Here is a 288358-nt window from a genome sequence, read left to right as displayed (position 1 = left end):
CGTTCTGCTCCAGAGCGCGAGGTCGCAGGTTCGGTTTGCTTTCAATGGACACCGCGCCTTGTCCTGTCATCTTTCTTGTCTGTCTTTTTGCGCTTAACAAAGTATTCATGGACACCGCGGAACACAAAATTTAGGGAACGGGCCGAGTGCTGCCTCAGTATTAATCGACTTCGAGTGACGCGTAAGAGCTGCGGATCGGCAGGCAGATATGTATGGGAAGAACATACCAGGCGGAACTTGCCACCACGCTATTTCAAAGATGCTCGTACCATCCATCCACCAAAATAAGATTTGTTCCTATTACCTATTGCGTTTCCTTTTTCTTGGTTAATTGTTTTCCGCTCTCACCGGCAGTGAATACCACACCACCTGATCGCTCTTTTGTAGTGCATCGCTCATTTGGGCCATCTCTTGCTCTGGTTCACAGTAATGTTTCCCTTTGAAGTCTCCTGCGAACCTTTATTCTTTCATTTTTAGCTAATAGCGCTCTTTGGTTCTTTTAGCCATTTTCGTGGTTGGTCGGTGGTGTCGTTCGTTCGCTCGTTCGCTCGTTCGCTCGCTCGTTCGCTCGCTCGCTCGCTCGCTCGTTCGTTCGTTCGTTCGTTCGTTCGTTCGTTCGTTCGTTCGTTCGTTCGTTCGTTCGTTCGTTCGTTCGTTCGTTTCGTTTCGTTTCGTTTCGTTTCGTTCGTTTCGTTTCGTTTCGTTTCGTTTCGTTTCGTTTCGTTTCGTTTCGTTTCGTTTCGTTTCGTTTCGTTTCGTTTCGTTTCGTTTCGTTTCGTTTCGTTTCGTTTCGTTTCGTTTCGTTTCGTTTCGTTTCGTTTCGTTTCGTTTCGTTTCGTTTCGTTTCGTTTCGTTTCGTTTCGTTTCGTTTCGTTTCGTTTCGTTTCGTTTCGTTTCGTTTCGTTTCGTTCCGTTCCGTTCCGTTCCGTTCCGTTCCGTTCCGTTCCGTTCCGTTCCGTTCCGTTCCGTTCCGTTCCGTTCCGTTCCGTTCCGTTCCGTTCCGTTCCGTTCCGTTCCGTTCCGTTCCGTTCCGTTCCGTTCCGTTCCGTTCCGTTCCGTTCCGTTTCGTTTCGTTTCGTTTCGTTTCGTTTCGTTTCGTTTCGTTTCGTTTCGTTTCGTTTCGTTTCGTTTCGTTTCGTTTCGTTTCGTTTCGTTTCGTTTCGTTTCGTTTCGTTTCGTTTCGTTTCGTTTCGTTTCGTTTCGTTTCGTTTCGTTTCGTTTCGTTTCGTTTCGTTTCGTTTCGTTTCGTTTCGTTTCGTTTCGTTTCGTTTCGTTTCGTTTCGTTTCGTTTCGTTTCGTTTCGTTTCGTTTCGTTTCGTTTCGTTTCGTTTCGTTTCGTTTCGTTTCGTTTCGTTTCGTTTCGTTTCGTTTCGTTTCGTTTCGTTTCGTTTCGTTTCGTTTCGTTTCGTTTCGTTTCGTTTCGTTTCGTTTCGTTTCGTTCGCTCGCTCGCTCGCTCGCTTACATTGACAACCATTGTCGATGGCATCTGCACATATTTTTCAAGTGTTCTTACTTTCCTGCTGGCTCTCGTGAGCAACCCATTGTGACCACATTCCAGCCCCTCAACGGTCACTTTCGTTGAATTCACTCGACGCCGATGTTGTTGCCCTTACGCGCACCGCGGCTGCCGAGAGACGAGACATTGTATCGGCCAGCGCTATAGGTCGCCGGTTCGCTACCGTGCCGCTGCAGTCGCACTCCGGTGATCGCGCTGCGCGCACGAACGTACGCACACACAAACAAACGCATCATGCACACCCGGGACAGACACAAACACACGTAGTAATCAACACCGCACACGCACACTCACTCGCCTACGCACGCACACGCACACACACATAGACACACACGCGCGCAAGTTTAATATGTGCGCATGCATTCTAACCTGGCCTTTGCGCGAGAAGAACAAAAAACGTCTTTTTGCTGGCGCGTTCGAGCGTTAGAGCGCATCCTTCATATCGGAAGCCGCCGGGCGCGCTTCCCTTAAGCGACGCTAATCCGCGTGGTTGCCGGAAGGTGATCGGTTTTTTTTCCTCTTATTATTCTCTTTTCCCCTACGGGCAACGTCCTCTCCCGCACCTTCTTTTTTTTTTTCCTCCACCACGATGGCTACGGAAACTGCGAGGCAAGGCCTCCGTGGTTGCGCCGTGCGGCCGCCATAAATATTCGTTTAATCCCCGCCGGAATTCCCTCAGTTAAGGATTTGCGGAGGGGGTTATTTGTTACCGCCCGGGCTACTTCGCCGCTGCGGTATATCGGCGCGCTAGCTCGGCAGTACCGTGCAGCGTTGTGGAACCTGGGACTCGCGGCTACGCGTATATGAAATTGTTGATTGTAATCTACGCACATTGTGCGGACTTTGTGAATGCTTTCAAGCAGAGTGTTCGTTGAGAGGTTGTCCAACGTGTTGACATATAGCGCTGAACCGTCCCTACACGTCATTCTTAAAATTCTGAAGCAGTGCAGACGCTAAGACGATTGCACCAAAATATAACTGTTAAATCATAAGATCATAGCTTACATATGATATGTACAACGTAGCTATCGACTATTTCCTTTGGATTCAGTTTCACTTTAGAGGTTTTCGAACGTAGCGTTGCACACAGTTTTCTTATGGTTCTTAAGATTTTGAAGCCATATCACAATCACGTTGATCAATGACTTATGTGTCATCACGTCATATCTTATAAGTCGATCTCGCAGATATGGCCTATTTACTTTTGATTGAGTTTCTGTCGAGAGTGTGTTGAGTGTCGACGCTCTGTTATACGCGTTTTTTTTTTACTGTGTTGCGCATCACACGTTCCTGCGGCACTGTAGAACATAGTGATGCGGTTAGGGACATCTAAGCTAGATTCGGTCAACCTATCGGCGGTTCATCGACATTCAATTTTTTTAGTCCTATATTTAGCTTTTCTTCATTGCCTGTACGTAATGATTGTCAAATAACACACCGTCATAACTTCGTGACTTCACAAACTACTCACAAACGATCCACAGAGAGATGTCATTATTAATATCTATTTGTACATCGATCCTGTGCGATTGGTCAGTGGGCTGTAGACACTCTGCAGAAGTTGTAAGACCAAGATACTTTAATTCATAACCCCCCTAAACAGACTTAGCGACGAATGCTGTGTACTGCGGCAGCTTTATTTCGTGTCGCGGCGATTCGGCAACGGCGTTATGCGTGCGTCAAGCTAAAGGCTCCTAATCACGATCTACGATTGGGCGCCACAGTGCGTTTCCCGTCGATATCGGCCTGGTGGATGCCGTCCAAACCATAACCGTTTCTACACACGAGGACATCTTTCTCACTTAGGCGGCTCAGTAGCTCGCGCCGGCTGGAGCTTCTGTAAACAGTGCACTTTATTGTTGCGGCTATCGAACGGCGAAGCCTGATGCTGCGACGTGTGCGGCGCATGGCTTCGAAGCGTTGTCATTCATTTTATTTGGCAGGGTTTCTTTTAAAGCGAAGCTGTATATGGCTGCCTGATTTGTCCGTCCGTCCGTCCGTCCGTCCGTCCGTCCGTCCGTCTGTCAGTCGGTTGCCTGTACACTGAAAACTCCTCCAGCGCAACCCCATGCGCGTGCGCAAAAAAAAAAGCATAGAGAAAGAGAGACGCGCGATTTGCCAACACTACCTAGATAGCACAAGACCTCTTTACTCCGATCCATCATGCCATTCCTACTGGCCCGAAATTTCCATTGACAAGGCTGGCGTGATGAAAGCGGTGACGTCGAAATCACTGTTGCCTACTCGGGAGCATCCCATTAGATTCTGTGGCAGTCAGGCCAGGCAACATGACGTCTTGGATCGGAGTGAAAAGGCCTTGTGCTATCTAGGTGGTGTTGAATTAGCTGTGCCAGTAGAGACGTCGTTGCTCTCCGTCGCAGCCGAGCGGGCGCGCAGCAGTTTCTCCCCGGCTCCGAAATGGGTAGGCCGCGCGTCATAGGTACTCCTGAGGAGCAGGCAGCTTTCGATCAGCAACGCCGCGAGCAGAACCGGAAACGAGTTCGTCTACGCCGTGCCGATGCTGCAACCCGTGCACAAGAACAGGCTCATGCCGCCGAGCGCAAGAAGCAGCTGTGTACGAGGATCTGGTAGCCTACCAAGCCGTCGTTTAATGAACCGTCGGGATTAACCCAGCGATATACACCGGCGCCGCACGTTTCAGCTTCGCTGGTAGCCATGTCTACGGAGTGCTTGGGAGGTGATTTTAATTTTTCCTGTCGACATTTCCTGCGTGCAGCATCGAGTTTTTGCACTAGCACGAGGGACGTGAATCCTTACATTATGAAAAGGGATAAAGAGACGAAGAAATTTCGTGGATTGTTATTACTGAGACCCCGCTAAATATTATTACAGTAGTCGGCGAACTTTCTACATAAATCTAATAGAATGTTTTGAATTCCCCTAGGTTTGCCCTTTTAGGCGCACGTGTACATTATACTATATAGGATATCTACTCACGTCGTTCGTAAACGAGATCATTTATTTTATTCTGTTTATGGTCTGCATATATTCATGTGGCCGCTTTTAGTTTTTATATACTTGAAATCTGCCTAAAACTTTATCGTCGCGATTAGGAAAGCTCCCACATATATCCCACAGACTCTCTAACATAATATTTGTGTCAGGGCTGGATCCGATGAAACATTGTGAACTTGTTTGCTATAATGCGATACCTCCGCTAAAAGACAGCAACTTGCTTCGTCGCCATCATCTACCAGTGGATACCGGGACACTGTGGAATTTCAGGAAATGACAGTGCGGATGACGCTGCCCGGTCGGCTCATGATGGTGCCCAGATTATACCCATACCGCTGTCAAGAACAGATGCAGCCACAAGTCTTCGCTCCCTCGCCCGCGAGCTTACGCAGAATCTGTGGAACACCAGTGATTTCACGAACGCACGTCTCCACAAATTGGATCCACGTCTGCAACTCCGCCTACCACCAGGGTTGCCACGAGCGGAAGCAACACTTCTGTGCCGCCTGTGGCTCGGCGTGGCATTCACGAACTCATATTCATTCCGCATTGGCATGGCCGACAGCCCTACTTGTGACACCTGCGGCTGCGAGGAGACGATTCAACACCTCCTATGTGACTGTCCCCGTTACGCAGTGCGAAGAAAAGTGCTCGTGACCGCTCTCGCAAAACTGGACAATCGCCCCTTTACAGAGGAAAAAGCTCTAGGACATTGGTCCAGACGGGCTTCGGCACTCAAGGCCTTAAGGGCTTTGTTGAAGTTTTTAAGGAACTGCGAATTGTGCGACCGCCTTTGAACGTTGTAGCGCGTAGTTTCGCGTTACTGTGTGAATTCTCTCTTCTTTTTCCATTTTTTTCCCTCTTCTTCTTTCTCCTTTTATTCCCTTTACCCCTTTCCCCAGCACAGGGTAGCCAGCCGGTACTTACACTGGCTAACCTCCCTGTCTTTCCTCTCCTTTGTCTCCTCCTCCTCCTTCGTCGCCTTCGTCACGTGCTCCTGTATGGGCAACCAGCGCTGAAGCTTTACGTGCCAGCAGCAGCGTTTTAACGCACAGCCTATAGCGATCGAGCGGTGGAAACGATCCTCAGCAGCACATGCTGAGATTTGGCGCCACTAATTTCAACCGCTCATCTTGAGGTACTACACTTGTCCAGATTCTGGCCCGACTAGACACCAGTGGGCAAGAACGCATGACGGCATGCATTCCTACAACGCGCATAGGTGTGGCCATAGCTTGGCTGGACGCATAGAGTTAAGGGGAACGTTGACACACGTGTGCGCTTCACTTATCACCCAAAGCGTCTTACCGTTTTCGTGGCGCCCCCTATCGCGTGGCGCCGGCCGGCGTACTTCAGCTGCACACTATAGAACTGCCGCAGTGCTTTCTGGCCCAGCGCTGGTTCCTCATATCGCTGGCATCGCGTCACGACCGAATCGGCTGCGGGCCTTGTTCTATAACGGCATTCGCTTCCTGCTCAAGCAGTTTCAATGCCTCAAGCCATGTTCCAGCTAAAGACTGCGCAAGAACAATCTGGAAGCGATCGTTTACGACCTGCCATTGCATTCCTTCTAATGCAACGGGAGCTTCTTTTCAACGCATGTGCGCCATGCTGAGAAAACGTAGACATGCTGAAGTTAATCTAAAAAGGAGTACGGTTCGCTACCCTGCGCGGTCGAAGGGCGCGCGAAATGAGGTAAAAGTGGTCTTGGCACAAAAGGTAGGCACCAGGACAAAAACAGAACAACGTAAATTCAGAGGCAATACGCCGCAGGGTCGCAAACCTATCTCACGTGCCCCGTGTACTGCAGGAAAGGAACGAACGCTCTCGCTACCTTAAGCGCAGATGTCAGTTGCGGACACATCTCCTAAGACCTCACGTCAGATGCAGATCACTGCGCAACGGTTCAGACGCTTGCCACTTCACCCCGAACTTCGACATCATGTTCCCGCTTCTCGCCCGTTCACGCTTCTTATTCTTCCAATATACTTTCTCAAGAATGCTGGGCTCTGTAGTTACATCCCTTTTCGAAAGCAGCCAACGCCGCTTTATATTTTTTTTTACGTTATCTTGGGCTCCTGGCGTCGAGGCCTCGCTGCGGAAGTTCAAGCATGCGTTGTGCGTTTCACGAAGAATTCGTCGTATACGCACACAATGCACGCGAACGGCAGGACAGAATGCTCCGAGAAAGTTTTTTTGTTTTTTAAGGGGCGCAATGGTCGGCGCCTGCTCACCGGGCGTACGGTCTACGTACCCACAACGGGTCCAGCCCTTTAGCCAGCCCTTTTAGCCAGACTGGCAGCCAGCTCGGAGCCACGCCGTGTACTACGAGACTGCGGCCCGCGGGACCGCATAATGCACGTGGCCGGAGCGAACACGGTGCGCCCGCGCGTGCGAGGAGGCCACGAGAATTTATGCATGCACGCGACTAGTTTCGGCGGTATGGCCGGCCTGGAGGACGGCTTTCCTGCCGCGCGGGGGCGCCACGGTCGGCAGAGCAGCTCGTTGCTGCACGCACGACGTCCGGGCACCGAAGCCTCGGCCGGGCTTTTGTTTTCAAAATTTACGAACCTTGCGGAGGGACCGGAGGAATTATTCAGCACAAGGAAAGGCCGGGGCCTACGTTTCTCAAAGAGTTTCGTCGTTCTATCGTTTGTTTTTTTTTTTTCTTCCTTTGCGCAGTTTCTATGCGAAGGGAGTTCGGGAAAAAGTCTCGTACGAAGGAGGCGGTGGTGGGAGAACAGAAGTTCCTTCTTTAGAAAGCGGTGGGAGACGGCGTTCTTCCTGGAAAGAAGCTCGCGAACACATGCGCGAAAGGCTTTTTTCTTTTTGTTTGCGAGCCGTAAAAATTGCTTTCTTTGTTCTTTTCTTTTTAAAGGACGTTGAAGTAATTTGAGGGGGCGCAGCTGATGTGAAGGAGTGGTCTATTGTGGGGGCTGCGCGCACATTTGGGCTTACGTTCGCGGCAGAACGAAAGAATGACAGTGAAAGACTCCTACGGGGGACGAGTAGATTCAACAGGTAAACTTGGATAGGCGCACAAGCGTGGTCCCTAAAGCCTTCAAAGCAGCAGCACACTAGAACACCTTCCACCGATTCTCACGTTCCGATTTCACCCCAACACCTTCGCGCGGCTCTTCTCACATGGAATCGTGTAGGGAACGGGCTGTAGCTATTGCAACTCTCCAATGTTGCTCGGGTAACGACTCAAATGCAGGACATGGGACAATGAGTTTCCTTTGTGGTTTTCCTTTGTAGCAATATTGTGCTACGAACGGGTGGATGGCTGATTTTCCATTTATTCATTACTTCTCTCCACCTTGCGGGTTTCCGCAGAACTACTACGTCAAATTCTTGCCTTTGCTTCGTGTTGTCGACAAATTCGACTTCGCCCTGCCATCTGCTAGCCGCCTGGTTAGCTCAGATGGTAGAGCGCCTGCCCCGGAAAGGCGGTGGTTCCGGGTTCGAGTCCCGGACCAGGACGAATTTTTCTTCAACCATGAGGCTTTCCTTTCGAGGAATCCGTGTGGGTTTCCTTTGTAGCAATTGCTACGAACGGGTGGATGTCTGATTTTCCCTTTATTCATGACATGGGACAATGTAACACCTTCCCTCACACCGGTGACCAGAGGAGACGTTCGTTTTTCGGGAAGCCGTAAGCGACTTGCGCCACGAGCGCCAGTGACCTCCGCAAACAGTTGTCGCAGATTTTTTTTTTTTTAACTCGGGGCCCAATTTTCATTATTCCTTTGCGTATGAGAACTGGGGCGCTTCAGTCTGAACGTTGCCCACGGGAGCGCTCCTGCGGGCAGCGGATCAGGCGTAGAGAGAGAGAGAATGAAGAGGAAAGGCAGGGAGGTTAACCAGATATGAGTCTCCGGTTTGCTACCCTACACTGGGAATGGGGGTTAGGGGTTAGAAAGATGACAGAGAGGAAAACGAAAAAAAATTTAAAGAAAATAAAAAAAAAGGAACGCGCACACATGGAGACACACACACAAAAGGCGTTCCAGTTAAGTCGTTCACACAGGCCGGTAGATCGCAAGAAGCGCAAAAGTGCTTGCACGGCCTTCTTCTGTGACGGTAGGTCCTTTCGATGTTGTAGAATTCTTTTTTCGGATAGCGGTTGGTCGTCCAGTTGGTCAAGTTCGTGGCTAAGGCATGCCCTCTGTGGACTGTACTGCGGGCAGGCGCACAAAATATGGCCACTTGATTCTTCATGGCTGCAGTGGTCACAGGCGGGTAAACACGTACCACCTCACTGTCACTTGGCGAGGTATTTTGCAGGGTTTTGTTGACGACTCGCGAGCACTTTAAAAAACAACGACGTCTGCGCATGCATTTTGCGAAGCCACAACTGCAAATATTCGTAGCGTTGTGGACGACGATGACGTTGTGCGTCGTCGCAAGTTAACGGATTTTGAGAAGGCGACTGTGATTATATATATATATATATATATATATATATATATATATATATATATATATATATATATATATATATATATATATATATATATATATATATATATCCCTTTATTCATATATATAAACCCTTATATATAGCTTTCATTGATTACGAGAAAGCGTTTGATTCAGTCGAAACCTCAGCAGTCATGGAGGCATTACTGAATCAGGGCGTAGATGAGCCATATGTAAAAATACTGGAAGATATCTATAGCGGCTCCACAGCCACCGTAGTCCTCCATAAAGCAAGCAACAAAATCCCAATAAAGAAAGGCGTCAGGCAGGGAGATACGATATCTCCAATGCTATTCACAGCGTGTTTACAGGAGGTATTCAGAGACCTGGATTGGGAAGAATTGGGGATATAAGTTAATGGAGAATACCTTAGTAACTTGCGATTCTCTGATGATATTGCCTTGCTTAGTAACTCAGGGGACCAATTGCAATGCATGCTCACTGACCTGGAGAGCCAAAGCAGAAGAGTGGGTCTAAAAATTAATATGCAGAAAACTAAAGTAATGCTTAACAGTCTCGGGAGAGTACAGCAATTTACAATAGGCAGCGAGGCACTGGAAGTCGTAAGGGAATACATCTACTTAGGGCAGGTAGTGACGGCGGATCCGGATCATGAGACGGAAATAATCAGAAGAATAAGAATGGGCTGGAGTGCGTTTGGCAGGCATTCCCAAATCATGAACAGCAGGTTGCCGTTATCCCTGAAGAGAAAAGTATATAATAGCTGTGTCTTACCAGTACTCACCTACGGGGCAGAAACCTGGAGGCTTACGAAAAGGGTTCTACTCAAATTGAGGACGACACAACGAGCTATGGAAAGAAGAATGATAGGTGTAACGTTAAGGGATAAGAAAAGAGCAGATTGGGTGAGGGAACAAACGCGAGTTAATGACATCTTAGTTGAAATCAAGAAAAAGAAATGGGCATGGGCAGGACATGCAATGAGGAGGGAAGATAACCGATGGTCATTAAGGGTTACGGACTGGATCCCAAGGGAAGGGAAGCGTAGCAGGGGGCGGCAGAAAGTTAGGTTGGCGGATGAGATTAAGAAGTTTGCAGGGACGGCATGGCCACAATTAGTACATGACCGGGGTTGTTGGAGAAGTATGGGAGAGGCCTTTGCCCTGCAGTGGGCGTAACCAGGCTGATGATGATGATGATTCATATATATATATATATATATATATATATATATATATATATATATATATATATATATATATACATATATATATATATATATATATATATATATATATATATATATAGTCATATCATAAGAAGCCATCAAACACTGACACCAAGGACAACATAGGGAAAATTACTTGTGCTTAATAAATGAAATAAAGACACAATAAATAATGGAAATTAAAGTGTATGAAAAAACAACTTGCCGCAGGTGGTAACCGAACCCACAACCTTCGCATTTCGCGTGCGATGCTCGTCGGTAGAGCATCATATATATATATATATATACATATATATATATATATATATATATATATATATATATATATATATATATATATATATATATATATATATATATATATATATATATATAATGTATTCTGACGAAGGCCGTGCCACGGTCGAAAGGTTCAACCATTAAATATAAAATTTCCGTAAGTGCGCCCCTTCGTTCCTTCAACTACATTCAACTACATGTGCACCGTACCTACAGAACGTTTCCTCGATATTTATGTATATCGCGAGCATGCGTCGAAAGAAAAGGAAGCAAACTAAATTGCTTTATCGCATCATCAAACAATAGGATGGAGAAATTTCTTGCCACATGTTAACAATTCACAAGGATCGAGTAAAACCTTTATTTGTGCACGTAATCGCACTCGCTGCGAGCGCAACTGACGGTAAACTAACGCTTAAACTGAGAAGTTATCTAATGAGCTCTGCTCCTGGTAATTTCGCGTGTCAGCTTCGCGGCATTTGCCCAAGACATCACAACAATAAACGTCGTTGTAGGTCAGTGCAGCGTGCCCGCCTTTCTTTCTGTGCGCCCTTCTCCGGCGCCGTGCTCGTTTAGCAAATGAGTTCGCAGCCAGCGGAATCATCGACGTCCAGCAGCCAACCAGTCTGGCAACCAAACCTGGGCAACAGACAAGTGGTCCAACCAGCGAGTTGCCGTATATACGCGAGTTGGAATCCCAGTGGTGATTATGGGAAAGATGTATTTCTTCGCCCTGTGGTGAAGGCTTAGCTGACGATGACGGCACGATGACGGCACGACGACGATGTGGCCTGCGCAAGGAGGCGGACGAAGCAAAGGCAGTTTTGAGAGTCCTTATTGCGGCTGCAGTCAAAACGCTTTCGTTACGCCGACGCGCACGGTTAGATCAGTGGTGTTTGTCGTACGGCTTCTGGGCAACTTTCGAAATGGTGCGCGCCCTCTTCTTTCCCGAGGCCGAGCTACAAGACCCACTTGGAAAACGAGGCACATGTGCCGGCTATCGGCGATGTTTTACCTCCTCTCGGTCAGCTCAGGTGGGCTGAGTGACCTGCGTTTTCACTGTATAGCGATAACGCGGCACAGAACTCGCCTTATTCGCTACTGGTCAGTCGCTGATCCCGTCTCGAGGTAGAAAATAAGCGCGTTAGAGCCAATCTTCTACGACTCCTTACGTTCTTTAGGAAAGGGCGGAATGTCCAATATTGCACATTTTTTTGCAAAGTACACTCTTCTCGTGCTTGGTTTATTGCATTTGTTACGGCACATAGGAACACGAATACTTGGCTTCGTATGTACGTATGCGGGGTGTTTTGGTTGGTCGGAATCGTTTTATTTCTTTATTTTTCAACTACCCGCAGTTGCATCGGCTGTGCGTCCAAGTTAGTCGCACTGGCCTAAGGAAGGGCCAAGTTGGCCGGGCAATAAGGCGACAGGAGACCTGGCTCTACGGGTGCTTGCGGATCGAAGCCATTACAGCAGACTTCGCGAGATGCCGCTAATGGCTCTCAATCCTTGTCCATCCTATATTTCGAATCATCTCTCCAGTTCCATATCATGTCTCGTGCCATATGGTGAAGCGGTGCTTTGCCATGTAATTAAAAAAAATCGTTCACGCAGATCAAATGCACACGCTCAAACCTATGTAAACGGTGAAGCTTCAGTCAAGCTGTTCACAAGTGTGTTTGTTACACTACACCATTCACTTAAGCTATGCCAAAATACAAACACCGTATTAGGTAGTTGCAGAGTGTGGGACGTCTACGCAGCGATGTCTCGTCAGGATGAATTAATGCGTTGCGTGATCCTTGCCTAGGAAGAAACAGTGATGTGCGCACAGGAGAGTGTGACACATACCTTCCTACATTTAAGAATGATGCTGTAACCCTTGTGGTAAAGTGATGCGTACCCATTCCGAGGAATTAACTGAGTATGGCCACGCTCCCACTGACGCCTACCGAATGGCTAAATCGAAAGTAATCAAGCAAATCAAAGAATTCGTTGGATATATGTGCTATACGAATCAGAAGTAGATGTGCTTTCGAGGTACCTGTACGAGCCGACACTGTATTATGCTCACGTCTTATGTGGGATCTACTTTCCATACGCAGAAAAATAGTTGCGTTTATTCACACTTCTGCGGGAGCAAGCGTTGGCACTTGCACACTTACCCAACACTTCATGTCGGTATACATGCATGAGCTATATAAATCTGTTTTTCCTGGAGTAGCATTCGGCGCACACTTAAATGTATCCACAATCATATCAGCCGAGATGGTAACCTATACCCAGCAGAGAGCAGCAGAAGCAGCCACAACCCACACCCGAGATTCTAGTCAAAGAAAGCTGCCGTCCTTCGTGAATAACGCCCAGTCGATAATTGTATTTATTCACGGTGCAAAGACACCTAGAGGAGCGCGTTGTCTGCATCACGGCAGATATGACTGTTCCTTCAACGACACTTTTTTTCATTTTAGACGCACGCACACACACATACACACTTGAAAAGAAAACAAAACAAGTATAGGTTCGTAAATGTACATTTTGCCAACAAACTCATTGTCAATGATTACACGAATGATAATGAATACTTGTGATTACATAATGAGTGATGAGTGTAAATGGATGCAGCGTTCGTCTTCTTCTTTTTTTTTTTTTTTTGATGCGATAATTCACATCTCGCGTGACTCACACGCCAGTGGCGTCTTGTCAAAGCGCGTAAAGATCGCATATATAAGCACGTCAACTATAGTTTCAGGTCAGTGACGCCACGCGCAGTCTCGCAAACGGGTGCAGGTTAGGCACGTCCACTCGGCCAGGAATCCACGTCGATCCCGCAACTCACGGCGGGCGCCACTCACTCTCGCGAATTCCCGCACGCCGGTAAAGCGTTGACCTGCAGTGCGCTTTTGATCATCCTCACGGCCGCAACCTCGGTCACGCCCGCTTTCTGCGCAACCATCTCGACGAGCCTCGGATGCTGCGGAACGAGCCCGATGGCGCATGCGCAGTACGGGTCGCGGTCGCCCATCACGAACCGGCTCGCTCGCTCGACGAGACTGCGGTTGCGGCGGGTGATCTCCTGCGCCGCCGCCATGTCGGCATCGTGCGCTTCGCACGGCGGTAGATCGAGACGGAGCAGGCTGTAGTTGCCCTCCAAGCCTGACAAAAGACGAGGTAGGAAGACGGCGCCGAACGCGCTCCGACGCGCTCTGACGGACAGATCGTAAATTCGTCTGTTCTTGTGAACGGCGTCGGCAAGCGCCACGTAGTCCTCGCAGTACAGAGGCCGCGTCTGCAGCTTGATCTTCGTGAGTTTGCGGTTGGACAACAGTGCTTCGACGATGCCGCGCTCCGACTTGACGCGTCGGACGTCGCCTCCGGGCTGCGAGCACTCGGCCAACAGTCTTAGGTCGACGTCTCTCAGTGCTGAAGCACCCCTGATATACGTGGCCACCGCAGCGTGAAGCGTCTCGTCGAAAACGTTCAAAATCAAGCACATCGACGTGAGGTGCTGGCAAGTGGCCAGCTTCTTCAAGGCGCTACGGAGGAGATCCGGGTCCTCTAGACGCCCCGACGAAAGCGTTACTGCGGTCAGTTCGGGATAGCACTGAAGTGTCTGCAAGTCTATCTGTCCGACGCGGTGGTTCTCGATTAGCATCTGCACTGTGAGGCGGCACTGTCGCTTCCAGCAGCAAAATTCCTCGAGAAGACCGTCGTCAGGAAGGTTTCGCACGGTCACGGCGACGAGGGACTGGTTGGCCGAGAGCGCTCGGAGTAAGGCGCAGCAGTCGCCACTGTCGAACCAGGACAGGTCGAGCGATAGATTCCGCAACGATTGGTTGTTCTTCAGCGGCTGGATCCAGGGGCGCAGGCTCTCGGTAGCGAACGAGCTGAGCCCCCAAGGTCGCTGGACCGATTCTTCGCAACACGGTCCGATGTACAGGCTGAAACTTCGCAGCGTTTCGCTTCTGGCGGCTGCGCCCAGCAACATCGCGCACTCCGGCGCCCTGGCGTGCCAGTGGACGACCAGGTCTTCCAAGGTCGACGCTGCGGAGACGGCTCGGACTAGGGTTTCCAGTCCTGGCGTCGAGTCGGAGTGACGCCCTCTCAAAGTGAGCTTTCTAAGCGTCGGGTTCTGCTTGGTCAGATACTTCGCGAACCATTCAGACGAACGGCCTATGGGACCAGAAGTGTACACACTGGGTCCGACGGAAAGCGCTCTGACGGTGTCGTTCCTCACGAGGGCGTCAATGAGTTCTCGGTTCCAGGCATTGTTGGCGCCGTCAAGGTCTTCCAGTTCGAGCGCCTGGAGTCCGGCAACCGCTCGCTCCACCCTAGTCACAGGGAACGCCGCCACGGTGTTCGAATCGACACGGTCATCCGAGAATTCGAGTTCTTCGACGCCATCCAACGACGCCACCAGCTTCAGGAAGCCCTCGAAGACTTGAGGCTCGTCGCTAGTCGACGGAGCCGGAATGGCGAGCCGCCTTAGACGACGCGGCCTCGATGCGATGGCGTCGACCAGAGAAGGCGTCTTCAACACGGCGTGAGTCACTTGCACGGCGACGATGCATCGGTGTTGGTCCAGCAGCTCGCGCAAGAGGTTCTTTGCCCCGAGCACGGCCTCCGAATCTACCGTGCCGCGCAGCGCCCCGCGACTGATGCCCGGCAGGACCGCGACCCTTAGCTCGCCGAGATTTTCTCGCGCGTCTTCTCGTAGCTGCAGACCCAAACGCCACAATACTTGGTTGTAGGACGTTAGCTCCGACAGCAAATCACAAATTCGCTTCAGACTTTGCGTACAGCGCAGTTGAAGGTCACGAGCCGCGACAGGGGCTTCTGAAGGAAACCCAGGGTCTCCAAAGCTGCAGGACTGCTGGCCATGACACCGATGCAGACACGGCGGTGGTCGCATCCTGCTACCGTCGTTTCAGGCTTCGAACGTCTTCTGCAGAATTCTTTTTTGTCCTTTCACACCAACGCAAACTACAGACAACTACTGCATGCGTGTAATATCACACGTGTAACATCACGTGATCTGCCGCAAAGCGTGATAGCATATCATCCTTTCTGCTTGAGGTTCGTTATCCGAGAGTTCCGCGGCTGGCAATGTGTTATCACTAGCGTGGTGACACAGTATTTTCTGTTTTTTTTTTCTTTTTGTAATAACTGGCATGTTGGGCGTGAAGCAACAAGCTAGATGAAATGGTCGTCAGTAATGTGGGTACTTTCAAGACACCACGCCAGTAAGCACTTCCCCAAACTGATTTTCCAACACGTGCGAAACATTCCCGTACGTCAAGGCACAATGTGCGCGTATACATCCTTGCATCCCTCCCTCTTGGGAATGCGGCAGTCACAGTCGGAAATAGGGCTTGCGACCTTGATCTCAGTAGCGGAGCACCGCATCCACTGAGCCATTGCGGCGGAATGCACAATTCGTTTTTTTTTTTAATTGCGATAGCCATTAGGACACTCCAGGCGAACTTCCATCGTCGTCGTTGCCGTGATGTTCCGTACAAAGTCCAAGTACGATAACATCGCAGCCGCGCTCCGTATGCTGTAGGTACGAGCGAAAGCTTGCGAGGGTGAGCTGAGAAGAATGGTGGCTTGAGACGGTGATGTCTTGCCGCACTTCAAGGGAGGAAGGCGAGGAACGTGCCAGCCGTATTCTCACGCGCGTAAAGGGGGGGGGGGGGGGGTCAGGGATATGTGCGCGCGAGGAAGGGCGGGAGGGGGCGGGAAAAGGGAGCAGGTCAGTGCGCATCTCCTCTTCTACTCCAGCTTCGGCGGTGGCGCACTTCCTAACTTGGAGTTAATCGGCGCTGCGTTCGAAGGCTAGTCAATATGAATAGGCTGATGGCTTCGCACGATTTAAGTCACAGAATTGTATTATCATTTTTCGTTGCTGAGTTACAGAGTTGTAAACTTGATATTTTTGTTTTTAGAAAATTTTCGATTTTTGCCAATTTTTAATAAAAAATTTACGACCGAAATCAAAAATCCGAAACCAACAGTCACTAGATTTTAAGTTTTGCTTTTAAATGCAACAAACCTCATCAAATTTGGTGCAGTGGTTGCTGAGAAAAATTAATTCTCCTTTTACATGCATTTAGATAGGAGCACCCGAGCTAAAGCTTCCTTTTAAGGCCCTCGCCTTAATAACGCCTCATGCTCACCAGGTGCACTACGTCGATTCTCACCCACCTTTTTCATGGCCGCTCAAGCGCAGTTATGCAACAGCGATGCCCCGAAGGAATGAAAAGTGTCGTTTGGAAAGACGAGCATTTTGATTGTACTCACGAAAGCGCTTTAAGTTAAAGCATAGTCGCCGCCGGTGAAACACTGTCGAATGCAATGAAAAAAAATGCGGTACTCGCAAACTTTCCGGAAGCGTTTCTTTGAAAATTGCGAGGTTAGCAGAGTGACCGGGAGAGTTGTGTGAGCTAAGGTCCAGGCAAAGCTGTCCGTGCACGTTTGGCTGAAAGAGCAATCATGCTTTTTCATTGTCAAATTTTTAATGGATAATCTAACAACTTCTAACAACGGCAGACTTGAACTGAGCACGAACAACGAGAGTTCAGTGCAATTTTTGACGCGGTAGCAATGGCAGTGTCAAAGTAGAATAGAGCATGTGTGTGACGTGTGGAAAGCCAGTAAAGTTACAGAGGTAGAGAGGCCATAGTTGCGAATAACGCATATATATATATATATATATATATATATATATATATATATATATATATATATATATATATATATATATATATATATATATATGGGAACTGACGGTGGTCTCCTCCGCACCACCGTCATTTGCTCTTCGCTCCTCGAAGAGGCCGGACGTGTGACGAGTACCTGAATTCTTGAACAACAATTCGCAATTTGGTGCATGCGGCTTAAATCATGGGTCTGGGAAGACCAAAAATGTGTGACGTAACGCTAACGCATTTCTCTCCCATTTACCGCTAAATTTCCACTGAATTTATCTTTTTTAAGGGGGGGGGGGGGCGCTCAAGGAAATCGTAAACCACGCTGTACACTTACGACTTCAGGTACCGGATGTCATCCGAAGCCCGTCAATAGCTGGTTTGAAGGTTGGAGCAAAGCATCTGTTTTACTAGTGGTGGTATTCGAGATTAGTTGTGCGTCGTGGGGATTTTTAGGCCAACAACCGCGCCAGAAATTTTCGATAGTATTGCACTGTAATACCGTTTCGTAGATGAAAAATCGCAAGACTAACAATAAGTGCTGAATCTGCGCCGGCACAAACTTCACTTAATATGTCGGCTTCGCCGTGAAAAGGACATTCACAAATTTCTAATGATTGTTCAAAGAAGGTTCTACTATTTACTCGTGATCTTTGGCAACGGTGGTAGTAATAATGTACTAGGAACTAATTTTCGATGGCATTGCAAATGAGAAATTGTCTTGCCCAAAATTGACAAAAGAAAATGTTTAAATTTAGTGTCTGTAGTCAGGACATATTAAGTGCGGGAGCGTTTGTTTGGCTGCCCTACCCCGCTTTGGCCTGTCTTCAGCCATTACCACGATAATCGCTCAAAAACACAAGACAATTTAACGTTGAAGATTAAATCTAACCAGGGCATGCAGAGTGGTCAGCGAGTACCTGTCCCCGGCAAGGGTTCAGTTTATTTCGATATGTTTGCTAAGACATTGGTGCAAAAACACGTGATCTCTTAGCAACACTTCTACCACTGGACCCCCATGTAATTTATACAATACGTCATTGCATCATCATCATCATCATCATCCGCCTGGTTACGCCCACTGCAGGGCAAAGGCTTCTCCCATACTTCTCCAACAACCCCGGTCGTGTACTAATTGTGGCCATGCCGTCCCTGCAAACTTCTTAATCTCATCCGCCCACCTAACTTTCTGCCGCCCCCTGCTACGCTTCCCTTCCCTTGGAATCCAGTCCGTAACCCTCAATGACCATCGGTTATCTTCCCTCCTCATTACATGTCCTGCCTATGCCCATTTCTTTTTCTCGGTTTCAACTAAGATGTCTTTAACTCGCGTTTGTTCCCTCACCCAATCTGCTCTTTTCTTATCCCTTAACGTTACACCTATCATTCTTCTTTCCATAGCTCGTTGCGCCGTCCTCAATTTAAGTAGAAGCCTTTCTGTAAGCCTCCAGGTTTCTGCCCTGTAGGTGAGTACTGGTAAGACACAGCTATTATACACTTTTCTCTTAAGGGATAACGGCAACCTACTGTTCATGATCTGAGAATGCCTCCAAACGCACCCCAGCCCATCCTTATTCTTCTGATTATTTCCGTCTCATGATCCGGATCCGCCGTCACTACCTGCCCTAAGTAGATGTATTCCCTTACCACTTCCAGTGCCTCGCTACCTATTGTAAATTGCTGTTCTCTTCCGAGACTGTTAAACATTACTCTAGTTTTCTGCAGATTAATTTTTAGACCAACTCTTCTGCTTTGCCTCTCCAGGTCAGTGAGCATGCATTGCAATTGGTCCCCTGAGTTACTAAGCAAGGCAATATCATCAGCGAATCTCAAGTTACTAAGGTATTCTCCATTAACTTTTATCCCCAATTCTTCCCAATCCAGGTCTCTGAATACCTCCTGTAAACACGCTGTGAATAGCATAGGAGAGATCGTCTCTCTCTGCCTAACGCCTTTCTTTATTCGGATTTTCTTGCTTTCTTTATGGAGGACTACGGTGGCTGTGGAGCCGCTATAGATATCTTTGAGTTTTTTTACATATGGCTCGTCTACACCCTGGTTCCGTAATGCCTCCATGACTGCTGAGGTTTCGACAGAATCAAACGCTTTCTCGTAATCAATGAAAGCTATATATAAGGGTTGGTTATATTCCGCACATTTCTCTATCACCTGAGTGATAGTGTGAATATGGTCTATTGTTAAGTAGCCTTTAAGGAATCCTGCCTGGTCCTTTGCTTGACGGAAGTCTAAGGTGTTCCGGATTCTATTTGCGATTACCTTAGTAAATAGTTTGTAGGCAACTGACAGTAAGCTGATCGGTCTATAATTTTTCAAGTCTTTGGCGTCCCCTTTCTGATGGATTAGGATTAGGTGAGCGTTATTCCAAGATTCCGGTACGCTCGAGGTCATGAGGCATTGCGTATACAGGCTGGCCAGTTTCTCTAGAACAATCTGTCCACTATCCTTCAACAAATCTGCTGTTACCTGATCCTCCCCAGCTGCATTCCCCCTTTGCATATCTCCCAAGGCTTTCTTTACTTCTTCCGGCGTTACCTGTGGGATTTCGAATTCCTCTCGACTATTCTCTCTTCCATTATCGTCGTGGGTGCCACTGGTACTGTATAAATCTCTATAGAACTCCTCAGCCACTTGAACTATCTTATCCATATTAGTAATGATATTGCCGGCTTTGTCTCTTAACGCATACATCTGATTTTTGCCAATTCCTAGTTTCTTCTTCACTGCTTTTAGGCTTCCTCCATTCCTGAGAGCATGTTCAATTCGGTCCATATTATACTTCCTTATGTCAGCTGTCTTACGCTTGTTGATTAACTTCGAAAGTTCTGCCAGTTCTATTCTAGCTGTAGGGTTAGAGGCTTTCATACATTGGCGTTTCTTGATCAGATCTTTCGTCTCCTGCGATAGTTTACTGGTATCCTGCCTGACGGAGTTACCACCGACTTCCATTGCACACTCCTTAATGATGCCCACAAGATTGTCGTTCATCGCTGCAACACTAAGGTCCTCTTCCTGAGTTACAGCCGATTACCTGTTCTGTAGCTTGATCTGGAATTCCTCTATTTTCCCTCTTACCGCTAACTCATTGATTGGCTTCTTATGTACCAGTTTCTTCCGTTCCCTCCTCAGGTCTAGGCTAATTCGAGTTCTTACCATCCTGTGGTCACTGCAGCGCACCTTGCCGAGCACGTCCACATCTTGTATGATGCCAGGGTTAGCGCAGAGTATGAAGTCTATTTCATTTCTAGTCTCGCCGTTCGGGCTCCTCCACGTCTACTTTCGGCTATCCCGCTTGCGGAAGAAGGTATTCATTATCCGCATATTATTCTGTTACGCAAACTCTACTCATAGCTCTCCCCTGCTATTCCTAGTGCATATGCCATATTCCCCCACTGCCTTGTCTCCAGCCTGCTTCTTGCCTACCTTGGCATAGAAGTCGCCCATCAGTATAGTGTATTTTGTCTTGACTTTACCCATCGCCGATTCCACGTCTTCATAAAAGCTTTCGACTTCCTGGTCATCATGACTGGATGTAGGGGCGTAGACCTGTACCACCTTCAATTTGTACCTCTTATTAAGCTTCACAACAAGACCTGCCACCCTCTCGTTAATGCTATAGAATTCCTGTATGTTACCAGCTATATTCTTATTAATCAGGAATCCGACTCCTAGTTCTCGTCTCTCCGTTAAGCCCCGGTAGCACTGGACGTGCCCGCTTTTTAGCACTGTATAGCCTCCTAGCTTCACTGAGCCCTATTATATCCCATTTACTGCCCTCTAGTTCATCCAATAGCCACTGCTAGACTGACCTCACTAGATAACGTTCTAGCGTTAAATGTTGCCAGGTTCATATTCCAATGGCGGCCTGTCCGGAGCCAGGGATTCTTAGCACCCCCTGCTTCGACGCAGGTCTGACCGCCGCCGTGGTCAGTTGCTTCGCAGCTGCTGGGGACTGAGGGCCAGGGTTTGATTGTTGTGTTCATATAGGAGCTTGTGGCCAAGTACTGCACCAGGGTGGCCGATGCTGCTCTGATGAGGGAGTGCGTTACCGGTTCTGGTCACCGGGATCAGGCCGCACTCCAGGCCTGTTTATGCAGTTTTATGAACACGCGATTTTTTTTAATCCGGTGGAAATTCGCCGGCACCGGGATTCGAACCACGGACCTCTTGCACGCGAGGCGGGTGTTCTACCTCTACGCGACCGCTGCACCCTTTGCGCCACGTCATTGCGTCTCAGGCTGAAAGGCAACGTGAATCGAAAGCGCAAAATCGTGCAACGTAAACAAAAATATCGTTGCGCAAAATAAAAAGCCAACAAATAGCAAGAGCACAAATATTATTACACCATTCGAACGTATTCATAATGGGTAACAGCTTGCTTTCGGACGTGCGAAAAATTCTGCACGTTCCCAAAGGCTTCGCTGTACACGCAGGGTTCGACGGGGCTTGAGTGGCGCGGGCTCCCTCCCCAAAAACAGGTCATTCCTAACTAAATTCGAGTGCCGGGCCCGGGGGGACTCCTGTGCTTATTTGCATAACCCCGGGACTGCCGGTGGCAGCGTGGTTTCTAACCCACGTCCTCCCGCAGCTTGTAGGTGGACACGCACCCTCGAAACCACGGCCACAGCAGCATTACAACGCCAAGTGCAACTAAGTCCTTGCATAGTGCCAGGAACTAAGATCACTCTTCAACGCCGTCGCGCCGGCGCTATAGTCGGCGAAGTCTCACGAGCGCGAAAGTCGCCTCCGACAGTAATCGCCCGTGAATGCCGCTCTTGTGTGAACCGCCGCGCCCGCTGTGCCCTGGAGCCGAGAGTTCCGTCTGTTATATACGTTGCAGGGAACTAATGTTCAGGCCTATACCTGTGTGCCATTTCTTAAACAAATGTACTCCCTTTCTCTCTCTCTCTCTCTCTCTCCCTCTCTCTCTCTCTCTCTCTCTCTCTCTCAAAGAAACGCACTGCTGGCGCCGGGTTTTTTTTTTCTGAGCGGCAAAGTTCGCGGCGCGCGTTTGAAGGCGTAACAGAACGAAAAGATATGCGGACAAACAAAAGACAAAAGCGATGTTTACAATACAGAGCGGGACGCACCGCGTGCTTCTTATGCGCCCGTGTAGGACGCTGGGATTCGCCGCCATATCTTTCCAATGACGGACGTACGCGCGCAACCTCCCTCCCCCCCTCTCACCTATCTTCCCTCTCCGCTATTCCTTAGTTCGGCTCGTTTCAGGACAGTGGACATTGAGCGCAGCTGGCACCGAGAGAGAAAGAGAGAGATGGCACACGTGTGCCGGACTGATTTGTGGCATGGCGTCACGCCGCGCAGTGCGAGGGATGTCGAAGCGAAAGCGTTATACTTCCGTCCTCTCGTATATTGCAGCCGCTCCTCCGTAAGCACCTTCCCCTCCCCGCTTTTTCCTTCTTTTCTCTTCTCTTTCTTTCTTTTTCATTTTTCGTCTCCTCCCGTTTCGACAATTTGTTGTCCGGAAGATCAACAACAATGCAGTGGGAACAGTGGATGCGACGCGGAAGCGACTGCAGCGCCGCCTTCTCCTAATTTTTGACAACTCCAAAAGCTGTCGCTGGAACACTGAGCAGCTTGGAGGGATCTAAGAGGACCTAAGACCGCACCACTTGACACTGTGGAAAACCAACTAGCCAAAACCACGTTCTCTTCTAAGTTTAGTATAGCGTATCCATCCGTATACGCTATACTAAATCACAAAGAAAACGGTGCGTATTAATGAGACAAAAACAACAACAAAAACATTAAGTCAGAACCATGGTGGTTGCTTGAGGGCACGAGATTGCGGGAGTGTAATGCCGGCCGCGGCGGCCGCATTTCGATGGGTGGCGAAATGCAGGAACGCTCGTTTAGTTAGGTTTAAGCGCACGTCTTCGAACCCGTGGCAATCAAAATTATCTTTTTTTCTTGTGTGTGCGTGCGTGTGCGTGTGCTACATCACTGCGCTGTTGCTATATACATTTTTTCATGCAACCATCACTGTGTCAATGTCTGTTACGGCAAGTATTCATCAATGTGTCCCGTTGTTATAATAACGCCTGCTGTAGTTGGCGCCCGCTCACTAAATTGTTCCCTATTTTCTCTTGCCTTGCCCCGAAAGCGTGGAAGATGTTCAACCAGTGTTATATTTAATTTAGCAAAGCGACGGTACCATTATACTCAGAGATATTCGGTAATATCTGCAGTCTGCAACGCACTAGTATCTGTCTGCAAACAATGGGTAAAAAATAAAAATAACACTGCTGTGAGTCTCAAGCCCTGTTAACTGAGAAATTTCAATCGTTTGCGGAAGTTATACTTTCTGTTTCTCTCGAACGATTTGGGGAAAACGTAGTTCTTGGAATGCGAAACAATTTAAAGTCAAGCAAGGAAAAAGAAAGATGGTTACCAAACGTACTGACGCCATTCTTAAACGCCTTGAGGCGTTGGCCCATTTATGACAAACGTAAATTTTGGGCTTAAACTACCTCGAACTGCAATTCAGAGTATGTCTGATTGTCTGATGCTTTCCCTGATTGATATGCCTCCTTTAAAAAAAAGGACGCCGTTATTTCTATACTTCTAAGAGAAGGCTGAAGATATTGGCCCAAGATGTAGTGCTCCATCACAGTTGCTTAGGTACGCAGTTAGAGAGCATTGGTTATTGCCATGGATTGCAATGCCTCCATGGTCATGCGCCTTGCCCGTGTGTTGCAGCTGTAAGCATCGTTCGAGAAACTTGTTCCCTCTGATGACGTCGTGCGCTGTTGTTTCGCTCACGGCGTTGTTTATTCGGTAACGATAATATTTTTTCCTGCTGCTGCTGTTATGGTTCCTGTTCCATTTTGAGCGTTTGCGTTTACGAGATTCTCGCAGGTTGCGAGAGAGCGAAATAAATTTTGACGCAGATGTTTCTAACCACGCTCGTTCAGAGTCTCGAGAATACCGTTCCCGCTGCTGCTACGCTAAATTGGCAGCTAGTCCGTATGTTTTCTTCTTATTTTCGTGTAGTTGTTGTTGTTGTTGTTTTATTATTTTTTCATGACGTTGCGTACAGTGGTGCATTGTTTCGCCGGCCTTGGCAACCGATACAAACGCCCGCCAATGGCGTGGCGTAGGAGTCCCGCCCACTCGGCATTTCGGCGATCGGGATTGGCTGTAAGGCCGAGCACTCTTCGCTCCCATTGAACGGCGAGGTCGTCACGTGTTCGCTGCGCTCAAAGCGACGCTTTGCGCTCCAAAGTTCGCTAGGCCTAGCATTCTTCCTCGCGCCAGAAGCGAACGTTAAAAACCGTCTGCTTGTGCAGTCAGTGCGAGAGCCACCGTCTGGATTCTGAAGCAGCGTGAAAGGGAACACTTTTGTGTTTGGAGCAGAAATCCCTGCAACCATTCGAGAAGGTCGCTCACTGATGTATTGGGGGGGGGGGGGGAGGAACTCAGTGTGATGAGTCTCGCCCATTGAAAAGTTTATCATTTTTAGCGAGTATACCACTGATACTTAGACGCTTTCAAGGCAGCGGCAACAGGATAATTGCGTTATTATTTGTATACGCTGTCACGTTGTGACGACGAGGAAGAGGCGGACCATGGTGTAACGGCTCAGTCGCAAAACTAGCTCTCACTTATTGGGCGAACCCGTGGCCACAAAAAGGCGCGTTACACCCCACGGCAGAAGGACAGTGAATTGCACATAGCGTTGATCGTCGAAGTCTGACCTGCGTGTCTGCAGGCGCGTCGGCTATTTGACTCGTCGAAAGTTCCAGCGTAATCGCACGGTGTTCCCACAAGTTCTAGCATTGTACAACGCTATTCGTCTCTCACACATGCAATTTGATTTTAAAAAAAAAAAGGTTCGGGAAAACTGTTGTCTGATCAGCTGTGTAAGAACTCGGAGTTATTACCTTATAGACCACTGCATAAACCTAGCAATCCCTTTCAAGTCTAAGAGACAAACCGAAAGAATTCCTAACATTAGTGCACCACCGCCTGCCCGGCTTGGTACTGCATTTCCGTGACGCTTTTTATACAGGATATGGCGTGCCTCTAGTCCGCAGTTTTCTTTCGGCCATCCAGAACATGATTATATATATATATATATATATATATATATAGCCAGCCCCATTCTTTCCACAAAGGCGCATCTCACTGTAGAATCACAGTCTCATACAATACAATTTGTTGTACCCAAAAGCGACAACGACCGCATGAAGAAGGTTATAGCAACGGCGTAGGCAACTAAGTTTTAAAACCTTCAACGTTATCAGTTTCTCACACTCTGCATTTGCTCCACTGCCGTAACTGCCGCCATACAATTCTCGCCGGCGGCGGAGTCTGCCTTTCCAAGAAAGGTAACAAGAAGCATAAGAAAATAACAGAAGAAAAGATCCAGAGCGGCGTACAGAGAAATACTTGATGGCGCATTTCTTGGACTTGCGATTCGAGGCGGATAAAGATGTATGGGCCCTTGGCGGCGGGAACTCCTTAAATTTCGCGTTGGGACACGTTTTTTTTTTTTTCAGAGAGAGAACGAACGACGTTTTGAAGCGATCTTCGGTGATAAAGAAATCGCAAAGACATTAGAAAAAGAATAACTGCTTGCTGAAGCGAGCGACACGAACCACACACACAGGCGCGCACGCACACACGCACGCACATTTACATACATCACGTCGCGATCGTGACAACTATGTCGAAAGAGAAGTGAAAAATGCAAGCAAATGACAGCAACAAAAAAGGAAACGAGCCGAAACGGAAGTCTGGCGGTTGGACTTCCTCATCGAAATTTAATTTGTCATCCTTCCCGAGGTCTGCCGGAAACGTGCTTCAAATTGTCTCTCTTTCTTTTTTTCTCCTTGCAAACCTCGCGGTCTTTCTTCTCTCTCGAGAATTCGTTATTATTTTAACCACCTCCCTTGTTTTGTACGCCGCTTATCTTTCGGTTTATCTTTTGTTCCCCCGCCTTGCTTCGAGCCAGACTTCCGCAGCGCTGCTCGGGAATCTGCGAACTAACATAATCCAATCTCCTTCGCGGGCCGCTCTTTACAAGTAGGCGTGCCTGCACCGAATGCGGGGTTCCCCTGCAGATGATTACCTTATATTACTCTCCACTAAAGGGGCTTTGAACGGAAGAGGCCTCGCTGCGCCTACATTTATTCTTACGTCGGTCCTTCTGTTTGCCGGAGAGAGCAGCCGCTGCTCGTTCTTCGAGACGGAGTGGGTCTGTGACATCGGTGGCCGACTTAAGAACGAAGGAAATGAAAATATGATTAGAATCCGAGAAACAGCCGTCCGTTTCTTGTCGTCACGTTAATGCGACACTTTGATCGTCCTAAGTCGATTGCGCGTAGCGTTTAAAGAACGCACATCTGTCGGTGTGGTACAGTGTGCAGTGTGCCACTGTACATTCAAAGAAACGTTCGAAACCTTCGGGGCCGATATTTTCGCCGAACGATAACCACCAGATATCGCGCTGCGCGCCTAGTACTTCTTGGTTACGAACGGCATGCGCGTTATCGTATTTTTGACAGGAAAGTAACGAAAAGTAGCTGAAAGTTTTCGAGAAAAGAAACGAAAGGCCACGGGTTATTGTTTGGGGACAAGACACGCACCGAAGGGGTGTAGACGTTTCTGTAGTATACAAAAACAGCACAGAGTGCAAGAAGCGCCTTCGTAGGAGTAAATGCTCGGTCTTATTTCACTCCATTTACGAGTCTTTTTGTACTCCTTTACTCAGCCCGTTGTATACTACGCTTGGGCATAGGCGGAGTTATCTGTGCAAGCTCTTGAAACGAGAATAGCAAGATTGATTGCTCGATCGATCGATCGATCGATCGATTGATTGATTGATTGATTGATTGATTGATTGATTGATTGATTGATTGATTGATTGATTGATTGATTGATTTGTTAGCTCCCCAGAGGAAGGACAAGCACATAACAGCACCTGCAAGCTCCACGCACTTTCGCCTAGCACGCGCTAAGTTTGGCAGGCGGCCGTGACGGCAGCGCTAATGGCAACAATGAGCACCACACCGAACTTGTAAAGACAAGTAGGGCTGCTCTCCATATCGCGGCGCGCCCACATTTTCCGGGTAGTCACGTGTCACCCTCCCCCCCCCCCCACTCCGCAACAATCGCAATTAGCCCTCTCGACGCCAAACTTTCGCAATTTTCCGAGTCATGGTGAGTTGAGCGCGATACAGTTCTTTGCTAAGCGAGTGGGAAACATAGCAGAAGTCAGAGCAGAAGAGCATACCTTGAGCATCGAAGGCGAACCCCCCCCCCCCTCCCCTACCCCACCGAAATACTTATTTTACATTGTCCCTCGATCCACTGCCGTGTGCGGCTTAGAACAAACCGCTTCCGTGTTGTCAAATACGCAGTTTCGCCCGACGCTTTGAAAATGAAAGAAATTTTCAGAAAGATAACAAGAGGCGCGCAAAGGGGGGCGGTGTAGCTGTGTTTTGAAAAACGGTACCGGGAACATTTCTTTTGTACAGAATGCAAAATCGGCCTGCCCTCTTGCGATGCAACCAAGAACCACCTAAAGTAGACAACATCGTGGAAAGAAAGAAAAAAGAAAGAAAGAACAAGATTTCAGCAGGGACTCGTCGGCGCGGACGGGAATGATTGATGACGTAACGAGCTCGCCCCAACGGGACGGTGCGCTCTATATCAAGACGCAGCGACATCTCGCGGGATCACGCGGGACCAAGTTTAGGCCCCCCCTCCCCCTGATGCGCATCCTCCTGTTGGTATTTTGTCCCTGTCACAGCACCAGCGTTCCCGCTTCGCTACTAGATTCAAGGACGGTTCAAAGCAGGGTAAAATAGAAAGAAAAGGAAATAACGAATAGCAACTAAACATATAGGCTTGGAGGCAAACCTCACGACTCAGGGAAATATTTTTAATCTTCCGATCTCTCTGCGTTCGGCGCGCGCTCCAAACGCGATAATTTGTTCGCCTACTTTCAACTCCGTTTCGTACCAGGCTTTTTATTATCTTTCTCTTGCTCTTGCTTTCTCTATAACTGTCATCCGCTGCTATGCGCGTTGGTGTGTGCGTTCTTTTTTAAGCATATTTCGGTCTCCCCTTACCCCTTCCCCCCTGCAGGGTAGCAAACTGGATATCTATCTTTCCGTTAACCTCCCTGCCATTCTCATCTTCTCTCTCTCTCTCTTTATGCGCGCTGGCGAGGTGTTCCCTAGAGAGAGGACTTGGCCTCCCTGCCTTTCTCATCTCTCTGTCTCTCTCTCTCTCTCTATGCGCACTGGCGAGGTGTTCCCTAGAGAGAGGACTAGGCCAAAAAAATTTGGAAAGTAGGCGCGATGGTGCTTATGCTTTGTATTACGGCGAAGTGGCGAAGAAGCCGGAAGAGTCAACGCGTGGTGTTTTCGGTTGTGCGATCGCGGCTTCGTCCGTGAGAATGCGAAGGACAAAATTTAAAAAGAAAACGGCACCAAGGGAAACGCGCACTGACGGGCGCTTCGCTGTCAAAAACGAAATTGGTTCGTGCCAATTTCGACGATGTGCTGCGAGCACTCGATCCCTGAGAGAACGTGCTTAAAGGAATCTTAAATGGCGTGGCAAGTTCGGAGCTACGGTTGCATTGAATTCATCTTGTTGCACAACGCAAAAACAAAAGCAATACGCGATAGGATGATTTTTGTTCGTTGGCTTGTTTGTTTGTTATTTCTGTTTTTGTTATTGTTGGCTTTCTTTTTTCAGTTGTGCTTTTATATGACGTAAAACAAACTTGGTTTGGTACTGCCTTTCTTTCATTTCTTTTTTTTTTTTTTTTTTTTGACGAGAGTCAGTGGGGAACAATCTTTAGAAACGACACACAATGGCGTACAGGAGTGAAATCGTGTGGAGCCAGCCTCTAAAACTTTGAAAAGGGGGTAGCGCAAAAAAAAAAAAAAAGATACCGACAGGGACTAGACGTCAAGGACGAGCGCTGACTCAAAAACTTCCTATGGGTTTGTACGCGCGTATTGGTGAAATTTGCGTATGTCGTTTACAATCGAAGGAATTCGACTCATTCTTCTCGATCGCTCTCTTCGTATGCTCTCTCAACGACGTAGAAGAAGTGGGGAAAGGCGTCGCTCTGAATATCGGCACATTTACGCGAGAACGTCTTTTGAAGTGAAACGCGAGGTTGCGTGTTCCTTCTCGTTTCTGTTTTTCTTCTTTGGTTTCTTTACTGCTAAACATATGTACTGTACCTACAGAATTGCTCCGTCCTGTTTGTGAAACTCGTCTAACGAGTGCACGGGTTCATAGATTCAACAAAAAAAAAAAGTGATAATGGATTTATGTTTTGTACTGATAAGAAGTGATGAGACGGCCATGTGTTCCTAAGGGGAGCTTTCGCTCGACAACATAGCTCACCTGCACAGCGGTAAAGGGAACACCCGAGGGAAATTCGCGTCCGTAGAAAAAACTCCGGGTGTCATTTCATCAATTGCGGGAGAAGCCGGTAGATCGCTGACTAGACGCGACAAAGGCGTGTTATGCAAATCGTCAGCAGTTTTATTACGATATTTTCCGCGTGGGAAACTCATTCGAGTGAGGGATTCGGTGCAAGATGCGGCAGCGACTCCCACGGAACGAATTTCTTTTTTTTTTTCGCGTGGTGTGGCATTGGGGTGTGAACGCACAATAACCCATCATGGGAACGTGCGTCTTATGTGTAGCACTTTTTCCATGCCCAGTAATGTCCGTAAGTAAAAAAAATCACGAAAGGCGTTACGAGAATTATTTCGCAAATTTACCACGCGAGGAGGACACAGGGTTGAAATTTTATTGAAATGAGGGATTGTAGAAGTAGATGATAAAAAAGTAAGCGTAAGCTATACGCAATTACGATTAATTGGAAAGCGAATCCTTCGCTACCGAAGCTGGTATCTTGCCCACTCCGTTGTCATACCAGCGTGCCTCAGTCTGATCTTATCAGGTCGTTTAGCCTCATGTACCGAAAGTTGACTGGACTGAAACCTAAATTCTAAAGGTGCCTAGTCACAACAAAGTCCACGTTTCCTAAAAAAAAGGAAGGTTCCAGTCTCGTCAACGAACACTGCAATGTTTTCTTAAACGAAAGGAGCAAAGACAGCTGCGTCTGCGATATATGTTGTCTGACCAATATTTAAAAGTATCTCTTTTCTTTTCGCACCTTTCACCTACGTTCCTGCTTTAATATTGGCCATGTAAATATATATAAACACCACACAGACAAAAGAAAAAGTCAAGAAGGCTCGAAATTGTGCCCTAAACTGGAACCCACGCCTACCATCTCGAAGATGAGATAAAGGCGTGGAAAAAAGCAGGAAGGCACACCAGGACACATCACATCGCACTCTGCGTGCGATGTGATTTGTAGACGACGAAGGCATAATGGAAATGACCTGACCACGATTTTGAAAAGCTACATCGAAAAGTTACTTTTCAAACATTACTGTTCATAGTGTTCACGTGAACAGTGAACTAGAGAACTGTTTAGCTAATCGTTTGCTATTCAGGTCTGCATTATTTATACCGGTTCGTCCCCAAATATGCAGCTTGTCTATAGCCACTGTCTTGTCTCGGCAGCGTCAAACTCTATTAGCGTTCATTACTCATCATCGTCATCTACCAAAGACATACCATTAACTTCTGGCCAATTCACGGTATCCCAAACGACTCCCTTAATACCAGTATTGTTGCCATCGTGTTTGTGCTCTCCATCTCTGAAAACTCTAAACGCATACCCTCAGGCGGCGGAGGAGGAAGAGCGGCCAACGTCTCGAATCGGAGCGGCTGCCGCAAGGCGCGCGACCCTAAACAGACATAACGAAATAAAAATGAGACGTCGAGTCTTTTCAAGAGGCCTTCTCGTTTCCTTCGGCACGCTCTTGCGACGCCCCGTTGATATCTCGAAAGCCACGCACCGCAAGGATCCCCTATGCTTTCTGCCGCCTTCCCCGCCTCCCCATTCCACGCCGAACGCCTCCTCTTGCTACCCTACGAAGAAAACGTGACCCCGGTTTCGGTCGGGCGGTGAGCTCTTTTCGAAGCGGGCCAATTTTTCCTCCGCGCCTCTCCGTACACAGCAAGGCGAATGTGCGCCGGCGAACCTCGACGAAGAAATTACGGCTATAGGGTCGTCCCGAAATTCCCGGAATTCAGGCCACGACCTGCCTTCCCCCCCTCCCGACTATCCCTCCGTACTCCGTCCCTTCCACCTTGCTTCCCCATTTCATTCGTTATTTATTTTTAGTTTTAAAGTTTTTTTTTTTTTTGCGCTGCGATCCTGTCGCCCGCGACCCGTCGTATGCGGGAGAGCTCGCGAAGCTTCAATGCGTACGCGAGAGACAGAGGGAGGCAAAAAAAAGGTGGACTGTGCTCTTCCATTTGACGGTGTCCCTGAGGTGCCATACAGAGGCTGACTATAGGGAACTCGTATTCTCCTCCTTTCCCCACTCTTCATCCTCATCATCCTCGTGCGCGTCCGTTCCTTTCCTATCGCAGAGAAACGTCAGGTACGCGAAGCTGCCACGTTTTCTTTCTTTCTTTTCTTTTCTCTTTCTCTCTCTCTCTCTCTTTATCTTTATTTCTTTTTCCTTATTTGGCCTCGCTACTGGTTTCGCTATGGCAGGCGTAGCGGCTTCGGCGACCGTACCGCGCCGTTCAGCTTCACGTGCAGTTTCCTTATTTTGTCCCTTCTACGTCTTCATTCTTGTGAATGGAACGACGCGGTGCATTCGATTCGTAGTTAGCGGTGACAGAGAGCCCGTGCCATCACGGAGTCCGTGCTGCAGAGCCTGTGAGCTGCTCTTCTCGAGGGAAAAGAAAGGAAGGTGAATCGGAAAGCGGTCGAACTTCGATGACGAGCAGACGACGGCGAGCAGACGACGCTGCGCAGATGCCACGAGCGCAGTCTGGATCTTCGCGCTGGCGTCATCTGCTCACCACCGGCCTTGCGACGTGTAGTTCTTGTGTCTTTTTTCTTTTTTTTTTTTGCGACTATGATTGGTGACGACCGAATAAACTGCTTCGAACGCACTGTTTAAGAAGTGAGCACATGCGGCCACGAGAAACTTCCAGTCGCGTATATTACCAGCCTAGAGGCAGGCAGCTGAGCTAGTTGAAATATCGACGTTTCATGCATTGCCAGTGCTTTAAAAAGATATATTACCAGCGCCTTACCTGTTCTTTCGTCTTTCTTCATCTCTCATTTTTCCTATTTCTTTAAAGCCCTGGAAATGCACGAAAGATCAATATTACCAGTCCACCATGCTGAGAAAAAACGCGCATTGTCGATTTCGTTCAACGTACGGGGACGCTTTCTCCTCGCATTTTCAAATAAAAGAGATTCGAATCATGCGTCACGTTTAACAAGCATAATTTTGGGTACGTCCTACGGTAAAATTGAATGATAAAATTGTGATTGCCTGTAGTGTGAACATGTTGACATTGTACGACCTTTCAGGGCGTTTTTTTTTTTCTCTTTTTTTGTGCAGTACAGCTATTCGCCATCGTGTTGCTTGGCCATAAAATTGAGCACGCTTTATCGTTCGGCAATATTAGAAGCCGTCCAGGTTGGAGGTCAAAAGTGTCCCACAGAACTTCGCCGCAAGAAGATACTACTGCCGCAGGCGTGGTATCGCAGTTAATGATGGGAAGATAATTTTGACAGCTGATTTTTTTCAGCAACAGTTGTTGGGAGGCGTACTTGAGCTGGATTTCGTGGTGTCTGCTTCAGATATTGTCCCGTTCACTGTCGTCATGTTTCTGTTGGCAGAAGGCTTCGCGAAAGCATTGCCATTTCTTTGCATGTAGGGTTTGACATACAATCCACGACTTGCGCGTGGTCGCTGGACTTTTTTCTGTTTGTTGGTTTATACGACTTAGTCGTATGGTTTATTACCGCCACCTGCCGATCATATGTTGCGGGTTACACAAGTGGGTATTTTCGTGTGCGCTGTTATCGCTTCCGCGGCCGACGTTATTTGTCGTTGCAGCACTACCTGTGACAGGTTGTTTCAATAATAATAAACTATGAGCACATGCCTCGCTCACCGCACGACTCCTTCAATGCGTTGGGTTCTTGTAGCGCAAGGAAATATACCCTGTACTTTGATGGCGCAACCGGTAGTGCGCCACTTCCTAAAATCGAAAGTCAAGGGGTTTTTATTTTTTTATTTTTTACTCACTCATAGTAACGTCAAGTGTTCCTAAGTTAACGTCCTACTTCCCGCCCATGCACTAACGATATGCTAACTAGTTATTGTTTGTAGAACCGCCGTGGTTGCTTAGTGGCTTTGGTGTTGCGCTGCTAAACACGAGGTCACGGGATCAAATCCCGGCCACGACGGCCGCATTTCGATGGGGGCAAAATGCAAAAAGCACCCGTGTACTTAGATTTAGGCGCACGTTAAGGAACCCGGGAGGGTCAAAATTAATCCCGAGATGACCCCCACTACGGCGTGCCTCATGATCAGACCGTGATTTCTCGCACCTAAAACCTCATAATTTGTATTACCTGTAGAACAGAGAAGCGTACAAAGGAAGGTTGGGTTTGCCGCAACTAGAGGCTTATTGTGGCGAACCCAACTTTCAAGGCAAATTTTACGTACGAGTATGCGCGCTTCCCTACGAGACCGGTTGCAGCGGAGAAGATTTTTCTCAAATAAGTGCTTATCGTGGAGAGAGCGGCTTTCAGTGCAGTTGATGTGTACGGTACGCTACCACTATGCTACCAGTATGCTAACTAGTTATCGCTTGTAGAACACAGAAGCGTACGAAGGTGGATTGGCTTTGCCGCAACTACACGCTTTTTGTGGTGAACCCTGCTTTCAAGGCAAATGGTACGCTAGAGCAAGCCCACTCGTTTACGAGATCGGTTAGGGTGTATAAGCCTTCTTTTTTTTTTCAAATAACTTGTTAGTGTGAAGAGACCAGCTTTCAATGCTACTGCTGTGTGCGATTACATGCGCTCGTATAACACACCGATCAGGCTGAATGGTCTTTTTTCCTCAAAAGAAGTTATTTATTCACGGTTGCCTTCGGGCCGTCATGGCTTGACGCACGTTGGCGTCCTGTTTCTTTCTTTTCTTTTCTTGGTGGGGGGTGCGCTGTTTCTATTCGAAACACCGCGTTAGAAATATTTTTGTTTGCTTCTTTTGTGCCGTTTTTGTCGGAGGAGACAAAGGGAACCACAATCGGTCATTCATGACTACACCGTGATGGAGTCCTCTCAGCGGTAACTAGCATATAGCCCGTTATTCCAATGCCAGTTTTATTAGCTGTCGTTGTACTCATTCTCAGAAGGCGGCGCCATGAGTAGCATTGCTCCATGGCGGCGTCGCTGGTATCGCAACATCTAGTAACTGACAATGTGTATGCTAACAGGCCGAAACCTTTGTGTTTATTACAATAACATTCTCACGCAAGCGTAAACGCCTCAGGTACATAAATAAATAGCATTGTACTCACTAACGTATGCTTCGGACGCTATTCGGTTTCTGTGGCTTACGCGCGTTATGCTAACGTACGTTATTTGGCGATTCTGACTAACGTATTGCTAACGTACGTTCAGAAATAGCGCCGTCAAACACTGCCAACCCTGCGGCTGCCGCTTCAGAGCGAATTGCATACCAGTGACTGCGCTCACGTTATTGTTGATTTTCATGGTGTTAATGGAGCTTTCGCTTCATTTCGATCACCCGAGTCACAAGTTATGAGGGCTCTGCTAGTGGGCCCAATTACGGAGATCGTTCAGCGATTTACGGCGTTCGTGGGTCTGGCGTGACGCGTCGACCTGTGAACGACAAGAGATGTGGCTAATGGATTGTGTTTGCTCAAACAGATTTGCCACAAAGCACCAGCAGACGTTCTGTACACTAACTGTTTTCTTTACGTCTGCGTTGCCTTACGTTAAATTAATTATTCCAGGTACGCGCAGTGCAACGTCCCGCAAAGTGTTTTGCGCTCGCCCGAAGTGCGAAGCGCCGATAGCACTACTAAAACTGTCTCTGGTCCGCGCGTTTACGGTCCTAATAGAACGCACAGAGCACCCGTCGTCGTCACTGGCATCCGAAATCGGACAGCGACTTCCGGAGGCCGGATGCAGGCCGCCATCTATATGGACACAGGGAGAGAACGAGAGGTACACGACGAAGAAATAGCCGATGCCCCGACTTCCACAAGGTCTGCGGCCTGGCCCTGGTCCGCCACCCCGCTCCCCAGAGAGCCCTCAACGCAGAGTTCCAGAAGGTGCTCGCGCAGAGTTATTGAACGCGCGCCTGGAGGGTCCTAGCTCCCGAGGTGGCCGTGGCGAGCGGAGGCCAAGGGCCGGCTACTACCGTTGCTTGTCCAGACCAATAGCCACTGCGTCTCTAGGGGGGCGAGTGGGGAGGGACGAGGCGAGGGGGATGGGTGTCGTGCGCGCTCTGTGTATATGTTCGTGTTCTGTCGGCCAGGAATATACTACACACCGCTTGGCCCGGAGTCCGACGGCAGCGCGCTCACAAGAACGCTTTCTCCGGTCAGTCGCCAGGGGAAAGAAAAGTATCCGTTTGTCCTCGTCTTTAACAAGAGCCCAATAAGGTGTCGTTCAATCCATGCCCCTACCAGCAGTTCCACCCCCTCCTCCCCGTTCCCGGAACTTTCCTCGACCATCCAACGTACATTGCGTCCCCCGCAGCCAGCTACTCAATTGGCTCCTACATCAGACCCTTATACTGCGTCCCGCGAGACACCCTTCATGACTGGCTCTTTCCGTGCCTCCTTCCCGGCCGCTACGCGTCCTTTGTCTTCCCCCTTACCCGCCTATTTCCAACAAGTGCGGGCCCGATTATAGGCACGTGACCCGATGCGAAAATATCATGTGTCCCGTCGCTCTCTTCCTATCTCTCTTTGTCTAACCAACGACTTTCTCGTGCTTTGCCCGCTCATTCATTCACGGTGTCCGTGCCCCTATCCGAGTGGACTCGTCCAACGTCCAGCGATGCCGAAGCCGTTAGACTAACCAATTCTGGAACCAATCTGACTTGGCCTCCCATAAAGAACAATAACAACAAGCCAGGCACGTGTGGTGTACGTCCGAGTGAGCGCCTAGCTCTTCTTCTCCGCCGCTTTATTAACGCTGTCGCCTGTACTAAACAAAAAAAAAAGTGCTACTCATCCGCTGTCCTTCGCACGAAAAGTAGGCTCAGCAGCAGAGCGTATATAGTACACGGAGATAGCAAGAAAGACGGAAGGTGGAGGCACTTGTCTCTCGCCAGAGAGAACACAGATGAAGCCACCGAGGACTACAAACGCCCAAGCGACTCTGGGCGCAACTGCTATTCTTTTTTTTTCTCCCCACACTGAACAGTCTGGGCGTCCGCAGTTTTAGTAGGTTTATTTGTTCTCGCTTACGGCCACCAGGGGGCGCGTAGGGTCGCTCCGAGTGCTACGCGAGTGCTCGCCTGCCACGGGTGCGTCGCATCGTCATCTGCCGTAATAGCTGCGGCGATTCGTGGGCGCGGCCGAGGGAAACCAGCGATGCTCCCTGAAACGGGGGCTCCCGCGCAAGGCGCGGTGAGGAGGCGGTCGACCATGCTTGCGAGCCGGCACACTCTGTAGTTGCTCCTATTCGGGGAAATGCCGCCCTTTCTCCCACAGCCGCTTCTCCCACCACCTCCTTTCCTTTTTATTCTTCCTCTTCCTCTTCCTGTTTCGCTCTTCCTGTCCGCTAGTCTTGTTTGTACCACTCCGCCGCTCGCTTCCTCTCGGTCTATTGCCTCTACGCCTGCGTTCGCCTTCCTCGGCTCCTTTCTCAGCTTGTCTTGTTTTTGATTACGTTGTCAAACGTTGTTGTTGTCGCTGCTCCTCCTAGTGTTCCTACTTGCCGCCAGGGGGCGAGACCTTATAGCCATTGCCTGGAAAAGCGCAGTTCAACTGCGTTCTGAGATGAGGCGCCCCTTGCCTCTCCCAAGCGTCGCCGTAGGTGTTTTGTCCCGAGGTCTTCGGATTCGTCTTCTTGCCTCGCTCCCACAGAGTCCTCTGGCGGTATCACCGCGGCTTGCCTCCGGGACGCTTCTGCCGACTTCTCCCCCTCCCGTTTCCCCTTTCTTTCCCCTTTGTCCCTCGATCACGGGGGGGGGGGGGGGTGTTGTTTGGGACTGAAGGGTCTCCCCGTTTTACCGGGAAGAGTTACGGACCTCGTCTCGACTGCGCGTCGTGCACGATATCACGCGCCCGTTATATTACGGCGCACAGCGGCGGCCTTCGGGAAATGGGCGCAGGAGCTCTATTACTCGATCTTCTCGCGTTTAGTACGGTAGGTCGCTTTGTGCGTGTTTTGCCTCGACCTTCCATTACGCTGCCGAGACAAAGAGGCCGATACCATATACTACCCAAGCATTCGTGAGTTTGCCCCCCCCCATCCCCCCTACCCGGGTTTACGCGTGTTTACAAACAGAAACGATCCCGGAAGTGCTGTAATGGGCTGGCATTGCTTGGAGGGCGGGGGTCCATTCGAAAGTAGGGCGATGGAGACGAGTTCTCATTTAACCGGTTAACGTCGTATGCCGTATGCACTAAAGGAGTACTGGCGTGACATTTCCGAGTTGTGTAAGTTTTTTTTTTCCGTTAAATGAAAATTTGAATACTGTAGACCCCCGCCCCCCCCTAAAAGAAAGGATATATCGTCGATACGCGTTAGAGAGACCTCAGTAAACTCACTGTAACACTAGTTCCTACGAAACACAGTCGGTTTTTGCTACACAGGCAGCGAATACTTCCAGATACACTGGATCGCTTCAATTTGGTTTCGAGCGGTGTCTGTCCTCTATTCTGAAATCTGGCAGCACGTCTCTTCTGTCGCAATGCGCAAGCTATCGCTCGCAGCGACATCAACGCATAATTGATTCTGCCGGAACTTTTTTTTTTTCGGGATTCTTACAGATACCGCGCTTCAATGCCCTCATCGTGATTAATCACATGACTATTTTGTTTAAAAAGAGACAACAAGTCTAATTTGCATAATTTTTTGTGAAGTTACTACGTCGAGTCATTTTTCAAGTTGCGCATACGTAGTGGAAAGCATTGGACATCTAATCTTCCCTCACGTTGGGGAATTTCGGACACTTTTTGGGAAACACCCGGTACACGCGTGCGCCCGCACATACATCCATCAATTGATTCATCCACATTCATTAACCAATGAATATTGCAGCTTTGTCCGGGTCGTCCTCCTTTTTAAAGGCGATCTTCCTAGGTATCCGCGCACTTATGCCAACAGAGGTAGCGACCAATGTGCAGCGAATATGTACATACTAGCGGGTCGCTTCAAGTGCGTTTTACTGAAGTTCTAACGCCCGCTGTTAACAATAAAATTTGGAAAGAACTCTACATCACTGCACTTGCATTCTTTGTGGGGCCTTTAGAATTGTTTGCTTTCAGCTCACACTGTTCCTAATGTATGCCCATAGTACACTAAGCGTTTGCATGCATCCGTTAAAATGTCGTTACTTCTCTTTTTGTAGACACGTTCGCGCCCCGGCTATTCAAAATGCAAACCGTTCCCTAAACTTCCGTTTATTCGTTTTCTTTAATTTTCTTGCTGCGCAGGTGAAAGTAATGCTTCGAGTGTGCCCTGCTGCGTCAACCGCTGGGGAGTGCCCGTCGACCTGCTCGACGCCGTCGCATTCTCCGGCCCACGAACCTGGAGCCACGGTCGGCGGACCCTCCAGCTTCCTCCAACTGGATTCGCGCAAGAAACAGGTGAGCTGTTCGTATATACGGAAGCCTTCGCTCGACACTCGCTCAATTCGACCTGCTCGACTCCAGCATGCTCAAAACACTCGGAATCGACTCGACCCGATCAGTGGCAGACGCAACCCAGACTCTGCGCGACCTGCTCGCATCTGGCACCCACGCATCCCTGAGGCCACGTCGACTCGCGCAAAATCAGTTCACGCTAACTAACTAAGTATCGGATTGGCACTCAGTCGGTATCAAATCGACGCACCAAAGAAAAAAAAAAGGTTAGCCAGTTCACACTCAATTCGATTCGCCCATACCCCGACTCTGGTATGCTACTCTGGGGTACTCTCTTGCCAGGTTTGGCATGAGTCTGAATGAGTCGACTCGTTAGTGAATGAGATCGGTGGCGTCTTTTCCCTTTGCTAGAGTGTTTAACCAGCTCTTGACCGTACAATACAGATAACCAACGTCTGCCGCATTCAGACATTGTATCGAAAGAAAATACGCCGAAAAAATGACGTATCTGTGGGAAACTTGAGCGTAGATGAGTCAGCGCTTTTCTTGGCGGTTATATCTGATTGCCTTATTCGCTAGTCTTCACTAATGCTACTTACGTCGAGACTCCATCGCTACTTTATACACAATTTCTAGACCATGAAACCCTCTCTTGACAGGAGAGCCTACCGGCTCTCTTGTCATGCTACTCGTTACGAAAGCGGTGACGCGGGACATTACCCTTGCGCGTCAAGGACACCTCGTTCCGAAACCGACTAGAGTACCCGGCTGAGGCTGAGGCGTCCAGCGGGAACGTTGGTACGGGGTAGGTGCATGACCAAAGCTAACTAAACGTGCAGGTGACATTGTACGACCCTGCCGTAAGCGGCAGCTGCAGCGGCGGCGCTGACAGGGCGTCCTCGGGCGACGAGGCGACCACTCCGAGCTCTCCATCCTCCGCGCCCGCCCGACTGACGGGCGTAGCGGCACCAAAGATGTTCGCCTTCGACGCCGTCTTCTCGCAGGACGCAACACAGGTACGCTCGTCGCAAGAACAACAAAAAAAACGTATTCAATTTTGTCTATATAAGGCCTACACGCCTTCATTTTGTGGCGTCTATAAAGCGTCTTTAGACAGCCTGCCGGGCCTATGGCCTTGCACTGTTCGTCCACAAATGTTGGTCTTTCTACGAGCAGGCTGTTCGAAAGTAAAACCAGAATATTCCGAAGAAAGTGGGCTCATCCAAGTATGCCACACAGGGGCACAAAAACGTATTCGATTTTGTCTATGAAAAGTCTATACACGTTTATTTTATGCAGTCTATAAAGCGTCTTTAGCGGCCTTACACTGTTCGCCCACAAATTTTGGTCTTTTTGCAAGCAGCCCGTTCGGAAGTAAATAAACCAGAATATTCCAAAGAAAGTGGGCTCATTCAAGCATGCGACACAGGTGCGCTCCTTGCAAACATTTAGTAGGAAAATCCATAGAAACCTTGTAGACGTATTTTTGGTGAACTTTACAGAACGTCTCCGAACAGTCCATGGGCTTATGATCTTCCAGTTTTTTATGGAGGACTTTCAGCGAAACACGCTTTCGGAAGTCAGGTGTGCACAATAGGCGAAAAGAAACACTTTGTTAACGACTATTTGTCTACGGGCAGTAGGAGGACCTTAAGCCAGAAATAGAAGTCTATACGAAGACAGATTTGGTGCGCTATAACTCTACGTATTGACAATCAGTGCAAGAAACGTAGCGTTAGCCTCCTGTGTATGCTGTGTACCTGCCGGATCACACACACACAAAAAAAAAAAACTGCAGACGTTGGTGGAGGCGCCACTTACGTAGGATAGGAACCGCGATATTTTGGGTTAGTTAACAGCAAACCTTTCCATTGCTCACCGTTGGTGGCGGAGGACAAATCAACTGCACCTTCCGCGATAAACCGCTGGTTACTGCGTGGCACTGCCCAACTCGACGTGCGGGTGCGATATCTGTTGCCGCGGCTGCATTTCGTTGGGGGCGAAATGCAAAAAAAAAAAAACGTTTCTGCACTTAGAACTTAGGTGCACGTTAAAGAACTCCAGGAGGTTAAAATTATTCCGAAGTCCTCCATAACGGCCTGCCTCATGATCAGATTGTGGCTCTAGCACGTAAAACCAAGAATTTTCTTTTTTTTAATTTCCATTACTTGCGGCACGCTGTCGCCTGCATGGCCCTTTTCACGCAAGCGAGTTCAAAGCACGCGAAATATAACAAATCAGATTCGGCGTTTCTCTACATGTTAGTGCAAAAAGTGAAAAGGTAGCTAATCACTTATTAGAAACTAATTAATTTGCAAGAACCAACAATATACTGCAGGCTGCTGCAGGGAAATGCTAACAACATACAAGTGGTTGCAACCGAATCGAAAGCTTTTTCTTCTTTCGTTCCTTTCTTTAGTTAACTTGGAGCATAATACCTGGAACACCCTGTAATGAGGCATTAATTTGCCTTCAGTAACCTGTCGTCACGTTTGGTAGACAATCGGTTAAGGATTTCTCTCTCTCTCTCTCTCTCTCTCTCTCTCTCTCTCTCTCTCTCTCTCTCTCAATTTCCAACCCACCGGACCATCCCGCAGGCGGAGGTCTGCTCCAGCGCCCTGACAGAGCTGGTTCAGGCCGTCGTGAACGGAACGGATGCCTGCCTCTTCGTCTACGGACCGGCCGGACTCGGTGAGTGTCTCCGGTAACAGAACGCAAAACTGGACCGCAAAAATTTTAGGAGACGGACTTCAGAGGCCCATTGTGTCCCTGTCTCTGTGCCGTGGGTTTATATGCCTATTACGGAGAAATGGGATGAAGCAAAAAAAAAAAAGTTAGACATTTTCGCACAGCCAAGGCATCCACCGTAGAATTGACACGTGCTCTTAGGACAGCTCTTCAAGAGTGCCTGCAAATGAACTGCTCTGCAGTCGAGTGGATAGCACCGTTTACTGTAGCTTCGCACACCGCTTACGTATGCAGCACCGGCTGCAGACCGCTACGTTATCAGAATTTTGCGGCTCAGTATCGAGTTCAATTTCTTTCCTGCTGAACAACGTTAGCGATCGGCTGGAATTAAATGCACTTCAAGTGGTACTTGATCTCATTTCTATCTATCTATCGGTCTATCGATCAATGTTTTTCACTCTGTTTTTTGCCCTTGTTTTAAGCTTTTTGCACTTTCCAGAATCGCGAGCGAGGAAACGGAATGGTAATCTGGTTAACCTATCTACCTTTCTTGTTATCCTTATCGTTCTGGGACTAAGGGGCAACACCGAACGTATGTCCAATAGGCGACTAACTACAGGTAGTAAAGGCTTGATTAAATTGACAGTAAACATTTTTGCTGATTGACGCAACCGTGGAGTATCCGGCCTCTATCGGCGTCAGAGTTGGTGCGCAGTTCCAATGAAGTTGACACAATTAAGTTGAAACCTAAGGAATATGCGAAGCCATACTTCGAAGCAAATCGAAAGCAAATTTAACTTTAAAACGTAAAAACATGTTACTGATGGCGTTTCACTAAAATTAGGATGTAGAAGCGAGTCTTGGGCCAAATTGTGATGCTGAGAATGGATAATCGCTTATTCACTTTCACCAGAAGTAGCTACATTAATAAAACTATGCACACCTCCACCATAGAAAAGGAAGAAAAAAAATATACGCAATCATTTACGAGGTGCTGGTAAGTTCTGTTTGTAACAACTTCGGACGTCCTTAAAAAAACAACGAAAGGCATTAAAAAAAAAAAAACGTCCTGTGTCTTTTTTTTTTTTCTTTTTCGTTGCCCGAGCCACTTCCCTCGCAGGAACCGCTTAAAGCTAACGGCGTCATCAGACGCTCGGCTTCACGGAAGATGATCAGAACCCCTGCCTTTCAGCGACCCTGTTCTCGTCATCCGCACGTCTACAAAGCGACGTGCGTGATCGCATATAAGCTGGTCGACCCGCCAGCCGCGATATACCGATTTTCGGGAACTGCAGTACCCTTCTCTGCGCCCGTGGGTGGTCCGCAGGCACACATTTTCTCTCCCCGTGGTATGCAGCCCCCCAAGCTGGGCAACTGAATCGCAGAGCGAACGCTCCGAGACGTGACGTCATCTTAGAGACTCCCGGGGAAATGGCGTTTCTTTAGGGAACAAGGGTGTAGGGAGGCAGCGAGCGACTAAAAGCCATTCTCGCCGGCGACGCCGCCTGCCTCGTTCAGATAAGCAACAGGCGAAAGGGTGTCTAGGAAGGAAAGCTTGAAAAAGGGAGTGGGGGGGCGCTTTCAAGCGTGTGCTTCCTTCTACCAAGCAACACGGGCGATTTATGTCGGTGGTTTTTGGGGCGCGTTACGCATTATTTTCTTTCTCACAATGGGGTTGGAGCTACTTTCGCGTCGCGCGTGTCGTCTGCTCTTCCCTTCTTTCATTTTTTCGTCTGCCTCGATCGTCTGGTAGTTTGTTACGCCACTCTTTTTTTCGTCGTCTGCTGCTTTCTTCGCCGGTTTGCATGCGTCGTTTGAAATTTATTTTTTGCTGCAGCCGTACTCCTGGTATCCTGCCACGGTGCTCTTTGAGCTCCGGTTTGCGTAAATCTGTACTTAAGAGCATCCTGCGTCCGATTTTCACGCGGGCGCTGACATTATTTACACAGACGTGGATGATCTACCGAAATGGCTTATTGCGCTTTACTGGAATTCGCAAGAGCACCGTTTCTCAATTTTGCAGCACGATGTCTGGCAGGCAGTTTCTGACCCGTGTTATTAATTTTTTTTTTTTTGTCGTCTGCTCATCTCCGACTTTCTTCACGACCGCAGTGAGTTTGTTGCTGTTGCTGCATATTTGACATATTCTATAAGGTGCCCCTAGAGCCGGCTGTATACCTGTCACGGTGGGTTAGCTTATCGTACACCCATAATCTTTAGCATCCGGGGTTACATATGTAGCGCGAAAGCAAGTTTTTTTTTTCTTTATTTACGTAAGTGTTGCCGATCAACCGGTTGTTTATGCACTTACGGCACGCTTTCAGTAGCTCCATCGCTCGACTTGCTTTCCATCGGCTGCCCCCCCCCCCCCCCCTTGTTAACGACGCTGTTCGCGTCGTCTGCAATGGTGCACCTTCACTGTTCCTGGCTTCTCCACTACGGCATGGCATATATTCACAAATCTTCCATCGTGGGCACTTTGTGACTGATATTGGCGGGAGGCTGCAGCCGTTTGTATGCATTCTGATGATGGACCGAAGAAAAATAAACTATCATGTATTTGCTACCGTACGTTTTTACTCGGTTGGTTTTGTGCTCGCCAATGGCGTCTGCGTCTCTGGCCTTTCTTGTCGTCTGCTACAGTGTTCGCTAGGCTCTGTGTTTTTCTTTTTTTCTTCGATAAACACTCCGGTTTCTCCTAGATCCCTCCGCACTGCCCCGCTACCCAATTTCGACTGAAGAGCTAAGTTTATTTCTTCAAGCGTCAATCATCGACAGGGAATGTTTTGTGTATGTGACTAGTTTTCTTAAGGGTGGAAGGAAGGACCTCAGTAAAAAGAAATCTCAGAGAGATTTTATAGAAAAATAAGACAGCGCCAGTTGCGCTGGCGACTGACAATCTTCTATTTAAGGAAATGCTCAGTGGAGTCAGTAGTTGTTCTATGATAGATGGGAACGCCGGCCAGGCAGTCCGCGTAAGCTTCTTACGTAAATTGCAACCAATACTCATACGACTGTGAACTGGTAATCTTCCCATTTCATCGCTTATTTTTCACTTTCTTTTATAACACCATTTCTGCTTTTCAGCTCCATGATGATGCCATTTTCGAGAGTATTTCCACTATGTAGGTCTACATAAAAGTGGGGCGTGCTGGCCTGATTTATGTGCCTTGCAAGCCATTGCGGTTTTCGCATAAAATTGTTGGATGTTGTTCTAAAATGAATACATCGCTGACTACACCCACCACTCTTTTTTCGCATGTCAATAACTGCATCGGGCAGATCGGACGGTCTTTATTGTTCGCGGCGACGTGTTACCATAATAAGGAACATAAGCAAGCCGCAATATTTCAAAACCTGTAACAAAACAGACGGAAGTACAGTTTAGCGACATTTGCTCTTTACGAGCTCACCGTACTTTGACTTATACATAGGCATATATCAGCGCCATCAGCATCATCATCAGCCTATTACATAATCCCGATCGTTATGACCAGTCTACGTCAAGCACAGGACCCAATTACTTTCAGATGGACTGGCACCGTATACATATACAGATCACATTACATCATGGTCTTGAGAAAGTGTTCCACGAGCCCATCGTGACAAAACAACGCGTGACACCAAATTATGTTTTGTAGCTGACTGCGAAAACGGTTATACGAGAACTCCTGCTAAAGTCTCAGCATTCCTACAAAAGTTGCTATATGCCTCGAATTACTGACAGGCTTCAATTACGCAATCTCAGTACGGCGCAGAAGTTACACACTTATAGACTATAGCTAGTTAAATTTAGTCACTTTGAGAGATATAATCAGTGAGTATTGCACAGTTCTATATGTCGACGGCGCTAACGGTATGTAAACGAGAAAAAAGAAGAAACACTTACCTCTACTGCACTAGCTGTTTTCTTTCGAATCGCCCAAATTCTTCGCTGAAACGGGTGGCACAAGCTCGCCAAGGCGTGCTGTCGTGCATACGTCGCAGTTTAAACCAACGGCTCGTAAATCTTCGCGCCTGCGCAAAGGTGAACGAACAGGCCAGAAAACGGCGCCCACAAAGCAGAACAGATTGCTTTCTCGAAAGATCAACGTCAAAGCAAAAACTACTTCGGCAAAGTGACTCCGAAAAAAAAAACAAGAAATATCCGAAGAAAAATAAGCCATTAACGCAATGGGCCCGCTAGAAGAAAAGAGAAGAGGCGCTGTGCCTCGGAAACAGCTAAGCGGCACTGTTATGGATGCCCCAGTGGCTCGGCTATGGCTTGGCTATGGCCTCGCAGTGGACGGCCTCGACCTGCGGCCACACATCACGTCCGCGTAAATGTCCGGCCATCAGCGCCACCCGTGGTGCTTCTAGGCTCCACCTCCGAGGAATTCAGGAACGGCCGTTTCTTTCTTCTCTTTAATTTTTTTTTTGCACCTTTCATTGTTCTTTTGCAACGCGTCCAGAGCTTCCGGCAGAACGCTTCCTCTCACGAGGCACTTCCGGTCGCTCCTTAGCCCGCTGTTCATTTTTTTTTTGCTCAAGCTCTTTGAACAGGAGTCGCTTTTTCAATTTCTTTTTCTCATTTTCTTTTGTAACGGCTTGTTTTCATCATTTAACATTCAATCTTAGGGCGCGCTGTATCTCTCGCATTTTCTTTAAACCTTTTGATGTGTGCCATGTGTCCCACATAATGAGCCAAAATGTAATATATATATATATATATATATATATATATATATATATATATATATATATATATATATATATATATATATATATATATATATATATATATATATATATATATATATATATATATATATATATATATATATATGCCAGTGCCGCGTAGATGGACAGAACCGAGCGAATGTTCTTTGCGTAGCCGAAAAACAAAAGTCTGACCGCGGCCCCCTTTGTTGTGTTTCGCGGACTTTCTTTCAGGCGTGGAAAAAACTTTTACGTGGAGCACGTATTGCACAGAACAAAGCTGGATTGGGAATTTTTCAGGGTGGTCTGCAATTTTCTCATGGACACTTTTCCTTTGAATGTAATATTTAGTGAACTTGATTATTCAATAACAAATAATTTTGTGACAAGGCTAAATGCAAAACAAATAGTCTGGCTTGCTCCAAGCGACGGCTAACAGCGTTACCTTGGTTCTGCCTAGCTACGTAGCACTTGCATATGTTTAACTTTTGACACAAGTTATGGTGATACACAGGGTATATTATCTTATCTTTTTTATATATTCTTATCTTTTTTTATTCTACTTTGAATTTTCTTTAAGGTTTAAAAATTTTAAATAAAATAAAATTACGGGGTTCAAGAGGAAGGGGGGAGGGGGGCTTCAACTCCAATGCCACCTGTTCAAATACATGTTAAGCGCAGAAACACTTTACTGAGATTACTCCTGGGTCGATTTTAACGAGATGAATTGCTTCTGAGAGATAAAGTTATAATCTAGTGATTTTGGGAAGCGGGATTGAAATGGAAGGTCTGAATAGTTTCACAAATATTGCCAAAATCAGTAACTTTGAAAAAGTACAGAAGCACGAAGTTCACAAATCGCGTAACTCGCGCGAAGAACAGATATGACAGTTCTTTAAACTGCATCCGTTAGAACATCCTAGGCAGACACCTTAAGTGTGATTACGCATACCTCACGTGAATTTGTTACAATGTTTACAGGAGTATTTTAAAAGCCCTACTCACGCATTAGTGGTGTACTTAAGGGTGATGTATATTACACCAATTTTGTCCGCGTTAAATGTACAATTGGGTGCAATTTACATAATCGTAATATCATATTTATTTGCTCAGCTACAGAGTTTTAAGCTACATAGTTTCGTTTTCTGAAAATTCGTGATTTTCAACCATTTTCACAAGAAACATGTCGACGGCCTAAATCCAAAATTTGTTTCCAACAGTCACTACATTTTAACTTTTTCTCTTGAATTCAACAGACTTCATGAAATTCGGCCAAGTGGTTGCGGAGAAAGAAATATCACAGTTTTGCCGTAAGGGGGAAGCAATGAATGCGATAGCAACGTGTTAGATTTATACACGAAGTGTAAGACTCGTATCTGTAGTGGCAGAATGAATTGAAGTAAACGTAAGCCAAGTAAAAACGAGCTGTCGTGTAAGAGGTCCTCTGTTTGAGTCCTCCCAACGGACAATTTTATTTATGTTTATTAATTAGAGTTACCACCATTTTTCCCCTATCGGGTATGTTTCAAACCTATTTCCTGGGCCGGTCCCAGAGGTAGTCCACAGCCGCGCCAATAAAATTACATCATTTTCAGATTCGAGCTATCTTATTGTTTCGAACTTTAATATTCGCGTCTGAGGAGATTTAAGATAAAATGCATGTGCTGTCGCTATTTTGTTTCATGGCATTTGTTTGTGGCCTGCCATTTTCAAAATTCTGTCGAATAATTTTGTCAAGAATGTAAGACCTGGTATGAGAAACATTAGTGATCGATTGGTGTCGCACTATAACCCCACATATGACTCGCGTCATATATTATGGCGTGGCACATAGCATATATATACCTAAACATATGCAAAACCTCACGGCGACGCCGACGACGACGGCAAAAGTTACCTTGGAGTGTCCTCATAGTTTCTGTCGCAATAAAACCATTTCTAATTTTCCTTGTGTTTAGATAGAGGAGCCCCCGAGGTATTAACGTTGCGGCGCCATACACAGAAAAAAGCGAGCCGCCGTAGCTGCGCGATCCGGAAACGATTTCGACTACCTTTCTTTATTACGGGCCTTCTATTACATTCCTTCCCATTGAAATGCAGCCTTCGCGGTCGGGAATCCAGCCCTCGACCTTGTTCTAGGCAACAGAACGTCATGGCTCCGGAGCCACCGCAATCGGGTCTTTCATATTTATGTGGGGATATACGTTGAGACGATTATTACAAGCTGGACTATATCGTACGAGACGTGAACAGCGTTGCCATCAACGATTCGTTAACATTCAACATTCCCTCGCAAAAAAAGAACAGAACCATCGGAGCCGAGTCCGAGTCGACGTCAGCCAGCGGATGGGTTTAGGGATGCTGATGTGGTGATCACAAGCGTCCGGACTGCGCGGAACATTAGGACCGTTGTAAGAGGCGGCATCACTGCGTGTCCGCGGACAGTCACTTCTCATAATTGCTGCGGCATTTAAGATGAAGACACTGCGATGTGATTTCCTCTCATTAACACGAAAGACGGCTCGCGTGTGGACTTGGACGCCGTCTTGCTTCCGGCTTAGAGTTGTAACCGGCCATAATTTGTAAACATTTGTAGGTAATCGTCCGCTCGCAACATCTTTGGCGAAGCTGCGGGTTAACAATGTTTTCGTTTCATATTTACAACTTCTCTCTCCCTTCGCCTAGTGCACGGTAGACAAACGGCCATTTCATTATTCTGACTATCCACTCGTGTCAGTAATGTTATTTCTCTCTCTCTCTCTCTCTCTCTCTCTCTCTAACACCTTAATTGTTTGTTGCTACATTTAACTCCCCAAAATCCAAACACCGTTCGGCAGGAAGCATGGTTAGAACGACCTCTTCGACTTTATATCATGTTTTGGGCTGTAAACTCCTATTAAAAAACAAAGCACTGGTATGTTGGGTTAATAAATCATTAGTACAGAAATTTAATTATTAGCTATCGGTTTCCCCAACAATGGAGGAATGAAGACTGGCTCGATAGAGAGAGAGAGAGAGAGAGAGAAATATAGGAAGGCAGGGATGTTAACCAGTCAGGAGTCTGGTTGGGTATTTGCTTTATAGGATATCAAAAACGCCAGCCGTATGCTTTGCATTAGGCCGCTGAGCTTTACGGGGTTGGGTAGCGTTAAACTCCACGTAACGGGAACTACGCCAGCGACAACTACGTTCGCCCAATTTCAAACTCTACAAGTACAGACCGCAGCAGACTAACCCGATTAGCCGCGTTTCAAGGCTGACCACCTACCAACGTGCGGGGAGTACGTGTGAATGCTGCAAAAGAGCGGAAGCGAAGTCGCGCATAAAGGTTACGTGTGCATATATATATATATATATATATATATATATATATATATATATATATTGGGCAGCCTTTTTCTTTCAGTCAGCGCCACGCAGTGCGACGTTCACATGAACGTTTGCGCCTTAGGGCGATCACAGACGGGCAGGAAGACGCATATTCTTTCTTCTACGAATATTTCTCTGATCTCCAGTTGCCCGACACGATCCATAGTTTTAGCAGCACTGCACACAATTATCGACGTCGCGTACAGAAAGCGAGAGTGCGAGCCATAGTAATGACGAGAAATAAAGGAAAGAGGGTCACAGAAATTCGCAATATCGAGCAATGCGCTATTTCGCGTTCAAACGGGAAGCCATACAGCAGAAGTTCGCGCAATACCGACGGCCGAGTTTTAGCCGGCAGCGCCGAAGGATTGTTAGTTGTGCGTGCGTGTGTGTGTGGAAGTGTGTGTGTGTGTGTGTGTGTGTGCGTGTGTGAAAACGGGGGGGGGGGGGGGTGAGGGAGGACAAAGGCACAAGCGAAGAGCACAAAGGCACAAGCGCGGTGGCAGCGCGTGGCCGCATATCGAACAAAGGCGATGCGACGCGACCGCGCAGAGAACCGGCGCGCTCGCGATACGGGCGTCGGAAACGTGACCATATCGCTGCCGCGGCAAGCGGCCGTTACCGCAATAATCGATGCAAATGCCCGGGCTCCCTTCCTCTCCTAGCACCGAGACTGCAGAGCCTTCGCTAACCAGCCACGCGCTGCTTTTCTCCGGAGCAACAAATTTCATTAAGCCTTACTCCACGGCCTCTAAATTGCCGGGCGATGCCGCCACTTGCATCGGCGATACACCGGCGCGAACGGCCGGACACAATGGGGAGTATTTAGCCTCGCTCCTCTTGCGGCTCTGCTCCCCCCCTACGCGAACGCTCATCTCTTGTCCGCGCTTTCTTTATTTATACGTTCTTGTTCGTTCGTTTGTCTGTTTTTGCGTGTTTATACGTATCGTTGCTGGCACTGAGCGGGAAAAGCGTCGCGTCGCTGGTCGCTTACATTTCTGCGTGGGTGCAGCTCCATGAAGCAGCAGCGCTTTCCTCCTTTCTTGGAGGCTCCGTGGAAGAAAAGCGATTGTATCACTTGGGAGGACCCGGTAGCCCGCCTTTATCTGACGGCGACCAGGCACCGAATCTTGGACTAGTTCAAAACATTTCTCTGGGTGGAAAAAAAACGCTTCAGCGATTCATTCGGCTCGGAACTCACTCAATGCGAGGACAGAACCCTTCTGCCACAGTGAATACCGCCATTTTGTTGTTTCTTTTTTTTTGTGGGCTCGTTCTCTAAATAATTAAGCCCACCGGATACGGGCGTAGTGCTTCGTAAGCGAGAGCTGTTCAAACGGGGAGGCGAGTTGCTCAGACCGCTGTCTTCAGCGGCATAGTAGAGCACGTCCTTGCATCCTATTTCTACCCTAGCAAGTTGCAGATCGTCTTCCACGAAGCTAGCGTGGGGATCTTCCATCGGTAACGCAAAAGAGAAGGAAGATGATGGGGTGGATGTTGGCTACAGGTGGTCCTATCCTCCTCAAAGGCACTAAAAAATATTAGTGCCACTATATTTTTCAAAGTCAGTTCTCACTGCCAACCCGCCCATCTTACGAACCTAAAAAAAAATTACTTAATCTGATGGCATGGGCATGGGCTCGCATGAGCACCTCCATATATGTGGAAAACGAGTCCGTATCTCCAGTGTTCGTTCAGATAAAAAGCGTCTTTTGTTTTCCTATAACACATAGAAACAGGTTTACCATAATGTGGTGGTTACTTGCCTTGACTTTTCATGCCGGTTTACTGCATCATCCGGTGCTATTCGAAATGTACTGCACATTCAATTTTCGTCCTCGGTGATGATGTATAGTGGTGCGTCTAATACAAATATCAGCCTTCTGGAAAACTGCTGGCTGCAACAGAATGATTACATGCTTGACGTATAATGTCGCTTACATTTGGTTTCATGATACAGCATGATATAGTAGCCTATCATTTCTGGTATAATTATGAAGAGGACGAAGGCCACTGTGCGCAGGACTGGGCACGGGACTGGGCAGAGGGCTGGGCAGAGGGCTGGGCACGCGGGTGGGCACGGGGGCGGGCATAGGGGTGGGCATGGGGGTGGGCGTGGGGTGGGCACGGGGGTGGGCACAGGGTTGGACGCAGGGTTGGGTCTGAAGAGGCTATAGCGTGGCAAAGGCTTGCGTGCAATCGGGGATATGCCAAATTCTGCAAGTGCGCTTTCTCGCAGAGCAGTGCTTGTCGCACAACGCGCCGGCCTCTGGTAGCCTACATGTTTTTTTTTATTTATTTATATTTACTTTCTTGCGAAATGGTACAGAAACTTTCCCGTTAAACCTTGAATTTACAAGCAAAATCAAAGTTCTTCAAGTGAAATTAGAACGACATTTTGGACCATGTAAAAAGCCTCATTAGCGTAGATATGAGCAGGTTCAGAGCGATGTTTTACGTTTGGAGGGGATGTGCCAGGAAAGGCGGGAAAAAATAAGCCTTTTTGGTACCGAAACCTAAAAAATACGACGCCTTTACTACTATCGCCAGGAACGTTGTGAATCAGCACGGCCTCTGGACACGACACAAAATATTGCGCGGAGCCCACTCTACGCTGAAGGTCTCGGAGGTCATGTCCTCGGATTAGCGTCACTGCACTGACTACCAGGTGCCAGCGTTGTCTGCTAAGGCGGGATTTGAACGCTGTTGATAAAAAGAAACGAAATTTACCGGAATCCCCAAGATTTCGTCATTAGTATTTACTACTCACATATAACCAATTTAGCCAAAGCGAAATTTAGTTGCAGCTAGCTAGATTGTTACGTATTCGAGGAAAAAGTTGCACGTCGGAGCTCTGGAATGTTATTTCATTTCAATTTCAACAGTCACACTGCCTTCAAACCTTCAAGTAATTAACCTTCTGTGTTAGATTAGACCTTTCTTCTTTCCATTTTATCTTTCCTTTTTTTTCTATCGGTTTTCGGTTACGACAGATTTGTTGGGTTGAACATTAAGAATTTTTAACGCCTCATCCTGGTGTGTACAGATAGTTAAAGGAAAATTATGAAGTGAAAAGTGGATCGGAAGATGCCAGAAAAGATACATTTCTTTCTGTTAAGAAGGGCGCAAGTGCTTGCATTCAAGCGACAGTGTCAAACCAGACGCCACCGCCAGGCGCTTAGGAGCGCGAGAAAAGGCGAACGACCAGACGGCCAGGGTCATCAGTTCAGACGATAGATATCTTTTGGGTTTAGAGCGTTAAGAACTTTTGACGCCTGTTCCTGAAGAGTTCAGAAGAGTGAAGAAAAAAAGTGGAGAAAAGAAATTAATGATCTGAAGAAAGGCGTAACGGGAGTGATTCAAGGAGGAAACATGAACCACAAAAAATTGAAATCGAACTATAGGGTTAAAAGAGGTTCCACCAAAGCGAAGCCAGAATACCGAGGAAACGCAGGCGGACAGAGGAACAGGCAAGCAGGCAAGAATTCCCAAAGATGACTGTAGGCCTGACGACAGATTTTCTTCTGGACTTCAAAATTGCCAACTTTGGAGGCCTGGCATTGACGGCCCCCAGAGCAGGCAGGAAAAAAAGTGATACCCTGTCGATCTGAAGGAGGTTACAAAGAGGGGGCGATTGATTGGAGGGCAGGCACAAAGATCGGTGCATTTTCAAGCTAGTTGTTTGAAAGAAATGTCGCTAGAAGTGTCATGCATTGAGCAAAAGCAGGCGGGGCAGACTTTTCTAGAGCCACCAGACGATCTTGGACATTAAGAGCATTTAACGTCTCGTTTTGAGGGTTTCCAGAGGGTGAAGAACAAAGGTAATGCATTGAAGATGAATTCGAAGGAGGGCATAGGGGAAGCAATTGATTAGAACAGATGCACGCAATGCGAGGCATTAGAGGAAGAGGCTCTATAGAGAGAACGCTACTGGGTCACCAGTTCAGGCCACACATATTTTCTTCTGGTCGCGAACTTTAGGAACGTTCAACGCCTTTAAATGACAACTCCAAAAAGAAAAGGGGGGAGTGAGGAAGGGGGATGAGAGGGGTGAGGGGCGAAAAAATGTGATGCAGTGAAGACGAATCTAATGGATGGCATAGAGGGTGCTATTCATTTGGGAAGCAGACGCGCACAAACCGTGCAATCCAGCCACCGGGCCGAAACAGACGAACCTACCGCCACACGAGGCTAAAGCGTCGAGGAAAGGCAGACGGGGTTCCCAAAGCCGCGCCAGCAGACACTCATTTCCAGAGTCGCTAGTTCAGCGCTGCCCGCACGCAGCCCGGAGAGACGCTGCGGCTGTCATCCGCTCGTAAAGCCGGTTGATTTATGCCTCGCCGTCTGGTCTCCGACGAGCAGACGGCAAGGAGGAGAGAGGCGCAAGGAAGGCTGTGTGCCGGATCCCGAGACCTGAGGCTCTAGCAACGCTAGGGGCCAAACCCTGGTAAGCGATCAGGGCTACCCTTGACCGCTCTTATAGGTCGGGGGCTGCCTGCTTTCCGCAAACCCACTCCTAACGCCGAGGCCACAGACCTACGCCCCGCGTCCGTCCATACGGTCGTTACGAGACCACGCAGCGCCCCCTGGCGGGCTAGTCGTCTTTCAAGCGCACCGCTTCCAGGCTCGTCATTTATCCATTGCCGCGCGCTTTGTGCTTTGGTTGTTTTGATCGCCCCACGCTTCTCAGCTGGCTTCCCTGCGATATTTTATCTCTGTCTTGTTGTTTTAGCTGTGGTTTCTTGTTTGCTCGCTGTCATTGCTGGTATATTTTTGTTTTCATAATCTTTCCTTTCTCCATCTTAGCTCGTTGGTGTGGAAACTGACATGGGATGTGGCATAAAGACAAACAATCGTGATGGCTACGTAGGCGCTAGAGCACGAAGATTCGAGTGGGCAGGCACGCCAGAAGCTAAAGAAGCCAGAGACAAATCGCGCATGCAATTCGTCACACAGGTCCTCGTCTCGGTTCCTCTTTAACCCACACCATATATTTCTTTTTGTTTAGATTGGTCATGCGGCTTTGATTCTTGTTTCTTGTTATTGTTATTCTGTGATGTCGGGGCCATAGCGCAGACCATGTAGCGATGAGACAACAGGGGAACAAAGCAAACAATGCGATGAAACAGACAAAAGAAGATGCAACTTATCGGTTCGTCTCTGAGCAGATAGCATCTGTATGGGATACGTTCCTCTTGTAGCTGTTTTTTTTTTTTTTTGCACTGGCAGTCTTTCTTATACCGCACTTTTGTTCTTCATTTGTCTCAGCAGCGTCTGCGGCTCCTCACCTGCCAGCGGCGACTGCCATTGTTCCATTCGTGGACACGTGATCCAACCCTCCTCCCCCTTACTCACGCCTGTTATAGCGGTGGCATATTAGAACGAAACAGCGAGTAATGATAAATGGATAATCAGAGAGGCACGACAACGCATCGGGGAGAATGGCTGGGGTCCCGCATTTCGATTTGCCATTGCTATCCAAATGAATGGAGGAAAGGAATCTGGTGATGAAATGGGCCTTCATGTAGTTTGGTATGGGCCACAGTGCAGAAGTATGGTCATATCATAAAGATGGACCCCACGTTCCAATCCAGGCTCCAGCAGTTAATTTGCAGTAGCCTTCTGGAACCTATCGTCGGCCATTATCAATCACCTCGTAGGCAACATTTCGTTATCATCGATTCTTGAGCTATGTTTATGCCGAAGTAGCAACATAGGTTGCTGTTAGCGATTGTCTGTCGTTTGGAATTTTGTCTTATCATGTCCTTGCCGTCCTTTCGTATCTCGCCGGCTTGTTCGCCTCGTAGGAGTAAACATTTCCCTAGCTTTTACTCTTCCAGTTTCCGGGCAAGACTGTTTGGAATCTGCACTGATTCTGTCCTGAAGGCTCTTTACGCAATGTCACTTTGTTTTGTCAAGAGTCAGCGTTGTCTTCTTTTTTCACGTCGTTTTATGTCTGAACTCTGCCTGAGACAAGTCAGAGAAAAATAAGTTATTGTTTATTTCTTTGAATTCATTCGTCTGCTTCAATAAATGCGTGTATTCCGCATGAAAATCATTTAGGAGGATATTACACTTGGCCAGAGTAGACCTGATCGAAAATTGACTGAGTAAATTAATTACCGATTATTCAAAAGGTTAATCAATGTATTTGGTACAGTCGACAGCGTTAGTGCTTCTTTTTTTTTTCTTTGCTCTACCCCATGCTTCCTAATACTAAAGTACGAGACGGAGATTTTTTTACAGTCTGTTGCAAGCAGATGCATTCAAGTTGACGGGAACCTTCAAACTTCTCATCACTGTTGTTGTTGTTGTTGTTGTTCACCTTCAAGTTGGAGCATTATCGTGCTAGGCAATAAAACTTTGGCCTAGTACATCTGAAACATCGATAACAATACTCGCTGCAAGCCACCAACAAATCAGGGAGCCTCAAAAATCAAGGCCGTAATAATGCGGCGATTCTATTTCAATGAAAATTCCTTTTTTCGCGCTTCGTCATTGGTCGGAAAGGCAGTCTCCGCATGTTATCACTGGAATTGGCCGTTCGTGAGCGGTGCATTGACCGAAAGAAATCTTCACACCAATAGATGCGATAACGCAGTAGAATTAAGGCGACGACAGGACAAAACACGCATGGGTGCAAACTCCCAAGATGGCGCCCCTGTGCGTGCTTCACATGTGCCTTGCTATTGTCCTCGTCTTCGTTCCGAGCAGTTTGCGTATCTGTTACCGCAATGAACCAAGTAACCCAGAGTTAAACTCTCGATCGAGAACGTTCGCATTATAGTGGCCCAGGTAGCGGACGCTCCGAAATGTATGCCAATTTCAAAAGCATCGGACGCCCGCATGCTGAAAACATTCGCGCGGTATTCCGGTCCGACGAAAAACGGTAGCCGGAGCCCAAAAAACGCGAGCCTATGTGGAGGGCGGTGCATCATCCCTCGACGCCTGGCCGGCAAAGCCCGCAGGGCGAATGCTGCGGTCACGGCGGCGCGATGAAGAATGACCCCGGCAGAGGTCGCGCTGGCGAATCGGCGTACACTATAGAGGAGGAAGGGTGCGCTGGGCGGACGCCGAAGAAACCAGATGGTCCCGATGACCGCGGCTCAGCCCGGCCCCGGGCCCAGATGAATCGCCGACTGGCTGTCCTTCTCTCTTCTTCCTACATCTTGCCCCCATTCCTTCTCTCTGCTTCCTTGACGTACGCCTTGGGCCTCCCGTGTGGTGGAAAACTTCGGAGTCAACCCTGTTGCAGTCAGGAGCGGCGGTGCGCGCATTCGGAGGCTCAGTCTATGCTAAGAACACTGTCGTTGAGATGCTTGTGTCAGCAAGGACCTTAAATAGTTTGTACTTTACATGGTGTGGTATGTTTCAGGACGTTTGTGCGCGTGCGAAGTACACTGTACGTGTCGTTTCTCTTTTCGGCATTGCCATCTGCAGTAGCGGGCTAGTCTTGCCGCCAGACCAACCTCTCCATGATTCATTAAGGAGCTTCTCTTTCACTTCTTCCCTCTCACACTGTGCGTGCAAAAATCTTTCGGAAAGAATTTCTAGATGACAGCTCGTTCGAAGGAGTAGCCTTATGCTCCGTTGCTATTGACGAGGTTGTAGGCTCGAGTCTCCGCCAAGGAGGCCGCATTTCGGCGGGAGCAGAATGCAAAAGCGCATGTGGGCGCACGTCAAGGAGCCCCAGGTGGTCAAAATGAATTCGGAGAGCTCCATTGCCCCGTCTCTCGTAGCACCGGTGTCGCTTTGGGACGTTAAGCCTGTTCAGAGAATCGGTTGGATCAATCAATTAATCCGTCAATCAATCAGTCAGTCAGTCAGTCAATCAATCGCTGTTTTCGGTGAAGTGCGACCGCAAACAGTGACAGCTTGTCCGACGATGACAACGACGGCACGTGAACGACCCAACGACGATGGTACGTGTATGACACGATGACGGCATGAACAACGACTCAACAGCGGCACGACAGCGGCATGACGACGATACGTCAACGACACGACAGATCGACAACGACTGAGTACAATGACACGACGACAACCCGACAACGACACGACGGCGATGCGACAATGACCCAGCGATGGCCCAACACTACTAATCACATAAGGCGAGCCTTGGGGACGGTGAAACATGGACGGTGAAAGCGCTTCCGGCTGATTTGCTCTCAGCTGATGATGATACAGGATGATAGTAAACATCATGATTGCACTCGTCTGCAAAAGGCACCACGAAGGCCGGCTTATGTGCATGTACCCCTAATAGCTATCGCTGTAAAAGCTAGGTGGGTAACAGCGATGTTCGATACCGGACTATGGCAAACACGGCTTCTGTACTCGAATGAGCTGCAGGGGGCATGTACGCGCAAGGTCGGCTGTCACAGCGGTTGTCTGTCGCGTGAGGTCGGCTGTACACCTGTAGACCTGGACACCTGTACGCCTGTACAGGTGTCTGCGGTGCACATTCGCTATATGTCTCAGTAATGTCGTTTACATATCCAAACACACCGGTGACATATTCAGCCAGTACGTTTCGCAGCACTCTTGCAGCACTACATGGGTCATGTAAGACTGCAGATTAGCGTTGCTGTTAGTGTAATTGGACCAGCGTAGGGATACACACCAACCAGCCCAATGATGATGAATCCTTCAAATGTTGCGAATAGACCCGCTCAATTTCCTAACGGCACCTTTCAAGCAGTCTTCTGCTATACCTTCGCAGCATTGCCAGAGTGCTCTGATACGACCTACCGAACATACCATAAGTTGACTACGTTCCCTTAGCCACCTGCGTCATACCATTTTTTTCTTTCCTTGTCTCCTCACACGGTACAGTTGTACGTCTGCTCCCTTTAGACTCGCGTCGTCTGCTGGGGCACTTCTGCTCGCATCTTCTGCCTTGTCCACTTTCTTCCCGAGGTTTTCCATCGGCCGTATGATGCACGTTCAAGATTCGCTGTATTCTTCCTTCGTTTAGCTCTTTTTCTCTCTCTGTTTTCTTACTTTTTGTCATACTGACTTTTTATTTATGCTGCTATCATCGTGGCCTTCGGCCTTCGTCCCTCCCTGGCCTCTTCGGTTTCTCTCTCTAAGGCTGCCAAAAAAGACGAGAAAAAAGGAACACAAGTGTGAGGCCGTTCCCTCTGGTAACCTATCTCGCGCGGCCCCTGCCACGATGATTTGCTGCCTTCCTTGGCGCGGGCGCCGAAGCATGCGAAGCCAAGCCGAGCCAAGACTGGTGGCTTGCCCCTTTTGCGAATCACTGGCCTTTTCGCGGGCTTGTCGTGGGAGCATAACACGCCGCGCGCGCCGCTATCAAAAAACTATCCTCCGCGGACTTCCAGGCCTCTTTTAACCGCGTGATCTTGTTACTTCATTTGTTGGTGTTTGCATCTTACGCTGCTCCGTGACGTATGCTCAGATAGAGGGCCATGGTCGTTCTAAAATTCTGTACCTCGTTACCCCTACCTTCTCCCCCCTCCCCCTTCTTTGGGGACTTGGAAGATAGTTCTACCTTTTGTGGAAACACCAAGAACTTGTTCTTTACAAATAAAGCAACCTATGGACCAAAGCACTTTTCTAAAAAAAAATAATTTTCGCATGTTTTCGAAACTCCAGCAAATAAGACAGTATACGCTCCTTTGCGAATGCGTAGGTGCTTCGTGAATATCTTCTGGGAGGCGACAGTTATGCGGCAGTTAGCTGTTCCCCTGCGGCTACCATTAGCCTCCCCACGCCCTTTATAAGGATTTATAAAACCCGTACCTTCCCAAAAGGAAACCACACGTCACATAATCTCCATATCCAATGTTCCAATTTGAACATACGAGATCCCTGTATGTTCCCATTTGTTGGGGTTATTGGACACGATAGTTATGGGACGCCAGGTGCCCTCAATAGTCTAGAAATTAAATTACAGTTATATTTGAAACAAGACTGGGAGTCTTCCTTCAGCATTGGTTGTGGCTCAGGCCACTAGCACGACGGGGGATCAGAGAGGCCGAAAAAGTTTATGATAATGTCGGCAGCCACCTGCTGAATTCAAAAATGTTTATCTTTGGCATTCGATAGACTCTCTATCTAAATCGGTGACTTTCGAAGCGCATTCGAACTCTTCACAAAAATAGCTAAATCTATAAAATAAAATCAACCATTTGATATCGTAAAACAAGCAAAAAACGGCATTCGGGGATATCACCCCTAACGAGTTTCTTTTGTACAATGCGAGCAAGGGCTTCAGTCTGTTTATGGCAGAGAAAAAACTCGAACAAAGAGCTTTTTAAGTAGCGCGTACGTACTGAAATGGCGGGGCAACTGCATCCGTAATTTTTTTTTCGTATCAATCATTCTTCTTCTCACATTCTTCTTCTAATAGAAGCGACTCGTATAAATACAAGCCGACAATATTCGTCCACATTTTCACACTCGTATAGATCTTTCGGTGCCAGTATACGCTAAAGATCAGACCTGGCATTCTGTTTCCTGTCGTCGATTCCTATTTTCCGAGTTGATGGTGTCTGTCATTGTCAACACTTAGTTGGCTCTCCGCCGTCTTTCTGCTGACTGTCAAGGAGAACTTAGTCGGGACGTCTGAGATGCTGAACTTCGTATTATTCCACAATCTCATTATCTATTTTCCACCACGATAGCTTGAACTTTAAAAGCCCGGCACAACGCCAGTGCAACGCGACCTGACAAAAACTGGCAGCACTAATGTTGCGAGCTAAAGCCATCTGATTTTTTTGTTTCTTCCCTCAAGTCCTTCTTTACGCGGTATCCATGATCGTATGAATTGTCAATGAATTCTTGTTAGCCACCTGCTCCTATGCGCGCTACAACTGTACGACTGTACGGGTGCGCAGTTAAGCTCTATTGACGCGCTCGCGCCGCCATTTTCTCTGCGCTAGAAGTCTTTGCGTGGCGCCTTCTTCCTAGTTTTTTTCTTGTTTTCAGTCAGCTGTCTACCTTTGAATTTTTTTGCGCTAAGTTGACGTTTTATAGACGTCGCCCGAAGGTCACTTATAACACAGTTCTCTGCTGTCGCGCCCCGACTTCTGTTTTTCTTTCTCTTCGTTTTACTATCGTTGTTGTGCTCAGGCACTCTTTGTAGATAGATAGATAGATAGATAGATAGATAGATAGATAGATAGATAGACAGACAGACAGACAGACAGACAGACAGACAGACAGACAGACAGACAGACAGACAGACAGATAGATAGATAGATAGATAGATAGATAGATAGATAGATAGATAGATAGATAGATAGATAGATAGATAGATAGATAGATAGATACAGACAGACACAGACAGACAGATAGATAGATAGATAGATAGATAGATAGATAGATAGATAGATAGATAGATAGATAGATAGATGGATGGATGGATGGATGGATGGATGGATGAATGAATGAATGAATGAATGAATGAATGAATGAATGGATGGATGGATGGATAGATAGATAGATAGATAGATAGATAGATAGATAGATAGATAGATAGATAGATAGATAGATAGATAGACAGACAGACAGACAGACAGACAGACAGACAGACAGACAGACAGACAGACAGACAGACAGACAGACAGACAGATAGATAGATAGATAGATAGATAGATAGATAGATAGATAGATAGATAGATAGATAGATACAGACACAGATAGATAGATAGATAGATAGATAGATAGATAGATAGATAGATAGATAGATAGATAGATAGATAGATAGATAGATAGATAGATAGATAGGTTTGTTTGTTTGTTTGTTTGTTTGTTTGTTTGTTTGTTTGTTTGTTTGTTTGTTCCTGTCCCGCTTTATTAACTCCATAACGCCGAAATGCACATTTTTGTACGAACGAAAATTACTACTTGGTCAGTTTAATTTCTGGCCTTCGAGAGTACATTCGTACCAATGCAGGAAACAATGAAATGTTGTTTACTCATAACCTAATAAGTATAGTAAATAACTAGTAATCTGTTCGCTGAGCAGAACACAGCTGAGTATTAGCTTTAGAGTACAAAAAAAAATGCTACTATGGGCTTTCCGTTAAATTTCGCGAAAGTCCAATGCACCATCAAAAATGATACGGTGGGCTTCGTGGGGTTAATTTTGCTTCCTTATCTCCTACCTGAAAAACGCTTCACGCATCTTTGATCGAGTGCCATATATAAATTGTAGTACGTACGTTCTGCTTCAACAGCTTACGCATGGGGATCTGACAAAGCGTTTGATCTCCCGAGCATTTCGGTGCCCGTAGATAGTGAAAGCGTACAACATATAGTTCTCATGTACTAACTAATGCAGAGAGGGAAATCTTCGTACCGATATATACGTGCCCAAGCTGCGGAAATATTCAACTTTTTTTTGCATACACTGTGGTCTATAAAATTTTGACGCCGAATGTCATTCCCTAAAGCAGTTTGACGGGAACACGGTAATGAAGTAACTTCTCACAAATCCGACTTGACTTTCCGATTTGCGGGCTTGTGGTTCTTTGGTATTGTGTATTTTGCATAACTTTGACCATTTTCGCATTTTTATTTGTTCTACGTTTCTTTTTGTCACAAAGAGCACCTCAGAAAAGTTTTCTATCTCTGTAGCTAGATTTTGCTTAATATTCTTCGTCTCATCTCTTCAACAGGCCCCTTTTGAAACTGTGTTAAACCATTTAAACTGTCACTCTCTCCAATATGCTTAATGTACTTATTTTTCTATTATACGTTAAACAAAATATTGTCCACGCGTTGTAACGGCTACCGGGGCCCCCGGCTACCTGTTTAAGTAGCGCTTGTCGTTCAAATACAACTCTGAAATGACTTTTGAGACGGCTGAGCCTCAAACCACCCGTTTATCGCCAAACATTGTTTAATCAGACAAAATGAGTGACAGGAAAGCTACTTGCTACAAGCCGGCGTGTCAAATTAGAATCCTCAATAACACAAGTAATCATCGCGCAACAACGAATTTGGTGTCTTTTTCTGTCACGTTGCTCACGACTGTGGTATATATGCCTTCTGCATGCTCACATCACCGAAGATTGTCTACCCTTTTTTTTTCTAATTCTTGTTCTTTTCTCGATTTAAGCTTCTGTCATGCCGTGGCGGTATACTGGCACATACCAGTCGATACACCTTTTTATTTTCTTCACGGCCGCTTAGCGACGACGTGCGAGTATTTTCCGCACGCCACCTTCCGGCGAAAAAAACAAAGCGTCGTCTGGAGTGCGCGCGCTTACTCCAGACGACGCTTTCACGCATCGATGGCATTGTTTCTTACTTCCTTTTTCTGTCATTCCTTTTTTTTTTTGTAGGGCTCTAGATTTTTTTTTGGGAGGGGGCGGAGATTTATCCCCGCTCGAAATGGCCCCCTTCGTCGTCGCTTCCGAAAAGGTGCTGATGCGAAGCTTATCTCGCCAACGCTATTGAGTAACCCGGGCACCCGAAGAATAGGCGGGAGAGAAAGGGGAAAGTCACGTGACACCAGAATAACGAGAGAGAGAAAGAGAGAGTGGGGATAAAAGAGAGGGAGGAGGTACAAGTGAAAGTTGCGCGCAGAGCGATTGTTGGAGAGAAGGGGTCAGGCGAAGAAAGAAAGAAAAAAGAAATAGAAGCAGTTTTCTTTATTCCCTTACCTCATCTTGTAAACCCCGTTACTTGGTTCGCTCGATTTCTCTTAGGCGTCGGCGGTGGAAGGAAAGAACATAAGAAAAGAGGGAAGAGGAGAGGATAGTGTGAGGGGAAAGGATATTGTAAGAGAGGGAGAAGTGGTGTTGGCGTAAAAGCAACGGGTGTTTCGACACGGATGGAGGTTGAAAAACGAGTCGATTGGCAGGGAGTAAATAATGCCGCGTCGTTGGCAGGATTGTACCATTCTTTCCGTTTTTTCACGTGATAGACTGTGCATTTAAATGAAAATGAAGATAAGATTTCGTACAGCTGCGTGACGGTGACGGCTACGCCTTGGTTGTTAATAGTAGAGGAAAAAGAATTTAAAATATATACATTGGGAAACTCATAAAAAGAAACTTCTTTTTTTCAATCTTGCGACGACGGCTGCTACTTTTCGCGAACTAAGCTCCAGAAATTTGCCGCCAATTTTTCTGGATGCAGTGGCCTACTGCCGACTAGACAAAAAGAAGTCCTACTTTCTTATTTAGTTAGTTTATTGCAACCACTTACGTAAGAATGACCAGCAAGGCAATAACTTGAAGGTCACCGTAGTCAAAAATCTAGGGATTGCTTTTTCGACCGTGAATCGCGAGTAGTTAGAGGACTACTTGTGACGCAACGGGCCGAACATGTCGGTATAAGGATTGGCACCCAGCTCATCAAGTGCTGAAAAGGAAACGCATCGGAGTGAGAGTACCTCTGCGCTTTCTTTTTGCAGATACTTTCGATTGAACGGCTGTCGAACGCGTTATCTCGAAAAGGTGCGCGGCAAGTAATACAATCGTTCGATCCACTGCTACTCCTTCTTGATTAGTATGTGACTACCGTGAGAGCGACTTTGTCGGCTTTATTTCACTGTGCCACACATATATATATATATATATATATATATATATATATATATATATATATATATATATATATATATTGTGTGTGTGTGTGTGTGTGTGTGCAAATATATAGCCTCTCTCCTGTGGCAGCTTCTTTCTCTCGGCCTCAGTCTAAGGGGGTAGCAAACCGGCCGCTCTTCAGGTTAACCCTTGCTCCCTCACACCCATCATCTATCTACTGTACATGTAAAGCTTCAACTGGGGCTAGTTGGTATGGTATCGTTCTGCTTGCTGCATATAACAGTACAGCGCAGCAAGCTGAACTGCTGTATACGTACGTATTAGATAACGAGCAAGTGAGCGCTCACAGCGATGCCCCAAACTGACGAGCGATCTGCTTCCGCCTCGTCTCCCTCTCCCTCCTCTCCTAACCCGACGATGTTGTGATTCCGCCTCGTATCACTCTCCCTCTCTCTCCTAACCCGACGATGTTGCGTTTCCTAGCGTTTCCGCCACGTCTCCCTCTCCTTCCTCTCCTAACCCGACGATGTTCTGTTTCCTAGTGTTCCCGCCACATCTCACTCTCCCTCCCACTCCTAACCCGACGATGTTGCGTTTCCGCCTCGTATCACTCTCCCTCTCTCTCTTCTAACGCGACCTTGTCGTGTTTCCAAGCGTTTCCGCCACGTCTCCCTCTCCCTCCTCTCCTAACCCGACGATGCTTTGTTTCCTAGTGTTCCCGCCACGTCTCCCTTCCCCTCCCCTCTCCTAACCCGACGATGTGTTCCCGCCACCGTCTCACTCTCCCTCCCCTCTCCTAACCCGACGATGTCGTCGCGCAGGCAAGACGTGGACGATGCTGGGCAGCGGCTCGGCGCAGGAGCTGGGCGCCATCCCGTGCGCGGTGTCCTGGCTCTTCCGGCTCATCGACGAGCACAAGCAGCGCACGGGCGCCCGCTTCTCGGTGCGCGTCTCTGCCGTCCAGGTGGCCGGACGCTCCGAACACTTGCGGGACCTGCTCGCCGAACAGGCCAACGGTAGGTGGACCACACGTCACCGCGACTGCGCAGCGAGCACGCTCCTGTTGCAGGCGCACGGCACAATGACGTACGCCTCCTTTCCCTTCCCCACGTGCAGGGTAGCAAACCGGGGGCTTTAACTCTGGTTAACCTCCCTGCCTTTCTCTCATTTGCATCTCTCTCTCTCTCTCCCTGTCTCTCTGTCTATCGCTCTGTGCCACTCGTACGCGTTTACCAGTGTTTCTTTTTTTTGTAGGCTACGTACTCACTCGTACACTTGTCGGCACTCACCCGCGTTCCTACTACCCGCTCACGTGAATTCACTAGCGTTCCCTATACAGTCGCTTCCGTTTCCCTGCACTAACTCACTTTGATGCTCGCGCTACAACTGCTCACTCACCGGTACTCACTCGGGTACCTGCTCACGTCCACTGACAAATCGTCGATGACAGTCACTCGCGTTATTCCGCCCGTCCACTCAAACTCGTTTGTGAGTTTTAGCGCGTCAAGTATTCCGGCAAGACCGCGGGCGCTTTGGGGGGTGGGGGAGGGGGGGGACTGCCAGGTTAGCGGAGGCGTAAACGTGAGCGCTCCTAGTGGTGACGCCGCCAAGTGACGCAGGGCTCAACGCCACCTGTTGGCGCAGCGTAGGCAAGAGGGGGCGGGGGGGGGTGAAAAATTGAGTGAGTGAGCTCAGGGGGGATAGTAGCTTTTGCCATACGACTCCGCGCACTCTAAACTCGCGAAAACATAGCCATCGCTACGCTTTGCTTGGGGGTCAGCACTCGACAGACCTTGGGCACAAAATATGCAGGTCAGTTTTAATAATCAGTTAAGTAGGCTTTCAAGAGCTGGCTGCCGTCGTTCGATCTTAACGTCAGTGGCCCTGCAACGGCAAGCTAAACGCAGGCACACCAGTGAATAAGACAAGAGTCGATGAGCGGAGACGCCGAAGGCCGGAAGTTGTGCCCTTATACGTGCACAAGATGAGCCACAATTTGAAGGGAAAAAGAAGAAGAAAGATGGCGAGTAGGCGCGGAGTGCCGGTCGTGTTGTCCCATCGGAACAGGCTGGTCCAAATGTGTACTCGCGTCAGCTCTAAGATAGGCTGCCAAGCGAAGCACTTTAAACCCTTATGTGTAGTGCACCACCGGGGTGGTACGTATATTAGATACCCCTGACTTGCATAAAGTTGCATGCAGAACAAACTGGCCGCTGCGGTAATGATAGAATGAAAGAGCACGCTATCGTAAATTGAAGAAAAACTTCATTGCTCACCTTTCGGTGCGTTGCAAATCTTGATTTTGTCGAGCGAGATATCGTGATGTAAAGGTGCTCGGCAAGTGCAAAAATGAAGCGGCACTTGAACTTTGGGAAGCGTTTCACATAAAAGAAAAAATTAAAGCACATGTGAGTCATAGTTGTGTTGTTTGTAGAATGCAGAGAACAGTTTTTTTTTATTTTAATCTTCCAAATCATTCGGCTGGCTATGATAAACGCCCTCTGTTGTAGCGTGTCCATTGTGGCTGATGCATTCGAAAGAGTCTATTACCGAGTGTCCCACGCAACTTGAGCCAAGCTTTAAAAATACGCAGATGTCACGTAGCTGGACAGAACCAATGTGATGTTGTTTCCCGCCGCTTGGAGATTCTCAGACGATTTTTCTTGCATTCCGCCTAATTACATAGTCTTAATTAATCAATAAACTTCCCAAATGTTATAATTGGATGAAAGGTGTCAATGGGGAAAATAGTTCAGCAACACGAAATAACTCCCTACACAGTCTTCTGTTGCTCAATACGTGCTGCATATATGTTTTTTTTTTCCGAGCTCGAGAGAAGCCCACGAATATATAAAGCTATAAAGTGCCTCGAGCGGCCAGTCGCGCGGCAGTGTAGCATGTATAAGCCGGATGTCTTTTCTTTCATCTGTCTGGGTCCCTGGCGCTGTTCTATCGATATGATACCACAACCAACCAACACCACCCAGATAGCACAAGACCCATTCAATCCCACCCACTGGCCCGATTGCCATAGAATCTAATGCTATGCTTCCGAGTAAGCCGCGGTGATTTTGACGTCACCGCTTTCGTCACGCCAGCCTTGGCAATGGGAGTTTCGGGCCAATAGCATGACGTCATGGATGGGAGTGAACTGGCCTTGTGCTAGCTACGTGATACTGAACCATCTCAGCCAGCTCTAGTAACTTTTGTGGTGCATCAATGTCAGCGAAAGCTGTATAAAGCGAGTTATCACGCACTTCCTCGGAACTATACTACGGGGGGTCTACTTGGCTGGCTGTTACTAGCGAGGATTCATCCTCCGATACCCTGGTCATACTGCCGCTTCGGGGCTTGCACGCGGGCTGCGTTGCTCTAACACGCCTTAAGCTAGACGACACAGCTGAGGTTTAAGCTGATAAAAAAAGAAGCGACATGAACAATAAAAAAGAAATTGCGAATTACTTGCTAAAGGAAACTGCACATCATATAGTAGCATGAAGTGTACGCAAGGTAACCTGTCTTATGTGTGTATATATATATATATATATATATATATATATACATATATATATATATATATATATATATATATATATATATATATATATATATATATATATATAAGACAGGTTACCTTGCGTACACTTCATGCTACTATATAATCATCGATAATTGCGTCACCAAGCGAAAACTCGCGACTTTGACGCAGGCTGAGATGAAGTGGTTCTTTAGTAGGCGTTTCGACGCCGAGCCCACCGCCAAAATACCGACGCCCCCACGAAAACTGTTGTGAAAGTCTCCTGAACAGCTTTATCATTCATATCATTACCGTAACAGACACGTCAGCGTGCCTTTATTTACGCTAGACAGCGTCGCCTAAGAGAAGCGAGAAAAAAAATTGTAGGACGCTTAAGCTTCGCGCTTAATAGCGGAACGCGATAGCGTTCAAAGATCCCTGGGTGCTTCTCACGCTTCCCGGCAACTGGAGCGTACGTAACCGTAATGTTTCCCAGGAAGCGCTGGCCGCAACGCTATGCACGAAGGCGGGCTCTCTGGTAGAAACGCGGCCGCTTGCGTGGGCCGCGATGCGGCGGAGGTGAGCGCCAGCTGGAGGTACTGCAAGGAACCGGGCGCGCTGCTCCATGGCCCCTGAGACACCCAACCGCACGCCGGCGCGCGCAAATGGCGGACGCCGCGGCCGGCCTGTGTATTGTAGAAACGCTGGAAAATGGGCTTCTTTGAGTTTTCGCGTAACAGAATTATGTTTTCTCGTATAATCCAATTACAATCCGAGAACTATCGCCTCTGTAGGTTGTGTGTAAGTCGTAGTTTACGATTTTTCGTCGTATTTCAGCTTGAGAAACTCCATTATCTAGTAAATTTTTTCGCGTCGCATGGAAGGCCTGGGTATGTGTGGTTCGAAAATATTTTTTTCTCGGAACGACGTCTGACGCCGGGACTGGATTTTCTGCTACACAGGCTCCTTAACGCTGTCGGGTTAACATTTTGCCAAGGTCGAACGCGGTTAAAACAAATTTGACGAGTGGTAGCACGGTTTTGCTTGCTTTCGGAAAGGACACAGACGTTGTTCGACGCCGTCAGAAACTACCGCATCTAGAATCGAACCACAAGACAACACACAGACGCTGCTCGGCGCGGAAGCAGCAGCGAGCGATTTGACCTTGGTACTGCATCTCGCTTCTACGTGAACTAATCATCGAAGACACAGCGCATACAAAGCCACGAGCACTCGGTGCACTTTGTACACTTCGCAGATCGCTTTGGAGATTAGGCCCGCGCGACCACGCGCTTTATCTACGTCGTAGATCGCTTTCAAGATAAGATCGCCCACGTGGCATCCGCAGAAGCCGCCGGTAGTGGCAGGCTAAGCCCCAGTTTAAAAACTGAATTATGGGGTTTTACGTGCCAAAACCACCATCTGATCATGAGGCACACCCGCCGTGGTTGCTCAGTGGCTATGGTGTCAGGCTGCTGAGCACGAGGTCGCGGGATCGAATCCCGGCCACGGCGGCCGCATTTCGATGGGGGCGAAATGCGAAAACACCCGTGTACTTAGATTTAGGTGCACGTTAAAGAACCCCAGGTGGTCAAAATTTCCGGAGTCCTCCACTACGGCGTGCCTCATAATCAGAAAGTGGTTTTGGCACGTAAAACCCCATTATTTATTATTTTCATGAGGCACGTCGTAGTGGGCACTCAGGAAACTTGGACATGGGGTTCTTTAAGGTGCACCTAAATCGAAGTACACGGGTGTTTTCGCATTTCGTCCCCATCGAAATGCGGCCGCCGTGGCCTGGATTCGATCCCGCGACCTCGTGCTCAGCAGCCCAACACCTTAGCCACTAAGCGAACACGGCGGATAAGTCCCAGTTTGATCTTCGCTGAGCTTGACGGTCACATTTACCGAACCAGGCGTTTCCCGGTTTTGTATCTGGAGCAGTAGAGCTATCGCTCTGAAATGCGCCCCATGATAAATGTCACCGAGTTTAGAGCCTATAGCATTTATCGTCACAATGTGGTGACATAAACATCCTTCGAGTAATGTCTGTGAAAGCGAACTCTGCGATCGTATTCAGTAATGAAACTCAAGAGAAAAAAAAAACAATATTGCTGCTTCTCTTTTTTGTTATAGCACTAAAGGACACGAAGTAAAAATGACGTCACTTCACATTACTTTACATAGTAATTATTCAATTGTGGACAGGAAAACTACTTCGACAAGAACCTGCACGCTCATCAGAGAACCAATTATGGTTATGAACGATGTAGTACGCAAGAGGCTCTGAACGACCTGGCTCCAGCGCAAAATTCGTATGCTTTGCAGAGTGGTATGTTACGGACTCGGACACACCTTTTCGAGCAGCACTTCGTACTTTGCATGTGTAATGGTCCTGGTAGAGTTGTGCGCTCAGTGTGACTGAGTGTTCGTATCGTCTTTTGGTGAAATGCACGATTTCTAAAACGTTGTGTCCCAATTGCCCCCTCCAAGAACCCAACAAGCAGCACTTCGTACTTTGCATGTGTAATGGTCCTGGTAGAGTTGTGCGCTCAGTGTGACTGAGTGTTCGTATCGTCTTTTGGTGAAATGCACGATTTCTAAAACGCTGTGTCCCAATTGCCCCCTCCAAGAACCCAACAAACGCGTGCTGCTGCAACGAATCGTTGCTAGGCTATTTCGGGGGGCCGTGCATGCTGGTTTCCGTGGCCTTGGAATTAAACCGTTTTATTGCATCTGGTCGCTGCTCAGGTGGCCGCTTCGCGCGACTCTTAATCGCTGCGGGGGCCATTTGTCTATGGCGTAACCGGTGCGAGGCAGTTGCCGCGGAACTTCGTCGCCGCGCTCTGTTTCCACTTCTGGGGAGGCTCTACTCCGAGCTACTGTCGTTTCTGTCAGAGGAGTTTGTCCTTCCTTGGTGAAGACGAGTTCCTTCGGCAGTGGTCGTGCCGGTTCTTGTCGGTGGCTGATGGACGCGTATGACTTAGTTTTCGACCGGCCCGGTTCTTGTAGCCAGGCCATCAAGAGTCTTCATTGGATGCACATAAAATGCAGGTGCCCGCGATTTCAGTGTGTGTGCGTGCTCTCGTATACGTGATTATTTTCGTCTATACACATCTCATAGCATCACTAAAAAATTACCCTAAAGTGCGTCTCTCACATCATCGTTGTACGTAACCATAATGTATACTGTACATATTAAACATCATTTTATATAATGTGACAATTATTTTATGCGTAACTGTGCGTTTCCGTGGGTCTATGTGGTTAATGATAGTGAGTGAGGACTCGGACACTTACTTGAAAACGTACCGGGCATACAATGTTTCGTACTTTGTGTATGTTGTCGTTCTGGTGGAATTGTGCCGTGATTGTGACTCAGTGTTCGTATGGTGTCTTGTTGAAATTAACCTTTTCTAAACACGCACAAGCATTTAGGTTGAAAATGCGTTACGTGATCTAATAAACATCCCCTTAAAACACCATTGCATGTACATTATGCACATTGCCTCGTCCAAATCAGCAATCGCACATAACCTTCATTTATACCGTATAATTAATAACTGTATGTTTCTATTAGTGTAAGTAGTAATAGTAACATCTCCAGTCTTGGGGTAACGCCTGGCACTGGCAAAAATGCCAAGAGCGAGCGGGGCTATACTAATCCAGGTACACCCAAATTAGAGAGACCCACTAAACTTCAACAGAAGACACTCTCTCAACAGAACAAGAATTGACCGCCCTGGTGCAGTATTTGGCCACTACTTCTCAAGGGACTCATTTGATCAACCCCAGCAGTCCCCTCAGTCACCAGCAGCTGCGGAGAACCTCACCAAGGCCGCGGTCAGACGTGCAATGCAGCAGACGGTGCTAACAATCTCTGGACCCGGACAGGCCGCCAGTGGAAACTGACCCTGGCGCCGTTCAACGCCCGAACTCTCTCAAGTGAAGCTAGCTTAGCAGGACTCTTTGAGGAACTATCAGGCATTATCTGGGATATCATTGGCCTTAGTGAGGCTAGAGGAACTGGTGAGGTTATACAAATGCTGACTAACGGCCACGCCCTTTGCTATTGAGGACTCCCAGATAAGAAACAGTACAGAGTAGGATTCATAATCCGTAAGGACATAGCAGGCAATAATGACGAATTCAACAGCATTAATGAGATGGTAGCAGTAGTCTTAACAAGACTTAATAAGAGGTATAGAATAAAGACAGCACAAGCCTAGGCGTCAACCTTCAGTCATGATGATGATGAAATAGCTCAATTTTATGAAGATGTTGAATCAGCGATGAAAAAAGTGCAAACTCGGTATACTGTAGTATTGGGCGACTTCAGTGCAGAAGTATGGAAAAAGCAGGCTGGGTAACATGCAATTGGCAACTACGGCGTCGATTCTAGGAATAGTAGAGGAGAAATGCTTGTAGAAGTCGCGGGAAGGAATAAGCTGGGAATAATGAACACTTTCTTCAGGGAGCGTAACAAGCGAAAGTGGACCTGGAAAAGTCCTAATGGTGGAACAAGAGTGGGTGAGAAAACTATTTCCAACCAGAACGATTCGTGTCCAGCGAATTAGTGGGCTCGGGCACCGGCCGAGGTTACGGCCAAGAGTTCTTGCCTCTCGGCGGCTTCCTTGGCCCGCTGGACTGCCCAGAGTTGGTCTTCCAGGCTCGAGCTGAGCAGCGCGGCTTACGCTCGCGCGCGGAGGCTGTCGATGGAGGCTTCGCTCGCATTGTCTTGTATTAGTTCGCGGCATTCCAATAGCATGTGTTACAGCGTGGCTCTGGTGTCACACCGTACTTTCAACAGATCCCAGCATAGTGCAGGATATAGAAGTGTTAGGTAGAGTAAAGTGCAGTGATCATAGGTTAGTAAGGTCAAAGATTCACCTCAATCTGAAGAGAGAAAGAGTAAAATTGGTCAAGAAGTAACAGGCCAACCTAGACGCAGTAAGGGTAAAAGAAGACCAATTCAGGCTGGTAGTTGCAAACAAATATGCAGCCTTAGAACAGAGAGATGAAGGTTACATAGAGGTAATGAATGAAACTGTAACTACACTGTCTTCAAAAGCAGCAGTTGAAGTGGGAGGTAAGGCACCAAGGCAACCAGTAGGTAAGCTCTCTCAAGTAACGCAGGACGTAATAAAGAAACAACAAAGAATGATAGTGCCCAGCTCAGGAAATCAGATAGAATTCGCGAAACTATCAAAACTGATCAACAAGAAGAAAATAAGAGGTATTTGAAATTATAACGTAAGAAAGACTGAGGAAGCAGTAAAAAATGGAGGGAGCATGAAATCAATGAGAAGAAAGCTGGACATAGGACAGGCCAAGATGTATGCGCTGAAAGATAAGAAGGGTAATATCATCAGCAATTCCGAAGACATAGTGAAACCAGCAGAATAATTCTATACTGACCTGTGCAATACCCAGAGTAGCCACGATAACTCCATTCCAAGTAGTTATGAACAGCTTGCAGAGGCTCCTATAACTAGCGATGAAGTTAGAAGTACCTTGCAAGACACGAAATGGGGAAAAGCGGCAGGAGAAAATGGAATAACAGTAGATGTAACCAAAGATAGAGGAGATATCATGCTTGAAAAACTGGCTGCCCTGTATACGAACTGTCTCACGACTTCAAGGGTCCCAAAGAACTAGAAGAATGCCAAAATTATGTTATTCCACAAAAAGTTAGACGTTTAGGACCTGGACAATTATATTCCCATTAGCTTACTTCCAGTATTCTATAAAACATTCACCAAGGTAATTTCAAATAGAATAAGGGCAACACTGGAATTCAGTGAACCAAGAGATCAGGCTGGCTTCAGGAAGGGATACCCTACAATGGATCACATCCATGACATCAATAATATAACCGAGAAATCTGCAGAGCATAATAAGCCTCTCAATATGGTTTTCATATATTACGAAAACGCATTTGATTAAATGAAGATCCCAGCAATCATAGAGGCATTATGTAATGAAGGAGTACAGAAGGCTTACGCAAATATCTTGGAAAATATGTACAGAGATTCCACGACTACCTTAATTCTCCACAAGAAAAGTAGAAAGATGCATATAAAAAAAAGTGGGTCAGACAAGGAAACGCAACCTCTTCAATGCTATTAACTGCATGGTTGGAAGAAGTATTCAAGCTATTAAACTGAGAAGGCTTAGGCGGAAAGATCAACGGCGAATATCTCAGCAACCTTCGGTTTGCATATTAGATTGTTCTGTTTAGCAACACTGGGGACGAATCGCAACAATTAATTTAGGACCTTAACAGAGAGAGTGTAAGAGTGGGGTTTAAGATTAATATGCGGAAGACAAAGATAATGATCAATAGCCTGGCAAGGGAGGAAGAGTTCAGGATTGCCAATGAGCCTTTATCTTCTGTGAAGGAGTAGTTTGCCTACGTCAATTACTCTCAGGGTAGGAAATGAGAAGAAAATTTGCATAAGAATAAAGATGGTTTGGAGAGCAAATGGCAGACATTGTCAGATCCTGACTTGAAGCTTACCACTATTATTGAAAAGAAAGGTGTACAATCAGTGCATTCTACCGGTGCCAACATATGGGGCAGAAACATGGAGACCGACAAAGAAGCTCGGGAACAAGCTAAGGTCCGCGCGAAGAGCGATGAAACGAAGAACGTTAGGCGTAACGTTAAGAGACAGGAAGAGAGCGGTGTGAATCAGAGAGCAAACGAGGACAGCCGATATTCTAGTTCACATTAATAGAAAAAATGGAGCTGAGAGGCCATGTAATGCGTAGCGTGGTTAAGCGGTGGATTATTAGTGTTACACAAAGGGGGGCAAGAGAAGGTAAGCGCAGTCGAGGACGGCAGAAAACTAGGTTAGGCGGTGAAATTAAGAAATTTGTAGGCGCTATGGTTGGACTCAGTTAGCGCAGAACAGGGTTATTTGGAGATCCCCTTCGTCCTGCAGTGGACATGAAAGATGATGATGATGATGATGATGATGATGATGATGATGATGATGATGATGATGATGATGATGATGATGATGATGATGATGATGATTAGTAATTGAGTGAGATCGTTTGGACTCGGACGCTTATATGAAAATATGACGAGTCTATAGTGCTCAGTCCTTTGTATAAGTTATCGCCCTGGTAGTGGACTGTGCCGTCATCGCGTCTCACAGTGCCCGCATCGTATTTTGCCGAAATTAAATTGTTCTAAACGCAGTTACTTGGGAAGAGAGTGCTACGGACGCCGCACGATTGTTAAACGCTGTGTTTGGCTGTAATTTAATAGCACGGGTGAAACGTCGCAGTCAATTAAGAGCACGCGAACTGTAAATATGTTACGGTATGCAATAGACTTCCCCTTTGAGAAGTGCTCGAAGCGATTGCAAGGCTTTGACGTTGTGCTGAAGCTCCTTGGGCGGTGTTGAACAAAAAAAGAACAGAAAAATACGTGGTGTCGACGCAGCACGCGAAGTAACTTCGGCTGCGCATCAGAAACAGCGCCCTGGCCGCTCTGCCAGGCATCTCACGATGCCGCCGCCACGAAGAGCCGCTACCAGCGGCGTTGCGCGGGCCTCGCCCCTTCGACAGTGTGTACGACTCCAGACCGAATGAAAAGCCGGCGTTTGCTCGTGGCCTGTAGACTTTTACTTACCCTTTCGGCTCACGCCAGTGTACGCATCACGGTGTGTTGCGCACACAGCAGGAGCGCTAGTGGTTGCGCGCTCAGCACTCGTGCGCAGCACTCGGCTCCACATGCAGAGCCGGTGGAGCGGAGCATGACGGCACGTCCACGTGACCCTCGTCGTCGTTGTTGTTGTTGTTGTTGTTGTTGTTGTTGTTGTTGTTGTTGTTGTTGTTGTTGTTGTTGTTGTTGTTGTTGTTGTTGTTGTTGTTGTTGTTGTTGTTGTTGTTGTTGTTGTTGTTGTTGTTGTTGTTGTTGTTGTTGTTGTTGTTGTTTCAAACGCACTGCACGTCTATTCATAGCACCCGGTGACCTACCCAAGTGGGGGACAGCGCACGCGCCGTCGATACCGTCACAGCATCACGACTGCTGCGACGCCATAGGTGTGAGCACGCCTACGGTTTCCGCGTAATAGCTGTGGCATAGAAATAAGAATGCCACCAGAAAGAATTCATAAGAAAATCGAGCGGTCATTGGGAGAACTTGTGCTCGAAATGCAGCAATTTTAGTTAGAAAATAGTCGGTGTTCTAAGCATGGCATATTCTATGGCGCCTATCGGTCTTCTCCATTGCTTCCGGCGCACGCATTCAGCAAAGGCATAGCGTTCGGGATGCGTCTCTGATATCCAGAGAGAGCTGTCGCTTGGGCTTGGATTTCGGCACAACCTATTTCTTTATATACTCGCGTAAAACATTTTTTTTTGTGGCTATGAAGGACCAGCTATAGACAAAGAGCACGCCTGAAAAAAAGCATCCAGATTCTCATCCGCGTTAGTCCAAGCTGAAGGTGAAAAAAAAAAAAACATAAACGTCTTATTTACAACAGCAAGATAAGACAAACTAGACCAATGAGAGTCAAATCTGACTGGTTTTTCTACTTATCTCTTCCGCGTTTGTTCAGATGCGAAACGTTGGCAAGCTGAAGCTACGCCGACTGAGCATGTGTTCCAAGAAATCAAAAGCGCTGTCGAACACTGGCGGAGTTCTTGGCGCATTAACACAATTGCAGAACAAGCCTATTTTTTAACTTCTTGTGACAGCATAAAGCGACTGACCAGTGGTGAAGGCCGCGCGTTCCAGGCAACGTTATTCGCAATTTCGAGAAACGCAAGTGGCTCAGCCCAATTCAAGCGACCTAGAAGCGGTCAAATATCACCGATAGCGTTAGCGGGAATGTGCTTTGTTTTGGAGCCAGATTTCTTAGTTCGAGCACGGCACGGAAGCGCACACTCCCTGGCTTAGCAGTGCAAGCTCAAGACCTGCCGATCTTTCTTTCACATGATTGATTAGACTTAAAGTATGAAGAATTTGGCCAGGGATCAAGGCCGGCTATCCCACAATTACCGATAGGAAAATCAATAAAGGAGAAAAAGATGGTGAACATACTAGACACTGTCAAAAGTTTAAAGCATCACGGCGAAGCACTAACAGAGTAAGTGCGTAGATCATGGAGGGGACCCGCCGTGGTAGCTCAGTGGCTATGGTGCTGGGCTGCTGAGCACGAGCTCGCGGGATCGAATCCCGGCCACGGCGGCCGCATTTCGATGGGGGCGAAAACACCCGTGTACTTATATTTAGGTGCACGTTAAAGAATCCCAGGTGGTCAAAATTTCCGGAGTCCCCCACTACGGCGTGCTTCATAATCAGAAAGTGGTATTGGCACGTAAAACCCCATAATTTAATTTTTAATCATGGAGGGGGAAAAGGGGGTTATACGACAAACCAGAGCAACAGAAGCGTGGACAGCCTATGAAAACGTAGACAAAATATAAACATTCACAATAAAATACCGTTCACAAGAAATTTATCGCTTCACTGTTGGACAGAAAGTGCTGTACAGCCGTCAGATCTAAGCTCTGGTTTTTTTGGTACATGACCAATCCTAGTGACCACCTAGAATGAGCGCAAGCCAGACGACTGGGGGAGAGCGATAAGGCCCGGTCCTGGGAAGCAGAAAGACGATAAGCGAGAAGAAAAAGATACGGAGATCCCGAATGACTGTGTTTTCAATTCAGACACGCATTTGCAGCGGTGATGAAATTCACAACGCCGACACTCAGTTTCAAAATTCAGTGGGGGTGGCGCCATCTGGCACAAGAATTCGTTTCAAGCGCAAACTATAAATGACACGACGTCATTTTGACCACCGGAGCTCGTCGTATTGTTTTTTCTGCCTCTCCTTGCAGGGTTTTTTTTTTGTTCTTGTTTTTTTAGTGGGCTATAAAGTTACAGCTAGCCGGTCATTCGTATTTCGAACTTGGACCAGCAGAAACTGAAAACTATGGTTTAGCCGTATAGCGCGACACAGCGGGTAGGTTGCCACAGCACACATCTTATTGCGAAACCTGTCTGGACCCGTTTTTGCGTTCTTTCCAAACTCCAGTTGCAATGGCGAAGTTTGTATGGCACCCACCACTGAGATGGTTGCAACCGCTGAGATTTTAGTGGTGCTAGCTACAGCACCGCTGTTCAAAATGCCCGTTGCTTTCGTCGAGATAACGACGTACTCTGCTCCCCTCCACCGAAAACCTAGACGATTTTAAGGGCCGCTCGCTCAGCCTTATCTCAATGCTGTAAACAATCGGCGTCAGCGATTCTGACAACCGAGATAGGTGACACTAAGGACCTGTACTTTCCCGAAAGACGATTGCCCCTTGAGTTGAAGAGCGCGCTTGTATTGAAATCTGGTTCCGTTCCAGAGGACGGATTTTCGACGAAGAATCGCACTGCCGTATCGGACACATTGGATACACAGTTGCAGGCCACGAAGAGACCTTGCGATACGCTTTCTCATTTCGTTTAAGAACCTCGTTTTGGTTTTGCCCTCCGCCGTCGGCGTATAGCGGTTCGGCAACAAGCGCTGTGATTTCGAACCCGATCTCGGCAATACCGTACAGTATTCTCGCAACTTGATCTGCGCCAGCTGGGGCCGACTTTTACGAAAAGGCCGAACGCAGAACTTTCTTTCCTCGGGTAAACTGTGACGCGTGACTTGCCAACGTCTCCGACGTAGCGTCTGCAGACTGTGACGCGTCTCTGTTCGTTTTGCCCTGACCTATACCCACGGGCTGCAGGCATACCGTGAACATAGACAGCAGTTGATGTTGCGAGTGACGTATTATGGGGGGGGTATGGGCCTCGTTCGCCGGGCTGCGTTCTTACAGATATATAAGGACGCACAGCCCATAGATTGTTTGCGCGTTTCCCTGTATGTTGAATGTGAGGTTCCGTCACTGATCGAGTCTAAGACGACAAAGTCAGGGAGCGCAACTTCATTTCCGGTGTTGTTGTCCGGTGGGTCGAATTTTCGTCCGTCCCTTCATTGCTACGCCTACGCGTACTTCGCTGCATGCTTGTGGAATGTTTGTAGGCGTGCGACCTGTGTACCTATAGATTTGACCTCGCGCCCGCCGCTGACGAAACTTTATGGGCTCTCTGCAAACAGCCGGTTCGTCAGTCTTATACGGACTACGGTTAGACTAGAAAAAAAAAGACCGACTTCACGACAACTTCATGTAGACCGTCTAGAGACTTCAAGCGGTCAAAAAGGCAATTCTATGAGCCAGCAGGAAGGTGTGTACTTGATCTCTACGGATAACGAATGCATTGACTAAATTCAATTGTACAACTCTGAATTCTGAGAAACAATAGCTTCCGCCTAGAGAGTTAGAAGGTTACACAGTCTTCACAAAGCCAAGAGGAGGTGAAACAGCGAACTCGAACGAAAACTCACGATCTTGCAGCGCCGCACACATTTGGTCCACATTTGTCTGCAGCATTCCGGCGCGAATTCCGTTCCGAAGTTTGTCGACCCACGATATTGCGAGACGCCTGTGAAATGTGTTTGGACCGTTTAAACTTATCTTCGTAAATGTGGCGTCCACACACACACACAAGCAGAAATTTCGCCCCTCAGTATACAAACTCAATATTTATACGGCCGCAACGCCTTCACGTTTTCAATATGCTATTTTTAAATAGTTGTGTGTAATACAGTCTATATAGACTGTCGAGCAGTATGCCACGCCACAACGAGGCTCCAGGCTTGAGCTCTTGTTTCCCCAATACTGCACCGTTCTTTTTTTACCTCCCGACACATTGTAGCCCGATTCGCGTTTTCCTTTCCTAAGCCAATTTACCGCAGCCGTCGCCTTTGCAAACTACGTTACGCTGGTTAGATTTCAAAAGCTACGACAGAGCCGCGTCGTACTGCAGGAGTACAAGCTATACGTATGGAAATTCAACAAATGGCAGGAGCTTTGCACGATAGATTGAGGAGAGCGAAGAAGGGGAAGGGCACAAAAGTAAAGTAAAGATAAAAGTAAGGAAAAAATGGCTCTCTAAACTGCCATCATTGGCTGTTGCGAAACTGCAACTTCGTCGTGTTTCTTGGGGGGCTTGCGAAATAACCCCCGTTCCCAGTGACAGCTCGTAAGGTTCGACTTTCTTGCTCTCTTTCTTGCAATTCCCACTGAGACTCTCACGATAACGACGCGCAGCAATGTGGGCCGAACTCGCGATGGTGTTCAGTCGTGGTTGCGTTTGTTACAAACGCCACTGCTTTCCCACGCGCGAGAAAACATTTCTTTTTTGCTGACCTGCAGCTCGCGCAGTTAGATTCGAGCCACAGTGCTTGTAGCCGGCCAACATTTGTAGCCAGATAGCCGATCACAGCAGGGTGGCAACGTCCCTCGCAATTTTTTTTTTTTTTTTTGCCGTTCCCACTACACCCAAATCGCCTCGCACTCTTCGCGATATGTCTCAACATTTCACGGTCGGATACGCCTCAACGCCGGCCGAAACTGCGTGGGTCAACGTGAGTACACGGCAACTATATCGCGCTATATGCTATAGCTCTGGGAAAGGTCAGGCTAAGCCACGTGGCAAAATAAAGGACGTCGCAACTTTTGTTGCGTCATCAGAGGACAAAAAGAAAACAAATTTAGAAGAAATGTGAAGTGAAAGCGACGTCTGAGCATTTTTTTTTTTCTGTGAAATATCAAATACGCTGGCGTTTGGTTTGGAATACTGTTGCCTAATAATGTTCAGTGGACCCGCTGCTGCGTCTATTCAGGCATCGCAGCAGCTTTCCAGCTACGAATGCCGGGACCGTATTCCGTAAATGTAATGGTATGGTGTTTCTTTTCTTACTCGTTTTTTGTTTATTTCTTCTTCATTACCGCCTTCTAATTATCTTATGAGCTCTGACACGTGCTCCGATACGAAATCGTTCGCTGAAGTTTAGTTTTATGTGCTTTCCACGCCAGTCCTTTATGTTTGTTTTATCGAGCGAGTATGAATGACTCCTTGCATGTTTTATGCACTCGTTCTTTTTTATCTGCAAATTGCCATCTCGCCCAAAATGTCCAAACTCGGCAGTGCGTACGCCTAATTAAAAGCATCTGTATCGGAGCTGTGCGATGTTCGATGTTTCTTTCCTTTTTCAAGCGCCGCTGCTCTTTGCCGACCTTGCGCAACGTATCTACTGCATCGGATAACTTAATATAACGTATCAGGTTGCAACGAAATATTGAGTTTATGGCGAACTACTGCGATTGGTTTATCATTAGATTAGATGATGCGATTACAAGCGGCTGTAGCCAATTGGATGGATGGATGGATGGATGGATGGATGGATGGATGGATGGATGGATGGACGGACGGACGGACGGACGGACGGACGGATGGACGGATGCATGGATGGATAATTGGACGGATGGATGGATGGATGGATGGATCCGTCCGTCCGTACGGACGGACGGACGGACGGACGGATGGTGTTCTGAAAGAAAATTGTGGGCTGTACGAAGGTTCCTCTCATATCAAGTAAAGATGTGACGTTGCGACATGACTTGTAGTTACGCGAGCTCTTATCTAAAACAGCACATGTAGGCTGCACCTGACACCAAGAGTAATACTTACGTACGTCTATTTGTGCGCCTGTCGATAGCAGCTGTAGGGAGGAAACTAGTGTCTTTCTTTCTTTGCACTTTGTCGTATAACTCGTTAGAACGGGTGTGACCAGCTGCGACGAGTGCGGCGCAGCGACGTCGTTGCTAGTTAGGTTGTGATAAGACTGCAAAACCAGTTACGCGTAATACAAGGCGCTTAGCTGTTCCTAACTTGGGGCACCCGCCGTGGTTGCTCAGTGGCTATGGTGTTGGGCTGCTGAGCACGAGGTCGCGGGATCGAATCCCGGCCACGGTGGCCGCATTTCGATGGGGGCGAAATGCGAAAGCACCCGTGTGCTTAGATTTAGGTGCACGTTAAAGAACCCCAGGTAGTCAAAATTTCCGGAGTCCTCCACTACGGCGTGCCTCATAATCAGAAAGTGCTTTCGGCGCGTAAAACCCCAAATATTATTATTCCTAACTTGGTTTAGCTTAGGTGCGCTGCGTTTGAGATAAGCCAGCTAGACTTGACATGAGCTTAGCCGTGTCTGGCTCAGATAATCTTAGTTTTCTTCATAACAAGTGTCCTTCTCAAGGTAGTAGGCACCAAGTGCGCCAGGAAAAGGGCATCAAGAGGAGGCTATTATGGTGATCGGCCGCTGGGTCTTTTTTTTTTAATCATCTGGCAACGTTTCACGTTTCTGTACATAGAATGAAGGCTCATTGTAGAGTCATGTCCCCTAATTACGTCATAACCGTCTATGTTTCACGCAAATAACTACGTCTTGAGCAGCTCGGAATCCTTCCGACTGCTAGGCTTCGACGACGACCGGAAAGCCAGGGCACTTTCCTTCATAATACGGCTCTGCGAGCCCATCCGGAAGCATTAGCTCTGCCGCAGGAAAGGCTTTCTCTCGATAAATCTCGAGAATCGCAAGGATTCTAACTCCTAACTGACGCGCAAGCGGCGCGGAAACAATGGCGCCGAATCGAACCGCGTCTGAAGTGCGAAAGGAAGGTCAATGCACGCGGAAGCCGATTACAAAGTCAGTTGGCCTTTTCCCGTCTTTCGACGTCACCCTACAGACTCGGGAGAGACAGAGAGAGAAGGCAAGAAGAGGAAGGAACCCTACAATGAGGATAAGGGGACGGAGAGTGGAAAGAGAGAGAACTGTCGACGCGGAGTCGACATGAAAGGCATGGTGCAATATTGCCAATAGCGCACTTATGGAGAAGGCGTGTTGGGCACAGTATGCGGTGCATTCGCGGCCAACGGCATATGCACATGCACGTCGACGGCCCTGCGATGCTACGGTGCTTCGTTCCTCTTCGCACGGCGATGGCGAGCGGTTCGATTGCTGATCGAACTCCGCCTTGGATCCGCGCATAAATAAGCCTTAGGAGCGGCGGACGGAAAGACGAAAAGGAGGAATAGAGCGTGCCTGCGCCACTGGTTTTGGGGCAAAAGGCAGGGAGGCGACTGAGGATTCCGGGAGACTTGCGCGGGAAATGGCTCGGTTGTTCCGGAAGATGCCGGGAGCGGATCTAGCGTCCATTCCCCTCCGGCCTAGTTCTACGTGGCAACCCCTCCCCCACTTCCCTCCTTCGCCTGCGAAACACAACCCTTCCCCGCTTCTCCTCTATAGCGCCACCCCGTCTTAACCGCCTATTGTTGCGTTCCGGTGCTTCGCCTTGCCCCGCAAGCGCCGACTCTTTCTGTTGTCCCAGCCCGCGAACCCGCGCTCTATTAGCTCTTTGGGAGGAAGAGGACAGAAAGGCAGAAAGACAGGTCCTTGACCCCGCGGAGTTTCAGTGGCCCGAACTTGTTTTCATTGTTACGTCGTCGTCGTGTCTTCTGGACGCGTTTAGTGGTCGTGCTCGGTGAACTTTATATTTGGTCCGCGGTCAGTATTCGTTCGAATCAATGACGCTGTGTAACGCCCTCCGCTAAAGTTGATCATAGCCAACTCCAGCTTGTTCCTAAACGCATTGCATTTTACAGAACACCGCGACACCGGAGACGCAAGCGTGTGCAGAAGCAGCGCTGGTGGCTCCATCTTGTGACTCCGACGTAAACTAGAGCACGCACAACTATATTTGCAACGCCCATGTTCTGTCTATTTGCTGGTGCAGCGCTGTTGCCAGCAACAATCATTGGCGTAAAGTGGATTTCTTTTACAGCGGAGCTGTATATGGCTAGGGTACCATCGCATTTTCGTGTTCGGACACAAAAACTATCTTCACCAATGACTCATACCCCCGTAAGCAAGCAAAAAAATTTAATGGCTCCTAGCCCCTTAAGGCAGAGGCTACAAGCACTCAGCAAAGTGAAGCGAACAGTGCTTACATTCGTTCTAATCACGCATACAACATACAGAACAGCATGTCGAAAACTGTCATCAATGGCTCATACCCCCGTAAGCAATGGCTCATACCCCCGCGAGCAAGCAAAACATAAAATGCCTCATAGCCCCGTGAGGTTCGCGGCTACTCACGTTGCGTGGGTTAGTTGCGTTGACACCACCTCTGTTATCGCTGTCGGTATTTTCAATGTGGACGTTTCGGGACCGAAGAGAGAGCGGTTTACGCGTTTCGCGTCGCAGTTGTTGTTTCGTGGCATCGCTTGCGATGCCACGCCGATCCGGCCCAACCGACCACCCAGCGGCGTACGTGCATCGGCCTGACATTATCAAAGAACGTCTTTGCAGCTGCGAGTATGCAGATCAGTGTATAGCATAGCGACCACAAAGCCATTGCGACCGTCCTTACTAAGCGACAATGAGCGATGCAATAAAGTATTTACCACAAGTTTTCTTGCCGCGACGTTTACAGCTCCGCTCGTCATCCAGCGTGGCCGGGCGGAACGGCCTTGATTTTTTTTTTCCTTTTATGCAACGATGAACTGTGACAAAGCGCAGTGAACCTAACACGTCGTGGTTGAAGAAGGCATTACGAAACTGTGCTACCAGCGCTGCTACGACTGTAAGCGCAATACGCTGTTCGGGCGTTCGGTAAACTGCAATGTGTTAACGGATGATCTAACTTTTTTTTTTCAATAAATCAAGCGCCCGCTACTTTGACCTCAATGATAGAGTCAGGGCCTCCCTTGAAGTAATAAAAAGCAAGGAATATCGGAGGCGCGAACACCAGCAGCAGCGCTGGCAGCGTTATCTTGCGACTAATTCCATAAAGACAGCTACGGGCCTCCAAGATGTTAAGCTTGGAGCAAGGGATCGGGCCGGAGATTGCGGAGGTTGCTGTGTCGCACGCTGGCTATGCCAGTTTCTGCGTGGCGTGACCAGCTGTTGGAACAACTTTACGGCTAAACGTACGTCTCGATCCAGGCTTGCCCATGGGTTCTAGCACTAAAAGCGAGTGGTGAGCGTTTACTATTTCTCAGCCAGCGGCTGATATCCAGAGGCTAACCGCGTTCCTATGAAACAGGTATACAGCAGCATTAGCAGCCGCCTTCTTTAAAGCAGACGACTCCAAGGTGCGACACTCGGGGATTATAGGTTAACAGCGGCGGACGAACTACTCATCATTTTCTCCGCCGCAGAACTTTGAAACTTGGCGACGAACTTGTCTGTAGAGGGTTCTTACGCGTCGCCTCGCGGGTTCTCTGTGACGCAGGTACCGAGGGTTCCGGCACGGCACCGGGCCTGTACCTCCGGGACGACCCCATCCTGGGCACCAAGCTGATGAACTACAGCGAGCTGCGTGCCCCCACGGCCGAGAAGGCGGCCTTCCTATTGGACGCCGCCGTGGCCGCTGCGGCGGCAGCCAATCAGAGTGAGCCATTCTGAGTACAGTGCAAGCATATATGTTAACAACAACGACATACCGTTGTCGGAGGGATTGACGTAAATGCAACCAAGTGCCTTATAAGCTATCAAAACACCTCCCTGCGTGTAACACACTGCTTAGCGTGGCAATAAAAAAAATTACGAGAGAAAAATATCACAGACATTATACGATATGCAGCAAGGTGCAAGTAAAATAAATCAGTTCTGCGGACTCACCTATTCGATCCGGACTCCCTCAATGGTTCAGACGATCAGTTCAATAGTGCCAAATAGAGTGCGAGGAGGAGGAGGAAATAAAGAAAGGAGGCAGGGACGTTAAGCAGAAATATCGTCTGGTTGGCTACCCTACTCTGGGGGAAGGGAAAGAGGGAATAGAAATATGAGATAGAGAGAGGATGGGGGTACTCGCGGGCAGCTCGCGCACGCACTCGTAGCCACAGCAAGTCAAAGGCGTTCACGTAGGCCAGGCGTCCTCAAATAGACAAAAGTGCCTTCCCAGCTTTGTGGGCCGACGAGCAATGGGGACGGTCTCAAATAAAGTACAAACTGACGTATAAAGATGGGACCTCAGAACAAGGTTGCAAGAAGGGTCCCTCTATCGAAGATAGAGATACTGACCACGAACTCAAATTAATGTATCATACAATAATATTGCAGGGCAACGCACAGAAACCTTATCAGGACCGTCAAGGATATCAATTAAATTTGGGAACTAGAGCATGAAAGCGTGTCGGTTTAATACTGGGTGTCAGAAACTAGCCAATGAGGACTCCCTTAAATGGGCACTAAAGGCAAATACTGAGTCGGCGTAGACTGTTTAAATACCATTCTACAAAACTCGTAACGCTTGTTTCGTGCCGAGAAAAGACTTAGTTTACGAGAAGATTCCTTCTGAAAGGCCCGAACACCTTTTTCGAAATTTAAATCGCCCGCCATCCAACTGGGGGAGTGGTGACGTTGCAAACGACGTCACCGCCCTTTGCTGCCGTCGGTGAGTAAAACGGTGTCCGACAGAGGGCGGTACCGAGCCAAGACAGAGCGGTGGATTCGCCACTGCAGCTGCTTTTTGTTAAAGTGGCGTGGACCGTTCGGGCATCTCGCGACATCACATGGAAGTTGAAGTCTCTGCTACTGGCAGTTTGTGCTAGTTTCGCGAGTCAGCAAAACCAGCGACGCACGATAATGAAACTAATGAAACGCGAAAGCGTGGACGGCGCAGAGTCAAGCGAAAACGAAACATTTCGGCCGCCCGCATCATTGTCAAAGGTAACTTCAGTGAGTTCTGTTTTCTAAAAATAAAATAAAGCTGGACAAGTAGCATTTTATGCCATCTTATAATACTATACAAGGATGTTTTGTTTTTGCAATGAGGGGTTGAGTACTAGGGCCAGAATTTAACTGAGGAGTGCTTTCATCATCGGGCAAGTACTTCAATGTCCCGGGGAAGTCTCTAACCATGTCCTGCATTTACCTCAATTTCTCGATTATTGAGGTTCTGTTCGCGGTAATATTGACGCCTTAGAGATTCTCGAGCACTAATCAATCACTTTAGTTTAACTTGATATTTCCCTTTAGTCTCACTTTAAACAAGATATATTACGTTGAAGATATAATTTATTGGGTTAAAGAGATCCAGACTCAATCTGCGTGTTTGCGTATACTCTTTAGCCGCGTGTCGTCATTTTCTGTGCTTGTGGCCTCATTCAGGGTACGAGTCCGAGAGCCGGAACCGTCACTTCCTGTTCACGCTACACGTCTACCAGTACCGGGTGGACAAGAGTGGGAGAGGAGGAGGTGAGTCCACCACGGCCTCCTCACTTTCAGCTTATTTCGGTTTCGCTTTCGCTTTTCATCTCTCACAACCGTTTCGAATTCAGCGAGAACTTTCATGAAAGCCCGCCAGCAGACAAAAAAAAAACAAAAAACAAAGCCACAAGTGACTAATGGTGCTTCTCACCACCAGACTAGGCACGCGTGAGCAACAATCGTTTTATCTTAACATTGTGTCACTGACAAGATGAAAAAAAAAAACTTCAATGAGGCATTGCAGTGTTGTACAAGGTAACAAAATCAACAGCAACGTCTCGGAAAGAAGTATTTATTTCCTTTCCCTAACTACCAACAAGAGTACGCATATATATATATATATATATATATATATATATATATATATATATATATATATATATATATATATATATAAATGCGAAGGTCGTGGGTTCCGTTCCCACCTGTGGCAAGTTGTTTTTTCATCCGCTTTAACTTCCCTTAATTTATCGTTTCTTTATTTAATTTATTAAGCACAAGTAATTTCCCCTATGTTGTTTTTGGTGTCAGTGTTTGTTGGCTTCTTATGATATGACTAATAAAAATCGGGCCCCTCAGTTAACCCCCTTTCTTCTCATATATATATATATATATATATATATACTTACACTAAACATGCAAACGCGTTTTCCACACATTGTGAACCCTTCAGCTGCGGTTTCTTAGACGCATCGCGCAGGCCCGCAGAGGGGCGAAGAACGGGTAGTTATGCCCAGCACTTTCGTGTTCCCATTAGCAATTGACCGCGCTGTAGCCTCAAGAGACATTTTTCGACGAATATGTAACTGGCCAAGCCGCGTCAGCTAGTATTTGGAACGTGACTGCGCGTATATTAAACGGACGTGTGGTGAGGATTGGATTGGATTGGTAAACCGCTTATTTGAGCCTGCAGTAAAACGCGCGCTTGCGCGCGCGCTCCAATATCAAAAGAAAGAAAGCAAATAAATTTTATCTCCCCAGAGAAGTCGAACCCCTGAAAACACCCCCGAAATCGTCGACCCAAAGCGTTGCTCCGCATCGGATATCTCGGGAGCCGAAGACGTCATCGCCTATGAGTCGCGCAGGGCCCGCTAGGTGTCGCGCCATTCGACGAACGAGGAAACCTCGCCACCGTTAGTTTAGTGGCGGCGCTTAGGAATAGCGGGATAGGAAAGATGTCACAGCAGGTTAGAATAAACGAGGAGAGAGGAGGATATTTGCTGAAACGTACTAATTGCTCGTATTTCACGCAAACCTGGCGGTAATTTCCCTGTACTACATTTCTCGGTGTGGCTACGCGCATGCGCACTTCACGACGTGTTAGAAAGTTGTACTGTCGGGTTGTTTATGGACTGTCACGTGCAGAACTGCATCTTGCTTACGTGCGCAGTATACGTATGTATGTTAGTACGTACAGTATATTAAGTGTTCAGCGTTTCGTATCGATACGTTACGTGGGAAAGAGTATTAGAGTTAGGTATACGGATGCGTAGGAGCATTTCTGTAAAAAAAAAAAAGCACTAACGTTTCGTGAAGCGAGGAGTCGCTGGATCCGCATTCGTGCACACAAATCTCCCTAACTCCTTCTTTCTTTTTAATGTCGGTAACAAATATAGCACACACCCACTGACTCTGGTTACGCCGTTCCCTTGCGCCACTTTTTCATTGTCCCAGTGGCCGGAGGACGCAGCCGGTTGCACCTGTTCGACCTGGGCAGCTGCGAACGAGGAACCAAGGCTGGCGGTCCTCTCAGCCTCTCCGCTCTGGGAAACGTCATCTTGGCTCTGTTCAACGCCCAGAAGAGGCTGCCCTTCCGGTTTGTAGTCTAGATCAATCCATAGCCGGCCAGTCCTTGCAGTGATCGGCTGGTAGCAACCGCAGTTATTCCAGGTTGTTACTTTCTTTTTCTCCAGTAAACGGCGTCGCACGTTCGAATTCCACATTCTCGCTAGAGTTGCAAATAATACCCGCGGTGAGAAGAGCTGGACGGTAGCGCATGGCTTGACCAACTATAAGATGTCGTTACACACCATACTGCTGCGACCTGCGTGAAGGCCGAAGTTGCGAAGCGAAAAAAAAAACATTCACTTAGATTTCAGATGCTGCCGGAACCTGTTTCAGCGTAAAACAATGCATCGATTATTCTTTTCTCTGCCAGCCGATGTAGCACTTATGTATATCCGGGTGTTATTTGAAACTCAATCACCGGAGAAACTAGTTGCCAAGACAAAAGGGGGCTCAACTATCAAATACTGTGTATTGTTTCAACATTTGTAAGATATACTACTATGTGCTTTCATCAGATAAGTAAAGCTAAGGTAAAACCACCGCCACCTATTATGTTCTATAGGTCAATACCGTATGGGCTATTTGCTCATATCATCCACCAAAAAAATCACTGTCACACATCATATTGCAGTCCTTCCGTTGTTATGCATGTTTGCCTGGCGCCAGTTTATATACCTAAATCACAGGCGGTTGCTGGGCGTATCCCGACAAGCCGTCAGCTTCGCTTCACCGCGATGAGGGTCGTATAACCAGCCCGAAAAGCGTGCGCATTTTCTACCGGCCGGGCCCGGCAACGGCGTAATTTCCTCGGCCAAACGGACGCACACATGCCCCCAAACAACCCATCCGTGGGGTTCCTTACTTCCGGCTGCCCCGCTTTTACGGAGCCCGACACGTACCGCGACGTCCCACCAGGGACGGCTCGCTGGACAACGCGGCGGCGCTTTACGCACAGGCCGTAACGCGTAAGGCGGAAGCCAGTCGACCGGAAGTCATTGCTGCCACGTCGTCGTCATCGTAACGAGCTCCTAGCTCTCCCATTGGCGCCCGAGTACCCGCCAAGGCGGCCGGCGGTCACCGCAGGCTCGCTCGCTTTCGCCTCGTTGGGCCGCTCACGGTAATTAAATAATTAATCGCGGGTCGTTTAAAAACGGGTATTCCGAACAGCCCTCTGCATCCCCGCGCCCGACTTCCCCAATCTCCTCTCCCCATTCCCGTCTGCCGCTTCACTCGCGAGCAGACGACGGTGGCACTACTGCAGCGCCACCACGCGCCCGTGTATAGCACTCTCGCCTTCTGCTCCTTTCCAGAAGTCAGTGTCCGAAGTGCGAGCGCAGGCCAGCAATTAACGCGATCGTGGCGCCGCCCGGGCGGAGAAATCTGCAATTAATGGAGGGAGTGTGTCGGAGGGGGCGGAAAGTGAAGCTCGGGACAAATAAAAAGAAAGGGCTTTAGTGCGCGGCTCCCGGGAAGAGCTTCCCAAGCGCGTCGAAGAATATTGCGGTCGGTGACAAATTGCTTGTCCCTCACGCTTCTTGAATCTTCGCAGACCGCGAAGCGAACCTCTTGCTTCGCGTCTCTCTCTTTTGTTTTTGTCTGTTTTAGTCTCTCTCTCTCTCTCTCATTCTTCTCTAAGCTGTTTCACTCTGCCACCACTTTTTTTTTTTTTGTAGTGTGTCCTACGCGGTGTGTACTACATCGTTCGCTGCTGCCATGAAAATAGTAGCTGGGCTGCACTGTCTTCACGGTTTCTGGCTTGTTCTCTCGCTTTCATATTTTTCTTTGTGTGTCTAGTCTTTCTTGGTTTCGAACTCGTCTCTTTACCTCACCTCGCCTGCCCTCCAACCCTTCCCCCCCCCCCCCTAGCCGGCTTCTGACGAGCCGCCAGTGTCTGTTTGCCCAATTCCCTGCCGACAATTTTTCACCGAGACACGTGACAAATGAGAGCGGTGCAAAATAAAGTGGGGAAAGAAAGAAAGGAAGAGAAGGTCGAATTTGGGAGGAAAGGGTAGAGAATAAAGTGCGCAATGGGCTTCGAACTCAGGCAGGATGCTGAGAAGAGAAAAAAAAATCGGAATGAAACTACGGATTCTGGAACTCGGATAGAAAGGAGGTATTTTTTTTTTCTTCCGAGAAGTGTTCTGCGAGAGGCTGCATCGTAACGGCATGATTGGGTGTCATTCCCCTTTCTCACTCTCTCTCCTTTCTTTCTTTTTTTCCTAATTGTTTTCCTAATGCGCGTGCGCGGTTTCCCGGTGCGCGAGGTGTCAGAAAACCACGGTTCGCGACACGTGACAGCTAGCGGCGCGAGCTTTAACAGCCAGCCGGTGGGAGAAAGCGGGGGGGGGGGGCTCATTAATTATCCTCGGACCTCTTGTTTTCAAAACAGTGAAATCGAACTTTTAATACGATAGCCATTTCTTTCCCTGTTCGAGCACGTTATAAAAAGGCTCTGTATCGGAGCAAATCACTTGTCTGGCTTTTGAGGTGAGTTTTACGCTGTATAATAGATGGTTGTTTGATGAAGCTAACGTTACCTGGTGCCGGAAGAAGGATTCAGCTCGGTTTTTGTTTTTCGGGACAATATTATAACAATAGTTTCCATAAATAATAGGTAGATGTCAAACTATACCTCACCAGCGACTGCGTTCGAAATTTACCGTGGGTTACATTGCTCCTCGCCGAATGCAGTGATACTCTTTTTTGTTCGTTTATGTAAATGTGCATCTACAAATACAGGTGCGAACAAAAGCAATTCGAACAAGAGAGCTGCGGCCGAACTGCATGCGTGCTTCAATGCGTGCGTGTGTGTGTGTGTGTGTGTGTGTGTGTGTGTGTGTGTGTGTGTGTGTGTGTGTGTGTGTGTGTGTGTGCGTGTGTGTGTGCGTGTGCGTGTGCGTGTGCGTGTGTGTGTGTGTGTGTGTGTGTGTGCGTGTGTGTGCGTGTGTGTGCGTGTGTGCGTGTGTGCGTGTGTGCGTGTGTGTGTGCGTGTGTGCGTGTGTGTGTGTGTGTGTGTGTGTGTGTGTGTGTGTGTGTGTGTGTGTGTGTGTGTGTGTGCGTGTGTGTGTGTGTGTGTGTGTGTGTGTGTGTGTGTGTGTGTGTGTGTGTGTGTCAGAGAGCAACTCCGATGGTTTCAAGGCGCAGGTCACGCGTTCCTATTACTGTCGCCTGCATCTGCACGCACGCTTATATTGTTTGAAGCAGACGGACGCCAACTAATGTCGCGGAAACGTCCGGTCCGCCGTCAGGATCATGAGTGGCTCTGTCTAGCTCTTCCACGGGTGGGTTCCAAAGCACGCGTGCACCACCAATACCAAAGGCGATAGATGTAGCCGATGACCACGTTGAGAGAGCATGTGTGATGGGCCTGCCGGCACCATGATGACGTTGCTCCTCGCCGCTTTTGTTGAGAGGAAATACCGGGGGAATAGCCATTGTGGACATTTCCTGAGGATTCTTTGCGGGGAATTTGGGGAAAGGTGAAGGAGGGAGGTTCGTTTATTCAACCTTGCTGCTGTTGTAGAATCTTTTAATCTTCGCACCCATTTCTTTTGATTTCGATGGACGGGTGGGTTTGTCTTGGTACAAACACAACATGCTCCTTACGACAGTTGCCCTTCGGCCCACCAAAAGCTATTACTACCGGAGTACCTTGCGACAGTGGGAGCGTAGGGAAAGCTGTGGCACCGATAAGAATACAAGTTTTGTCTTCGTGTTCACTACTAGTAACCAACCTCTCGGAGCGAAATTAACGAAAATCGAATTCATAAAGAATTCTCTATCGCTCTAAGCTGAGTCAGCGTTTCCCTCTAGTGTCCCTTCAGGTTCGCCTACACGCCTAGTACACATTACTGTAAAAGCTGCAGCCAACTCGGCGTCTGGGACGTGGAGTTTTCGAATATAGATGAACTTGACTTATGAACCAACCGTTGTACGCGTATATTTCGTGTCATTCAGAGGATAGTGCCAGAATGAAGGTCATTCCATTCTTCGACGGTTCTTGGAAATGAGCAAAACACGAAGGTTAGCTCCTGGCAAAATGATTAGTTAAGGGTGAGAGAGCGCGGCTAATACCAGGTATGTCGGGATGCCGATGGAATGATATTCGGGATCGTATCTAAAGAAAGATCGCAATTCAATAATGAATGCAGAAATTTCAGTCGAAGTATTTCACTATACTAGCGTGCAGGGGCTTTAAAGCTATTAGCGCACATTGTTTCACTTACATATTTCTCGCGGTCATATTTATGCCTGCAGGCTGAAAGGAAGGTCTGTTTCATACATTGCGAGCGCCACTGATACTCCCTGGGTAATGGTTCCTGTGTCCATCTATTCTTTCTTTCTATTTTTGTTTTCTGTCGGCTGTCCGTTAGTGCGCTGTTGCTTACAATGAATTACCAACCAGCCCGGTCACGTGGGTCTGAATATGAAGCCTTTCAGCATGCGTTGATTTCGGGTGCAGACACCAAGGTTCCGTACTTTGTTTCACCCTTAGCAAAGGCAACGGTGCGAAGGCTATAACAACTTTTCATGCCCAGCTGCATTCGTGGCCAGAACACACTGCGAAGGCAAGAAATCGGAACGTATACCGCGCAATAAGGAGCAAGGTTTATTCATGGTTGGCAACATATGACACTATTGTCCCGTCAAAGATGCAGTTTAGAAAAACTGAGCTTCTCACCCACGAACGACGAGCGGAGTGGCATTCGAAGGGGTCATATACTTCGACTACTGAAGTGGAGGTGGCTCTCATAGAGTGAAGCCGGTCGCCGCCATCTTGCTAGAGGCAAAAAAAAATAAAGGAAAAGCTCGAACCGGCGTAGCCGCCGTAGCACAGCATGGAAGGTCTTCGTCTTGCTCTTTGATCCTACGCATTCGGAACAGTGTTTAACTGACTGTGGCATGCTCTCCGAGAGCCTCACGGCAACTTATGACGAATTTGGCAAATGGCACCGGAGCGCTCTACTGTCCCAGGACGCCCTGGGGCGACGATGATTGGATGAAAAGGGCCCGTTGGGGCGACCCAGAGCACACCGGCGCGATTTGCCGAATTCGCCATTGGCAGGCCGCGGTCGCACCGCTCCAGCCACTGGGACCAGGCTTCTCCATCCCGAGCGTACCAGCGAAAGCATCAGACGCCATGATGTAGATAATGAAGTCCCCCTCATCACTGTTTCCCTTATCTTCTAACTCCCGCCACTTCCCAAGCCAATTCACCGCAGCCCTTTAAGGGCGAAAATGTGAATAAAAACGTGTAAGCAACAACACGCAAAGTAGGCGCCCCCGGTATGACGTTCCGGCTGTAACATAAGCTCTCGTATTTTTTTGCTCGCGACCGGATGTTGTACGTACGTTCGCTTCAGTTGGGAACAGTTATGAAAGTACTCGTACGTACACATATGAAATTTACTCTTCAAGTATAGTCGCTGGCATGTCACTGCGTGCGGTGCTATGCAGCGCAGCAGCTGGCTCGGGTTGTGAGGTGCATAGCGCAATGCATGCGTTTGCAATGGGGAAACCAGTGAGACACGTGCCAAAGAAAGGGAAGCGCTCGACTGATGACGAAAAAAAAAACGGAAGGGTTGCAAGTTCAGCGCCCATCCAGCCATAAGTATATCTTGGAAAATAAAGGGAATTAAAACGGAAATCCAGTCCGCTCCTTCCCTTGTGTACGCGACTGCGTGTCTCACTGGATTCCCGTTCGTTCACAAATTCGGCAAAACATTACGATGTATCATGGCTTGAACACAAGAGCGGATGTGCTCGACATCAGTTACTAAGATTGCAGAGTGCTATATATAATGTTTCGCATACACGTCACTTAGAAAGCTAATTGAGCGCGTTGTCAATAGCACTCCTTTAGAGGCTTTTATTATTTAAGCGTCGATTGACGCAGAACATAAGTCATAAACTGAGCTTGTAGCGAACCAATGTACATTTTGAAAAGTTCGAGTAAGTTCACGAAATGCGTTTTCTGCTGTTCCTACATTTGTGTAGCATTGGTGAATGTCATGTTTGTGTTGTATGAGTATACTTCCAACTTGGCCAGTGCAATGCATACATTACGTCAAAAAATGTTCTCGACGCGATGAATGAATGGCATCAGTTTCTTCAAAGGCGTATACATTATAAGAGACCGTCCACAGTGAAGTTAGGTGACATAACCTCTGAATTTAGTATACAGGGTTTGCATTGTCAAGTTCTGCGGAGTTTTTCAATATCGCCTGTTGTATATAACATAATTCATTTCCTTGAGTTGGAATTGTCGATAAGGCGGACATTGCTAGCAAGATAAATATAAGCCCATAGTCGACAAATTATCAATAACTAACTAATTAATTTCTTGATTCTGTTTTTATGGCACATGTTGCAATTTACGAATTGTAGCTGGTGGGTTTACAAGGCGTATCCACTTTAAATTAACGTCCAGGACGGCACATTTCCAGATATTATTCCTGGAGACATGGGACGAAATAAGTGGACGTTCCAGTTACTTTTGTTCTTCAACGCGTAAAAGAGCGTTTTGTTTAAAAAGTAAGTGGAACAACAGTGCATTTTTATGGTGACTTGGCACATATCTTCAAACTGGTGTCATTCAGGAAATTTATTGTGTATTGGATACGTCTTGCCGCATCACTGGCTACAAATCGTAAACTGCGTTATGTGCCTGTAAGGTAATCAATTAAGAAGTTAATTAGTTGGTTTGTGCTAATTATTTAAATGGGCCTTTCCATTTCTAGTGCAAGTGAAGTCTGCCTCCCTGAATGATCCTGCTTAAGAACTAGAAATACGTTATCTGCATTATGATATTTTTTTAAAAGTTCCCCCTGTATAAACAGCAAGTGTTTCAGGACACTGAATGCATGATTTGCACTGCCTTTCTTGAGAAGACCAGCTTGGCATGCTTGTAACAAAAATGAAAGAGCTCTTCATGGAGCGTTGCGAATATAATAACGTCTACAATTGCGTCGGCGGCCTTTTTGGAACTACCGGCAGCAGATTTAAAAAAAAAGACAAAGTGCAGTTTCTCCACATGTCCACAGCCATATATGCAACAAACCAATAAAATGGAGACAGTCGCCAGGCCGTATACTTAAGAGCTGCTGCTGGAAAGTGTATTAGGTCTTTAGCAAAGGTTGCTGAAGATGCCAGTGGTGAGTATTACGCAGTCACATCACACGAGAGACTGCTCGTAATTTAACGCAGCGAAGAAGTGCAATTCGTGGAACGTCCCACCGGTTGCTTCTCTCGAAACGCGCGGCGACAGCTGGATGCAGCATTTTTTTGTTTTCGACAACAGCACACAATTGTGAACTGTTATACGTGTTAAAGATGTTTCATCTCAAGTTTCGATCGCGGGACTGCAAATGCACCCGAATCTTTTGCGTATTCCGTGGCCGCCTGGGCTGTAGACACGACCTCTTTCGCCGCTATCAATGTGACCGCCGCGGCTTGACTCGCTCCAGTAAGACGGCTGCAGGGACTGCCACTCCAGAAGCTTTGTATAACCTCCTTGGTGGCATGTTTGTACGTTTTCGCGACCGTCCTCGTGGCCTAACTTCCACAACAAACCGCCAACATCCGCTACCAAAACATAGTGCATTGCATACCGCTAGCTGTGGGCACACAAACAATGCGTAATCCAACCTGAAGTTCACTTCGTTCGCTATGCTTATGATGTGTCGAGAAGCTATTCTATCGAAGATGATGCAATTCAAAAGGCCAGTTCACTTCCAAACGCGCGCAGTGTTACACCCCCGAGACCGCTCTAAACTTTCGTGGCGCCAGCAGCGTTACCTGCTAAGTATGAAACAAAATATGGCTGTCGGTTATGTCTAATAGCAAAATCTAATTAAAAGGCATACGCCAGTGCAGAAGTTCTTCCTCTTATATTGCACACTGTGACAATGCTTAATTTTCCAAGCAAATATAATGATAAAAACTCACAGCTTCCTTGAACAAGTAGGGCGGTCCTGCAGAATAACAAGCATTAGCTACTACATATGGTGTGCTTTTACGCATACCGTACTGTACCAGTATGGAATTCCTTTGAAATTATACCTGCATAGAGTTTCATGTTAGTATAACAAGAGGGAAATCTGGCGCTGCGATCGTTCAACCATCATGGGAATGATGGGAAGTACAGGTTACGGATTGGCATTCTGTTTACTGGCAAGCTAGTCTACAAGTATTTTTGGGTTTCGCTTCAGGCGCAATTGCGATAACCTGCAGTGGGACCGTGAAATGCAAAGCTCTCGGCCTTTGTTCTGTTGCTCGAAGTGGCGATAGCGCGCTGGACCAGCGGCTGGGACGATGTTTGTGTCGCGGTGTGGTGTCGAAGCCCTGACGAGAAAGCGACGTCATCGTAAACCTCGAAGGAACATGCTTTGACCGTTTGCACTTTGGCTTGTCAGGTGTGTTTGGTAGGCACTGTAGCGTTACGTGCTTTATGAAATTTCAGAATAGGAAAAAGAAGGCACTACTGATACAAGAAATTGACAGTTGTACTTCTAGTGGCTTGACAATCAAACTTTATTGAGGGCTTCATTATGCATTGCTCGCTTATGAGCTCGTTGAAATGCGTGTTTTAGGACTTTGAGAACACAAACTTACTTGTAGTAGGAAAAGTTGCTGCTTCCTGGCTGTAGTCTAGTGTCACAAGATGATTAAGTGCAAAGCCACGCCGTAACGCTTCGGAAGCGGTAGGTCAATATAAAATATAATGAAGCATACTCGTAGGAGGCCACAAGCGTCCTAGCTAGCACTGCAGCAGATGTGCTTAAAAGTACTTGAAGGCGTTCAGCAATCGTGACAGCTGACGCAGCCTTTCGAAAGAGCGAGAGAGTTCGCAAGTGCCTGTCGTCTGCGAGAAAAGTCTTGCGTTTGTAGCGAGCAGGCGTCATAGCAGATGACACTGGTAGCATTACTATCAAGGGCGTAACACTTTGTCACAATGCAACATTTTTATTTCGATAAATACCTGATGAGTATTTTTGTATAAGTACATGCACGGTTGTTATTGCTGTTGTAAAAATAAATAAATAGTTATTGTCTGGCGCTAAATCGGGAAGAGAATCACAGAAGAATGCATACCGTGGTGTGCCCTGGTGGCAAACCATAGTAAATGATGATCGCTGAAACAGCGAGTTTCCGCGCTCATCGAGCGAGATGTGTTCATGTTTACCTGTGCGCGAGTGTCACCGTGCTGGTTTATTTAGTTAAAACACCTTAGCGGGCTAGTTGGTTTGAATGCATGATAGAATGAGTAAGCGCGACTGAACAAGGACGTAGAAAGAAGCAGACACACAAGGACAGCGCTGTCTCTATGTGTCGTTTTCTTTCTACGTCATTGTTGAGCCACGCTTACACATTCTATCATTGTTAATTTAGTGAGTAAGCGAATGTTTACAAGTCTATACGGCCGATAACACTACTATCCTTACTTCGTACAGCTATCTGCTAATTTTCTACCGCTATCGCTACTTCGCCTTCAGGGCGGAACTGCGAATTTTTTAAAAACACGTGCTCCCCTCAAAAAGACAACGTTGCCTGCTCGAAAGGGATATTCTTGTAGCCGCCGGATATGCATTGCGGCATCCGCGCTCCGTTGACAAAGAGGACAACAGCTCAGAACCGGTGCTGCGACCATTGTTGAAAAGGATTCGCAACTTCAACTCGATAGCACTGCAGGATGCGTTGATTGGCGGCAGGGACGGCGTCCTTCGTCGATGGATTAAGGCGTTGGACAATTAGTAAGGTTTGTCCGCAACCTCTACTGTAGTTACATATTCAATCTTAGCTTTCTGTGCCCCTTCCTCGGGGTTTAGCGCTCGTCGTTTCTTAGCCGTACATATTGATGCGAAAACGTCAAGTGGCCCACTGAACCAAAAGGCCGGCGTATTTCATCTGTGGCAACGAAACGGCAGGTATATTCCCCATTGGCTGCGACACCGCATCACGAGCGCGCCTCGACGGAGCGGAGTAGGTGAAAGAGCAACACCTGCTGCTGCTGCTCGAGCGCGCCAGGTGTTGCGCGGGGGGAGAGGACATCGCCGCGACGCCACGTCACCCTTGCTCTCGCTCTCGGAAGCCTGTGTTATCCGCGCGTTCCTTGTGCGCGCAAGTTCTCGCCTGCGTTCCAACTGCGTTTCGACTGCGCCTCGGTAAGGCCAAATCAAAACGCGTTCGCTTGTCCGCTAGTTCACAACTCGAAGGCCCGCTCAGCAGCGTTCAGTTGGACATTAACATTTTCACGTTCACAAGGGATGAAAAGTGCTTACGTGTGCTCTGATTTTAAGGCGAAAGCCTTAAGTCTCTACGTCTCAAGGCATGCTTAACGTTGCGTTGTGAGGTACAGAAAATATCACGGGACTCAATGAAGGCCAGAAGGAACAAAAGTATGTCCAGGCGTGTGTAAACGATGCTTAATGATTGGTAAAGTTAGTTAATGATTGATAAGTGAATGGATAAAGGTGAATCAGGGTGATTTAAGGTCGATTAAAGTGGATTAATGTCGATTAGCGTAGGTTAAGGTGGATTGTCGTTTATTATGATGATTAAGGTGGCTTATGGTGGATTAAGGAGGAATATGGTGGATTAAGAGGGATTATCGCGGGTTATGGTGGTTGACGGCGGATTATCGTGGATTATCGTGGATTAAGGGGAATTACAGTAGGCTTTACAAGGCTTTCCTCTTCACGTCTCTTACGCGACAGCTAAGGACAGCTGAGAATTTTTTATTCATATGTATTTGATGCTTGTGCAGCATAGCAGCAACTTGATTTGGACGTGTTGATTCATGTTAAGTAAAACTTGAAGCAGCGCGAAGAAGACGAGGACAACAATCGAAAACACACACAACACGACGAGTGCTGTACTGCCAAGTGGAAAATTCACCGTCGTTTACGAGATACCTTTACATTGCGCCAAAGTGTACATATGAGAAACCGGCAAGCGTTTTAATGATAGAGCTAAGCAAAATAAAAACAATGTAAAAGACAGGTACGGTAGCCGTTTGGCTGCGCATTGCAAGGTATGCTCATGTAACCCAATGTTCAATGACAAGTTTCTGAAGCATGCAAAGAGCAAAAGAGAAAGAGAAATTGTAGAAGCTTACTGCATTACCAAAGCAGGAGATAAATGCGTTAGGTCATCGTCGCTGAGCCTAACAAAACGTGCGATAAATTTTCTATTTAAGCACCTCTACTTGTGGACAGTATGCGTGTGTTTCAACCTCTTGGTTATTGTTGGTGTTTTTTGACCTGTTAAAGAAGGTGGTTGATCTTTCATTAAATTTTCCCGTTGGCAGTGTTGCCGTCTGACACAGCAGCGGGACGCGTTCGGTTTCAATATTGCGTCGGTTGTAGCTTTGAAATTCGATAATGATTATGTCTGCTCATCTCCAAAGCTTACCTTTTGATGTAATTGTACATCATCGTCATCATCATCAGCGGATATTTTTTTATGTCCACTGCGGGACGAAGGCTTCTCCCAGCGATCTCCAGGCGCTAGCTCATTCCAACTTGCGCCTGCGAATTTCCTAATTTCGTCACCCCACCTAGTTTCCTGCCGTCCTCGACTGCGCTCCCGTTCCATGGAACCCATTCTTTAATGGTACGCCGGTTATCTCTCTTGCGCATTGCGTGGCCTGCCCAGCTCCATTTTTTTCCCTCTTAATATCACCTAAAATATCGGCTATCCCCGTTTGCTCCCTGATCCACACCGCTCTCTTCCTGTGTTTTAAAGTATACCCCTAACATTTTTCGTTCTATTGCTCTTGGCGCGGTCCTTAACTTCTTCTCGAGCTTCTTTGTTAACCTCCAAGTTTCTGTCCCATATGTTAACACCGGTAAAATCCAATGACTAGGGCACTTTTTTTTAATAAGCTTGCAGTCTTGATTTAGCAATGCACTTAGTATTCAGCGTGGTACCCCTCAATTAACATGTTATTCGGCAATTTACTTACATGAGTTTCATGGGACCTTTGCTATATGCCCGTTCCTGACCACTCTTACCGTATTGATTGCCGCCATTGTCACGCAAGATGTATAGAATCATTCAGTTCGGCTACATACGTGTCGGGTTTCTCTGTGCACACACTGGTCATCGCAGTTCTTCCCACCACTATAGCGTCATGTCCCCATCGTTCAGGTCAGGTTTATCCTTTACAGTGACCATTCACGTGACCATCTATCCAGCTATCTATCCATCGCTTACACCGCGGTAGCATGGCAGTCTACGTGGTCGCGCTGCCGAGATCGAAGTCGTGGGTTCAATCCCGGCCATGGTGGCCGCCGGGATTCCGACGGTGGCGGGATACAAAAAACGCTCGCGTACCTTTGCGTAGGATACGCGTTTAAGAACCCCAGGTGGTATGAATCAATCTAGAGTCCACGGCTACGGCGTTGCTCACTGTGAGATGAAGATTCTGGCACATAACCGCCCCCCCCCCAAAAAAAAACATAGAACACATTTCTTAGAGACACGTATGGCATTAGGCCATTGATTATGCTGAAATCATAATAGTTACCCCGGCAATCGTCAGTATAGCATTTGAAAGGCGTGTATAGGTGCGTTGATGTATTCTAGCACCTGATTTCTCTTTTTCGCATGCGTTTTAGAGGCACGTGACCTCACTTGATGACAATATTACATGAGTTGCGATAAGTTCGATATCAGTTATTCCCGATACATTTAATGTAACGTGGACAAAACTTCTTGCTTCCTTAATACACCTGCTAAATGGCAACATTCTCTCCACTCTAGCGTTAGCTTCCTCGTCTCCCCATGCGAGCACATATATCGTACGTGCGTGTATATATATACCGAGTGTTTCAGCGAACACTTTCAAATATCTCTAAAAGTTGCCTAAGGCAGATGTCACAATTCTAGTTCATGAGATGGTCTATTCGAAGCGGCGGACAATACTTGCACAATACATTGAGATGAGAAATCGGCTAATTAATTTTAAAAAATCCATTAATTAACGTTTAGCTAATTAGCTTATGACCCATATTGCAATTTACAATTTCTAGCAGTGGACTTCGCAAGGCGGATCCACTTGGAACGAATTCTCAGGGCGACACCACTTTCGAGATATAAATTCCCGAACTTCGCGGAGAAATGCATATTGGCGTTCCAGTTAATTCGTTAAAAGAAACGTCGTTTCATGCACTGAAGCACACGAGTAACTGGAACGCCAATGCATTTCTCCGCGAAGTTCGGGAATTTATATCTCGAAACTTGTGTCGTCCTGAGAATTCGTTCCAAGTGGATCTGGCTTGCGAAGTCCACTGCTAGAAATTGTAAGTTGCAATATGGGTCATAAGATAATTAGCTAAAAAGTTAATTAGGGAGTTCTCGTTAATTAGTCGATTTTGCATTTCATTTTTTTTTTTTTGCAAGTAGTGTCCGCCGCTTCGAGTAGACCGGCTCACGAACTACAATTTAGATACCTGCCGCAGGCAACCCTTAAAGAATTTTTGAAAGTGTTCGCTGAAGCGCCCTGTATATATATTCAGCTGCGCATCAGGGACTGCTGTCTTCACTGGCCGACGCCGACTCCCAAGCTATGTGCGATGCACGCTTTTAACAGCCCCGCTGACGCGGCGTACGTCGGCGCCTGGGCATGCAGCGCCACCCGCCGGGCACCAACTTCGTCTTCGCAAATTCAATTTAAGCCCCGGGCCGACCGCGCTTGCCTTCCTCTGTCCGTTGCCGCATGTCTGCGTACACTCCGTCGCATTCTGAAGTGGCCCGAAGTCCACATGCACTACGGCGAGGCAACGGCGACGTGTTTTAGTCGACCAACGGGTTAGAGCGAAATTAACAACTCCGCGCGCGCGCGCTCACTGCAGCGTCCCTTTCCGGTGAGGGATAACGGACTCTTATTAGGTTCCTTCTCTCTCTCTCTTTCTCGAGCGAGAGAGAGAGAGAGACTCTTAGAGCGGTGCTGCGAGGCCGATGTGGCGTCTGCGAAATGGGCGAGTTTTTGAGTAGCTTTGAGTAGCCGTGTAGCACAATGGAACGTTGCGTACACATCTGCCCCTTTGTCTCTCGCCAGACGTCTCTACGACGTCTATGCGTGACCTACTGGAGAACACTTTTGGGCGACGTTCTTCTGTCCGAGTGCCGTAGCCGCCGTCCTGTCATCTCTTCGTGCGGCCGGCGAATCTTCGTGTATTCTTCGAGGCGGAACAACTTCTGGGTGGCGAGTCCGTTTGCGTCAGGCTGTCGCCTCTTGCGGGAGGATTTGTTATAGCTGAGGAGTGTTATTTAGACAAGAAGGGGCTGAGGGGGTTGCGCTGCGCGTGGGAGAACAAACAAACGCGTACATCTTTGCAAGTGGCGTTCGAGTGCCCGAGTTACCGTTGGCAGTGGCACTCGAGAAATTGTATTGTAAGGCAGTGAATAATATTACGTTTTCTGATTACAATCGGCGCATTTACACCTCGAAATTTCTGCCTCGTCTGTGAACGGCGCGATAGCTTGAAGGTTTGCGCTGGTTTGAACCCCATGACGATCCTGACAATAGCTTTATTAGCGTCCTCGGCATTTTAATGCTAGAAGTTCGCACGCAAAGCAACTCCTTATGCTCACATCTGACTAGTAGTAGAACGGCTTCGGAAACAGACTGCCTCATTCCTTTTCAACTGTCAGAAACATGGGTTTATACCATCTCACGACGTTTTGTACGCAGCAATCCCACATTCTTTCGATACTATTCAATATGGAATGATGTCATATCGAAGTATATCGACTGCTGCTACGCACTGCATAGAAGCTGATGGGCTCGTCAAGTTGCTGCTGGGTGTTTTTCTTTTTCTCTTTCTTTTTCTTTATAAGTTCTTTTTGTCCCCGCACTCCCGAAGTGAGAAGATGAAATTAAACTCAATTCAGTCAAGGAACTTGATGCTTAAAATAATTTCTTTCACGCACTATTTGCTTCATGCTTATGACTAAAACATCATCTGCCGAGTTCCAGCGAAACTAATGCATAGAATCATAGTGAACAGAAAGCTATGTTCTGTAATCTTCATTTATCTGCCTTTGTGTTACCCTGTACTTGTGCGGCAAGTTTTCTTTCAATAGGAGCACCAATCGGATGTGTTAAAAGCTATTCGTGGCGATGAGCACAGACGAAAACGCATTGAAAATCAGGAAGCAAACACGTTGTGCGGGATGCGTTTTTAGGGGGGCCCAAAAAGGCACATACTGGAGCACTCGTGTGTCTATAAACCGCAATTCGTGTCTGCTATAGCGCATCCACTTCACCCTCAAAGCAGCACTCTCAAAGCAAACACTGCGACAGTGCCTGATCTTGTATTCGTTTTCGTGTGCGCACATCGCCGCGCTGTTTAACTTTATCAATAACTCAAAGCCTTACACTACTCGCTTGCGTTAAGCAATCATTGATTGTTTCCCTTAGCAGCTAGCCGATCGAAGCATAAGCCACCGCAACCCGCACAGCACGTCACCCCTTCCGCAGATTTCTTTCTCCTCTCCATCGAAGTCCGAGCAGTCATTGTGAAAGGGGAGAGAGATATCGGGATAGAGTAGCCCAGCGAAAGAAACGTCGCGCTCTCCTCCTCTCCCCAGCCAGGGTACAGCGGAGCGCCGGGCCGCGCTGGGCTCGGACGCACCGTCCATCACCGACGCTGACGTAGCCGTTCTCGGCGCCGGCTGTCATCCGGGCCTGCGGCCCCGCTCGACGCGCGCGCGCTCCCGACGGGTGGAGCCCATCTTATCCTCGTTGGAGACGTTTCGGCAAAAGCGATCGCTCTCCCTTCGCCTCCTTTCTCTCTCTCCGTTGCGCTTGCTTTCTCGCTCTTCCTTTCTATCGTTCTCTTTCCCTGTGTTTCGGTCTTGCTTGTCCTTACGCTCTTTCTCTCAATCTCTCTCTCTCTTTCTGCTCTGCGTCGCGCTGTGGTCCTCGCTTTCTACCACCGCCCCTCCATTAGCTCCAGTGTATTCCGTATGGTTGTTCTGACGATGCAAAAGCTTGCGGTCTCAACGCTGGGCCTGTCACTCGTGCATATTTTAACTCGACAGCGTTAAGGACCCCGTGTCACCAAAAAAAAATCAGATGTCAGCGTCGGACGTCGCGTGGCGAAAAATCATTTCGAACCACAATCACGCAGACCCTCCGCGTGGCGCGGATGCATTACTGAACTAATTGAACTCCTCGAAATAAAATACTTCAAAAAAATCATGAAGTACGTCTTACACACAACCTACAGACATGATAGCGTCGGACTTTCATTTGAATACATCAGAAAACATAATTCTGTTACACAGAAACTCAAGCACAAACCCCTTTTCCAAGTGGCGCCCTCTCTCGGGCATCCTGTCATCGACATCAAACAATTAAAAGAAACAAAGCTCGTCGTGAACGATCTGCAACTGCACACTAAATCGTTCTTTGTCTTCCTCTGTTCCTTTTCCTTCGCCAAGCAATCCACACTGTTATCGCTTTTCGCATATCCCGTTGCTCTCGTGAAGATATTTACGGCACCGTTTTCTTTCCTTATTTATTTATTTATTTATTTATTTATTTATTTATTTATTTCTCAGCCTCCGACGCCTGTCAATACCTCCGGTACCCTTGGAGTTTGGCTTCGGTAGATTTAATTCGTGCTTACTTTCTCTTATTCACTCTGCATACGCGGAGCGAGCTCTCTTTGCAATATGCGGAAGGTGGCGTCGCGAGACCTTGCGTATATGTTCACTGTCGATCAGTACCGTGCAGTACGGTGGAAACTACAGCAATCGGGGGAGCAACTCTTTTGTTTTCTACAAAGCAAATTAGCGGCGCGGAAACAATAGAGGGACGAGAAAGACGTCAACGATGACAATGCGGTATCTTCGTGAACGAGGACAGTGATTGCCCTCGTCTACTTTTTGTTGTTGTTGTTGTTAAAACAGCAGGATTTGTTCTCGCTTATCTTCTTCTTGTCATTTCTTTGTTCGGGCGCTGTTGAGTTTGCATCATGAATGACCAACTAGCCGGGACGCGTACTTTGCTGCGGGAATGTTTCACCGTTTTGCCTCACATACGCGCACGAAGTGGGTGCAAAAAATAGGAAGCCCGCATTTCTAGTTAGGCGCTTTCCAAACCCACCATTGGGACACCCACGTGCGATCTTTAAAGAGACGCTCGAGAGAAACGCAAAATCAGTTCGAACTGGTAAAGTACGGGCTATATTGTACGGAAGCGCTTGTGGTCCGATCTCGCACTTGATGCGTATTCCGCTCCAGGTCGCCGTCGACGCACCCGGACGCGCGGAGACGGGGATACACGCGTAGTCGTGGACAGACGTGGACAAGCCTGCCACCACGTCTGTCCCCTACGTCTCCCACTTTATTTTTACCCGTGTTTATCGCTGCTTTATACATTGATGAAGTTTGTGTGACGTCACAAATATCTAAACGTTCTTGTTTTATTTTTTTAGTTCGTATTCGGGCCATTTTCGGCGCAGGAAAGGTTCTCCAGCTTGCTAGGTTGAGCGAATAATTAGTTTAGAACGCACTATATGCCACATTTATCCTAAAAGGAATCCGAGGACACCTAAGCACTTGTTACGAGTTGTGAACGCGAAAGCATTAATGTCCAATGTGAACGCCGCAGAGCGGTCCTTTTTGAGTTATGAACTCCTCGCGTGCAAGCGAACGCGTTTGGCGCGTTTTGATTTGGCCTCGCCGAGGCGCTGTCGGAACGCAGACGACAGCTCTCGCGGACAAGGAACGCGCGGATAGCACTGGCTTCCGAGAGCGAGAGCGAGGCTGACGTGGCGTCGCGGCGACGCCCTCTCCCAGGACGCAACACCGCGGCAGCAAGTGCACGTGGTGTCGGAGCAACGTCACTAGCGTCGCAGCCAACGGGAAGTTTCGCTGCTACAGACGCCGCCAGCTTTGTTCGCTCAATGGGCCAGTTGACGCTTTTCCAACGAAATATTTAAATACACGCCAACAGACGCCGTCAACATCGATGACGTCACGAGGCGCTGGTGCGGGAACTTGAAGGTGGCGTCGCCACCGGTCTTTGGTTCTCGCCTGTGTCGGGCTCACCAAGCCTCCTTCCCGGAATGAGGTGCATTCGCGTTGCCATCATTGCAAAGGCGCAATTTACTGATGCAGCTTAACCCCACAACGCCGAATGCATCAGCTTTGACACGCTCAGTTCGATGCCTCCCGATGCTGATTTTAGGCGTGAAATACTTAACGCCAAAACCCATAGCACTGTTCTTTCCTTTTTTTTTTTTCACACGCATCAAGCAGGTTGAGCTGGTGACTAATTCAACAAAATAATTACACAATATCTTTTTTTAGTAAAGGTTGTCCTGTGGCATTACAAAATATTTATTTGCGAGACTCATTAAGTTCTGATCTTACATTTAATTATAGTTTTGTGTGCGTACGAGCGTGCTATGAAGGTAAAAAAATAAACTTAAATGAAAATGTCTTCTTTTATTTTATTTTGTTTGGCCTGTAATACCCGTTTGGACTTTGCGGGGTTAACCCAGTGTTTCTCTTTACTCTCGGGTTAAGGCTAGGGACAAAAGTGGGCACTCTTGCGCTTCTTGGAAGCGCTAAACGTCGTCCGCTATCCGTAACTCTCCTGTTAAAAAAAATATGGCGCCGTAATAGGGATTGAACCAACGTACGTCGCTTTGACGTGGCGAGTCACTAGCGCCGATTCGCAATATGTGACACACTAAGGTGCGTCTAACAGCCCTCGCGGGTCATGTGGTGCCATTAACACCCGCAGCTTCCGAGTCCCAAAACTGCAAGTATTAATCTCTCGCGTAACTCTGCATATTTTCCCATTTCGACATTTTCGAGGGTACTTAAACGGACTTTTAAACATTGGCTCCGCATCGCTGAAGAAAAGCTAAACGTACAAATCAACGCCATGCGGATCAACGCCATGACAAAGCTGATAACACTTATTTAAGGGCGTTAACTTTAGGAGTGCATCCTTATTGGCAAGTCCTTAACAGTGTAGTATAGCGGGAGCTTGATCCAAAATGACGTTGTCTCTTTCCATGTTACACAATGGTGCACGCTTTTAGGCAGATCAGAATTCTGGCATCTGTCGTGCCGCCAACGCGCGCGCACGCGCTCCCCCTTTTGCATTCACTCCACTACAAATCTCGATGCCTGACGCCTCCTTTTTTATGCCCTTTTATTTTTCGAGCCGTAACACTCGTCGGCAAGCGTCAAGCCTTTCCGAAGCCGTAGCCGAAGCTTTTACCACGCCAGCATGTTTCTTTTTCTATTCTTGTTTCCCTCTCTCACTCTCTCTTTACGGCAGTGGCGTCGGCTGATGTCGGCGGAGCCAGCCGCGCCGCCGCGACATCTGGCGGCAATTGATTTAGGCGGGAAACACTTTCGGATTTGGAAGGGCAGTAAAGAATGGGGGGGAGGGTACTAGAGGCAGAGAAGGGGAAGCAACGGTTGACGCGCGCCGGATATGAAGAGACAGAACTGTCGCCTCTCCTCCGCTACCCCCCCCCATTCCCGCACTCTTTCCTCCCAGCCTCCAATGTAGCTTTCTTTACTGCTGCTACTGCAAAGAACCTCTCCTCCACACTTATGCTTTCTCAATACACGGCAAGCTCCTCAAAACGTGCCTCAGCCTTCTGCTTATAGTTTCTTTAGTTTTACTTGCCATCTTCCTCATGGCTTTCATCCTAAGCGTTATTATGAAGAAGCATTCGCTCTCCTCTCTTCCTTTATTTTTTTTTATTTTCAGCATCCCGAACCACCTCCTTACCTCTTGACAACAAGCCCTAGTACTCTCTGCTTTTATCTTTTCCTTTTTCTCGTCTTCCGGAGCTCATTTTGGCCTTTCTTTAATTCTTGCCAGGAAATCAAGACGTCGAAAATTTCTTCTTTCTCACTCTTCTTTTTTCGTTGACTTCCAATGTACTGCAGTGCAACCTTAGCCCTTCATCCACACCCACCTCCCCCTTTACACATAGTGTTCAAGCGTTTTCCCCATTTCGGGAAAAAAGAGGGGGTGCTTTATGTTTTCTGTTGGCTCGGGTCTATTGCTGAGGAACCTGTGAGCTCAGTCTGCACAATCCTCCTTTCTCTCTATCTCTCTCCCTTACACATAGTGTTCTGGGGGGTTTTCCCATTTCGGGAAAATGCGGCAGATACATTCTACCAGTTCGGGGAAACTTGACACTTGTCCCCTTTCTCAACCTTCCGTTACGTGTTCTGTACACGGCTGGTTTGAGCAGCCCTATTGGATTGCTGCTGTTGGGATTTCTTTTTTGTCTTTGCCTTGTTTTACGGCGAAAAAAGGAAACTTAAGGTTGGAGACCGTTTCTCCTGGAAGCATTAGCGCGCCGTTTCTAAACGTCCGCACGATGTCATCGGCGTGTCGCAGAGTTCCGTCTCCGGATTCGACATCTGCTCTCGCAGATGTTCTTCCCTCATCTTATTTGAACTTGCTCCTTTCTTTCCCCCTGTATTTTGAAAGAGTCACGTCGAAAATAGGGAATGACACTAGAAAACAATGTATTGCGCGAAAAGATGTATTGCGCAAATGTACAGCTTGCAAATTAAAATGGTACTGACAGCTGCTTTTCTTGACAGGCCAGCCGACTTTTTTTAAGCGAAATTGGGAAAGCACGCGCTCGACGTCATTTAAGCGAGCGTAACTCGAACTTTCATTATGGAGTCAGATGGCAACCGTTAGCCTTATTGACTAACCCGTCTGCGAAATTTAAAAAAAAAATATTTTTTTTTCTCTGAGCCACGATGCAAATGGATTTCACGAGCACGCGAGATGAGAAACAGAAACGGATAACGATGATATCAACTTAACTCCTGCGGGGTTGCCTGTCGCAACACGAACCTCGTTCGTGTAAGCAAACATAACCCACGTACGCGCCTTGCGCATTATTTTTTTTTTTTCAATTAGCTGTGACAGTCAACCAGCTAACGAGTAATATCTGCCGTGCTTTCATAGGGGATGAGATGAAGCAATAAGTGTAACGAAGGCGCCCTATTTGTAATATCCCTGATGTAGTGACAACTGTGAGTTCAAACGTAGCATGAAAGAACTTCTTCTTTCTTTCTTTCTTTCTTTTTCTTTGATGCAGCGTGTATAAGTATTTATTTTCGTAGTCATGTTTCTTTCTGAGAGAAACGTTGTGCCTAGGAATACACATGAATAAACCTTTAATCGTACCAAGCCTGGACGGGTTCTTATTACGTGCGATGGTAACGCGAACCCCGCGCAAATACCATCGGCCCGTTGCACCAGAGCGTGATGGCGCGCCGGTAAGTTTAGTTCTCCAATAACGTTTTGTGCAAACGTTAGGCACATTTTCATTCCCTTACGATGCCGAATTCCCGGATCTACCGATAGACAAGGCATGCGACAAATGCCTCCGGGGTTCATGCAGAGGTGATAACTGTAAGAGGTCTCTCCTTTTTTACATTTTTTTTCTTTCTTTTCTTTCTTGCTTTCTTTCTGTCTTTCTTCTTTCTTTCTTTCTTTCTTTCTTTCTTTCTTTCTTTCTTTATTTATTTATTTATTTATTTATTTATTTATTTATTTATTTATTTCGTTGTGCTTATGCTTATTGTGAACTGCGTCTCCTGCGCCGATGCACTGACGAAAAAAAAAATGTTACTCGTGCGCAACAGCAAAACGAAGGGAAAAAATACCGCTACGTCGAAGAGCGTCAATCCTCACGTAACATCAGTTGCATCCGAAACTAAGATAAAGCCGCGCTTTATCCAATGGCCTGCCCGTTGCTTTTTATTACCCATGTTATCTTTTCGTCGTCTCTATCTTCGGTCTGTGCACTACGTCCTAACATTTCGCTTCAGAGGACTAACCACCTCGCCAGGCAAAGCAGTCATGTACACAGACTACGACCGCTGTAACGCGGTTCGGTTTAATTTTTTCCTCTCAGTGGCCTCCCCTAAAACAACTAATGAACGATTTTAACTTTGATTAGTCTACTAAGGTGGTTGCTTGAGCTAATTGGTAATTGATGATCAAAAATAACGTACAGCGCGAAGGACAAGGACTGTGTATGTCGTCTTCGCAGTCCTTGTCCTTCGCGCTGTACGTTATTTTTGATTAGTCATTTATTTTACCTAGGTTGCGTGAAACAAAGCAACCTATCTTCAAAATTTGTCTCCTGTAAAGCGTGCTTTGTGCTTAGCATGGCATAACTAGGAGAAGCCACACCATCCCCTCACAGTTTTTTTTTTACTTTTCTTTTATTTTTACATTTCCGGTCATGAGAGGAGAGGTGCTAATCCAACACAAAGGGGAGGAAAACAATCATCTTCATCATAATTGTCAAGTCCAATTCCAATCAAGCTTCACGATAGCGTCACAGTGTGCTTATAAAAATTATACAGGGTGTTTCACGTAAGTGCCAGGAATTTAAAAACAGTGGTCAGCCGCAGCTGAATGAAACCAACGGCGTATGGTTTGCCGCCATGTGGCACTCCTTAGCGTATTTTCTTTATATTCCACTTAATTCGTTAATTAGCTAAGATGAATTATGCAAAATTTTTAACACAAACTTTAAGGCCAAGTGCTTTTCGTTGTGTTGTAGAGGGGGTTCAGAAACGACCGACCCAATTTTTTGTGGCAACGTACATGCTGCGTCGCGATTTCTTTCGGCGTTTAAAAAAATCCAGCAAAATATGAAATAAAACCACGTGACTGAACTCGTGCGCTATCATATTGCAGCGCACTATGCAGCGCATATTGCTGTCATTTTCGTCTGAAATTCTGCTGAGCAGCAGCTAGCCAGTTTCAAGCTGCAAGGTCTCGCTAGTTCAGGAGACGACGCTGGGAGAAAGGCACGATCGAGGCTCGCCTTTCAGGCAATCCTGGGTAACGCTTCGCAGAGGTCAGCATCTAGTCTTCTTCTAAGACCAAAACGGCCACCTCCTCGCGCTATCGATGTCGTCACATTTATTTAAGCGGGCCTCGTCTATTTTTCGATTTCTTATCCAACGCCGAGAAAAATGCGTGATGGAGTCCCTCTGGAGCAGTCTATACGGTCACGCATGGCAAAGGTTTATCTACATGGTGCATTTTCATTAAGCAGAAACCACCGCAACAATGGACAGTCTTCAGTGACTCCAAGGCAGCCCTTCAGTGCATACGAAGCCCAATGCGCCACGGACCCAATGAACAACTGGCCTCAGAAATTCGGCACATATATCATCAAAGCTATGATAAGGGACACAACATAATCTTTCAGTGGCTTCCAGGACATTGTAACATCAGCGGGAATGACCAAGCCGACGAAGCCGCCCGATCGGCACATGAAAGTGGTCAACGCGTCTTCATTCCGCTTTCGCGAACAGACGCTGCGGCTGGGCTGCGATTGATGTCCCGTGAGTGTACTTTGCCCCTGTGGGACTCAAATGTTTTCACCATGTGTCGGTTGCGTTCGTTGTCTCCGGACATACGGATGCACCTCCCGCCTGGATTACCACGACGTGAACAGACCATGCTTTACCGTCTGTGGCTAGGCGTTGCGTTTACAAACGCCTATGCTTTCCTCATAGGAATGGCCGAGAGCCCCACGTGCGACACATGTAACATCGACGAGACGCTCGCACACATTATCTGTGTCTGCCCGCGATACAGTGCTGAGAGACAAGTGATGTGCAGGGTACTGGACAAGCTGGACAATCGTCCACTTTCAGAACTAAAAGCTTTAGGCCAATGCTCCGAAAGAACATCCGCGTTGAAGGCCTTATTCGCGCTATTAAGGTTCTTGCGGTCTACGGGGCTTCACGACAGACTCTAAGAATGCCGCCCCCTACCGTTCTGTAGTGTACGCGCTTTGTTCGTGCTTGTCTCCCTTTCTTTCTATCTCCCCCTTCCGCTCTGTTTCTCTTTTTATCCCTCTTAACCCTTCCCCCTGCGCAGGGTAGCCAACCGGAACTACCTCTGGTTAACCTCCCTGCCTTTCTCTGCATTATTTTCTCTCTCTCTCTCTTCCTGTAAGCTGGAAAACCAGCCTTCTCGGGTTATCCAGCTCATTTCATCTGATTAAGCCTGCCTCATCTAGAGACAAATGCGTGATAGAGTCGCACTGGGACAATCTATGGTGACGCGTAACAAACTCGCGCGTTTCCCGTAAGGCGAAAAACCAGCCTTCTCGTGTCAGCTGTGTCATCTCGTGTAATTAAACGTATCTCGGCCGTTCGATAATCGATTCCTTATCGGGAATTCGGTCGACGAGCTGGTCGTCTCCGATTTACACCGGCACGGCAGTTCCCGCGCGCACTCCAGGACAGGATAAGAGAGCCGGACAGGCGCGCAGACTTCCGCCCCAGACGTGGAGAAAAACAGGGGGAGGCCGCGTAAGTAAAACAGCCGTGGTTCTTATTAGTTCCGAGCCGCCGATTCGCATCAGAGCCGATCACCCCAGACCCCTAGCTCCTTACGAGGGGGCTTTCCTGGCCGACATTGCAATCGGGACCCTTCATAGTCTGCCACACTCGATGTGCCTTTCTTTCATCTGCTGCCTTCGCCCATTCTCTCTCTCTCTCTCTCTCTATTCGCCCTCTCGCCCTCATCACCGGCGCGTGTTTCTTTTGGCGTGCGAAGGGGAAAGCAAAAACAAACGATCGGGGTTTGGTAGCGCATGTCCTGTCCTGCTGAATACAGTGCAGTGGCCTGGAGGTTAAGGCGAGCTTCAGACATTCTGAATAGTAGAGGCAGCACTGTTGTCTCGTCCGTCGCTTAGGTGTAATTTCTGGGTTGAGGGAGGGGGGTGGGGGGCGTAATTTTTGGACGGAATCGAATACGAATAGAACAGGTCAAGAAGGATATTGAATCGTATCGAATACCTAATGTTCATTTTCGATTAGTAATTATATACAACGATATCCACGCCCTGGTCTTTACAATGTCAGGAAATATGACTTCACATTGCCTGCTATCAAGCGTTGTTTATTAAACACACAAGTGGAGCACTGGGGGCGCAAATACAGTTCGATCGTATGCCCAGAACTTTAAGGAGAGTGCAAATAATCAGATTTTATAAAAAATAGGCTGGCTACCGGAGCGACGTAGCGTGCTGCGTTGCTTAAGTTCTCGTGATTTCTGTCTACGCCTAGTATGGCCGCCGGGATGAAGTTAATCACAGTTTTTGCTCAAATTTTGTGTTCGATCGTGCACAGTGGACGATTTGAAATATTTGAAAGGCATTCGGAAAATATCCGTAATTACGAATAACGAATATCTCATTCAAAGACCAAATTGAATGGCACATTATTAACTTCCCGTCTTGAAAACTCCGCGTTTTCAGTGGGAAAGTACAACTTAACAAAGATTTGAATGTAGCCAGTCCGCAGGGTTCTTTGGCTTCATCTGGTGTGAAATTTCTTTTCTTGGCATGAAGCGGTGCAACTTTACGAACTCTGGGATTGAGCTAATTGACAAAGTTTCGTGACATCAGTTGGGGCGACAGTGCTGTGTCTTTGGCGGGAAGTGCTGTAATCTTGCAGCCATTGAGATGAGAATAGTTTCCAGATCTTTTTTGGCGTTTACACTAGTACCACATATGGAGAAATAAATAATGAACGTAAGTGTTTGTTTGTGTTCCCCTCTTAGCGATCTCCTTATTCTCATTGTTGGCGCTACATGAAAACTTATCGCGGAAATTACCTTATCCCCAAATTGGCGTTACCGCCACACTTGCAACTCACCGACGTGCCTCTTTAAATGCTGACATACGTGTCATAAAAACATTGACTGCGTTGGTGTTTCGACCGCTCTTCTTAAGCATTGGGCACCCAAAACACAGGTTGCGAAACACGTTGTCGCGCGTCTCGTAACGTAGTATACATATGCATCAATGGCCACGTCGACCAGCTTCTTTCGTTAACGGCAAGTAGGAGACTAGAAAGCGGATGAAGCGATTTGAGATGCGTATACAATTGAACGATAACGAACGCGATACATCCCATGTTATTCAAACCTCATGGGTACCCCGCCTTAGGCTTGTTATCGTTTCTAATGTATTGCTCTACGTTCTACATCCTGGCCTGCTCTTAAGCAAAGTGGAAGTGGCATGCACTTGTTTGTATTCTAAGGCGCACAAGAATACAATCTCGTCCTTAGCGGTCGGCCTGAGTTCTACAATACCTCGGTTTTCGTCGCTTGAAATGAAGGTGGCCTGCAAACGCTGTTAGGCAATTCGGCATCGCGCTCTTGAGCCCGTGCCGCTTATAGACAGCTGTTACAGTACATAAGGCTGCACAGTATTAATGAGAGAAAGAGAAACAGAATGTTTGGATCTCCCCTTCGCCTGCGAGCTCCTTGTCTGAGCTTTTCGCTTGCATCTGTGTTTCTCTTCACTCTTCCTATTCTTTTTCTCTCCATTTCCTGTGTGCTTTCGACAGCTCTTTCCCCTGTTTTTGATTTACTCATTCTCGTCGTGTGTTCCCGCACGTGTATCTACGAGACACGAGGTACAATGCTCCTCCATTATTTCGTTTACTTCCTCGTTTCTTTTTCCCGCCTTTTTCATTCGCCAGACGGCGGCAGCGCGGTATTTCGCGTGATTGTGCTCCCATTAATGTCGTCTGCTCCCTACTCGGGGCTGGGTTGCAGACGAATCTTTCTTTCACGTCTGCTTTCGAGAGGAACTCGTGTCCGAGCTCGTCATTATTGCACCTCCTACCCCCTACACCCCCCCTCCATCCCCTCTACTGCTTCCTCAACCTCATCTTCATCCATAGCCCCGGGCTTGAGCCATTCTTGCTTCTCTCGCGTTTCCGCACCGACTGCTCCGTTCTGCCGGCTACTTGACACTAATAGCTGCCGACCGATCGCCGGCGCGAACATGGTTGCTTGCCCGAACGCGACATGGTGAAGGGGCTTCAGTTGTTTTTTTGTTTGTTTTTTTTTTTTGCGTCACGCATGCCAGTGTGGGTGAGCCACAGTTTCTAAAGCTGCCTAGCCACTAGTGTAGCAGGGCAAGGTATTTCAGATATCGGCAAGGAGGAGATACGAGAGGCCATTGGCAAACTGAGTGCGTTACAGCAGCTGTCCTTTTGTTTCTTTCCGTCAGTTCTTCTTTTTGTCGTCTGCTTTGAGCATTGCGTGCAGAAGATACAGTTACACCCGCCTGGCTAATGCATCGGCTGAGCCATCATTGTTCTTCAGAAGCACAGAAAAGCTTGACGTTGAACTAGTTTCTGAAACTCCAAGAAAATATTTCTTTAGCCTTGACGCAGGCGAAGAAACATGAAGAAAGCGACAGAAGGGAGCATAAATGGGCCAACGTTAGATATAAGTGAGAGAAGATCGGAATAAGGGTAGAAAATGCATATAACAGATAACAACGGGAATCAGTACATCCATCAGTAAACCAGTGGTAGGCGCAATGCTAGGTTACAATACATATCGTAACGCATAATCAGCTGACGCAGTCTGCTACCACTATCACCGACAAAGTCAAAGTACCGATTGAAAAATTTCACCCAGCCGATATGGTCACCGCGGAGAATAAGAGGTGTAGATAACAGAGATAAATATAAAGGGAAAACGGTGAGATTAAATGGAGGATATCTCCAATTAGGTAACCTGTACTGTTAAAGGGCGACAGAGTGCGAAAATGAGAAAGAGACGAAGGGAAGAAGGTACAGAAGACTGTGTGAACAGCTGTCACACAGTCTATCAAGGCGCCACATCGTTACATGCCGTGTCAGTTTCAGATACTGAGACGTACACTGTGAATGTGCGGCACTGTGTATTGTGTGAAGTGTAGATAATATATATATATATATATATATATATATATATATATATATATATATATATATATATATATATATATATATATATATATATATATATATATATATATATATATATATATATATATCACAGTTTCGCCATAAGGGCTAAGCAATGGATGCGATAGCTACATGTTAGAATGATACATGAAGTGTAAGACTCCTAAAGGTAGCGGCAGTATCAATTGAAGTAATTAAACGTAAGCTGACTAAGTAAAAACGAGCTGTTGAGCTAGGGGCCCTCTGATTAAATCCTGTCATCGGACAATTTTATTTTTGTTTATTCATTAAAGCCAATGTCTTTCTTAGCGGCTTTACCACCACTTTTCCATATCGGGTATGCTGCAACCCTGTTTCCTGGGCCGATCCCGGTGATACTGCACAGCCACGCCAATAAAATTGCATCATTTTCAGGTTTGAGCTCTGTTATTGCTTCGCACTTCGAATATGTTAAGTCTGAGAAGATTTAAGATAAAAGGCATGCGCTGTCGGCGTTTTGTTTCGTGACATTTGTTCGTGGCCGGCCATCCTGAAAATTCTGAAGAATAATTAAGGCCTACTATGAGCAACTTTAGTGATAGTATGGTGTGGCAATATAACCCGCACATACCGCTTGTCAGGTAGCATGGCGTGGCATATCGCGTACATATACTTAACTATATACGGAACCTCGCGGCGACGGTGGCGGCTAAAATTCGCTTGGAGAGTGTCCGTATAATTGCTATCGCAATAAAAGAATGAGAATGCAGATAACGCTAAAAAAATAGGTCCCGCAAGCGCAAACTACCGTGTATGCGCGCTGATTTGTGCCGATTTTGATGCACTACAAGAGGCAGAAGTGCTGCCGACCAGCCGATCAGTAGTCTTGTCTGTCTGACCAACTTGCACCTGGAGAAGTCGGGAAGTTTGGTTCTCAAAGGCCAACCACAAGTGCTGCCGTCACCTGAAGAACAAAAAAAAAATCGCACACACACACACATTCCACTGTGTGCCCTGACGTTTTGAAAAAAGTCAATTCATTCCAAATTTCACCGAAATCAAGCTGTAATTCTACGGCAATTTGCTTTTTAGACACTAGTTCAATAATGCGCTTGCGCTTGGCGGAGGGCCTGAAAGAATGAGTATGTGTGCTGCACTTCCGCCCGCGTGCATGCATGCCTGACGTACGCCGCTTATGGAGGTGATGCTTGCGTAACGTCGGCAACAGCTTCGCTGTGCATCCACATTCACCGGGTAGAATTCAGGTGGATTTTTTTTTTCCCCTTTCTTGTGAGACACACCTTCTCGTGGCGCAGGGAGTCCAAGGTGACGCAGCTGCTGAAGGAGGCCCTGGGAAGCGTCACGTGTCGGGCCGCCATGATCGCCCACGTGTCTCCGCTGGCGGCGAACTACGCCGAGACGCTGGCCACGATACAGCTGGCGTCCAGGGTGCACCGCATGAGACGCAAGAAGCTAAAGGTGACGCCACTGACCTGCCAACAAATCTCCGTGCTTTGTTACACTAACATAAGTGGCGCAGCCTGGAGCGTACCGTATTTTCCGGACTGTAGTTCGCGAGCTATACGTGTTTTCAAGTTCAAATTTCTCGCGCATCTGATTATACACGATTTCTTTTTCCCATCCTATGCAAGCTTGAAGGAATTGGGTCCCACTGCTGTTGTAAACCTTTTTTACGGTAATAAATAGCACCGCGAAATCGACTGCATGCTGCTTGCGGCTAATGTAAGCTTATTGTAAGCCCTAATTTTCCCTTGCCGACTATATGCCGGATGCGGACTATAGACCGGGAAGTACGGTGCACAGCGATGTTTATCAGTGCAGGAAATGCTTGAACTATCAGATAACTTTAGAATAGGGGCCCCGATAGTTTGGGGCCCCGAAGAGCTATGCGGGTGTTAGCGTTGGGGCACGCAGGAGTGAAGAGTTTTAGAATAGGGCTTTGTGTTTGCGGATAGCGTCTTGCGCTGACAACGCCACTACGGCGTCAAACAAAAAAGCTATTATAAATAATTAAATACCATTTTATGATAGGAATTGTAATTTTGACTTGCGTGTATTCGCGTTTAATTACAATTGAGCGATTATTCTGTAAGCAGCAAAACAATTAAGTGCGCTTAGTTTTGAGCAAACCAACTTTACGTGCCTTCACCAGCCAAGCTTAGCCGTGCTGGGCCTACAAGCCATAATATCCGCAATCGAATTCGGAATCAGCGGCGTCTAATGAATCAATCCTCATAACACACGCTAGTTGAGAGAAAGCGATAAGCGCAGTCACTTCTCCTAGTTTGCGAACTACACGTGCTATCAGGAATCGAACCCAAGTTGGTGCTAGGTTAGAGCCACCGCTTCGATGGGTGCCGCCATGTTTGCTGGCGTAAAGCTTTTGGGGCCGCTATTTGGGCTCTCGCTAAATCGGTGAAATGGCGTTCCCAACGCATAACCCAAACGCAGTTTGCGTCTCGCGCATGCGCAGTGGCTTCGACGCTATTTCTTTGGGGCCCCAAAACGTTTTAGGCCCCTGTTCTAAAGCTCTCTATTGACAACATTGAATATTAGGGACATATTGTGATGCATTGTGCAACCAGCATGCGTAAACAATGTATTACCTCACTGTCGTTCATAGGAGGAATATAGCTACTACACATTGACTATCGCTCTCGTCATCGCCTTTACGCAGTAACAGCAGCGTAGCGTAAATCACGTGATTGTGGTCAGATTCCGTGCGCTCCGGTTGAACTCGACGTCACTAGATGGCTCTGCTGCTTACGTCAACGTCACCGGTATTCCGGTAATTCGTAAGCAATGCATATGCGGAGGCGCTATAGATAGAATGCTTTAGCCTCTCTTTATTTGGGGTTACCATTTATGGAATGCCAGAATGTACACACGAACACTAACTTAGCGTTTACAGTCCCTTTGTAGCACGGAATTCAATCATAGACGATTGTTATCGCAACCAATCACAACATGTCGTTATCAACACCGCTACTGTCCCGTACGTCTCCCCTATTCCGGTATTCCGTGAACGGTAGTAGTAGAATTTTAGCTTATCCGTAAACGTATTACTCTTCGTGGAATATAGGGTTACCGCAGGCGCTTACGCCGGCAGCCGCGTTCGTGGCACCATCTTGTGACGCAGTCTTTAACCAAAGAGGACTGTTGAAGTTGGACTGCTGCTTGACTGCTGTTGCGAAGTGTTGGTAGCAACATAAACACAAACGCCACATCCTTCTTTATTTTTGTTTCTTTATTTTGCTCGAAGGGAACACTCACGTAACACACAAAAAAAATTTTGAGGTCTTAAGAGTGGAACATGATAGCATTTATCTGTACGGATCCTTGACCTGCTTCTCACGCTTCCCGGCAGCTGCAGCGTATGTAACCGCAATGTTTACCGTGAGGCCCTGGCGGCTTTCTGGTAGAAAATCGGCCGGGCCAATCCCGGGGGTACTGCACAGCGTCGTGAAAAATTACATCCTTTTCAGGTTTCTGTTATTTCATCGCACTTTTAACATTTAAGATTGAGAAGATGTGACATAAAAGGCATGCGCTGTCTTTGTCTTGTTTCGTGACATTTGTTTGAGGGCTGTCGTTCTCAAAATTCCGAGGAATAACTTTGTCAAGAATGTAAGACAAGGTGCGAGAAACTTTAGTCATAGAGTGGTGCGGTAATATATCCCGCAAATACCGCGTGTCGTATAGCAAGGCGCGGCATATCATCATCATCATCATCAGCCTCAGCCTAGTTACGCCCACTGCAGGGCAAAGGCCTCTCCCATACTTCTCCAACTACCCCGGTCATGTACTAATTGTGGCCATGTTGTCCCTGCAAACGTCTTAATGTCATCCGCCCACCTAACTTTCTGCCGCCCCCTGCTACGCATCCCTTCCCTTGGAATCCAGTCCGTAACCCTTAGTGACCATCGGTTATCTTCCCTCCTCATTACATGTCCGGCCCATGCCCATTTCTTTTTCTTGATTTCAACTAAGATGTCGTTTACCCGCGTTTGTTGCCTCACCCAATCTGCCCTTTTCTTATCCCTTAACGTCACACCCATCATTCTTCTTTCCATAGCTCGTTGCGTCGTCCTCAATTTCAGCAGAACCCTTTTCGTAAGCCTCCAGGTTTCTGCCCCATATGTGAGTACTGGTAACACACAGCTGTTATACACTTTCCTTTTGAGGGATAGTGGCAACCTGCTATACGTGTACTTAAATACGCACGGACAACTCCGCCGACGCCTACACCGACAGCGACACGGGGCCCTTTACGCTGTCGCGTTAAAACGTATTAAACGCGTTGTAATTGGACAAAAACAACCCAAGATGTTGCTGTTCAGCGTTGCTGTACTGCTACGTGTCCGGTAACGGTATACCTTTAGCGTGTCCGTATAAAGTATTACCCTGTACGGAACACCGAGTTACCGACACGTCGACGTCAGCCGAAACGCTGGTCACGACATCTTGTGTCACTTTGTTCAACCACAATAGTATTTTACGAACGTTATTATGTTGCAAGGATGTCATCGTGAAATGTAAATGAAAAAAAAAAATAAAAGAAGCTTCATGTTAACGACTATGTTGCTGCCGACGCTTTACAGCAGCATTTAAGTAACATATTCTGACAGTCGTTGCAATAACAGCTCTATGTCTTCTTGTTTGAAGCCTACGCTAGAAGGTGGCGCTGCAGACGCGCCTGTTCCCGTCTACGCCTACCGTAACCCGGTATTACATAAACAGTAGTAAGCTTATAATGACAAGCTTAAAGCAACATAGAGGAACATATAGAGCTGTATTGGGAAACTGCGTTTCTCTACAGTAAAAACAAACAAACAAATAAATAAATAAATAAATAAATAAATAATAAATAAATAAATAAAAGAATCTGTCGTTACCGCGAGAGTAGGATTGACAAGCCAAAAACATACGCAAAAGCAAAAGAAGGGTTTGAGACGCCTCCTTAACACCACCGCACCAGCTCACCTTCTTGGCGACATAGATTTCTACGGCGTCTGCTTGTTGCCTAGTTCATTTGTTACCGCTAAAGATTGGCCGCATTCTATTGTAAACGAGCCAGAGGCTGAACTTTACTGAGTCACGACGGCAAGGGGGGAATACGAGAAGTTAAAAATTTATCACGTCACACTCACGTCACAAATCTCAAGGAGGGGGGGGGGGGGGGGGTCGCTGAGTGAAACTTAAGGAACTGCCAGTTTCACTTTTACCTTCTTTTTTTAACGATCAGCTTGTCACCACAAAATTTGTGAAAACATTGTTTTAAATGAGTATACTTTACCCGTCTATAGTGATTTATCGCTTCTCTTCGGCGTCTCCTCAAACCGCTTTCAAATTTGGCGCCTCGCAGTACGGCTCGACGATGACCAGCGCCGCGGCGGACGGCGTGGACGGCGTGTGCCGGCCCTTCATGCGGACCCAGGCGCTGAACGAGGAAGGCTCGTCGGGCCCGCGGTCCGGCAGCTCGGACCCGGAGTACACGTCGAGCAGCGAGCAGTCGTGCGACACGGTCATCTACGTGGGCCGCCACCAGGACTTCACGGACAACGAGGGCCCGCCTCCCGCGCTCGAGGCGGTGCTGTCGGCGCCCACGCCCCAAAACTCGCCCGCCAGGACCGTGACGGCCAAGCCTCCGGAGTCCCCGGCTCGGCACGGCGGGGGCGGCAGTGCCTTAGGACCGGCGGTCGCCAGGCCGGAGACGTCGGCGACTTCAAAGGTTGGTGCTGCTCCGAAAGGTGTCATCATCATCATCATCAGCCTGGCTACGCCCACTGAAGGGCAAAGGCCGCTCCCATACTTCTCCAACTACCCCGGTCATGTGCTAATTGTGGCCATGTTGTCCCTGCAAACTTCTCAATCTCATCCGCCCACCTAACTTTCTGCCGCACCCTGCTACGCTTCCCTTTCCTGGGAATCCAGTCCGTAACCCTTTATGACCATCGGCTATCTTCCCCCCTCATTACATGTCCTGCCCCTGCCCCCCCATTTCTTTTTCTTGATTTCAACTAAGGCGTCATTAACTCGCGTTTGCTCCCTCACCCAATCTGCTCTTTTCTTATCCCTTAACGTTACACCCATCATTCTTCTTTCCATAGCTCGTTGCGTCGTCCTCAATTTAAGTAGAACCCTCTTCGTAAGTTTTCAGGTTTCTGCCCCGTAGGTGAGTACTGGTAAGACACAGCTGTTTTACGCAAACCGGTGTTTCGGTGTTATACCTAAAGGTGCGCTTAGAGGCTTAGCATGGGGCGTGTGTAGCCCTGTGCTAATAAATTATCTACGCAGACAGACACTTTAAAGAGACCCCCTGGAGGTCGAAATTATTCCGGAATCCCCGGCTACGGCTTGCCTCAAAATCAAATCGTGATTTTGGCCCGTAAAACCTCAGAATTCGATTTCTCGAATTCCGCCATATTGACTAGGTCGCCATTTTGTCACGAGGCTCTGACTGGCCCACAAGGCCGTTACGGTCTCTCTGATTGGCTCACAACGCCACCATTGTACAATTTGGCAACATGGCAGAATTTGACCGTCCAGAATAGCACCACCGGCCTGCCCGCTTCAAGACGTACGGGTAGCCGTTTCTGAGCCGTTTCTGAGCCGTTTCTACTCGTTTTGAAGAAGGCTCGCAGAACAAGTAAGATGTCATTATGCCCGAGTTTGTTTGACTTCATTGCAACTATTCAAATTGAGAGTTCTGACACATTCGCGCCAACGAGGTTTTAAGAAAAGCCTCGTTGTGTTTTGTGTGGGTTGATGAGGGTTTCAATCGTTTAAAGCTGCCACGAACGAAGGAAAGCGCGTGCGCTGCCCTGTGTAGCCCGAAGCCACGCCAAGACAAGTAAATCCACCCGTGCAAACGACCTTTGTGTTGCGATAGGCCATGGGTCTTCGTCTCTTGATAATGACCAAGGAGATTTAAATTTCGTTTTATACCTCCTTGATAATGACAACCAGACTCGTTAAGAGCGACGAGACAACGCCCAAACTGTCTCGCCGATGCGGGATGAAAGGTAGCAAGTCTACAACACTAGTCGTTTCCCTTGAAGGGGCCAAATTGGTTTTCGAGAAAACGATGGTTTCGCCCAAAGGCGGAGCAATTCAAAACAAGGATTAGCGTTACCACGAAGGCGTCTCAGAACGCTATGTATCATGTCGAGAAGCGCCACCAGAGGGAGTTGCAGGCGTCGAACCTTTTTTCTTTCTTTTTTTTTTTTTTGTTGTTTAACCTAGGTAGGGCATTAGGCAGTATAATAGCAAGAGCTTGGTGGCGTCACCCACCGCCCCGTTCCAAAGGGGACGCTCATAACATCCATCCATCCATCCTCGAAGTGCTCGAAATGAGACCGAAGGCGGAATACCGACGGCGTCTGTCAGAGACCCAAGAAGGAACTGCACAGATTTATCTTCACGTTTACGGTGTATTTTGCTCAGACTGTGGAGTGTATGCGTTACTGTATATGTTGCGCAAGCAGCTGTAAAGCGGGAATGCTACTTACTGACTGAGCACTCATCGCGTATGCCATAAGCGGAAGCCAAAAAAAAAAAATAACGCTGCTCTGGCTTCGGCAGAGCAGCGTGACGCAGAATGTGAGCAGAATTGAGCAGAATGTGACGGTGGCGCCCACTTGGCTATATGGTGTCTGGTACATATTCTAGGGACTATAGCTCGGCTTTCTCGCTTTGGGAGCCAAGCGTCGCTGGACGTCTCTGGAGGCCTTCTGTATCTCCAGACGCGGACTGCGCACCAGCCATCCATGGCAGGACCATACGACGGTGGCGTCCCGAGAAGCCTCAAGCGTCTGTGTGATTGATATACGTTAGGATGGATAGTTAGGCCTGTTGGTTAAGCACGATCTGAAGTGAAGGCGCGACAACGACGCCCTATGTTTGTGTGCGTTCCCTCTTCGTCCACCGTCGTTGTCGCGCCTTCACTTCAGATCGTGTAATCGCGAGATCGCTCTGAAACTTCTAGCATCGTAAGAAGTTCTTGCGCATCCTCAAAGGCACCTGTTCAGCTGGGAGCCCCAAGTGAATCTAAAATGGCGAACAAAAAAAAACGCGAGAAGCGTTTCAATGGCATGCGAGAGCTCCACGAACACGAGGGGAAAGTTAAACGTTAACGAAACGCCTACATACGTGAGGATTATAATTAGGCATAAATCAGAATTTCCTTCCCAGTTTTCAAATCTTCGAAATAAGGTTCGGTGCTCGTTTAGGAATGCGGTCTCGCGGCTTTTTAAGAATAAAGGCGCGTTAGCAATTTAGACAGCTAGTTTAAGAAAAATTTATAGGGGAACCTTGAGCCGCTGTTGCTGCTAAAACAAATGGATACCAACATTGCAAAGCCTTGTAACTTGCCTCGTTCATTAATTCGGGTGACTGTCTATTTGCAATTTATGTGTAGCTGCGCCTTTCCGTGGGTCCACGTTGTTATCCGGACACTACTTTGAGAACGTGCCGTGTATACAATCCTTTCGTTTCTTGCATATGTTATCGTCCTGGTGGAATTGTGCCGTGATTGTGACTCAGTGTTCGTATCGTCTCTTGTTTAAATGAACTTTTTCTAAACACACATTTCACGCTGTTTGTTGGAATGCGCGTGTTCAATCTGCAACCATAGAGAAAGGCGTTCAATTGAATTTCTTTCTCTGCGCTGCGACTATCGCCGACTTCCTGAGCGTGTTTCCTGCATCGCCGACGAGTGCGAACGCTTGTGGCCCGCATCGATGTTAGTGTACGCGCTAGGACTGACGGGATGTGACACTGCACCCTCCGACTCACGCGTTCGGGGTTTCTTGTTGCATTTTGGTGCAGCGTACACCGTAATATATAGGTCGATGTTTTCTTTCCTTTTTTTCCCGAAATATACAAACAGCTAAAATTGCCCCTCGTCTTATACCGCGGGTGTCCCACGTAACTCGAGCCAAACATTAAAAACGCGCACACGCCACGTGGCTGGACAGAACCAAGTTAATGTTGTTTTCCGTCGCTCACATTGTTTTTCTTTCTTCTTTTCTTATTTTGATTTCCACCTAGTTACATAACTTACATTAGTCCGTCCATTAAATGTTTAGTTTCACCACATTTCTCTCATCTACAAGATCACGACAAGCGTACGGCTTCAGAAGAGATTAATAATTTTTCATACTTCAGCGAAGTTTGCCAAGTTCACAGAATGTGGTCTCCATGCTAGAACTCTGAATGGAAAAGTGACATGTGAGAAAATCAACTTTTTTTATGTATAGAATACTTGGAAAGCTCTTATCCAACTAACTGAAAAATATGCCTCGCGCACCATATCGGGAATAACAATTAAAGAAGTGAACCCGCTACATGACGACATACTGACACCTAGAGAAAACACACCAACCTTACAACTCGGCTTACTAAAAACACTTTACGTACGTTATTGAACCAAGCTGCGCAGATTCACTCGGAAACGTTTCAAGATGCATGTGCCACTTTTTAAAATATTACTACATTCCCGAATGATTTTATTTTTGATTTGTTATCTTGCCCCTGTAGACGTTATAAGCGTAGAGCCCATTAACAGTGCTCTCTCTCTCTCTCTCTCTCCCATTCGCAGTGCGCAGCAGCCAACCGCGATGCCTGCTCGTCTCCCAGCGCCGCAGAGAGCCACGGCAAGGCGCATCACACGCTGAAGAAAAGCCACCGTGGCGGCGGAGCCTCCGCCAAGGATCCGCCTATGACGTCAGCGTCAACGGCGAGCCAGGACGCGGCGGCGGCGTCCGCCGCCGGTGGCGCTAGGCGCGCCAGCGACGAGCTCTGGATCGACGGTCCGCGCTTCTCGAAGCCGCGCTTCGACTCGCGCACCCTGGAGCAGCTGCAGAAGGAGCAGTGGGTCGACGGCCCCGCGGTGGCCGCCGCCGTGTACGGCTACATGGATGACCACAAGAAGAACATGGTCGAGCGCTGGGTGCAGGAGCACTCGCGCTACTCGCAGAGCCCCAAGGGCGCCAAGAAGCACCGGCCGGCCTCGTCCAGCAGGACCGGTGCGTGTGTGTGTGGCTGCCGCAAAACGTGGAAGCGTTCTGAAGCTAAGCTTCACAAGCAATACCGACGTCGCATTTTTTTTTTTGCTCCTTATTTTAAGCGTTCGCTTCTTCTCAGCGATCCAGTCGTTCAACGCATAAGCCTATGCATCAGTGTCCTGATCATATAGAGGGAGATTGATTGATTGATTGATTGATTGATTGATTGATTGATTGATTGATTGATTGAGTGAGTGAGTGAGTGAGTGAGTGAGTGAGTGAGTGAGTGAGTGAGTGAGTGAGTGAGTGAGTGAGTGAGTGAGTGAGTGAGTGAGTGAGTGAGTGAGTGAGTGAGTGAGTGAGTGGAGTGAGTGAGTGAGTGAGTGAGTTAAGAAAAACTTAAATCACAATAACTCTTGCGCCAGTAGCCTAAACTAATGGAGGCCCATGGTGACATACATTGGAATCTTATTTCAACATACGTGACAAAATATTGAAAGGAAGCAATTAGAAACATGCACAAAATGAAAATATAAGATGTTCGGAATTAGAAGTTTGGTAACAAGAAGCACTTCGCCGCAGCTACGAAGGTCCTAGGCACTTCATTGTCGAGTGACCTTGTGTTCCATATTTTTACACCGCATAGGAGGGTGTGAATGCGAGGCTGCTTGTGGGGTAATGTGTTGACTGGGTTCGATCGAGCGAAAAAAGGGAAATGTAGTGAACGGTTCGTGGAGGAGTGTGAGGGGCGTGCGGTGAAGTGCGCTCTGCGGCGCCAGCTCAATTCCTCTTGGGTCAGCGCGTGGGTCACTGCATATCACGTGTCGCTCCCGTCGTGCGCGTCTGCCGATTAGAAGCCACAATACGAACCAAGTAGGAGTTAGAGTAGCGGTGAAGACAAATCGAAAGAAGAGCATTTCAAACGCCGCCGATAACGTTACCGTAATATTCAATCAGAAATAAGTGAAGACAGTAATTATTTCATAGAAGCTAACGCTGTCTTTGACGCTTATTATCGGTGGTTTCTAGCAGATTCTTTTTTTCTTTTTGTGTGTGTGCGTGTGTTTGTGTGGACGTTCTAACCGTCTAAACCTTTAAAGAATACTGGCAGGTATCAGTGTCCCCTAACTAATTTGACGTCGCGAATCATATGACGTGACGCCACGACAGACTGGCTCGGTGAATGCACTAGGAGGTGGATGTATCATTACTCATGATACGTGCACCTCCTGGGTCATGACGTCGCGTTCATGACGTCATGACACCCTGGGTCGCTTCGTTTCTGTGACTGCTGCAGTTGTCACGCGTGAACGCATTTCGAAGAAACGCACGCAACACACTCGTTAGTTTTTAATGACCAATGACGTCATACATAGGTTTATTGCTGCCCGAAGCCTGAGAACTTTGCTCTGTGTCTTGATCGACAACAATAATGTCAATGACGCCAGGATCAGTGTTTTGAGACAACTTTTGTGTCGAATTAAACTATAAATTAAACTATAACCCTCAAACTTTCCAAACATGATTTCTTTGTGTGTCGGAACCATTTGACAGGGACTCTAAAGACGAACACTAAGCTAAGCCAGCTACGCATCTTCTGTAAAATAGATGGCACTGTTATCGCGAAAGGAACCCTGAAAAGCCAGGAAACACGCAGCCACGAAAGACGAGTTGTAACATGTTCTGTTCACAGATGCGTCGGTGTTGTTTTGTAGATACTGCAGAGTGTATGAAAACTAGCCGCACATACGAACTGTGTTCTTTTTTATTTATTATTTTCAGTGCATAATTCCCTATGTGCCATTTTTCCATTTTTTTATGCCGCCATGCTGCTTGGTAATTTGCCTGTCTTTCAAAAGCTATGAGATACTCGTACTTAACATTTGCAGCCGAACTGATGCGATGAAGTCGAACTTCTGATTTTTACATTACTACATGTGCTGCTTGAAGGCAGTAGGGTTTTTTAAGGGCTACTGTACCGTTTATTGAGAAATAACACGCCGCCGCGCGTTGTACTCACCCGCTTGAAATGCTGCACGCAAGCACATCAGTACTTCAGTCGCCGCTGAACACACCTTGAAGCTAACGGCAGTGGGCAAGTAGACGTGAGAGACTGATTCGTTTGTAAATTAATTCATTTTCTCATTCAACTTCTCACTCATTCATTAATTCACTGAATAATTCAATCATTAATTCGTTCATCCATTCGTTCGTTTGTTCTTTCGTTTCAGAAGCCGAGCCAAGTCCTAAGTCGACGCCAGAGCACAGAAAGACGAGGACACACCACGAGCATCACTCGAAGAGGAGGAGCTCGCCGGAGAGGTGTCACGTGAACGGCGGAGCCTCCAAGGAACACCACGAGCGTAGGACCGCGCACGACGCTTCCTCGTCGGAGCAGCACGCCAAGACGTCCAAGTGCACTCCCACCAAGAGAGACCAGGGTCAGAACACGACACGAGAGGAGGTCGCCACCTGCCAGGACGTCCACATGACGGCCGCCGAAGAGGAACAGCCAGAGTCGCCCGTGCAGATGCAGGACTGCTGCCTGCAGGTCACCGAAGAAGACATCCTCGCCGCGACGTCCGGCTGGCCCTCGGCCAAAGACGAGAACCCGCTGCCCGAAGTGGACCAGGGAAGCAGCAAGAACGGAGCAGGCGGCGGAAGTCAGGAGAGCCATCCGCTCCGTGTGCTAAGCGACGACGGCCTCAACTTGCCGTCCTCCTTCACGGACTCCAGGTCCGTAAGCGTGGACCTCAACCACGTCGTCGGCGACGACGCCGAGATCTTGGGACACGTCTACGGGGGCCTGACCTGGAAGCTCCTGCAGGGCACCTTGCTTCAGCGTCGCCGTGAGCGCCACCAGAGGCTCTACGGAGACGACATGAGTGTCGGCGTCAAGGGAGACGTGCTCACCGAGAAGTTGGAGCGCATCGCCAGGCTGCGAAAGCTGACGTCACCGTACTTCGACAACAACAATGAGCGGATACCGTCCCTGCTCATAATGCGTAGCGGAACGTCCAGCCCCACGGGAGGCCGTTACGGCAGCCTTCCGAACCGGAAGCAGCGGAAGGACCTGTGCGACGACCACGACGGCTCCACGGACGACGGCAGCAACAGTGACTGCGCGGACGTCACCAGCACCAAAAGCGAACCGGCTGACTTGGACGCGGACAGGTACGACATCCAGAGGCTGAACATCAAGCCAATGAACGGTCTAAAATTGGAAGCCTTCTACAACCGCATCCAGAAGTCAAACTCCTCGCTCGCCGAGAGCCAGGACCTGTCACCGCCCAAGCTGTCGCCCCAGGGCGACACCCTTTTCCAGTCGTACTCGGAAAAGCTCGATCTCCTAGCGAAGGACTTCGGCGTGTTCCCGGGTGCGCAAGATCCTCCGGTAATAGACGTGCAGCCTCACAGACTGTTCCCGCTGCTTAACGCGAACGGCGAGGCTGATGGGCTCCCAGCAAACCAAAGAGTTCCTCCTCAAAGCACAGATGCTCCGACCGACTCCCCTCCAGAGGCTTCGGGGGACTGTGTTTCGCCGGCTGCTTGCTCCTTCGCCAGGCAGCCAAGGCGGCTAAGCAGCGGAGGACCGAGCGAAGACGTCGCCGCGAGGTTAGCGCAGAGCGGCGACCACGCCCCGAGCCAACACCACGTGGAGAAGTCCGCCTCTAAGCCTAACAGGGTGCTAGCTAATGGCGCTCGCACGAGTTCCTCAACACAGCAGCAGCAGCAGCAACAGCAGCAGCAGCCCGTCAAAACGGAACACTCGTCTCCCAAGAGAACGGTCGCGCCCGGCTCGAAACCACAGCGCAAACTCAGCTCCGGAACTGTTCCAGTTCCAGCGACAGTGGCTGTGACCTCGGCGCACAAGATTTACATGTCACCGTCGCGAGCAGCCGCCAGCCCGACGAACAGCGCTTGCGGCACTCTCACGGGCTGCTGCAGCCCGACCAGGAGCCGAGTGAGCGCCAAGAACGGCCGCGCTCCGACCGCCGCACCGGCGGCTGTGATCACCAAGGCACCGTGCAGCAACGGCAAGCACTGCGACCCGACGAGGCTCGCCAAGAAACCGCAGCACGGTACCAAACAGCAGCCAGCGGGGGCCACCACGTCGACCGCCGCCGCCGACGGTGGCGACCCCGCGTGCGCAGCCAACAACCCGCTCTGCCGCAGCGTGTCGACTCCTACCACGCCCTGCAGCGCGACGGACTCGAAAGCGGCCATCCAGCGGGCGGAGACGGTGGACTCGGGCGCACTGCCGTCCCCGTACGCCACGGTGACGCAGGCAAGGCCCACGATACGCAAGTCGAGCAGCGGCCACGGCAGCAGCGACTCGAGCAGCTTCAAGGGCGTCATGAAGACAGTGCAGGTGGTGCAGTGCTCGGGCACGAGCAGCGGGTACGAGAGCATTATCCTGCGCGACAGCACTCCGGCCTCCAGCCAGGACTCCGGCAGCGAGCGAGGCAACAAGGATGCGCGCGGCCGCAAGGGCTCCCGCAAGGCAGCGCAAGGTAACGCACGATGACCTCTGCGTCCTTCCCTCAGACGGGAGGTTCGTAAGCCACGCTGTCTTGTGGCAGGGCAAGGTTTGAGTACGGTTTGAGCGCTTGTCTACGTCGTTCTCTTTTGTCCTCCGTCTATGTATGCGCTGTAAGTGACGATTGTGGCAGGGTGCAGCGGCTTTGTGCTAGCAGACAGACTGCCCTCCTGCTGCAAAGCTCTTGTGCACCGGTTTGACAATGTTGGCTTGTTGGTCAAATGTGTTAATATGACTGCACGCTTCATCCCAGCTCAGTTTTGCACCCCACTGAGCACTTTAAGACGGAGACTTCCATGTGTGCTCTTCGGAACAAAGTTCTAGATATTATAAGCATCAGAAACACACTCTAGACCGTCTCCACTTTAAAGCAACACTCTGCGCTGAAGTCTGTCAGAGGGAAATCTATTGTTTCGGAAGGAACCCCATTGATTTCTAACAATACGTGGTGCAAAGAGAAATTGATCTGGAAGACAGCTTGTCTTCTCTTGACTGATACCAACAACACTCAGTGGCACTTAAATTTTCATCAGCGTCCTCCTCAGATGCGCAAGGTTGAGGCGTCACTGCTGGGATAGTTTTTTCTGCATGATTACGATGGAAATTTCCGCAATATGAGATCAGTCACGAGAAGAAAGACCAAAACAAATTCTCGTCCTTCTCTCCTTTATCAGGATGATCCTGGTTAATGTCCCTTAGTGCTCATCTAAGACAAAGGGAATGCTGAACAAGCATTAACTCCCTTAACGTAGTAGCCACATCTCTCACATTTAACTCCACTTTCCAGGGTTATTTCGCTCCCTCGATGGAGTGTACGTGCCTGCGTTTTATTAGTGTTAGTACTCGTCGATAAGGCGCATTCACTGTTTGGCCACAGGCAGAATGAGCGTAATCCGCGTGGGAATATAACTCCTCAATGTGGACTTGAGCATAGTGCAAGCATTTTCTGACAGGAAGTTGTCAGAATTCTAATAGCTTCTGCCAGAGTGACGTAAACGCTACTCCATGCGGAGCTACAAGCATGGTCAAAATGGAGTTAAACATGACACAACCGCGTACTTCTCTTCGAGGAATAACTTCTCTATTTCCTTGTCCACTGCCCCTGTGCTCAATGATGTAGCAATCGCACTTTGAGTCCAATCGAGGCACCTTCTCTGCTTGTGCCCAAGCAACGTGAAAATACAACACGATTCGACGTTATTGTGGTTAAGTATGTGGCACAAGCGCCTTCTGATTCATGTATGGAGTAATCACTCTCACCTTGTCCACTCCCTCTGTGCTCGGTGAACTACAAATAGAGTTTTTGGCCCACTCCAGGTACCTCCTCTTGTATCCAAGCAGCGTCAACTCTTCTATATCTGCAACTACCAATATGCTCAATACTGGAGTTATATGTGGCACTAACGTCTTCTCATTCACGCATGAAGTAACTGATCTCTCCCCTTGTCCACTCGCTCTGTGCTCAGTGGCCTAGCAATCGAGTTTTGGTCCACTCCAGCGCTTCTTCTCCAGCAATCTTCTTGTGCCTAGGCAGCGTCAATGCTACTCCACCTGTAGCTACCAATATGCCCAAGCTGGGTGTACATGTGGCAAAAACGCCTACTCATTTATATATGAACTTACTACTATCTTCCCTTGACCGCTCGCTCCCTCCCTCTCCCTCTCTCTCTCTCTCTCACTCGGTGTGTGTGTGTGTGTGTGTGCTCAGTGGCGTAGCAATCGTGCTTTGAGTCCACTCCAGGGACTCCGTTCCTCAGTGCAGGCGGAGGAGTCGGCGGCAGGAGCCGATCGGCGCCGGGCCGAAGCCCACCCGAGAGCCCACCCGTGCGAAGGCGCCAGCACATGCCCGGACTTGGCAGGCACGTGCAGCGCTGGCACCAGCAGCACGGGCACGAGCTGCGCGCAGGAGCTGCCGGGGGCCAGCCCGAAGACGAAGTGGGCTGTGCTGGCCTTTTGTGCTGCAGGCTTCTGGACTTCTACTAGGCGCCGCAGCGGCAGCATAGGCAGAGGCAGGGGCAGCAGAGCCCCCTCGTAGTCGGACAAAGTGGCCTGTGTGTGCTCGCTGTGTGCGACTGTGCGCGGGAGACTCTTCGACCCGCAATAACTTCGTACTGACTGGGGCTTTCTTCTCTTCCTTCTCGAAAAGCAGTGTTTTTACCACAGCATGCAGACGAGTGTCATGGTGCGCATGGAAGAGAGCCTGCTTGGCAACTTACGATGACAATAACAGATAGCATTAGCGTAGCCGAGACACGGCAGCACAATAAATGTAAATACGTGCACCGGAGTGCACGCTAGCACGTAGAAGGCGAGCGACCCCGCTGGTGGCGACATCGTGTGGCACTGCGATCAGTCAGAACGCGTAAGCATAGCCTCCGATAAGGAGAGCGGCCGCCCGCCATCAGACCTCGAGGATAATGGCGTTAGAAACACTACCTGCGTTAGATCATCGCGTCGCAAAACAAAAAATAAGAAAGTCAAATGTACCTCCTCGAAAATAACGCTGCTGCTGACGCCTTTACACCACCACATAAGTGAACTAAGTACAATGGAGTCATTGCAATAACGGATTTCCGTTCTTCTTTTTAAACATCGTGCCGTAAGATGTCACCAGAAGCGTTGCTCCTCGCGTCTACATCTTCGGGCCTGCGTCTGCAATGTGCTGTCATTGTTATTGAGTGAGAAGCCGTTCGGAAGAGGCACTGAGCATTGAAGCTGTATATCTTCAGACATCAAGCTGAGCACTGGTCTTGGCCCTCGGCCAAGACAGCCTTCACGCAACCAGGATGACGTGCACGTCACGTCACAGAGCACGCTCGTTACTTCTGCTGGGTTTCTTAAAGCAACAAGTAATTCCGTACAAGCTCAGACGAATGTGTTTTGCGGAAAGACATGAGTGATTTGGCATAGCGTTACCGTCTCACGTCGAGTGTAGGACAGAGTATTAGCGATGTTTGTTATTATTATTGAAGTAAGCAGTTTGGTTTGGCGTTGTAAGCCCTAAGACAAGATGCCACTATGCCTCGGAAGTGTTCTGGTTTAGCGTTGATTTGTCTATGATTAGTTTCCTCTTGACCAGAGGACCGCCATATTTTGGCTCCGTGTTGCTCAGTTTCGGACGCGTCGTCCCGGTAAATTTGCGGACAGCTAATTAGCAATTACCGAGAACCCTGTAAACTCCTCACGTGTGCTCTCCCGTTAGGTGGTGACGGTGTGGCTGTACTACTACGTTAAAACACTCGTGTCTCTCGTCATGCTGGCAATCCGAAACCACCGCGCTGACGTCCTGTCCAAGGAAGCAACTCCTGGCAGAACAGACCAGCAGTCGGCAGCCAGCGGCATGTTCTACTTGAGAAAGAGTCCTTTCGAGCAAAGGTGCCTAAATCAAAACTACTAAATGTATAAAAAAATATTCGCCAGGAAGAACACGACAGGACCTGAAATGTCTACAGTTCAAGCGATAGGATAGCGGCCAGTCGCGAAGGGTATATCAAGGCGCTAAAACAAGTCAGTTTTAGCCGAGTCATGGCAGCTAGTTTATCCATGGTCACAAAGCCAGGATAGGTCCCGCAACTGCCGTGATTCTTTTTTTTCTTTCTTTAGTGGTGGCAAGACAGAGCGCTGGCAGTCCTTATGAAATCAGCGTAGCCTATGGAGGCCTTTGAGCCCGAAGTATATTTTAATAGAAATAACTGGAAAAGCTAGTTTACGTTTACCATTAGTCAAGAGTCCGCGTAGGGCAGCTCGATATGTACGGATTTTTTTTTCTTAACTAAAAGGCACTTTAAACATGGCGCAGGTGGATAGAAAAAGTGTGATAAATACGAAACATACCAAACTTACTCGAACATAGCGCTGTGTTTAACACAAATTTGCAGTATTTTCCGCAAAGTGCAGAGGTTATCTTTAAGTCAAGATGCTTCTTGAAACACTCCCATGCTCGTGCATTTATTAATTGGTTGCTACAGTTGTCTATATATAAGCTTAAGTTTCCAGTCTCGTTTTTTCCAGCTGCGTCTGAAGGTTAATCTCTGTGTCGTCACAACAGAACAGTATTGCTCACGCCATCCCCTAGTAGTGGGTTTTCATTACAAGCCACAGCCCATTACATACACTCCATTACATAAGAGCTATAGCTCGGCAGAAGTAAAAGACACGATTCTATAAAAAAAAATCAATTTTTGTCTGTTCGCCATCCACTTAAACATGAGGTGCCAGGAGGTGCCAGACGCTGCGAGCACTCAAAAAGTGCGCTAACAGTACTTGTTGCTGGGCTGGATGTTTCATACTTATTCCGGTGTGACAGGACGCGAAACAATGTGAAGTAAGGCCAGACGCTCTTTACTGTCCTGGTCTTACTCCACATCGCTTCGAGTCCTACTACAGCACAAAAAGTGGGGTAACTTTCTTCACCAATCCGACTTCAAGAAGCGGTCCCGGGCGCATCGATGTCCTCCTCGCGAGCTGCTCCGTAGGAGGTCCGGCGCGTAGCGCCACCTACAATATCATCTCTCCTACTGGAATCAGCATCAACTCCAGCACCAGCAGACGACAGACCTGGCCCGAACGTCGTCTGCAAGAACCTGGCGCCTGCGGGAACGCAGTAAAGGGTTCACTTCCACACCCGTACCATGATCTCCAGAACGAGCCAAGCCAAGACAAGCAACGTGCCACTTTTTTCACAGCTGACGTTGGATAAAATGAACTCCGTCAGTGACGACCCGCGCGGACTGATATTGCTCGGAAGTGTGCACGCTTGTGTTCTGTATACAGTTCGTCTGCCTACTAGTTTTGTACACCACGTGTGTTGTTCCATAGCGTTCAGAACCAGTAAGGTAAAACACATCTCTTTGTACACACGCTTCTTCGAGTCCTCCCAGAGAAAAGAAGAAACCTTTTGGACACGCGTCGTCGAGCGTGTAAGCGTGGACTGTGCGCCATCTTGCGCGAGGAGGATCTTAATAATATCAAAAACACAAACACAAGCGGGTGCGTGATGACTGTGTACTCCGCTCTGTTGTTCATTTGTACGTGTTATATTAAAAAGTGTTATTTTTATCCACGGCTCCCGTTTCTTGTAGACGTTGTGCTGTTGCGTACCAGCACGTGACTCGACCTTGAAGCGTGCGCGTTGTGTACTTGAGTTTCAACGTGTCTGTGCTTCAACCTGATAACGCGGATCATTAACAACTTTTGCCTTTTCCTGGTCCGTAAACGCATTACCATTTGCGGTATACAGGAGACGCAGGTTACAATGATGGTAGTTTATTGGCATGCCCTTTGAAACGGGGCGGTGAGAAATAGCCACCTGTAGCCAGCTGCTTGAGTTAATCAGGTATGCGCTACACACTTTTCTTTCGTGCATTTTTGTATAGACGCTTTCGCTGCATGTTTACAAACATAGGCCCTGGACGGCTTCCGGTTTTGCTTACTGACGTAGCCCGCTAAATTTAGCGAGCAAGAAAGGCATTGGCTGCGATATCGAGTAGCAGGAGTGCGTTAAAATCTAAGCCCGCAGATTTTCAACGCTTTTCCTCTGTACATAAAGACAATTTAGCAAGTGAATGTTGCCGCAAGCTATACTGAATTTTTATGTATTAATCTTGAGCCGTAATACGCATGTCTTTTATCTCAAAACTTCAAAATAGACTTTCCGCACAGTAAAACAACTTTAAAACGCACTTTGTGTTCCGGCGCAGCAGACTGATAAGGCCCGTGACCGGAAGTTTCTTGGGGGCGCACTCTCGCTGTTGTTAGCGCGCGAGTGAAATCTTCCATACATCTCCTTAATCTTGTTAAGGCGTAAGCCTTTAGTGGCTGGTGAGTGTCCTGGCGCAGTCCGTGGTGGACGCAGGAAAGCGGTGATCACCGGCGAGGGGAGCAAGGAGAGGAGGTGCCATGCCAGAAGCGCTGAGCGAGCGGCCGCGTGGGAGAACGCGGACATGCGCGTGGGGGTGCGCGCATATGGGCGACGAACCTTGCAGCCATACGGCTGTGATTGCATCATGCTCGTGGCCACGGCGGTGTCCGTTCGCAGAACAGCTCAAACAACAGCAACAAAGGCAGTCGCTTTCGCCTATCGCAGTTTAGCTCAGCAAAGTGCCCATGGGCTTTTTTTCTCTTCCTCAAAACTTATCTACCTTGTACCCCTACCTATGCCTGTAGCGGATCCGCTCGTATAAATCTCCTCCCTGCTTTTTTTTTTTTTTTGCCCCCAATACTCTAAACGTATTTTGCTTACCTCGAGTGCTGAACGGTTGATGCTCCCGTCCACTTTAAGTCCAAGCGCTTCTGGAAGCAGCGCATCAGCTGCGCAGGTGATGCCACCTTGCGACGCCGAGTTCAACCCTGCGCGCAGTGGTAAGTGTGTGCGTGCGCGCGTGTGTACATGTGCGTGTGCTTGTGCGTGTGTTTGCGTTGTTGGAAACCTTATTCGAATTCTAAGGAACACGGGCGCCCAACCTCCCTTACGGAAGGTAACAATGTGAAAACATTGGCGCCACTTTACGGCATTAAGTAAAATATGTGTATTTTTATTTTTTTGTATGCCATGTACTGACGTAGCACGGCCATCTCAAGCGCTTACGCGTCAATTTGCAGCGAAGCATGCACGAAGGTACGCAGCTAGCTTTTAGCTTTCATCCGAAGCAGGACTCGGCTGAGCACGCGACCACTGGGACTCTGTCCAAGGTGCTTCTGCCTGTGGGCGGTTCCCAGTAAATTTGAGTATACGCGCGCATTGTCGGCTGTTTAACGCCGCGACCGCATTGTCGTGCTCGGTGCTCGGCATCTATGTGTCCGCTGGGTTCCGCAAATGGGTCCAGGCCACGCAGACGCTTAGAGGATAATATATTTGCGCTAACTCAGCGCATAGAGATTTCAGTAGCTCAGAATAGACCTTTGTAAGCAGACACTTCTACATGTTAAAGGAGCCCACGACAACGTATAGACAGAGAATTGTTATGGGACATTCTCAAGCAAAAAGGCATAGGTCACGATTTCGTGGAGATGCTGACGGATACGTATAGAGAGAACCGAGTACAAATTGTATGAGAAGGCTGAAAATGTAATGAAGTGGTGGAAATTCGCCAAGCACTGAAGCAAGGGTGCCCTCTGCCTCCGGTGTTGTTCACGCTTTATGTGAGGGCATGTATAGGAAGACAATTGGAAAACAGTGAATTGCGTTTGATTTATCACACATGGGCAATGGACATATGGTGCAACAGAAGGTCCCCGAACTGGTGTATGCGGATGACATAGTGCTAACGGCGGACAATACAAGAGATTTACAGACACTTGCGAGTATGTGTGGCAACGCTGCGAAAAATTTAGGCCTTAAGTTTAGCACAATGAAATCGGGAATTGTGATCTTTAGTGAAGAGACGAACAGCGAAGCATACCCGCAGTCAACCATCATAAATACCTCGGCATATACATACACGAAGGAAAGATTTACTGAAGCACCCACCAAGATCGACTGAAAATAAAGGGGAAGCGAAATGCAGCAATAATAAAACAGAGCACTTCATGGCAACGATTAATATGCTTGAAAGGAGTAATGGTGCCAGCGCTAACGTTCGCAAGTGCCGTTCTGTGCTTAAACTCGGATATCTCGTCGGGGTTGGAAGTTCACCAAAGATCGAGACCGGTTGGCTTCGGGAGCCCATGGGAAAACCACAAATGAGGAAAGACTTTGAAGAAAGACGTTCCGGAACATGGGTCAAAACATATGGGTGACTAAAGTGCACAAGTATCTGTACCTGAAACGTGTGGACGCATAACGGAGGAAGAGGTCAAGAAAGTTGAACACCAAGTACATGGTAATTGAAAGTGCAAATAGGCAACCAGTAGCTACCAGAAAGAGAGAGAGAGAGAGAGTCCTGAACAGAGACAGCGCATTGGATGCAAAGAATGGAAACAAACAAGACCATGGAGTTTTACAAGAAGGAGAAGAAAAAAATTGTAAGGGACAACCTGTACATGAAGTGTCCGACTATTACGATATTTCGCGATATGTTGAGGCAAATAATTTGAGACCGGAATCACCGCACCGACTCGCAGTGGGCCAGTGCCATCAGCGCCTTCGCGGGGGGAAAGGCAGCATGGCGACGCTGGCATGATGAGCGGCATCGGAGCCAGCTGTGGAAGTAGCCAACGAACGCGCGATCACTGACACGATCGCGTTCGCGTGGTTACGCCGAGGGGCGTCGTCGCTCAACCCAGGAACGGGCGCCTAAGAGCTGCGTTCTAACGGCATAAAGGGTATTGCCTTATAATTTGACACTCGAACTGGTTATGCCTAAGGACATAAACATACCGTAGCAAATATTCGCAACAACATGAGGCATGTGCATATATGGTGCAGCGAAAATCCGGAGACCACTCAGCACATCCTAATGGAAAACGAAGGGACTCGGCTGCAGCGAGGCCCGTAGATAACGTGTACCTTCCAGAAGCGCTTGGACTGAAGGATTTTCTTGGAGTGGAAGGAAGCATCAACCGCTCAGCAGTCGAGATAAGCAAGAGACCTTTAGACTATCGTTGGAAGAAAAAGTAGGGAAGAGATTGATACGAATGGATCCGTTACAAGCATAGGTTGCGGAACAAGGGGGATAGAAAAGTTTTGAGGAAGAAAAAAGAAAGATTATAAGGAGATGCATGAAAAAATGGTGGAATGAAAAACATGCACAGAATACCTGATTAGATCAAGCAGGCTAGCTAACTATTTGTCACCGCCCCGTTGCAAAGGAGATGCCAGTAAATCATCATCATCATCATCATCGCTTAAGCCCAGATTTTGCCCATGCTGCTTTATTTGGTGCTGCAGCGCGCACGTTTATTTCGCTGGTTACAGATAAATATTTCATTCAGAGTTCACAGACAACCACAGCACAGCTAGAGGCACGAACGGTGAAATCGCAGTAGCAGTACTTCGTTGAAGGGCCTAGGGCACCATGCCCTTTAAGTGGCGAGATGCGTTCGCTGCGCTGCTGCACGATCAAAAGAAATAGTATGGTAATTTCTAGCCACCATAGTAATAGTTTGCATGTTAATGCGAATGTAATTTGCGGTGAGTGAAATCAAACCACGGCCATCACGTCAGTAGTTCAAGCGTTTCAATGTCATAGAGCGAAATTTCCCTTAATTCTGAAAAAATATCTATAGTTCTATTTTCCTGGACAGACCTCTAAATCCCTAGATCTAGGGAAATTTGTCTAAAGTGGACGGCACCGCTCCACGACAACCGAAATACGAAAAAATACATTGAAATCCGTGACGTCACACTTACGTGCCGATGCTGAGATTTTGGCACGATATCAAAAAAAAAAATGAAACTTAGGCCTTCAACATGTTTTATAATAATCGGTCTATTACCGCGAAATTAGCGTGAATATTGTTTTGAAAGAATGCCTTATCAGTCTAAATCGATTTAATATTTATCTGTAGTGTCACTTTAGAAGCGTCAGATGTAGAATTGAAATCAAACGCTGCACTTGTAGTGTACCTGCGAAAATATTCGGCAGCGTTAAAAAAATTTCCTGCCGTGCTTAACTGCTGTCTAAAACAACGGAAAGGATACGAATTAACCCGGTATACATCAGCGCGTAATATGGCGTCAGCAAACACCCAGACGTCTACATTGTCTAAAACACTTATATTTCCCTCCCGGATTCGGCGTCGCTGCATAGGTCATATCTCCAGTAGCTTAAGATACCTGCGACACGTTCTAAAGACATTTACTTTCATCGGTGCTTCTTGCGATGTAGTCGCTAACCTTTGCGTGTTCAATTTTACAGCGTAATTGACAACGTTATGCGTGCGCTGCCTGCAACGAGTGACTTCCGCGCTTACACAAAATGATAAGAATGAGATCTGCAGGCTTCTGTGGCAAGCGTCACATGGACCAAGGAGTCTCCAAACTACGGCCCCCTTGACACAACTACGGCCCCCTTGACACAACTACGGCCCCCTTGACACAACTACGGCCCCCTTGACACAACTACGGCCCCCTTGACACAACTACGGCCCCCTTGACACAACTACGGCCCCCTTGACACAACTACGGCCCCCTTGACACAACTGCGGCCCCCTTGACACAACTACGGCCCCCTTGACACAACTACGGCCCCCTTGACACAACTACGGCCCCCTTGACACAACTACGGCCCCCTTGACACAACTACGGCCCCCTTGACACAACTACGGCCCCCTTGACACAACTACGGCCCCCTTGACACAACTACGGCCCGCGTGACACAACTACGGCCTGCGGGACAGCCTCCTAGAGACAGTTACGGCGCTGCACTCATCTCTTCCGTTTCCTTTCCAAAAATCACTTCACACACACACACGGGACAGCCTCCGCTGCGCTTAGTTCCGCCTGCAAGCGGGGCTTCTGCCTAATTCATTTCGATATTATGCTTCTTCCTTGGAGCCGGCTTCGCTGCAGTCACAACCCCCTCGATCATCCGAGGCAACGCCGATGAATCTGGCGTGTCGCGACGTCCTGATTGGCCGGTCCGGCACAGCCACCATCAGGAGACGCATCCAAGCTCTCTCGATTTCGCGCAATCCCGGCCACGGCTGCCGCATTTCGATGGGGGCGAAATGCGAAAACACCCGTGTGCTTAGATTTAGGTGCACGTTAAAGATCCCCAGGTGGTCGAAATTTCCCGAGTCCTCCGCTACGGCGTGCCTCATAATCAGAAAGTGGTTCTGGCACGTAAAACCCCATAATTTAATTTTTTTTTTCGATTTCGCGCATGCGCAGATGAATTCGAGAGAAGAAAAACTTTCCCGAGCTTATCGCCCACGAAGCTACAGCATGCAAATGGTTGAACATTCCAGGTGTTTCCTTCTTTATTTCTTTTTTTTTTTTTGCAACTGTGCCATTTGTTCTTTTTTTTTTAAATTGCCTATGGCAGATAACCGTTGAGCTAAATTACTCGATGAGGCGGCCATCACTTCTTCAAGAAATCAAAATGCTTGATTGAATAATTGATATAAGTACATTAACTAATCTTTTTATTTATTTAGAAGTTGTAACCGGCGCCTTCGCAAATTCGCAAGGCTTGTCCACTTGGAACGAGTTCCGAGATAGAAATATTCAAAAGGGTCCGACGAGGTGCATTAGCGTGCAAAAACGCCTTTCTTACGCATTGAACTTCAATATTTGCTGGAACACCAATGCATTTTGTTGCAAACATTGGGAAAGCATATCTCGGAACTGGTGTCGTCCTCAGAATTAGTTTCAATTGGATATGACTTTAGAAGTCACCGGCTACAGTTCGTAAAGTGCATATGTGGCTTAATGTAATCAGCTTAAAAGTTAATTAGCCGAGTTTGTTAATTAGTCAAATATTCACTTTCATTTCGAGTGCAAGTAATGTTTGCCTCGAATATTAATCCACCTCATTAAGCGGAATTGTGCTACATGTCACGGGTGATTTTTTAAAAATTCCGTTAGTGACAAAATAAAACACCCCGTATTTATTGTACCACGTAGTCAGCGGCGACAAGCGTTCTTAGACGAAAATTTAATGTTTTCGTAATTATGCAATCTTTTTTTTTTTTTTACCGACCTTAGGCATAATCTGCTTCGTGCCTTTTTGTAGGGCTGTCGCACACTCTCGTCGCCGAACAACATTCCCACAGTGCAACCCTCTGAGGTGAAGCACTAACTTGTGAGTAGGACTTTTTTACAAAACACTCGTAAGCATTGCGACTATTTCACGTGAGGTATAAAATCATGCGCGCGCATTACATTTCCCTTGATATGCTTGATCCGCTTGATATGCTCGAAGTGATACAATTTACTGAACTGTACGACATCTGCATTTAATGCAGAGTGCTCAACTTTGTTCACGAACTAAACTTATAAACCTTACTTATTTTCGGCATTATTTGTCAGGACTACCAGGCCTTAGTTCAAAATTTGATACCTACATAGGTATAACTGAGCACCCTTGTGCGTAGGCACTCCGCCCGAACCCCAATACAACCACCTCGCAAGTCTCCCAGTAGGAAGGCTCCACACGACATGCAGTTCAACGCTCTTCGCGCAGCGCGCCTCTCTTGGGTCAGGTTACGCACCTGCGGCAAAACCTTCGATTCCTCCATGGTGTGTGAGCCGTACTCAAGTAAACCTCACAATCCGAGGACTTCATAAAAAGTCGGACTTAGGTAGGGGCTTAGGTCGGACTTAGGTAGGGAGCAGTCAAGCAACTTACTTTGCTCATCTTGTACGAGAATAAATACAGCGACTGCACACGCGTCTATACTGATGGCTCAACTACATCAACCAGTTCCGCTGGAGCAGTAATTATACCGACAATGGGAGTAACCCAGCGGTTTCAAGACTTCCCATATCATATAAGTCTACAACTGTAGAGCTCGCGGTTCTCCGTGGCGCGCTTCATGTGATAAATGCTGGAAGTCCTCGAAAATGGGCAGCCTTCTGCGATTCAAGGCCAGCCTTGCAATGTGTGCAGTCGTTTCTCCGACAATTGGAACTCACGATCAGCTCACGTGCGAAATCGTGGTACTTCTCCATCGCTTGAGAGAAAAAAAGTCATGATATCTCTTTTCAATGAATACCAGGCCATTGCATTACCAGTGGAAATAACGACGCAGATAAGGCAGCTCAGACGTCAAACAAAGAAGACCGCTGCGTCCCCATTCCTCTCTCAAAGACCGAGGCTGCGAGACAACTTCGCATTCTAGTACGCGCGCTCTCCTTAGCAGAGTGGAATACCGCACATACAAGTCGCGCCAGACTGCACACTAAGCCCTTCACTGCAACTCAAACCCTACGGTCAGACTGCACCGACGCGACACGTCTCTTCTGTGTCGGTTGTGGCTGGGAGTTGCCTTCACGAAAGCTTATTCAGCACTAATTGGAACGGCTGATAGTCCTGCATGTGATGTTTGCGGATGCGAGGAGAACGTTTACCACTTGTTGTGCCACTGTCCTCAAATTCAAGCACAAAGACAATCTTTGTCCAACACATTGAGGAAATTAGATGACCGTCCTCTGAGTGAACAGACAGTACTAGGGAACCATCCCCACCGATCATCGGCTCAAACGGCAGTGAAGGCACTTTTGTGCTTTCTGAGAACGTCTGATTTGCACGAGCGGCCTTGACTCAACTACTGTCCGTGCACGTCTCTATGACCTCTCTCTCTCACCCTTCTCTCTCTCTCTTCCCCTTGCCCCAGCGTAGGGTAGCCAACCGAACTCCTGACTGTTTAACATCCCTGCCTTATTTATATCTCTCTCTCCATTTCTCTATCCTTCACTTGTGTAGTATGAGAGCGCTCCCTCGCGGTGGTTTCACGCAACCGCCCAAAGCTTGTTTTTCGTTTGAATTTACATGGACTCATACGTTCTGCGTACTAATTACGTGATACTAGGAAGCATACTCGCATAGGTTGTTTGAAGATCGCGCTGGTCTCTGAAGCCTTGTCAATGGCTTCCGAGAGGCACGCGGCTGCGGTGTGTGCTGCCATCTACCGATGGTTCAAAAAGCCTTTCTTCTGCCTCGAATCTCGGTTTCTGCGGTGGTGGCGTCACCTGGCAACGGTACGGCAAACCTCCATGTGCAATTGGAGTGTGTGCTGCTGATGTGCGCTTCATCATATGTCGTCGTGTTCGTAACAACCGTGTTCTCTCGCAGCGTCGTAGATTTCGAAACCCATTACGTTGTAATCAGCCTCTCCAGAGTTGCAAAAAAAAAAAAGGAAATTACTTTCAGCCAGAAAAGTTTTGGTGCATATAAAACCCCGCGGTTGTGCGCCGATGAACGCCGGGGGTTGTGGCGTGCCCTTGTAATCCAGCTACTTGGAGGCTTGCACTAGAGGACGGGTTGAGGCTGGGAGTCCTGTCCCATGTTGACTTATGTTGATCGGGTGTCCGCGCTAAGCTGGGCGTCGATATGGTGACCCCAGGGGAACCCGGTGGTGGCCAGGTCGCCTAAGGAGGAGCGAACCGGCCCAGGGCGGAAACGCAGCAGGCAAAAGCTCCCGCGCTCTGCAGTAGTGGGATAGCACCTGTGAATAGGCGGCATGGGGCAGCCCAGCCAATACATTCGGACCTAGTGCTTTTTTTTTTTCTTAATATATATTGCTGTACTCGTAACGTCTATTTATGGCGAATGATTTTGTTTTTTTTATTGTCCTCATTTACGGCCGCTGTGCGAGCAGTGTGCCTCCTTTGCATTGTGCACCCATATTCGTTTTCCGTGCTGGCGGCATTAGTGTGTCCAATTAATGTTCTTGCGTGTGCCGAGTTCTGCGAACGAACGGCTCTAGTGCGGTCGTGTGCCTTCTTTGCACTGTACCCACACTCGTTTCTGTAAGGCCAGCATGGCTAACGTAAAGGATGTCTTCACGTCGGCCCTGCTTTCTGTGTTGCTGGCGTCAGTGTGTATCAGTGTGGCGTCAGTACAAGCTGCAGCAACAGCTTGTGCTGAAGTCTAACAGATGCAACGTGTAGACACCGATCGAGTAGCACGGGGCTTCATATTGATCATCCGATCATACTTCTAATGCATTTTAAAGGACCGAAAAAAGTAACCTGGATTCTAGAGCACTCCACTGCAGCATCTCCCATAGCCCCTGTGTTTCTTTGATATGTCAAACTGAATCAACCAATTCATTGTGTTGTGTTAATTTCACGAAAAGGAAGACGGAAATAAAGAAACGCTGTTCAAAATTTCGTATATAGTTCCACCCCTCAAAGCAGCTCTTCCGAGAAGTTAGATTACGCATTTTGACAAACACCAACAATATTACTATTCAGTAGAAATCGACATAGAGCACAACCAACTTTCCATTACTAAGAGTAAATGCATATTTTTTGCCTGCATCCCTGCATCCGAGTAACTGAAAAGCAAGGGAAAAAAAAAAAAAATCGCGCCGGTGGCGCTCGCAGCGCCATCTTGTTTCGCTTCTCCATCACAAACACAGATGGCGACAGCAGCGCAGGCAGTTACTTTCTCAGCATTTCTCAGCACACGTCTACGCTTTTGGGGGCAACTTGTGGAGTTCCGTGCTAATCTTTCTAGCCAAATAGGCTGTCGAGTCGCATCGCTAATCATGCTCGCTCGGTCAGTGACAAGTATTGACATTCAGCGGCCGAGGGCGACCGATAACTGAGTAAACAACTCGCCGCCACTTCAGAGGTGAAAACTGTAGTGACCCGCGTCTAAAATGGTATGCACCTCCGCATGACTTTGTGGTCTTAAGATTATTTTCTCAAGTGACTTTGCAGTTATCGTACTGCTAGATATAGAAAATCGCGCACTTGACTGCGGCGGTGGCCTCTAGCGCGTTCAGGAATGTGCAAAATGCTCCCCAAATGTGTATCGTGCGTTGCTTAAATAAGGTTGCCTGCTGCTTGTGTAGTACTTTCGACTTAACATACTTCAAGCAGATAGCACCGAGATATACTCGTGGCTTGGGTTTCGCCGCAACGCTTTAAGAGCTCTTTCACCTCACGGCGTTTGAGAAGGGCTGTTGCAATTAAGGACCCCCCACTTTTTTTTTACATGCGCCGCATTCCTTTCAGACGACACTTTTTGCCGTTATCTCTATCGGAGCAAGAAGTCGTCGTGGTGTCTGATACCTCTCTCGTTTTTTATCGCATCTCTTTACGGCAGGAGTTGAGGTGGTCTTCCTACAATGATCAAGCGATAGTCTGATGTTATCGAAGAAAAAAGACCTCAAATATCTTCGAGATGGTGTGGCAGGCAAGTACGTCAAAAAGGAAACACCACCGCATGTACCAGGTCAGTCGGAGGATGATGTTCGTTTCACTTCGCGCTCAACCTGACTGTCGCACTTGCGTTTCAGCCTTTCTGCAAAACTGATGCAGCTTTGAAAGCGAGAAACCGCTTTGTTTCCCCCGCCAACTAAAAACGCGACGTGTAACTTTAACTTGACGGTTGCATCGCTCGAACTGTAATAGCTGTTCTGACCTTTCCCTTCATCAAACTGACCTACATGGGCTTTTTGCTTTGGCGCGCTCTGCTTGTAATGCACGAGAACGCACTAAAAAGGAATTTAATTTTCTTTGCACCCGCTGTATATATCTAAACTACCAGGTTCATATGGTTAATTTTTTTTTTATCATTAACCCCAGTTTCACATCTAGTGAACCTTAGTTCGAAGCTAGGTAGTGTACTTAGCACCTCCACCACTTGTAACTGTGCTTGAACCAACACTTTAATTCGGCGCCCTGCAGACAGAGCCTGTAGGCAAAGACAAGGTCGATAACTATGTACAGTAATAAAGGATGAAGAACATAAGTGCTTAAATTTTCCTCATATCACATTGCTACATAGTTTAAAAATGCAGACGTCCTTGTACTTGTATGCTCTACAACGACAGAACTGCAGGAATGCCTTGTTTGTATATGTTAACAGTGGGCCAACAATGGATGCATCAGGCCGGATCCACTATTTTGATAAGGAGACTTGTCTTCAGAAAACAAGTCCTCTTGTTGACACGGTGGCTTTAGCTCAAGGCATTTAGTTTAAGAAAACTTTTGTTGACATGTGTAGATAACATAAAATCACAATAGGGAGGCAATTTGTCTAGTCTGATAGTTCCTGGTTGAAAACAGGAACTAGGCCAATCCCCTGTTTGACCGCTCTTGGTTGGTCTTCATATTCCTCTAAAACTCAGTCTTGTTCAGTTAACTGTTGCATTTCATGGGTACACCGACTGTCATTGTGTATTCTCGAATTTCCTGTAAAACAAACGCATGTTGCAAGTATAGTACCTTGTATAGCAGTTACAGATCTTGTGACTGACCACGTAATGCCTTGGCACTTTGTACCATTTGTTTTCATGAATAAAGTTATTATTATTATTATTATTATTATTATTATTATTATTATTATTATTATTATTATTATTATTATTATGAAATGAACATTTTGGTGCTCGCGCGTGTATGTTATTTGCGAGGCGCGCATACGCTTGATCTACGGAGCCCTTGCACAGGCATTGCGCAATGACCAAGTTGATGGTTTGGTGCCTGTACGGGCGCCAAATCATCAATTGTGCTGCTGTGCAGTGCCTTGTGAATAACGTGCCCGTACGAGCACCGAAACTCCAATTTATTTGTCACTGCTATGACTTTAGGTGGCAGGACATTTTTCTTTCAAACCCTTGACTGCGAGTGATGCACCTCGTTCCAGTGGTGAACACCTGGACAACCGCGAACCACCGCCAGAACCAGCGATCGGCCGAAGAGGCGCAAGAGCAGTCTGCGTCGGAGCCTGCCAGCTTGGCTCAGAAATGCGCCCGAGCCTGTCAGAACCGGGCAGGCCAACAGAGCCTCTCGGTGCCACAGGGTGCCTCCGGAAACGCCAAAGAGCACAACGCTCCGCTGGGACCGTTTCTAAGGTCCGCGTCTCCGGTCCCTGTTGGGCAGCATTCGCATCTGAGCGCGGCGGCGGCGACGGCCGGGGGTGCGTCCCTGGGCGTGCCCGAACAAAGCGCGACCAGCTCGTCGCCAAAGGCAAGGCATGCAGCGTCCAGCACTGTTGGGTGAGGCTTTATCTCTTTCCCGAGTCACTAACCCAGTTGTGTCGGTTGGATGTCGAAGGTTCCAGCATCAGCTTCACTGGTAGCACGAGCCACCTTGCCGACGTGCTGATGGCAGTTTGCTTACGATAATGGCTAGTTAGCAAGGATTTTATTGTGCGGGTGTGTGAGGCTTGTTTTGAACTTGGCTTGACTTAAAACAGTCATATGCGCACATACAATGCTTTTTCAGAATGGAATCGTCATGTAACGTCTTTGTTTGCCCGTAATGCATCTTTTGCTATAGCTTACATTTGGTGCAAGTAAGTGAAGGAAATGAAAGTGGACAGTTGAAACTGATGCGCAGCGAGCTTGGACCTTCTATTTTTTCCAGCTTTAGTGGCCAGCCATTACTGCACACATTTGACAAAATTGCAGAGGCCAGCAAAGACTTTTATGGTTTAAAGAGAGCGACAACCACCCAGAACGTGTCATAAGATGTTGGTTTAGATTAAAAGACCATCACTTTAGAATTGAGCATGCTATTTGCAATTTAATTGGGGATTATAATTTCACACTGGCACAGAAAATCATGAAAAACGGTATGTCGCATCAACTTGCAGTGAAACCTTCGTGTAGAGATTCTTGCATTCAGATTACACTACCTAGGTCAGCTGCTATCAAGTGTGCCATACTTATTGTTTGAAATCACATTCTTTTATTATATAGGCGTTTGCTCTTTATTCTATGCATATTACCAGCTAAAGAAAAGTTCATGCTGACAAGCGGTACTGCCTTTACGGCAATTAGTGGAACGACAGAATCGTGGCGAACTTTGGCATTCCTCATTGCATGGCGGTGCACGTGAGGGATTTTGTACGTTTGGGAGTTTTCAAGTGAGTACCTCGAGTTCTGGGGTCTCCCTGTGAGATGCAAGAGCGCACATGTGGCTCAGGTGACACACTGAACTGTGCGTGTGACATGTAAGGGCACTGTTTTGATTTCGAAAACTTAGCTTAACTTGGATAAAAAAGAATGCCTTGACTTGTATATGACTACAGCAGTTGGACAGTAAACCATGAAAGCGCGTGGCTTTTATTGATGGAACTATTCAACACATCGGAGAACATGAACCTGATGGACATTGACTTGATAACAAAATATTACTTCCTTACGGCTAGGGCCGCGTTTGTCGCCTGCTTCTCGCAACTGCTGGCATACAGTCGCTATCGCACTCGCCTTTCACTATTTCCAGCACGTTTCCAACGTACCACTTCATGAACACAGTAAAGGTACTATCGGCATGGAATGAAACGCGAACAGCGGAGCGCCTAACTCCGGTTTGGCCGCATCGCGGGATGATGCTCTCCCTCTACAGCAATATTTTCCTTTCTGTTCTGGTTATCCTTTATTTGAAAGCGAGAAAAGATGATGTTGCAGTAATGATGACTGCGCAAACTGTACCACATGCATAGCTGTTCGCATTTCATTTGATGCCAATAGCACATGCGGTTTCGCTGCACTGGGTGATAATAATCGTCCTATGCACTGTGACATTTTAGCTTGTTTTCCTTGATTTCTCTTTTTTCGTTTTCAAATAAAAGGACCAGAACAGAAATGAAAAGGGGGCGCATCATCGCTCACTGTGGTCAAACCAGATGAGTGCGCTTGTCAATGGTAATGACTGGATGGCGCACACTATACCTTTAGTTACGTGCTCGCTGTCCACATTTCATTTGACGACGATAGTGCGTCATGATAAACAGTGCGACAACAATTTCTGAAGGCACTAGCACAACAATTAGACAAATCCACATACAGATAAGCCTCGATACAATGCGTACAGATATAACCAAGTAAATCTAAAACGTTTTTTTGTCTGTGTTAGCGTGTTATGAACATACGCTTAATAGCGAATTTTGGGTATGTAACTTAGGTGCAGCATTTTTAGTTTTAAAAGAAAAAAAGGGAAATGATAAAAGTATGTCGAATTTTGAGAAAATAGAAACTGAGAACACCCATCCTTGCATCAATAGCAATACTCATGTCTCTGATGCAACTTAATTGTAACAAGGTTGAGTGCAATATCATCATTTTATGGTAGCTTAACAATCGCAGTGCCAGCGTTTCCTCTGTACTGCGGTTCATGTTAACAGGCAATGCTGTGGAAGCTACATGTTTAGTGTGGCTGTAGGAGTTTCTTTCTAAGACTTGTTCATGATCTGCATCACCCTCCGTGTGGAATGGCTACATCGTATATTAAAAATACAGCTTCTGGACTTCCAATTACATCAGATCCTTATTATAATATATATATAGACTACGCACCTTTTCATCGGGTGAGAAGGAAAGGGCCCATGGCGCAAGCCTTTACACCTCTCTGGCGTGTGTGAGCCAGCGTGGCACTGCTTGAATGTGTTGCCGTTGTGTGCTGCAGATTGATTTGGAGGTGATTTAGCTCGTTATTGGTGTAATTTATGGGATGTCAGTTCATACGAAGTCGTCAAAGAACCACTGTGTTGCCTTTCGGTAACTACAGTATGTTGAAATTTGTCTTGCCTGAACAAACATGCGACGGGTATCATCAGCCGCTGTTTGTGCATGTGTTGTGAACTATTTTGGCTGTATTGGTTTTTTTACTCGACGAAGAGCAGCGACGTCTGTGAATTGCCAGCGTAAATTTGAAAATGGTCGCACTATCTGGTTGCTCGGTGTAACAACTAAAACATTATAGAGTGCTCATGTACTGCCATCCCAATGCAATCTCGAAACGCCTAAGCACCGACCATTGTAAGACATTTGCATCAGCCACCGGCATCATTCTCACAGATTTCAAGTTTACTATGCTATGTCTATGTTAGCCTCCTGTAGGAGGCTGATGTCATGGCTCCAACACAGCGATCACTGCGGTAGGTAAACCAGCATGATTACATGTAAGCGTTGTGCTTTTGCATTGCCTTGTTGCCCTATTGAGCCTTGATATCCAAAGGGGATCGCATAAAAAGAATCTCAAGGCTATTTGTGAGGACACGATTTCTGTAAAATGGGCGAGTTCATAGTGGAGGATGGGACGAACAAGACAAAAAGAAATAAAAACACAGGCTAATGCCACATTAAGACCTAGCATGTTCATGCCGCGTGCTCAGGCCATGCATTATAAACAACAAAGATCTATTAGCCAGCATTTACTACTGCTTTGGATGCTTGCACAATCGGCATCTGGCTGCTCCACCACTCTACAAGTGTGACTGCACTGTATGCCGTTATATTACTAACCAAAACTTCATTCGTGGGCGAAAACCTCATCCAACAAATGAGGTGGCGGCACAATGTATCTGCAGAGAATAATTTGAACACTTGTGAAAGTAAACAGCACAGCTTATTCCTCAGCAGAACAGTACCCATGCTGTTACGATCCCTACCATATGTTTTGCAGCCACTCATTAGTAGTGAACCACAGCTTAGGATTAGTGGGAATGCCACAGTAAGGTCACATTCGTGAAACAAATTTTCTGGAGTACACAACTGATCTCCTAGGCCAATTGTAGACTCAAATACATGCGCACACATTGCGCTAGGTGCTGCATCTGCTTAAGCGCACTCCATCTGCTTCAACGCCAGTAGAAACTCTGACCATGTAGACTTAAATCACTTCAGTGCATCTAACAAAACTGTGTCCCATGCAGAAGACGTCTCGTCATGCTAAATAGACGATGCGAGCGCGAAATAACTTCCAAGCACTGCCGCCATAGTACCTGCCATACAATGTGGAGCACTCGCCCAAGCCAGCGTGCCAACTGTTCATAGATGACGCCACTACCTATGCAATATGGCGTCCATAAAAGAAAGGTCTGTACTATGTTTTGATCACAAGCACAAACTGTGTGCTGTTGCCTTGGGTGCCATGAAATATGCCACTCCGCTCATTTGGTGGAGTATTAGTCCAGATCTACGGTGCTTTTCATGTAATACCTATGCTGTATATTGTGACCTAGAAGTATGAGACTTAAAGGGGCCTTAAAGGCAAATACTAAGTCAAGCTAAAGTGTAAGATTAGTACTTGAGAATCTTTAAGGCGTCAATATTATCATGAACAGAGCCTTAGTAATCGAGAAATTCAGGTAAATGCAAGACATGATTAGACTCCCCCAGGACATTCAAGCACTGGCCCGATGATGAAAGCACTCCTCAGTTAAATTCTGTCACTAGTACTCAACTACTCGTCGCAAAAAATATCCTCGTATTGTAAGATGAAATAAAATGCTACTTGTCCAGTACCATTTCATATTTAGAAAAATAGAACTCATTGAAATTACTGTTGACAGCGACGCAGACTGTCGAAAGGTTTCGTTTTCACTCCACTCTGTGCCACCCACGCTTTTGCATTTCAGTACTTTCCTGATCGTGTAGTGCTGCGCCGATTTGGCTAGCTCGCAAGACTCATACAAACTGCGAATAGCAGAGAATTCGACTTCGATGTGATGTCGGGGGATGCCCGAACGATCTACACTAGACTAAAAAGCAGCGCCGCTCTGTCTTGGCTCGGTGCCGCCGTCTGTCAGGTGTCGTTTTACTCACTGATGGCAGCAAAGGCAATGTCACCATGCCCTGGTTGGGTGGCGGTATATTTGAATTTTGATAAAGGTATTCGGACCCTTCAGATACAATTCTCTCATAAACTAGGCTTTTTCTTGGCACAAAACAAGCGTTGCGAGGTTTCTGGAAAGGTATTTAAACAGTCCACATCGACTTAGTATTTGCCTTTAATATCCCTTTAATATGCTACATTGAATTGGGGCACGATGGACCATTTTTCGGCCGCAAATGCAATGGGTAAGAGAAGTCTTCCCTAGCCCCCGTAGTGTTGGCTGTGAAGTATGAAACGGAGCACTGCTATAGCAGTCTCCGTAGGAAACTTCTGTTCCACGGTGGACTTGCGTCAGCTGATGATGATGGCGACTCTTCAAATATCCTGCCACTCTGGCTTGCAGGGGTGTGAGCGTCAGCGTGGCGGCAGCAAGGCCCATCGCCACGGTGCCTCAGCTGGTGCCGCAGCAGGTGGTGCTCGTCTCTCCGCAGGGTCAGGCGCATGGGACCCACGTGTATGCCAATCCATACGTTTCGCAGCGGCCATCGTTCGCCCATGAGTCACCCATGCATCTGCACAAGGGATCAACTGGCCCATACTTTGAAGGCAAGCCAATCACTCTCTCCATTAGGACTGTTTGGAGCAGGCATTGTATGGCAGGCATTGGAGTTTTCTTTTTTAGGGAATTTTATTTATTTGAGCAGTTAAAGATTTTGCCCACAGGCAAAACAAAAGTAGGTCACAGTTTACCTGACTAAGGCCTCTGCCTCACTAGGACAGCAGAAGTTCTTGTATATTGAAAAAAAACAACAACTAATAAGCATCACAAATAGTGACTCAGCGCAAATGCATCTAATCGTAATCATGGGATATCGGTAATAAAACAGTACCTCAGACTTCATTAAACTGATATCTATAATATAAATACAAGTCACCAGTATAACAATGAAACAATTTATTTAGTTAATAAACATTAGGTGCATTCAAACACATCGGCACTTGCCAAGCATTTTGCAATTAGGAGTAAAGTTTTATTGTGCTCCTAAACATGCTAGTTGTTTTCACATTTCTCACCTCGGCAGCAATGATGCTTCAGGTGGAATGGTTAAGACAAAATCATTTATATTTATTTGCCATAGAGGCACTCTCTAAATGAGAGCGTCCCAGTAAGGTGAAGTACAGACATGTGTTATCTGCTTGGAACCAGTTACTATGCAAATGCAAATAAATATGTTCTATGTAAAGATACCATCAAACAAAGTTAAAAAAAATATAACTTGGATTTAGGCATGCATAGTCCATGAATGTTGCCCATTAAAAGAAATGTGCATAACTATATTTACTCTGTTCCAATGTCCACCCGAATCTGACGCTTACTGGGTTTCTGCGGGTTCAATGGAAGAAAATAATTTGCACCCAAATCCAATGTGCACTTGATTTTATTTTTTACATTCCTTGGCTCATTCAGGCACTTTGCTCCCCTTCGTTTGGGCCCCTTCAGTTAAAGAAATATGTGTTGCTCTTCGGATTGAACCTCACTCTCCAAGCACAATGCTCTAATGCTCAAAATGATTGCGTAAAAATGAAATTTAAGAAAGTTAGTTGCGTGTGAGAAATTGAGCACGGGCCAGTAGCATGGTAAGTAAGTATACATGGCGCCATACTAACAGTTGGCAACGGGTGCGGAGTTGTACATATCGTACTTAAGCACATACCATGTTGTGATAGGTATCTGGGGACAACAGATAAAGTGAACAGTTATGTAATGGAGGTTGAAAAAGTGTGTGTGTGTCATGCGAATTCTCTCGCATAACGTAGACCACCATCGCATATGGGTACGCCGGAAATTATTTTGTGTACGATAGCAGCACTTGGGCAATTTTCAAACTGATTTTCTTGAGAAGGTTGCGCGTTACAATCTGGTACATACAGTATGGAAGTGGTGCCGTATTTGCCTGAATCTAATGTGTAGCTTTCTTCAGGGAAAACTGGTTTGAAATTTGCGCAGATGTTACAGTCAAATACAAAAACAAAATTGCATGAAGGTAAATTCTTTATGTCTCCTTTTTTTTTTCTTATTGCGAACCTGAGGGGCACGCTGTATTTTTCTTTTGTAAATCTGGGACATGTTATATTCAGGTGCACTTTTATTTTCTTTAAACCTGCAAAAATGGGTAGCACGTTGGATTTGGAGGTGTGTTAAAGTCAGGTAAAAAAAAGTAGGTTTCTTTAATGCAAGATTGTTCGATTTAATTCTTTTTCGGGCATGAGACAGAGCACCTTGCACATCTCGTTACTCAGCAGTTGTGCAGATTCTCAATCACTCATGAGGGTGAGAGGCTAGTAGGCAGCATACAAAATGCAACGCGAAGAAGTATGCGGATGGCATAAACGCTGCCTGCAGGCGCTTTTCGAAGTGATCGGCCACCAACCAGCTCACCTGTCGACTTCACAGATTCTCAACACCAACAGCAGCAGCAGCCTCTGCCGTCACCATCATCGATGATGATCGGGGCAGCGGGGGGGATGCCAGAAGACCGGCTGGCCCTGGACTCGGCATTGCAGGACAACTACTATCACCAGATGGAGGAGAACTACCAGATCCAGCTGTACCACCAGCAGAAGCGGCAGCAGTACGCACAGCAGAGCCACAACCAGCTGTCGCTTCACCCTGCTGAACACCACCAACCCCTCCATAGCCCGGGCCCACCACACATCACTCGGGTGTCCGGTGAGGGCTCCTCTGCGGTGATCCCGAACCACATTTACGTGAAGGCAAAGCCAGCTTGTCGCATTTATTTGACTTATCTATATATACTGTAACCCGGAGCTGGGGTTTCAGCAGAGTGGAATTACATTTGTTGGGTTTTGCAAATTGGCGAACAACTGTAACAATAGAAGACAATGAGCAAAACGAGAACAAGGTGAAAGCAGGAGCGTTTTCTTTTTTTGTTTCTTTTTTTTTTAACGAGCACCGGTTTCTGTTGCTCCTTCTATCATCTCTTTCAGAGACACGATAGCCCACGACCACCAGCGAAACAGGTAATAGAGGGCTGCTGTGCATGCCGTTGGCACGTTGGCTGACACACGGGCGTTGATATGTGATTGACGGGTGGCCGTGTCCCTGGCGTTGTGCACGGCAGTCCTTTATTCTCAATTCGACACCCTCGCCGCTAGCACACCTTCGCTCGTTGCCGCACCCACCCGCCTTACACCCTCTCCCCTTTAAGAGAACCCACCTATATGTACTGTGGCGAGGAAAGCATATGTCGCTTTGAAGAAGACAAGTCCACTTGTCGAAGCGTTGGCTCCTGCAGGCTCCTGCTTTCACCTTGTTCTCGTTTTGCTCATTGTCTTGAATTTCCATCTCTCTTGCCTTCCCCGTGTTTTCCCCGTAGCAATAAAAAAAATACGCTGAAAGGAAGTACGTAATTTGGCAATGTAAACACAATGATGAACCGGAACCAAGTGCGAGAGCATATAATAAACATAGCGCGACGTGTGAGAAGTCACTGCTGTAGGCGTACAGCAGAAAGGTTTACGGATAGTTGTGAAAGGACTTCATTAGTGAGTTTATTCCATTCACTTATTGTCCTAGCAAAAAACGAATACTTAAAAGTGTTATTTCGAGTGGAAAAAGGGAGTTATGGTCAAGGCGTGTCTCTGCCTTGGGGCATATTCTGTAGAAAAAGAAAGTATCTGTGATATGTCTACCTTATAATATATAACCTTTAACTGAAACAAGTATTTCAGTCTCAAAACATGATTTCTTTGCGTTAGCATTGAGAGGTTGGCTTTTGCTGATAATGATCTGATCGAAGTTCGCTCAAAGCTGTTATAAGTAAATCTCGCCACACTCTCGCATTTTTTTCAGTTTGGTTAACACGTTCCTAAGTGTACGGGTACCAATTATAGATGCATAATCTAAAGTTGGCTGAACAATTGCCCTAAATGCAATAAAGCGGACAGCGGGAGCAGAAAGTTTGAGAGCTTGTCTTAGATAAAATAGTTTATAGTTAGATGAGCTAATTACAGTGTTTGTGTTTCGTCCAGCTAGGGTCATGTGAAATCCAAAGACCAAGATACTTGTAGTGCTCCACTTCCAGCAGAAAGACATCACAAGCCGAATATGTCTAATGAAGAGGATTATGTCTACGTGAAATTTTTATGAAAATGTTCTTTTCAAAATTAATAAACATTTGCCATTTATCACATCAACGAACAACCCTTTGAAGTGCTTCGTTCAAATTAATTTGATCTTGCTGGCTTTTGATTTCCGAGTAAAGGATGCCGTCATCTGCATATAACTTAACTTTTAAAGGTATGTCTTGTATTATATCATTTATAGATAAAAGAAACAGAAGGGGCCCGAGCACAGAGCCCTGAAGGACACCAGAGTCAACTGGTACTGCGTGAGAACAGTGATCATTAAAGGAAACATACTGTTTTCTATTTGAGAGATAAGCAGAAATCCACTTAGCAAGCTGAGTGTTTTTAAACATTATATCTAGCTTAAAGAGTAGTTTATTTTGAGAGGCATTATCAAAAGCTTTAGCGAAATCCATAAAATAGCGAAATCCATAAAAATTGCCTCAATCTGTTTTCCAGAATTTATAGCTTGAGTGAAATCATGTACGGTAATTACTAATTGAGTGCAAGTAGAAAACCCTTTCCTGAATCCATGGTAAGAACTTGACAAAATATTATACTTATCTAAAAATTCTGAAATATGCTTATGTATGAGGTATATGTTCAAGAATTCCTTGTACCATCGCATTCAGTATGAGCTGCAACGTGGTGCCCATGGTGGAAGAGGCCCAAAAGCTGTGAGGCAGCGCCAATGTTCGAAAAATCTGAGAACTGACGGCCAAATGGTACTGGTACTTGTTACACCAACTTTTCGTATGTTGTTCTTTCACCACCGCCATTGGTATTCAAACCCATGTCCTTGCGGCAACATACAGTTCGGAGCTGGATGCGCTAACTGCTGCACTATATCACACAGCTTTGGCATTTGGCAACCTGTGAGGGGTTTCGCACCCGGCACAACTCCGAGTGGTGGCACCTTTACCTGTATTTCGGAGGGCGGGCCAGGTAACACAGTAGTGGACAAACCTGACGCTGTGTGCGTCACAAAAAACAGTACTTGTATTTCTTTAGATGGTGGCACTGTCAAGATAAACCACCACTTGAATGAGTTCAAGGACTCACTGGACAAATAGAGCTGAGGCCTGAATGGAGGAAAAAAAGAAACAGATAGAAGTACAGGCACAGACGCCTGCTTGAACTCTACTGAAGTTTCATTTTATTACCTACAAGACTCCCTAAAAAGAAAGTGTTACGCAAGGGAGTGTTTACATAATGCTAATTGCTAAACCACTTTAAAGCTTTGAATTGCTAAATTATGACGGTTTTCTTTTGCGATCCCGTCTTCGTCCAGTGAACGCCGGTGGCTCCAGCCCCGTGAGCAGCAGCGGCAGTGTGAGCAGCCAGCACCAGCTGCCATCGCCGGTGTCGATATCGGCCACCACGGTGGTCACGTACACCCCGGGCATCTTCAGCTCCAGCCAACTGCTGCCCGCGGCCATCACGAGTGCCACCGCTGCGCTTCCTGTCCCGAGCGGCCACCTCGCCGTGTCTGCCGCCGGCGCCGTGGCGACGACTGCATCTCCCACGTCCAGCCATCCGCAGCTTCTCAGCCTTGCACCGCAAAACGTGTCCTCCGCTGGCGGCAGCAATACGTCCCTGCAGAGGTGCGAGTTCTGCCTTTTTCTGTGTTAGTTAGGGTTGCTGGAATCCAGGGAAACCGGGTTGTAGCGAAATGGCTTGTAACAAACTAGTGAACAAAATGAAGTACCGTAAAAACCGGACTATCGGTCGGGCCGGAATATACCGTATTTACACGATTGTAAGTCGACCCCTTTTTTAAAATTTGAAAGTCTAAAGTTGGGGGGTCGACTCACAATCGAAACCAAAACATGGCCCCGCCCAAAAAAAAGCGATACCAACGAGAGCTACAACGTAGTTACAATTTTATGTTTGCTCTATGGACCTACCCGTATCTTTTCGCTATCCCGCTTGTTTGTTTGCTTTTCGGAAGGGTTTTTCAACATTTTTGAGAGTCTTACAGTGCATGCAACACTCATGGGGGGTGTCGATAGTTGATGGAAGGGCCGCTGTTCCCATTTGCGGCGGCACCCTTAGAACGGCGGCGCTTGCGGGGAGTATCGGTAGTTCATGGAAGAGCAGACACCGTTCGCGGGTTTCTCTTTCTCTGTTTAAAGGCATTGGCATTGGTTTGACCAACTTTTTGACGCGCTCCACTTGACTGCCGGCTACGTGCTACTTCTATGCTTCCCCAGTCGTCATGAGTGCTGCAGGCCCACTAATCTTTCGGCACTCGTTCACAGCAGCGTTCAAGGGGGCTGCCATCCTTTACGCCGAAGAAAGAAATCGCTGCGCTGCGGGCTGCAATTTCGATGTTTCTAAACGGGTGGTGCGAGAGTGGCGACTGCAGCGAAGCGAAATTTTCACCCTGTGGCGGCAAGTGAGAAATTTCCCACGTGCCGAAGTCTGGACGTTTTCCGGAGCTGTAGGCTAAGCTTGCGGCAGCGTCGCTGAAATGCGTGATCGGTCCCTGCCAGTGAAGTGTGACGTGGTCATGAAACAAACCCGGACCTTCGCCTTAATTTTAAGGTTCTGCTCTGCCGTGAGTACGAGTGGCTGGCGGCAGAAGACTGCGAAATTACGCCAACCGGACCTGTCAAAAGAGCCTCCCTGACGGCTGCGTGTGGTTGGTTGCATTTGGCGTGGGCTGCTGTTCTGCAAGATGTCCTGGTGCGGTCGTTTGCCAAATTTGAAATTTCGCTGGACCACGACGCGCCGTGGGACCGCAGCAACAATGACGATGGCAGCACTAGTGAAGACGAGTAGTCCAGTGACCATGTCAGCTACTAATAAATTTTCGTTATCGAATGCGCCTTCGGTTTTTTTTTTTTTTTTTTTCCGGTGAAGCGATATGGGGGGGTCGACTTACATTCGAGTCGACTTACAATCGTGTAAATACGGTAGGTCGATCCCCCCCAACTAACGAATTCCAAAAAATATCTCTTTCAATGGCAAAAGTACCGAAAGACACCCCTACCTTGAAACAAATGCGACTCATTTTATTTAAATACTGCTCGCATGTGCTCCCGGCCAATTTTTAACAGTATCGCGCGGCCATCGACCCGCGTGCTTGTCAGCACCTTATTAACAGCGCTGAGCGGCGAAACAAACGAGATACGCGCATGTGTACACGTGCGCTTACTTTCGCTATTTCGTTGCTCTGTGCCGTGATGATAAGGTGCTGACAAACACGCGGGTCGATGGTCACGCAATACTTTTAAAAATTGGCCGGGTGTACAGTATACAGAAGGGCACGAAGTGTGCAAGTGCTACTCCGAATCAGAGCAACGCCTTTGATCAGAGTCGTCTGAACTAGAGTCGGATGACGAGTGCTTCTCGCTGCCCAGTCCAGAGGCGTGCGCAATCTCTACCTCTTTCAAACTTATGCATTCGGCAGTCACAGGCAGCGATCTTACACGCAACTCTCGGACGAACTCCGCAGCCTTGTCTTCCACTTCTGCGGTCCACCCACAGAACGACGTTTTCTGTTGGTTTGCTGCTTCTGCCTCCGCCAGTACCGAATGCTCTTTTCGGATACTCCAAATTCGTGCTGTGCCGCGAGGTTGCCATGGGCTTCCGCGCACTCAATCGCCTTTTTCTTGAAGGCGACGGTGAATTGCCGACGGCTTCCGCTCATTTTGAAACAAAATGTGAAAAAGCAGCCTTTAACCAATATAACTTTGTGACAGTGTAAACGCTAATTGGGGGTGCCACAATGTCACCACGCCGCGCTACTGCTGATGTCGATGGTGAAGGCGGCTCTTTACTTCATCCGCCCATTGTTGCAAGACTTCCATAGTTTTTCCGCCAATGTCCGGTATATAAGACAAGGGTCTACTTTTCGCAGTGGTTTTTTGAAAAAAAGTTCAACTTATATTCCGGTTTTTACGGTAAGTTAGTGCCGCCTTTCAACATGATTATGACAATGTTATACTGTAGCCAGATTCTCAAATAAAACTTGAATAAAATGAACTGAGTGAAGGAGGGACCTCCTTCTGGATGACTACTTACTGTTGTATTCCTAATAAAGATTGATTGATTAATTAAAGCGTGAAGCTGAATTCGCTCGCTGCTGCTGCCACACTTATCTTGCTTAATTTGCTGCTGCATTTGATGCTTCACCTTTCAGGTGAGACTGCGGCTTTTCTTGCTTGTTCTTTATTTTGGAAGTTCGTCACTCACTCTTTGCATTAGAGTTGTCAGACATTGTGACGAAAGCTTCGGAAGTGAAGCATTTCGGGATATTACGGACTTCAGATAAAGCGGACGCTTTTTGTCGGATTATCAGGATCCCTTGTAACGAGAGTCGCCTGTATTGAAATGTTCTGTTGCTGAGCTCCTACGAGGCTGCAGTGGTAGCATTTCTCTGGGGGCAGACTGCAATGGTTCCAGCATATGTAGATATAAGCCCACATTGAAAAAAAAAAAGAAAAAAACGCCCGGGTTGTCAAAATCAATTGTTTTGCGAGACATCCATTCGCATTTCTAACGTAGAGTTTTGAATGGAGGCTGCTCTGTCTATTTTTTGGCATTGCAGCTTGTCGATTTCTAACGTCCCGTGAACCGCAGAATCTGATTGGATTTGGGGGGGCTGCATGCAGGTTTCCGAACAGCGGCGGAGGCTCGCAGCCACGACTGGCGGCCAAGAACGCAGAGGAGCTTCCCCTGCCACCAGGTTGGACCGTGGACTACACGATGCGCGGTCGACGCTACTACATAGACCACAATACCAAGACGACCCACTGGAGCCACCCTTACGAGAAAGAGGGTCTGCCCACCGGCTGGGAGCGTGTTGATTCTCCTGACCACGGTGTCTATTATGTCAAGTGAGAGCTGAACTCCTTTCGTTACTGTCACAGGTCAGCACACTGACTCGCGTCTACGCCGACTCATCTGCGCTCTACGCTGATTTCACCGGCTTGGGTTGGACATGTCAAGGGGAATGAGTTCCAGTGAGTTTTAGTGGGCAGTAGTGAGTGGCTGTTGGCGAATGTGAGTCGGCGAGCGTAAAGGCTGTTAAGTGCAAGTGGACGCAATTATGAGCATTAGAGGGTGCCAGTGAAATGTGAATGTTGGCGAGCGTGTGCGTGGGCTGGGGATACGAATGAGCATGAGTAAGCGCTGAGGAATATTCCTCGCAACTTCCTTTGCAATGCGGCCCATTTGGCCATAGCACAAGACCCGCATCTTCAGCATGCTTTTCACCTCTGCATGCACATCCCGATTACTTTTTTGCCAGTGGACTAGTCGGCAACAGGTCATCATTCCATCGCAATGCAGTCGCAGGTTTGATGCCATCGTGCAGCCTGCTGTAGAATTGGTCTTCACCTTCAACAGCTTGTGCCATCTTTTCCGACATCGCACATGCATTGCACTGTGTCAAAAACGAGTCTATTGCTTGCCGCATTTGCCGCAAACAAAACCGTGATCACTATTGGCATGATAATGAATGGAAGCCACGCAGTTCTGAAGGCAGGCAGCCAGCGCGCATTGAGTCATAACGGAACTACTACTCGCCCCAACCACTACAGACAAAACAGATCAAGCATGGTGATTATGCAGCTGTGAAGGCACACAACCAAAGTGTGCACGGAGTTGAGCAGAAACTACGGCTTGCCACTACGGCTGCAGACAATATTGCGATCGTTATTGACACGATCAGGGATGGCGACTGCGCAGTTCTGCAGATACATGCGGCCAACAGGGTGTCATTTGCGGCAGTAAACACATAAACGCACAAATCAACACAGAGCATCCGTCATTTTTGTAGTTCCCATACGGTTTACGCTGATGACTATTGGTGACGCAGACCCTACCACTTCGTTTGAGTTGGCTGCTAGGGCCGATTTTGCCCTTTTGCATCGCACATTTGCAGCATTCCGCACTTGCTGTGCTCCAGATGTTGTCTGTATTAACCAGTGGGCAGCCAAATATCTCTGAATTAAAGGGACCCTGAAATAATTTTGACAATTTTGTACAAACGTACCGAGTCGTTAGGGTAGGTGCTTCTGATCATTAATTCACACACCTACACGTAAAGCGTGTAATTTATTATAATGCGTTAAAAATGTGAATTGCTACCGATCACAGCACACCACTTGTCTGATTTTTCAGTCACCGCTGACCAGGTGATGCGAGGTGACCATATGACGCCAGTGCGGCGAGCTATCCGGTTGCCCACCCAGAACGTGCCATCGATAATTTTTCCAACTTTATGGCAAACAAACGTTGTTTGTAATAGTTGGAATGTTAGTTAATTTGTTTCTATAAGAAAAGAAAGTAACTTAAAGAGAATGTACAAGGGCAACTTATCACTACACTCAATAATTCCGGCACACAGCAAGTGTCGTCTGCTTGTGTTACAATGTGCTCCACATTGACGACAGCTCGGCATCAGTGTTGGTCTCGATCTTTCTTTTCGTGAGCACCATAGTTCGCCCTTGTTATGTTGTAGGCTGCAAACGTAACAACAGGCAATTTGTTAAGCTGTGACATCGTGTCCCTCTGCAAGGCAGCAAACGAGCGGAGTGGCTGCAGCGCATCGGACTGTCGGTATCCGATTGGCACCGGGATTTGCGCGCTTGCGTCTGTGACTTTAGTCCGGAGGATCCTTACCACCATAGTGTTTCGCGTGTCCGGTAATCAAGTAAACTCAAGCACAAGCGTACTAGGCCTGCATTTCACGGGATGAGCGGAGGTGTAGACGTGAACGGTCTGCACGGTGCAACCACTTGGTGGCACAGAGCTCAATCAAACAAAGAACTACAGAGTCGAACAGAGGCTTGCCACTATCGCTGAAGAGGATATTGAACTAATATAGAACTAATATAGCAGTAACGGAGTGTATTCTACTTTGCTGCCGGTGTAATTTCTTGGCAGGAGTGTAATCGTGAACACATTGTTTATCTAAATGTTTAAAATGCTTTACACTTGGTTAGAGCAATATTAGCTCTTTGTTTGACTGGCCTAGTTTTACACCACCAGATGGCTGGACTGTGCAGACCGATCAGGCCACTCACATATGTCTGCGCTAAAGTGTCCTCGTCACAGCAATAGTAGTATGGAGGTGCTTTGGTCTACATCTCCACCCATCTGTCAAAACGCCCAGCTCGCCTAGGGTCACTGAAATACCGGACACGCTCGGCACTGAGACGGAAAGCTCGCAGCACGCGCTGTTTCGATAGATCTTGCTTGGGATCGACTGCCAGTAGGCGGTGCAAAGTTTGGAGAAGCTTCACCTGGGCTGGCTTCAAGACAACCAGAAGTAGATGACATCCTTGATGTAGAGCCAGTGAAGGTGGAGCTTAGCCCGATCACTAGGCGAACGAGTTGAGGAGAAAATGCATAGCTATGGAGGAGGGTAACCTGTAATCGTCCGTAGCTCTCTTAATATGAGATTTCACACAAATTGGGGTGTGAGAACGAGAAGGAAGGGGGTTAACCGAGGAGCCCGATTTTTATTAATCGTATCATGAGAAGCCAAGAAACAAAGACACCAAGAACAACATAGGGAAAATTACTTGTATTTACTGATTGAATTAAAAAAGTGATAAATTAATGGCAATGAAAGTGGATGAAAAAAAAAAAAAACTTGCCGCAGGTGGGCAACAATCCCGAGTCTTCGCATTACACGTGCGGGGCTCTAACCAATTGAGCTACCGAGGCATCGTTTCCCCATCCGCATTCTTGGGCATTTACGTGTTATTACTAGAACTAACCTTGGAAGTGTTAGCCAGTGCCACCACTGCTCACAAACCTTGGCGGCGGATGTGGAACATCCTTTCTGCCGTAGGCGTCACAATTTCGTGATCTCTCTGGGTGAAGGCAACTGGTCAATAAACCCGCGCATGCTACCTGAAGGCATCAGTGTTGCCGGATTTGAGACCCTCGTTATGTAAGAATGGGAGAAAAGGGGGTTAACCGAGGGGCCCGATTTTTATTAATCTTATCATGAGAAGCCAAGCAACAGGGACACCAAGGACAACATAGGGGGAATTACGTGTACTTATTAATTGAATTAAAGAAATGATAAATTAATGGCAATGAAAGTGGATGAAAAAACAACTTGCTGTAGGTGAGGAAAGATCCCGCGTCTTCGCATTACGCGTGCGATGCTCTAAGCAATTGAGCTACCGCAGCGCTGTTTCCCTATCCACTCTCTTGGGCACTTACGTCCACTTTCATTGCCATTAATTTATCATTTCTTTAATTCATTTAGTAAGTACAAGTAATTTCCCCCATGTTGTCCTTGGTGAATGTTTATTGGCTTCTCATGATGAAATTGTGGTGTCAGTGATTTACTGTAGCTGCACCCTACGTGTCTACAGCATTTGTCCGAACCGATTCGGGAACTTTTTAACAACATTTTGATGCCAATAAATAATGCATAAAGCCTGTCGGGACCAAAGGATCAGTCCAAACTATTCAGATTATTTTTTCATTTGCGAGGGTCGAAATATAACAAGGTTTTACTGTAATTGCCCGACTTTAGCACACCCCCAAATCAAGTGAGCACCCGCTTTCTATGTGTTCAGAGTGGAAAGCTAACATAGAAATTACGTTAGAGCTCCTAAACAAAGTAGAAATCTGATGCACTCTCGATTTTCTAGCACAAAATATGTTTCGTGCCTCCAGTTCTGGCAAAAGGCAAACATGAAACGAGCAAACTTTGCAAAACAAAAAATATATAATTATGTCCATTATCTCACACAACACTTTATTGCTGTTTTTATAAAACACAATATCTCCTTTCGCAGACAACTGTGCTTTTGATATTCTGCATCTCCTATTCACTATTCGCATGCACCCCTAATATCTAGGTCTTCGGCAGAGAAAAGGTAACGGCAGAACAGATAACAAGGACATAATCTGAGGTCTCTCATTCTTGGTGATCTGTGCGAAGCAGTAGTGACAGCCTGTCTGTACGATCCTACCTGTTCCACGATGCTGTCTTCCTCTTCAGAGATCATTACTTTCCCAGCAAGGCCCTAATGATGGAAACACATTTTTGATTTGCATTCCTGCAGCTGCCTAATGGGTTGGATTTTCTTCACTGTTTGTAGCATCTCCATTTGACATGCTTATTTGTCAAACATTTCCTGTTCCATACACCTGTGAGGTAGGCGTAAGTTTTGGTTAAAGTTCCATTTAACCAAAGTTTGTTAGCATTGTGTCTGTGGGTGGGCAAACGAAGCTGATATCATTGTCCTGTTTATCCTGAGTTTTCGTTTAAGCAAGTTTCGTCGATGTAGAGGTCACTGTATTTCTGTCGCCATCTTGTGATGGCAATGACGCTGTCTACGTTGGCGCTCATGGTAGGCAGTTGCGAACGTTGCGAATGCGGTTTTGGTTTGGTGTCAGATTGCATCGTGCAGTTGTATTGCTGGACGTAGGTGCAGTAGTGAAAAGCCACTTCTATTGGGGGGAAAACGGCACACGTTACAGACGGCTAAATATCGTAATCATTCATGGTGAACTAGTACCATATTTAAATAAAGGGAAAAATCAGACATCCACCCGTTCGTAGCAATTGCTACATTTTTCTTCTACTATGAGCCTTTTCTTTGAGGAATCCGTATGGGTTCCTTTTGTAGCAATTGCTACGAGCGGGTGGATGTCTGACTTTCCCTTTATTCATTACTTCTCTCCACCTTGCGTGTCTCCGCAGAACTACTACGTCAGTACCGTTTTTGTTTCTTACTTTTGAGCACATGTCAGCAGCAGCTGACGTGTGTTCAATGTATTCACTGTCCTGTAAGTTATGCCAATACAAACACTGCCGCTAAAAGGTTCGCGATTGGGGTCACCATACAGGGGTCAAGCACGTGTGTTCTGACCAGGTGAGCTCTAATTATCCAGTGATGGACAATTTTCGTATCAAAATAATGAAAATTTGGGCCCATAGAAATCGGTGCTGGACAAAAGCTTCGGTCACGATCAAGTTAACAGAAAAATTGAGTTAACAGAAGTCTGCTGTATAACGGCCAACAGCAACAGAATGTAGATGGAAGTTACAAGACATGCACACAAAAGGCGCAGTACGAAACCCCCGTGTGCAACTCGCAACAAATGCTGGCATGACAGCAACGAAGTCCCCGCAATGATGGATAATTGCAGACCGCACTTATGAGTCCTGCAGGGGCAGCCCCTGATTTCTGCACGCAACTCCTTTTTTTCTCGGGTCACTTCATCAAAAGCAGGTGAAACGTGAAACAGCACATCACTCGCAACAGTGGTTGGCACGGTTAACGAGACAAATGCCACAACAGTCCTCATTTGCAGGCGCCAGTTAGCCAAGAAAGGTTTTGCGAGTGCGGGTCCTGACCTGTCTCTCTCTTTCTCCCTCTCTTTAGCCACATCACCAAGCAGGCACAGTACGAGCACCCGTGCGCCACTCAGTACGGACAGAGCGGCAGCTCGCCCCCCACGGGCCACCTGCCACCTCCCCGGCACACGAACTTCCACCAGCACAGCGTGCTGGTACCAGCCAACCCTTACCTCACGGAAGGCAAGTAGCAGACGACACCTTTCAGTCCAATTTTATTGTGATGCCAATTATACGGACACGCCAACCACGCTCATGGCGTTGCCGTTGTGTCCAGGACAGACATGTGGCATTGGCATGAGTGTGGCAAAACGGCGCAGACGACGGGATGGGTGAAACGGAAAAACACAGTGCACTGATACAACCCAGCACATTGTGTTTCTGTTTCAGCCGACTCGTCCTCTGCACTGTTTCACCATGATGAACATAAATGTGGTCCATAATGAATGTGAATGCCAGTGGTTCCGAGCACTGGCATGATGTTCTGGAGAGACGACCACTCTTGTGAGGGCACACCTTCGTGAAGGTGGTCTCACCCTCACCTGTCCTTGCCCTGGTGAGGACAGCTGATGGTTAAAACAGTTGATTTTCATGTTGATTTCTATAAATTGTGTTATTTGTGTGTTTTTTAACAGAGATCCCGAAGTGGCTCTACATCTACTCAAGGGCACCTCAGGAGTCCGACCACAAGCTGAAGGTGCGAGCTTGCCACTTGCCATGTTGTCTTTACCTTTTTACTTTCTTTAAAGTCCAGCAGATGACACATAAAAATTTTTTTTTTGGAAAGCACTGACGGTAGTTGCCAATGTAAGCGAATAGCCCAGAATGAGCAAGCGAATTAATATTTTCTTTGCTGAGCCTGACTGTCGACCATCCACGAAAACGACTGGAACTGGCAAAGAAAGCTATTCACTTTTTGCAACCATTGTGGATGCTTGAGATGTGCGGCATTTTTGTTCCTGCTGAGGGTATTCAGAATAGCACATAGATTCCTACAAAAATTGCTAGAGGAAGCTCTGGCACCAGCATCTACTGAAGCAGCAATAAATGTCGGTTCACTTGGCATGAGAGGAATGATCTGTAGTACATGAAGTTAAACTTTATCCTTCTGGCTTCAGACGACTTCTTTGTGACTTTGTGAGTTGATCACATGCAGCAAAATTATAGACGCTGTCCGAATCCGCACACCGGCGACGGCTCCCTTTGAGCAAGAGGAATGGCTCTCGAAGGCTGCAAGAACTGGAAGCATTTGCAAAGCCAGGAACATGCCACAGTCGTCATGCTTTAGGCATCGCCTGTTGCGTTATAAATGCAGCAGTCAACAGTGATTATGCTTGCACAGAGACTTATTGCCTTCGTGCATTTGAAAAGCTTAGACAGGTAAAGCACAATAAATGTCGCAAGAAATGTCTCAAGCCACAAGCACTAACATTAAACAATCTGTGTACTATCCACCATTAATGTGTTAGCTGAATGAGTGTAACCGCAGTGTCGTAGTTTCCTGTAGTAATTTTTACCGCGAACTGTGGTCACTAGAAGTTGTTGTCGATGGCACAAGGTGCAGATAACAAATAAAGAAAAGCACCATTTAGCCCAAACTTTCAGAATACAATGTGACCTTGTTGATACATTCCTTGCTGTTGCATTTTCCCAGCTGCTACATCACATTTTCATGGTTCTGAACCTGAAGCCCATTGACTGCTATGTATTATATTTCCATCTGATACGTTGCCATTCTGCAATGTTCCCGCGTCATGCGCTGTATTTGAATGCAGCGGTCACATAAAATTTAGTGGTGCAAAGGCAAATTTGCTATTCTACGTTGTTACCGAGGCGATGAACGTATACGGCGAGCCTCACCCATGGTCCCACCTGTAGCCCCATCCTTAAATGCTGGAAGCACGCGATCATCAGTCCCAATAAGCATGTCTAGGTGCGATTGCGGTGTTTGTCGGTTACCTGAAGCCTGCTTTGCCGCAGTACAGTGGTGTTATGCACAGAAGCACATTAAAGGGACACTAATGAGAAAAATTATTTTTTCTGTATCAGTAAACTGGTCTTCTGCAATATCAGAAACACCACTCTTGCCACAGTAAGATGCTTGGTAAGCCACAAAAAGTGCAATCACAAAAGACGGGTGGCAACACCTCCCTGAAGCATCCGCACCATCTCGCTATGACATCAAGGATTTTGACAGCATCTTGTAAGGCCCAGTTAATTCTTTTAGTGGTAAAGACATACCGTAAAATTCCGAGCAAGTGCCCCCCCCCCCCCCTCAAGCAAGTTGAAATTACCGGCAAAATGTGTGAGGGGCGCTATCCGGGAATGGCACCAAAATTCGAGATGGCGACGACAAAATATTCCCGAAAAAAAAAAAAATGCAGTGGGCATGGATTTAAAATTTCGTTTAACATGAACTTTATAAAGCCAAAGATTTGTTCGCGTTGTTCATCGCTCTCAAAACAAGTCGAGCTCAGCTGCAGTGCATAGCTGCCGACGGTGGGCGTTGAACTGCGGCTTGGCCGTTCTTACATTGCAGGTGCCGGTGCCACAGATATCAGCATGTTTTCTTCTTCGTGTGATATTATTGCAAGGAGAGGGTAAAGCGGTGACAACGGTAACAAAACATTGCCACTTGGGAGCATCGGCGGTTCGTTCCGAAGCGCCGTTTCCTACAGGTTCGAAGTAAGCCAGAAAATGTCTAGCGACGATATCGCTGGCAAGCGGTCAGCGGCGGTGAGCATAGCCGCGACCACTCCTCTGTCACCGAGTGCCCATGTCGCTGTGCCGCAGCGAAATCCTCTGTAATGTGTGACAGGCAGATCTCGCCTTTTGCCAGCTAGACTGCTGTCGGATGGCAGTCGCAAACTCCAAACAGCGTGTGGCCAGTTGCCATTTCACTAACAGAGACGTAACAGAGACGCACCTTTAAAAGAAAGAAGAAAAATCCGGTAAAAAAAAAAAGCCATGGAAACTTCTTTTTGTGAACTGGGTGCGGTGCAATAAGGGCACTGAGCAAAGGACAAAGAGGGGGGGGGGGGTTGCTTGCTCGGAATTCTGCGGTAGTGTTTTAAAGGAGCCCAAAATTGAACACGGCAAATTTCTGGAACTTCTGCTGAGGCAGTGCGGTCTAAATACACAAAAAAAAGTACATCACAGTGGTGTACTGGCATTGAGCATTTGGTGTGAAATCAAAAAACTAAAATCTTTACTTCCATTTTCTCTTCTAATAATCAACCTATTATTTCGAAATTCGCGACATCAGAGTTTTCAAGCAATGCTTTATCCGTCTAAGTGATTTAGTGTTTTGCTTTAGTGACCCTTTAAAAGTGCAAAGGGGCCACTGTCACGGAACATAGTATGTATCGCTTAATTGCGTATGCGTAATCTCCGGTCATAGTATGAGCACTGAGGTGTCTAATAGATGTACTGGCAGTCATTCAAAGCTGTTTCTGACATTGCTGTGGTGGTTTGGGGCCTTCCTCACTGTTAGGTTTTCCTGGCTGTTACGTTTCTCTTGTGCCGTCCCTTGTAAAGTTTATCAACGAGGTACTGCTGTACTTAGCTGTGGAGCCAAAACTTGGAGGGTAACAAAGAAACTTGAGAAGTAGCTGAGGACCTTGCAATGAGTGGTGGAACAAAAAACAAAAGCTGTAATGTTAAGACAGGAAATAGCCAGTGAGTCACTGATTGTAGGCAAGATTGAAAGGGAAAAAGTAGTTGACCAGCTCGCATGGTGTGTAGAACAGATACTCGACGGCCTATTAGTGACAAGAAATGGGTGGAAGAGAAGTTAAATGCAGTTGAAGGCAGCAAAGGATTATATAAGGTGATAAGATTTAAAATTTTTTATAGACTTGGGTTGTTGTTGGCCGACACAAGACAGCGGTAATTGGCGATTGCTGGAATAGGTTCCGAAGTGGACGTGAACGATCTCGCCTTGTAGTGATGGTAACGAACTAGACAGTGCCATAACTGTGTCTTAAACCTAACTATTTATTGGGCAGACTTGTGCTTAGAAAAATAAGTAACTCTGAAAGCGCTATGATAGCGCCAAGCACAGTTGTCGGTCGTTGAACCCTGATTTCGTGGGTTGTCTCTGCTATTTACACACGTATCACTGTACGTTCCAGACTAGTCAATGGTGCTCGCACACATTGAAGAATCGGCAACACTGTTTGCATCATGTGCGCAATCAGATTAGACAGGATTTTTTCGTTATGGAATCAATGATGACATTCAAGAATTTTGAATACAGCATGCTTGTTCTATGCTGAGTGACAAATCATTTAACAGCGACATTCCAGTGGAAAACAGTCACCTTCGGATATCAAAACAGTGTATGCCTGATTATAAAACGATGGTATGATCATGATGGACGCTGCCCTCACAAAGGCCTCACAAAGGCAGTTGGAAACTTTGGTATTTGGTATTTATTTATATCGCACAAAAAAATGTACAAAGATTGTGCAAATTGTGATGAAGGTGGGAAAAAAAGCTGCACGCTCAGCCGCTTGACTGGCCCCAGCTCCCCATTCACTCAGCAACAGACAGCACAGTTTAGTACATAATTATGATGAAACAGCCAGTCGGAAAAAAATTATATGTGAGATGATACCATTGTATACCATGAGCATTCTGCAATTTTCTTTAAAGGCATTGCATGGTTGCTTTGATGTCTTTTCCCGGTTTGTGCACACCGCACTAAATCTCAGCTGTCGTCCTCGAGACATAAGGAGTTCCTGAAAAAACAGAACCCCCTTTTCATCACCTCTGCAGTGGAACCTTTTCCGGCTGCCGGAGCTGGAGTGCTTCCAGGCCATCCTGAACCGGTTGCACCGGCAGGAGTTGGAGGAGGTGGTCATGAGTTATGAGGTAAAGCGCCTGGCCATATCCAAGGAGTTCGAGCGGCGCCATGCGCTAGAGCTGGCCAAGGGTCGCAAGGCCTCCACCAAGGTACATGGGCTTCCTTTTCCCAATGGGCATTGCATGACCCGTTCGGAGGACATGGATGCACGCACGGTTGATGAGGAAAACAAGTTGATCAAAAGTGTGATCACGAACCAGATTAGAACACAGTATTTCGGTAACCGCACAGTAGCCTTGTTTCTAATGCACAGAACTAGTGTTGTGTTCACTGTGAACAAGGTTCCAGCATCAAGCGCGCTGCGCTAGTACGGGGGAAGAGAAAATTTCCATCTTTGTCATGTCATCGCCATCATCACATGGTCATCATGCGGTCATCGACATGCCACTGTTGTCACGTCGTCATTGTCTTGCTGTTATCAAGTTATTGTCATCGCACAGTCATCATCATGCAATCATCATCTTTATGCCATCGTCGTCATGTCCATCATCATGCTGCTATCAACATGCTTCATTTTGTCATCATATACACACTTGCATCATGCTCAACTTACTCGGACACATTTCTCTGTTGCAACCCCGAATGAGGCCAGATACCTAGCAACACACGAAATGATCTGCACAATTGTTTTCTTGTTTGTCGTTTTCAAACCTTTGACTGCAATCAGCCCAGGCCACGCAAGCTATTCTCAAACCCACAACTTCTTTAAGCTGTGTGGCAGTTGAACATGCACATGAAAGCATGTCATAAGAAGCACATGCTTTCATACGTGCCAACTCTCCTGAATTTACCTTTAAATTGACAAATTTGGGCCTTTTTTACGATTTTCCGAATGTTGTGCCAAGTTTGTATTTGGTTTGTTCTCTTGTCGATCTCCGAACCCTCTGTTAAATGTCTTCTGATGGTGAAAGAACACTACAAGGGTGCCTGCTTCAAGAAAGCTTATACAGAGAAATTCCCGAGGCAAGCGAAATCGGCAACAGTAAGGTAGCTGCAACCTAATCACTGAGATCTAGAATGCATTGTGTTGCTTGTCAAGTCTGTTGTTCCCAGTTAGCTGCAGCTGATGTGCTGTGTCTGGAGCTAAATCATCTATAATAAATTGCATACATATGCCACAGAAGGTAACTGCTCAGAGCAAGATTATCTTTAAATACGTGCTATCCCCTCCCTTCTTCTGTGCTGTCGTATCCACGTGATCTTTCGTTAATTTGAATGTTCACAGGTTGGCAGATATGTGCTTTAGTTATCCGTGTTTGAGCTTGCGTGCATTACGCGGGACTTAGCAACTTAGTCTTTTTTTTTCTTCACGCAAACAGAAATTTGTATGCAAAAGAAAAGGTGAGGCGTGCAGACAGGACGCAAGAGTAGAGAAGAGTAGAGAACATGAACACGGCATTCGTGTTCACTTCTCTACTCGTGTGTCCTGTCTGCACGCCTCACCTCTTTTTTGCATAATGAATCCTTACCAACTAGCTCAGCTTTCTGTCATTCTAAGCAGAATTTTGTGACACTTGCCAATGGTTGCGTTCGTCCCTTCCTTCGTTCAATCTTTCTCTCTAGTTATGACTGCTCCGTGGAGAGAGAGAGAGAGAGAGGGAGAGAGGAAAACCTTGGGTGCGGCACCACCACCTCCTAGTCACAAGAACGTCTGCGTGCCGCAAATGTCATTGTGCCCTACCCACTGCTTCAGCTTTGTCCTTGATAGTATGCAGCTTTGGGGGCCGCGCTGGTCGTGCGTCCTCAACGCTGCCTCTTCTTTGTTAATGGCTGCGCGGTGAAAAAGTGTTTTCTTTCTCTTGGAATGCCGAGCGTGTGTTGTGCGTGCTGGGTTTTGTTGTTGCTGCCGGTGTCGCCCGACTTGCGGGCTTGATCAAGCAAACGGGACAGTTCTGCATGTCCGTAAACTTATTACCATTTGCGGAGTACCAGGGTATCGGAGATGTAGACGTGAGCAGATTTGTTCGTGGCCCCATCTATTTTTTTTTTCAAAAGCAAATGGCTTTATTTAACCTTTTTGTCTGTTTTCGTGATGGCTAGAGGCTGCTGGTGGTTGGACTTTCACTGCCAGTACAAAGGCGTCGGTGCAAGGGGCACATACTCTCGTGCTAATGAGTTGCGGTAGCGCGGCTTGGTAATACGCTATACCTCATTGAGACACGTGTGTGGTCTACCTATATCACTACAAATGTGCTGGTTAACGACTATTATTAGTGAAATTACGCATGAAAAAACAAATGCTGCCTAAACATCCTCACTGCAGCATTTGTACGCCTTCAAGCACATCATTTCATTAATAAAGTGAACAGCTCTCTAGAAGTGTTCAGCTCTTCACTTAAATGGACAATCGTCGTAGATACTTTCTGCAGTATTTTTTTTTTTCCAAGCTGCATGTCCTGCAGCATAGATGTTTGTGTAAACAAAAGCGTGGAGGCTCTTCTCATGTTTAAATTGCAGTATTGGCCTAGCAGACTTACATTCTATGAGCTAACACCTATAACTCCCAGCTTGATCTACTTATCGCTCTACGGATTGGGCTACAAACCTTAGCAAGATGAAACTCGGAGCTATTATTCTAGTGACCACCCATATTTTACCTAGCCACTGACGTAAAGCATTGGCTGCAGCGTAATCGTTAAATTGAATATGCCTTAAGAGTTGTATAAGTAGGCATTTCATTGGGATCTCTACAGGGTGTTTCATGTAACTTGAACCGAGGATTTAACAAAGGTGGTTAGCCGCAGCTGAATAAAACCAACAGCATGTGGCTTTTATTTTCCTTCAGCAAGAGCGCTCGTTTAAGACAAAAACTTTGCCAGCACATCATTGGACAGTGTGTCGCAAGACGCCGCTGCCAGCGTCGTTACTGCTGTCCACGTCTCTGGTAACCCGGTATTCCATGAAGGGACAAGCTAGAACTCTTAATACCTTTGCCACACAGGCAAGAAGAAATTGCATTAACTGCTCAATGCCTTGTTTAATGCCATTCGTGCAGTACACATGCTTAATGCCGTGAAAGCCTAAAGTCCCTTGCAGTGGGTCATCGAACGGTTGAATGCATGTTTTCTCCCAATGTTGGCATATATAACTGCACGCCATTGCTTCAACGTTTAATGCGATTGAAAATGCACTTGTAGTAACAACTTCAGGTGCAATGGCATTAACTTGGGTTTTAGAAAATGGCATTAACCTTGCCCGTGTGGTGCAGGTGTAATGTCTTTGGATGAATAGCTTGTGCCGAGTAATGACAACCGCGGCTGTTTCCCTTTAAATGCGTTTGAATGTGGTGGATGTGTTTTGATGTACTCGCTGCAATGTTGGTTGCTGGATTGCATTCTGCGTCGGTAATCCCAGAGTTTAGCGAAAGGAAAGAAACAGAATGTTTGCAGTTTTCTCAGTATTATTGCTTTCATCTACCGCAAGCACCAGATGACAGAGCACTTTATGGTAAACGCTCTGGGACAGCAGTGTTGCGATGGTTCTCAGTGCTTGTCTTTTCATAAGAAAAGCGTATCTAAAACTCTGGATCATGCTGTTAGGTTACTGAGAAAGTTGATCCAGCTGCTATATATATGCTGGAAGGTTTTGAAGCTTGTGCATTGTTTGTTTGGAAGCTTGCGTGTTGTTTGTTTGTTTTTTGACAGAATGCTATGCAAGAGCTCTGTGAATGGCTGTTTTGTGGGATGCATAGCGCATATTTAAAAAAAATGTCTACATCATGAAAAAAAAAAACTTGTAATTGTCAAGGGATACTATGGGTCGTAAAAAAAGCTAAGGATTTAGACAGTGATTCCTCTCAGTCAATAAACCCAATCCTTTGCAATTGCAGCAAGAACAGGGGAGTGACAACAGAGTCGTGAAAAAATAGCTTTCCTACTGAATCAAGGAAATGGACAGCTTGATCTGGTCACCTGACTTTGAAACTGCCGAGTCTGACGGAGAGGGTAGGAACACGCAAGATCCAAGTTTCAGTCTAGCTTGGGTTCACGCATTCTGTTCATTGTAATTACAACCTGCTGCAAGAAATTGTTGCAGATGATTTATGACTTACATATTAAAGGAGCACTGACATGCACTTTAGAAGTTCTAGAATTTCTACCGCATGCAAGTGCACATAAAATGATGACGCTTGACAAGTACAGTTGAACATTGTTATAAAGAAGTCATAGCACACATGAAAATACCTTTGTTATATCTAATATTCATTATAAGCATATATTTGTTACATGTTAATGTTTGTAAGAAAGATTCTAAATTGACTTGTATCCATTCGTTACATCTTAGTTCTTTATAAAATTTAGGTTTGACCGTGCGAAGGTACAGTAACATAAAGTAATTTGATACTCAAGTTGGTCGCAAATCACTGAACTTGTCGCCGTAGACATTGTTTTCACAACATCATGACACTGACCAAAATTTTCTTACATCATGTAATAGTAAGGCTAGGTGCGATGACGTTGCTCGTTAAGGTAAACAAGAGTGCTGAACACACTACTTGTAGCTACACTCGCGTGTAGTGCCACATAGATTGCAGAAGCGGCAACCCAGTGTATAACGACTTCGTGACGCATCCACCTAGCAGGTACAGAAGCTGGTTCATAGAGGCAAGTACATATTACGGTCAATTATATAGGGTGCGCTCACTTGCCAGAATTTTTTCTAGAGCTTTAGAGGGTGCGCGCCTTGAGTTAATGCAAAAAAGAAAGAAAATGTCAGTACTCCTTTAACTTGCAGTTTTGGAAGCCACTCATTTTGCCAAGAAATGAGGCTGTTTTGGATGATTGAGAAAGTTCACTGTGTGAAGATGAAAAAAAAAAAGGAGTAATATGAAAGCGTTTAACTTAGTAGACAACAAGAATTTTTGCTATAGAATGAACTGTATTCGGTCGAGCATACAGCTTCCGTAGGTGCAAAATGTTTTTGATAGCGTCGGGACTATTGGAGACCCCCGGGTGTTTTATACATGGAATGGTTTGGGAGCAAGATTATCGGGTTACTCATGCTTCCCACGTTAAAGGTGTGTGTAGTTGTCTGTGTGCAATGTGATTAATTAGCGTGCATTCAAGAAAGAAAGCGTTGTGCATTTGAGAAACAATAATCGTGGTTAAAAAACCTACTGAAAGACCAGTGTCAATAGGAGTATTGTTAGTTGTTATATATGCAGCATTACTTTTGTGTTTCTTTCTATTGGTATTTTGTCACAGCAAAATAGTTTGAAGAGCAGTGCTGATTTTTTTTTTTCTTTTTTGCAAAGATTGTGCTAATAATTTCAAATTTCAGTGGAATCTACTGAATATTCTTCTCTACCCACTAGAACAATCTGACTAAAGATGAACTACAGTTAGAAGTAAGGGGTGAAGTATTATATTAGAGCGACACGTTTAAGCCTTGCAAAGATTAAGTACAGAGTGCCACAAAGCACATCTGAGACAACAGTATGTTGACCACAAAATGCTCATGGAATATTTATCAAAAAACAGAGTTCAATCTTTTGCAAAGTTGAATATGCCTTAAGAGTTGTATAAGTAGGCATTTCATTGGGATGTCTACAGGGTGTTTCATGTAACTTGAACCGAGGATTTAACAAAGGTGGTTAGCTGCAGCTGAATAAAACCAACAGCATGTGGCTTGCCGTCATGTGGCACTCCTTAGAGTATCTTTTATATCCCACTTAATTAGTTAACTAAGATCAATTATGCAAGATATTTAATATTCACTTTAGGGCAAAGTGCATTTAATTACGTTGTAGAGGGGATTCAGAAATGACTGATTTTGTGGCGACGTACACCCGTGAGCAAAAGTATATGGACCAGGGATTGTGAGATAAAACAGATTTTCTCCTTTGCCTGTGAGTGTAACTTGAAATTAAAGACTGCAGTTCAAACTTGGCATTGCGGATGTCCTCGTCAGTATCTGTTTGTGCCTGTTAATTACCAAGAAATTCTGCTTTTCCGGTGATCCTGTGGTCCGTATACTTGTGCTCACGGGTGTACATGCTGCGTGGTGACATTTTTCAGCGTTTAAAGAAATCCCACAAAATATGAAATAAAACCACATGACTGTGCCATGCGCAATCGCATTGCAGCGGTCTCAACAACACTGCGTGTGAACGAACCATGCGTGTAAACCATGGCGAAGTGAGTGGCTACGGCTCTAGGCATCGGCTTCACAGTGCGTCAGAATCTTGGGCGGGGGCATACGGAAAGGAAGCACCGTCATCCTTGATAAGCGATGGGCTCGACACATGATTGAGAGCTCTGTAATGTAATAGCGCACGAGCACAGTCACATGGTTTTATTTCATATTTCACAGGCTTTCTTTAAATGCCCCTGAACATCTATCGTTTCTGAACCCCCTCTACAACGCAACGAAACGCACTTAGCACTAAAGTGAATATTAAAAAAATTGCGTAGTTGACCTTGGTTAATTAACTAATTAAGTGGAATATAATAACACTCTAAAGAGTGCCACATTGCGACAAACCATATGTTGTTGGTTTCAGTCAGCTGCGGTTAACCACTTTTTAAATATCCTTGGTTCAAGTTACGTGAAACACCCTGTGTATACTCTGCAAATAAGCATAGTATTTTCCTTATTTTATTTATTATTATTTTTTTTTTCTTGGAAGGGCTCCTTCTAAAATGGCATTCTGAATGCACTGCACTCGCGGACAGCTTTCTGAGACAATGAAGGAAAATCTACGGAGGCGATGTGCACATGCGTGACAGCACTTCTAAAAATAGCCACACAGTTTCAATTCAGTTCGCTTAACCGTGTAATCTCCAATGTATCGTATGTGTTACACTGTTTGGTTGCTCAAAATTCCAATTTAAAGGGGTCCTGAACCACCCCTCAGGCTTGGTGAAAATAAACCGGTCTGCAGATAGCAAACACTGCTGTGAACATCTCAGCCGAATTTCACAGTCATGAACGGAGCACAAGGTCAACTTTTTCTCAAACACACACTTTTCAACAGAAGCGTGCTTTTCTGGACGCTTTATTTCGTCATATAGCAGATTCCCATACGCAGCTGCTATTGGCGAATAGCTGTTATCAATCGAGAAGGGCATTTGGATCAGTGCAATTCTTTCTGCTGTTACTGTGTATATTTGCTGAGGCAGTTAATAAACAGGCTGAAGTAAGGTAAAATCTCCATTCGAATTTTGATAATTATGTTCTTCCGGAAGAAACCAAATCTCTTCTGCTCATGCTCGGCCATGGACACCCGCGTAGGAACTAAACTTTGGCCGCCCTGCTTATCGGTGTCATAGCCATCAGGTCTCTCTAATTTCGACTTGTTTTGAACACTCAACTACTCGAACCATGCGAAACTTAAGGGCAGAGCACACGCATGCTTTCCAGTGCACTCTCACTTCTGGCCATTCCTAGTTAGACGCCTTGGCAGGCTTGCTTTGCATTGACCTGTTGATAGCGCTTCAAAATGTGCGAGTTGGACGTGGCTACTATCTGTTGGTGGTCAAGCTACTGCAGAACAAAGCTGGTGCACACCACATAGCACAGCCAGACAGAAGCATGTGAGCGCGAGTGCGCACTCAAGCTGTGCGGTGCACAAAGCAAATGCTGCACATACGCAGTTGCATGTAGCTGTGGTGTGCTATGTAGTATGGTCTACTATGGTCTGCTATGTAGCGTAGATAACTGCACATACGCATTTGCATACGCAATTGCATGTAGCTGTGGTCTGCTATGTAGCATGGTTTGCTATGGTCTGCTATGTAGCTGTGGTCTGCTATGTAGCGTAGATAACTGCACATATGCATTTGCATACGCAATTGCACGTAGCTGTGGTCTGCTATGTAGCATGGTTTGCTATGGTCTGCTATGTAGCGTAGATAACTGCACATACGCATTTGCATACGCAATTGCTTGTAGCTGTGGTCTGCTGTGTAGCATGGTTTGCTATGGTCTGCTATGTAGCTGTGGTCTGCTATGTAGCATAGATAACTGCACATATGCATTTGCATACGCAGTTGCATGTAGCTGTGGTCTGCTATGTAGCATTTGCATATGCAGTTGCATGTAGCTGTGGTCTGCTATGTAGCATGGTCTGCTACGTAGCTGTGGTCTGCTATGTAGCGTAGATAACTGCACATACGCATTTGCAGTTGCATGTAGCTGTGATCTGCTGTGTAGCGTAGATACCGTGACAGCCGCAGGGTGCAACGACGAGTCTGCTGGCAAAGCACACTGTGTCTAGCCGAGGACAGCCGCATTTGGCATGCCATAGGTGCAGAAAACGGAAACAGTGGCAGCTACGTGAACATTCAAAGTCAAACTTGAACTGCCCGCCACGGTGTCATTCAGAAGGTAGCCATTGTGGGCACACCCTGCTCCGCTGTAACCTTCGTAGTGCAAGGAAAAGAAAAAGAGGGGAAGGCACACAAAGAGGATCATAGGTGACCTTTCATTGCCAATAACTCTACATCGACTGGGCACATTGAAGTATTTTTTGCAGCAAAGTATTTCTGAAAAAGTATTTTTAACTTCCAATGTATTTGTCAACTTCGATAAAAAGTGGTTCAGGGCCTCTTTTGAGTATAGAAAACATATAGGTAGCCCATATTTGCATAGTTGCATGTTTCATACGTTTAAGAGGGTTTACAATTTGAACAGTTTAGCAAACCAATTACTAGTAAATAATTAATGTACTAATCAAGTTTGAACTCAAAAAACATTTGACAGTTTGTTGTATAAATGTACTCTTCGTGGCCAGAAATAAAAACTAGCAAGTTTTAAATTTTTTTTGGTGTAGAATTGTGACCAACAGTTTAATTTGAGCTAGTTTATGCTGGGGAATAAAGAACATAAACATGTTATTTCAGAACTTGCACTAAAATAAGACATAAAACACACAATCATCATCATCAGCCCATTTTTATGTCTACTGGGAGGATGAATCAGAATGCCTCTCCCAACGATCTCCAATTACCTTTGTTTTGCACTAACCGATTCCAGCTTGTGCTTAAAGTACACTACTGAGTGATGGTAAATTCAAAACTGTTGCAAGTAGAAAGGTATGCTGATTTAGTATGGCAGGAAGTGTAGCCAAACTTCCGAACTTCTTGGCATAACAAAACGCGCTCAAGCACCGTTCCTGTAGTTTTGCCTTCGTGGCTATGGGAAGTTGTCCACAAGTGTAGAGTAAATTTGCCAGTCATGAAAGGCAAATTTTCTAGCTAGGTAATCCTGAAGTCTGCTATGTCTAACTGCAAATATACTGAAATTGGGCACTTATTTGCGTGTTCTTTTTGGGAGTTGTATGAGTAAAATATTGCTTGTGGCCATCTCCATTCCCTAACGTTCCCTAGAAATATCTTGGTTTATCCCTTTCAGCCACAAATATGACTAAGCGGTCTTAAGGCCACTAAATTGACATGATTTTCTGTAGCTATGGCACAACCTTTGCAAAAAAAAACATTTGGATCCTTTAGCATGGTTTGTCACATCGAGCCAGTCATTACAACTGCAAAGCATAATTGATTCCAGGCATTGAGCTTTTGTATATATTGTTATATCAAGAACTGAAACATTTGTTGCAGGTGGATGCACTGGTTAATGCCAAGTTTAGGGTCTTGTGATTCAAGAAAGTCTACTAATTAACTGCAGTGAAACAGGGTGACATGTTAACATCTTATCAAACCTGGTACATAGTGCACATTTTAAGATACCATAGTTTTGCATTACTTTCCTTGTGAAACTGACTTACATTGTTTTTCACTGACTTGCAGCATTGTTTTAGCAAAGGATTGCGTTTATATTCAGTGCTGTGTCGAAGCTTTTCTTTTTTTCTTGTCTTCACTGCTTGAACATACAAAAGTACATTGTCGCCACACGTAGGCACTGTGACTGAGAGTTGCTGCCATGCAAGTGTCTCGTTAACCTGGCACAACTGTGCTTTTGTATGAGATGCCCTTGTGTGTTTATCTTTTGACTGTATTGTGGCCGAGATGTACGTTGGTTTTCGATGGAGATGGAGTGCGTCCCTTACCTGTAGTCATTGAGCGCAGGATTGGTTGACTTGACCAGTACCCGGGAAGGTTGAAGAAACATGTCGGTATTCCTGGTACTGAAATGCTTATAAAAACGAAATGAAAACCAATGTGGGACATGGGCATCTGCAAGTTGTCCACCTCTTTGTAGTATTCTGTTCAGTTCTACACTCTGTTTAGTACAAGGCAGGTAACACTACAGAGGCAAGTAGAGAGGCGTCTCTAACTGCTGGCGTCTGTGACCAAGAAATCATGGCCACTTGTGAAAAAGAGGACATAGGTTTGCATCATGTAATTCGGTGTAACATTGTCTCATAACTTTTATGTCACAAAATACGATTCGACGCCTTCCATGTAATGGAAAGCGTCGATGGTCTGAACCTATGTACCACTTAACGAGGGGAGCGGCACGTTTCTGGAACCAGTGGCCATAGTGCACTGCTCGCACTCGCGACCAAAGTGAAGTACATTGCGTTCCAGAAGCAAAAATGTGCACAAATAATGTGTGAGTTGACATAGCCTGATGTCTCTACAAGTTGTAGTTTAATACACGAGGTAATTATCCCGTAGAAAGTATCGCAGATCAAGAACAGCACTGTGAAGCATGCCGCGTGAGACGTGTATGATTGCGCTGGTTGTGTGGCTTCTGCAGCATTGCCGGCTAGGTATGAAATGGGGTACAATTAGCTCTTCCCTTTAGCAGTGAACTGTATTGCGCCTTCCACCATGGTGTCGAGTCATTGTGAAACAGTACTATTTTCATCAAGCTCTCATTCTGCTGTGAAGTGTTCCTGCTTATACTGTGTCAATGCTGCTACCACGGTGGACAAATGGAGCTGGAAAGATTTGTGTTGCTGTATGCCAAGTGCGTGGTAAAACCTCACCATTACACTTAAAAAAGAATAATGATAACATTACAAGAAGGCAAGAAACTTGCAAAGCAAACCTTACGAATGGAATTTGATCATACCTAATGGTCTATTTCAAGTGTTCTCCAGAACGATTATAAGAAGCGAAAATGTGTCACTGAGGTCTTGCTGTATTGGGACCATTGGGGCTGTATTTTCAAGCGATTGCTTTCGAGGACGTCATTGTCATTGTGCATCAATTGGCTGATAGCATGCGGGAGTGGATACGATGAAAGAGTTTTTCGGACCTGGGCTGAGCATTATTTTCACGTCGTGAAATTCTTGAGTGTATCACCCCTTGGCGGTGGCACAGTGGCTGTAGCGTTGCACTGCCGAGCACAAGGTTGCGGGCCCAATATTTGGGTGCACTTAAAAGGAAAAAAAATGAAAAAATACTGATGTATTATGCTTAAGGTGCATCTTAAAGGACCCCCGGTGGTCAAAATGAGTCCGGAGCTCCCTGTGCTACGACGTCCTTCGTAACCCACTGGTGCAGTTTTCGGGACATTAACCTCATAATTTTTAATTCCTCAAATGCATTGACCCGATGTTCGTCGCTCGGGTGAGATGCTGCACTGGGTGTTACCTCACGCAAAGCCCAAAGTGTCCATAAAATTGATTGACAATATGGCCCCTGCTGAATGACCAGCAAGGATATGTGGCTTTAGGCTTGTTGACGCTCTCGTACAAAAAGACGATATGTCCACATTCAATGAACACGGATGAGAGAGGATACTTTAGCTAAACACCATTCTGTGTGTTGTCCCGATTGTCAGTTTTATATTTGTGCCCTGATGTGCTTGAACCAACCTGATGACTTTTGCGGTGTCAATGGCATGCTTGTTTGTTCGTGGCATCACTGCTGCTTTATTGCCCGCAAATGCTAGCGTGTCATGCAGCAAAGTTCAATTCGACCCCATTGCTGCTTCACTTAAAGCTAACTACAAAAAAATTATGCCTTTGCTAAATTGGTTGTAAATGAGTAAGTGCCGTATACATATTTTAATGAGGCGATGTTGGCAAAGGTGTGGGCCTGGTAGTTGTCTAATTTTCTTAACAGCCTTTAAATGGCACATGAGCTCATGACACCTGCATCTGATGGTTAGTGGATGTGATGCAAACATCAGATGATGGTCTCCGAGAATTTCAGCATGCTGCAGGTGGTGCCTTACCTTTGAAGTCATGCTGGGGACCTGTGGCATTTCTCAACGTTCTTGGTTCTGCATCATTTTGGGCAAGCGGTGATGGCAGTGTTTTTTCACTTTTGGAGTAAAAAGTTGACGTTTTGCAAGTTTTTGGTGACATATCTAATCGCGAACGTAAAATTTGAACTGAGGCTGTTATATATTTGCAGTACCTGAAACTAGGCGTTTTGCACTGTACAAATTTTGTGGCAGTTCACCTTTAAGTGCATTTGTTTGCAGTGGTACATATACGTTATTGAGCTAGGCCAGCATTAGCCAATGGTCTAGTTGGTTAGACATACTGGGGCAGCAGCACAGGAAGGACACAAGAGTGTGGCACAAGTATTACGTTTTTGTGTCCTTTGTCCTTCATGCACTGTAGAGCTGGACAAACTTTGTAAGTGCACACTTTATGGCGATAAGAGAGTTAGATAATAATACGCCTTTCAAAAGCAGTTCAGTGTGCTATCTCCTTGCACCTTAGCAGACATTGACGACCTCTACCACCCTAGCCCTTTTAATAAATTGGAGATTTCGATGAAGTGGCGAGCTCCAATGCATTGTGAAGCGATAACGGGAACTGAAGTGCAAGCATGGTGTACTGTAATCTATGTATTCTACAGGGATTTTCAAAGTGCAAAAGCTTTTTTCTGCAGAATGTTGAGCAACTGCTATTCCAAGTGGCGTAGCAGATTCTGATGGCTAAATAGAATGATGAGTCAAGCTGGTTTGCACAGGCTTTAGTACCAAATCCTTCTGAAAGCACTGTGATGGTAACACTAGCTTTAATGCTCTGACACAGCGCCTGCTAAGCGTTGAAATGGGTGTCTAGGTGTGTGTGTTTACGGTAGCCTACAAGGTGGAGGAAGATTCATGAAATGGGGAAATTGTGATTCACCCGACTTCAGCACGAAATTCTTGGGAAGAAAGCTTCGCAGTTGACGAAAAACTCGTCCCAACCCAGGTGTTGAACCCGCGACCAACGCCTTTCCAGGGCAGCCACTCTACAATCTGAGCTAACCAGAAGAATAGCAGATCGCAGGACAGTGGCAAATTAATTGTCAACTCTACCGTGCTGCAGTCAGGTAGATGACAATTTTCCCTTTCGAAACATTACTTGACAAGGCTGTCGTAAACATCTGGTGTTAATCCAACCTTGCCAAATATTTCTAGTAACCACTTCTTTGAAGGACTACTACACTTGAGGCTTCATTGCTGTACAGATGTGCCAGTTTCTAAGTTAATGTGTGGATCAGTAAGTTAACTTAGAACTGTGCCATACAGTCATCTAATCAAGCATATTTCCTCATTAGTCTTCTGGCAAATTTGTTACCTTAATTTATCCAAAATATAATGGTTTCCTTGGTGGATCTCACCATATCTGCATTGCTAAATACATTTTTCTCTATTTAGATTTAGGAAATGACGTTCAATTCCCTATTGAATGCCAGCTTTTTCTTTAATATTCGTGTTTCGCCCTATTAGTAAGTTATGCCGTTTGGGCACCCCCAGCTATTTCCAAACTCCCTTTAATTTAGCATGCATACCTAGTCCGTGCATACCTAGGCTGCTGAAGCATGTTTATAATGCACCTGTGCACTCAAGTTCTTGTGCCGGCAATTTCAAACGTATTTTTGTAATGTTATACTATATTGTTACATGTATTCATCAGCCATGGTATTTTCCACTGCAACCCAAGAACTGCCACCTTTTCAAATGAATGTGCCAAATAAAAAAAAAAAAAAAAGCTCAACTGCCTTGCAAAATACTGGCAAGCTGTGTAAACAGTCTTGCAAAGGGGAGCTGGAGAGGTCTTAAAGTAACTATGCTCTTGAGTTGGTTTGAATGTAGTAATACGAAATGGGCTCTAGTTATTTCACCGTCAACTGTGTGCTGGTGATAGGACGAGCATTTAATAAACATTGTCCTCTTTAAGTAGGCAGTTTGTGCATGATGATGTTGGCCATGCCAATGTTCACACCCTTCGTTGCTACAAAGGCAAACTCTCCTCCCTGATTGGTCTCTAAATCCGATGATGTCATGTGTTAAGTGGACAAAAGAGTCCTAATTTGAATTTCATATCTCTTTCAGCTTTTTAACATGTTTTTATTTCCTTGCAACACATTGTTCTGTTTGTTAGAGTGAAAGATCTAGGTTACGAGTAGAGTAAAAGTTCTTGTCAACAGTGGTCAGCTAAATTTTACTGCAGCAGGTGTTATGTAACAAGGGACAAAAGCAGGTAGCTGTAAAATGAAATGTATTTCCTTTCAGAGTAATGCATGTGATAGTGCCACGTGGGCATGTCTCCTTTCACTGAAATCGCGACTTTCCCTGTGAACTATGCATGAAAGTGCGAATGACTGTGTGCCAATGAGGCCTGTCTATGTGTGTTATGCAGTAAAGGGGACATATGCCACAACTACTGCAAATAAATACAGCCGTGTTAAAAACATGGTGTCCATCTTAATGAAAGATCCTTGAGCTATCACTGTAGTTTTTGTTGGTAGCTATTGCTGTAGTACAAACTAAAGCTATTACTTTAGTTCAGTGACTCAGCAGTTTCTGAAAAACGACTATTTTAGTTCTGAACAAGGACAGTGATAGGCGAAAGCAACTACAGCTATTGCTGTAGTCTTTAGGAGTTGAATTTTCTAAACGCTCTCTGTCTCCAACTTCTCATTTGCAAGGCTACGCCAAGTGGTCAGCTTGAACAGTTCTTTTGCCAGCTTATGCATGCTACTAGCTTACCAGTTCAATGCTGGTGCACTGGTCACAATTTGAGGTACTGCGGCAACGACAGCGGTTTGTACATTTGAGGAAGCCACAATGCGATGATGCGCACAGCTGTGCCTGTGTGTGGGTGTGTGTGTGTACACTTCTGATTATTGCTGTCATGCTACAAGATGTCTCTCTGCTTTAAGAATGCAGCTTTCAATGTTGAAGCAATAGGTTCACCTGAACCTGCACTTGTTGGCTTGTGTCAAAATAAATGTTGTACAGGAAACACTTGGCCTCATTCATGACAAGATGATGTAGCATGTATTCACAAAGACTGCAACCCTATTATGCTGTAATGCTAAGCACTGGCTGGTTCATGTTCTTCTGCCTTTATGGCTGCTTCCTTCTCTTCTCGAATCTTGGCCAGGTCCTCTTCAGTAAGGTGCTCCTTGGAAACCTTACCACGACCGAAATAGATAATCGTGCCACTGTGGGCATTCTTTTGAGCTCCTGCAAGTAACCTTGCTGTAAAAGGCAATGAGGCAAAAGTAAGAAAGTGTTAGCCACAAAATACGATCATGAAGATATCACCGCAATGCAAATGCACACAGTGGTTTGCATGGCTGTCATAAGTTGGGGAGCTTCAGCTAGCGAGCTGCTATCAAAATGCATGGGAGTGGGGAAATAGTTTCGCATGGCATCCACTGCACCGATTTTGACGAAGTTTGTTGCATTTCAAAGAAGTTAGCCTAGCGACTGTAGAAAGAAAATATTTTATTCAGATTGTGAATTTTTTACTAAAATTATTGAAAATTCAGAAAGACAAGCATCAAGTTTACACAACTCTGTAACTTGGCCATGAAAAAAAATATCAAGAGCAGATGGAATTGTGCTATACACGCTTTTGAAGTATACCACTAATTTGTGAGCAGGACTTTTGCAGAATTATTGTAAAGCATTGTAACAATTTCATGTAAGCTATAAACATGAATATCACACTTATCCACTTCAGATGCCCTAACAAGATTCAATTTGCAGAACTGTGTTATCTGCTTTTGATGCAGAGTTGTAAACTTTTCACTTCATTTGCTTCAGTTTTTTTAAGCTTGCCAGTTTTGTGCAGTTTTCATGAAACATTCTCAATGCTCTAAATGAAAATTCTGCAGAATTTAACTTTCCCTCTTATATGCAACAAATTTTATTTGAGTCATTGAAATGGTTGTCTGACGAGATAATTTCAGCATTTCACATATACTTAAATAGGGAAATAATTGCAGTTGACATTTAGGTAAAGCTTCCTATTAGAGGGACACTCAAGGAAAATTAGGCCGAGATTAGATTGAAAGATCAGGCCTCTGTAATGACAAATTTGTCAGTTGGTAGTGAGAACGCTTTTCCAAGCGAAAAAGGAATAAAAAAATCTATGTGGCGCCATCTGTTGTGGATCATGGTACCTCTCATATGATGTCGCCACTGGCCAAATCGGAGAGCGCGGCATAGAAGTCAAGTGGGGTTTGCGTCAACCCATCCATTTCGACACAGGCGGTTCAAATCAAGGAACAGCAGCGGAGTATCAGTGGTAATTTTCTACGCAATAAAGTGGTAGATTAGAATACAAAAAACAATGATATACTTCTAGACAAATAATCTGTCGATCTAGCTTGACTTAATATTTTGCTTTAGTGGCAGTGCGTGCAAATACGCCTTGCACAAAGATAAGTTATCTAATGATGTCGCATTACTTGAGCTCCTAGGCGATTTATTCCACTCTCTACTTCCTAATGAAAAGAGAGACTACTTAAAATGATCAGCATTGCAGTTACACTCCTTGAGTTTCTGGTAACAAGTTGTGTGCAGTTTATTTCTGATTTACTAGAGTATGTAGGATCTGCCTGTTATATATGTTATGCACTAGCTCATTTTCTGTTGGGCAAGACTGTAGCTTAAGTTCTCAAGTACAGCAATAGCTGAACAGCAACTGCAGCTATTGCAGTCGTTCAAAACTCTGGTAGTGTAACAACAGTATTAGCTGTACAGGAGCCACAGCTATTGTGGTAGTCAGAACTGCAACATATGGGACAGCAGCTTTTGCTATAAGGAGCTATCGCGTCAGCTGAGTCACAGCAATAGCTGAGTACAGCTATTGTGGCAGTTTTGAATAAGCACAGCGACAGCTCAAAACCTACGGCTATCGCTGAAGTTTTTCATCAGCGTTTCATTGGGTTTTGAAACGCAATTACATGAGTGATAATCATGACTGCAGAAGTTCCCCAAAATTTGGATGCAGGTTTAAGGGACAGCAGCAGTGCTTACGGTAGTCGATGGCTCCTTCTTCGGTTTTCGGCGCCCTGCGTTTGTAGATTATATAGAGCATCAACGCAAAGCCCTGCCATGCTGCAACAGCGTAAACAAAACTGAGCCGTCGCTTGACCTTCTCGTGGTCTGCATACTCCAAAGAAGGGAACACCCGCCGTATTAAACGGTAGAATCTTTTACGCAAAAGCAGCATGCTTCTTTTGTTGTCAGTTCAAGAGGCTGTTCGTCCCCTGCAAACACAAAATTTATAGCAGGGTATTATATTCAGCCATATAAGTTCTGCCATAGGCTAAGCATTGATTGATGATCAGTTGATACATTGATTGAATGAATGAATGAAGGAAATGTTTATTTCCATATTATACACAAGTAACAAACATTGTTGGACCTGTAGCCAAAGGCTACTTGAAGGTCCAATAAATAAATATAAAAGAAATCCTAGCACAGCAAAGGATAAATAGAGAGCAATAGTAATTGTATATATAAGGTTCTTTATCGTAAATTCACAAATCAACAAAAAGGAAGTCAATAGAACAAAAGGTAAGATACATCAGAGTACGAAAGAACAATGTTAGGGGGCATAATTCAAATACAGGAAAATAGTTATCTCAATTTCGTTGTGCACTACAATGTGAATATCTTTTAGATATCCCACAAAAATGTGACACAATTGTCAATTAGTATTGAACTGATTGATAAAACATGTTTTAATTACAATACATACATAATGAGCAAAACCAGAGCAATATGATATTTTAATACGTACTAAAACAACACAATTATGTGATGCTAATTACATAAAATAAGCAGCAAATATTCTAAGATATATAATTGTTTTTCCTTTCTACAGATTTGTCACGGAATTCATGATTACTCTCTTTCACAAAGAAAGAAAATATTGTTTCAGGGCATTAGGAAAGCTCGAGGAATTAACGATTCTCACTGGAAGTTTTTTCCAGGTGCTAATGCCTGTGAATTGTAGCACATGCTCTCCGTATACATTGCTACATGGTGCGAGGTTAAAATCACCTGCAGTCACATTTCTTGTACAACGTGACGACAAGTAAAATATGGGTGAGTTGAATGGGTGGTTGAATCTAACAACCCTACAAACAAACGATGAAACGCTCTGCTGACATAAGTAGTCGAATGTTAATATTTGATATTGGTGGAATAATGGGGCCGTGTGATCGTAATACTTAGAATGAGACATAATTCTAACTGCACGTTTTCGGATCTTCATAACTGGATTTAATACGGTTTTATACGCTCATCCCCATGAGCCAATGCAATACCTCAAGTGACTTTCCATGAAAGCAAAATACATTAGCCGTAAAGCTGAGGTGTCGGAAGTACTCGCAGACTAGACTTAGGCCGTGGCAACCACATGCTAATCTAGAGCAGACACTGTTTATATGATCTTCCCATTGCAGGTTTTTATCAAAAATTACTCCAAGGTATTTGTAAGAACTTGTCTGTTCCAATAAAATGTTATATGTATATTTAGATGTGCAGTATCTACTAATTTGAAGCGTGACTGAAAAACAATATATTTTGTTTTCTTTGTGTTAATTGTTAATTTGTTACCTAAAAACAAGTCTGACATTCTCTTTAACTCTAGATTTACCTTATGACTAAGTTCTGCAATATTATCCGCATTTACTATAATGCATGGATCATCTGTGTACATCAATATTTCTACAGAGTCAGTTATTTGTTGCAGGTCATTTACATACAAGGAAAAAAGAAGGGGACCTAATGGAGCCCTGTGGGTCTTCAGTAATGATATATTGTTTTGAAGCAGTTATTGATTTTCATGACCTGAGATCAATCTTTCATATAACTTGATAAGAAGTAGAAAACTTTGCTTCAAAACCCACAATGCTTTAGTTTGTCCAGTGATATGCAATGATCCACTCTATCGAATGCTTTCTTTAAATCTAAAAAGATGACAGCTACTAGTTTATTCACTTGTAAAGCTATATTTTGAGCTGTTGAGAAATGAGGTCTAAAGCCGTGTCGCCGATGGCAAAGCACATTGTACTTATCAAAGAATTTTTTCATCTGATTCAATATAATTTTTTCAAAAGCAGTATTAATTATGAGATTGGCCTATAATTTGAAGGGTCAGACGGATCACCTTCTTTACGGATTGTAATGACTTTGGCAATTTTTAGGGAATTAAGATACTTTGCTTGTGTAATAGAATGATTGAACGTGCGACACAAAACTGGGCCTAGGATATCAATATTTTCCTTAAAAGCAACCTTAAGAAATGCCATCAGGCCCTGACGCATTATTGTTAGGTGTATTTAACATGTTTGAAACATATTCCAGCATAAATGAATCCAGCAATAAACAATCCAGCAATAAATAAATTTATTGCTGGATTTGGAGCAGAAAGAGCTTCACTATTTAGTTGTGGTAGCTGAGCGGCTAGTGCTGGGCCTACAGTAGTGTAATACGTGTAGGAAGTCTTCAACAGTGTCTGCATCGGTAGAGGGAGGGTGAACACACTTTCTATACTTGTACCCGTAACCTCATTTACTATTCACCACAGTTGTTTCGAATCACCGGAAGCTTGACTGGTACATTGTGAATTAAAATGTCTCTTTCAAACTCTCATCATGGACACCGCTTTGTTGCGAAATGTCCTGTACTGACCTAAGTAGTAAGCATTACTCCTATTGTGTCGTCATCCATAGACAGATAGGCTGATTGTAAGAACTTCAAGTATATGCAGGGCTACATTCAGTTATCAAATTGCTAATCAAGCTGAATAAGTTGGAAAACTCTATGTGTACGTCATCATTGTACATTTGCTCAAAGTCGGCTTCTATGACTTTATCTCTAAGCTTCTTGTAATTTAATCTAGTTATAAGACTCTCATCATCTTTGTTCTTGAAACTTTGGCTGTTAAAATGCCCTGAAAGTAAGCAAACGGTCTGGAAGAGGTAGACTGTACACTCCACTAACAATTCCAGACTCGATATTCGTCAATGCATGATCAATTAGAGTAGCCGTAGTGCTTAGTACACATGTCGGGGGACATATTAAATTTCAGAAATTGAACAATTTAAGGAGGTAAGAATAATCATTGTGAATTACCTAGATGAAGTACATCAATATTCACGTCACCGATTACAACCTGCGTAGCTTGGTAGTTTCGTAAGCAAGATAACATTGATTCCATTTCTCCGAGAAAACTGCCAAGAGTCGCGTTGGGAGGTCGATAGACTACGCCTACAATATAACCAGTTTCTGTTTTCACGAACAGTGCTTCAATATCGCTAGATGAAAATGTAATCGCAGGCAACATAATTCTTAAATGACAGCAACAGTGAAGACAAAGCTGCTTCTTTCGGGTTGTCAATTTTCCAATGCAACATATAGGCTGTTTTAACAATGTCTCAAACAATGGTATAGACTCACGAGTATGTGTTATCTTGATAACTGTGTTTGTCCAATATAAAGTGCAACTTTGTTTTTTCACACTGTGGGTTGGTTTTATCCATCGGCACTTTGACAGCTTATGGACAAATTATTACGAGCAATCCTCCCGCTCATGTGGGGTTTTTACTCACACAAGAGCATGCAGTCGATTTCCGACCGACTTTCGACCGAAGTGTCACTAGCTCACTAATCTCTTACATATTAAACACTGCCTGTGCAAGCGCCCTTATTCATTACTGTACAATATTGTGCAACACTTCACATTACTGCACAGCACCGTACGTGAACTATACACAGCATGTGGAGGCTCCAGCACCAGTTGAACACAAACTATACTTACGGACAACTGTCTGTTGCAATGAGGGGGAAGCTACGAGCGCGTGGGTGCTGTACATGTGTTACGGCACCAAGTAGTGTGCCATCGTTTGACAGACGCTTTTGGTCGCTTGGAACAGACGCTGAATCAACGCAGCTTCACGTGCGATAGTTTCACGTTTACGCAAGCGTGGAAGGGAAAAGCCGCAAAATCGGCAAGCTTTTACATTCAGTGATGCGTTTTATCTCGTGTAACTGTTGCTAGTAGGGTGTTTATGTTTTCTCTTCCCCAGCTTAAACTAACATGGACGAAAACATGGGACTCACTTCAGAAGCGCTCTCACTTGTGCGTGCTTTGCCTCCACAGCTTTTCCTTCATTGCCACAGAAAGTTGTCCGCGAGTATAGACCACCTCACATACTCAGAGAAGCTGATCAAATGCAACACTAATCAAGTATGAGGAGGCTTCTGCATGCTTCCTGACCTGACAACCATTGCTCGGAGAGCCTAAGGAATGCAGTAAAGGATGAACTAGGTGCTTGCTGCAATGAGTAAAAACAAATGTTCCCTGCACAATAGGAAATTACCCGTTTTCACATTTTTAAATATACTACTTCCTGCATAGCATGGGCATCACCATGGCTAGTATTGGGGTGAACAAATCTTTATAACTTTTTTTTTGTGTGTGATCTGACTTACAAAAGTTTGAGACTAGGAACCAGGTGCATATTATTTTGTATACTTCAGATTTTTTTTTTTATTTGCAGTATCTATACCCAAAAAGAAAGCAAATTATAACTTTCATTCATGTTCCTTGGGGTGGTGCTTTGAAGTTTCATGCAATTCTCAAGAATTATCTGAGCGATTATTGCTGCGACACATCCATCCAAAATACCACTGATCAGGCTATAATTATGTGTATCGCAGTATAGGTTGCATAATGTGTTATAATGTGTTAAAGCATAAAGCACCTAAAGCATAATGTGTTGTAGTGACACTGAAGAGATACAACCAAACCAGTTTAGACGAATAAGGCATTCCTTCAAAATACTAGTTTCGTGAATTTGACAGTAATCGGTTGATTATTAGAAGAGAAAACGAAAGTCAGTTTCATTTCTTTAATGGCGAAACAAAAGTGCATGCGCGTTGGTGTAATGTCCCAGATTTCAAAAGCATTTCTCATATATGGCCAGTAGCGACCGAATTAGTGTTTCTGAAAGTAATCTCAGTCTGGCTTTGCTTCCTTTAGAACACATTGTAGTCTACCTTTGCCAACAGAATGTTAACCAGGCTAGAGAGAACGCCATCAAAAATACATGACATCACGGCAAGTATGGGAACTTCCAGGTCACCTGTTCTTCAGCCTTTAAGTCTTTTCTGGCTTGGCAAGCCTCCCTTCATGGCACGAGTGGCTTTTGCAGTATTTCAGGAGAGTGATTTAATAATACAGCTGGAACTATATTTTTCTTTAGGTATCCTTTAATCTCCTGGGACCCAAAGGTAGCTTGAAGGCATAATCATTTTGCAAGTTGATCTTTATTACTGACTGGCACCAATCTTTTTGTTTAAATAAGCTGGTTAGATTGCCAGAAGCAGGACCCTTATATACATGGGCAAAATGAGCATCTCGTCAGGTTTGATATGGTGAGATCAGCTTTTCTTTGACCAAAACACACAAATCACCATGCAATGTTATGTGGCGAGCTACCATGTTTCTTCTGCATCCTGAATTTTTATCTTGTTTTGCAGTATTCAAAACAAAACTTCGTGGTTGCTTTTCATCATCTGTGACAACACAATGGCTTATGTCAAATTACAAATTGGTGTCAATTTTCTTTGAGGCTGGTATGGCTAAACGATTTCTGCAGGCATGTTCATGCTTGGCGTGAATGCGTCACATAATCAATTCCACGTTAGCCTTGAAAAGCACGGAATTCACTGAAATGTAATCACGAGTGGCAACATGGTGGAAACAGCAAATGACATTAGCGCTCCACACGAATGATGTCAAGTGCGTACCTGGCATAGACACTTTCCGGGGCCAAATAAATTTCTAAAGGGGCCCTCATAAGGTTTGGGCATATCATCAGCATGCAGATCACACATTGAATGTATATCTGCAAAGTATCAAACTGCTGCATAAAACAGACATCATCATCATCAGTTTCTGGTGAGGCCTGGCAAGAAATCCTTTGGGGCTGCTTTCAACAATGTGAAAATATTTTAATGACAGGTGAAACGCATACTGAAATATCAAATTACTTATGCGACACCAGAATTTGTTGTGAGGAAAGAAAAGAGCTGTTCAAAACTATTTTTTATTCAAAACAAAAATGTTGATGGATATATATCACATGATGCAAGGCATCACATACTCTACGCTAACTACAACAATAAAACCCGTTTTCAAGCTCAAGCTCGAACTGCTAACCACAGTAAGGTAGTACTCTCAGTGCCTTTTCTTTAGCTCAATTTCTTGGTTCTTGTACTGTAGAGTAGAAACGGGCCTTTCAAAGGGATTACTTTTTCCACATTACAGCCAGTGATCAGCAATTCACTAGAAATGGCTTCCCAGTAGCCAGTGGCAACAAAAAAAAAACCATCACAAAAGACCCACCCACACTGGTTTATAGGCCCCAAGTCATTGCAGCTTCGAAAATTTTTAACATCTCCCATGAGTAACACACACAAAATCTCACAATTGCTCTGCAACTGAGCTATTCTAGATGCTGCCACAGTTGCGATAAATGCACAATACGTGTAAAGACTCCAAGTTCCGTACCTTACACAATGCGTGTTGAGGTGACTAGAGGATAGAAATTTTTGGTTTTGTCTACTACATGAGTACACTGATATAAATGCAGCATGCTTGACTGTACACAGCTGTTAACAGCAACTAAAGATAGCAGTGCTTAAAAGCAACTGACAACAAGCTTTCCACATTTGACGACCACGAACACTGCGATTATAACCATTGGTGGTCATTCAATCACCGTGAAAGAGACTACATTTTGCTTCAAGTCAAAACGTTCGCCAGTTGGCCAGCAATTTTTGCGCAACGCTTGATTGAAAGCATGAGACATACTTTGAAGTTGGCCCGCATAACCACGAAAAATGCCATCGACATCAAGGCCTTCACCGGAGTCAACATTCTCAATGACGCATTTGAGGACGGCCTTTGCAGAAGCACAAACTAACTGTCATCAGACTTCGGCACGGTCACCCTTTGGGCTACTACACGCTTTGGTCAGTACCTTGTCCAGCTTTTGCACAAACACGTCCACTTCTTCCTTTTGCAGGCCCAGGGCAGAGGCCGCCGTCAGGTAAGGAGACGGGTAGCAGTTGGAGTGCGAACCCCAATTCTGGAAAGTCCAGTCGCCCACTTTTTTCGATTCCGTTCGGTCCGTGGGCACGGCCCTAGCCCCAGAAACGAGGCGGGTGAACAGCATGGCCCCGATGCCCGTAACGGCGTCGGCGTCCCCAGCCGGGACGGTCATAGCCATTGAAATCCGGTTGCCGGGCGTGCGCAGGACCCTCTGACCGTGCTTTTCGGCCACCTCGGCGAGACTCGCCTGCAGGTATTTGAACATGCCGCGCCGTTCGTCGCGCAGTCTCATGTAACCGGACAGGCCGAGCGAAAGCAAGGTGATGAACACGTCCATAGTGGGGGCGGCCGAGGCGCGACCGGGGTACGTCTGCGCGATGCCGTCGACGAGCGCCTTGTCGAAGCCCGCGACGACGCCGCCACCGACGGGAACCAGGAAGTTCTTGTCCGTGCTCTGCACGAACGCGTCGAGGCGACCGACGCGCGACGCCTGCTGGATGAGGTGCATGCACTTCGTGCACTGGACACCGTACGCGTTGTTCACGAGGTGCGGTACGTCGAACTCGGCGCACAGCTGCGCCACCTGCTCGAGGTTGTCGGGCGCGCGGGGCGCGAAGCATGACGTCGTCGTGAGGACGCACGCGATCGACCCCGGTCCGAGCTCCTGGACCTTGGCGCGCATGGCCGCGATGTCCGTCTGCAACTCGTCGCCGAATTGCAGAAGCTCGACGACGACCGGCTCGAAGCCCGCGGTGAGGATCGACTTGAAGCACGACTTCTGGTCGATCCTGGACCAGACGACGTAGCGCGCCTGCGGACGCTGCCTCCGGAAGGCGAGCATGCAGAGGGACAGGCACATGCCGGTCGCCATGGGAACGATGAAGCACGACTTGGCGGCGGGCACGCCGGCCGCCTGAAGCATGTGAAGCAGCATGGAGTTCGTCAGCTTGTTCATGAGGCTCGATCCGGCCGCCTTCGGCTGCGTTTCGCAGATGTCGCCGGAGCGGCCGATGCCGTGGCCCATGCGGTAGTGGCGGCGGCTGACCAGAATCGATGCGATGCGGGCTTCGCGTTCGCCGACGCCCGAGTTTCCGATGAAGTTGTTGCTGTCCATCATCGAGAGCTGATGAAGCATCAGCTCGATGGTGGCATCGTCCCAGCCGTCGTCGGGGATGCGACCCTGCTCGAGCAACCGCGATACCTTGGATTCGTGCGCACCGATGGCTTGTCCGGCCTGCACGACGTACGACGGCTTGACGTACTTCTTGGCCAAGGCTATGTTGCCCGGATTCATGGCGGGTCGTTCAGAACGGCCCCAGAGCGTTCAAAAAGCACGCGGAACTGGGGAACGAAATGTTATTCCTGCTCACTCTGCTACTCCGGCCAGTCATTCACTCAACACCGGCTTAAAAGCGGATAGAAAGACAGAAAGGTTGCAAGTTTCGTATTCGTGGCGCGACCGCCAAGCAGCCGATAACGGCGATCGCCGTAGAAAGCGGCTACGCTAGACGAAAAGCAGGCAAACGAACAGGCAATAAAATAACAAAGCGAAAACCAACAGCAGTGGTAAAAGATCGTGGATTCAACGTGCTCTTACCGTCGGCGGTGTGGGACGTAGGCGAGAAGTACTTTACTCCCGTTCGCCTTCAACAGGCTATCGTCGTCGAAGCCATCACTGCGATAGTCCTAGAACATCAAATATTCGGGATTACGGAAGAATTTCGCCACTTGTTTAACGAAATAAATGAAATAATTAGCGTTTGAAGGCCTACGCTCAGTTGCAGACGCACTGCGTGCGGAAGTACCTACACAACTTCCGGTTATGTCAGTTTCGTAGCCACCTGTTACCTCTCAACAAGTTTCTTTCTAAAAAAAATCGCTGTCGACAGCTATTTGTGCGCAGCAAGAAGTTGTGTATGAGCCAAATTTTTTTCTGTTTAGCTTCACGTTGTAAAACAATGACGTTAGTGATTAAATAGGGGGCGCCTACGTCGCTTCCGATGCTTGTCGGGAGGAGTTTTGTTTTGACGTTGTATCGTGATCGGGCTGACCAAAGAGCGAAGCTTCTAGTTCCGTGTCTCGATTGTGCCTCCCTTTCCGTGCAACAGCGTGCGTTCACATCGAGGCAAGCGTATCCATCCGTCCAAGTGTGCTGCACCTTTCTTCGGAAAAAGACACCCCCGGTTTTTACGCGTCGCACGACCCATAGATCCACGACGTAAAACCGGCGGTCCCGACAGAAAAAAAAAAAAAAAGAAACACGTAAGTATAGTGATTTCTCGGCCTTCTAAGAGCACAATCGCCCGTAATTGCTTGGTGTCAATACACAGCTAGGGCTGTTATAATGACAGATCCATGGTCGTAACGACATGCCAGAAGAGACTGCTCGGAAAACTAATTCCGCGCTCAGTTGTCAGTGTCGACAAAAAGCCTGCTGCCGCAGAACGTGTACTACTTCGACCGTCGTCGTTTTGACAGACCCTGTCACGTACACAGAACTCTTTACGCAAGGCATCTGTGGGTGCGTGTCAGCGAGGTTACATGCAAGAGCTGCGATAGGCAGATGTGTAGCTGCGCCCGCTACGATAGCAGCGCGGTTCAGATGAAACTCGCCTTCCTAACTTGTGCGTAACGTTGGCTCGTCAGCGGTTTCCCCCCTTTGCTATGACAGCGTCACTGCAAATAGAACACGTACCGCAGAGATAACATTCCTATCGCCCGTTCGGCTTGATTGCCGTGTTTGAAGCTTGGGGTGGAGATGACCGGGTCAGTAGCTCGCGCACGCTTATCGATGTTAGGTCGGGGTCGCTGCGTTTGTTGACCGGCCATATTTTGTTATCGATCATTGTATACATCTCTCCCACCCATAGATGAACACCGCGATACCATGCTGACAGCGAACGCCGATGGAGCTCTCATCCCCAGACGCTGCGCAAACAGGCGCCGCGTCAGCTAGCGGCGATGGCATCGCGCGAAACGGCCTGGCCAAGATGCCGGCGAACGAGCGGTCCTTTCCGGTGTTCCTGAAGGAGTTCGCGCCACTGACCCACCTGTTGAGCCAGATACCTCAGCACGCGCAGAGGGGCCTCAGCAAGGTCGACGTCAAGTTGACATGCCTGGACGTCGTAGCCGAGTACGTCGCCATCGGCTCCAACGTCGGGGTCGTTTTCCTCTTCGACCGGACCAAGAGCACAGTGACGAGGCTAAAATGCGCAGTAAGTGAGGACACTGGTCTGGTCTAGTAAAACTGCCAACAGGCCCTGGCTTTGGCGCAGCTGCTGGGGATCGTTGTCACCAGGCATCGTTCGTAAATGTAGCGATGAATTGTTTTTATCCTTATGAGGATAAAAACATTTTTGTCCTCATTTTATCCTCAAAAAACATTTTTTATCCTCAGCCTTTTATTTCAGGGTCTGCATTCTTGACCGATCTCTTTTAGAGATATAATTTTCAGTGCACATTCGTTGGATAAGACAGCAGACTCATTGCTGCAATGACGGATGTTGCATCACTGGTCAATGTTTCACATCATGTCACAATGCTGCATGTTACATAAGACAAACACGAAACTATTTACGAAATTGGTCAAGGAAATATACGGCCCCCAGCCTCAGTTGGAATGCACAGCACACATTTCTTCGTGCTCTTGCATTAAGCATTGGCAGACGTACATCACAACCGTGACCACTTGTTTACAATCTAACTATTCGTTGTCGCTAATGAATCGTCTCAGCAGGTGTAGTGATAGAGGGGTTGAACTGTGAGTGAATGCGCAACACACATATCTCGATGTTATTGCATTGAGCAGGAAGAAACAAGCATCACAACCATGGCGACTAATTGTTGCTAGTTGCGAGAAATTTAATCGACAGTGTTGGTGAATGTTTGCATTGCAACTGCTTGCAAATGCTAATGAAAATGAACCTTGTGGCAGTTGTAGTGATAGAATGGCCTAGTGAGCTGAGTTTTGACTCCATCTCCTGATGCCTCTTCCACAGTAAAATTAACGGACTGACTTTAACGTGTTTTTTTTTTTTTTGGAAGTTGTGCCATATGTGATGACCTTGAAAATTCACTTCATAATTGAGTCAACGGTCTAATCATCTTGTTGCTGTTGCCTCTTGAGAAAATTGACATCAATTAATGTGACACCATTATACTGTCACTGACAATGGAAAGCATGGATACAGTACATTTCAAATGCCACTAAATGAACCAGGATGCTGCATCAATGTACCGGCTTTCCACATAAAGTTATGTCTTCATCCATCTATTTAGGTAAATAAAATGTAGTGTTATTATTTTGTCAACTTGCAAAGAGGTGCTGCTTTGTACATTTAATGGTTGTATTTGAGCAGACGATGGGTCTTCAGTGCTTATAATATAGCTGTCATTAATAAGAACTTATGTAAAAACTGCCATTGTATAATTTGGATTGCAATAGGAAATAGAAGGCTCAGAGGGGAACACAACGTCCAATATATGCATTGCGAAATTTTTCTTTATATATAACATGAGAGTTCAGCAAGGCTAGAGATGGACTTGCAACAAATGATTGAGGACCTTAGCCATCTAAGTGTAAGAACAGGTGAAGGTTAATGTGCAGGAGACTAATGTAATGCTTAATGGCCCAGCAAAAGAATGATAATTCGTAATTGGGAGCCAGCCTCTAGTGGCTGTGCAAGAGTATGTTTATTTAGGTCAATTAGTCACTGGCAGCCCCACGTCATGAGAAAGAAATTTACAGAAAAATAAAAATGGGTTGGGCGCTTACGGACAGGCTTTTCCAAGTCACGACTGGCAGCTAAACACAATCCTTCAAAAAAAAAGTGCACAGTCATTTCATTCATCTGGTACTAACACTTGGGGCAGAAACTGAGGATAACAAAAGAAGCTTGAGAAGTTAAGGCCCATGCAAGGAGTGATGAAACAGAAAATGATAGGCATAACGTTAAGAGCCATTAAAAGACAGTGGTGTTGATTCGAGAGCAAATGGGGGTAGCCAATATTCTAGCTGGGAATAGGAGGAATAAATATAGCTGAGCTGGCCATGTAATGCATAGGGCTAAATAACCATGCAGGAGTCTTATAGAGTTACAGAACGGGTGCCAAGAGAAGGGAGGTGTAGGCAGGGGTGGCAGAGAAGTGGGTGGCGAGATGAAGTTGGGGACTTCGCAGGCATCGGGTGGTGTCAGCTGGTACAGGACATTGTTGACTAGAGAACGATGGGAGAGGCCTTCATTCTACAATAGACATAAAATAGGTCTGTTGATGATGAATATGAGATTTCAGCATTGTTTCCCATCTGATGAGCAAACTGGAACTACTTTTAGGAAATGCTGGATGCCATCACCTCCATATCACTCATATCATCCGTGGACTTCATGCTGGGCGTGGGCTGCCAAAGTGGCCTCTGCGTGGCCTACCAGATTCCTATGACGGGGACGCAGTCGAAGGTATGTTCAAGGCCAAGTGCTGGCCAAGCTGGTGCAAATGTGCAAACAATATATAGCTAGTCTACATCAGTACCGACTTTTCTGTACTCCAGCAGTTTGCAATAAGGTGAACTTGTGAGACTGTCAAGCGTTAAGTGCATGCTCACGAAGCACGGAAACGCAAGTGTCGTCTGTTAAGCTGTTCATTCTTTCTGTCGCAAACCCTTACAAGTGCAGCATAAACTGGCAGCAAGCGCGCATTGCTTGCTGGTTTACTGTAATGTTAGCCGAACAATCGTCCTGTCTGCTTTTAAAGCAAAGCTTTCTTTGCCTCTTCCTTAGACTTTTCCACTGCTGCTGCTGTGGTCGCTGCATTGCACGCTGTGTCAGGAGGTGGTTGAAAGCACACGGTAGGAGTGTGGGAGGAAAGATAGGCAATGTCAAAAAGCATGGCTCGTTTTGGGTGAGCGTGGCCACAGTGCCCTCTGTAGCTCCCTGGGAGCCGCCACAATGCCCTCTCCCTGCAAGAGCTTTGTAGAAGTTGCAGTGCTTGCTTTTATGCTCACATGCAACAGTATGGAGAGGAAGTAGAAAAAGGCGGCAGAGAATGGGTAGAACCGGATGCCTTACCCATTCAGTCACCTACGTAGTCATGAAACGAATGAATGACCTTACAGCTCTTCGCTCGTGGCAGCTCGCCTACAAGGCGTGGGAGAGGGGCAAATGCAATGTTAGAAAGCAAGCATTGTTTGAGCTCTCTTCAAAAGAGAAAACTCTACTACTACACGTGGTAACGGTTGTGGACCAGTGGATAAATGTAAATTCAAAGTACCATAGGCTATGTTTCTGCTATTTCTGACAAACAAACATTGTGCAAATTAGTCCTGCTGTGAACTAACACAGGGCATGCAGACGCAAAGCCCCATTAAAGTACTGCAGTGTTAAGACGACACTTCAAAAGCGGCCAACCATCAAATCAATACTTCTGTACCCGACACAGTATCATAGTGGCTATGGCATTGCTCGAGCTCGCAGGTTTGGTCCCGACTGCATTGGCCGCATCTCGACGGGAACGAAATGCAAAAACACTCATGTACTTAGATTTAGGTTCACATTTAAAAAAAAACCAAGTATTCAAAATTAATCCGTAGTCTCCCGCTACAGCGTGCCTGATAATCAGATTCTGGTTTTGACACGTAAAGCACTGTAATTAATTTTCAACACATCTGCCACGGTGCATTGCACTGTGTGAGGCAGTGATAGTGCTAACCTTCTCGCCAATTTATAAACAATTGCCCATTAAAGCATACATATCTCGCTGTGTGTTCTGTGTACTACGTGGACAAACACAAGTGATGCAAACAAAGGAAATGCCCACCTCACCACTGTCGTATTACTCCAAGCGCTCAATAACTTCAATGTTCAACGTCAAAATCGCCTCCACTTAACATGAGCACTACCGAAAGCTTCGTTTACACCGATTCCCACCGTGTGGGGGATCGCATAACTTTTTTAATGCTATTGCATCTGTTTGTATGCGTCTGTTTATATGCATCTGTGGATGATCTATGTTCTCTCTGACAGGCATATTGTTCTTTGTGAGCTCAAAGGCGAACTTCAGTGTAATTTTACTTTGGCTAAATTAATTATAAAAACGCTGTATATGCCATTCAAGCTATCTTGACAAAGCTACAGGGCCGATAATTGCCTCAATTTTCTTGGTGATGGCCTTTCATTAGCAACTAAATAGATATGTGCACCCACTGTTTAGCAGATACAGCACAAACTGCAGTCCATGACCTTCGAGGTTTTCAGGGTGCTGTAGGCACCGGCAAATCCCAAAGGTAATGAATTCCGAAGAGCCACACTGGTTCTCTATATTATGGGTTCTGCAACATCTGCAGCAAGTGGTAATGCAAAACATTTTTTTTTAGTTATGGTATAAAAAAAATCTGCTCTTACAAGCTTGTCATGACATATCTACTCATGTTTCATGCATTTTGGCATAAAAAAAACATCTGCCTTTGCTTGCTTTTCGGTACATATCTGTACTCGTATGTAATACGTAATATTTCGCTCGGAGGCCACTGTATATTTACGCCATTTGAAACTAGACTTCTTATGCTGTCTGAAAGGCAATATAATTCACAGAAATGCTTCACAGAAATTCACAGAAAAGATAGGTTGCTGCTATTGATAATAATGGCTAAACAAACGCCACTGAAGCTCCAGCTGAAGGGCTGTTCTGGTTGATTTCAGATGGAGAAGTACATAATTCAAGATGTTCACCGCGCACCCGTCACGAGTGTCTGCTGGAGTCCGAACGCCATGAAGTTTTACAGCGGCGATGCGAGAGGATGCGTCACATGTACGGAAATAGATTATGACCAGGTAAGTGCGTTTGGAGCTGTCCAGAGAAAGACCGTGTAGATCTGCCAATTGACAACTAGAATGGAGAAAATTACAAGAAAATGCCACAAAAAAATGTTGCTATAGAAGTACAGCCCCTGTCATTTCTGCCTAGAGCAATGGAGTGCTGTGCTGCTGAATGAAGAAATGCAGTCAGTAGAACCTTGTTCATAAGTTTCTGGAAAAAAAAAAATGTGAGGAAAAGACATACTGTCCTGGAAAATGTACAACCTAAAGTCACTGAAAAATTTGACAGATGCAACTGTAGCTGATATCTATGTAAAGTGAAGCATTGTGCGAATTGTTGCAGCACGAGATGCTGGGGCACACTGAATTGGTGGGGCCTGAGAAGTGCACCGTTTTTGTAACTTCGGCAAGCTTACGTTTACACTCCTCGAATTCAGTTTGGGTCAGCAGCTTCTTTGAGTGGGTCATCTTGGTGGGAAGTTTTGACGTGCCCACTCGGCTGAAATCATTGTGGCATGAAACGCCAACGTACATGAAACTTGTAGGACCCATGCAACCCCAGATGCATGTTGTCATTTTTCTAATCTATTGTGTTTTAAGACGATGCCGGAAAGCCGAAACAAAATCGAGCTGGTGAGCGACACCGGAACACGATGCCTACTATGCCACCAGGGCGAAACATGGCACTCACTTGGCGTCGCCTCCAGCAGGAAATGAGCAACATGTTAGAGTTATCGCGTATTAAAAGCGGGCAGTACGCTTCCAACTGCACTACGCTCTGTGGGCTGTGATACAGATAATTGAAGACACTTATGGCACTAGGGTTGGTGGCGATATCTGTAGATGCGGCATGCGAGAACCTGAGAGGAGGTTTCCTGGTACCAGAATGGGAAAATGAGTGCGTGCCGTCGTTTTCGCATAAGACGGGTGGGCAAGTATTGCAGGAAAGTGGCTGCGGCGAGTGGCTGCTGTTCTCAATTGCACGTGCCTCACACCTTTTCTTGTTTACGTGGGATCTAGCAGACGGATGTGATTGCAGTTTGACGATGTACTACACGTTAATGCCGAAAGAACGTGTTTCCCGAGAACGTATGAACTGATGAGAAAAAGCGTAACTGTACTGGGTCAATTTCTTTTTATTGTCTTTTCAATTGCGAACATTGGTGGCCGGGAATCGTACGAAACGGGGTCATATCAACGAGGTTTTACTGCACTTGAGGCCAGGTTTAGGGTTTGGCAGATATTACTGGAGATCAAGAAGAGGTTCTTATTAGACTTTTGCGCACATAAAGACAGGACGTCGAACGGAGAAGGGACACACAACATGCGCATGTTGTGTGTCCCTTCTTCGTTTGACGTCGTCTTTATGCACGCAAAAGTCTAATACGAACCGCGTACAACCAACTCGCCCAAAACGCAGCGCTTAAGAAGAGCCACTTGAATCTAGTACTATGCCGTTAATATTTCCTACCTAATAGCTCAATAGCTATGGCATTATGCTCCTGAGCGCGAGCTCAGGATTTTGATACCAGTCGCGGCAGTCACATTGCAATGGTGGCAAAATACCAAAGCGCCTGTGTACTGTGCAGTGGCTGCAAGTCAAAGAATACCAGGTGGTCAAAATTAACATGAAGTCGCCCACTACTGTGTGCCTCATAATCAGATCGTGTCTTTGGCACATATTTTTGATTATTTTACTCATCATTTCTTTGTGCTTTCTCTAAAACAGTAATGATGTGACACTTTCGACTTTCTTTTTATTTTTTGCATTAGATGAAGGTTTTGGACCTCGAAACCATTGAGCAAATACTGGCAAGTGCTGGAGCACCCTAATTTTTTTTTTTTAACCACATTGAGAACATGATGCTCACCGTAGCCGTGACAGGTGGCGCAACCATTCCCTCGTGGAGAGATTGATAATTTTTAAATGGCATTGCCACAGGCAAGGCCTATCAAAAGAGGCCCTGAACCACTTTTTGTTGAAGTCAAGAAATAGGTACATTTGTAGCTAGACTATTTCAGAAATACTTTGCCCCAAAAAGTACTTCACTGCCTTCAGAAAAAGTAAACTTATTGACAATCAAAGGTCGCGTATGATCCCCTCCGTGGTGCTTCCACTCTTTCTTCAATGCCTTGCGCTCTGAAGGCCACGGCGGAGCGGGGCTTGCCCACAACGTTCTGCCTACTCTACCACCGTGGCGGGCAGTTCGTTTGATTTTGGATGTTCACATAGCCACCACTACTTCCAGTTTTGGTGCCTATGACCCAGCAAATGCTGTTGACCTCAGCTAGACACTTTGCACTGAGCAAACTCGTCACGGCACCTTGCGGCGGCCACAGTATCTACGCTACGTAGCAGTCCGCAGCTACGTGTAACTGTAGTGTGTATGCGCAGTGTGTGCTTTGTGCACGACAGGGCTTGAGTGCGCACTCATGCTTATATATATATCTATCTCATACCTCATATCTATCTCGCGCTCATATCATGTCTGGCCATGCTACATACATGGTGTGGGCCGACTTCGTCCTGCACCCCCGCTCGATAGTACTAGCCACATCCAACTTGCACATTTTGAAGCACTGTCAACAGCTCAATACAAAGCGACGTCAGCCAAGTTGTCCTGCCAGGAGTGAGCAGGCACTGGCAGGCATGCATGGGGTCTGACCTTAAGTTTCACATGGTTTGAGGCTAGCTGAGTGTTAAAAGCTAGTCGAAATTAGCGAGACCCGGCAATCTCTGTACCAATGTGTTTCAATATTCATTATTTCCTCACACGATTAATGATTGGAATGAGCTCCCTGATAAAGTGATGGCAGCGTCTAGTATTGAAAATGCTACTCAGAGCTATGTTCTTTGAATGTTGTTTTATTCATTTCTGAACATACACTACTGTGTGCACTGTTGTCCCATTTTCGTTGCTCTAGAAGTTATTGTACTCTTTGTTAGTTTGTCTTCTGCTGTTGCGAATTTCATTGCTTAACCGATGTTGCATTTACTGATGTATTTATTCTTTTGATCTTAAACATTTTTTCATGGTAACCTCTGTATTTTAACCCCCCCCCCTACAATGCCACACAGGTGATGTAGGTACACCGAATAAATAAAAAATAAATAAATCTTAGCACCGATAAGCAGGGTGGCCAAAGTTCTTACACAGGCGGCTTCTTTTAGAAGAACGTAATTCTTATAAAAATTCGAAAGCAGATTTTTGTTTACTTGAGCCTGTTTAATATACACAGTAACAGTAGGAAATAGCACAGCGATCCAAGCACCCTTCTTGATTGATGGGAACTATTGGCCAATAGCAGCCACGGATGTGAATTTGATATGTTACAAAAGAAAGCAGCCTGAATAGAGCGAAGAGTACTTTTCTTGAAAAGAAAGCATTTGAGAAAAAAAGGTGACTTCGCGTTTGGCTTGCAAGCTCCACACACCACGCATGATAGCAAAATTTGGCCGAGGTGTTCACAACAGCGTATGCTATCTGTAGACTGTTTTTTTCGCTGAGCCAAAGGGGTGGTTCTGGATCCCTTTAATGCAACTGGTGGGTAATGCCCACAAATGGGGTATTAAACTAAACTTTGTGCAGAATGGTGCATACCTCTGTGCGAAATTGGAGTGGAGCAAGTCATGTGTACCTCTTTCTCCTGCTGATGCAACAATCGGTATGCGAGAAATTATTTGCCTTTAAGTCTTGTGCCTAGCAAGCATGCATCCTGGCTAAGCATCCTTGCCAAGTAACGGCGACTTCGTAGATGACGTAGACCCTCTTCGGGGCGCGTGAGCGCCCAACTGCAGGCATAAATAAAGTTGGCTCCAATCCAATCCAATGGCCAAGCCATTGCAGTGTCTTACAGCGGAGGTCTTTTATTTTATTTCTTTATTTCTCCTCGCCAGCATTTGTGTAGGAGCAAGGAGGTCCACAAGGAAGAGCACCCTGTGATCCAGCTGGACTACGTGCCTCAGAGTCTCCTAATCTCAACAACGAAAAGAACAGTCATCTGCCACTGCGCAAAGGAGAGCACCAAAGTGGTCCAGCTCGGTAACCACGAGAGAAAGTCGTAAGGAATCTTGATGCTCCTGCTAGTTAATGACTGACCATCATTTTTTTCTAACCGCACTTGGAAAATTAAGACAAGTCACATTTCCTCGTGAAATTCAAAGGAGACGGATGTTTACGGGAAGATCAGAGACCCGAAGTGGGTCAGCAGCGGTTGAACAGGGAATGCCTTAGGTTGGAGTCAACGTTTCCAACGAGGGACATGTCCAAAATGTTGGCAGTTGACAAAGACATGGACAAAGACGTTGGAAACTGACAAACATTGCTTCCAGCCTGAGACTCTGCTTCTTTGGAGCAGTGGCCTAATAAGAGAGGTTGTACCATATTTGCTCGATTCTGATGGGAACTTTGCGTCCCAGAAGAAATTTGGAAAAAAAATTGCACCCGCATTAGATTCGAGTATTAAACAAAGATTGCAATAGTGACAAGCTATTGTCCTACACATTAAAGGTTACTGTAATGCAATACAATTGGCACGTCTCTGCAGCCGTAGAAGCTTCAGTAGTTTGTGCCCGCTCCATTAGTCTGTTAGGCTGTAGCACATTCTGGACACTATATTAAGCTGCCGTGGTATTCAGGGTGTTTAAAAGGCAGTACCCTAAATGCCACTGGTGACACCGAAAATGACATGCCCTAGCCGGCCAATAGTGATCAGAATGCCTGCGAAAGTAACGATTAGCGATGCCCACTCTACTGTAGTTTGGGCATGCTAAGTTTGCTTTTTCCAAGTGAGAACAATTGTCACAACTCTCTGTCTTTATATTATCATGAAGAGCTGGTGAGTCAACCATCAAAAGCTGTGCTGCCAAGCGCAAGGTCATGGGTTCAATTCCCCGCAGCGACAGCTGCATTTCATTTGGAACGAACTGTAAAAACACTTGTGTAATGGGCCTTGGGCGCACATTAAAGAAACCATGGTGGTCAAAATTAATCTAGAGTACTCCATTACATTACATATTCTTCATAGCCAACTGGGCAGTTTAGGACATTAAGCCTTACAATTGAATGGAATAGGTATGAAAACTTGGGTGCATGTTACATTTGAGGACATTGCATTTTGCATTTCTGGTTAGAAAAATCTGGTGTACTTTTGCAATCGTAGGGCATGGGAGAATCGAGTAAATACGGTACTGAGTAGTCGGCCTGAGCTAGTACGCTTTTGCCTGGCTACTCTGCGCTGGGAAAGGAGGAAAAAAGAATGATGTTGATATTGGCAGAAAAACTGCATGACACAGTGATTTATTTAAACTCTTGAGTCAAGTCCAGTGCTTTAAAGCTAGTCCTGAACAGCTCTCGTTGCTGTTATGGCTACTATGTGGTTGCACAATGTGCTCAGAACAGCCAAACAAGGAAAAACACAAGAGAGGGAGGGAACAGACATATCTATCACTGTCACTCTTAAAGTGTTAGTAAATTTAAAAAGAAAGATGTAGAGGAGTTGCTGGAAAGTATTTCGTTGGTCTTTCGTTTAATATTATTATTATTTATTTATTTATTTTTTATTCGTATTTTTTAATTTTTTTGCAGTAATAGCAACTTTGGAGCATGCTTTGCACCCCCACAGTCTTACGGTGAACGGCAGGTGACTGTCTGGGCATGCCGTCCCGGAATGCGGCTATGGAAAGGCACACCAGATGGCATTGTCTTAGAGACGCTGTTGCTTCGAGACTCTCTGAAGCAGGAATACTTCCGGCCACAGATGCTGAGCCTACCAAAAGTAAGACTTGGGTTTTTAATGCTTACTAATGTTTTGGCACATCAAAAAAAAAAAAAATATTAAGCGGAGCCTCCCTGAACTTGAACTGTCCAAGATATGCATAGCATTATATGGTGGTTGTAGTGGTGTTGCATATGGTCATAATAATAATATGCATGGGTGTTCTGCTAATGTAGTATGCATTATTTATTTACATATGTGTGAGGAGTACGAGCAGAGAGATGCTCTTATTCACATTATCGAACATATGCATTCCACAAAACGCTAACTGCCATATAATGCTATGCATGTCTTCGACAGTTCCAGTGCAGGAAAGTTCCAGTAATCTGTTTGCGTGATGCCTGACACGCCATCACCAACGCCTTAATGCTGTCATAGGCAGCAGAAGCGGGACGCTGTGCGTGCATGCATAATTAATGCACAAGTGGCGCACCCTCTTGTTTTGAATCCCCTTCAGTCACCATCCATCCTCACTAATCGGATGCTTACCAGGGCAACCCATACAGCTTGCTATCCTCCTTTTAGTACAGGCGTAGGCATTTCTGGCCTATGTTAAAACCTCCTTTCTACCTATAGTGTATGGGGAATAGCAAAAGTAGATGGGTTGGTGGAATGTTTTGTGCCAGCACGCCTGTTGTTATCGCGAGCAATGTCTTTCGTCATGTTCTTCGGACAGCAGGTACGAACCGCGCACACAATGTGCTTAAACCGCACATTCTCACTCTTTATTGGGAAACTGATTTTCTGGCTTCACATGGACCTTTTTGAGCGACTTACCATATAATGCTACTCATTAAAAAATGGATTCTGTCCATGAAAAAGTTTTGCTCACTGGTCTCCGATCATGCCCTTGGAAGTCTTTTGGTTACGCCATAGGGATAACTGCAGCTTGGAGCAAATTTATTCAGACAAGTTCCTGACGCAGGCGAATTTGGAAACTCGCTGAAGAAGTCACTGTTACCTAAAGACAATGTGTTACTTCTTATTGCTGTTCTGTGTTTGCTGCTGCTTGTGTGTTGCATCTAAAGATAAATCATCATTAATAAAGTGCACATGCAGTAGGACCTAATTGATAATACCCCTTTATATATGATGTCCCAGCACCAACGTTTGCAGTCGAGAACACAAAAAATGATCCAGTACAGTTGCGCTTCTATTTTACTGGTTCATGCATTCCCAGAAAATTCGATCTTTTGGCACCAACGTTTAGTACATCGCCAATCATATGTTTTCTGCCTGGTAGATTCCACGTAACCAAGAAAGTGAGGCACGCACAATCGAGAACAGTGGTAATGATATTACATGCTTAGTCATGTAAGAAACGTGGAAAATCGTGGATTTTTTTGTTGTTCAAACTTAGCACCAAAATGTTGTTTCAATATTACGCATTACCTTGTCTTCTACCACCTAGGAGTCCTACCTGGAGAAGCTTCCCGACTCTCAATTCGGACTGCTGAAGCCGTACCGGAAGCGCCTCCTGCTGACGTGGAGCTCAGAGACGTTTTTTGTGGTGGACCCTGCTGTGAGGTCCTTGGTGGTTGTGTGCCCCGGTTTTGTAAATATCACCGACATTGCGATCTGCGAAGAAGAGATCTTCGTGCTTCAGGCAAAGCGTCACATTGTCAGGCTCGCTGCCCACCCGGAGGACATATGGGACCAACCGGAAGGTACTTCCTACCTTCTGTACAGAAATACTCTTTTTTTCTTTTTTTTATTATCACTAGTAGTAGTAGTAGTAGTAGTAGTAGTAGTAGTAGTAGTAGTAGTAGTAGTAGTAGTAGTACCAATGTTGTAGCTGTTATTGTACAATACTGGGTGAGCCTTTTTCCAGCTGTTTTATTGTGGGGAATGAAAGTGCACCACAATGTGTTGTTCATTGAACAAGATGTATATTAAAACACAAGTGCTCAAGTGAAAAAAAAAAAGGCAACTACTTCACAAAAGTTGCACAAGCAGCAGTTCGGGGTTTTGCTCAAATACAATTTCAGAATGTGCTGTGTTAAATGTTCTCGTGTTAAGAGAACGTCTGTGGATCAATGCTAGCAGTGGCAACATAGGTAGTGTTGGGAAGTGCAGTTCCGAAATAAGAGAGAGAAATGAATGCCGCTCAGTCTGTTTAAGAATAACAAGATGGAGCCTGGAAGCCTGTTTGTCTTGCGGCCAGTTCAACTGTTCTCAGTTGTACAAATGGGCACCCAAGTAGAGGTCCTCAAAACTTTTCAGCTGGTTGCAGAATTCATCTCAACGGAGTTTGTGCAGGCCTACTACATAGTAATAAAAACTACATGTGTGCGGTGCAGATGTGCGCTCTTGCCTTTTTAGCAGGTTAAAAAGAACTGCTCAGGGATGGTTGATAAGAGATTGAAGGTGATCGTGAATTGGCAAAACAGAGAACACAAGACAAGTAGAATGAAGTTGCACATCTGACTTCCTTGTCCTGTCTTGTCCCATTATACATTTTACTTGCAAGAGCAAGTCATACTCGGTGTTTTTACTGGTTTTTGTCATCTTGTCCGAAGCCTCTTGTGTGTCATATGTCTAATCAAGCAGAAGAATAAAGCGAGGAATGGCATAAAATTGCGCAGCAAAATCTTGCAGGCAAGAGCTGTCATTCGCTGAGTGCGTACTAGGTGGCACCACTATACCTCACCACAGCAAACGCTAATTTCATGTTTTCTTTTTAACTTGGAACTTTAACCCCTTCAGGTGCGAAATACTTCTGTCTATCCAAAAATTTATACCCCAGTTGCACGGGGCACTTTCAGTCACGATCAAGCCCGATCAAGGTCTAATATCTTGACTGCAATTAGCTCTTTTTTGCAATCTGCAGAAGAAAGCCAATCTCATTGCAGGAATTCAGTCTCGATCGCGCTCGATCATGATCGAAAGTGCTTCATGTAGTGGGGTATTAGTTATCATCTGATTTTCTGCTTCTTCAGAATCATTAAGAGTGTACAGCTGCATAACAGAACAAGAATTTTCAATTCTTCCACATGCTTTGTCAAGTTTACAAAATCTGGACTCCATGCGACAGCACTCTACAGGAACATCAGATATGAGAACATCAAGTATTTCACGTCTAGCATATAGAGTATAACCTCGTTGATGCGTTCCCATTACATGAGTTTTCCCGGCGGCAACATTAGCAATCGAGAACATAAAGATGACCCAATAGGGTTGTGATCATTTTTTACTGGTTCATGCGTTCCCAGAAAACAAACTCTTTCGGCACCAACATTTAGTACCTCCCGAAACTACGATCGTATGATACATTTTCCGGACGCTAGATCCCATGTAAACACGAAAGTGCGCCGGGTGCGCGGGGTCGACAACAGTATATAGCTGCCCACCGTGGCAGTTTTACCACAATGCTCGCCCGCCCGTCTCTCATCAAAGCACAGACGGACACTCACTTTGTCATTTCAGTATACCAGGAAATCTTCTCCGGGGTCGTCGCACGTGGCATTCACAGCTACCACCGCCAATTCTGTTGCGATAAGCATCCTCGCCAATCTGTAACACAGCACGTGGGGCTGTCAAAAGCGTAGCGCACGTTTTTAATAAGCAATAACCAAAACGTATGGCCATTCACTGCTGCAGACTGCGATTGTATGCGTTTTTCAGCCGCTAGATCTCGTGTGAACAAGAAAAGGTGCGAAGCGTGTGCGATCAAAAACAGTATATAGCTTCCCGTGTCACGTGAAAATGGCGACGCGTACAGTTTCTTATTCTGGTACCAGTATACCTCCGGCCGGGTCGTCGCACGCCGCATTCGCAGCTGTTGCCACCGAACCTATTGTGATAAGCATATTCACCTATCTGTTTTACATCGTGTGGTGCGTAGTGCCATTGGTAGCGTACTGCACGCTTCTAGTAGACGATAATCCAAACGCACTGCCGTTGGTTCCCTGCTGCAGGCGGCACGATATGGGAATCATGTTTCGCTTCGGCGGCATCCGGCGTCTTCCACCAGCTCGATTTTGTTTTGGTTTCCCTTCGCCCTCTTAAACACCACGCAGTAGTAAAACAGCAAAACGCGCCTCGGGCCGCCGGAGCATCACCAGCTTGAGGCGCATTGACGTCGTCTCATGCCGCAACGATTGATGCGACACTTACTTAGATGTTAACAATAGTTGAGCCCTCCAAATTTCTTTTTTTACTTCAGATCGTACATATTCCCGGTTAGTATGTTTTTCTCGCAGTCTTTTTTAAAAACATATGAACAAGGTTTTACTGTACTTGAAGAGCACCTGTCCAGCCACTTGAGACATGTGCCTGATGTAAAACATTGTGAAAAACAATGAAACAGGGGAACCCACCGCGTGACGACATAGTGACACCACAAGCATTTACTGGAGCCCTTTGCACATATTATTCAAACTTGCAGCACAGGTCCAATCAGAAGTGTTTCATTGATGTATGTGCAAAATTTTATATATGGCTTTTTTCATCAGCGCTATTGCTTTTTGACGCACCAGCTCGCATGTGCACGCAGCACCAGAAGGGGTTCATTTTGCCCTGCAGACTCCTTACAACAGGCATGCCTCTTCATTCCAGACAATGATACGCTGCTTCCCGACATGACAGCCATAAAGAACACCATCGTCACGCCGCTGGCCGAAATCACGGCCCTCCTCCGGGATACCAGGCTGCCCGACCCTCAGGTGCTGCAGATCTTCAAGAACAAAAATGGAAGCGCGGTGCTGGACTGGTTCCGTCAGAAGGCGCCCAGGCCGCACGGAAGCGACAGTGGCGGCAGCTCTCCTGGCGGCACGGCTCGTCGAGGGAGCACCGCCAGCGGCAACAGTCGCATGACCGAAGCGGCGCTGGACAGTGAACAGGCATCTGTTGAAAAGGGAGCCACGCCACCTGGCGAAGTGCTGTCATACACACATCGGTCAAGGAGCTTCGAGTCGATGCAGTTTCCCAACGAATCGGAGGGCGAAGATGACATAGTTTTTACTGCCAGGAAGCGCAAGACCAAACACGGTATGTAAAGTGGGAGTTGTAGGGTAGAATAGTGCTATATTATAGTGTATCTCAATATAGTGAGGCTTTACTATAATTTGTGTATGGAAAAGCCTTGCTCCTAGTAAACACACAAGTCCTGATAGGATTCCTATGTTGCACAGGTTTTAGAAAATGCACACACTTAGCTGGAGTAACAAAAAGACTGTTCTAATCATCTTAATGAAACTTCATAATCTTGTCGAGTTCTTCATGCTGATAAAAAATTTTGTTATGTTTCCTTTAGGCCAGTTATTCCTGGAGATAATTAAAATTGATTAACTATTCTTCGTTAGTGCGATGACACAAAAACCCTGGCTGCCACGGCGTGCCGCGATGAGCCCTTTCGCTGCGGCAACACTGAACTTTTGGCCTGCACTTTGCCCTCTTGGCTTCTCCCCTGTGTAGCTTCCGGTGATCTAGCGCAGATGAAAAGAGAAAGCCAGGTATTGGCGTGATAACTTCACTTAGAGTTGGCATCAATCCGTGAGACGACATCCATTAATAGTGAGGCCATTCTATGAGTGGAAAAAGATTTTCGGGACTCCTTTAATAAAAATACATCGTATTATCATATTGTACATCTCGATTCCGAGGTGCCCAAGTTATGAATAGCTTGCAACATTCTTGTTATGTGAGTATGCTCTCAAGCCTGCACAGCGCTGTGTTTTCTTGCACAAAATTTGTAAGCATAAATTCTGGGTTAAATTTTTATATTCTATATTCTATTGGATCATTAACATCATCACCAGCCTGTTTTATGTCCACTGAAGGACAAAGGCCTCTCCCTGCGATCTCCAATTACCCCTGTATATTCGATTTGAAATCGACTGTTTGGCCTTCGCACACCCCTAGTACAGTAAAACCTCGTTAAACCGTACCCGCTTAAACAGTAGTTTCGTTTTAAAAGTAGTAAAGTCAAATCCCCGACTCAGCGGCCATTGAACATAATGTGTTTCGTATCCGCATAGACCGTACCAGCTTACTGCGTACGCATCGGTTAAAACGTAGCGTTTGAACTTTTCGTCGCGCAAACACGGCGCTGCGCCGCTTCCATCGGGCGGCCCGGCAGAACAACACGCCTCAGAGATCGGAACAACGGCCTCCAAGCGCCCTGTGCGTTTGCACGTGAAGCCACATCAACATCATTTCGACGCGGTGCCAGAGAGCGTTATGGCGTCGTGCAAGCGAGGACTCTCGTCGTTCCGAAGCTTAGATAAAAAAGACGCCGGGTGCTCAGCATGGAAGAAAAATTAGACATCGTCCGTGCTATCGAACGTGACACGAAGAAGTCGGCGCTGACACGCAACAGGGATCTGCTGTTGACTACAGTGTGTGGCATTTGGAATGCGAAGAAGTTGCTCGGCAGCGCTGCTGCGACCGCGAAAATATGTCGGCTACGAGGTTCGACTTTTCGCCATCGTTGCCTCTGTTGTTGCCGAAGTGTCGACTAGCGACAGTGACGAGGACGACACGGAAAGCGATAGCACGGGCGATTCAGGCCCGACAGTGGCATAAGCTGCGCGTTGCGTCAGCCTCATGAATGCAATCGTCGCGACGACAATAGGGGCGCGATAACGTAACTCTATTCCAAATGAAAATTATTCCAAACTCCGGCACCCGTAATGAAAAAAGGCGCCCCCGGGACTTCTGCAGCACTACTGCGCACGTGCACGGAGAATATGTAACGCCAACGAGGAATCTGCCATGCGAGTGTTTGCCGAGAAGAGGGGGCTGGCTGAAAAGCTGGCACGCAGCTTCAGTAAGTTTGAGGCCGCTGTTGTCGGCGTGCTAGGCCGCCGCGGCATCAAACGAAAATAACGCTTTTGTCGCGCGAAGTGAATAAATACTGCATGTTTTTTCCCCTTTCATCGCACTCTCTCTGAGTTCCGTTTTCAACAGGTAAGTGGGCGATCTCATGCTATTCGGTTAAACAGTACTACCGTTTAGTACGTACCTTTCCCGAGCTCCGGCCAACTACGGTTTAACGAGGTTTCACTGTACAGTCAAACCTCGCTAATTTAGGCTTGTTTAATCCAAATGTCACTAATAAAAGAAATTGGATAATTTGCACTTCTCTTATGGTCCCACCAGGCATATGCATTATTCAGTCGTAACAAACTATCATTAATTCAGACGTATTTGGCTGCATACTGCTTTATTTGGACAATCTTTGAAGTGCAGAAAATAGCAAAAGTGATGCTAGCATCCTACCGAAACAAAGCAGTGGAGTCCGCATTGCCGTAGTCATCACTGGGAACCTTAAGGAAGTGACAAGAATGCCCGAACGCTTTATGCCTATTTGTGCCTTTATTCTTTCATTTACCCAAAATGCGAAAACACCCGTGTACTTAGATTTAGGTGCACGTTAAGGAAACCCAGGTGGTCAAAATTTCTGGAGTCCTCCACTACGGCGTGCCTCATAATCAGAAAGTGGTATCGTCATGTAAAACCCCATAATTTAATTAATTTTAATTCTTTCATTTACCGCTACGCAGTCGTAACTGCGCAGTCAGCACCCATGATCGTATTGATAGCTGCCACGGTTTCATCTGCAGTGGTCGCGCCAAGCAGTAGTTTTGTTTCGACTCAGTGTGCGCATTGCTTCTAAACTGCTTGGTCGTCATCCATGACTGCATCAATAGTGGCTGCAGTTTCATCTGCAACAGTTGTGGCTAACATTAAATTCGCTTTGACTTGTTGTGCGTTGGCCACTTATCTTCAGAACTGTGTGCTTGCCATCCATAATTGTGTCGATGGCTGCCATGGTTTTGTCTGCAGTGGCTGTGGCAAAGAGTAGTTTTGTTTTTACTCAGTTCGCACGTTGCTTCTAAACTGCTTGGCTGCCATCTACGATCGCATCGATAACAACCACGGTTTCGTCCACAGCGGTTGTAGCAAGTCATAGTCGTGGATGGCGACTGCGTAGTCGCCATCCATGACTGCGTCGAAAGCGACGATGGTTTCCTCCGCAGTGGTTGCGGCAAGCAGTAATGTCATGAACACAACCAACGTCACAAACACAGCAGAACCTGTCGAGGATGACAAGTGATTCTACCGTGACCTGTGGCATCAAACCCACTGGCTACAACACAATGGACGGACAATCTGTTGCCGACTGGCTCAGTGGCAAAAAAAAAAATAATTGGGATGCACGCCTGGCAGTGAAAAGCATAGCCACAGTTTTGTAGCGATGCCTTCCGTTTGCCTCTATGCCACTGTTATTATTAACAGATCGCGGGTGGCTGATCCCATTGATAAAATGGACAGAGCGCCGCTTTGATTACTGACGAAGCGCGAAAAGGCATAGCATCAGAAAAAGCATCACTACATTATCGAGGCCCACGTCTCACATGAAGACATGGGTGTGCCAAAGTTGCCGTGCGACAGAAGCCGCAGGGCCTGCCTTCATCGGTGCGAGCACTAATCAGTCACGAAATGCTGAGAATTGCAGCTTCCGCGCTGCAAAATAGAAACAGGATTTGCTCAGTAATTCAGTAAATAGGAGTATGTTGGTGCAGTAAGCATTTCTCTATTTTTCTTTTCATACCCTCAATAATTTAACATTCAATTGATTCGGAAATTTTTTTTTATTCCTGTGATATTTGAATTAGTAATAGGGTTTTACTGTAATAAGTTACACGAACATGCTAAACAAAAAGAAATGGAAAGGGGACAAGCACTACTCCCAACTGTTTATTCTATAAGTTCTATAGCATTGTCAGGAAATGTTTGCGGTGTGCTGAAAGGGAATTTAGCCCTAAGTAATACTTAGGCTTTTCTCACGAGCTTTAGTATTGTTTTGTCTAGGTTTTAATAGGTTAACAGAGTGACGCTCTGCAACAACTGATGTGCACACACTGTGAAAGGCCTCAACTGAGCAATGATCTGTGAGCAAATATATACAACACCTTGTGCTCGTATGCGCAGCTGTGTTAGTAAACATGGAAAAGCAAAAGTACTGGCGAAGTCTTGGTTATACATCAAGACACATTCAAAACAGTGGTGTGTTTGCGTTTCCGCTTACTATGTCAAGTATGCGCCGACTAACCCCTCAGCAAGGCCTTTTAAGCCCTTGATAGTTATTATTGGTCTGGAGCCTCCTGCAATGGCGTACTTCATTGCCGACATGTGTGTAAACAGCGCCAGCTCATCGCTTGTCGACTTGATCACTCACTCACGGTCTCACTCTTTCTTTTGCAGGCTCATCCACGAGTACAGCACAAAGTACGCCTACACTGGTTTTGCCGACAACATCAGATGAACGTCCGTCTCCTGTCCCCACGTATGACGAGGTCTTTGCCAGCCCCAGCGGCACGTCACCCTTAGGCCAGAGCATGTTGAACAAGGAAAACAAAAAATCTGAGTGTCCCCCACCGTACAGCGCCTCCGAGAACGAGCTCGTCTCTCACATTCTCAGTCGTTATGGCCAGCTGAAGCAGCAGCGCCAGCGCCCCGACGAAACGGATGCTAGCCAGCCGCTAGACATTCCCGTAGGTGGCAACAGTACGCTGGCGCCGAGCGATGCCACCAATCTGTCTCCGTCCCCAGCTTCAGTGTCGAGCGGGGCTGCTGAAACTGGTCTCGAAGCCGGCGCCGACGCCAGGGCAGAAGACTGCGCCAGCAGCAATCCGGAGCCTGAGGACAGCCCAGATTCGGAGCCAGAACTTTCCATCGAGGACATCTACGGCAAGAACAAAGACGCAAGCGATTCGTATGAGTCAGCGGAGTCATCTGTGCCCGATGTCGTGTTTCACGGTATCGTTGAGCCACGCTTTCCCCGCTACGACTTCCACTGGGCTCAGGCGAGTTTCATAGCTTGCTCTTTGCAAATGCTATCTCGAAACGTGCTTGGGGGGTAAGGTGGCGCGCGTCTCGGCTGTGGCTGCACACGCCTGAGTGCATACACAGCTGCACACCCGGCTTTAGAGGCCATCTGCCGTTTGTGCAAAGAGTGGGCATGCCGAGACAGTGTGGCACCATGTAAGCCGTCTTCCCGCGCGTTTAGTATTGGAGATGTTCCTATGGGTGGGCAGTGCAGCCCAGACGAAAGACGAGAGGAAGTACACTATACTTCTTGGCTTTTGTCCGGGTTGCGCTGCCCACCCATAGGAACATGTTCAATCAGCAACTCGCCCAGCTTGCCGTGTTAATTTAGTATTGGAGGTTGCGTAATCTGGAGTTTCGGTGACCCGTTGGAGTGAGAGGCAGATGAAGCATTCACTCCCCACTGCCGGCGCTTTTCCTGATGACATCATCCCAATGCAGGTGTGAGGCTATCAGCTATGGGGGCGGAGTGCACGTGAAAGTGTGGCTGGCTTCGCTTAATTCGTGCCGCCGATGTGAAGATATCGCCCGCATGGCATGAAACCGTATCATTGGTTCCCGACTCCCAAATTCATCAAAATGAATTGTTTTCTCATTCAGACTTGCTTTTGTTTTATTGCTCGATAATACGGAAAATTCTGCCTCCTCTTTCCGTTTAAGAAAAATCGATCGGCAACCGTACTTATTTCCATAAAAGGTTGAATTTCAATACAACGAAATTTCGGTATACTAACTAAGCAAATTGCCGATTTTACCGACTTCGTTCTATAGAGATTTAACTGTATCATATTGCTGTAGCAAAACCGAGAATGCAAGATTCGAGACCATTTTCTTTACAGTAAAGTGAATATTTGCTTGCTGTCAACTCAATTTGCACCTTCTAGTACGACAAAAATGTCAAATACTCGGCAAGACACTCCACATTTTGACGAACGGCCTGGCTGGGCCACAGCCAGCAAGTAAACGCGCTGCTCGCGGGACCACACTCATCGCATGGTTGCATAATAATGATGGAACAAAGGATGTGTTTGGGATTTAGCTTAGATCATGTGTGATGCATTGGCACAGCAAGCCACCGATGGGCCATCAAAATCGACAGGAATCTCTCTGCTGGCTTGTGAGAAACATTATCTATGCTTATATTTCTTTTGCATAGGCCCAATCACAATTCTTTTTGCCAATAGTTTCAGCGTGTACACTTGTAATGATTACCGTGTATAACTGAGGTACTATAGTAGACTTCCATTTATTCGACTCTGGTTAATTTGATACTGTCTGTAGGTCCCAGCCAGTACTAATGCATTTTCTATGGGCCCAAACCTTCGGTATTTCGATCCTAAAGTTGGCCTTCACCGGATAATTTTAACTTGACCAGCCAGTATGCATATGCATGACCCCCTTGTACCCCAGGAGCAACCCCTTTGAGGCAGCGTCTGTCTTGGCAGTGCTTAGGGGACAGTGTATATGTCGAACGCATGTGATCTCCTGTCAAAAACACCTATTTTCGGTCTGCCCTAGGGGGATTTTCAAGCAATTACCTTAGCTCACAACATCATATTACAGTATTTACTCAATTCTAATGTGCATCCTTTTCTTTTCTAAGAAAATTGGGCTGTAAATTGCCTGCGCGATGCAATCGGACACGAAACCAAAATGTCCTTTATGGTATTTGAATGCTTTGCCGCCTAACAAGGCTTTATTGCAGCGAAGCTGACTTTAGAAAACGGGTCTCAAATGTGCAACACATATCAGACCGTTCCCCATTTTTCTCGCTAAAAGTCGGGTGCGCATTAGAGTTCTACTTTGTTTAGAAGCGTTAATGTCATTTCTGCCTGAGTTTTTACTTGGACACATTGAAAGTGACCACGTGTTTGATTTGGGGGTGTGTTAGAGCAGGGTAATTACTGTCAAATTAATCAGCGATTTGTATCGGCATTTTTTTTCTGCATCTTGTTTTATTCGACCCGCCGGATAATTTGATCAATTTCGTCAGTGTCGAATTAACGTATGTCAACCGAATTACCATGTGGGATGTAGCTTCATTTTGCTGAGGTTTGAATATACTGGCAGAGATGCAAGTAGCAAGAAAATCAAGGCCCCTGTTTGCACATGGACATACCTTTAAATGGCTATAATGCTTTGTTGCCTGTTTTATTTTGGTGGTTACGAGGTTGAATGGTCAACTTGAATGGTTGAATGGTCACCACATAAAATGTGTTTTCTTATGCTCTTCCAATGCTGCCAGCAAGATTGTGTGGCTCAGCACCGTGGCCATTCATAGAAACATTGCTGACATCTTTTTCAAATAGGTCTATTCCGGCTCCAGCTAAAGCAAACTTTATCTTCGCTCTCTTCACTCGCATCTAGCACGGCAGCTCAGTCGCTGTAGTGTCGTGCGATCTCGGCTGCAGCAGCCACATTCTGATCTGGACAAAATGCAAAAACCCCACTGGTCAGTTTCGGGGCGTTAGAACTCCACCGTTTAACTTTATTTTCCGTTGTCCTCACTCACTCTGCTTCAGGTCAAAGGCCCAGGCCCCGTGGTGTCGTTAGCTGCGTGCAATGGGTACCTATGCTGCGTCGACAGCCGAGACAATGTGTACTACTCTCGGCTCATGGGACGCGAGTTCACCTGGCGGAGCGGGTCGCGCCCCATGAACCGGGTGGCACTGTCCCCGTCGGGCAGCGTACTGTGGGCCATCTACAAGGAGAAGCTGTATGCAGCGCGCTCGCCCTTGTGCAACGAGCCCCTTGCCATGGGCTGGGACGAGGTCGCCATGAATGTGGTCAGCGTCAGTGTCACCGAGGTGACCGCTTGGTGAGGCCATGCTTTTGTTGTGGTAGCAATTGTACAACTGTAAATATAATTTGAGCTGAGTTTGCAAGAGCAGTAGTTGCATTGTGTATTGCTCCTCCTTCTCTTACATCCCCCGTTTTGTGCCTTTTGGAAACGACTGGTCATTAACTGGCCAAACTATCCATTCTGCTGCAAGTACTGGAATTGTTGTTCTTTTTTTCTTTGACAAGGTTTCTTTTTTTTTCGGTCCATGCAGGTATGTGACCAGTTCGGGCGACGTGTTTATGTGTCCCGACGTGATGGTTCAAGGCAAGCCTGTGACTTTCTACGGTGTTGGTTGCCTCTTTAAAGTGCAACAGGTCGCCTGCTACGATGACGTCGTATGGGTGCTCACAACACAGGACACGCTCCTCGCTCGCATCGGCATTTCGCCACAGGTGCCCCAAGGCACGAGCTGGATCGACATACCGTGAGTCCCGCTTGCCATTTTTCTTGAAGTGACCACAGCATGCCAAAACCAACAGTCTGCTTTTTGAGAGGCAACCCACAGGCACACAATGGTACTATCAAAGCAACAAGTGACTTGAAGGGCGAACGCTGTCACGTTGTTGCGTTGCGGTGTGCGGCAGCCACATGGATGCGACATCCCAAAAAGTAGCAACAAATTTCCAATGATACCTGATTAAGTTCAATTGCACGGCCGTAAAATAATGTACAATTGGGGCATGAGGGCATCACTTAAGCCAGAGGTCACTAGATCAGTTTTTAATATTCCATTATTGCCAGTAAAAAAGTGTCCCACGTTGCCAGCATTAAGTGATGTGGTGCTGTCTGGTAGGTGGAAATCGGAACAATTTGGCAGCTCTCGATGGTGTCTCGGGCCTAACAGCGTCAAAACAAACAGCTGATCTCAATAATAATGGCAAAACATGGCAAAAGCTTTGTCATCAGTGTGAGAGGATACTAAGTGATGACTGATTTTACTATTTATTTCTTGCTGTCACAGAGGATAGCAAGCAGCGAAATTCAGATTATGTGGGTAGCCTGGTTGCTGTCATGTTGTTACTCCTAACCTGTTGCTCGCAACTGTCGCTTGTTACCATCTCTCGGAATATGCGTGCATGTAATTGAACCCCAATTGCTGCACACCAAATTAGAATGCAATAGTGTGCTGTTTTCAGGCACAACAGACAGTTTTAGAATAGTGTTTCCAACTAAACGTAAACGCATTATGTAGGTAAAGAAATAGCGTTGTCCTCACTGCGCACACTCTGAACGTTATTGGGTTTCTGTTGTTTACGTGTGCTATGATAACGTACATTATTTTGCGAGTTTAATGTTCGTAATGTTTACGGACGCTAAAAAATAGCATTGTAGAACATGGTGGCACCCATGGCTCCCACTTCAGCGTGAATTCTCATGATGGCTACGCTCTCACTCCCGTTGATCCCCGTAACTATTGTAATGAGCTTTCGTTTTCCTTAAACTCACCTGAAAGGTTAGTTATGAGCACATTGCGCGTCCATTTTCTGAGATAGTTTGACGATTCTGGCGCCCAAGGGCCTAACGAGACGCGTCTGCATAGCAACAGCAGGAAGGTTACTAATGCATTGTCTTGGCTTGGACACATTTGGCACTAGGCACCAGAAAGTGCCCTGTTTTATAACGCCTTTACGTTTGCATTTCCGCACGGTGAACTAAAAGACTTGAAAGGATGCACACCGTAATGCCCCGCAAAGGTTCTTGCATTTAAGTACGTTTAACGTACGTAAGGCGACAAACGCTATTCTAAAGCTGCATAATAATATATTTGGTGTATGGTCTTCCTGTAGTAGTATACATGTTAATATGGGACTTATATTAATATATTTGTATGCTGAAATCTGACCTGTATAATGCTCATCCCTTGTCAATATTCTTTTACTTTTCCTCTGCCTGTATGCAAATGGCAGGTGGTGCTTGATGTATAGTCAGGTGACTCATGTCATCACCTTTTGCCTCGCGAGCATGACAATCATGTACTCATGTGCAGGTCAACTTCTGCTAATTCAACCCTGACGGGACCAACAAAATTGATTATCCGGTGCGTCTATTAAACAAGATAACAGAAAAAAAAGACCCACACAAAGCACTGATTCACTTAGCAGTATTTTCCCGATTAAAAGACGCCCCAGAATCAAATGCACACCCACTCTCTGTGTGTTCAAAGTAGAAATGTAATGTGCAGTCGATTTTTCGGCAAGAAAAATGGGAAAGTGTCTAGTATGTGTTGCGCAATGGCGGCCGGTTTTCTTAAGTCGGCTTTGCCACACGATTTTTAAAGTACACTGCAATACCTTCGTGTTGTGCAGTTAAGCATACTAACTGCACGAAGGCAATTTTGGTATTGTGTCCGATTGCACCATACAGACAATTTTCGACCCAATTTTCCTGAGAGAAAAAAGCATTTATTATTCGAAACGGTGTCCCGAGCGAGGCCTGGTATCACCCTAATGAAAAAGAAAAAAAAGAGAGTCTCATGTTAAAGTCAGGTAAATAACGCCGTCAGACATTGTTAGCTGCTGTTACTTTTTTGCTTGAAAATCTTCCTAAGGCAGACCGAAAATAGGCATCAAATAGATGACGTGAGTTCAACGCATCCACTGTCCCGTGAGCACCGCCGAGAGAGACGTTGCTACTAAAAGGGTCATCATTGAGGTCACATAGAGGTCAGGCATGTACGTGCTGACTGGTAATGTTCGAATTATCCGGCAAAGGCCAACTTTAGATTGAAATAACTAAAGTTTGAGCCCATAGAAAGGCATAGACGCTGGCCGGTACCTTCGGACGGGGCCAGATTAATCGAAAAAAAATCGAAATAATCGGAGTCAAATTAGCGGGAGTCTACTGTATTGTCAAATAATTGCTCTATTATTGTCATGATAAACTATTTGATTAAACTCAATTCAGTTCCAAGTTTTTTTCAACCTTCTTTTGTGTGACTGGGCATGTGTCTCCGTGACATAGCCTGCCTTCGAAGGGGAGCCCCGCCTGCATTTCCCTGGGCTACAACAGCACCGGCTGGTTGATTGACAGCGAGGGAAGCGTCTTCTTCAAGACAAACCTCAAGAACAGCGTCCCCTGCGGCTACAACAAGGAGTGGTGGCAGGTGACTAAACGACTTTTACACGTCTTTCTCTTGCTCAGTTTTATTCATTATCAGTACATGTATTGAGTTGACAAAGACGAAACAGAACAACGAGGCACACCCGGTGCTGCACTCTGCACTATGCAATGCTCCATTACTTCATTTTTCCCTTGTCAATAATATTGAAACGTATACCTGTTCATCTTTATCGGGTTACCATGTTTCACAAGTGTTATCGCACAGCGCAGGACGCGCCTGCATGTATCGGAAGTTTCCCGAATGTTGTCTATGGTTCTATCCCCTGTCTGTTGTCACCGTGCCTTGTGTAATCTGATTTCATCACGCGACGCGAATAGTGTAGAACTTTGTGGTCCCAGTGATTACCCTGGAACTTTCGACGACTGATGTATAAAAGCCGACGCGCTTGACCCGCTGATCAGATTTTCGGCAATCGCCAACTGTGTTCGCTGCTTTCGTTGAGCATTGAGTGTAGCCTCTTTTTTCTGGGCACAGGTTCGCCCAATAAAGTTAGTTTCGCCATTCACAGTTTTGTTACTGTCACTGTCACTACCATACTGTCACTACCACGTGACAGTATGCTACTGCTCATATGAATTGTGAGCAAGCCCTAATACGGGCATACATGGATACAAAGAATTATCAGGTTTAATAGAGGAACTCTAAAATTTGGTTGGACCTGTTTTATATACGGGGTGATCATTTTTAATATTCCCGGAATCTTTTTAAATCGGCTGTTGCAGATAAAACAGTTGAAGTCCTTGAGCTGAATGATCCGTAGAGGCGGGCATTACTTGCATGAGAAATCGAAGCGCACATTCTACTAATTGAAAGAACTCAAGAATTAACTTTCTAATTAATTAGTTTACGGCACATATTGCAATTTAGTAATTGTAGCCGGTGAGGTTGAAAGGCACATATCGAGGTTTAACTGTATTTACTTGTATGATGTGACTTCGTTACAAGTAGAGTTTAGCATTTTTCTTCTTTTTTTTAATATTTCGTGTGCTTAATTTCTACATAATTATTTTTTCTTTTGGCTAAAATATTTTTTCAGAGTAAAGCCTCCTCAAGGAAAAAGCCTTACCTCCGGGTCAACTCTTCCTTCCATATGCACATGTCCACGAAATGCACAAATGCTCTCATTAGGCTACTGCTGGACCAATTTCAGTAGAATTCGTTGCAGTTAGAGAGAAAGCTGATTCACATAGACATAGAAAGGATAATTTTCGTTTAAGGCTTTTAATTTTTACTCGAAATTGTTTTACTATAGTAATAAAAAATTTTAAAAACCTAAAGCACGATGTTTACAATTTCATATCTCTTCACGAAAAACAAATAAAAATGAACTGGTTGGTGCTTCTAAAGTGCAGAAATTATATGTTGAGTAAACGACTTACCTGTAATTGTTACAATGTTTGTGAGGGTTTTGCATAAGTCCTACTGACAAATTACGGGTATACTGCATTGTGGTGTATAATAAATCAATTTTGTCCGCTTCAATTGTCTCTATCGGTGAAGTCTACAGCATTGCAATATTGTCTTTCTTGAAGTTATGAAGTTGTGAACTTGGGTTTTATTTTTTTATGTTTTGCTATATTCAACAATTTTTTAATTGATGGCCTAATTATAAAATTTGCTTTTTACAGTGGGTAGATTCTATGTTTTTCCTAAATGCAACAAAACTCATCAAATTTGGTACGGTAGGTGCCGAGCAAGAACTTCTCCTTTCCCACGTGTTTAGATAGAAGCCCCAGACGTAATGCAGTTATACATCTAATGGGTTGAGCATAACTTTTTTATTTTGCTCTGTGTTTGTACATTCAGGTGGACCTGAATGAGTTTGTCTACCAGATGGCACCGCCTCTGGCCAAAATGCAGAAGAACCTCAGTTCGGTCTTCTGCGCCGAGAAGATCTCACACAAGGTCCTCGGCAAGGGCAAGTGGCACCTGGTGGCCGGGAAGCACGGTGTCTGGTTCTGCGAGAGCATGTCCTCCCATCTCAACTCCTGTCGGCGGAACATCACAGGTAACTCAAGCGTGTCCTTACTGCCACCGAAAACCTTCATAGCCAGAGCAACGAGCAAGAAGAATTTGGGGGGAGACCCGAGGGGGTCGATTTTAAAGCGAAGCTTTGCTTGCGAACCCTACTTGCTTTTTTTATTTTTCTGATTGTGGCTGCTAGGTGCTGCTGCTGTCTTAGCTGACCAACTCACACTTAAAAAAAATTTTCATTGCATGCCCAACGGTGGCATTACACCTTGTACCTGAGCACAACAGCCCAGTGCTCTAACCATTAGGCCACAATCATGCGCAAGCTTCTGTCATGCCAGTGCCAACTAGCTCTTTAAGATGGTCACCGCGCGCGTCGCACTGCGTAAGCACGGGTGCGCAAGAACATATGTGCGCTTGCCAGTTACCTGTACACCTGAGATGCATGTGTAAAATGGGCAAATTTATAGCATTTGATTAACCACTTCTTGTTGATTCCAGGATGTGCGTTGAATCTGCGTAATTTTTGTTAGTTACAAGCAAATTAAGCTAACAGACAATGAAGCCAGGAAAGCCTGGTAGATTTTGTCTGCTGTGTTCCTTTAGCAGTGGACTGCACTTTATTTATGCCATAGATGTACAGAGTTGCCATGCCCCACATAGGGCATCTCACTTGTACCCTCAGGTCAATAACTGTTACATAGAAGAGGGAAGTGTGATGAGAAAGTATAAATACTCTATTTTTCCTTGGTAGGGGCATGCAAATATCAAATTTTCCATTTCGAAGCGAATTCGAGTACACAATGGAAACCAATTGTGAAATAAATGGAATATTTTTTGAATACCAATACTACTTATATGCAATTTTTTCAACCAACCAGACATGAAAAAAAAAAAGCAAGTTCATTGCACAGCAAATAATGTGCAGGAAAAGTATGTTTTGTGGCCAACAAATTTACCTAGTACAACACTTCTGCATGACAGTATCATAACGGAAGTTATTTAATGTTGTCATGAAGGAAGGACAGCTGCTCGACATGTTCGGGAAGCAGTGACACCCTCCTGCAGGTCACAATTCCTTCAGACACTGGAAAGAGCCGCTCACTGTACACACTAGTTTCTCGTATCGGCAGATATCTCTTCGCAAGCCAAGCCAACAGTGGGCACCATGCTTACATCACCATCATTTAAACTTTTCGGCCCAAAATTTCATTATGCACATACCTTTAAACCTCTGCTTGCGGTAGTCAAAATTGTTGGCACAAGCAAGTGACAATTGCTGCTGTTTGATGAGCTTATGAAAGTCTCTCCACAGTGCTGATGTGGAAGGAGCCTCTTGAGAAGCTTTTGAGGGCTTATATGGGGTTCCTTGGTGTTTAAATTTTCCTTGCTCCTTCTAAAGCCAGGTTTTCAGTCCACTTTGCCACTGAATCATCTTGGTGGTAGTCGGACTACTTTAGAATGAGAGTCTAAAAAATATTGCCAAGCTTGCTACTTGGCCAAATGTTTAGTTTGGAAGCCGTGTTTGTAAGCAATTGGCCAGATTAGTAGCAGACGCAGAGGTTTCCACATGGGGGATGGTGTTGTCCAGATGCATGAAAAGACAGTGCAGCATGGGTACTTGAGCTGTAAGGGTCGGGTAGTGTCAGGTAGCCATAAGCACCAGCAGAGACCCCATGACAGTGCCCCCTTTCTTTGGGTTCGCTTCGCTGCACGGTAAATATGCTTCACCGCAATACATTCTGTATGCTTCACCGCATAACACGGCTGTACTGCGGCGAAGCTGACTTAAAAATTGACAACAGCAATTTTGGGGGGGGGGGGGGGTCGAATATTTCGAGTAGGGAAAGTGTCTTTCTAATGGAATTAAACACTAACTGACTCGAATCGTTCGAAGTTTAGAATATTTGCACGCCATTGGTTATTAACAGACTACTTCTTGTCTGACATTTGAAGAGAAGCTTTCTTTGCTTCTACCTTTCGCTTTACGAATACTGTCTTGCCGAGAAGACAACTTGGGACACTGGGTATAGGCACCTGGGCATGTGACGCTGGGTATGCCTGTGACTGGCCAGGCGTCTAGCGGAGGAATCAAGACTAAAAATATCTCTCATTATGTTTCGTGCATCTTTATGCTAGTCCTGCTTCTCATTGTTGCGCCAAGTCAACAACAAACACCAAGGCCAAGAACTCATTGTAAGATCACAGGCACGAATTCACCCCATGCAGTCCTGACACGACGTCTACGCGACCATGTCAAACAGACACTGACATTTTCTAACAATGCATAACGTAAAGAAAATGCATGCATTTAATGTGTGTATTTCACTGAAATGAAGGCCTCACCTGATTCAGAACATCTGCATCATTATGCTGCATTTGTGTAATTGTGTTAAATTTGAATAAACATTGCATTGCATTTGCATCATTAGCATTAAACTTGCGTAATTTTAAAATTCCATTTGTGTCATTTTGTACAAACGTTTCCCTCAGTGTTGTTACACTCGCATAACATTTGCATTAACAATTGTGCTGACCATAAAGAAAGTTTAAGACAGATTGACTCATAAGCTTGGTATTAGCTAAATTTTTCATGTTCATTTTATCAAGAAAACTATAAGATGCATTTTATTAGGCAGAGGTAAATGCTTAACCACCACATAAGTTTCAAGACATTATGATGTCTTGATGTGATGATGTGATGATCATTAGGATTGCATTTTCGTAAATTTACATTTCATGCATGTGATATTGTACAAACGTTTCCCTCAATAGTGTTACATATGCATAGCAATTACACAAGCATCAAAAAAAGCTTCGCCTAACACCGATTCACACATAAGCATGGCATTAGCTGAATTTCTTATGTTCAATTTATCAGGGTGAATCGGAAAGTCTTTGCCACTTCCCGCCATGGTTGCTTAGGGGCTATGGAATTGGGCTGCTAAGCACAAGGTCGCGGGATTGAATCCTGGCCATGGCGGCAGCTTTTTGATGGGGTCAAAATGCAAAAACACCTATGTACTTAAATTTAGGTGCACATTAAAGAACTCCAGGTGGTCCGAATTTCCAATTCCCATGGCGTACCTCATAATCAGATTGTGATGATGAGGTAGACCCCATAATTTTTTTAAAGTCCTTGTCCTTATTTTGTTAGCCAAATTACGGCTCTAAATGCAAAGTCAACGTATCCATTCCCAGCGATGAACCTTCCTTGGATCGGCCTGTCCTTATCTGCCGGTAGTTCCGCGGCACGGCGCTGCTGTCAGTTGTTGAAGATGGCGGTTGTGCTTCACACGTCCACAGCGCATGAGCAACAAAGTGTGATTCATTTTCTATAGAGCAAGAGACGAACACCTATTGCAATCCACAGTCCGGACCTCGCCCCTAGTGATTTCCACGTTTTTTTGGTCCGCTGAAGAAGTTTCTGGCAGGACAGCAATTCACGTCCGACGGTGATTCCACAGTCAGCCAGACGAATTGTACCACAGGGAGATCTCAAATTTAGTGCTACAATGGGACAAATGTCTGAATGAGTGTGGGGACTAGTATGTGAAGAAATCGTGTAAGGTATGCAGAATCGTATATGTATTTGTAGTTACCTGGATGTACCTTATATTGGCTAATAAAAGGTAGGGGGCAAAGACTTTCTGATTTGCCCTCGGTAATTAACAAGCAATCCATGAGACAGATTTTGCTAGGCTGGGGTATGTGCTTGAGCATCAGCACCATGTAAGTTTCATAAAGACCAGCCATTCAACAATTTCCTTTTTCTGCTTTTTCGTGCAGGGTACTTTTGGGAGAAGGCACACGTGAATCTCTTGCACTCTGGGACCAAATGGACGGACATCGCAGCCGGTGGAGTCTTCAAGGACGAGGGTGAGACACTTGTGTTGCCTCATTTCATATCACCTTCCACGATTAAAAAAAATAATTAAATTATGGGGTTTTACGTGCTAAAACCACTTTCTGATTACGAGGCACGCCGTAGTGGAGGACTCCCGAAATTTAGACCACCTGGGGTTCTTTAACGCGCACTTAAATCTAAGTACACGGGTGTTTTCACGTTTCGCCCCCAACGGAATGCGGCCGCCGTGGCCAGGATTCGATCCCGCGACCTTGTGCTCAGCAGCCTAACACCATAGCCACTGAGCAACCACGGCGGGTGACCTTCCACGATGACTTAGCAACAAAGCAAAAGTTTGTGGGTTCAGTTGCCGGCGCTGGTAGTAGCTACATTTTGATGAAAGTGGAATGTGAAGGTGTTTGAGCTCGTTGTAGGAGTGTTGGTATAGTGAAATTTCCAAATTGAATCAAATGGGAATATTCGAGAATTTTAAAATGGCCTTCGAATATAGAATATTTTCTCGGTTCTGAACAAAGTAAATTTTAAGGTTTGTGTGTCATGCAGTTGGTAAAAGAATCAGGCCTATATACACCTTACTTCGTGTAATGCCGTTCGCAGTTGGTTGTAAATTCGCAACTGAGAAGCTTGCAAATCGGCAACTGCTTTCAGCTATTCGGTGCACCATGACAATGGCAGTGATGAAACAAGGAAGCACCAGATCACCAGATACTGATAGACTGCTGCATTTGTTGAAAAGAGTGGATCTTGATGGTACAGCAATGCACGCCATATTAAAGGGATACAAATGTGGTGATACTGGTAAACTCGTAAATCTCTGCCTCAGTCAAGACAACAAATTTGTGCATAGCCTGCCTACAAGCTTGGCATTCTCCTTGACTGAGTAAATATTACTCTGCAAAAGTAATTTCCCACGTACCTCTGCTCACAAACGGGTGTGTCTATGCTCTACGACTGCGATTGCCCTACAGTAGAATCAGTCGGAGCAGTCCTCAGTTGCATCGAGCTCTCTCTGTCGAGACTCCAGTAAGTGTTCTTATTCCAGATGTTTTAACAGAAACAAATATTTGACAATTTCTAAAAATAAATTCTGTAATGAAGGACTGCCACAAAGCTTTCTGCAAGCTTAAATGGGTGTTGTCTTTCTGCTGGTGTGCTGATGTTTTGCGCCGCTTCGTGTGTGCCCCCAGGTGTCGTGTGGGGCCTGCAGACAGGCGGCCAGCTGGTGGCGCTGTCTCCACGCCTGCGCAAGTGGTACACTGTGGGTTTGCCCCGCGGCACGTCGCTAGGCTGCATCGCACCGTCGCCCGAGTCGCTCTGGGTGCTCGCGACCAACGGCGACGTGATGGTGCGCACCGGACAGACCCACCACCAACCGATGGGCGACACCTGGGTCCCGCTGGACACCTCGCAGTTGGGTATGAAATTAACCTCTTCAAACCCTTTGCCCCCTCCCCCTCTCCCCAGGCAGGGCATAGTTTATTGTTTTAATTATATTGTTTTATTTATGATGCCCAGCACAATTTTTATGCCACGCTCCCCCTCTTGTGGGCAACGGCATTTGTCACTTCCAAAGTTAAACCAGAAATGGTAAGCTAAAATAATGTGCGTAACTTAACGTCGATGCAGGCGACACTACATGTCAAGCGTGCAATAATTTTGTTGCCGCTGGTTACGCGAATATTGGATGCTTTTTGGGGTATACACTGGCTGGCATCGTCATCGATGAGAAAAAAGTGACCTTCTGCATTTCTAGTTCCACCAGATGACGCTGCTATTCAGGATGAAAAGTGAAGGTGATTGACCACCACGTGATATAAAGCATGTATCTGTGTTTAGGAAAGCAGGAAAAGCTTTCATCTGAACACTGGAAAGTCCATTGTGCTGATGCATGCATGTGCCCGTGTAACCTGATCAAGCAAGTAGCTTTTCAGAATCGCAACAGACAGGTTGACTCTGAGAATTTACTTTAAATTTAAAAGGTGTTGTGGGTGCTGTAAATTTTTCAGGTATGTTGAGGCTAAGTATGAGTCATGCATCATACGGTTTTAGAACTTACTAGAAGGAACTCTGGCACCAATGGCTTTGGGAGCTGCAAGCATGGCAGCTCAGCCAGCAAGCATGGGAATGAGGGCCATGGATTTCGGGCATGAATTTGCCTGAAGTTTGTCCTTGTGGCTTCCGACGGTCTTGTGACTTTGCAGCTTGAATGTATTGCACAAAATATTGCATTTCAAGTGCAACAATTTGCAATGATTGCATGTGTGTGCGGAAACTTATTGCCATCATGCATTTAGAAACATACAGTTTCTTCTAACTTTCAAAAGATGAAGCATGATGAATATGGCCGCAAGAACATCTGAAGCCATAAGCATAAAGATTAGACAAATCCATATACCACCCATCATTCCCAAGGAAACCGCAGTGCTTGAATACCCTTCAGTAATTCTTTTAGGAAACTTTATGATCCACACATTGCATGGCCTGCCTTGAGAAAGAATATACAGTGCAGTAGGTGGAAGGCAACAGGGTGTCACTGATACATGGACCTGACATCCATGCTCTTCACAGAGAGGACAGGGCTGGGCATGTGTGATGTGTTGACTGTAGTGTGCTGGCTGATGCTTGCAATGGCCGTTCGCCTGGCTGTCCTCCTCCTCTTTCGGCAGCGGGGCTGACAGGGATGCCCGCTACGCTGACAGTACGGTGTCCTCTCGACTGACGCAGGTGACGTTCAGCTGACACACCTCAGCTGCAGCTACGAGACAGTGTGGGCTTGCGACACCAAAGGAACAGTGTACATGCGCATCGGTTCATTGCGGCCACCAGCTCCCCGTACGTTGCCACCTGCCTGGGTACCAGTCGAGTCAGGTTACCAGGAGGAGTCTCCATTCATATCCTCGGTGAGCAAACCGGTACCGACTGCATTTGCTGTGCGTAGCTTTGAGGCAGTTATCGTCAGCTCTTTGTGATGTCAGATTGAATGTGTCTATGTATACGGCTTCTGCTGGCTGTGGACTCTCTTTAGAATGGTTATGAAAAATTGTAGAGGAGACACGCATACCTACAGAAAAAAGGAGACACATTAGCGCCAACTACCACCAAAGGTTAGTACCGTATAATGATTGCACCCCTGAATTTTGTCGTCAAAATTTGATTTTTTTTCTTTCCCGTGTAACAATCGCACCCCGAACTTGTCGCAGCAATATGTTGTGTGCCAAGTCTAGCTAATGATGATCACGCTTACCATCTGTCGAATGCTGTCGAATGCTACGCAAATGACTCTCGAAGACATACCAAGCGGTCTGCACGCACCAAACATTCTTAAGCAGATGCCCCATTCCATTCCTTTCATCACTTTCTGCACTTCCATGAAAAAAGAAAGCTACAACCGAACTTACCTTGGCTTTATTATTTATAGGCTTCCTAATGGTTTTGGTCAACAACAACAACAACAAAAAAGGCGCCTTTTGATTCTTCTCGTCTGCACTCGTGTGCACGAAACAAATCGCGAGCGGCAACAATAGGGGCTATGTTTACACTGATATGTTAGAAATGTACCCTATATATACATCAATGCTTGTAACACAGCTAAGATATTCGCCCACCCTTAGCAGAAACACGTCGTATTTTGATAGAAGTGAGGGCAAATGCTGCAGTTTCCGCAGCGTGCCCACCATATGTTTCAATGTCACTGGCAGCTAAGCGCACCCATCTCTGTTTCTGTCCACTCAAAGTGGATGTGGCTACGTTATTGTCGCATACTTGCCTATACCAACGATATTATTAATTACTGATACGTGAGAAACTGTTTCAACGTGCGTAATGTACTCGCGAGCAGAAAAGAAATCGCGTTTGGCGCGTTCGACTTGCTCCGCCGGCCGCCATTTTTGTTTTGGTGTCACGCACTGTTACAGCGGAGGCCGCCTGCTTGTTGACGTGTTGTCGTCCTGCAGCAAACGCGGGAGGAAAAAAATTTTCTCTTTGCGGGAAATTTAACCCACGTAATGATCGCACCCCTGAATTTACGTCAATTTTTTTTACAAAGAAAGTGCGATCATTATGCGATTAAATACGTTAGTTATTGTTGGTACTGTTGTTAATAGTTGGCGCTTGTTTGTTGCCTCTATTTTTGTCCATCTATGTGTCTCTCTGCTAGATTAACATAATGCCGGACCAACAAGCCCAAACGTCCATAATTTGTAAAATGAGTCAAAAGCGTGGCAGTTTGGGCGAGTTGGTATGTCATAACTGTTTAAGGCTATTAGCGCAGCTCAGGACGAGCAAAAAAGGAAACAGGTAGGGGTAATCAAAGGTAATCAGGTAATCAAAGCGCTCACCCTGTTTTCCGTTCCCTTTGATTACCCCTACCTGTTTCCTTTTTTGCTCGTCCTGAGCTGCGCTAATAGCCTTAAACAGTTGTAAAATGAGCAGTGCGAAGACAAGTTCTGCAATAAGCTGGACAGTTCAGGGTCTTTTGATTAGCTGCTGCAAAACTTGTGAACGTCTGATAAGACTGATGAGTTCTGATAAGACTGAGAAAGTTTCAAGGTTCCCTTGCATTTATCGTTGCAGATCTACTCTATAAATATAAATATTTCATTTGCAGCAGTAGGGATACAGGAGGTGCTTTGGGAATTATGTAACTGCCAAACAAACCTCCTGTTAGTATGTATTCATGTATCAAGTGACAGCAACTTAAGTGGCAGCTCAATAATGGCAACAAAAGATAATTTTTTAGTAAGCAATAACACACTGTATAGATAGTTCACAGAAGTATGTTATATTGGAAATAGTAAAGGTGTGCAAATGATTCACATTTATTTATTTAGCATTCCTTCCTCTTTACAAAGAAGACAGTGCATACTTCGACAAGAACAAAGCACTACAACAACAGCAACTTGATGGGACTCCAAATGGAGCCAAAGTTTTTCCAAAAGAGGCCTAAGTTACGGCGAATGAAGTTTTAAAGATGAATGTAGGGAATAAAATGCGTATAGCATGAGTGAAAAAAAATTTTTAGATTTCCCCATCGGCAGAAAGTATAGCAGTGTTATAAAGGAAAGGAGGAATAACGAACGTTAAGGAATAAAGCTCTGCATCGACAACACGAAAAGGTACACCCTCATTGAATACACATTAATAAATTTGTACAGGATGTATGTTCCACTTCGGCAGCCCTTTATAATTTTGCTTCTACTCTTTTCTTGTCGTCTTTCCTCCCATTTGTGGAACCCCAACTTTCTTGTCTTGTGCCATTGTTTTGTTTTGCTTCGTTTATTATTTATTTGTCAGTCCATACCAGTATGCAATCAGTGAATGTCATGTTTTATCAGAATCAAAGTAAATAAATAAACTGAGTGTGCTATGGGAGGGACTAGAGCGGTTTTCAAGTTGCTTACCCTCGCCATGTTTGTTTCTGTTTCGTCATCCGGATTCCGAAGTCTGCATCAGAAAACCCCTTTTCGTTGCCTTTTGAGATTTCAAGGTTTCTGAAGCCCCACCTCACCAAGGTATGTCGGGCGTCGCACGAACGTTCTTCCGCATGCGTTGACTTCTATAACCCCCTCCTTGAGGTCGCATGCTGCTGACATCTCTTGGGTTCGTCTGGAGGGAACTTGGTCGCATGTCTATCTTTTCTTTCTTTACATGCAAATGCTTGCTCGTATTGTAGAGCAGTAGTCTGTCAGCTACAAAAGAGGGCCGATTGCACCAGGCACAACAGTAAGTTTTCTATTGATGAATCGCTGGAACTGCAGAAATTTTTGCTGTTGTGCTTTCACCATGTCATCGATGTACTTTATTTAACGGGGACTTTACTGTAAAAACAATTGCTTAATAAATGTATTGCTGCAGGTTAATGTCATTGAGGATGAAACGTTTGTGTCTGAAAATGCAATTATCCTTGAGCTGGTGCTGACTATTGTCTTTTACTCTTTTAACCAGTACAACATATCTGTTCATAAATATATATCTGTATATAGCCTCTTATCCGAGTGTTTCCACTCAATATATAATCTAGATGAAATTGGTGCTCTTTGAGTTCTCTTACTTTAGTTTTATTATTTATTCGAATTTTTTATAAATAGAGTTGTCATAGCATCCCATGGAATTTGAAATACCGAGATTTTACTTAAATTTTAGAGGGGAGATACTGCAAATATTCTTTTTTCTTTTTTTGTTAGAAACAAAAACTTTTGTAGAGCAAAATATTGCTTCTGAGCAATATGGCCAAAAGCGTTCCAGAATATCAGTTGTTGTTTCTAATGTACATAGAAGCAGCAACTCAAACGTATTATAATGTATTTATTACTTTTGGAAATGGGCACTATGGTACACAAACACAGAAGGGCATCGTATGTTCTTGTCTCTTATCATTGGTTTGTTCAGCTTCATATGTAAGGTTTAAACTGGAAAAATGTAAGCCGTAACGTTAGTTCAACCGTAATGTCAAAGTGAACAGGGGGCTCTAATTAATGGCCGTGTTTCACCACAATTAGCATTGAAAGGGGTGCCAATTTAGGTTTAATTTTGTGGCATTGGCCAACAAGGGCCGTATTTGTTGCTGCTAGGGATGTCACTGAAACCATGACTACCTAGTACTAGCTGCATCCACAGAATGCTGCTAGTACTTAGTAACAGTAGTTTCCTTATGCACATATCTTTAGAGAAGATGCAAGAAATTGCCACATTTGACAATAGTTGCCATTAATATTTGTCGCCTCAAGTTTCAGCCTGCTCAGCTAACTATATTTCATTGCTAACACCTGCTTTTTCCTTTCTTATCCAACTTGGCCTTGGAATACTAACTGCCTGCGGTGGGAAAAGGTGCCTGATTGTTTTACATTTGATAAGACTTGTTTCTAGGCTAGTTGGTCCATCACGCTGAACGAAAGATGCAGCGCAACATTGACTAGGGCTACTAAGGGACAGACATGGACTGGCGCAAAACAGGGACGGATTGTACCAGTCTCTGTGGGTCCAACAGTGGTGCCTTGCGAGCGGACTTGGTTCGTAATTACTGTAGTGTTCAGCTTCTAATTTACGGACGGTACACGAAGGAGGCAACATGACACATGGGTCGCTATAACATCGCAATTTATTTTTCTCAGTTCTATTCCTTTCGTACAAATGGCCCAGCAAGATGATAATGTAGACAGAGCAGAACTTGTAGCCCTAATGAAGCATGAAAAGGAAAAACACAGAAATGAAGTTGTCACGATATCCCAGCCATGGCTGGCTGCAGTGCTATTGCGTTGCCTGTCTTGTGTCCGTAAATTTAGGCCGTACGTTATCGAAAACCATGCCTGTCCCTTTCTTCCTCCTTGCATTTGTTGTCCTGCATCTTTGCTCCAGCATTCTGTATTTCTCGTGTCAGTTGAGTGCATTCCAACGGCCTTCCAGGTGTACGTGGGTCCCCGGAACTTTATGGTGTGGGCGCTGGACAACCGCAAGCACGTTTACGTCCGTGAGGGCATCTACCCGGAGCTTCACATTGGCACCAGCTGGGTGGAAGTTCCGGGCGTCCAGGCACGGCAGCTCTGTGTCAGCGAAAAGGCTGTCTGGGCGCTGACACCTTCGGGCGAAATCTTCCGGCGCTTTGGCATCTCCAACAGCAACTTTGTCGGCGACTACTGGAAGAGGATACCAGGCCATGCTGCATGTCTCACTGGTAAGTGACCTGTTTCTCGTCAGTATCCATTAAGACTTGTTTTAAAGCAAAAGTCTCTTTGCCTCTTCCTTTGGCTTTCCCACTGCTGCTGCTGCTGTTGCTGCTGCTATCTGGTACACCGCATTGAGGGCTGGTTCAGAGCATGTGTACACATGACAGGAGTGAGGCTGAGAGGAAAGATGGCGCAAGAGCGTCGTTTGTACGTTTGCACGGCATCGAATGTGCAAAATGCCCTGTGGAGCTCCCTGCACGTCGCCATATTAGCCTCTTGACAGCTGTAACTGTCCGTAACCCCCGCAAGAGCATTGCAGAAATTGCAGTGCTTACTTTTCTACTAATGTGCAACTCCAGAGGAAAGCTAGATAGAATGGTAGAAAGGAGGGGGGAGAGGAGGCATAGAATGGGTAGAACCAACACAGTTGCGAAACAAGTGAATAACAGCCTTGCCAGTTTTCACTCGCAGTTGCCCTACAAGGGGTGAGGGGGGATGGATTGGGAGAAGGGGACCTGAGGAGGCAAGGAAACACTACTACTATAGACACGACAGCAGTTGTGGGCAAACGGGATAAGTTTAAGTTCAAGGTGCGGTACGGCACGTTTCTGCTATTCCGGAAAAAAATAAACGCCATGCAAATTTGTTAAGTGGACAACTTACGCAGAGCATGCAGAAGCAGAGCCGCATTAAAGTGCACTGTAGGGTCTTGGTGACACTACGGAAACGACCACACATCAAATCAACACTTCTGTGCCCGCCGCAGTAGCTTTGGGGCTATGGCATTGCTCGAGGTCGCAAATTCAATCCTTACTGTAGTGCACTTAGATTTATGTGCACATTAAAGAACTACGGGCTGTCAAAATTAGTCTGGAGTCTGCCACTACGGTGTGCCTCATAATCCGATCATGGTTATGGCACATACAGTCCCGTAACTCCATTACAGTTTAATACTTTTGCCATGACGCGATGTGCCATGTGAGGAAATGATAATGCTCAGCCCTTTCAAAAGTTATGAACAATGGCACACAACAATGCCTTAAGCAAACACATCTCCTTGTTTGTTCCGTGTACTACGTAGACAAACAGCAAGGGTGCATGCAAAGTAACGTTTAACATTATCTTATCACTCTTGTATTGGACTAAATGCTGAAGAAATTAAACATTCGCCGTCAACATCCCCGCTAATTATCATCTATCAAAGCAAACTGCACAGAAAGCTTTGCTTACATCAATTCCAGTGTGGGATCCGTATATCTTTACATGACATTGAATTGTGGTCAAAAATAGGGATGAGAATTGGAACCCGGCTTAATGAAAATTTACATCTTTGAACTCTGTCTTCTGGCTGAAACACTTCCGTGTGCTCTCCAGTAAGTCTGCATGTTATCACATTATCTTTTACGGCGTTGATTGATGAGCATTCTGCACAAATTTCACAATTTCACAAAATGTTCATTAAACTGATACAGTCCGTGCCCGTTACAGGGAATCTGCGTACAACATACTTTCCAATGCAACAGACCATTCTTCTTACTAAGTTTTGTCTGCCTATATTATTAAAGCAACAAATTCTGGTATTAACGGATCTGGCTTTAACGGACTGTTGGTTACAAGAGCCCAAATTTCGGCCAAATGGTGTCCAAATGCTGTATGTACAATGTACTTTTGTGCAGCGGTGCATGCTAATGGAAGTACACTGCGTGCAGCCGTTTTCGGGCACTTGCAAAATCTGCAGAAATGCGCGTTAATTCGAGGAACGAAAACGCTAGTGGCAAGCTTCCCGCTACTGTGGGCCGCACAATGCCCCGTCACCTACGGAGAGCTTTCGGCACTACCACGCGAGCAGTTCACTGCCCTCCAGTGCTGCCGAGCAAGTGCCATGGGTGCCGCTAAACCTAATTCACTTACCAAGTAGCGTTTAACAGGGGCTGTAGTGGACTGTGCAAAATTTAACATGTTTTGGTTTTGTCGGTTTTATTATCCGTCTACCATAAGTGGCACCAATTTCTCGGCTTCGTTAAACTGGACCGTAGTACTGTTGCATAGTAGTATTGTTAGATATTTCTTTGTAAATGGCACGGTCATCTTGAAAAAACAGAACTGAAGAGGTTAGTTGAGATGCTATGTCATTAATATAGATTAAGGAGATGAGGGGACCCAATACTAGTAGTCCCTGAGGCGCTCCTGATAAAGCTTTAAATAACTTAGATTCAGAATCACCTATTTTAACTGTTTGAACTCTGTGAGGAATTTATGGGTTCAGCATATTATTTTTGCACCTGAGTGTAGATTTTCAGCTTTGAGAATTAAATGCCAGTGAGGCACTCTGTCGAATTGAATGCGTTGGCTAAGTCAGTAAATATGGCAACGATATAAAGAGACTTATGCACTGAATTGTAAAGTTCAGTAGTTAGCTTACATAACTGAGCTAAGCACTATCGATCATTCTGCAAATAATGCTGGTTTTTGAAGACCAGTTTCTTTGTCTAGGTAGATCATTATATATACAGTGGAACCCCGTTCATACGTTGTTCACCGGACCGAGGAAAAAAAACATAACAGCCGGGAAAATGCATCAGTGAGGAAAGCTCCGAAGATTAATGAAAAAAGTGCAGCTTCAACTATATTCCATTGAATGGAATAAAATACTGGAGAGAGTGGTAAGCGCGAGAGACTGCGAGCAGTTTCGGGCCCAACTTCAACAATACTCTTCTTAGTTTGCTGGTGATTTCAGTTTTTGTTACCCTATAGTGCTGTACTAAGTACCACAAACTGATGGACTAAGTGTCACGAATTGTTCTTAATATTGTTTGTGTATACCTGATCATATGCACTGCTGTGTGTTTAGTGTTTGTTGTTGTACAGTATGTAATACGTTATTGTACTCATTCCTATCTTGGGCCTGTAAAGGGCTGATAGTATGTTCAAATAAAAAAATAAAATAAATAAATAATAAATAAATATACACGACTTATTTCCACAGAGTGCGCTTAGAACTTAAAATAAGTCTAAATGGTGGCTTGCCGTTTCTTTCGCTCGCTAGAAATCACCACACGTTTCTCAATAGCCTGGAAGGCCGCATTGCTGTCAGCGTCGCTGTGAGGTGCGACGTACGTGCGGGGGAGGTCCAGAGCCGCGGCGGCTTCTCCAAAGCTAGGATTTGGCAACTCCCCGGCATCATGCGGCTCGTGCTCCTCGTCGTCACTGCGCCACGGCAATGGCAACGGACGAAGGAATATCCGCGGGAAATTTTGCCCTCTTTGGCGTAATCGTGCTAACGTGCTAACGATTGTTTAGTATTGCTGCGGAGCGCGTGCGTCAGAGCAGCCCGGTGGCGCGCAGCGCGGCGTGGTTTCGCGAGAAATGTAAACAAGAGAGGAGAGCTGGCCCGATAGGCGGAGCAACGCCATGAGCAACGCCAACTTCCGGCTTCCCTTTAGCTATAGCTTCACAAAGAGTGACGTCAGGGCCTCTCCTGAGTTTTCTTCCTCCGTGAGTCGACCCGTCCAACAAACCATGCGGTGACCGTAATCACAGTGATGATAGTGAGAGCATTTTTCACAAATGGCCACCTAGTGGCGGCCTCTCGAACTGGCGTGCGGCTTCTTGCAGCCAGTTCCATAGCCAAGCCTGGTCAAAACTCGTCGAAAGCCGAAATGGCAGTTGGAGCGCGTTGCCTACTTTAGCCCAGGCGGGTTCGGGTTGCGACGCATCATGTGGGAATGTTTTCACAGCTACTACGTAACAGTGGGGTTCCTTATACATTGGATGCTATGGAAGCTATGCCGGGACCAGATGAAAACGACGTAGCAGCCGGGAAAACGCAGCAGTGAGGAACGTAACAGCGGGGTTCTACTGTAGTAGGTCATCACCTAATAGTAGCATTAAGCTATAAAGGAAACCTGCAAGGATTTATGAGAAAAAAAAAAGAAGCTTCGCATGGAAAGGAAAATTCACCCTGGTCCAGGGAACGGGCACTGAACCAACACTGAACCAGCTCTCCGAACATTAAGTTTTATTGGTTCATCAGCACGGTTTTAGAAAGGGTATGTCTACAGTTACACAGCTGGTATCGACATTGCCTAATTTGTTTAGTGTTCTTGACATGACTGGCCAAGTAGATGTATTGTTTATGGACTTTTGCAAGGCATTTGACAAGGTACCGCATGATAAATTATTCTTTAGGTTGGAGAGCATTGGACTTCCACTCTTTGTTGTTAGGTGGATTTCCGCGCACCTTAATCATAGGCAACAGTTTGTACAAGTGCGGAATTTTTCTTCCAGTGTGCTACCAGTTACCTCGGGAGTTCCACAGGGAAGTGTGTTCAGGCCATTGTTGTTCTTAATTTATATAAATGATTTAATGGAGGTAATACCAAAGGATGTCTCAATCAGATTATTTGCTGATGATTTTGTGGTTTTTAAAACAATCTCAAATGCAAATGACCACGCCTCTTTACAAGCAACTGTTCTGGCAATTGACGACTGGTGCGAGAACTGGGGAATGGAACTGAATAGGGAAAAAACTGTTCTTCTTCATGTAACAAGAAAAAAATGTCCGAGTACCTTCACTTACCACATTAACGGCAGCACTATAAAGGAGGTTGATAAATATAAGTACCAAGGGGTAACTCTTACCAGTAATCTTTCATGGGGTGTGGACATCTGTGCGTCAGCTTTTCAAAAGCTATGTTTTCTTAAGAGGAAACTTAGAAATGCTCCTGTAAGGGTTCGGCTTCTAGCTTATAACGCATGTGTTAGGTCGAAGTTAGAGTATGCGTCTGCGCTGTGGGACCCATATGTTAAGAAAGATAAAGTAAAACTTGAGGGTGTTCAAAGAAAGGCTGTACGGTTTATATTCGGAAAATATAGAAGGTTGGATTCACTATCGTCTCTGATGAAATGTAATAACATTACAACATTGGAGATGGGTAGAAAAATAAACAGACTTTTGTTACTTCACAATTTCGTGTCCGGAAAAATCACCCTATCTGAATCAAGTTATGTTCAACCTGTTGCTACTAGGAAAACAAGGCACACAGCGGAACATTCACTGAGACCTATTTTTGCGAAAACTAATTTCTACAAATACCGTTTTTTCCCTAGAACAGTTACAGAGTGGAATGAGTTGCCGCCAAGTCTTATCAAGGCCGAACTGGAATGTTTCTTTTGTGAGCAATACATAGAGACTTGCAGTTGTATAAATGTACGTATTTGCTGCTGGTTTAGTTCTGTTCTGTCTGTTTTGGTTCTTTTTGTTTTGTTGAAAATTGCTTCTTCATTGTATTAGCGCTCTTGCTTTTGCCCCTTTTGCTCTTTGCGAAATTATTGCTGTTATTTATTGTTTGTCATTCCAAAAATGCCCCTCCTGCTAGGGCCAAAGAATTGGCCTGCAGTATGGCTAAATAAATAAATAAATAAATAAATAAATAAATAAACATATGTTCCTTGCATGTGCTCCTTTTGTAGCTTCCTGCTACTCTCGTCGAGGTGACAGTTTTGGTTCAGTAACAGCTTTAGCTTGTCTGATGTCACTGATTCTGTTGCGTGCAGTGTCCGTCGACGACAGGCTTTGGGCCATTGCCGCCGATGGCTCGGCACTACAGCTGTCCACCTGCGAGCTGCCATCTCGCATCAATGAAATGGATACATTAGGGCTCTCCGCTTCTGCCGAAAAGACTGACGCTGACATGGATGGGTGGGAGCTCGTTTGACGACCTCGCCAGAACATCCCTCAAACTTCTCGGGCATTTCTACGAGTCATCTTCCTCACAGAAATGAGCTTTGTGCTCTGTTCCTCCTTCTTTTTTTTTCTTTCGAATTTCACCGCTGGCATTATTATTAGCGGCATTAACGCTCAATACCTTGAAATGATGCTACTGTGGTAGTGAGCACAAGTGGGGTGATTGTACAGCGGGTGTCAAAAGTTTTCGGAACAGAGGACTTGCGAAAAAGCCAAATTTAACTCCAGATTTATCTCGCGGCCAGTAAAACACTGGCACAGGGGGGGAAAATCTTGAAGTCCGTGCTTTGCGCCTCAGGCTCGGGAACTATTTTCTTGAGCTTTCTTCAGATCCTGTGCCCCAGAAACTTTTGACCCCAACTGCAGTACTTGCGTTGAAGCATGTCAACTCCGCACATGTATGCCCCAAGGCAAGCTACGATTGGCATTAAGCCTTAGTATGCGACACCCGCAGTAGGGGGTCTTAATATGTAGGTGATGTATATATATTTCGTAAGGGTTCACAGTTTGAGCTTTGTTAAGCCTTATCTCTGTGTTTAGTCTCTGGAGTATACTTCTGGCATGGCCACTTCTTGCTTGTTTTTCTTATATATACAAAGGATGCAGTTAGATGAACTACTTGTGTTTCCAGTATACTACTATGTAGCCTTAAAAGGTGAATGTTCTATAGATTCTTGTGTATTTTTATATATGCCTGGCAGTATGGCTGCGACATGTTTTTGTGAATGCTTTCCTCTGTTTTCTAGGCCCCATGAACTTTTCTATGTGAAGCAGAGGTGCACTGGACAGTTATTTATTTTTTTACGCACTGATGCGACGAAGAAGGTGTGGTTGTGGTGTCTTAGGACTGAAATGTGACGTTCTGTTTTTATTTGTTGCTCTGTCTTTGTTGTTGGCTCTTTGGAATGCCTCTGCATTTACAGCACATTTACGTGAGGAAGCTGAGAGCAGCAAAGCTGAATTTTGCATGCTCAAATGCTCAGTCGATGTTGACTGCCTAAACTTAAGCTTGCCGTTCACCTGAATGTTCGTGTGAAATGTTTCGATGCTGACTTGAATTCGATGCAGCGGTATTCGATGCTGACTTGAGAAGAGACAGTGAAGTATTGCTCATCCTCTCCGCTTTGTGCCTCGAAGTCCCAAATCCTGTAGCTTAACACTGCACGTCCGTAACCGCAGACAGGAAACAGAAGTTGATTGCCAGATCTAATAATTTTCGTAGAGATCTTGATGTAAAGTTCTTGACATAGAGCAGATGATTGATTAGGTGCCTGTACATATACTGTTAATTTAGCCCTTTACACGAATGACAAGTGCCTACAGTTTTTATGAGAATTTGGGAACAGAAATTGTTTGTTTTGAGAAAGGAAGATTTTATGGCAAATGTAGCGCTCTGGCATTGTGTCAACAAGTATTGTCGAGTGAATTTTGTTGATTGCATGAAAATATACAGCATGTTTGTAGTGCATGCTGAATGCCACAGGGACAAAGACGTGGCAACTTCTGTAGGATCTTATTTCAAGCTGAATTTCATTTGCCGTCACGTTTTAAATTTGCAAACTCTGAAGGCACATTGAACATACAAACACCTTCAGAAGTTGCAGAGCTAAGTAGTGACATTGCACTAGAGTTACTGCTGTTTGATGATTCCCTATGATCGTAGTTGGTTTCACACTACAGGCAAACTAGATTGACCGTTTGGAGTACTTGCATTCACTAGCATGAAATTATACATGCTACTGAAAAAAAAAGAGAGTATATAAACCTATGGTCCAGCAGAATATTAACTAAATGCCTCGTTATCTTATGATATAAATGATATAAAGGAATTATGTCATAGTATGGCATCACAGATTTAAACGACTGCAAGACTTGGAGCAATACATTCCGCATTCCCGCAGTTTCTGCACTGTACTGCTTGCACTCGCTCTAAAATATAGTGCGTCATGTATTGAAAATGTTTATAGGGCTCTGCATAGCAATAACTCCATATAGCCACAGTTCTATATGAACATTTAATACAGAAATGCGTATAGGGTAGGGCGGTGTTGGTAGGCAGTTGCTTTTACCATGGCAACAGATTTTGATAAAGGCAAGACAGAAGGTAGTATTCTGTGTTTGTTAGGCCTCCTGTCTCTTTCTTTTTTAAATATGCTCTGCTGAAAATACCGAGCAGGTGGTGTCACGGACCCGTATCGTCCTGCCATGTAACTCTCACTGTGATACGTTTTTATGCTTGTACTGCATAACTTTAGCAGTGTTGCCTGGCAAGTTGGGCACTGTTTAGATATGGCAGCAATTGCCGTAACAATGTAGCATAGGTACTTGGTGCTTTTTATGGTTACTGCTCATTTCAGGCAGTAAATCTATATTTGGACAAAAAATATGGTCTATGTTCATTATCTTTACACCGGGGAAAAGAAAACTAACATTTCAATTGCTTCAGAGCAACAAGCTTATTAGTACTAGCCGTTACACAACAACCGCTAACTTTCTATTTCTTGGAACTTGTAGTAGAATGCAAAGTGTAGACTTCTGTTATCTTGCTACTGTTGCTTTAGGAAACACCTCAGTCCACCCGCACCTGAGTGTTAGCTCTGTTTTCGAGAACCAGTACTGTGATAGGATAGCAGTGCTCTTGCTGCAAGTACTGTTCCTAGGGGTGTGCGGATATGCGAAACTTTCGAATATGAATCAAATAGTGTTATATTTGATTCAGTCTTCGAATCAAATGGTTGCTGTATGTAAACGCGAATATCTTTTGAATACTTTTTGAATAATTCTAAACGCCACCTGCACCCAATTAAACATAGAGTTGATGCAGAAGTATGGCAAATTTTCACCCCCGCAGGCATAGTACAGACATAACGAATGAGAATTTGCATAGTGGAGCAGGCTACGTCGCTTAGGTAGCCATACTTTACAGGCTGTACAGCGATCATTTGCAGTCACTGAAGAGTCTTTTTCATGCGAAGAAACTGCTTGTTTGCTCCTAATACTCCATTTGTGCTTTTAATAACGCTTCATGCCGTGCTATGTAATGACAGAAACTTGCTAATACTAAGATGTGAACATATTTTTATATTGACTGTGATAATGGCTGCTTGAAAAACTGTTTAAAAATCATTCAATATTCAATTCGATTCGATCATCTTCTGGCGCTAATCAATTGTTATTCGATTCGGTCTCAAAAACCACTATTTGCACACCCCTAACTGTTTTTGTTGAGCGTTAGAAATGTTGTGAAAGTTGTGCTTTCTACAATCACTCACTTTGTTGTTGTTCTTATAATAGGACAAGTTGCACCTATGTATGCTGAAATGTAAACATAGTTCAAGTATGCAAGTGTAGCATTTGGCAAAGCCCTCATTGCAAGAGGTGTCATTTGCCTTTATTATTTTTATTTTTTCAGTTTGATAACAGAGCTATAGCTTTCTGAACGGCTTTAGTAATGTGCATTCTGTGATGTCTGTCGAACGCGTGAAATAACTTGTGTTGTTCGAATAGTGATGTGTTTGAATCTAATACAAATATTCGTAAATTGTGGGCCTTGAATAGTGATCCAAATTCCAATTATCTTTTTGCTTATAAAGGTAGAAAAAGGAAACCTGCATGAAAAACATTTATTTGTTACCTTTAATACATGCATTGCTGTTCAGAAGTGACGTCATCTGGGCTGTGTCAAAGTGATCATTAAACAAAAGGTTGTGGTAGCTCTTGGCTGCCTTCACACAGCTACGTGAAGTTGTAGATATACCAGGTGCAGTCAGGGTTACATGTTTGCAAGGCGTGGGTTTCACAAAAAGACAAAAATATTTCCTCACTTCTTGCTTGCAGTGTTGAGTTAGTGAGACACAGCATGTCTGAACACCAATTCTGAACTGCAGTCTATGTGCCGAAGCCAAGAGATTCTCTTTTCATAAATTGCACACCCTGCAAACTTTCGAAGGGAAGACTACAGTGGGCCTTTTTTGATACCGACGATCGTAGTAACTACATAATATTGAGCCGCAATTGAATATTCAAAGTGATGGAATGTGAAGTTCCCGAATTGGATTCATCAATTCAAAATAGAATTGTTTCGTTCATATTCTAGACTTTGTATGTTCATTTACTCTAGCAATAACCCTAGTAGTGTTGCGTTGTTGTGATTTCTTTCTTTATTTCTTTTTTCATATTCATAAAATTGTCTTGTGATCAAGTGAAAGTTCTTTCTAAGGTGACCTTTATCAGACTAATAGTGTATGGGTTTTAAAATGCGCCACATTTTTATATAACTCCGCCCTTCTATTTTGGACATCTGTAGCACTATTTAGAAAATGTAATCCAGTGACATGTTGTGTGCTTTGAAAAACACCTTTAACAAAGTATGTAATACTTTGTTCTGTATCCATTTGTGGTTGGACGAGGGATGAGTGAAAGCTCTTTCTCTCTCTGGTTGACCCCTGGGTATCTTGCCTGTGTTTTATCTCGCACGCTGCTCAAAAAGCGTCGTTTAAGCTAAATGGGCTTCAAGTAAATGCAATTAGCAGAATATGTTGCAGAGTTCTGGCATATGAGCTATCCAGCATTATTAGCATATAGGAAGTGTCTTTCACTGTCTGCCACTCTCAAACAGATCTGTCGCTCACATGAACGGTTGATTTGCACCGCTCTCATTTTCCCAAAATGGCATCCATGTGCCCACCGATGTATTGGGAATGTACTATGTTTCTTTTTTTGCATAACCCTCCCTGGTGTATAATGTGTACACCAAGGGCTTGGAAAGATGAAAAGACGGATGTTTAACCTATCCATTAACAAATTGCAGTTTACTGAATACCGGGACGATAGGCAGACATCTGCTGCAACACTGGTGATGCCATCTTGTGACATTGATGCCAACCAAAATGTAGAGAACATAGCCTCCGAGATCGGGCTTGCACTACCCAATCTCTGAGGTAACAATATTTATTTACCTATCTGCTAGATCAGTGTTGTGAGTAGCAACAATCATTAGCATGCAGTGAATTTTATTCCTCTTCTGTGAGAACAATGATGCAACACTATAACATTTGTAGCACGTTTCAAAACAATGTTAGAAGATGACGCCACCAGTACTGCTGCTGCCTTCAATGTCTCCGTTGTTCTGGTATTCCACAATAGTTGGCGGAGCTTTTTGAATTGCCTGCAACTCACGTACCCAAGAATCCAAAGTCTGCTTGGGTTTTGATAAAACCTAAGTGGCTGACATATGCAAGCACAATGCAAGCCTCTTGCGTGTTGAATTTCTAAAATTTTTGTGGGCATGTTGTATCCACAAGAATACGGCAAACCGGTGCACTTTTCTCAGTGATGTCGAATGTGCGCAAGACATTTCGGCTCTGCTTCGTAGGTGCGAGAGTGTGTGAAGTGTTGTAAGTAGCATTTGTTACCGGCATCAGTATTTTGTGTTGATCTGCCTGTTTCTGGTGAAAAACGGTAGACTATTTTTGAACCATTGTTTATATATCCAGCATATACGCCTACCTGTAGCAGCTGTATGCAGGGCAGGCTGCTGGTAGGCAATATGCACATATTCGTCGCTCATAAACTTGACATTCCGCCCAGCTGAGTAACACGTCGATTTTTTTTCTCCTATTGAGATCTGTATGTCTTCTACCACAAGCATGCTAAGAGAGGAAAATTTGCCGTGGGGCCAACTCCGATTTGCCTATACAAATACATGTGAAATGCAGAAATATTTTCAATAAATTACTGCTAAATTGATTTGAATGAGAGAGAGAAACATTTATTGTGTTTATGTATCCAGTATATACATGTACGCTTACCTGTAGCAGTTCTATGCAAGGCAGGCTGCTGGTAAGTAATACGCACATATGTACGTATAGAGCACCAAAGCACAAAATTTACAAACCCCGTAACTCTGCAGCAGGAACAGATATCACACTTCTGTTAACGGCATCTGTTAGATCATGTGGAGCAGACAAATTCGGTGGATGAGTTGGTAGTAAACATAATCAAATTGGGTGCAGTCGAAGCTAAGCAAAGCGATTTCTCCGATGCCATGTATTTATATTTAGATGGGAGCTCCCTGGGTAAATCTTCCTCTTACATTATAGTGGCTACACATGCTGAGGCACACCATATGTGAGGTGCACTTTTTTTTTTTGCTCCCACTTGCTTTCAGTTGCGTACAATAAAGAGACCATTTTCCTCTCATTCAATCTGGTCTAGCTGTCTTCACATAAGGGCAGAACTTGTCAGAATGCCTTGACATATAACTCTGCCTGAAATGAACAAGGCTCCTTGTGTCTTGATGGTGGACAAGATTGGCACTGAAGCCAGCTATGAAAATTGTCGAAAATGGGCACACACACACACAAGAAAAAAAGTCACCGTGTCGCTCAAAAGGTGAAGCTTAGACGGTGATATTTAGCAACATACTAGGTTCTTACACGGAGGCTCGTAGTTCTGTGGGCAGCATAAATTGCTGTCGACATTTGTGTACTAACAAGCAAGTGTGGTGTAACACGCCTAAAAATACCCGGAACAGAGCTCTGTCGATGACCACAAGTCGGCAGCGAGGACCTTGCGCGCTTGTCTCGGAGTGAACGTTCTGTGCGGCCGCTCTTTTCACCATTTCAACTGTGCTGCACCTCCAAGATGACATGAGCTTCATCCAAGACGTTGCGGATGAAGAAAGAGTGCATCATAGCTGCCAGCCCTCTCTGCTCGCCTTTCGCCCCCTGGCACCTGCGCAGGTCACATGACCTCCAATATCCGGAGCGCGGGCCACGTATGCACGTGGCCACGTGGCCAGAGTAGGTTCGGCTAGTGTTCTTATATGTGCTCCTCGTATGCCCCCGCATATACAGGACATGCGCCGTTTTAACCGATAGAATACAGCGACAACGCGAATGTGCTGAGAGTGTACAAATAATTGCCATAGCAATAAAAAAATAAGTGATCCTATCGAAGTAATCTGCCTACCAAAGCCTACCAAAGCCTACCACTTGCCTACCAAAGTAATCTTTTTGTTGCTAGCTCGGATGTTAGATATACTGCGTGTTGCTGCAACGACTGTTTATGACTACTTAAGAAGAAAATTTTGGTCGGCCAAGATACGAATGGCAAGTGACAAACATCAGACTTTTTGTGACGATCGCCAGTACGACTACTAACAGAATTTCACTTCACAACTTTTGAATTAATGGCTTTGCGGGGCATGTTGTATTTGCTGGATTGGAAGTCAGTCAGCACTTAAAGTATAACTGTGCTTAGCTCATACCCATTTCATCATCATCATCAACATAATTTATTGACCCTTAAAAAAAGGCCCCTGTTGTTTCAAGAAATATGGACTCTAAATGTGCCGCGAATTGCATATTGTGACTTTGCAGCTCAGGTGAAAATATTGCTACTGGTTTTCAAGTGGGATGAACTGGTCTGGTGTGGAACGATTAACAGTTTTCCGCGCCACGGAAGCGTACTTAAATAGCAGTAAAGTAGCCCAGTCTTAAGTGTAGCCCTAGCGTACTCTCAGCAGTCGTGCTCTGCCTTATGCTAGTAGCCTTCGCACGCAGAGCTTGACTAATAAGTAATTTCACTTACGTGCACCATGTAAGCGGAACTTAAGTGGGCCCTAAAACACTTTTTTTTTAATCTACTCGTATGATGACCTCAGTATTAGGGGACGCCGCCATCACGATCTCCTGCCACAAACCTTCTTCGAATCGTAGGTAAACATCTCCGCAATGCACGGCTTTTTCTCTTCTTTTGTTTCCACTAGCGCGCTGGAAGCTACACAGGAGTAGCTTTTCACGGAGCAGTTTGTTCTAGAGGTACGAGATGGCGCTTCCGGCAGCCCGCCACACGTGGCCTCAGCGGCCGCGCACGAATCGGAAGCCATTACCGATCCTACCTTGCTTCTGTACGATCAGCAGTCGAAAATGCAACTGAGTTTTCGCTAACGCACTGGGCTCCAATAATGCGGCATTGAATCACGTGGATTGACTACATGTGCAGTAGTTGGCTGCAAGAATAGTGACGGGCACGTTAAGGATGAAACGAATGTGTGTGGCCAAGTTCGCGGACCGCAGCTGTAACTGTCCGTACGTGTTACCGGAACTTCCAGATGTACTGCGGCTGATACAGAAATCTGCCCATCCGCCAGCGTTGCATCGCTAACCTTCAAAGAAAGTGCTTCAGCCCCGAAACGTCGGCATGAGTGAGTACCGCTCGTTAAACAATGTCACAGCTTGTAGCGCCGCTTCCTGTCATATAGTTCGTTTCGCGCGCGGTATATACACACATCCACCCTCGACTGGCACGGAATCTTACGCCCACTCTACCACCAACGTGTCAGTAAGTGAATGGGCGCACACTTGAATATATGCGCACCATGTACTTACGCACAATAAATGACGGACTACACGGATAGCACACGAATGGTCGAATGCTTCGTGACGGTCCACGAGAGTAAGCGAGTCACTAGCGATAACACATCTTTGCTACAAGGTATTACAATGCACAAAACGGGTACGTTTCAAGCCTTGTAAGCAGCAAGAACAGTGGCGTAACAACGGGGGGGCGGCGTAGGCCCCGGGTACAAGGGGCCAGGGGGGGGGGGGGGGAGTCATATATGTCTGAAGACACCCGGAAAGTGTCGATATCCTCGCCTTCCTCGACTACACCCGGGGGAGGGGGACAGAAGGCCTATGGGCCCCGGGCGCCAGACGACCTAGCTACGCCACTGAGCAAGAATAACTCTATCGGAACTGAGCACACACACCTGCGAGCCATTAGGCAGAAGTAATCAGATAGTGGGACCGCACCAAGGCAATTTACTGAGTCGGAAATGTTACAGGCCGCTGCTTCAATATGGTAGCCGAGAACTAAGAGCAAAGCACTCTAAGCCTGATTCATGAGCGGAAAGTTTGGATAACTTGGAATATATGTTTAGCCCCGCTTTTAGAACAAGCACCATGTATACGCTGCTCGCGCCGTTTGTACGTATAGCTTAATCAGCTCCGAAAGCTATTTTGCGTGTTCACTGAAAAACATGTTCACTGAAACTTCGTGTCATCCACCCAGTCACCGTCGACGATATTGTCACGCGGTAGTGACGGTCAGGAACACAGCAGCAGAACTGTAAATGGCGAAACGAACTCTTTATTGGGTGAACCTGTGCCCGGAAAAACAGGCTACACTCAAATCACAACGATAGCGGCGAACACAGTCGGCGATCGTCGAAAATCTTATCTGCGGTTCAAGCGCGTCGGATTTCATATATGAATCCTCGAATGATCCAGAGTAATCGCTGGCGCCCGCGTTTCTTCCAGAAAGTACTGCACAATTCGCGTCGCGCATGCATGCAATCAGATTACACAGGGTTCACTGACAACACACAGCGGATAGAACAATCGATAACATTCGAGAAACTTCCGATACATGCAGGCGCGTCCTGCGCTGAGCGATACCCGGCTGCTAAGCACGAGGTAACGGAATCGAATGCCAGCCACGGCAGCCGCATTCCGATGGGGGTGCACCGGTGTGCTTAAATTTAGGTGCACCTTAAAGAACCGCAGGTACTACGGCTTGCCTCATAATCAGGTCATTGTTTTGGCACGTAAAACCCCATAATTTTTTTTTTCGCCGAGTGGTAAGATTTGTTAGACGGTAAAACTCGGTCACCCGAGAAAGATGAAAAAATTCCACGTGTCAGTTACCCTCCGGGCCCCTTACAAAAACATCGTCCCGATGCTACAAACATGCAAGCGAAAACAAAACCACGCATAATAAAGTAAAAATGACGAGGAAACGAAGTCCTTAAGTTCGTCTTCGGGCGTAGAAAGGCTTAAGATGCACCACGTGGATGAGTCGTGCGCGGCGCCGCTGTGATTGCGAAATGCCGTCTAGCACGACCTCGTAGTCCAGTGCGCCAGTACATCGGATGTTCTTGTAGGACTCGAAATAGTGTCGTAACAGTTTCTCGCTAAGTACCTGTTGGCGTATCGGAGTCCATACCCAAACACGCTCGCCGGGATTCGTATTCCACGTATCGTCGTCGAAGTTTGTATTGTCGGCTGTCGGTCCTCTGCTGGTTCTTGCTGCGCAGGCGGGGAAGCTCTCGGGCTTCTCCGACGCGCTGGAGATAGGCGGAGACGTCGAGGTTCTCTTCGTCAGTGACGTGCGGCAACATGGCGTCGAGAGTCATCGTAGGGTACCTGCCGTAAGCCAGAATGAACGGCGCAACCTGCGTTGTTTCTTGCACCGCCGTGTTGTAAGCGAAGGTTACGTACGGCAGGACGGCAACCCACGTGTTCTGCTCGACGTCGACGCGCATTGCAAGCATCTCTGCGAGGTTCTTGTTCAACCGCTACGTAAGATCACTCGTATGGGGGTGGTGGGCAGTTGTCCTCCTGAGGCTTGTCTGGCTGCATTGCAAAATGATTTGGGTGAGCTCTGCAGTGAAGTCCGTTCCTCTGTCGGTGAGGAGGACTTCTGGGGCACCATGTCGCAGCAGGATGTTCTCGACGAAGGATTTAGCGACTTCGCCCGCCCTAGCTTTAGGCAGAGCTTTCGTTTCGCCGTAGCGGGTAAGTTAATTAGTAGCCACGACGATCCACTTGTTCCCAGATGTTGACGTCGGAAAGGGCCCCAACAAATTCACCCCGATCTGCTGGAACGGAAGGCAAGGAGGCTCGATCGGATTTAGTAATCCCGCCGGCCTTGTCGGCGGTGTCTTGCGTCGCTGGCAGTCTCAACATGTCCTAACTTAACGGGCGACGTCGACGGTCAGGCGCGGCCAATGGTACTTCTCTTTTTGCGAGGTGCCCGGCTGTCTTATCGTCGTGCAGGGCATGCAGCACTTCTGACCGGAGTGCTTTGGGCACAACGAGAAGGTAGTTTGCTCGGGCTCGCGAAAAGTTCTTCACCAGGACGTCGTTTAGTAAGAAAAACGAAGACAATCCGTGCCTAAATACCCTCGGGACAAAGTCGGTCTTGCCTTGCAAGTGCTCAGCAAGGCTTCTGAGGTCCGGGTCCGCTGGCTGCTGCTCGGCAAAGTTGTCTGCACTTATTGTTCCTAGAAAGGCGTCCTCGTCTTGTTCATCTTTGGGCGGCTGGTCCACGGGAGCGCGATACAGGCAGTCGGTATCAGAGTGTTTTCGTCCGGACTTGTTGATTACAGTGATGTCATATTCCTGCAGTCTGAGGCTCCATAGCGCCAGGCGTGCTGAAGGATCCGTTACATTCGATAGCCAACACAACACGCGATGGTCGCTTACGACTTTGAACGCCCTGCCATATAGGTAAGGGGGAATCTCGCTGTAGCCCAAATGATGGCGAGGCATTCCTTTTCGGTCGTAGAATAATTGCCTTCCGCTTTCGAGAGCTACCGGCTTCGGTAAGCTGTCACCCGTTCAACTCCGTCTTTCCGCTGGACTGGAACAGCACCGAGGCCTAGGCTACTGGCGGCAGTGTGGATTTCTGTATCGGTTGCTTCGTCGAAGTGCACAAGTATCGCTGCGACTGCATGCGTCATTTGAGTTCTTGAAATGCGCCCTCTTGCGGCGTTTCCCACTTGAAGTCGACATCACATTTTGTTAGATGTGTCAGTGGCTCAGCGATGCGTGAAAAGTCCTTCACAAAGCGCCTGTAGTCGGCAAACATGCCAAGGAATCCACGCACTTCCTTCTTGTCGATGGGCCGCTGAAACTTTGCGATGGCAGCTGTCTTTTGCGGGTTGCGACGGACTCCAGATTTGCTGATGACGTGGCCCAGGAACAGAAGCGCATCGTAAGCGAAGCGGCACTTTTCCGGCTTCATAGAGAGCACTGATGACTTGATGGCCTCTAGTACTGTCGCAAGCCGTCTAAGGTGATCGTCGAAACTTCCGACGAAGACGACGACGTCACCCAAGTGAACAAGAGAGGTCTGCCACTTCAATCCTTCTAACGTCTCCATCACGCGCTGGAGCGTTGCAGGGGGCGGGCACAGTCCGAATTCCATGACCTTGAACTTATAGAGGCCGTCTGGCGTGATGAAGGCGGTATTTTCGCGATCTCACTCGTCGATTTCTATTTGCCAGTAGCCAGTCTTCAGATCCATCGACGAGAAGTATTTAGCGTTGCAGGGCCGATCCAATGCGGCGTCTATCCGTGGGAGGCGGTATACGTCCTTCTTCGGGATCTTCTCCAGTCGACGATAATCGATGCAGAAACATAGGGTTCCGTCCTTTTTCTTCACCAAGACTAGAGGAGATGCCCAGAGGCTCTTCCACGGCTGTATGATGTCGTCGCGCAGCATTTCTTCGACTTGCTGCCTTATAACTTCACGTTCTTGCGTCGAAACTCGGTAAGGCGCTAAACTCTGTCGGAGCAGTCGAGCTCGCTCTTCGGTAATTATGCGCTTCTTTACAGCTGGTGTTTGGCGAATCCTCGATGACGTCGAGGAGCATGTCTGTGTATCGCCGGACAAGACTTCTGAGCTGTTGCTGCTTACTAATGGGGAGGCTTGGATTTATGTCGAAGTCTGGTTCGGGAACTATGGTCATCGAGGTAGATGCGGTAGAATCCGAGAGGACAAACGCATTGCTGGTTTCCGCAATTTCCTCGATGTATGCGATCATCGTGCCTTTGTTGATGTGCTTTAACTCCTGGCTGAAGTTTGCAAGCATCACTTTCACTTTCCCTCCGTGCAGTCGAGCGTTCCCTTTTGCGACGTGGGCTGCTGAGCACGAGGTCGCGGGATCGAATCCCGGCCACTGTGGCCGCATTTCGATGGGGGCGAAATGCGAAAACACCCGTGCACTTAGATTTAGCTGCACGTTAAAGAACCCCAGGTGGTCGAAATTTCCGCAGTCCTCCACTAAGGCGTGCCTCATAATCAGAAAGTGGTTTTGGCATGTAAAACCACGTAATTTATTTGTTTTTTCGACGTAAATTTCACAGTCGAGCAGTAAACGCTGGTCGCTCTCGATGACGCCTTTTCGTCTGCCGGTGTTTCGCTGCCGACTGAAATGACAATGCTGGACCGACGCGGGATGCTGACTTGGTCCTCAAGTACACTCAAGGCACGCTGACTGGAAGGCCTCTCCGTCGGTATCGCTTGGTCTGTGGACAGCGTTATCGACTTCGACCTCAGGGAGATTATTACCCCGTGTTGGTCCGAAGTCCATGCGGAGAATTACGTTTCGCGAGCACTGTTGGAGGACAACGAACGTCGCAGGGTAGGTCCGGTCACGAACTCTAATTCTTGCAGTGCAGTTAGGAGGTTTCCTCCAGCTCTCCGAATTTGAGTGTCGTCCCACGCAGTCTTGACCAACGTTACTAGACTAGTCTAGTAACCTTGGTCTTGACTTTCTTCAACTTGGCGGCGAATAAGCCACTGATGACGGAGTAGTCGGCTCCAGTTTCTACAAGCTCTGTGACTTCGTCGCCGTCGAGGAGCACGTCGAGGTTGGTGGTTCTTTGTCTTCCGTTGCAGTTAGATCTTTGCTTCGGATCAGGGCTGCGTCGCGTTGACCTGTGACTGGTACGTGGCGTCGTCAGGTCGTCTTTCGTCGACGTATTCCTGGCTTCCAGGCTTCGTAGGGATGGCGACGTGTCGTTGCTGCGTCGGCGAAATAGACCTTGAAGGTCGGCGGCGGAGGACGTTCATCATTTCGACGTACAGCAACCGCACCTCCATCTGTTGCTGCTTTTACTTTTCCAAACAGGGGCTTATACGGACCGGCACCGGACTGGCAGGCCCTGCTGTGACAGGTAGTTTCCTGGCGCGACGCCAAACGCGAAGGACGTCGAGGTCTCCACTGCGTTCCGGCGATGTAGTCGCCGATGTCACGTGCCTGCTTGCCAATGTCAATATCTCCCGAAACAGAGGTTTGCTAATAGTCGCCGGCGTCATACACACCCATTGTAAACACGGAGGCAGTTAAGGCAAGCAATGGACGCGTCACCACGTGATCAAAGATGGCAGCGCCCACGGGATCGCCGCGAAAAGGCTCAATAGACCCACTATACGTTGCAACAGAACTGCTTGTTGGCCTAGTTGGTGCTTGCTAAAAGACATGTTTTTAGCCGCAATTGAACACTCACAAAAGAAAGACATGTGTCTTCTTTATGTGTCTTTCTTTTGTGAGTGTTCAATTGCGGCTAAAAACATGTCTTTTAGACCCACTATAGGAACCTATACAGTAGCTCTGCACAGGACATTTGGCAAAAGGGCAAGGCCCCGCCCAGGAGTTGTGCACTTTTGTGTTTTTCCTTTGCGACACTGCTTCCGGTTCAGGAATATGCGGCGCACTCTCGACACGTGATGAGCGCTCGGGTGCCTGGAGCTACGTCACTCGCAGAGGCCAATCAGTACAGGCGGTTGTCGCCTGCACTGATTCGTCTCGCCAATAAGAGGACTCGCCATGGCACCTCGTGGGGGCCGCGGTGCACTCTCTGAGCCCACGCTCAGCAGACACATGCTACGCGCAACTGGCACGTGTAGACCGCAAGTGCAAAGATGAAATGCGTGTTTCTTTTGTTTTTGAGATTTCAGACGTGTGGTTCTTAATTTTTAGATATCAAAATGAGCAATTATAGTATTACTGGGAATGTTCTCGTGATCGCGAAATCAGCCAATAACTGTTGGTGGACTTCTCTGCTTGCGACGTAACTGCACGACTCGCATTGCGAAGGAGAGAGAGCAAGCGATTTTTTCACTTTTTGACACGAGATCGTGAATCGTCTGCTACAACATCTCGCTAGCGTGTTCACAGGAGCATCGTTTACAGATCGGCAACGTTTTCTTATGTTTAAAAAAAGTCTGTCAAGGCCCCTTTGAAGCGGAGTTGGTTATATCGTGATGAAAAGCTAGCCAGCACCAGTGGTACTGCCGAACGCACACCCGTCGCACGCAGTGCCACCAAAAACAGATTGCCGCCATGTTTCATTGCAAGTTTGTGCAGGAGTGTGCATCTCCTCGCTCACGGCCGTCACGCTGCTCAATTCTAGCATGGAGGGAATGAGCATTACGTCATGCAGTCGGCCCAACACGTGGCCTCGGAGTCTCTGCGCATTGGCCGATAATAATCGGTTCCCGGTAATCTTTTTTTTTTTTTTTGATCGATGCGCAATCGTTCGGCTGCTCTGCCGTGGCCATAGGGCTCGTACATAACACGATTCGTACAACTGACTCGCCGTGCCTTTGATTGCAGAGCGGTAGCAATCAAACCTACCGCGAACCCTGACGTGACCATCACGTGTTGGGCCGACTCGCGTGGCTTCAATCGGGTTTCGCAATGCTCTCTCTCCTAGATCTTTCCTTCCTACGTGCTTTCTAGCCACCACATACATGAGAGGGGGAGAGCATTTTTTAGACGCGGTTCGGGGATGGTCACGTAACACAAGCTACGCTTCACGATAGGGACTCGTGAAAGGACACCTTCGATGACCTTGCCTCTCGAACAGCGGAGAGCTAGCGGTTATATCGATTCGCTTTGTTCTGTTCAGTTTATCTTCCTTGAAGATTCCCCCCCCCCCAACTTTCGGGGTATTACTCACGGGGGTATTGTTCATTGACATGCGGCTGCTGGGACGATGGATGTGGAAGATCCATCGTGCTCTACGTATACAAGCGGGATCGCGCCGCCCCCGACAATCGAGCCGTGTGTGTACACGCGAGTAATTCATAGTCCGCCGTAGCTGCGCCGGGGGCGCCTTAAGTGAACTCAACTCCCAGGGTAAGTCTTAAACCACACGTTTTTATTCCTTGGAAGCCTTCTTCGCGCCGCTCTTGTTTTTCGACTTGCTGCTCCTGCGCTTTCCCTGCTTGGTCGGTTTTGCCGCTTTACACCGGAACACCTCGCACTGTCCTTTCTTGACTGCGCCGAACAGGGCCTTGAGGCCCAGCCTCTCGGCCCAGAGGTCGTTGACTCTGGAAGGAGGATTGTACATACATAGTGAGTTGACGGCTGGCTCGTTTGAAAGCGCCGTGTTCTTATTTTATTTTTTTCATCCTGTGAAGTACATACGCGCATGCAGTCAGGAGCCACGTGAGAACGCAAGAAACTTTGCTCACTTATTGCGCAGGATCAGAAGCCTAATCGGCCATAGCGCTTCACAATAAAGGAGCACTAAAGCAAAACATCAAATAATTTATAACTAATAACGCGTATTCTATCAAAACAACATTTTCGTTAACATATTGCGGTAATAAGTTGACTATTACATGAAGAAATTAATGTCAGTGAATTTATTCTTGATTTAAATTTCGCGCATAAACTCCGACGCCCGTCCGTTGGTGTGACGTCACAGATTTTGAAGTGATTTCTTTCGTATTTTTGCCACTGGGGTTTCAGTAAACGTTCTCGAAACTTGCCATACGTTCAGTCTTTTGTTCCGTTAGAACGCAATCGAGTCCAGCTTTGCCGATTAAAAAAATGAACTAGGCCAGAGCAGACACCATAAAAATCTACGGCGTATTACGGCGACATGCGGCGGGAACCGAAAGGAGTAGTCGCCACCCTGCTAACCTTATTGCGTCTTTTTTTACTTGCGAAGGAGTATCTTGATGTCCTAGAATGGTTATTTATAATGCAGCCCCAATCACTTTTCTCTTGGTAGCGTAAAAGTATTTTTATGAGCACGTTATAAGCATAGTGCCCTTATAGCTACAATATCAGTCGCGCATTATCGGCAGATGTCACAACAAAATATTGCCTATATATATATATATATATATATATATATATATATATATATATATATGTGTGTGTGTGTGTGTGTGTGTGTGTGTGTGTGTGTGTGTGTGTGTGTGTGTGTGTGTGTGTGTGTGTGTGTGTGTGTGCAGATGGTCCCGCGGGTGCGTAAAGCACTCCTCCATTAAAAGATATATATATATATATATATATTTAATGGAGGAGTGCTATACGCGAACGGCGCACACACTGTGTCTTAATGGGAGCTGCTCATGCTGGTCATGAGCATCTTTTGCATCGTGCGCTGATAATCAAGTTGAACTGTGACAGCGCATTGGGCTAGTTGGGATCGGATTCATGGTCGCCAGCAAAACTGTGCTAGCACGAGGGACGAAGAAGAAGATCGCGAAACGAGCGCTGGTTTAAGTTTAGCTAACTTACGACTACCTTCCTTAACAGGTAAAATGTCGAAAAGTGGCCCGTAACGGAATTTCAAGCAACCTCAAGGTTTTCTGTCGGCCTTTATTTCAGAGAAAAAAAAGAAAGCCTGCGCGATATTTAAGAATATGCGATGTTACCAGGCGTCCGCGCGCCAGCCATATCAGCGCGCACTTAACGTAAATCGCGTCCGTGTTCTTTTTTTCTTCTCTCTTTTTTTTTTCTTACGCTACGTACGCCAGTAGTTCCTTCTTTGTTTGTTCTTAATATCTCTGTTTGTTTGTCTAAGTCTAAAAAGCTGTACACTTTTAGTCACATCCATTGTTTCTTATACTTGTATACTGTACTGCAGTATAGCGATTAGCGTTGTTTGATTACTTTTTTTTTAGCATTTACTTTTCGTGTGTTCTCTTTCATTTGTTAAGTCTGCTGACGGGTGCTGCTGTGTCGCTGACCTTTAGCATTTACCCATTTTGTTGTAATTTCTAACCCGAGGGTCCCGTTTTGGGTATCACTATACTCTGCGGGATCCTCGTCTGTAAAGACGCATCTTATAACTTTTTTTTCTTCTTACGAATAAACTGAAACTGTGCATTTTAATTACGCACCTTCAGAACCAGGACATCACGTTTCATAAGCACCTAAGGTGGGCGCCGAAAGCTGTTTGCCCGTAGGGCAAAAAGCATGGCCGCTCCTTAACATAGGCTCGTATTTGACAAGGTTTGCGTTCGAAGAACGCCTTAATCCATGGCGCGCTGACGCGTTGACACGTGACCTTGTTAAAAAAAATTTGCAGCTTTTCCTTTTTTCGTCGAAGAAGAAAAAAAAATGGCCGCACAAAACCTATGTTGCTTTAAAGGTTGTTGTCGGTCATATTTCGGCAACCTTCGCACCTTTTGCGCTGACTAGACTCATTCATTAAATAGTTTAGCTGATTAGACTTAATTTTATAATCATCAGTGCACAATGGAAAAAAAGTACACTGTGACTGCCATTGGCAACGCCCATCAACATACAGTGATCGCCGTCCAATCGTCCGTATTACTTTTAAAAATTCTTGGCGACACTTAGTTGCAACAGCATATACAAACTGTTGTGTCCTGATGACGCTGGTTGAAACATCCGAGACAAACTCGGCCTGAGCACCGAGCGTCGCGAAGAAACTAACAAGCAGACTTTCGATGAGGCAAGAGCAAGGTTTATCGCCCTAGCCAATCTAAACAGGTTTACTGTGACGTCATAGAGTACGTGTTTGTAAGTACATTTCCGGTAAGACAGATATAACACTTTCGAAACTGGAATCGCATGTAGAACATAAATCACTATCGCTTCTTGACTTCAGCGAAGACGTAACGGCGGCGTTAGCGTAAAATGGCCAGCTTTCAGCCGTTCACACATTGTTGTTAGCAGTTCTGACGTCACTTCACGTCATCACGAGGGGATTGTCTTTCTGCAATTCCTCGCCAAGCAGTCATCTTGTCCAGCGCTTTAAAACAATTACTGCGACACGCTCGTTCAGCCCGGCCTAGCCGGCGTGCTGACCTGTCCGCCTTAAAAAGAAAGATATTATGCGTAGAATATATTTAGCTGGATAGTTTCATTCGCCAATACGTCCCGTATAACTTCCTGACTCACACGCCACGTGAAACATCGTCATATCCGCGAAGAATGACGCTCTAACTACACACGTACCATCCATGCTTTGTAAAAAAGGAACAAGGTGTTCACGCGTCAAGCGTTAGCGGTGTACCGTTTTAGATGTATGGGCTGTCTTGCTTTCTAGGCGACGTCAATACCACGTCACGCGCAATCTTCGAAATCATTACTAGGCATTCGAATGCGGTCGCTCCGACTGTGACGTCACCCAGAAAGGCGGTTGCGTGCCATTTGAAAACTGCGTTTCTTGAAAAAAAAATGCATGCGGTGCCCTCCTCAATTAAAACGTAAGGGCCATCAGCCTTTCCGCATGACGTCATGGTTCAGAGCACTCAGACTGTTTGCTATATAGGAGGTGAAGGCCAGGTGCGACTTGTACTTCCTCTAAATGATCCAAGTTTGGTCATCATTCCAACAGACCGGCGCAACCGAAAGGCCGCGCCGGACATCGGTTCGAAGACCTCACTAAATCATTCAATCAGTAGTAGCGACGGGCGGTGTGTACAAAGGGCAGGGACGTAATCAACGTGATCTTATGACTCGCGCTTACTGGGAATTCCTCGTTCAAGGGTAACAACTGCAAGCCCCTATCCCAATCACGAAAGAAGTTCCACGGGTTACCCAGTCTTTTCAGACAGGGATAAAGACACGCTGCTTCCTTCAGTGTAGCGCGCATGCGGCCCCGGACATCTAAGGGCATCACAGACCTGTTATCGCTCTGTTTCGTGCGGCTAGGAGCCGCTTGTCCCTCTAAGAAGGTTGTAAGGTGCTGGGAACCCGGCACCTATTTAATAGGCTAGAGCCTCCTTCGTTATCGGAATTAACCAGACAAATCGCTCCACCAACTAAGAACGGCCCTGCACCACCATCCACCGAATGAAGAAGGAGCTGTCGATCTGTCAATCCTCCCATTTTGCCCCGTGCACTCACAGTGTGGAGAGCGTGTAGAAGACCTTCTGGACCGGCAGGGAGCCCGGCGCCCTGCCCTGCGCCGTCACCTCGCAGAAGATGCGCTGCAGGCAGTGAGGGTCTTCGAGGCTGGTCACGCCGAACTTGGCGATGGAGTCGAGGATCGGGTTCCGGTATGTCGGCCCCGCGGCTTCCCTGCGCCTCCTTCCCGCCGGGCCCACGGCGCCGACCGCGGCCACCGGAAGGTTGATGACGCTGGGAACCAGCGCCGCCATGAGCAGCCCCAGCGGCAGCAGACCCAGGAGCAGCGCCAGTGGCCCCTTGCCGCTGTGATGCTTGCGCCGGTGCAGGTACGGCAGGTGGTGGTCCAGGTCCGGGAAGCCGAAGTCGTCCGCGTAGTCGGCCGCCACGAAGCCCCCCTTGTAGTCGTAGTGGTCGCTGGACGCCGTCGCGTACGCCTTGTCTCCGACGTCCTTGTCTCCCAGCCGGCTGCCTCCTCCACTGCCGCCAGAGGTGCCAGCGCCCTTGTCGGCGTCTCCGCGGTGAAGACCCGACGAGACCTTCGAACTCTCGCTGGCCATCAGCAGCGGGTTTCGCGAGGTGTAGCCGTACTTTGTCTTGACGTACGTGGGCGGCGACGTTTCGGCCGAGTCGTAGTCCACCTTGAGCGCGTCGTTCCTGGTCAGGTACCGGTCCCTGCGGGCTTCCTCCGCGTCGTCGTCTTCGTCCTCGTAGTCGTCGGTGGTGTAGTAGCCGCCGCCACCGCCGGACGGCTGCTTGAAGGATGACGTCGAAGTCGCCCCGTGCTTGAATGCCGCCGCCTTGCCGCCACCTGCCATGTTCTTGTCGAAGTAGTAGTCGATGGGGCTGTACGGCAGGTTGTACGAAAACGGTCGCGGCGTCGTCGTCGTAGTGGTCGTCGTAGACGTCGAGGAGGTGGCGTAGTAAGCGGCGGCGGCGTAGGCGGCGTGGCTGCTCGGCGAGCCGGTGTAGACTAAGTTTGCAGAGGTCAACTTGTGCGCTGCTGTAAGTAAAGTGTGGGGGAAGGGGAATTGTACGGATGTTATACATCATGATCTCTCTACAAGTGGGCCTTAATGAGGTAAAGCGAAAGTGACTATGAAGTATTCAGAAATGCATGTTAACTCGAAGCCCATGCTTGATTTGGTCTAAATGGCGCCTGGCGTGAACGTTCCCGAAACGCTCATTGCGTTAACTTCGGCGCTGACAGGCGTCACATATATCAAGTCGAGCATGTGCTTCAGGCTAGGATGCATTTATGGCCCCACGCGTCGCAGGCTTACAATGAGGCGCATGCATTGCTACGATTCATCAAATAATTGAGTGAATGGAACTTCATGAGTCGTGCTCCCATTGGTCTCGCCGCCTTTTTCATCCCCCGCTGCGCTCCGCGTTTGCTCTTTCACCTGCTCCGCTCGTTCGCTCAGTTACGCCGGGAACGCCGACGCCCTATACGCAAGAACGGGCGCCTAATGGCTGCGCTCTAAAACAAGGGCTGCGCTCTAAAACAAGGGCTGAGCTCTAAAACAATGGCTGCGCTCTAAAACAATGGCTGCGCTCTAAAACAAAGGGCTGGGCTCTAAAACAAAGGGCTGGGCTCTAAAACAAAGGGCTGGGCTCTAAAACAAGGGCTGGGCTCTAAAACAAGGGATGGGCTCTAAAACAAGGGATGGGCTCTAAAACAAAGGACTGCGCTCTAAACCAACGGCTGCGCTCTAAACCAGCGGCTGCGCTCCTAAACGAGCTGCGCTCTAAAGCAAGGGCTGCGCTCTAAAACAAGGGCTGCGCTCTAAAACAAGGGCTGCGCTCTAAAACAAGGGCTGCGCTCTAAAACAAGGGCTGCGCTCCAAAACAAGGGCTGCGCTCTAAAACAAGAGCTGCGCTCTAAAACAAGAGCTGAGCTCTAAAACGATGGCTGCGCTCTAAAACAATGGCTGCGCTCTAAAACAAGGGCTGGGCTCTAAAACAAGGGCTGGGCTCTAAAACAAGGGCTGGGCTCTAAAACAAGGGCTGGGCTCTAAAACAAGGGCTGGGCTTTAAAACAAAGGACTGCGCTCTAAACCAACGGCTGCGCTCTAAAACAAGGGCTGCGCTCTACAAGGGCTGCGCTCTACAACAAGGGCTGCGCTCTAAAACAAGGGCTGCGCTCTAAAACAAGGGCTGCGCTCTAAAACAAGGGCTGCGCTCTAAAACAAGAGCTGCGCTCTGAAACAAGAGCTGAGCTCTAAAACAATGGCTGCGCTCTAAAACAAGGGCTGGGCTCTAAAACAAAGGGCTGGGCTCTAAAACAAAGGGCTGGGCTCTAAAACAAGGGCTGGGCTCTAAACCAACGGTTGCGCTCTAAACCAACGGCTGCGCTCTAAACCAACGGCTGCGCTCTAAACCAACGGCTGCGCTCTAAAACAAGGGCTGCGCTCTAAAACAAGGGCTGCGCTCTAAACCAACGGCTGCGCTCTAAAACAAGGGCTGCGCTCTACAAGGGCTGCGCTCTACAACAAGGGCTGCGCTCTAAAACAAGGGCTGCGCTCTAAAACAAGGGCTGCGCTCTAAAACAAGAGCTGCGCTCTGAAACAAGAGCTGAGCTCTAAAACAATGGCTGCGCTCTAAAACAAGGGCTGGGCTCTAAAACAAAGGGCTGGGCTCTAAAACAAAGGGCTGGGCTCTAAAACAAAGGGCTGGGCTCTAATACAAGGGCTGGGCTCTAAACCAACGGCTGCGCTCTAAACCAACGGCTGCGCTCTAAAACAAGGGCTGCGCTCTAAAACAAGGGCTGCGCTCTAAAACAAGGGCTGCGCTCTAAAACAAGGGCTGCGCTCTAAAACAAGAGCTGCGCTCTAAAACAAGAGCTGCGCTCTAAAACAAGAGCTGAGCTCTAAAACAAGAGCTGAGCTCTAAAACAATGGCTGCGCTCTAAAACGAAGGGCTGGGCTCTAAAACGAAGGGCTGGGCTCTAAAACAAGGGCTGGGCTTTAAAACAAAGGACTGCGCTCTAAACCAACGGCTGCGCTCTAAAACGAGCTGCGCTCTAAAGCAAGGGCTGCGCTCTAAAACAAGGGCTGCGCTCTAAAACAAGGGCTGCGCTCTACAACAAGGGCTGCGCTCTACAACAAGGGTTGCGCTCTACAACAAGGGCTGCGCTCTACTACAAGGGCTGCGCTCTAAAACAAGGGCTGCGCTCTAAAACAAGGGCTGCGATCTAAAACAAGGGCTGCGCTCTAAAACAAGAGCTGCGCTCTAAAACAAGAGCTGCGCTCTGAAACAAGAGCTGAGCTCTGAAACAAGAGCTGAGCTCTAAAACAATGGCTGCGCTCTAAAACAAGGGCTGGGCTCTAAAACAAGGGCTGGGCGCTAAAACAAGGGCTGGGCTCTAAAACAAGGGCTGGGCTCTAAAACAAGGGCTGGGCTCTAAAACAAGGGCTGGGCTCTAAAACAAAGGACTGCGCTCTAAAACGAGCTGCACTCTAAAGCAAGGGCTGCGCTCTAAAGCAAGGGCTGCGCTCTAAAGCAAGGGCTGCGCTCTAAAACAAGGGCTGCGCTCTAAAACAAGGGCTGGGCTCTAAAACAAGGGCTGGGCTCTAAAACAAGGGCTGGGCTCTAAAACAAGGGCTGGGCTCTAAAACAAAGGGCTGCGCTCTAAAACAAGGACTGCGCTCTAAAACAAGGGCTGCGCTCTAAACCAACGGCTGCGCTCTAAAACAAGGGCTGCGCTCTAAAGCAAGGGCTGCGCTCTAAAACAAGGGCTGCGCTCTAAAACAAGGGCTGGGCTCTAAAACAAGGGCTGGGCTCTAAAACAAGGGCTGGGCTCTAAAACAAGGGCTGGGCTCTAAAACAAGGGCTGGGCTCTAAAACAAAGGACTGCGCTCTAAAACAAGGGCTGCGCTCTAAACCAACGGCTGCGCTCTAAACCAACGGCTGCGCTCTAAAGCAAGGGCTGCGCTCTAAAGCAAGGGCTGCGCTGTAAAGCAAGGGCTGCGCTCTAAACCAACGGCTGCGCTCTAAACCAACGGCTGCGCTCTAAACCAACGGCTGCGCTCTAAAGCAAGGGCTGCGCTCTAAAGCGAGGGCTGCGCTCTAAAACAAGGGCTGCGCTCTAAAACAAAGGGCTGCGCCCTAAAACAAAGGGCTGGGCTCTAAAACAAGGGCTGGGCTCTAAAACAAAGGACTGCGCTCTAAAACGAGCTGCGCTCTAAAGCAATGGCTGCGCTCTGAAGCAATGGCTGCGCTCTAAAACAAGAACTGCGCTCTGAAACAATGGGCTGGGCTCTAAAACAAGGGCTGCGCTCTAAAGCAAGGGCTGCGCTCTAAAGCAAGGGCTGCGCTCTAAAGCAAGGGCTGCGCTCTAAAGCAAGGGCTGCGCTCTAAAGCAAGGGCTGCGCTCTAAAGCAAGGGCTGCGCTCTAAAGCAAGGGCTGCGCTCTAAAGCAAGGGCTGCGCTCTAAAGCAAGGGCTGCGCTCTAAAACAAGGGCTGCGCTCTAAAACAAGGGCTGCGCTCTAAAACAAAGACTGCACTATAAAACGAGGGCTGGTTTCCCGTACCTTAAGGATATACCTGTTAAAGAGACCAAATTAACAACAAATTTTCTATGCAGGACAGAAATTCACGCGACATAAAACGCGCAAGTTGCCGCACGTGTTTCACCCACGAAAAGTTTTGTTTATGCTTAGTTCAGTTTCGTTATATGCCGAAAATCTCTTTTTGTCACGTGGAAGGGTCTCATTCCAAACTCGAGGTGATACGCCGGTTGGTTCAAATATAATACCACGAATTTTCACACTGTCAGCAAACGGGAGTTCTCCTGGGAGTGTATCACGGAAAGCACCAAAACACAAAGCTAAACTCTTAAATAAATTGAACAAGACAACTGAGACAGCTCTATAGTCGTTGAAAACTAAAAAAAATGGCTGTGGCTTAGCTAAGGTTAAGCCCAGGATGCGAAGCATACTAGCCTTTATTTTAGTTGTTGAACCACTGTTTAGCCTAATGAACTGCTGTTGCTTGGCTATATTTGGTTCGGCTAGACGAAGAAACAACTCATGCGTTACTCTGCTTCGCCTTCAAGAGTGGAACGCGATAGCGTTCCCGTCGACCCGCCAAGGGGTGTAAGACAATGAGCTACGGCGCAGCGACTACGCGCCCCGCATTGGACGCGGTGAGCGTCGAGTAACGCAGCGTTCGGCGCGGCAACGAAATGTGCGCCTGAGCAAGCGACGCACGCCTAGCCTTAGAAACAGCTCGTTTCTAAGGCAACACCGCATTCACTAGAGGCGCTTTTGTACCGCTTTGAAGCATCGTACTCGTGGCTCAGTGGTAGCGTCTCCGTCTCACACTCCGGAGACCCTGGTTCGATTCCCACCCAGCCCAATCTTGCAAGAGTTGAGCCATAGCCACCTAGAAACAAGCGCAGCTGTTTATATGACGCCGCGAGCAACGGCGCGAGTTGGAGCCCCGTTTATCCCCTGTCGTGACGTCACGGTGTCACGTGGTCAGCCTTGAAGGCGACACCGCCGCGCCTGAGGAGCTGGGTTGAGCTCTAGTAATATGCTTCGCATAAAAAATGTGCAAAACTGCAGGAGTTGCGAAGGAACAAGCAGATGAGAAATATTAAGTGCCCCGTCCAGTTATAGGAAAACCCCCTTGTGATGGAGCATGAAGCTATTGCACGTAGAAGGTCAAGTGACAAAATAAACAAGGGATGGAGACAAAAGTGTATCCCTGCCGCACACAAGGGGTGATGTGAAATTTAAAACAAATTTCACCATTTAAAGTCAATTCACTAGTGATTTTCTAGTACAAATATTTTATGTTATTAATGAATGCGACTGTGAGGCCAAGGCAATGAAAAGCTAAAAAAAGCGAGAGAGAGCGATGTGAATATAATTCGCCTTGGTACAACAGTTGTTTGGTACGGTCTTAATAAATGCCCCCCCCCCCAAAAAAAAAGCACCTTTGCCGTCTATATATATTATAGCATAACTTAACTTGTCGGTACTCTACAGTACCGACATTATACAGTCTGTATTAACAATTATTATTGGACGCCTCAAATTAGGGTTGACATGTGGGGAACAAAGTTTTCGAACAAGAACGATGCCGCCTTCCTTAAAGGGCAACGCTGTTACACATTCAACGAATAACAAGTTAGCAAGTGCTGTTACATATTCCCCGAGTATCTCAACATACGAAGAGCACAAAATCTTGCCACTAATGCATCAGGTTCGGGCGCTGATCTCTTTGTTCGTCGCTGACAGTGTTGCGGGAACCTCTTCTGTGGTCACATGGGCCACGAAGAACGCTCCCTGGTAGATTTAGCTTTACTAAAGACGTAGCAAAAAAGAGCCAGAATGCGATAATGAAGGGTCTTGAACATTACAGCTAAGCTCCAGTGCAAACAACCGCGAAAATAGGAGTTCGAAACTCATATCTAACGATGGCTGTGACACGTTTAGGAAATTAGCCGTTTCGAAGAATGACCGTTGTACAAAAGGACGATATTCTGGTTGTAGATTTCCAATCCGAACTTTGCGCAACGCGTCTACGCCAAGTCTCGATGTCATTAACTCCGGATACGAAGTGCCAAGGTTGTTTTCTACAGTGTTTAGAAAAAGTTTATTTAAACAAGAGGCGATACGAACACTGAGTCACAATCACGGCACAATTCCACCAGGATGATAACATATACAAAGTACGAAGCATTGTCTATAAGGCACATTTTGAAAGAAGCAGTCCACGCTCACTAACATATAACCAGACTGACCCGCGGAAACTCAGTTACACATAAACTACTTGTCACATTACACGAAATGTTCAATATATACAGTATACACTATGGTTATGTACAATGATGGTGTCACTTTACATAGTTTTGTAGCGATGCTAATAGATGTGTGTATGCAAAGATGGTCATGCATACGAGAGCACGCAGAATTCACGGGCACCTACATACATGTAAATTCAGTGAATACTTTTGATGACATGGCTACAAGAACCAGGCTGGTTGAAAATAAGCCATGTCCATCAGCCACTGACAGGAAACGGCGTGACCACTGTTGAAGGAAGTATTCCCCAAGGAAGATCAACTCCTCTGACAGAAATGACAGTATCTCAAAGTAGAGCATCTCTAGAAGTGAAAACAGAGCGCGGCGACGATGTCCCGCGGCAACTGCCTCGCACCGGTTAGTCCACAGACAAAAGGCCCCCGGAGCAATTAAAGGTCGCGCAAAGCGGTCACGTGAGCAGCGACCAGATGTACTAAAGCGGTTAACTTTAAGGCCACGGAAACCAGCGTGCACAGCCCTTTAAAATACCCTAGCAACAATGCATTGCAGCAGCACATGCTTGTCGGATTCTTGAAGGGGGCAATTGGGACACAGCGAAGATGGGACTATGCCCTACCGCTCTAGTATGTCACGCGTTGGGAGCACTGGCCACTCTAGACGCCACATGAAGTCGCGCAGGTGGCCAGGCAGAAATGACGCCGTTATCGCACCCCACGACACATTATTGGAGCGTGCGCGGCCCGCTGGGGGAACTATAGAGGAAGCAGTAAGGCTTACGTTGTATCCACAACACGGCTTTCAAGAACGTCTGCATCAGGACATACCTGTTGAACGTGGCGATAAAATGCCATGACCGGGGAGTAAAACGCAGGTGCGTTTAACATTTGTGGTCCGTGATTTAAGTGTACGCCCGGTAACATGTAGCGAATCTTTGTGCCGAGGAAATAGCAGGCGAGTTCACGTGCAGTACACTGATCACGCTGTAACAGAAGGAGCAGAAATCGCAGGGCAAGCAGCCGGTAGCGGAAGACACGGATGGCAACGCGAACCCACCGCGAGAGCGTGGTTGCCGAAGCTCCGCGTGACAGACCAGTTCTGTACTGCCCGACCAGAAGAAGGAACCAAGAAGGGACTGCAAGGACCTAGTAACCCATAATGGTGGCCTTACAACGTGACAAACTTATAACACACGGCCGAAAGATACCGACTATGCTGAGTACCTTCTTTCTTATAGGGGTAAATCATACCCTTGAACATCTTGAGTACGTATAGAACACGTATATAATACGTATAGAAATACGTATAGAAGCGCTCTCCTGAAGACGGAAAAAGGGACTGTGGGGAATCAAAGAAGAAATAACGATTTTGAAACATTTGGCGCCGCACCTGAAGTATTTTCCTACTCAGTGAAAATTCGAAGGTTACGGGATAGGCTGTCTTCATTGCTGAGATACAATGTGATGTCATCGGCGAAGGCTGTCACCATCACAACACCGCTACCAGGCAGTGGGAGACCAGACACGTAAGGGTCTCTCAGTACTGAGCGCAGAGATGGCTCAAGGCCGAGCACAAAGACTACTGGGGATAGAGGTCACCCCTGACGAACACCACGAGTAACGGGAAATGGTGCACCTTTACGAACATCAAGAAATAATGTACTTCGGATATTTTATTGAAGAGGCATTCCTAATAAGTTCAACAAAATTTGACCAAAAGCCGGACGAGGTCATTACATTAAATATGTAGCTATGTTCAAGGCAATCGAATGCCTTGATCTAGTGAAACCAGGAAACCTGTGCTGACCTGGCCAGCGTGTACAACATTATGTCACGCATAACGAACGAGAGACTGTGTATCTCTCTGCCAGGGACCGTGCATGCCCGATGGTGTCCTGTTAATGAAGGCATCAGGCTTCCCAAGCTTCGAGTGACAACTGTGAAGGTTTTGTAGTCAACGTTGAGAAGCTTGATTGACCTCCATTCATCTGGACAAACTGATGATGGATCGTGCTTAGGTATCAGCACAATACGGCCGTCGCGAAAACCTGCCGGGAATTCAAAGTTCTCAAAGCACCGGCTGATAACAGATACGAAAGCGGCACCAATATCTTCCCAGAACGTTAGGTAAAACTCAACGGGCTTGCAATTCGTCCGGCTCCGGGGCCGAGCCACGCTTCATGAAAGATAATGCTGCCTTCGCTTCATCAGCTGATGGTCGTGCACAAGGACGGTCAGCTACCTCAGGTGGAACCTGAGGCAGCTCACTAAGCATTGTATGAGATCCTCGAGAACCAGGATCTATTTGCATAGTCGTTCGCGCCATGTTTTCAGAATGCGTTGCAAAGAGCGAATAATCACGCGCGGGAGGCGACGTCACAGGAAGTGATCTTGGGGCCGCAGAACCGAAAGCATTCGACTGTCTAAAGAGCGAGCTTCTTGCAAAGCGCAGAACTTCAGGGTGTGCACACGGATTACGCCTGCATCGCGAAGCAGCAGCTGACAAAGACGACGCTGCGACGAGGCGTTGGAAACGCCTCCGTAACTCACGCTGCCATGACCGCATCAGCGGAGTCAGTTGGTTGACCCGAAGGGCAATACGGAGCTTCGTGGCAGTATCCGCCAGTTCTTCTGACGTGCGTCGTCTGAGTGCTGCACGTCCTTCAACTGAACAATGCGGACGCCACTGCACCTTGAGCGCGTCCCATGACTCTGGGTCAGATCTAGAAAGAGAGGCGCGCCAGACTCTTGACAAATAAGAGCGCGGGCGCGCGTCGTGTAGAACGCGGATGTCGAGACGCCGATGTTTTACTGATGAGAAGGCAGGGAAGCAAACTTCAAGTATAACTGGTCTGTGGTGTATGTGTTTAGGAAAGTTTATTTCGACAAGAGAAGATACGAACACTGAGTCACAATCATGGCACAATTCCACCAGGACGAGAACCTTGCTGTAACCCTGCAATAGCATTCTGAAATGTTGCGAACTCGCTAAACCGACTGTAGGCTTTTCCTTGTTCTAGGCCCTCTGCCTGGCGCAAGTGCCATATTAAGCTAGCTGATGTTTCTTTCAACATGACTTTGTAAGAAAGCAAGCAAAGTGCTGTGTAAACATGAGCTGGGGCATGATGGCTCCGGATTATAATTTGAACCTATCATTTCTCTCACCCGAAAAGTGAGATCCAAATCCCGTCCCAATATTCATTGGTGGCTTCACAGACAAATGAAACATCCTGATCGCGTCCAACTCCATGGGCATGGTCGAACTTCAGGAACCCTACTACACCTTCTTTCGTCCCGCGCGTTGAATAATAAACAACTCAGAAAGTGGACCTTTCAGTTTCTTCTCGAGAGAGCTATAGAAATATGTCTGATAGTTTGCTTAATTTATAGTCCGAAGCCATCTTGCCTACAGCGCAAATTTACACCGTTTCTTGCGCGTTTCCTACAAAGGTATTAAAAACGATCTTCAGTAAGTTCAACACAGCACTTGCGCCAAGTGGAGGATCTAAAAGTAATGGAACAAATCAGAATGAACTTACGTTGTGGGTAAAGATTAAACTTAAAGAGTTGCAACACCTAGTTGTCACGTATGTATAAAGTTGTAGTGACGTCAGGAAAATATCGGTTGTAATTCTGTAGTACATCGATCGTACCAAGCTAGCGGAAATTGACGGTGCGCCGGAAAGTGTCACGTGCGTACACATGCTACTGCATCTCTCCATGTATAACTATCAATAACATTGTCACCCTGTGCTACGTTTAGTACATTGTACATATCATTTATGTTGTTTTGATTGTTTTCTGTATTAGGCAAAGTGTACAAGGTGATTTGACATATGTGAGAAGACACGTCAACAAACCTCTCTTTGTGTAGTTTAACGCATTACAACGCGCTTTAAGAATTTTCGGATCGTATCATGGTTATTGTTGGAAGGGGGCGAAAAAAATGTCACCCACGATTACAATACTCCCTAATGCGAATTTTGACCGCAGCTGTTTAGGCGTTTTGAATTCGCGATGTATTGTGGCAAAGGAGGAGGAGGAGTAGATTTTAATGAAGAGAAAGGAGGAGAGGTCGGCCTGGAGAGCGTGTCTCTAGCCTGCTACTCCTCACTGGGGAAAGGGGAAGTGGGAAATACAGGGAAAGGTAGGTGGCGGGTGATTATGTTATGGTACAATGAGATACTACATACGCGTTGTCCAATATGCGGATGCGCACTGTAGACGCAATACACGTAAGAGTAATCTTGTCCATACAAAAAGTAATCTTGTCACAAAACGTTTTTGCGCAAACACATTTCGCACTGACTGCACGTCTCACAGCTTCTAGAGGCGATCGTCTAAACCAGTCTCACTTAAGAAGTTCAAAACTGATTGTGACAAAGAATTTTACTCTCAACGACAGGGTGCTCTCAGAAGCGGCAGTGTTGAGCCTCTGCTCGAGCAGCTCGTTTAACAGCAGTGCTAGACAAAGAAAAAAAAATAGGTATGGCGTTTCGCTTGCCAAAATCACGATCTGATAACGAGGCACGCCGTACGGGGGAGGGGGAGACTCCGGAAATTTCGACTACCTGGGGTTCTTTAACGTGCACCTAAATCTAAGCACACGGGTGTTTTCGCATTTCGCCCCCATCAGCAGGCGAAGCATTTCCACCGGTTGCGCCGCTGAATGCCTTGCTGTTCTTACGCGGTGCGGCCTTGTGACGGCACAGCAACGGGGCTTATGCACTGTGGGTACAGAAATGACGCAAACAAATGCACGATGTGGCATTTTATTCACGCGTTCACGAAGCTTACATGCTCAACTTATGATACAGCTAGTGGGAACCCTGTGTGCGGTCTAATCTTCCAATCGTGCTCGTTCACTAATCCTGGTGGACCCAACGTGGTCAAAGGGTGGTGGGCGCGAATCAGCATCCCTCTGTCTTGATGCCTCGAGACTGCTCGCGCCATTTCTGGGCCCCATGTACGCGTGGGACGTGAAAGGCTTCATGGCCGATCAGCCATCAGAGATCCGCAACAAATTGCACTCTTGTAAGCCTTATATATCTCTTGATGAGCACAAATTTGAGTTCGATGGATCATACTGTGAGGACATCCATCCACAGGGAGGGTTGTATATGTGGCGCCCCCTGGGCGTGGTGACGGAAGACGCTGGCTGTGATGACGTCCCTCCGCAGTGTGTGTGTGCAGGTGTGGGTGTGGCGTTGGGCGTTGGTGTGGAAGTTGTAAGGCGCGTAGAGCGCGATTTAGGCCTAACAAACCAGACAATACCTACCATAGCAGAGCTCTCTCTCTGTCTAAGCGACCACTCCCGCTTGGATCGACAAGCGTACTGCTGATCTATGCCTCTCTGAACGCCGAGCGACTGCGAGAGGCTGAATTTAGCTCTTATTGCGTCATGCTTGGCGCGATAAGTGTGCCATCTGTGCACGCGATACATGCATGTGGTGTAGGGCTGCTGAGCACGAGGTCGCGGGATCGAATCCCGGCCACGGCGGCTGCATTTCGATGGGGGCGGAATGCGAAAACACCCGTGTACTTAGATTTAGGTGTACGTTAAAGAACCCCAGGTAGACTAAATTTCCGGAGTCCTCCACTACGGCGTGCCTCATAATCAGAAAGTGGTTTTGGTACGTAAAATCCCCTGCATGATCGAGTAATGACTTCTTTCCTCTACACACTACGATACCAAAGTAAGGCGCGTGGGTAGTACGGTTGCAAATATGTAAGCGATAATGGCTTTACAAGTTTTCGTTAGATTCGGTTTTAGCAAGCGACCTCCTATGCTGACAGACCTGAGACGCTTCACATGAATACGTACAACGTACATACGTACAACGGCATCGCAGCGCCACTTTGTCCCTCGAGGCAATATACTTTCTGTGGTACCCTGCTTCTCCAAATATGGTCAGCCATAGGGCCGACAAAACAATACACGGTGTGTAGCCAGTGCATCGAAAAGGCGACTCACGCGAATAAGTCCTTTTTTGTGTGTGTGGAAACGTTGCTTCCACGCTGAGGGTTCCCTCTTTCGGCCACTGCTGACCAATAGAAATGTTCATTTTCCCACGAACCCTTTGATTAGCTTTTCTTATCTCTCCACATACACAGGTAGTCTGTACCTTCGGGGCGTTTAACCCTTCAAATTAATATTTAAGCCAGCTGTGGTTTGACGGACACCGTAAAGAGTAAGCTGGCATGCAAGGCCGAAATCAACAATTCCGCAACTAAGGGACAACTATGGGGTAATCAACTATTCCGCAACTGTGTACGGGTAAAGGGGCCTTTGTCAGGCAGTTGCATCTGCCTTTAGCCCCTACATCCTAGACAATCTATTGTCTAAATAAAGCATTCAAACAAACAAACAAAAAAACCGTGCACACCCTTAAGGGTAGAATAATATTTTACTGTGTGCACCGACCAGGCGGTAATTGGCCAGAGTTCTTGTGTTATAACTCACGGTTCTTGCTTCCAGCGTGGACCGAGGGCAACGAGTAACTCGTCGCGTGATTCTTGAGGTAGCTGGACGGCGACGCGGTCGTCGAGTAGGGCGGCGCCGACGACGGCAGGAAGCTGCTGGTTATGGGGAGGCTCCAGGAGGCGGAAGAGACGCCCACTTTGGCGGGGGTGCCGCTTCCGGTGTAGTTACTGTGCCGCGAGCCCGGGCTCAGAGACCGGGACGTTGCCAGGAGGCCCACCATGGCGGAGGAGCCGCCGGACGCCAGCGTCCAGCAGCAGCAGGTACCCAGGAAGATGAGGGAGGGAGCCCGGAGTGAGGCCGCCATGATTAAAACGAATGGTGTACGAGCTGGTGGTGACTGAAAAACAGAGATGTCGAAAGAGAGCTGTTTGTAGAGCGTAGCGTTTCCCCGCTTATCTTCAGCCACCCTTGCTCACAAAAGAATCAGAATGTTCATAATTTCTTTCTCCTGGAGGAAGGGGAAAAAATATGTTAATTCAGCTCAGATGGCTAAACGTTGACGGCGACAGCCAGGTCAAGAGGGAGGGAGGGAGAGAGACTAGGAGATTAAAAACAGAGAAGTTAACGGGATTAACTGTCCGGTTGGCTATTCCAGCTGCACAGGTGGATGGGGAAAGGATGAAAGTTCGAGAAAGGGAAGGCACTCAGAGAATTTGTCCGTACAAACACAGGGATGTCATTTGGAAGCTGTTGTAGTTTTTCAGGCTGTCCCGATGGTTAAAGACGCACTAGCGCTTTTATAGTGACTCGGACTGACAGCGACTGTGACCAGGGTTCAGGAATCCTGTTTCCCGTATGGGCCGGGACGGTTGTCAAGCTCGTCGAGCGTGATGCAGAACATCAGTTTTCGTTTCGGCGCACAAAGACGGATTTATTTATTGTTGCAACGATTGAACTCCTCGGACGGCGTCCCAACTGCACGCGGGTGTAACATGTTGGTGCGATGCAGCACGCAAGGCCACTCTTGCTGTGCAGAAGAAACAGCGCCCTGGCAGATAGCAGGCATCTCACAACGCTGGTGGGCGATGAGGGGCGCCGCCCGTGGCGCTGCAGGCGTCGCATCTAGGCGGTGCATGAGGCGAGGCCGGCGGGAAACCGTGGGCGTTATAGTCAGCGCCCAGTGAAATATTAGATAACGTTAGCTTGACGTTTACTTCCCGTAACGCTCAAGGCCACTGACGCGGCAGCTCAGCCGGATCGCGGGTGTACGCATGGTGGCCGGCGCACAATGCTCGCGACAGCAGCAGAAGACAGAACGCTGGCCTGGCACCGTCGCCGAGCCATTTGACGGTGCGTCCACTTCTCTTCGTCGTTTTCTTTTTTCTTTTCTTTTTGCAGTCAGTCACGTGAACTCCGCGTCTCTGGAGACGCTCTATAGCCATTCGCGTTCTAGCCGCGCATGCGCCGTCGATAGCTTTACAGCACGACAATGACGGCGGCGGCGTCAGTGCGTTTCGAGCGTTCGTATAATTGCTATCCGAATAAAAATAGAAGGGAGCATGACTTCAGATGGCTAGCCTTGGCAAGACAACCTGCTTTGACGACGCCTTGCTTTCCTTTGGGCCCCATCTGCGCCTTTGCTCCAGGGAAATAGGACCTCCATGATTACCGGATTGTACAAAACATTATTTGGTTTGTGGTAGCCCTCAATGATGCCCTCGTCACAATAGGTTCTATAGCTGGCGGCCATAAGCCTAAGCTCGCCTCACACGCTCCGCACACTCTGCGGCTAGAAATTCCCACGTGCCTAGCTATCACGTGGTGAAGGCCCATTGCCCGCTAGCCTTTCCTTTACAATTTTTTGTGTGGTTATGGCTTCAGAATTATCACGTGGCGGTCCCTCCTAGTCTGTTCTTCCTTGCTCCATGGTTTTTTACAATTGCCGGATCTGGTAAAAGAGGACTATGTAGGCATGAGGGTCATGCTGCGAGTCTGTGGTCATAAAAAGATTCTTGCAACAGTTATTATATGGAACTCTGGCGCTAGTCTCTACGGGAGCCGCCAACGTGTCACTGATATGCAGTACGTAGATTTGCCCAATTAACCTCGTCCTTCCGCCTGGCTTCAAACGGCCTTGTGACTTAGCAAGTCGAACATTTTTGCCAAAATATTCCGTTTTCATTTCAACCTATTCCCAGGTATTATGCCTGCGCGCGGACGCGTACTGCATCGATGCGTTTAGAAAGATATATGGTTGCCTGGAGATTTATAAAGATTAAGCGCAAATAAGGAAAGCAATCAGAACGTCTCAAGGCTCAAGACGCGCAAGCACGATGGTCAAGCATATCAATGTGCTATACCTATATCATTCGTTCTCATAGTCGAAGAATTGAATCGTGGCGCCAAAGTAATTTTTCTAGGAAACTCTGTTTGCATGTAACACGCATGCGCAGACAGACGCACGCACACGAACACGCGCGCACACACACACGCGCACAAACACACACACACGCACACACGCACACACACACACACACACACACACACACACACACACACACACACACACACACACACACACACACACACACACACACACACACACACACACACACACACACACACACACACACACACACACACACACACACACACACACACACACACACACACACACACACACACACACGCACACACACACGCACGCACGCACGCACACGCACACACGTACGCGCACACACACACAAGCAAGGAAGTTGCTCGGACCTCGTTTTCTTTGATAATAAACCACTTAACCAATGAGCAAGTACGCAAGATTTGCAATAATATGTTATCGCTTCAAGCTGATACTGCGTGATTCTTCAGTGCCCGTACCTTGAAACGTTCAATATGCGTGTGCAGTTGCGTGCGCGCGTGATATATACGCATGGCTGGAGTGCGTGTTTATAGGCCCTTTCCGTTGTCGCATCTGCATTTCACTCGTCCGGCGACACCACGTGCTCTAGTTGATTGATTTATTGGGTTTACCGTCTCAAAGAGACATCACGGCTTTGGAGGATGGCTTTGGAAGGTGGGGGATCCGGCAAAAAGAAAAAAGAAAAAAAATCGTGGCTCTCCCGTAATCGAGAATAGATATAAGCATGAAATGGCTGCCGGCAAAGCAAAGTGGTGGAGATGATACTAAATAGCCACAATTTTAAGATGGGTGCGTAGCTCATGTTCGCAACGGCTCACCGAACCACTTCAATAAAACTTCGGTTGGGGCTAGTTTTATAGTATTTTGAAGGCAAAAAATTCAGCGCGAAACCCTGGACAACCCACAAAGAAGAGACGATACAAGCATTGGCGCTGAGTAACAACTAATTCATACTTCTTGTGACAACGCATATAGATAACCTTCACCATTGGATCACGCATGCGTGCGCAACCAAAGACACATAAATTCATGTCACTAAAGCCAGTTATCGAAGACGTGCGCGCAGGAAATTATATTCGACTGAGTACAGAGACACGGAGGTATACACTGATACGGTCGTCTGCTTTTTCCTTTATGTGGAAAGCCTCCAAGACCAGCCGTGAATGTTCATTTGTGCTTGTATCCCTGTATCTGCCTTTTGACGCCGCTATTAGAAATGGCATATAAAACTTCAGGGTACTAGAAGTTACAGCTTGAGTAATATTAATAATAATATTTGGGGTTTTGCGTTCCAAAACCACTTTCTGATTATGAGGCACGACTCCGGAAATTTTGACCACCTGGGGTTCTTTAACGTGCACCTAAATCTAAGCACATGGGTGTTTTCGCATTTCGCCCCCATCGAAATGCGGCCGCCGTGGCCGGGATTCGATCCCGCGACCTCGTGCTCAGCAGCCCAACACCATAGCCACTGAGCAACCACGGCGGGTAGCTTGAGTAATATTGTGAACAAACATTAGGAAGAATTCGAAAGCAACATTTTTTTGTAACTTGTTTGGGAAGTATCTAGCGTATGTAATGCGATCTTGTCTTATCGCTCGGATGATACCGTTTTGTACCCGCAACTTGCGCGGATGTTCTCGTTTGAGTGCCCGGATAATGGCTCTGGCTCTTGGCTCAAGGTCGCCGACACCGGGAGCTAAAAGCATTTCGCGGTTAAAGCTTGAACGCGATCGCATTCAGAGATCCCTGAATGCTTCTCACACTTCCCGGCAACTGCAACTTATGTAATTGTAATGTTTTCCTGGAAACGCTGGCTGCGAAAGCTCACTAAGGCGAACTTTCTGGTTCTTTTTATTCGCCCCCCCCCCCCCACGGCGGGCGCCGCCGCTGCCGCAGATGTGCGGAGGCGAGCGCCATCTGGATGTCATTGCAAGGAACCGAGTGGGGCACGCCGCTCCTACTCAGACAGACCTCAAACGGCAGCTGGAAAAAGGGTTTGTGTGAGTTGTCGCGTAACAGAATTACGTTTTCTCCTATATTCAAATTACAGCCCGATGCTATCGTTTCTGTAGGTTTTGTATAAGTCGTACTTAACGAAATTTTCCGGTGAATTTTACTTTGAGAAATTCAATTAGTTCAGAAACTCCTACGCGCCACGCGGAGGGCCTGTATACGTGGTTCGGGATGCGTGCTTTGGGGCGATCTTTCTCTAACGGACAACACCGCCGACGCCGACACCGGATTTTCTGCGACACGGGACCTTTAATGCCATTGCGTTAAAATGTAAACGCTGTTTTTTGGGGAGCGGAAAGTGACGTACGAAGGAGGCGCCCAAGACCAATGTTTGACAGACACCTACAAGTCGCCCAAGGAGAAGTCGTTTCGACCTTAATCTAAGTGTACGAGCATTCTTGCAGTTCACGTTCGCGGAAAAAGCGGGCCGCCGTCAATCGAAGCCCCCAACTTCGCGCTCAGTAGCAGCACGCCATATAGGCTCCTACGGAACCCGCCGCGATGGGGGTGTGCGCAATCAGAGAGTTTCAGTTTAGGGGACGCAAGCGGCTCGCGTATGCTAGAACTCGGGGCAACAGTACTGCGCATGCGCAGACCACTACGTCTGGGTCTGCGCAGCACCGTCGCCCCGAGTTTGTGCATACGCAAGCCGCTTGCGTCCCCTAAACTGAAACGCTCTATTAGGGAGTTTTAGTTTAGGGGACGCAAGCGGTTTGTGTACGCAAGAACTAGGAACGACGGCACAGCGCGTGCGCAGACGGTTCTGCGCATGCGCAGTGCTGTCGCCCCTAGTTATTGCGTACGCAAGTCTCTTGCGTCCCCTAAATGGAAACTCTCTATTGACGGCTTGCAGAATCATGCGCGTCCTCTTACGTGCAGTGGCAGTACTACAGAATTTGGTTGGAAAACGGGGCCCGAGTTTGACCGCTTCTCGGCGAATTAAGCTCGAGTGCTTGCGCAGGTCAAGTGTTTTTTGCTTTGTTTATGTAGATACTAGGGTTCTTATAAAATAAAAGCTACGTGTTCCAGACAAAAGTGTTATCTTCGGGTGAGTATTGATAACCTGATCTACAATAAAGTTCGCTGAGACGCTTGCAGTTCATCCTAAAACCACTAACACGAAGACACACGTCGACCATGTATCTGAGGCAAAATCGGCCGTCTTAAGCAACTTTGGTTGAAAAATGTATTTGTTGCTCATGCGCAGTATATTTATGCAAATGCACTTCCACGGGGAACGTAAAGGTCATAAAAGAAGTTGACCTCGTTTTTGTACAAGGCTTCGTAAAACGCACCAACGCGAGATACAAAAATACATTCTAACAATACGTTGATGGCGTACACTCTCACTTACACTTTCTGGCACGAAAGTATTCGCGAAACTTAATTGCGAACACGTGCTCGCGCAAGAAGCGAAACGAAACGCGCGGGGTCATCTCGTGCTTGAGGAGCGTTATCACTCAATGAAAAAAAAAAAAATGAACAGGTCGAGTATTATAAAGCGCAAGGCACAATTTCCGTTAGTGCTCGCGCTTGAAGCGCCGTATTTTGCGGCGGTCACCGCACAGAGGGTATGGGCGGACGAGCAAGCGGGCCAAGGGTAGCAGACGACGCCGAAGCAGACGACGACAACGCGCTGCGGAGGCGGCAGCCACACAAAACGACGCTAAGATGATGCAGCGTCGCACGCACGTAAGTAAAATAAAAGAACGTGCGTGGAAAGACGAAGCCGCGGTGCCAAGTAGCGCGGAACGCCGGCGCGCGCCAGCGACCTTAACCGCGACGTCGTTCGCGTGACCGGACGCGCCACAGCGCTGGGCGACGCGTCGAGCGAAAGGGCGGGAGCGGGAGAGCGACCACGCCCGAGTGACAGTGACCCAGTGGCCTCCCCCCGGGCCCGGCCTCGGTGCCGGCGCCACTGCTGTTGCTGCTTGCTGCTGCAGCTCGGGCTCAAACCTGCCGTCTGTCCCCTCCGCACGTGGTCCGGACCGCTTGTTCTTGTTTTTCTTTTGCGTGTGGCTTATTTCTTTGTATTGCGACGTTGTTCTCTGCCGCCGCCGCCGCCGGTGATGGGTTACGCGGTGCGTGCGCTGGCAATTACTTTGACAGCTGAGCGGCCCGGAATATACGGTGCGGAAGACGCGTGGTTGCGCGCATTTGTGTGTGTTGGGTTAAACGCGCTTATATATATATATATATATATATATATATATATATATATATATATATATATATATATATATATATGTGTGTGTGCTTTCAGTTCGCGAATCACAACTCTCGCACTCCCCACTCTTTCTAAATACGTTCGTTTTCGATACAAAGCTGGTCTTTATGGATACGATACTGCGGCGACGTAGCTACTGCGCCAAATGACAGTGACTCCGCTGTCGTTGTGTACGCGCGTGCGTTTGAATCCGTCGTACTGAATGTAGATACACACACGGTAAATATGAATTACCGCAAAGCCCGCAGAAAAGAAAAAAAAAAGATCTGAGAACGAAATGGTAATTGTAGCCGCAGTTTGTTTGCCACCAACTCCGATTCGCAAATCCGACAGTCAAGTAATAGGTATACGCTTTATATACGGTGTCATGCTGGCATCGTGATTGGCTTGGATATATGTCCGTTGGATTGTCGCCGCCGATGTCTTCCATAAGTCCTGGCGCATGTTCTTATGAGTAATGACGTGAGATTTCCTCCACCTGTGTGTGCGTGTGTGTGTGCGTGTGTGTGTGCGTGCGCGTGCGTGCGTGTGTGCGTGCGTGTGTGTGTGTGTATGCGTGCGTGTGTGTGTGCGTGCGTGCGTGCGCGTGTGTGTGTGTGTGCTTTAAAATGAAAGTTCTAGGCCACGAGAGAGAGGAAGGAAGCAAGAAAAAGAAAGGCAGGGAGGTCAACCAGACGAGCGTCCGGTTTGCTACCCCTACACTTAATGTAATGAAAGGGGGTGAAATAGAGAGAGGAAAAGAGGGTGCACACAGGGAGGGGTGCAAGCAGGATGGGTGCACACACGGCAACTATATAAACGGCCACTCAGACCGGTGCACTTCAACCAGTTCACCGGTGCATGCCCGAATAACTTATTGTGCCACTGACGGGATGCGGCCACGGTCCGAGTATCTTTGACTCCGAAAATGGTCTCGTGTCCAGTCGGTTTAAATTTGTCCGGGGAGAGAGAAAGAGGCGTTAAGACGTTGCATGGAGGGCAGATGCACAGGTGCCCAATGGTTTCCGCACACCCTCGGGAGTCGTACACTTTAGGCTATATCGGGCATGCCAAGACGAAAACACTGATAACCTGTCGTAATTTCCGCACCGAGCGATGAACGGTATAGAGCAGTGTTGCATCCCCGCGGGAGAGGCACTTGCAGCCGCAACAAAGGGTACAGAGTATTATACGTCGGCGGCAATTAGAGACGCTCGGAGAGCTCCAGAAAGATTGTGTCGTGCGAGCGAGGAAACGAATTTCTCTTGCAGCGTCCGCCCTCGCCTCGCAGTGGAATTGAAATAGTCTGGATGCCTTCTTGGACACACCGGGCAGCTTTGTCGGTGAGGTGGTCTCCGACACATGCCGCAGTGAACCGGAAGCAGCAGAAAGACGATATCGTGCCTTCTTTTCCAGAGCACGATGGTTCGTTTCTATTAACTTGTTTCGGGTATACGGTGCCCGTGTGTATCGTTGCGCGTAAAGCAGATTTGACACTCTGAAAGGTTGCTCTTGAATCGCAAAACACGGTCCCATTCCTCCGCTGGTTGGTCATGTGGCATAGATCACAGCAGCAAGAGCGGCTGCTGAGTTGGTAGGTAGGCTATAGGTCGAACCAAATGAGCATGCACGCGGGCTTCGTACGTTTCGCGCAGCGAGAGCCAGTTTCGTTTCTAATGACGTATAGTGACGTAGAGGGACGTAGAGTGGCGTAGTGACGTGGTGACGTTTCTTCGAAGTCCTCGGTCGCCAGCGGTTGTGTCGCGCGGGCAGATTTCTTAGACGCTTGCCGATTTTGGCAGCGCAGCGGCAGGCATGGCCGGACTGGACTCTCCGCGTGCGCTACAAACACGCACAGAGTCCAGTCTCCTTCCCCCAGAATCAATCTTGATTGCCTCCTCGGGGAACTGTTGTTATTGTTTGTTATATTTTTTTAGTTCTTTCCACATTTCTTCCATTTCAGAATACATTGTGCAGTGTAAAATCTGTGTTTAATATCTGAATGCACTGGAATCTCTGCCAAATACACTAGTGTGCTACACAAAAATCTCTGAAAAATGCATGGTCTATACTTATGTAACCACTCCCTTTCTTTTTTTGTTGCTGTAACCTCTTCCTTTCCTTTGTACATTCATTATACTTTTTATTAATTGCATATTTGCCTATTGGTGGTACTTTCCGATTCCTGTATTGACTTTTTGTATAGCTTTCCTGCTATGCGGAAAGCGGCTCTAGCGAGACAACTGTCTCATGTACATAAGCACTCACTACTTCTCTTATCATCATCATCCATCCCAGTACTTTCACTCCCCTTCCCTCTTCCCCAGTGCAGAGTAGCAGACTGGAGCGCACTAGCTCAGGTCGACCTATCTGTCTTTCCTATCAATAAATTCTATTCATTCATTGCATATTCCTGCTATGCTCTCGGTTGAGAGCGGCAGTAGTCAAAATAAATAAGTTATGTATTTGTCCGCCACATTTTCAGGGTTGGAGTGGCGCACCGCCAAAAAATTGCCGAAATCCAGTGGGGCTATCTAGTTCAGGTGGGGCCAAATTAGGACGGCGTACTAAGCTTCAACAAAGGCACTCCCTCACCAGAACAGGAATTGTCCTTACTGGTGCAGGATTCGGCCGCTACATCCCTCATGGCTCCTGCAATTAACCCATGGCCCTCAATCCCCAGCGGCCTAGGAGCGCCTGACCAAGGCGGCGGTCAGACCTACGACGCGGCGGAGGGTTCTAAGAATCTCTGGATCAGGACAGGCCGCCACTGCAAGCTTACCCTGGCAAGATCTAACACCTGAACTCTCTCGAGTGAGGCTATAGCTCAGCAGGACTCTTTGAGAAATTATCAGGCGTTGCCTGGAATATTATTGGCCTTAGTGAGTTTAGAAGAACTGGTGGGGCTCATACAAGGCTGACTAACGGCCACTTGTTTTGCTCCAGAGGTCTTCCAGATAGCAGAGGATTTGTAATCCACGACTGCATAGCGGGCAATAATATTGATGAATTCTACAGCATTGATGGGAGGGTAGCAGTTAAAATTATATGGGATTTTACGGGCCAAAACCACTTTCTGATTATGAGGCACGCCGTAGTGGAGGACTCCGGAAATTTCGACCACCTGGGGTCCTTTACCGTGCACCTAAATCTAAGCGCACGGGTGTTTTCGCATTGCGCCCCCCCATCGAAATGCGGCCGCCATGGTCAGGATTCGATCCCGCGACCTCGTGCTCAGCAGCCTAACACCATAGCCACTGAGCAACCACGGCGGGTTGGAGGGTAGCAGTCGTCGTAATAAAGCTGAATAGGAGGTATAGAATAAGGCTGGTGCAAGCCTACGCTCCAACCTCCAGTCATGATGATGAACAAATAGAACAGTTTTATGAAGATGTTGAATTATAAATAAGAAAGGCGCGCACTCAGTATACTATTGTCATGGGCGAATTCAAT

The 288358-nt window shown here is 46.7% G+C and overlaps 5 protein-coding genes across 5 annotated transcripts in view; 3 read left to right on the top strand and 2 right to left on the bottom strand.

Moving 5' to 3' along the window:
- The window catches only part of LOC142587983 (uncharacterized), a 456185-nt gene extending 322987 nt beyond the window's left edge, over positions 1 to 133198 (top strand). The window contains exons 5-16 of the mRNA XM_075699392.1: positions 38769 to 38921; positions 39758 to 39934; positions 41516 to 41609; positions 65020 to 65214; positions 84915 to 85073; positions 86795 to 86881; positions 88568 to 88709; positions 117784 to 117946; positions 121854 to 122219; positions 126090 to 126516; positions 128727 to 131009; positions 132798 to 133198. Of these exons, the coding sequence (XP_075555507.1) occupies positions 38769 to 38921; positions 39758 to 39934; positions 41516 to 41609; positions 65020 to 65214; positions 84915 to 85073; positions 86795 to 86881; positions 88568 to 88709; positions 117784 to 117946; positions 121854 to 122219; positions 126090 to 126516; positions 128727 to 131009; positions 132798 to 133018 (4467 nt within the window). The 3' untranslated portion in view covers positions 133019 to 133198. The remainder of the gene's footprint in view (positions 1 to 38768; positions 38922 to 39757; positions 39935 to 41515; positions 41610 to 65019; positions 65215 to 84914; positions 85074 to 86794; positions 86882 to 88567; positions 88710 to 117783; positions 117947 to 121853; positions 122220 to 126089; positions 126517 to 128726; positions 131010 to 132797) is intronic.
- Positions 133199 to 146007: 12809 nt separating this feature from the next.
- Positions 146008 to 178140, top strand: sav (scaffold protein salvador). The gene is made up of 11 exons (XM_075699391.1): positions 146008 to 146248; positions 146695 to 146823; positions 148240 to 148591; positions 153559 to 153761; positions 155611 to 155886; positions 158596 to 158908; positions 161924 to 162148; positions 167675 to 167829; positions 168282 to 168343; positions 172426 to 172602; positions 174554 to 178140. Exons 2-11 carry the CDS (start codon positions 146736 to 146738, stop codon positions 174623 to 174625), a joined length of 1923 nt encoding a protein of 640 aa, XP_075555506.1. The 5' UTR covers positions 146008 to 146248; positions 146695 to 146735; the 3' UTR covers positions 174626 to 178140.
- Positions 178141 to 195721: 17581 nt separating this feature from the next.
- On the bottom strand, positions 195722 to 198322 carry SecS (Sec synthetase). Its single transcript, XM_075699390.1, has one exon. The coding sequence runs from the start codon at positions 198034 to 198036 to the stop codon at positions 196621 to 196623; it is 1416 nt and encodes a 471-aa protein (XP_075555505.1). The 5' UTR covers positions 198037 to 198322; the 3' UTR covers positions 195722 to 196620.
- A 665-nt stretch (positions 198323 to 198987) lies between these two features.
- Positions 198988 to 251122, top strand: LOC142588865 (tectonin beta-propeller repeat-containing protein 2). Its single transcript, XM_075700684.1, has 19 exons — positions 198988 to 199004; positions 199613 to 199957; positions 202076 to 202198; positions 204437 to 204568; positions 208452 to 208615; positions 210142 to 210331; positions 211743 to 211998; positions 214889 to 215320; positions 219542 to 220143; positions 222688 to 222983; positions 223219 to 223431; positions 225969 to 226110; positions 227935 to 228136; positions 231889 to 231978; positions 233155 to 233382; positions 234692 to 234867; positions 237409 to 237477; positions 239369 to 239636; positions 245185 to 251122. The coding sequence occupies exons 2-19, from the start codon at positions 199649 to 199651 to the stop codon at positions 245343 to 245345; spliced, it is 4053 nt and encodes a 1350-aa protein (XP_075556799.1). The 5' UTR covers positions 198988 to 199004; positions 199613 to 199648; the 3' UTR covers positions 245346 to 251122.
- Positions 251123 to 261101: 9979 nt separating this feature from the next.
- On the bottom strand, positions 261102 to 278658 carry LOC142587169 (uncharacterized). The gene is made up of 3 exons (XM_075698056.1): positions 278307 to 278658; positions 265071 to 266073; positions 261102 to 261283 (listed from the first exon to the last, which is right to left on the bottom strand). The coding sequence occupies exons 1-3, from the start codon at positions 278629 to 278631 to the stop codon at positions 261112 to 261114; spliced, it is 1500 nt and encodes a 499-aa protein (XP_075554171.1). The 5' UTR covers positions 278632 to 278658; the 3' UTR covers positions 261102 to 261111.
- Positions 278659 to 288358: the final 9700 nt, after the last annotated feature.

This window comes from Dermacentor variabilis, chromosome 7 (assembly GCF_050947875.1).
Source record: "Dermacentor variabilis isolate Ectoservices chromosome 7, ASM5094787v1, whole genome shotgun sequence".
In the NCBI taxonomy this organism is placed as follows: Eukaryota; Metazoa; Arthropoda; class Arachnida; order Ixodida; family Ixodidae; genus Dermacentor; species Dermacentor variabilis.
Note: the sequence above shows the minus strand (reverse complement) of the source record. Positions and strands in the feature narration are given on the sequence as shown.

What these genes read in the sequence shown, in the direction of transcription:
- sav (XM_075699391.1), top strand. Translation starts at nt 146,736, where the DNA reads ATGTTATCGAAGAAAAAAGACCTCAAATATCTTCGAGATGGTGTGGCA. An exon ending in AACTGGCCCATACTTTGAAG is followed by an intron (nt 153,762 to 155,610) that starts GCAAGCCAATCA and finishes TCGACTTCACAG; the next exon opens with ATTCTCAACACCAACAGCAG. An exon ending in GTCGCAAGGCCTCCACCAAG is followed by an intron (nt 172,603 to 174,553) that starts GTACATGGGCTT and finishes CGTGATGGCTAG; the next exon opens with AGGCTGCTGGTGGTTGGACT.
- SecS (XM_075699390.1), bottom strand. Translation starts at nt 198,036, where the DNA reads ATGAATCCGGGCAACATAGCCTTGGCCAAGAAGTACGTCAAGCCGTCG.
- LOC142588865 (XM_075700684.1), top strand. Translation starts at nt 199,649, where the DNA reads ATGGAGCTCTCATCCCCAGACGCTGCGCAAACAGGCGCCGCGTCAGCT. An exon ending in ACAACAAGGAGTGGTGGCAG is followed by an intron (nt 226,111 to 227,934) that starts GTGACTAAACGA and finishes TTGTACATTCAG; the next exon opens with GTGGACCTGAATGAGTTTGT. An exon ending in GCTGGACACCTCGCAGTTGG is followed by an intron (nt 233,383 to 234,691) that starts GTATGAAATTAA and finishes CGACTGACGCAG; the next exon opens with GTGACGTTCAGCTGACACAC.
- LOC142587169 (XM_075698056.1), bottom strand. Translation starts at nt 278,631, where the DNA reads ATGGCGGCCTCACTCCGGGCTCCCTCCCTCATCTTCCTGGGTACCTGC. An exon ending in CCACGCTGGAAGCAAGAACC is followed by an intron (nt 266,074 to 278,306) that starts GTGAGTTATAAC and finishes CTTTACTTACAG; the next exon opens with CAGCGCACAAGTTGACCTCT. An exon ending in TTCTACACGCTCTCCACACT is followed by an intron (nt 261,284 to 265,070) that starts GTGAGTGCACGG and finishes TCCTCCTTCCAG; the next exon opens with AGTCAACGACCTCTGGGCCG.